General features: G+C 33.2%; 10 protein-coding genes, 7 long non-coding RNA genes and 1 pseudogene across 27 annotated transcripts; 13 read left to right on the forward strand and 5 right to left on the reverse strand.

The window, feature by feature from the left end:
• Nucleotides 1–23,537: 23,537 nt before the first annotated feature.
• Nucleotides 23,538–30,878, reverse strand: LOC136269733 (uncharacterized). Of its 2 annotated transcripts, XM_066088729.1 has the most exons (3): nucleotides 30,808–30,878; nucleotides 30,571–30,607; nucleotides 23,538–28,417 (listed from the first exon to the last, which is right to left on the reverse strand). In XM_066088729.1, exons 2-3 carry the CDS (start codon nucleotides 30,599–30,601, stop codon nucleotides 27,456–27,458), a joined length of 993 nt encoding a protein of 330 aa, XP_065944801.1. In that variant the 5' UTR covers nucleotides 30,602–30,607; nucleotides 30,808–30,878; the 3' UTR covers nucleotides 23,538–27,455. The 2 variants fall into 2 exon arrangements, with proteins under 2 accessions (XP_065944801.1, XP_065944800.1); XM_066088728.1 differs by lacking the exon at nucleotides 30,808–30,878 and having other exon boundaries at nucleotides 30,571–30,794.
• Nucleotides 30,879–45,659: 14,781 nt separating this feature from the next.
• LOC105340954 (uncharacterized) lies at nucleotides 45,660–47,609 on the forward strand (annotated as a pseudogene).
• Nucleotides 47,610–62,437: 14,828 nt separating this feature from the next.
• LOC136269782 (uncharacterized) lies at nucleotides 62,438–65,952 on the reverse strand. The gene is made up of 2 exons (XR_010715140.1): nucleotides 65,811–65,952; nucleotides 62,438–63,066 (listed from the first exon to the last, which is right to left on the reverse strand). It is a non-coding gene; the product is annotated as an uncharacterized lncRNA (long non-coding RNA).
• A 20,523-nt stretch (nucleotides 65,953–86,475) lies between these two features.
• On the forward strand, nucleotides 86,476–99,116 carry LOC105320841 (prolyl hydroxylase EGLN3). Its single transcript, XM_011418954.4, has 7 exons — nucleotides 86,476–87,204; nucleotides 87,898–88,017; nucleotides 93,716–93,855; nucleotides 94,493–94,563; nucleotides 94,846–94,907; nucleotides 96,715–96,786; nucleotides 98,545–99,116. The coding sequence occupies exons 1-7, from the start codon at nucleotides 86,518–86,520 to the stop codon at nucleotides 98,653–98,655; spliced, it is 1,263 nt and encodes a 420-aa protein (XP_011417256.3). The 5' UTR covers nucleotides 86,476–86,517; the 3' UTR covers nucleotides 98,656–99,116.
• Nucleotides 99,117–102,309: 3,193 nt separating this feature from the next.
• Nucleotides 102,310–111,606, forward strand: LOC105320840 (uncharacterized). 3 transcript variants are annotated; one of them, XM_011418951.4, is made up of 2 exons: nucleotides 102,310–102,706; nucleotides 110,124–111,606. In XM_011418951.4, exon 2 carries the CDS (start codon nucleotides 110,218–110,220, stop codon nucleotides 111,148–111,150), a length of 933 nt encoding a protein of 310 aa, XP_011417253.3. In that variant the 5' UTR covers nucleotides 102,310–102,706; nucleotides 110,124–110,217; the 3' UTR covers nucleotides 111,151–111,606. The 3 variants fall into 3 exon arrangements, with proteins under 3 accessions (XP_011417253.3, XP_011417254.3, XP_065943761.1); XM_011418952.4 differs by lacking the exon at nucleotides 102,310–102,706 and adding an exon at nucleotides 107,439–108,098; XM_066087689.1 differs by lacking the exon at nucleotides 102,310–102,706 and adding an exon at nucleotides 108,216–108,239.
• Nucleotides 111,607–118,002: 6,396 nt separating this feature from the next.
• On the reverse strand, nucleotides 118,003–129,993 carry LOC105320839 (leucine-rich repeat-containing protein 74B). 4 transcript variants are annotated; one of them, XM_066088086.1, is made up of 15 exons: nucleotides 129,527–129,993; nucleotides 128,722–128,798; nucleotides 128,046–128,217; nucleotides 122,540–122,739; nucleotides 122,063–122,170; nucleotides 121,535–121,628; nucleotides 121,033–121,082; nucleotides 120,743–120,824; nucleotides 120,570–120,655; nucleotides 120,235–120,429; nucleotides 120,001–120,093; nucleotides 119,553–119,670; nucleotides 119,098–119,234; nucleotides 118,808–118,893; nucleotides 118,003–118,712 (listed from the first exon to the last, which is right to left on the reverse strand). In XM_066088086.1, the coding sequence occupies exons 3-15, from the start codon at nucleotides 128,179–128,181 to the stop codon at nucleotides 118,307–118,309; spliced, it is 1,791 nt and encodes a 596-aa protein (XP_065944158.1). In that variant the 5' UTR covers nucleotides 128,182–128,217; nucleotides 128,722–128,798; nucleotides 129,527–129,993; the 3' UTR covers nucleotides 118,003–118,306. The 4 variants fall into 4 exon arrangements, with proteins under 4 accessions (XP_065944158.1, XP_065944157.1, XP_011417251.3 ...); XM_066088085.1 differs by having other exon boundaries at nucleotides 128,046–128,220; XM_011418949.4 differs by lacking the exon at nucleotides 128,722–128,798.
• A 276-nt stretch (nucleotides 129,994–130,269) lies between these two features.
• On the forward strand, nucleotides 130,270–136,146 carry LOC105320838 (uncharacterized). Of its 2 annotated transcripts, none has more exons than XM_066088084.1 (4): nucleotides 130,270–130,634; nucleotides 131,072–131,165; nucleotides 132,111–132,161; nucleotides 132,389–136,146. In XM_066088084.1, the coding sequence occupies exons 3-4, from the start codon at nucleotides 132,113–132,115 to the stop codon at nucleotides 134,917–134,919; spliced, it is 2,580 nt and encodes an 859-aa protein (XP_065944156.1). In that variant the 5' UTR covers nucleotides 130,270–130,634; nucleotides 131,072–131,165; nucleotides 132,111–132,112; the 3' UTR covers nucleotides 134,920–136,146. The 2 variants fall into 2 exon arrangements, with proteins under 2 accessions (XP_065944156.1, XP_034326020.2); XM_034470129.2 differs by having other exon boundaries at nucleotides 130,271–130,634; nucleotides 132,102–132,161.
• Nucleotides 136,147–136,882: 736 nt separating this feature from the next.
• LOC105320837 (41 kDa spicule matrix protein) lies at nucleotides 136,883–138,074 on the forward strand. The gene is made up of 3 exons (XM_011418946.4): nucleotides 136,883–137,041; nucleotides 137,230–137,788; nucleotides 137,896–138,074. The coding sequence occupies exons 1-3, from the start codon at nucleotides 137,039–137,041 to the stop codon at nucleotides 137,901–137,903; spliced, it is 570 nt and encodes a 189-aa protein (XP_011417248.1). The 5' UTR covers nucleotides 136,883–137,038; the 3' UTR covers nucleotides 137,904–138,074.
• A 1,403-nt stretch (nucleotides 138,075–139,477) lies between these two features.
• Nucleotides 139,478–142,906, forward strand: LOC105320836 (hypothetical protein). The gene is made up of 3 exons (XM_020064296.3): nucleotides 139,478–139,783; nucleotides 140,009–141,108; nucleotides 142,663–142,906. Exons 2-3 carry the CDS (start codon nucleotides 140,037–140,039, stop codon nucleotides 142,665–142,667), a joined length of 1,077 nt encoding a protein of 358 aa, XP_019919855.3. The 5' UTR covers nucleotides 139,478–139,783; nucleotides 140,009–140,036; the 3' UTR covers nucleotides 142,668–142,906.
• Nucleotides 142,907–148,423: 5,517 nt separating this feature from the next.
• Nucleotides 148,424–149,541, forward strand: LOC105320835 (uncharacterized). The gene is made up of 2 exons (XR_898853.4): nucleotides 148,424–148,747; nucleotides 149,019–149,541. It is a non-coding gene; the product is annotated as an uncharacterized lncRNA (long non-coding RNA).
• A 4,708-nt stretch (nucleotides 149,542–154,249) lies between these two features.
• Nucleotides 154,250–155,292, forward strand: LOC136276237 (uncharacterized). The gene is made up of 2 exons (XR_010714688.1): nucleotides 154,250–154,594; nucleotides 154,749–155,292. It is a non-coding gene; the product is annotated as an uncharacterized lncRNA (long non-coding RNA).
• Nucleotides 155,293–168,787: 13,495 nt separating this feature from the next.
• Nucleotides 168,788–195,250, forward strand: LOC136276619 (uncharacterized). The gene is made up of 4 exons (XR_010715152.1): nucleotides 168,788–168,922; nucleotides 175,043–175,148; nucleotides 187,291–187,425; nucleotides 192,722–195,250. It is a non-coding gene; the product is annotated as an uncharacterized lncRNA (long non-coding RNA).
• Nucleotides 195,251–226,076: 30,826 nt separating this feature from the next.
• LOC105318464 (E3 ubiquitin-protein ligase TRIM71) lies at nucleotides 226,077–229,324 on the reverse strand. Of its 3 annotated transcripts, none has more exons than XM_011415615.4 (2): nucleotides 229,168–229,324; nucleotides 226,077–228,112 (listed from the first exon to the last, which is right to left on the reverse strand). In XM_011415615.4, the coding sequence occupies exon 2, from the start codon at nucleotides 228,093–228,095 to the stop codon at nucleotides 226,509–226,511; it is 1,587 nt and encodes a 528-aa protein (XP_011413917.3). In that variant the 5' UTR covers nucleotides 228,096–228,112; nucleotides 229,168–229,324; the 3' UTR covers nucleotides 226,077–226,508. The 3 variants fall into 3 exon arrangements, with proteins under 3 accessions (XP_011413917.3, XP_011413918.3, XP_034326019.2); XM_011415616.4 differs by having other exon boundaries at nucleotides 229,163–229,317; XM_034470128.2 differs by lacking the exon at nucleotides 229,168–229,324 and adding an exon at nucleotides 228,520–228,731.
• Nucleotides 229,325–230,503: 1,179 nt separating this feature from the next.
• LOC136276238 (uncharacterized) lies at nucleotides 230,504–232,067 on the forward strand. The gene is made up of 2 exons (XR_010714689.1): nucleotides 230,504–231,103; nucleotides 231,554–232,067. It is a non-coding gene; the product is annotated as an uncharacterized lncRNA (long non-coding RNA).
• Nucleotides 232,068–234,498: 2,431 nt separating this feature from the next.
• On the forward strand, nucleotides 234,499–237,009 carry LOC105318463 (uncharacterized). The gene is made up of 3 exons (XR_010714690.1): nucleotides 234,499–234,891; nucleotides 235,285–236,584; nucleotides 236,895–237,009. It is a non-coding gene; the product is annotated as an uncharacterized lncRNA (long non-coding RNA).
• A 591-nt stretch (nucleotides 237,010–237,600) lies between these two features.
• LOC105318481 (uncharacterized) lies at nucleotides 237,601–251,735 on the forward strand. 2 transcript variants are annotated; one of them, XM_034470126.2, is made up of 18 exons: nucleotides 237,601–237,724; nucleotides 238,055–238,260; nucleotides 238,489–238,635; nucleotides 240,813–241,009; nucleotides 241,379–241,511; nucleotides 241,841–242,020; nucleotides 242,254–242,463; nucleotides 243,025–243,285; nucleotides 243,571–243,699; nucleotides 243,926–244,140; nucleotides 245,557–245,680; nucleotides 245,916–246,083; nucleotides 246,344–246,541; nucleotides 247,034–247,210; nucleotides 247,616–247,715; nucleotides 248,910–249,073; nucleotides 249,516–249,685; nucleotides 250,017–251,734. In XM_034470126.2, exons 2-18 carry the CDS (start codon nucleotides 238,056–238,058, stop codon nucleotides 250,278–250,280), a joined length of 3,042 nt encoding a protein of 1,013 aa, XP_034326017.2. In that variant the 5' UTR covers nucleotides 237,601–237,724; nucleotide 238,055; the 3' UTR covers nucleotides 250,281–251,734. The 2 variants fall into 2 exon arrangements, with proteins under 2 accessions (XP_034326017.2, XP_065943769.1); XM_066087697.1 differs by lacking the exons at nucleotides 237,601–237,724; nucleotides 238,055–238,260; nucleotides 238,489–238,635 and adding an exon at nucleotides 240,214–240,236 and having other exon boundaries at nucleotides 250,017–251,735.
• A 503-nt stretch (nucleotides 251,736–252,238) lies between these two features.
• LOC105318480 (amine oxidase [flavin-containing] A) lies at nucleotides 252,239–263,750 on the reverse strand. The gene is made up of 13 exons (XM_034470122.2): nucleotides 263,634–263,750; nucleotides 262,810–262,904; nucleotides 262,211–262,351; nucleotides 261,994–262,098; nucleotides 261,152–261,243; nucleotides 260,306–260,447; nucleotides 259,945–260,097; nucleotides 257,948–258,107; nucleotides 255,876–256,020; nucleotides 255,030–255,087; nucleotides 254,155–254,252; nucleotides 253,401–253,512; nucleotides 252,239–252,946 (listed from the first exon to the last, which is right to left on the reverse strand). The coding sequence occupies exons 1-13, from the start codon at nucleotides 263,683–263,685 to the stop codon at nucleotides 252,725–252,727; spliced, it is 1,575 nt and encodes a 524-aa protein (XP_034326013.2). The 5' UTR covers nucleotides 263,686–263,750; the 3' UTR covers nucleotides 252,239–252,724.
• Nucleotides 261,128–262,905, forward strand: LOC117689319 (uncharacterized). Its single transcript, XR_004601659.2, has 3 exons — nucleotides 261,128–261,268; nucleotides 261,354–261,430; nucleotides 262,772–262,905. It is a non-coding gene; the product is annotated as an uncharacterized lncRNA (long non-coding RNA).
• Nucleotides 263,751–264,287: the final 537 nt, after the last annotated feature.

Below are 264,287 nucleotides of genomic sequence, written 5' to 3' on the forward strand. Positions count from 1 at the left end.
AACAATTATAGAGTTATTGCCCCTATTGTACAAAAAACTTGCAATCGTTATTTCTCATAAACCGTTAGAGATATAGACTTGGAACTTTTAATAATGTATTCAGTACTCTTAAAGGTTCTTCAGTTTATCAAACCAAAAGGGTCTGAGTACCCCTTTTAGCAGTTATCGCCCCTGAAAGTTTCTTAAGTTTGTTAAAAACACTTATAACTTTTGAACCTTACATCGTAGGGTCATCAAACCTCTTTAAACTAAATGTTGACCTTTATCAGTCAATGTGACATAAAGGTCAAAAGTCAAGGTCTAACCCCAAAAAATCCCATATTTATGTTTTTGATTTTTTTTATAAAGTTACACAGAGAAAATGTTTTATTAATTATATTGCAACAAAACATAAAAATCAATGAGGTGGAAAGACCTCTAATTGTTTGAGAACAATTAGTCTACTAGTTCCTTTTGATTCTGTTATGTCATATATAAAACTTTGGTTGCAACAGTTTTTAGAGTTTCTATCAGAATGAATAATGTATGTGGTAATCTTTTTAAATACAAAGAGATTTTGTTTCAAATACATGTACATTGAATTTGTGAGGCTTAACTATTCCTATTGTTTATCATTATATTATTAATAGGACATAATAATATCAAATTAATCTCGTAACGCAGCAAGCAACATATATATATATATATATATATATATATATATATATATATATATATATATATATATATATATATATATATATATATATATATATATATATATATATATATGAGAATTTGTAATATATAATAATGTAAATTTGTATATGTAAGCACCAACCATAGAATGATTGGTTTTTAAGCTCTAAACAAAACTTAATTTTAAGAAGAGACACAAGATGTACTCTGGGAAAATGATAAAATAGTTCATATGTTCTGCTTTTTTTTATTTACAGAAAGCCCTCTTTTTTATTTTAAAAAACAATTGATACTCTGTCACTGACAAATACATGTAATATTTGCACGTGTTATGGTCTTTATATCAATTAAAAGCAATCAGTTGGAACATTGAGGTAATAAGTACATTATTTGAAGTGCTAAGTATCAGTTCATCAAATCTCTTGAAAATATCAAAACCATCATGACAACACGGACAGCTTTCAAAAACTGCATAACACTAACATAAATAACATCGAGCATTCAAAAATGGGGGTTCGTACATGTACATGTGTATGTTTGGTGTACCGATTGAGGTATAGAAAAGAACCTGGAGTCGAATTGCATAGTAAATGCGCGGTAGAGATTCATGTATTTATTCAATATAAACGTTTTTTCTTTACAATGTCCTCAGTTCAATCAAGTGCATTGATAGTCAAACATTAACCGTCAAACCTATCAAAAATGCATTCTAATAATGTTTAAAAGTGGAATCGTACAAAAAAATGTATTAACTTTGAAAATAGGTCTGCTTTATCAACTTGATTTTGGTTTAAAATTGCAGACAGTATATACAAGAAACCCGTCAAATGTAAAGCCATTGATCGAAAAACAAAGCGATATTTTGATTAGCACATTCCATTATCCGGTGTTTATGAGAAACCTGAAATAATCGATACAGCTATCTTTAGTTTGGATTACAATGAGTTGATCGCCATTAGGGTTAATAGCCTTTTCATATATATTAAATCCGTTTGTTATGTCCTTGTATAAGATACTTGCCAAAATTAACACTAGGAAATGTTTTCCATTTTAAGCTATTTGTTGATAACTCTGCATTATACAGCAACAGTGGGTCAAAAAGTCACATTAGAGCATAATCATAGGAAATAAATTATGGTTGGTACGTGATCAAATCTACCATAAAGGACATTCTGTTTTCTTGGGTTTGATCACGGGACCAGTCTATATTTATATACTAATAGACGCAAAAATGATATATTATTACGTAAGCAAATACATTCTTTTTATTTTCCTTGTTTCGAAAATTGATAATAAACGCCTAACAGCCATGAATTAAGAATGATGCAATCCAGTATTTAAAAAGAAGTAAAGAAAAACGACAATTTACATACGGCAATAACAATAAAACTGTACATGTTTCTGGAACACAATTCCGCATCTTAAAACTTCATCATTTTACATACAAAAAGTAATTGGAGATTAAACAAGAGGCCCATGGGGCCACATCGCTCACCTTAGCAACAATGGGCGTTCAAAAGATATTGTGCCATATGGCCCTCGGTGGAATAACAAAAAAATAAATATTGTAAAGTATTCGAATTTTACACTCATTTTTGCATACACGTAATCTTTGACATTGTACCTCCATAAAATACTGTTTTACACAGAATAAGAAAATCCTACGCAAGATAAAGAACTAAATATTTGGTAGGGGTACACTGTTATATAACTTCTAATTCCCTGTATTTTCGTTCTGCCCCCCCCCCAACCTCCCCCATTCAATAAAGCGATCAAAATATATGAGAGCATATAGGTACTTTTTCTTTCTCAACTACTTACTAGTTATTGTATTTTTTTTTAAATATAATAGTTAATGTATTTTATCAAAAAAATCCTACATGTATATATGTGAAGAAGAAAATTGCACCTCAATGCGCTCAATTTCTCAAATTTAAAATATTCAACAATTTAATTTGTCTTTATTATAATTAAATGACTGTTGTTTACCTCGCATAAACTCGTGACTTTTATAACTTTTATTACTTTACTCACACTTGATTGATGAATACACTGGAATGAAAAATGTTGTCACGTGACATGTTAAAGAGCTATAAAAATCAATGTTACCGTACTCACAGGCACATCACTCTAATTTACTATGGCCTATGCACCCATTATTTTCATTTTTATTAAAAAATAACAAATGGCTACAAACCAGGATAATTTTCCGCTGTAATATTTTCTTACGAATAGCGATAATTCTTTTATCCCCGCAACAGAAATGTGTCAGAACTATGGAAACTGTTTTAACGATGTCGTTTTTATTTACTCACATTTCACATTATTCATTGTATAAAGAGGGGGCCCCAGAGAGTAGTTATATACAGTAAATCATTCTTTAATTTTTTGTGTACAAATATTTAACATACTCTAATTCATATAGAATTTCTAATGATCAACCAAAATTTCAGCGTCAATCGTAGAATTATAAGCAAGATGAGCTCACAATTTTGCTAGGTTTGAGTCATATTTTGTTCACATGAGTTATGTACATTCAGCTTAAGATTTTTAACTTGGTATTTCTTATTCGGCATTTAAAATGGAAAAATATGAATGGCCTCAGGTCTGTGTACAAACATAGAATTGTGAGCAAATCTCTGTATCTTGCTTATAATTCGAAGCTTAACACTCAAATAGGGTAAGTAAACAGAAATTGTAAACAATTAAACACAAGAAACATGCACTATAACAAATAAAGAACACAATTTATTTTTCAAAATGAATCATATACATGTATATACCTACATATTTCCGTCAGCGATATTAAACTCTATTTAAACTGAATAAACTCGAGAAAATGCCGAGCATCTCGACAAAACATATTGCATTATCCTACCATTACGCAAAAGATGATACCGAATTACCGATAGCCTGAATGAATTGCATTTTAGTTCTTTCTTAATACATCAGATGTTCCTTAATTTGCGCAGGTAAACAGTAAACTCTTTGATTTACCGAAGTCTCTGTTTGATTTGATACGTAAACATAGGTAATCACAGATTACAAAGCTCACCGAGACGAGACATCACCCTTATGAGACTTCACCTTTATGAGACCACCTTTATCATATTAAATGAAAATCATACTTTATGATCTTGGATATTCATGGATTCTGTTTTGACACAATATCATATTTCATCTGTTAAAAAATTGTATGATAATCATATGTTCATATGTTAATCAATACAATAATATAAAATTAAATATTGCATCCTATCATATTTACAACATATATCATAAAATACAATAAAATACCATAATAAACAATGATGAGATATGATATGACATTGTATTGTGTTATACGTTATTGTATTTTATCACATAATACAATATCATAATATATAAAACAATATAGTATTATATTACAATATCATATTACATAATACATCATAACATTGAAACATATGATATTATATTGTATAATATAGTATGATATTGTATGATACTGTATCATTTTTTTATACATAATATAATATTGTATCATATGATACAATATAATTTGGTACAACATTGTATCATATCAAATGATACAATATTATGTGATAAAGTAAAATATTTTATAATACAATATCATATTATACATATTGTATAATATGATACAATAATATATTTTACAATATCATACAATACAATTTCATGTGATGTGATAATATATCATATTATAAACCAATATCAATTGATACAATATCGTATGATACGATATTATAAAATATTATAGTATCATATTATACAATTTCATTTGATATAATTCCATATTACAGAAACTTATATAATATAATACAATATCATATGATACAATATTATAGATTATACAATATTGTATCATAGGATACAATATTATACTTTGCAATATCTTATGTAATAGTATCATATGATAAAATAATAAATTTATAATACAATATAATATTATACATTGTTATACTTTCATGTTAAATACTGAAATCTGATTTGTTAAGACGCAGTTAATAATATTTTCTATTACCCTCAGCGTTAGCAACGCACTTAGCAACGGGTAACATTAAAAAATGTTACATGCGCGAAAATTATGCGCGTACGGTTCGCTGTAGAATTCACGTTATTCCTATATAAAAGCAGTAAAATTTTCTTAAAAATTAAGACGTTCAGTATAACAAAATAAATAGTGCCTGTTTGGGAGGATAACAGTTGAAATTGACACCCCTCGAAAACCATTGTCAACCTCCGCTTCGCGTCGGTTGACAATGGTTTTCTCGGGGTGTCAATTTCAACTGTTACCCTCCCAAACAGGCACTATTTATATAATATTGTATCATAATATACAATACTATACATAACGATATCATGATACAATATCATAACATAAAATATCATATTACATATGATATTATATTGTATCATATTAAACAATATTGTTTCATACTATACAATTCTATATCATAGGAATCATGTTATATCATTTATTAACAAACACATCTATCTATCGAGCAGGTTTGAGTGAGGTAGGATATTTCTTTAGCATCCTTGATAATGGAGATCAGGCTCTGCATCTGAAGCAACCTCTGCGTTTCATTTATAATATAGTTTAATCAACTGTGCAAGCTATCATCTATAAAACATGTGACCTGTTCCAAAAAAACTAAACCTCATCCAGCATCCGAAACCTATGGCTCAGATTCAGCATTCAAGCCTGTCAGGTGCATCAGTATACATAAGACACATCTCCATGCAAGTTTGGTGAAGTTCAGACCAGTAATAATTAAGATATCATCATCAGAGGGCACTAGCAATTAAAACCTTAACCTGCTCCAGCATCCGCAACCTATGGCTCAGATTCAACATCCATGCCTGTCAGGTGCATCTGTATCATAAGACACACCATCCATTCAAGTTTGGTGAAGTTAGGACCTGTAATTACTAAGATATATTTTTAAGCATCCTTGATAATGGAGATCAAGCTCTGCAACTGAAGCTTCCTCTGTGATTCATTCATATTACAGTTTAATCAATTATGCAAGTTTGAAATAGTACTATTATCTATTAAACATGTGACCTGTTCCAAAAAACTTAACCATATCCAGCATCTGAAACCTATAGCTCAGACTCAGCATTCAAGCCTGTCAGGTGCATCAGTATCATAAGACGCACCATCCATGGAAGTCTAGTGAAGTTAGGACAAGAAATAACTAAGATATAATCATCAGAGGGCACCTGTTTCAAAAACTTTTACCAGCTCCAAAAACTTTAACCTCCTCCAGCATCCAAAACCTATGGCTCAGTTTCAGCATTCAAGCCTGTCTGGTGCATCAGTATCATAAGACGCACCATCCATGGAAGTCTGGTGAAGTTCGGACAAATAGTAACTAAGATATAATCATAAGAGGGCACCTGCAACAAAAACGTTAACCAGCTCTAAAAACCTTAACCTCCTTCAGCATCTGTAACCTATAGCTCAGATTCAGCACCCAAGCCTGCCTGGTGCATCAGTATTATACGACACACCATCCATGCAAGTTTGGTGAAGTACGGACCAGCAGTAACTTAGATATTGCTATCAAAGGGCACCTGCAACAAAAACTTTAACCTGCTCCAAAAACCTTAACCTCCTCCAGCATCCGAAACATATAGCTCAGATTCAGCACTCAAGCCTGTCGGGTGCATCAGTATCATAAGACACACCATCCATGCAAGTTTGGTGAAGAATGGACCTGCAGTAACTTAGATATTGCTATCAAAAGGCACCTGCAACAAAAACTTTAACCTGGTCCAACAACTTTAGCCTCCTCCAGCATCTGAAATTTAGGACTCATATTCAGCATCCAAGTCTTTCAAGTCAATAAGTAGGTCCAGATGCATCATCCATGCAAGTTTGGTGAAGATAGGACAAGTAATAGCTTAGATACAGGACCTGCAACAAAAACTTTAACCAGGTCCGGACGCCGACGCCGACACCGACGCCGACGCCGAGGGTATAGCATAAGCTCCCCCTGACTTCGTCTCGGTGAGCTAAAAATCAGGAAACACAAGCGACAGTTCCCAGGTTAACGAAAAACATAAATGAAAACGAAACAAAAATCACAACAAACTAACACCACCGTCGTATATGAAAACTGTCAACGCATTGAAATATTGAGCCTCAATTTACTTCACAAAATCGGCACAAATGTATTTTGCTTGTTTCAAAGATTCCCTTCGTACACGAACTGTTGCACATCAAACACATTCATCATTGTCAGATCGACCCGTTTATCATATAGTGTCATGGCTGCTTTAAACAAAAAACCTCGTTTTTGAATTATGGAAATAAATACGAGTCTTGGTAAAATGGGTAAGCAAACCCGGGCCGGGGCAAAATAAAAGCCGGGGCAGATCGGCAATCGTCAATTCCACTTACGCATTATTTTGCAGCAATATTTACAGCGAATACAAATATACTGGTCAGTAAATATCTTGAAATTTTAATGAGATTGGCAGATTAATAACTGTCAATCTTTTGTTTTGCCCTGGCCCGGTCATGCCTACCCATTTTACCAAGACTCGTGGATGCTATAAATTGCTTGAAACACGCCTTTTCTTTCTTCTTCTTCTTATTATTATCATTATTATTATTATTATTAAACACTTATAGAGCGCCCTATATAAAAAAAACTCTAAGGCGCTGTACAACATAAAAAGTAAAACAATATAGATCACAGTCTATTTAAAGGTCATAAGCTTTTTTAAAAAGAAAGGTTTTCAGTTTTTTCTTAAAAATTCCTAACGAATCACATTTTCTTAAAAACGGAGGAAGGGAGTTCCAAAGGGTAGACGGTGCTTTGTCAAATCGTCTATTACTATTGAAAACTGTTCTTGTTGATGGTACAGCTAAAAGATTAGACGATTCTGAGGGTAGGCTGCGCGATGGTACGTACGGCCGAACTAGATCTCTCAAGTTGGTGATTCACCGTGGAGCGCCTTGTATGTATAAACAAGGGTCTTAAATTCACACCGGAATTCAACAGGCAGCCAATGCAGTTGGATTAAAACAGGACTTATATGGTCAAATTTTGAATTTGATAATGTTATGAGCCTTGCTGCGGTGTTGTGCACGCGTTGAAGCTTGTTCGTGAGTTGTTTGTTGGTTCCGACAAGCAAGGCATTCCCATAATCCAAGCGAGATGTCACAAGCGCATTAACAAGCGTTTTGCATGCTTCTTCGTTTATGTAATTTCTAATGCGTCCGATGTTTCTTGGATGGAAGTAACCTGAATAGATAGTTCATTGCAATGTTTTTCCATTATTAATGACGTATCAAAGTATGTTCCAAGATTCCTAACAAAGGGGGTATTATGGATGGTGTTGTTTCCAAATGAAAGAATAAGACCTTCAATATCAGGTAATCTGTTCTTAGGTGCGAATACCATTAGTTCCGTTTTTTTCCTGGTTCAATTTCAGCAAGTTTGCGTTCATCCAGTTTTGAATATCGTTGAGGCATGTAGTTAGACGATTGGAGATGTCGTTCCAATTATCACGGGGTTCGACCATGATGTAGATCTGTGTGTCGTCTGCATAGCAGTGATAGTTCATGTTGTTTCTGTGACGAATTTCACCGATTGGTTTCGCATACATACAGTATATCTTGGGGCCGAGTACCGAACCCTGGGGTACACCAATCCTGAGAAACTTTGGTTCCGATAAAGTTGAACCAATCGAGACGCGTTGTGACCTATAGCCCAGATACGACTGTAGCCATCGGAGGGCCGAGCCAGCTATTCCGTTAGAGTACTTGAGTCGACAAAAAGTATATCGTGGTCAATGACATCAAATGCCGCAGATAAATCAAGCATCAGTAGCACAGCACAACATCTTTTGTCAAGGGAAACCGCAATGTCGTGATGGACTCTTAGAAGGGCAGTCTCTGTGGAATGAGCCGCGCGATAAGCAGATTGCAGATTGTCATGTAGAGTGTTTGAACTGATGTGATCTTCGATCCTCTTTGCAACAACTTTCTCGATGATTTTAGAAATGACAATAGGTTTGAAACTGGCCTATAGTTTTACAGACACTCTTTATCGAGCGACGGCTTGTTTAAAGTCATCTGGAAAAACACCTTCGGCTAGTGATTGGTTGACGAGACACGTTATAATTGGTAGCACATTTTCGATGCAAGATTTCGGGATTTTCGTAGGCATCGGGTCCAATTCGCAGGACTTTGAGGCTGTTTTCAACACAATTTTCGAAACTTCTTCGGCAGAAGTACTTAAAAATTCAAGAAGCGGGGTTCCCGTAAACATTTTGTCTGCCCATAGCGCATTTAAATGATCGTTAATATGGTTTTATCGTAATAACTCAGATTTGAAACAGAATTAGGCCATAATTTTTGCAATTTATATTTTCCTTCCCATAAGGATTATTCATTGTTTAAGATGCACCCCTCCCCCCTTTTTTTTTTTTTTACAGTTTTGTGGTTTTCTCCGCTTTCAATGAAAATTTTTCTTTCATTTCTGCAATTTTTATTCATCTTTCCATAAAAATGCTTTGAGCCAAATTTGGTTGAATTTGGTTAAGTGTTTTTAGAGAAGAAGTTCAAAATGTGAAAAGTTTACAGACGGACAGACAGACGGACGACGGACAAAATGTGATCAGAATAGCTCACTTGAGCTTTCAGCTCAGGTGAGCTAAAAAGGAGGAGAGAAATAACTTTCTGAAGCCATTATATGAACTGTTCTTTTACTTTAAAAACACATTCGTATTATATGTATATACTTGGGACTATATGAGCATCGATTACAAAATATAATTTAGCCAATAATATTGGTCAATTGCAGATGACTGCTCTTATAAAAAGAAAAGAATGATTAAGAAAGGTAAGAATAACACGTCAATTACTTATAAGGAGTTTGAAATTTTAAAAAAAAATCCCAAAGTACCTGTCATTGTATGTTGTCGTTTAAAAGCCGTCCGAGCCCGTTGAAAAACATTGAAACATATTTGATCATAGACGCCTTTTCCCATTTTCAGAGATTCCCAATATTCTGCAGATTCAGTGGTGTATCCGTATCAGTATTCCCCGTTGTCTATAAAACAACATTTCACTCAGATTTATTTACCATGATCTCTAAAATCTTCTTATGACCTGCAAAACTGTGGCACGTCAAATTCACAAAAATGAGCTAAACATAGTTTCACAGTTGATAAACTAGGTTTATCCGTTGTAGAGTGTAGTTTACGGACAGAAAACTCTAGTTAAAGACGTAAATCTATATTTCACTTTTGTTAACCACAGTTAACGCGAACATCTATGTTTCAGAAATGTAAAGTATAATCAACACTGAATTCAACCATTTGCGATTGCAACACATAGTTAATCCGATAAATTTAGTTTCACGATTTGTGAAACTATAATTAACATCTCTTAATTATAGCTAACGAATGTAAAGTAGAGTTTACAGATGTAAATCTAAATTTATCAGCAAAATCTATTGTTAAGGTTAATTTACAGACTGAAAAACACTAAGATTTGATTTTTTGTGATTTGGCGTGCCATACAAAACTGTACCTAGGTTCTCGTTAATCATATTAGAAAAAAGGCTCCTGATAGGTGCCTTGTGATAAATAATTTTAGACATATAAAAGGTCCTTCCGATAACAGTTATTTGTTTACATAGTTATGACGTTTACAGGTGCTTTGTGATAAATATCCGATAAGATATTCTTTTTGTCAATGACCCAATAAATATCACAGTATTGAAAAAATAAACGCTCAAAAATGAACTATTTAACTTTATATATTTTATTAATGGCTATCAATCATAAAATAGTTTGTTTTTTTATGCTGCACATAAGTTTTTGCTGAGTTGTATCAACACCCATATTGAAATGAAATATATCATTTATGGAAAAAGACGCGAATAAAAGAAATAGGCAATTCATCACATTTCATGTTTTGAGGACGGTCTTCCGTTTGTCTTAATTTAAAAAAACATTGATCTGAGTAAGATGTAGAAGGTCAATCATTCATAAAAGTTCTTTTACATAATTACTAACAAATTGTTAGATTTTACAAGGGCAAAATTTAGAAAACAACAACGGATTAAGATATTTGAGATATTTCACCGTAAGTAGATTTTTTTGTTTACTTATGATTTATATTCGCCTATGCTGAATTAACAGTTCCATGTAAAACAACAAGAAAAAAGCTGTCAAAATGACAGCAAACATATTTTCTTTTCTATGAACAGTATCCATAATTGAGATATCTCACCGACAATAGAATTTGTTTCTTTATTTTACATGGAATTTTTGACATATTACATTCTGTATACTGAAATGCTAATTCCATTGAAAAAGCAAAAAACTGAAGAAAAAAACCTCACATTTTTAGAGTACTTACTGTGACGACCCAAATTTACACCGATTCAAACAAAACAAATTAAACACATCTATATTCATAGGTCTATCTTTCAAAATGAAAGTTGAAGTCTGTAATTCTTGTACATTTACCTAATGTACTTTATTATTCATCAGGCAGACTAAAACAGTCGAAGAAAAACCTTTTAATTTATTAAAAAAAACCCATTAAACACATCTTTTATCAAAATTATCATCCATAAAAGTTTTATTTCTTAATCATTTACAGTTTATTTCTTAGCTATCAGACTGGGGATTTTGTCTCGGGACCGGAAACGGACAAACAGGGGGATCAATGTAAAAGGTTTGTAATGATTGCAAAAGCTTTTTTACTTTACTGTTAATTGAGCCAACTAAAAGTCCAAGAAAAACAGACCATTCAGTCAATATTCTACGTAGAAAAATGACCCTTTTAACTGAAGAATAAGTGTCATTTTCATAGAAATGAGCACATTCTACATGAAGAAAAGTGACCCCTGTAGAATAATGACCCCCTTATACATTAAAGTCTAGGTATATTTTTTTTTATTATTTGTGAAATAGTCTATACAATATTGTAATTTTACTGCAGTTTACAGAAAAATAACAGAAATTTTAATTCATATTCTAATAAACTTAAAGTGAAAGAAGGGGTATATCTTAGAGAATAAAAATCATTCCGTTATAACAAGATACTGACGTATTGCATCAGGGTATGGTTGTCATCTTAACGATTATATTTACATGTATCTATGGTGTTCAGATAGGGCCACTTCGACCTTTGAACTTTCGCCTTTAGGGCGAAGATGCGATGGCGAAGGTGCGAAGGCGAGGGGGCGATACTACTATTGGTCTTTCGCCTTTGCATCTTCGCACTTTTGCTTACGCATCTTCGAACTTTCGCCTTTGCCTTTTTTTTGATTGCATTCAGCAAGTCTCAGTCGATTTCATAGAATTTGATGCAAGCACCGTACTCGTCAAGGTTTTCCGATTAACCCATACTATTATTGGTACGCATGCGCTAGGCCATCGCGCTCACTATGAATGTTTATAAATATAAGCAACAGTTCGAAGGTCGAAGTGGCCCCATCTGAACACCATATATATCTCAATATTAGGAGTGACAACACATTAAAATCATTTCGAGATAAAAGACACTATAAAACAAAATTATGTTTATTGGCGAAGAAGTATGGTGTTCCGATGGTTGTCATCTTAACGACTACATTTACACGTATCTATGGTGTTCCGATAGGGCCACATCGACCTTTGCACTTTCGCCTTTAGGGCGAAGATGTGAGAGTGCCGATTCATCACCAACGAATTTTGCTTATATTATTACAACAATTATTCTTTCATGATTATTGTTCGTTAATTATCACATAATATCCTTATTGTGTGTGAATTTGTTTTTCTTTATTTGCGTCATTTTCTGCCATATGTCGACCAGAGAAGTGACGTAACTGTTAACAATCAATTTGCGGCAATGTAAGAGTATTTTGTGTGTGCTTGCTATTGATATGGAAAACTATATACAGCGATTTATTTACAAGTTCGGTTTTATTACATCAAAATCAGTTGAACAGAGTGAAAATTAAGATAATTTGGAAGTATTATCTTGGATACGGGGTAACCAATTTCTATCCTTGTTTACAGCAGGGTTCATTTTTCTACGGGGGTCATTTTTCTTCATGTTTAACATGAAGAAAAAAAAACCCTGGGTCTTTTTTCTTCAGAAAAATCCAATTGTTCTTCAGCAAGGGGGTCATTATTCTACGACGAAAAATGACCCCCTCTTAATATTCTACAAGCGTCATTATTCTTTTGTCATTACACCGGCAAGTACCAAAAGACGATAAACAAATTGACACCCATTTAACCCATCTCCAAACAAATGTCTATCGTCCATAAATGTTTCGTTTCTTGATCGCTTATGGTTTTTTAGATTTCGTGGTGACAAAATTTAAAAACAAAAATTCATTGACATATGTGAAATATCCCACCAGAAGTCGAGTTTTTTTTTTTTTATTTAACATCACATAGATTACATTCTAAATACTTAAATATTCATTCCATGAAAAATTACGAATATAAACAAAATATCAATTTTGGAGTACTTTCTGTGACGACCAGAACTTATGCCAAATTGAATAAAACAGTATAAACACATTTACATACATACGTCATCCCACAAAATTTGGCTGTTCAAGACTTTAACGTTTGTTGTTACAAAGATTTTCTTTTTGCCTCGGGACCGGAAATGGACGATTGGAAAGAAAATCAAAACTATCTAAAAAGCAGATCGGGAAAATGTCATTATCTATCCATTCTAGAAATTTCAGAAAAATCTAATGAACTGCTTTTTGAGAAATCTTTTGGACAGAAATAGGAAAAAATAATTATATTTACAAGAATGGAATTCCTGGGTCCCCCGCCGGTCAAGCAGTATACTAGTATCGACCAAAGCTGATTTAGGAACTTGACCAAGGTATACGTGGTATAAACATGTGGTATAAATTTAATAAAAATCCATCAAAATGTGTAGGCATGAGAGCGCTTACAAGGTCAATTTTTGGATAAAACGGAGTCATTATTGTGGTCAAAGTCCCATAACTCCAACAAAAAGTATCGACCAATGCTGATTTTCGAACTTGACCAAGGTAATAGTAGTATAAACATTTGGTATAAATTAAATGAAAATCCGTCAAAATTTGTAGGCATGAGAGCGCTTACAAGGTCAATTTTTGGATAAAACGGAGTCATTATTGTGGTCAAAGTCCCATAACTCCAACAAAAAGAATCGACCAATGCTGATTTTCGAACTTGACCAAGGTAATAGTAGTATAAACATTTGGATTAAATTTAATGAAAATCCGTCAAAATTTGTAGGCATGAGAGCGCTTACAAAAAAGTGTGACGGACGGAAAAACGGACACACGGACGCACGGACCCACGGACGGACGCCCGGCATGTCTATGTCCCCGCTCCGCGTTGCGGCGGGGGACAATAAAGGCCTTCCGCTGAAACGGAAGACAATAACTAACAATATAAAATGAAAGGGGTATGATTTCAAGCTGTTCTCACGGAACTAAAGTAACCTTTTCATATGTAGATTCCCTATATTTATAGAATAACCAATTTATGTTAAACTATTCGCGTCGCTTTAAATAACAGCAAAAAGATGGCATCTTCAAAAAAATGCTGACAAACACATTACAAATGTCATTGAATTTCATATAAATACATATATACATTTAATTAAGGTAGGTACATGTAAAGTTGGGGTGGAGGTGGATGTGTCAAACATTTTGCTGCTTTCAATAACAATGAAGAAGCTGGAACGACCCTACGCCATCTGGTCATTAACAGACAGCATCAAAACACGTGACCATTTTGCTTATATTATTACCTTTAAGAATACCATTTCGGGTAAGAATCCAGTTTGGACATTTTTAAGATAGCGGAATATTCCAAAGAGTGGCTGAGAGTAAGGAAAAATATCATATCATAACTAAACCTGACACCTGCAAGGCCTGGAAGAATTCCACTGACCGTCGATAAGAGAAAATATCAAACAGTTGAGTATATTACATTGTAAGTATTAAAAGTACAGCATTCAATGCATAGAATATTAGAATAATATTTATTAGATATCCCTAGCTACTTTCAACTAAACACTTATACAATTTAGGTAGTATTACGATCACAAATGATGACTTCACGTATCTTTAACATATAGAGTTTTATATATTAGTACAGAAATAGTAAGTATCCAAGGCATTTTATTTTTTCCGGCAAGTCGATGACTTTAGGCTTGTCAATTCTCGCCTTGCATTCATAATTCAAATGAGTACAGTTTAGACAATATGGTAAAATTTGTACAAATTCCAAGCAGCGTATTTACCCGAGGTAGGGTCGTTTTCACATAGGAATATTAAGAAAAATACAAGTAAATTAATATATGAAAGCCCATGCCAAGTCCCTTTTTCAAGAGGAGATTATATAGAAATATCGAAAATATGTCATTTTAAAAAATCGTCTAAAAACCATATGGAGAAAAGCTGAATATAATGTGGAAGCATTCTAAGGTTACAGTTGCATACTCTGGGTGGATAAATGGTCAAAGGTTTTTCTATTTGAGAGGAAGCAAAGCTGTTTTGGTTGGGGTCAAGTTTCTTGGATGGGATAAAGTTGGCAAATTATCTGCATTCAAGTATTATTAATATAACTAAGGTAATATAGCGTTTGTCAATAAAATAAATGAAAATTTGCCTTTCAATATGTCATGATAGTGCACATATTGCACACATTTAATTTACTCTTTCTAAAATATATTGTACCTGTTCTTTTATTTTGAAATTGAGATGGGTTTTTTTCTACGTATACGAAGGTTATTTCTTTAGGATATAATTTTTCTGATATCTTTATATTTATCAAAGACGAAATACAGAAAACAAAACAAGTTTGGGGAATCGCCCAATGAAAAACAACTACACAGTATTTTATTTTAAGTTTTATTTGGCGATGATTGACCATGGCTGCTTAAAAATATGGGAGCCAGGCATCAATTTTTGCCTTATAGGGCATCCCTAACAAACAAGCAAAGCAAAAGCTTGAGCCCTGGGAACAGATGCTCAACTGCTTGCTCACCTAGTCCATAATATATATACAAATGCAAATAACTGTCAATTAATATTTTTGACATAAGCACTACTGGTAAGCCAGAATGCCGCCACGAGACTATGCACAGCATATTCTTGGCCACAAGTAGAGCTACACCAATGAACGAGGGCTATATGTTGAGATTAATCATTATATACCATTGAGCTATTACAAATTAAAAAGCGAGATCAAAGCACGAAGGCAGGGAATATTAATGCCCAAAGGCATAAAAGTATAAGACAACTACTTGTTATAGGAGTGAAAAAGTGCCCTTGATTGAAATGATAAAGTAACAACAATGCTGTTCATTAATAGTTATATGGTCTGCAAATTGACCAAGTAAGAAAAAACACACAATAAATTTTTCTCAAGTCAACATGACTGAGACCCAGTGGACTAGGTGAAATAACAACAACATAAAGTCACCGTCAAGTGTGACTAACTATGACCCAATTAGTCATAGCGCCGCCATGGCCCCTCTTCCCCTACTCTAGGCGACGCAAACACAGTGGGGTCGGACAAGAATGTTTGTAGTGCTTGTTGCAAGCGGTACGTACAGAAATAAATCATTGCCAAGGCCAGAAAGATGTACCTTGTCTGTGGCAAACAAACCAGGACTATCAATGCACAGCTCTGGATATCTTATATATTTTCCACCCAACCTTTTAAGTGCAGATGCAACAGTCCTATTTGTTTGCTTCCTAACCTCTTCTAAAGCTACTGGGTTCCTCCCACCCCTCCATACACCCCTGGACCAAACTAAAGTGGTGGATGGCATCAGTCTAGAAAGGTTTTCCAAGGTTTTGATAATGCTAAATCGCAGTTCAATTGATTTAGCCCCGTTTTGCATAGGGATATTATTGCCTCCGCAATGTATGACCAAAATCTGAGGTGGATCTTCTACCTTAAGCAATGTCTTAATCTTAGAGTAAAGTTGACCCCACCTTATGCCCCCTTTGCCCTGCCAGAAAATGGTTGCCTTGTGTCTATCTAGCTGTAAATCAGTGTCACGGCAAGACTTTCTTGCATAACAAAAAGCATGTTTAATGATGGATGACCCAACAATCAAGATTCTTGTATGATCTAAAAAAAAATTACATACATGTAAATAAAAACATGAGAGAAGGTTGTCACCTTCAATACCTTAATATTTTTGAGAGGAGCTACTGTCTTATATAATTAAGCAAGCAAGAAGATTTCCATCTACCCTCAATTGCAATAAACTGCTGACTTGTTCCTGACGCCCAAGCATTAGATGCTGCACCAATACGGAATGAATGTGTCTTGTACAACCTAGTGTCTAAACCTAATTTCTCTAGTAACATGTTGAAAACTGATACTACCTGGTATCTAGTCACCGGACTTCCTGAAATATGACAAAACAATGACCCCCTACACTTCGGCCTCAACTGTAAATATAACCTAATACAGGACACAGGACAAACAATCTTATGTGTAGACTTAAGTTGAATAGCAGCCCCCCTACCCGCCTGATCAGTCTTTGAGTGATGAAGTACAATTTTAATTGCGTTGTCCAGTGGTGAATATGACACATTTTGCACTTTGATAACATGCCCCACATCCTGCTTTGTGTTTTGTACTAACTCGCCCATTCTGAAAAACCCAAAGAATGCTGTAACAAATATAGTTGTAAAAAGTGTAGATTCATAATATGAACTTCTATTACTTCTTATGATGGCTTCATCAAAAGAGGAATATTTGACTGAACACAAACTTTTGTCAATAAAGTCATTAACACTAGATCCAATTGGGTATGATAGGTGGTGAGTGAGTCAAAATGAGCCATCTTTTTTAGGTACCATGCCCATCAGTGACAACCTTAGAATAGGAAGTGGTGAAAACACAAAGGGGCCTGAATCTTTCTTGGTGCGTCTAAATCAATGGCGTTTGCAGACCCATTTTCATGAATTTTTGGTGAAGTTTTAGTTGTAATGACTATAAAATTTCCCTTTAAAATATTCGGTTTATTTTTCATCTTTATATTTTGTGTCTGCTTTAATTATTAATAGCGAGTGAAGCGTGCTCCAAGAACCAGCTGTGCGTGCAAAAAAGAACGACCTAACCTACCTGTCAGATTTATCAAGAAAAAAAATCGGCAGCATCCCGTGCTTTTACCTGTAGTGCTATGCCAAAAATTCTGATATTTAACGATGCCGGGTCTAATTTGTTCTGCCCTAGATTTTTGGATGAAATTTTTTACATGAATTTCTACTGATATAATTATTATTCTAAGATTGAAAAATAAGACATTTACCACACCGTTTGTTTAGGGGGTCATCTCAAAGTTTGTTAATCTTTAACATAGGCCCCTATGGGATTTTGCATGAAATGTATCAATTTTGCACATTTTTTACATTTTTTTAAAACTTCTGCCCTAGGGATTTCTTTTTCTGTTCTTTATATTAAAGTTATTGCTAAAAGGCATCAAATGGTCAAATAAAAAAACCTTTTACCTGCTGGTTTGTTCCAGGGGTCTTATCAAAGTTGATTTTTGTATGCCCAATTTCCCAGATTCGTCAGATAATGGCTATTTTTTATTTGACAAAGGCGGAAAAGGTGATCTATATAGTATTATTAAAACATGAAGACATATTTAAGTAATAAAAAGATATATAACATCACATATTAAGGGTCATTAATATAAAATACATGGTTACTGTCTTGAAATATATGAATTAAGCTATACTTACGCGGGTTAAGAAAACGTGACAGAGGGCTAGGCTTGCTGAATCCTCTTCATGTTTTCGACCCGAGCCCAAATATACTTATACTTCGAGACATATATGTTTATTCCACAGTATAACATTAATTTTACGCATCAAACGAGCTATTTTCAACAAATTTCGCTGAATATCTGCAGTTGAAACTATCACACCATGGCGTCAACCAAGCAAAAAGATGACGTAACAAACCAAATGAAACGCTGCGCGAAAGCGTGCGTACTCGTTCTGTACTCGGCCTCGTTAAGTTGTAATTTACAATTCCTTGACGAACACGTTTTGACTATCGCTCAAAACGTGAAATCAGCTTTGGTGAAATCAGAAATACTTCCAGTCCTTCGTATTTAGTCGAGATACGTACACAAATGAATATTGATTTTAATGTATGACGGGACAGTAATCTCGTGCTTTATTTCCGTGATTAATCTATAGGTGGATCAAATATCTGTAATTGTAATGTCTGTTCTCGCTACTTCCGTATAAACGGCGATACCTGCCTCAGATGACTAGTTTTTCATTTATATTTGGTTTACAAAGGGAACACACACACACACACACACACACACACACACACACACACACACACACACACACACACACACACACACACACACACACACACACACACACACATATATATATAAGCAATACTTTACTGGCATATTGATCCCATTTTTATGCTAGTTTTGCATACAGAAAGTATATGTTAGGAGGAAATTACACACATACAAAGTGGGTCAGGGGGCAGAAAAGTAACATACATGTATGTATTTAGCATGAAAAAATGAACAAATTTTAAAAAGTATGATCCAGGGGGAAAATCAGATAACAACAAGGTGCAAAAGAAATATAATATTTATCGTTTACACATTTGATGTAGTTTAACAAATCACATTTAACAGAATGACCGATTTTTCTTCTAATTTTCAGGGGAAGCAAGTCTATGTATTTTGTAAAAATGTTTTTAACAATTAAACATAGAAATATTCTCTCTCTCTCGCTCTCTCTCTCTCTCTCTCTCTCTCTCTCTCTCTCTCTCTCTCTCTCTCTCTCTCTCTCTCTCTCTCTCTCTCTCTCTCTCTCTCTGATGTTTGTTGATCATTGTCAAAATTTCACATATTTAATAATGATGCTAGATTTGTGTAATTCTTGCTGCGCTCACCACAACGGTAGCACCGTAAACATCTAACTTTTGAGAATTTGAAACAAATAATAAATAATTTAACGTCACACAGGTGGCAACACACAACAAACTGTTTTACAGACTTTATATTCATTGAGGTTGAATATGGTAAGGTGTTCTAGTGATGACAGGATTTAAGAAATAACCAATTTAATGCGTAATTGGTTTATCAATTAAATAAATATCTGTTTTAAAGTTTTCATGATTGTGTGCTTAACGGCGTAACTCAGTTGGTTACTAAATAAAGATGATTTTACATAAAATAAATTTCAATCAATGCATGATAATATACACGTGGGTCTTGTAACCTTTCTTTGGTAAAACATTTTTTGTCGATTTCTAATTGATTATAACATGTACATATACGTCAAGCAGAAATGAAGACTTTGCATAAATTTAAAAATATCAAAGAGGGTTTTCTTTACCAAAAAAGTAAATATTGATAGTTTCGTTCAGGTAGGTGACTGTAAACTAGCTATTACTTGTTGTGCATTCATAGGTTGTTGTTTTTTTTTTCACGCTTAGTCAATGTAATGTTGAATGAACAGATAAAATGTTTGGCAAATTCTAAGGAGCGGTATGACTATTTTTTTAAACATTAAATAATTCTCAGAGATACGTTAAGAAAAGGGTTGGTTGTCTGAACCCATACCGTCACCATGTACAAGAACATTCAACTAAAAATTCCCCGACCATTGGTCGATTCGTAAGTAGAAGAGTATTTCATAATTAAGTAAGTACAATATTAAGTTACACGTTTTCATTCGACTTATCTTTCAGCCCTTAAGTGCAAACATAGGCAATTCGCTTCGTCAAACGTGTCTTTCCGGTCATCCGAATAACAAAAATGACTGATCTTAATTGGCATTCGTCTGTCGTCGTGCGTCGTTAAAAATTTTACTTGTTTAACTAATCAAAAATTACACGGTTAAAGAGTGTTTCCATTTTTGGTTTAAAACATATCAAGGATAAAATAAGTATTAATAATTGTAAACTTATGATTTTTAATTAGAAGCAAGGAAAGATAAATATTTATATATAACATTTGATAAAGGTTATTTAGAATTTTCAGAAACAATTTACTGACATATGATCACACCTTAATTGACAATATGACATTGTTTACAAATAAATCTTAAAATATAAACTTAAAAATGAAAACCTATTCTTCTAAGACACTTTACAATTCTTATGGAACATTACATCGTTAGATAGGCCAATATTTTATAATACAATATCTAAGTCATGTATAAATAAATGAAGTATTGTTGATTTGGCTTGGACTGTCATAACAAAACACGTGCTTGTGTGAAAAACTGCCATTTATTGTTGACAATTAAAACAACTGACGAATGGGGAGGTTTTAACAGTAGTGCGATCATCAGACAATGGATTTGCATGCATGATCTAATGAAAAAAGAAATGTGGCCTTCCAACTGCGAAACTTAACTGTATAAATATAAATATAACATATACATACTACAAAATATTTATAAAAGAAAAAATTAGATAATACAGGTATTCGAAACTGCACTTTAGACTGGTACATATGGTTGTAAAATACATGTACCACCTTCAATCGTCTATTTGCATAAAATCCGCCACATAGTATTTCTGTGTTTAATCATATGAGGTTTTTTACCATAAATTTGTTATATTACAAACCAATGTTGTTTTAAAATCGATCAATAAAAATATGTAAATCATTACTTCCATAGACGATTTTAATAGATAATATACATAGAATACACGGTCTAGCTAGTGTGGAAATATAACTCTTCAGTAAACAATATGCTATAAAAATAATCAATTATGCGTCTAGAAGTGCTGTTACATGTATTTGAATATGTGGAAGAATCACATTGAAATAATAAAAAAAAAAGCTTATAATTGTACTTGAAATCAAGCTACCGCTTAAAACAATGTTTAACTAATTTTTGTTCAAATTAAAAACTGTTTTACAATCCAATTGTTTTATTAGTTCGTTTGCGAAATCGTGCGCTGTTCACCACAAACTGTGGGTTCATCTTCAAAACTTATAAAATAAAGATGTTTGTGAAGTTGGCTATAAAACTCATAAACAATATTTGATTAGAAATCGGTTTTCAATTTTATTGACTCTATTTTGTGGGGTTTTTTTCCGGTTTTTATTATAACAAATTAAAATCATGACAATATATTACATGAAGTAAACATAAAATAGACATTCCTTTTAAAGGACTGATTGACATTTGATATTACATGTAATTGTCGCATAAACTGTTTTAAGTATAAAGCTCAAAGTTCTACATGCACTATCAAGAAAGAATCATAATTTGGCATTGCTTACCGAAATAACAAGAAATAAACTTACTTTTAACATGTGAAGCGTACTAGAGAATTACGCATGCATAAAAAATCATGATTTGAATTATAATGTTACTGTAAACATGTTCACAAATACGTCAAAATAATATCCCTTATTAGGAAACTTTATACTGAAATATTAACAAAACTGTCGCTCCAAAATAAGCAGGGTAGTGCGATGCGTAATTTGTTTGCAAATAGTAATATTTGTCAGATGCTTTATACGGACACAACTGTTATCGACTTCAACAAAGAGTAAATTCTTGAGGAATTAATGTTTATACAACAATCATAACATTTAATTCCCACACTTTTTTATAGTTGGCGAGAAGACACTCGAGTATTTCCCTCTATCTTTAGAATCGGTAGGACAACAGAGTAGTCCTTTAAGAAAATAGTTTCTAATCTTGCAGAGCAGATATACATTTATTGTGACATTTTCAATCAGAACGCTTGACACATGTCAGAAAAGAGGATATGCAATTTTAAAAACAAGTTTCAAAATTGAATTATCATTTGAAGGAAATTATTGAAATTGTTTGATGTACAACCTTTCCAAAACTGCGAAAATCCTTTCTTTTACTTTCATTTAAAGAGTTTAAAAAAATTAGGACTGGAGCTATGAATCCTAACGTTAACATTACCGCCTATGGAAAATGCTTTAGTGGACTATACTCACATGTGTAACGGTGTACATACAAGGGATATGACTGAGAAATGCCATTGTTAATTCTTTTAATGCACAAGCCAGTCAGATTGTACACCAGCCTGTCTCATCATGCGCAGTTTGACTACAACAATTGACCAGATTCATAACTTATTTAAGGAGGGGCACTCTAACACCCAGCCTTGCCTGGCTTCATTGGCCTGGCCTGGCCTCAAATTTGGCTGTTCCAAAAAGTTTGGCCAAGCCTCAAAACTACATTTGATCTTACCTTAAATTTAGCCTCTACAAATATTTTTGGGCTCTTTATTTTTATAATGACATAATTGTAAAGTTTTATTATTATTATTTTTTTGAATTAATTTTTATTGCACATTTAATCACATTGGTTGACTTTTTGTGTCTTAAAATGATAGTTCAGTTCAATAACAAGCATGACAACAGGTACTGTGATTGATTCTGTAAGATTTTGATTCACTAATTTTAATTCGTAAGTGCTTAAGAATGTGAAAGTGCCATTTAACTGCATTACCATAACATGTTTTTTCAACGTACTAAATTTAAACTGCACTCAGGATTGGACAATGCCAATGTACCTTATATATATAAAATACTTGTTTAAGAGAAAAAAACGGTGGAGGTCATTTTGTTATACGAACATTAAAGTTCACAAAATAGTTTGCCTCCTAAAATTTGGGATAATGAGTTTTACTTACATCCTGAATATAAAATCAACACATGCATGAAACTCTATACTCTAGGTCTGATCAAGAGGTATTAATTAATAACTATTGCTAAATCAGATATTGTTAGAGGATGTAAAAATGCAGCCATTCACACATAATATTATTTAAAATAAACTGTAAAATATAAGACGGCAGTGCAGTCAGTGAATCTGACCCAGTATAGCAGATTAGCAACAGAAGAGGCTGATACAGAATTTCTGCTGGGTATGAAAAATTGGGCTTGGTCTGTGTTGACAGGTAATGTAAGTAAACGTTTTGCAATTTTAAAGTGCATTGCACGGAGAGGGAAATTTGATGCTTTAAATCAATTAACAAATCTTTGAGATATCTTGAATATTGATTCTTTAATCAAGGTCAGTCTCTTAAAATTATGTTTTTCTTTATTATTCTGATAACAGTTCGTCTACCTGTTAAATGGGAGAAGAGCGTGACGGGTCTGAATTTTAGTTGTCTTGTTTTTGGTTTTAGTTTCTTTTCCCCTTTTTCAAACTTATTACCACAAAGTATGTTTATGCAAGTAACAGTCTATGCATTCTGAATGCTTCGATCGGAAAGCAACCAACCATAACTTTCTCAACCGGTATATACATATATATCCCAGTAGTAGTTGAGGAGCGATCAAAACTAATATGGCAACCACATAATTTCATGGATTATATCAACTTTTATTGCCTGACGCCATAACGCCTTCTCCGAAACAGTGCAGACAATGGGAGCAAGCAATATCAAGATTTTTCATAAAAATATTAACCGATGGAAGTTAAATGTGTCAGCATTTACATTCACAATGGATGAAAATGTTATAATATAGGATGTAATAAGCAATAGTGAGCAAGATTTTCAAGTAAAAGGGCTGTTCGCAATTTACGTGTGTAATCCTGATTTTAAAATATATTATAGCCATATTTGAACGGTGGAAATGGGGGGGGGGGGTTACCGCAACAAGTTGTTACATATTGTCTATTACGGTACGGTGTAAATAATAATTGGTGTTGGATTATCATCAATACCAAAGAATCATCAGTTTGGAATAAAACAAGTATATATTTATATAGCTGGGATATTTACATGAAAAACAAAATCGCCAAAGCGGGATGTGACCCGATTTTCGATCAATGGTAAAGCAGGCCTTCGAGCCAATTCATAGTTTTTGCGCGACGATTAGTGGACCAGCCAAATTGGGATCATGAAAATTTGAATAATCCAGAGCACACCGTGAGTACACATCGAAGCCCTCGTCTTCTACTTTTATCGGAGCACAATCTAATTAAAATCAGCCATTCTGATATGCTACCCTTTCGAGAGTGGTGGCGTACGTACCAGAACGGCTGATTTGTATGGAACCTTTTGATAGACATATTTGTGACGGAAATTTAATTGGGTTCGGGGTTGACGAAAAATGGTGGCCAATACTTCTAAAAAAAACTCATCCCCAAGTAATCTAATTCACTTCTATACCTTTTCTCTGTCGCTTATCATATGTAAGCCACGCCAGTCCAAAACCTTTACTTGCTATCTCTCAAACCATCTCACGGTGTTTGATTACTGCTGGATTTTTTTTAAAATATAAGGCCAAAAAATTAAAAATTATCCTCTATTCTTTAGATCTACATAGACGTTTTTTTTATGCCATACTCAGAATTGCCAGTACTTTGAAATTGCAATGGTTTGCCCGAAGCGAGACTATAGTGGGGAGCAGCTTGATAAAATCAACGTATTTTTAAACTAGATTTTGAATTTTAATCTTGCATCTATCTGAGATGTCAACAGAATCACTCTTCGATGATGATGATAAAATATCAGAATTATCTGATTATTTCTCATTACTCTCAAAGTTTGTACCTGGTGTGTTAAGTACTCTCTGTCTCTTAGATTCCTGTCTTTTCTTCTGTCTTTTCCTCCTCTTATGGCATTCTTTGTCCTTTTTGGAAAGAACTTGTAGCACTCTTTTTGTGACTGCTGCAATCAAAAGCGACTGTGTGGGTAAAACATCATCAGACTTAACACCCTTTTCGGAGCTATCGCTTGTTTCTTCATTCATTATCTCTGCCATTTGTGTGGCTGATCCAGATGCTGGACTAATTCTTGTTCCCTTTCGACCTTTTGTACTTGAATTCATCTAAAAGTATTTTATAAATGAGTGTTCAACAAGACTAACTTTGCTAAAAACCTGAAAATCGGTCCCGCCACAGTCTGATGATCTACACAAAACCCTGATGTGTTGACATGCCAAAGCCCGATGGTCCGCGTGCAGTCGACTACGCCCGATGGTGTGATATGCCAAAACCCGATGGTTTTAAATAGGATTGTAGCACACATATTGTTTTCTTTAATCATCATTCATCACATTCACGTTGTAATAACACATACGAAATAAATTAAATGAAGAATAACGAAGAAAAAAAATCTGTGAGTCAATGTTAACTAGTGATACCCCCGCTTTGATGTGAGTATGCAAAATAAGCAAAGTCGACTTTTAACAAGAAGTAAACATCTGATTGGTACAAAAATATATCCCACGATATGGCATGCATAAACAAATAGTGTGTTAAAATTTCAAGCATCTGCAATAAATAGTTGCTGCGAAATCTTTGAGGAAAATTTGTATGAAAATTTAGGCTACAAATATCAAATATATTCATTATTTAAGATTGAAAACATACCATGTTTGGGTAAAAAAAAGTGAACAATCCCCTACAATTATCTTATTCATTATTTGGGTTTGAAAATACCATGCAAATGATCTTTTGAATTCCATGCAACTCTGCTAACTATGTCTAAGTCATTTTATACCAAAGTGAAATACGTAAATAAATGTGTAATGTTTTAAACTCCATACATTTTATTATGTACATTCAAATATACCACCAAAGTGTGTCTAGTCAGTTACAAGACAAAACTCATCTCCAAAAAAAAAAGTCATCACAACACATCAGAACACTTATATATTGTCGAGACATGCACGTTAATGTCTCACTAATGTCTCAGCAATGCAAGCAATCAATAAAACATGTCTGTAGAACATGCTTTGGAAAGTATCATTATAAATAGGTTCTTGGCTGACAAGATTTTAAAAACCAAACACAAAAACATGTAAAAAGAATATAAAAGTCACCGGCAACAATTTTCCAAATGTGTTAATGATCTATTCATTTTCAACGAAAAAAGAGTTATATATCCATTTGTACACTAGTAAAAGTTTTTCATCTTCATTGCTGCAATATCTAACAACTTTTTTGTATTTTGTTGGAGCAATTTGTCTGGAAAACAAATTTGAAATTCTTTGTATGATTTCAGCAACTCAGAAAATGTCCACTTACACTCCGCTATTTTGTGCAAATTGTAATAGCAAAGGAATAATAACAAGTATGCATAGGGTTTAACATAAACTATGAAATCGAAAATGGTAGCTTTTTCAACAAGCTCTTTTATATCTTTCGGAAAAAGATAACTAGCTCTTTGCATTTTTACAGTCAAGTTAATGTAATGGTTCTCAAACAAGCTAGTATAATCGCAAGGTCCTCTAGTACATTTATTTCCAAGAGATCCATAATAAACGATTCCAAATATAGGACCAGTTGCTAGATTTTCTGTACCCTTAGAAAGCAACTTAATGCATTTCTTATATCTCTTTTCACAATACCAAAGTGTCGCTAAGTAGATCGAACCAAATATATTGGCGTGTTGTGCAAACATGAGTGCCACTTCTGCCGATAATAGATACGATTGAAAGCCAGTCAGCACAAATTTGTCATACATAATTACACCTACTCTTCTCATGACCAAAAGCCATATGTATTTCAGAATAGCAATTCTCAGCTGGTTTTCTTCATCTTGTAATGCAACCATGATCTTAAGGACGGAATTCATGCATTCACGATACGTAGTCCGGTGACCATTCACCACTCTAAGGGCTAAGCATAATGAATAGAATGTGCGCAGCATATGAGACCCGTTTTGTAATCCAATTATTTCTAAAGGAATATATAGGTCTACAATATAATATATCAATGCATTTTCACAACGATGCACTTCAAGCAGATTTCTTATTATAGTGCATCTTTTCTCAACCAGTCTAGTTTTTGAAAAAAAAGATTATTTTCAGGTATAAAATAACTAGGACAGCAGCCTTTAGTAGCAAATAATAAAAGTCGCGTCAAGCATATTCGTAGACAATAAAATATATTCTGTAGAATCCAAAAATCAGGATGGATGTCTTCAATGACATGGAACAGAACCGTTTTTAAATGGTACGAAGTAATCGTGTCGTGAGTGTCAGGATGAATATCAATAACTATATGTATAAAGATTTTCATCAATCCGTAACAACAAAACTGGACATGGTTCAATGAATGGACAATTTTTTGCTCAATAACAGAAAATGAGATCAACCATTGATGTCCATCTTCATCTCCCTTTTCTGGACCTTTAGGAACGCAATGCATAACCGTTATGTTGTCTTTGATTATTTCTGATTTAACATCATTCCAAAATTTTGTTTGAAAGGTTTTTAAGAATACATTAGACGAATCTGGGTGTATAGGTAACGCATGGCAACGGTCAAATCCATCTGGATAATTCGTTGAAAAACTGGGTCCTCGATTTGTGAGGTCAAAGTTTACATTAAAATTCATCTGCTGTCTTAATTGTAAAAACCCTGTTCTAGAATAGTAATCACACTTGGCGTGACATTGAATTAGTTTACAAAATCCTGGTTGACAACCATTTCTCGTTGCTATGAACGCACAACCAGGATGGAACGAATCCATGCTGATTTGTGGTGAGGGTGTTGATAACATGACATCAACGTCACTCCAATAAAACAAAAATCCTTCACCTTTACTTCCGGACATGTAATCACAAGAATTTGATCCACATAAAGCATACATGTAAAGTGTAATAACTTCCCTCCGAATGTGTACATCCTCCTCTGTACCAATAACCATCTGCAGCTGCTCCCAGAAATATTTTGGATTTATGTAAAATGGATCATATTTTCTTGAATTCAATCCTTTAACAAAAGAAAATATTTGCAAGTAAAATCACCAAAAAAAATCATTGAAAAATCATTGCGAAATTAAATTTATTATACACATTGGTTCTTTATTGATAGAAAATACTTCTGTAATTGTTAAAAACAGCTTCTATGCATCAACTTATATTTTGTTGATGCGTTTTATATATGAAAGATGTTTTGAAAAAATACAAAACTACTTTTTAAGTTATAGAGGTGAATAACATAACACAAAAAAGTGAGCTACTTATATTAACAATTTATCATTAAGTAAATGCATGATCGACATTTTTTTCAGTTTGTTCATGTAATATAAAATGGTCGGAAGTAGTTACAAATTAAAACATTAATTGTTCATAATCTGCCGTTAATTGCATTTTTAAGAAATGTAGAAAGTAACGATAGTGCCTACAACTGGCAATCATTCGTGTGTTTAGTTAAGTCACACAATCACAGATATTTCAATAATTATTCTGATTTAAAAAAAAAAAAAGAGAGAGAACCAAAGGAACCAGAGGACGATTTTATTTTATTACGCAATGTACTGAAATATTCCTTTTGTTGGTAAGTTTTTGCTTTCAAAGTACTGATCCAGTAAACTATCTAAATTTTGTCAATAAAAATGTCGTTTCACTACTCAACTGAAAAGCCTATAAAACGCCAGCTTCAATAAACAATACAATCTCTATATTTGTTTAAAATAGAGATAATTTGTTATTTTTGTTCAAAAAACAGGCACGTATCGAACATATCCAGCATTTAGTTCTCTCAGTACTCTGATTTATGAAAGGTAGCGCTTTTACGCATCTTCCGGTTCTTGGTAACATAACATAAGGTGTTTTGCGTATACGCTGACCGCTTAAAGATGACATGGACAAAGTAAATCCCTTTTCAAAATTTTTTTAACAACAAGTATGTATGTTGATATATATAAAACGAATTTGTTATTTATTTGCCTTTTTACATTTCATATATTCACTCTTTATTCCACACACTGTTTATTACAAGTTTCATATTATATTTAAACTGTTTTTAAGGTTTTTAGATAAGGGTATCGGGTTCGTTCGCCCTATCTACATGTACCAGTTCACTCGAGTCCGTTCGCCTTAGGTCTGTTCGCTCCAATTGTTGTTCGTCCTCATTATCGTTCGCCCTAAACCATGTTCGCTCCTTTTTGTTAATAAACTATATCATTTTATGTAAATAGTCTTTATTTCGTTTAATTTTAACTTTTTAAATGATAAAATATTTTTACTTTTATTAATTGCTCGTACATTTTATGATTTTATTTCTTCAAAAAGATGTAATGGTCTAATTATGGTTTTTTTAAAAATGTTCTTTTTAATAAAAAGGCGTGGTCTTTTTTTTTCACAACTTTGACTCCCCTTTGCCTAAGGTTGCTTTGTGCCAAGTTTGGTTGAAATTGGCCCAGTAGGTTTTGAGAAGATATAGAAAATGTTAATAGTTTACTAACAGACAGACGGCAAAGGCGGACGACAGTGATCATAAAAGCTCACTTTCAGCTCAGGTGAGCTAAAAATTGAGACTTTAATTGGTCGATATAGAAGGAGAGCAGCGGATGAACAGCTTCTCTATCTTTGAAGAAGTTATATACCCACGCACAACACAATCACTTGATCTCTAATTGAGATATAAACGTAGATTGAACGTAAACTGTATCAAACTAGTACTACTGCAACTATAATTTTATAATTAATTCACTGGTGCAATAATTCATTGAATCGTTATCAGGTCAGTCAATTGGTTATCATTATGTAAAGGGGGTATAGTAGTGTTGTATTGTGTAATGTTTATATATTTCTTCAAATTTTTAAAATGATCTTTGTAAAAATTATGAAGGGGTATATATTTACACAAACATGAAAATATACAACGACATATATTTTCCTTTATTAAAATAAGGCGAACGAACCTTGGGCGAATTAAATAATATAAAGGGCCAACGGACCTAGGGCGAACAGAAACTAGGACGAACGGCGTCAAGGATGATACTATTGATCATCGAAACAAAATATAAAATAGCCAATACCCTGGATCAATTGGAGATGCCTATCTTATGAAAAAAAATAGAATGATTATATAGGAAAAGACAAAACATTAAGAAATAAAAAGCGAAATGGCTAAATTACCTGGCATTGTCTGTAGTCGTTTAGAAGTCATCCGAGCCTGTTGAAACAAGGAGAAAATAATGCCATTATACACAGCCTTTTCCATTTTTATAGACTCAATAATCTGTAGAATTTTCGGTGTAACCGTATCAGCATTCCGTGTTGTCTAATAAAACGCCCACTCACTCAGATTAACTATGATCTTTAAAGACACTATGATCTTTAAAGGCTACTTATAAATTGCAAAACTGTACCTACAGAAACGGGCAACAAGTCAACTCATCTGGTGGATTCGGCATCTGAATAAATAATGAACTCAGCACCCGGTGAATTCGACACCTAGTGAATTCGCTATTATGAATCTAATTAATTCGGCACCTTGTTATTTTTTTCATAACAAAAGATAAGAACAGAAAGAAAGAAACACAAAACCATTATGTGCTTATAACAAATTTAAAAAAATCCCTTGTCCTATTGTCTATGCGTGAATGAAAACATTTACATTTAGACATTTAGGTGACACTTTATCGTACACTTTATCGGTTTCTTGTCTGCTCATTTCAAATAATTAGACATTCCAAGGTTAGAGCGACACCGAACTCGGACTCGTAGTATGTGCGCTAACAAAGAAGGGGTTGTACATATATGTGGCAACGCTCTTTGAGAAAACCAGGCCAAGTTAACACACTTAGGGTTTTTTTGTCATATGAAAAGTAAAACAAATCAATATTTACAACTTTATCACCAAATTTTCAAAATTTGGCTGATCCCAATTAGAAACAATTAGATAATTTTATTATGAATTTAATTTATTCACATTAAATTTTAAACTCTACAGTGCGTTGCTTGCAACCAAATTAGATTTTCTTCTTTTTTGTAAAAAATACCAAAAAATTCGTATAATTTTTTTAGGGCATATCTCCTTCTATGAACAACGCAATTTTGCTACAGATATGATTCTCTAACGATCCATAAAATAAAATTTTGGTGTAGCATTCTAGCTTGAAGAATAATGATCTCCGCGGCTCCAGTGATAAACAGATCACTGATTTTGATCTAATAGACCCAATCAAACAGGTAATTGGTAATGATCATTGAGTCTGCATTATCAACCACAAAAACATCTTGCCACGTTCTGCGGTGCCCAAGATGTCCTCTCCAACTTCTACCCATGTGAGCTAGAAATTGTTGGTGTAAAACATAAATCGGCAGAACATGCCTTTCAGTATATCAAAGCAGTTCGGTGCAGAGATCTAGATTCTCCTAACGCGATTGCAATAGCCGATGACGCGCTTGCCGCCCTGCGCCTGGGTAAGATGGTCAAATCCAATGACCAGTGGGTGTCCACAAAGGTTTCCGTTATGGAGGAAATATTAGAAAACAAGTGTGTTCAAGTACCAGTTTCCCTAGATAAGCTTGTAACCTCTAAGCAATCATAAACATTTGTCGAAGCAACCTACAACAACGAGTGGGGCTTCGGCCTTGACCGTGACGGCACCCGCAATCCAAAACCGGATCACTGGCCGGGAAAAAACGTACTTGGCGTACTTATGAAAAAAATTGCAAAAAAAGTGCGAAAAAGAAAACACAGCGACTCCGTTAAAATTGACCGTAAACAAAAACAAAACAAAGATCAACCAAATCAGCGTACCATAGTACAGATGCTGGAACAACTCAGAGCTATGTCGGACAGTGACGTGTCGGGGTGTAATCCGGACACAGAGAGCTCCGGTGATGAACGGTAACTGTATTCGGATCTGGCCTCCGACCTCAAAATTTTCAGAACTGTGGTATTTGTACGTTTAATATGCTCAATATAATCGTTCATACAATCATAGACTATTATCATGATAATCTACTTTCCAATAAGAAGTAGTGTAGTACCTATGTTCATTTTTTTAGTAATTTATATTTTAGAATACACTTTCTGAAAACGATGTGTCCGACAATATTAGTGCATTTTTATAGGAAATACTAATATTATGTATACAAAAACACTTATTATTTTTTCATATAGCATTCGAAGTATATTCCTACTTTTATTATATATTTATTTTGTCAACGAATATTTTGAAATATGGCAAATTTAGATATAGTATCAGTAAACGTAAGAGGTCTTAATTCGTCAAAAAAAATTGTCATGGCTAGAAGATAATAAAACTAATATTACACTTTTACAGGAAACACATTTTATTGTATGATTGTATGATAGAAAATGGAACGGAAAAGCAATATATGCTTTCTCCGACTCCCCCTTTAACAGAGGCATTTCCGTTTTGTTTAATAAAGAATGTAATATAGATATATTAAATGTGCATAAGTCAAATGATGGAAGGAAACTTCTGGTAAATGCTAAAATAGATGAAACTTTATTTACTATTGTTAACTTATATGCTCCCAATAAAGAAAGTGATAGAATAGCATTTTTTAACTCGCTAAATACATTTATTTCTTCCCATACTCCACAAGATAGTAAACTAATCATCGGCGGTGACTTCAGTTGCAATTTAAATAAAGAAAATGACAAATCCTGTAAAAGGTTAAGTAAACTAACAAATAAGCTGGACCTAGTCGATGTGTGGCTGAACAAAAAATCCAACGAAAAATGGTTATACATGGTGTGATGCAGAAAATTCCCGAAGAGTAGAATAGATTACATTTTTGTGCGCAACGATACTATTGATTATGTAAAAAATACTGTTGTTCGAAAATTACCAGGTACTAATAAAAAAACACGCGGTTAAGTGACCACAGGTTGCATGTAATGAAATGTAATTTAAATTTTAGTAATTTGGAGAGAGGTAACGGATACTGGAAAATAAATATCTCGCATCTAGAAAACGAAGACTAGAAACGCGGAATCTTAGAATTATTCAAAAACATAGATGACTCATTAGATCCAATATCGAAATGGGAATCTTTTAAAATAAAGGTTCGTGATTATTCCATTAATTACGCAAGAAAATCCAGAAACAATGTAAAATATAGAATAAAATTGATTGAGAAAAGGATAAATAATATAGAAAATCTACCTAGCAGGGATATTGATATGAATGAAAAGAGAAAAAAGGAATTAAAGAAATAAGAAGATTACATGTCAATGAAATAACTAAAGGAGCGCAGATTAGATCTAAAACGAAATGGATTAACGAAGGTGAACAAAATACAAAATTCTTTTTAGTTTTGGAAAAGAAACATCAAGCTAACAATACAACATATGAACTAAAAACTGATAACAAAACTGTAGCAAGTAATGGCGAAATTATAGAGGAAATGTGTCACTTTTATGAAAACTTATATACAAGTAAATCTATTAAAAATGATGATATAAATGCTAATTTAAATGATGTGGAATGTCCAAAACTTAGCAATAGTGAAAAAGAATTGTGTGACTCATTACCTACAACTGATGAATGCACAGATGCAGTAAATATTTTGAAAAATAACAAATCCCCGGGTTTAGACGGTATACCGCCTGAATTTTATAAATGCTTTTTGAAAACAACTGGACCACTCTTTTATGAAGTTTTACTAAGTATTTTCGATAAACAGGAACTACCCTTTTCACAGCGGTTAGCTGTTATCACTCTTTTATCTGAGAAAGGGGACAAAAATAGCCTTAATTAAGAATTACAGACCACTAAGTTTAACAAATACCGACTATGAAATTTTAGCTTTGGTCTCTGCCAAAAAATTACAAACAGTTATTGATAACCTGATAGCAAGGAACAATCAGCGTATTTAAAATGCCGCTCTATAGGCATACTAGTAAATGGAAGATTAATTTTAGACATGTATGAATACTGCATGGAAAACAATAATGAGGGTTTATTGCTATTTTTAGATTTTGAAAAAGCATTCGATTCAGTGGAGTAGAATTTCCTTTTTCGAGTTTTAAAACAATTTTATTTTGGTGAAAATTTTATTTCATGGTCAAAATTCTTAATACAAATCCAATTTTTAGAGTTAAGAACAATGGATGGATTTCTAAAACTTGCAAAATGAAAAGAGATATAAGACAAGGGTGTCTTATCTCAGGACTTCTATATCTGTTTGTTGCAGAAATATTGGCTAATAAATTAAAACACAGTTCAGAAATTCAAGGAATAAATATATCAAACATGGTAGACGATTTAAAAACTATTCAACATGCGGATGATGTCACTTTAGCCTTGAAAAATATTTCTTCTTAAATGTTGCAATAAAGAATGTAGAAGAATTTTGTAAACACGCTGGATCAAAAGTAAATATTAAAAAAATGCAATGTATACTACTTGTTAGTTTAAAAGACAAATATAATAATATTAGCGGCATTGATGTAACCAATTATGCTGTTAGATGTTTGGTTATTTACATTAGACATAATAAAAATCAATGCTATGAACTTAATTGGTTACACTCTTTTCAAAATATGGAAAAACTGTTCGAGTCCTGAAAAAAAAAATTAACTATATTTGAAAAGCAATCATTGTTAATTCACTAGCTATATCTAAAATAATTTATGTGGGTTTTATTTTACCTATGCCTGACCTTGAGTATATTAAACAACTGAAAAAGAGCATATTTAATTTCATTTGGAATAAAAGAGATAGAATAAAAAGAGATACTGTGATTGGAAGGCAAGAAGATAGGATCTTTTTAATTCTGATGGCCAATATAAAACGCTTCAAGAATTGTCATCTACTCTAAAACAAAAAGCTAACTGGGTGTGTGAATATAGAATAGTTAGAAATGAAATATATAAAAAAAATCACTAAAATTTGATATGAAATGTTGTCAATATATACAAAAAGTACCAAATTGTGATTTTCTTTTTATTAATGGTTTACATTGTATTGAAGACAAAAAATGTAATTTTTTCTACGACAATTTGTTGTTCAACAATTCAAGCCTCCCTGTCACCAGGCAATGTTTTAAAGACTGTTTTCAGTGGGAAAATAATATTGGAATGACATATACAAAAACAAATTAAAAGATATATATGACAAACGAATATGTGATTTTAACTACAAAATGCTGTAACAGCTTTCTTTTTAAATGTAAATATAGGTCTTCTGCTTCTTGTAATATGTGTAGCGAAATTGAAGATGTAAAACATTTGATTTTTGAGTGTGAACATGTTAAGATGATATGGTCAATTTTAAACTTAGTTATAGGATTTGATATACAGTGGAAACATGTTAGTTTGGGTTTTTATTTTGAGAGAAATACAAAAATACGCTATTTTAATACTATTGTGTCATTCATAGCATACAAGATAATTAAATATAAAATGTGTTGTAGATCTCAAAAGAAAACAGAGACATATAATGAATTAGTTTTATATTTGAAAAACAGTATCAGATACAATATCAATGTACTTGTAAATATGTCAAAAATACAAGTGTTTAGAATTAATATTGTGAAATTTGCAGATATGCTGTAATTGTTATAATACATGTAATATTACTCTATTACTAACTATCTTTGCCCGATATATTTGGATTTTGTTAATGGGATTATTTGTAATGTGAAATAGATAAATAAAAAAAAATATAGTGTGGGTCTTTGCTCCATATTTTTTCATAGTTTTACTATGGTTTGATAGAGGCAAACCGATTTTATACATTGAAAATATCATGTTGTATCCAAACAATTGAACATTTTAGAGAAAATAATACACATCCGTACAATTGTGGCCAAAGTCGTACATGTATGTAGCATATACACCAAGATTGGCTTAGTGGTTAGAGAATCAGTCATTAGTTAATCATTGAGAACGAAAACTATTTGTTCTTGTTGTTTGTTAGAATATTCAAAATTAATTATAGTTAGAAATGTTGCTTCTACAAGCCCCTAGATCCGCACATGCTCCCAAATATCTAGCATACTCAATTCAATGAGCAAAGCCATTTCATAAAAAATCATATCATTCTGTTTCTGATAAAGATGGTTTTAATGATTTAAAGTACATCTTTAGCTTACATCTCTTGCTATCTCTAGAAAAGATTTAGATGATTCCCCCGTCACGCCTTAAAACAGTCATAAGAATGTCATACATAGAGACGGAACACATCATTCCCCAGCCATGGATGTTTAGAATCATTAAGTTGATGTCAAATACTGCACATTCTTTCTGGCATTGATAAAACCACTAATAAATGTATATCTAATCAATAATGTAACCAAATGCATTAAATTGTCATCACAAGGATAGAGTGTAGATATAATTGTCAATAGCGCCAAATCAAAACACACACACACACACATCTCATTGACAGAAAATCATTTACGATATGCACTAGATGTTTTTTATTTTCCTATTAGCAATATCTATCAGTTTTGTTGCATTCTCTTGGAACAAAATGTCCATTAGAAAAAATGAAAAATTGTTGTATGATTCCAGCAACTCTGAAAAAATTTGCATGCATTCCGCTCTTTTGTGCAAATTGTAATTGCAAAGGAATAATAAAAAGTGAGCATACGATTTATAATATACTGTGAATTCAAAAATGGTAGATTTTGAAACAAGTTCTTCTATATCTTTTGGAAAGAGATAACTAGCTCTATGCATTTCAACAGTCGATCTAACGAAATGGTTTTCAAACAAACTGGTAAAATCATATGGTGCTCTTGTACATTTATCTGCAAGAGATTCATAATAAAGAATTCCTGTTAGAGGGTCGGTTGGGAGATTCCCTGAAGCCTTAGCAAGTAACTTGATGCATTTCTGATACTTTCCTTCACAGTACCAAAGTGTCGCCAAGTAGATCGAACCAAATATATTAGCGTGTTGTGCAAACATGAGTGCCACTTCTGCTGATAATAAATACGATTCAAAACCAGTCAGCACAAATTTGTCGTACATAATTACTCCTATTCTCTTCATTGTCAAAAGCCATATGTATTTCAGAATAGCAATTCTCAGCTGGTTTTCTTCATCTTGTAATGCAACCATGATCTTAAGAACGGAATTCATGCATTCACGATACGTAGTCTGGTGACCATTCACTACTCTAAGGGTTAAGCATAATGAATAGAATGTGCGTAGCATATGAGACTCGTTTTGTAATCCAATTATTTCTAAAGGAATATATAGGTCTACAATATAATATATCAATGCATTTTCACAACGATGCACTTCAAGCAGATTTCCTATTATAGTGCATCTTTTCTCAACCAATCTAATTTTTGAAAAAAGATTATTTTCAGGTATAAAATAACTAGGACAGCAGCCTTTAGTAGCAAATAATAAAAGTCGCGTCAAGCATATTCGTAGACAATAAAATATATTCTGTGGAATCCAAAAATCAGGATGGATGTCTTCAATGACATGGAACAGAACCATTTTTAAATGGTACGAAGAAATCGTGTCGTGAGTGTAAGGATGAATATCAATAACTATATGTATAAGGATTTTCATCAATCCGTAACAACAAAACTGGACATGGTTCAATGACTGGACAATTTTTTGCTCAAGAACTGAAAACGAGATTAACCATTGATGTCCATCATCGTCTCCCTTTTCTGGACCTTTTGGAACGCAATGCATAACCGTTATGTTGTGGTTCATAATTTCTGATTTAACATCATTCCAAAACTTTGTTTGAAAGGTTTTTAAGAATACATTAGACGAATCTGGATGTAAAGGTAACGCATAGCAACGGTCAAATCCACCTGGATAATTCGTTGAAAAACTGGGCCCTCGATTTGTGAGGTCAAAGTTTACAATAATATTCGTCTGTTGTCTTAAGTATGAATACCATATTCTAGAAAAATAATCCCACTCGGCATGACATGAAATTAGTTTACAGAATCCTGGTTGACAACCATTTCTCGTTGCTATGAACGCACAATCAGGATGAAACGATCCCATGCTGATTTGTGGTGAGGGTGCTGATAACATGACATCAACGTCACTCCAAGAAAACAAAAATCCTTCACCTTTACTTCCGGACATGTAATCACAAGAATTTGATACACATAAAGCATACATGTAAAGTGTAATAACTTCCCTCCGAATGTGTACATCCTCCTCTGTACCAATAACCAACTGCAGCTGCTCCCAGAAATATGTTGGGTTTATGTAAAGTGGATCATATTTTCTTGAATTCAATCCTTTAACAAAAAAAATATTTGCAAGTTAAATCACCAAATAAATCATTGCGAAATTAAATACCCATTGGTTTTTTATTGATAGAAAATACTTCCCTGTAATTGTTTAAAACAACTTCCATGCATCAATTTATATTTTATTGATGCGTTTTTTAAAGAAAGATGTTTTGAAAACAATACAAAACTACTTTTTAAGTTATAGAGGTGAATAACATAACATCAAAAAGTGAGCTACTAATATCAACAATTTATCATTAAGTAAATGCATGATCGAAAAATTGTTCAGGTTGTCCATGTTTTGGAACTTTGATCGACATTCTCTTTGTTGAGCCATCGAAATCGACATGTACACAGTTACACAGTAGTCCTCTTTACAATGAATAATTGAGTCCAAATTAATTGGTCTATTTTAAAGGGATAACTTAACCTTCAAAGTTGAAATATATCGATTATATCCTGTTTCAAAACCATTCCAACAACTACATTTGAATATTTAATTCATTTATGTGATCTAAATACCTAGGCCTGCATGTATCATATCTCATATATTAACTTATTACTTACAATAAGATTGCATAAGGCTTTGTTTTTTTCAGACTTTTACTGCCAAAAACCTTTTCGGATCAATTTTAATCAGTTTGAATTTGCCTATAAATCCACAGTTTATAGGCAGCAAGCTCTGTGAAATATAGTTTTATGGTCATGCTGTAGATAGGTGAAATAATAAAAAGAAAATGAACAAAACCAAATAAAAACCTTTGTTTATTCGATTAACTGAAGCTTTTTTCAAAGTCCGTGATATAGATATAGACTGTTTATTCTCATTGTCGTTTCACAGCACTGAAGAGACATGGCCCAAATCTTTAGTGCCAAATTTGACTAACTTGTAAAAGCTATATCATTATTTTTGTATTTGTAGTCTTTATTTGAAAAGATGGAAATCAAGGAAAAAAAATGTTATTTGGCTTTTTGGAATTATATTTAAAAAGAAGAAACTGGTACTTTAATTTTATAAGAAACATGCTACAAACAAAACCTCTAAAGCTTTATAATCGGTAACAATAGTTCTTAAATAGATATTATGTTGAAGTATTCTCTCTCATATACTGGTATCATCTAATTATGCGTTATAAGCTATACGTACATATGTACACATGCTGACGTATTTTTGTCACATGCATATCATATATTAGTAAATGACAGTTTTGAGGGTTTTTTTAACTTTTAAAAAGGAGTATTTTACGGGTTGAACGGTGTTTAAATATGAAAAAAAAATTAAAAACATTTATAATGGTATTCAACAAGAAAGGCTTTAATACCGACTATAACACGGATTGGGGGAGAGAGGGGTTAACGCTGTAATAGTTCTTATATAGTATTTTCGGCATCAATTGTTTATTTATGTCACTTTTGCATAACTCTAATGATATTGACTTTATATTATAGTCATAACTGGTTGCAGATCTCCGTGTTTATGTCATATGTATGTATGTATTATAACGTCTTAAGCTACAGTTAGCATGAAAGGCACTTCAATTCTTTTTGAAACTAATTTGTCCCAAGATAGTTATGCAGCACATTTAGTTGCATATGATTTTTGATAAAAAGCCTCTGAAAGAAGTGAAACGGAAATCGATGAAAAAGAAAATATAGAAGACATTTTTATTGACACATTTGTCACTTTTCATTCCGAAAAATTCAAATGAACGAAAAAAATATTTCATACGAATTTTATAATAGGAGAGTTTCAACTCTTCTGCAAAGCAGAATCCCCGTTAACTTTTAAAATTTAGCCGTGTATTGGAACCTGAGAAGCTAGAGGGTGTGCTTTACATATAAAGCGGAAATCTTGAGATTGATTTGTTCACACTATTTAACGAACATCGTTGGATTCCAGAGGTATTTATAAATATAGAAAGACTGGAGAAAATTTGCGGCATAAATATCGTGGAACACACTAATTTTATACATTTTAACACTCTTGAATGAAAAAACATATTTTTACTAATAGAAATATAAACTTTACAAATCCACGTTATGCGAAAGATAAATTTAAGAATTAGATAAAGATCATAAAGTGCTAATAAAATTAACAATTAAATTAAAACATTCTGCTAATATGCTTCTCACTTATCAGCGTCGATAGCGTTGTTGACGTGAATACCGATTGATAAAAGCTTAAATGAAGTCGGTAGGTTAGGCGTTCAATTTTCATTGTAAATTTCCTTCCTTCCTCTTCAATATTTTACATACTCCCAGAAAAGTGGGGGCCATTTCCATCTTTATTTACTTTTTAATGTGCATATTTCAAAATAAATGTTTGCTGCGAAAAAGGGGGAACATTATTATGATGCAGTTTGTATTGGGGGTTTTTTTTGTCCATAAAGAAATGATTTTATTTACTTTGAATATTTCCAACTTTGAAAAGAGACCGATCCTGCTGTGTTAAAAAGGCGAAAGTCTATAACAATCAGGATTATTGGTTTTAATGGAAAACTATTTGATACTGTAATAGCCAAAAATCGGATCATGCAACTTTAAAAGAAGATCGAAAGACAAACGTGCAATGATGGTTAAACAGCGAAAAAATTGTTTCTTCTTGACCTGTTGAATATTGAAATTCACTACGTGATTTCTAATTTTAGGTAACTTTGTGAATACTAGACTTCTGTCATGTGACATGTATGGTAGGGAGCAATCTGCGATATTTTTTGTCCTTACCTATAATTCAATGAAAAATGTATTCAAATCGAGTGACGGTTTCTTTATTACTCTGAAATGTCTTTAATATATTATATTAAGATATTTTAATATTATTAAATTTCTAGCTGATATCCCGCACAAGCGCGGAAATTAATAATTTACGGATTTTACGATACAAATTGAATACTTAATATGTTGAACCATATTTTTGTTTATTCTTTTACATGTTTACACTTTGCTTTTTCTTGACTGTTATCTTAACATATTCTTTAAAATTGAATATATGAAAAAACAAATGATAATTAGAAGAGCTGGCAAGGATGGAAAATCTAAATTGAAATTGACAATAGATACATGTACCTTGCTTTATTCTTTTTGTTGCAGCTAACTGTATTTTTTTTATATTTCAAACCAGTGAGTGAGTATTCAGTGCGTCGCATTTCTAATTTTGTTCTTTGAGTCAAAGGATCACTTATATATAACAAAAGAATTTCTTATTGAGGAGATATATTTCAAGTACGAAAGCCGAATAGGGCCACATAAAAAAATAGTTTTATCTCCTAATTACGAGAAAAGATCTCGTTATTACAAGTTAGTTATCTCGTTATTACGAGTAAGTTATCTCGTTATTACGAGAAAAGATCTCGTAATTACGAGATAATTTTCTCGTTATTACGAGAAAAGATCTCGTTATTACGAGATAATTTTCTCGTTATTACGAGTTAATTTTCTCGTTATTACGAGAAAAGATCTCGTTATTACGAAAAAAGATCTATATAAAATGGTGCGTTTCTGAAAAAGAATTCGACTGGATCACACTTTAAGTCTATCTTTTTCATTCCAGAAACGTTGATTCAATTTTGCTCAATATTTAAAAATAACAACAATCATTATTCATTAATTTCTATATATCAAAATGATTGGATTTGACATTTTATCTGGTATTAATAAAAGGAAAGAACTTTATATAATTTTTCTATTCAACTTATATATATTATAATCCCACTCCGAAGTAAATACCAGGTAGTCCTATAGTCGTAAAAACACAGTTTTATTAGTTACAGATCACTTTAATGACTATATAGTTTCAGTCATGGATATGGATGCACAGGATTTACCCGAATTTGTGTTTTATATGTTCATACACAACCTACATGTATATTGAAAATAATTGATTTTATATAAACATTTTTGAGTCTGAAAAAAAAATAACACGTATCCTTCTTAATTATTGACATATAGTTCAATGAATTTTTTAATCAATTTGCTTTGCTAATTCTTCTAAAATTTCTTTAAAACTGCTTGGTCCGATTTTATATCAAATTATGCGTTTTAAACGATGATCACATGTGCTAAGTAAGTGTATATTAATAGACATTGCAGTAGTTCATACACTTTATGTGAAAAGAATAGAATAATGAAACGCGCCATTTCAAAAATAGATCTTTTCTCGTAATTACGAGATAATAACTCGTAACAACGAGATCTTTTCTCGTAATTACGAGATCTTTTCTCGTAATTACGAGATAATTAACTCATAATAACGAGATCTTTTCTCGTAATTACGAGATAATTAACTCATAATAACGTGATAATTAACTCGTAATAACGAGATCTTTTCTCGTAATAACGAGATCTTTTCTCGTAATTACGAGATCTTTTCTCGTAATTACGAGATCTTTTCTCGTAATAACGAGATAATTAACTCATAATAACGAGATCTTTTCTCGTAATTACGAGATCTTTTCTCGTAATTACGAGATAATTAACTCGTATTAACTCGTAATAACGAGATAATTAACTCGTAATAACGAGATCTTTTCTCGTAATTACGAGATCTTTTCTCGTAATAACGAGATAATTAACTCGTAATAACGAGATCTTTTCTCGTTATTACGAGATAAAAATATTTTTTTAAGTGGCCCTATTCGTCTTTCGTATTCAAGGGAAAAAATCACTTTTAAAAATTTAAAGTTCATTCAATATTTTCTAGTGTTCATATTTCTATTTTTTCGATTTTTCATTTATAACCTAGCATATTGCGTTTGTAATTCTTAAATCAACATTCAGCGTTGGTTAAAACAACGTTTTTGCAGTAAACGGTTTATTCCTGCATGGTGTTTTTTTTTCGGAGCATCCCTCGTAAGGTCGAAATTCAAAATAATAAATAAATAACTTTCAAATTAATTTGTATTATAGTAGTTACTTTTATAATTATATATGTAACTCTCATGATTTTAACAGCTCAATTGGTTTCACCGCTGTCATTGCATGTCTGATGGTATTTTGTATCCTGGTCGATTCCACCTTTTGACATGAATTTTCTTTTTTGAATTATCGGTTTGTAGAAACAGCTTTTTAATTTTATTTTTTGATACAGGATTGTGCATTTTGAGTTTTACCCCAAATTTCTTCCTCGAATTCGTTTGTATGAACTGAACTGAAAGTCATTAACTATACCTTAGTGCAAGCACGCTTTGTTTGGGGACAAGAATCATTCACTCTGTGTTATTCGAGACATGTGCCACGTAAAAATCATGCCGAGCAAAAAATGTTGCGTTCGCTTATCCAAAATATCTATAGGAAATGGTACAATTGTGTGAAAAGTACTGCAAATTAGATGCAGTTCCAATCAAAAAAGGATATTCCAAATTGTTAAATTCTGCCCTTTCTTTAGCGGTTTAAGAAAATTAGAGCAGATTTAAGAAAGATGTTTATTAATAAATGAGGTCATAAGCCGTTTTAGTTGAATAGTTAGTAAGCTTAGTTGTTGGATGATCATTCGGATGCGAGCGATGAGCACCAAAAAAATTGCAGCTTAGTTATAATCCAGGCTAAATTGACTGTGTTCAATAAGTCAAATTCGGCAGCGATGAGTACTTTGTGTAAATTTAAGTAGGATTTATTGTTTTCTTTTTTAGCAAAATATATAACGCCAGGAGCAGATGAACAGAACATTGACAAGTGGTGCTTATTTTTTAATGCATAACTAACAATATTCTTTAATCTGACCCTGTTTTCAAGCTGTAGCGCTACATTTCGGTATCGGCACAGCTTATTAAATTAAATTTTTTTGATGACTTGCATTTCTTTCATCAATGACATTTTTCAAAATGAAATGTATTATCTCCGAAGAATTGGGTTGTAAAAAGAGGTAACTAACTAACTAGATATGCAATTTCTTTACCACCATGTTTATATTAACTTCTGAAAATATCATGTACGTTTTGAAAAAAAAATCAGAAATCTTGTGTTATCCTCCCACATTAAGGACCACATCGCATAAAATTTCCGTACCAACGAGAGAAGTTAATATAAGAACTTGCTTGTCAATCGTTGTGAAGTAAATAAGTTCAATTAAAAAATCTTGTAAAAGCATTCATTCTAATTAAAGCAAATGACTGTGATTTTCTTGTTGATACGGATCTCTTATAATCATGTTCAAAAATGAATGAGATATAAGAAAAATAAATCCCTATTTTAACGTCATTGTGGACACGGCGTATGTGAAATATAATTATCTTAATTATAACCATATACGGAAATTAAGTAAAATAACACATTCCTTATCTATCAAAGGATATTGTGTTATGTTTTCAATTGATTTAAAGGACTTTGATGCATAGAACGACCTTTGAAATCGCATTACGTGAGACTTTTCAGTATAAGAACTAGAACCTAAGTGTTTACTGTGTTTGGTTTAAAATCAAGAAGTAGAGCAGAAACCAATAAAAACCAATACCGGCCCTATACACCAAGGGAATATTTGTCAACGTTGTTGGAGATAGAGTTTTCAAATTCATTGTACCGCTATTCTATATTTAGACAACTCATTTTAATATTAGCTATTAATGAGTTATATCTTTACTCAAGGGCAGTATTTGAAGAGCAGTAAGGATAAGAAAACAACGAATTATTTTATTGCTATGCAGTTAAGTTTAGACTCAGTATGACAATGAATTTCTATTGACCAAACTCTTTAACAAATGACTTGAAGTGAAATTGAACGAAGAATAAACGTAACAATATACTTAAATAATTCAATTTTCTTTGTGTTTATCACTTTCTTCCCATCTCTCACCATTGCGCTCTTTTCTGCTCATAGCTCGATGAATGAGAGAATTGCGACCTACTTTCTGCACAGACTCAACACTTACCCATTGGCTGTGCAATAATACTACAATATTTTTAGTTTTATATATACCATACGAAAAACAGAAATACATGTATGAATGGTGCAGAAGATTAACAGTAGCAAAAGTAGTAATTTTTAAATTTTGTATTTTAAACCCTAAAATTTTAATTTTAACAATCATTCATGATGTGATTTTATACAATTTTATTTATTGGATACAACCATTTAATATATATTCTTAAATTCTTTAATTAGAGACAAATTTAATCAATATAATGAAGAAATATCAAGAACGATAACTCCAAATAACAAAGAAGGATAACTCTAAATATTTTCCTGGCAAGGTGTCAGGAAATGAAATATACATAAACGTCTGCAAGAATAATTAATCGTTTTCTCGATGGAATCGGATGAGCACGGATATTTCAAAGTAAGACTAGAAATGGAAGAAAATGGTGAAAATTTAGATTTTCTGCAAGAAATTGATGAGGATTTTTTTATTGATGAGATGGTTGATCCTTTTTCGACAATCAATGATGCTGGTGCGTCCGAAAATTCCGAAAAATTAATTGATGAAGTGAAAAGAACTCTAGAAAACGCAAATTCTGAGAACACATCGATGAAAAGGTTTAAAACTCTTTCCGAGGACGAGATCGAAAAGTTTCGGGACAGCCGGCAAACGGAATCCACAAAACGCAACACAAAATGGGGTATTAAAATAGTACAAGGTAATCATTTTTCTTTTAAAATATAAAAATATCTCCTAAAGTTAAAATTTGGTGAACTTTATAATTTAATTAAACATGTCATAGCAGTATCTGTTTGAACTTTGTTATATTACCAAAAATACAAAAAGGTGGCCAATGCGAATGTATTGGGGGGGGGGGGGGGGGTCAACTATAGAAGCTTAAAAACAACCCTAAATGTTGAAACCCCTTACTTGGCTTATTTTTTCTACATATGAAACATATTAATATTTTTAGATTAAAAATAACAATAAATGTATATATATATATTTTTAGAATGGAGTACAGAAACGTTTGGCTTTGAAATCGATTTTGTCACCATTGAAGCTGCCGATCTCAACTCCAAATTATCCAAATTTTATGCTGAAGCCCGTCCAAAAATTACAACAGAAAATACTCAGTCTGATATCACAAAAATACCATGAAAAACATCCGAGCAGTCATAAACAGACACCTTTCAGACCTGGAAAGAGACATGAACATCGTAAAAGATAAAGAATTTAAAAGTGCAAATGATACTCTGGATGGAAAATTGAAACATAATGTGAAATGTGGAATTTCTAAGCCTAAAAAGCACAAGGAAGTCATTACTCCTGAAGATCTGATGAGAATCCGCGAGTACCTTTACTCCGTCGACAACCCAGCAATCTTGAGATACCGTGTCTGGTACGATATAGCAATACATTTCGTAACCCGCGGCCTAGAGTTTCATGAACAGCTGAAACAAAATTCATTTGAATTTATTACCGACGAAAATGAACATGAATATGTCGTCTTGTCTCATGAAACAAAACAAAAAACAATTCAAGGAGGGTTAACAAACAAAGAAGCAAACAACGATAAAAGAAAGTATGCCACAAACACCAAACAATGCCCAGTCGCGTCACTGAAACCACTCCTTAGCAAAACTGACCCCAATGCAAAGATTTTATTTAATCACTGTAAAACAGAAGCATTGAATGATCTCAACAAAAATATCTGGTATTCAGATAGACCAGTAAAAAAATATAAATTCTCAAAATTGATGAGTGATACATCCAAAAAGTGTAAACAACGGTACACAGCACACTGCCTCCGAGCAACTAGCATTCAGGCGAATAGAACTTCGTCATATAATGTTTATTAATGGTCACAGAAACGAAGGTTCTATCCGCAGCTATGCGAGAAAATGCTCGGGAAACCAGAAACTCGCAATAAGCAAGACTCTCTCCAGCTTGGCATCAGCGAGCGATGGCGGTGCGGGGCCCAGCTATCCCGACGACCAGGACAGTGAGGGTGCATACCTGTTTCAACAATCGCTGTTCAAAAAACAAACCTCAAATGTATCAGCAAAATCTTTTATAAACAATGCTGTTTTTTTCAAAAGTTTTCAATCAATGTAAATGTAAAGCCAGATCAAGAGTAATACACAATAAACAACTCCTCGAGTAAATCACTCCGCGTGTTAATTTCATGACCTTGTTTGTTTCTTGATAACTCTTGGTTTTTACCAATAAATTTCGCTTAAATATACAACATTTGTGTTTGAAATTGAATTATAAGCATTGACAGTATAAATTTTTTTGCTCATCGACAAATGAATCTAAAAACCGCACCGCAAACTTTTTTATGAAGTTTGCGATGCGGTTTTTAGATTCATTTGTCGATGAACAAAAACATTTATACAGTTATTCCTATAATAAACCCAATCATGGCGTTAGGTGCAGTCATGCAGTCAATTACTGCCAATACCATACCTTTCTTTGCAATTATAGTTGTAAAAATTCCCTAATCAAATTTCCCTGATCAACATTTTTTATCTAAAGGAGCGTATAGAAGGATAGAAGTAAAGCAACTAGAACTAGACCTGTTTATGTCTTCAACAAAAAGGAAAGGCAATTCGACAGCCCTTTAACATTTTAAAATTTTAATTGAATTGTTAAAACATTTCCAAAATTGTGTATAAAAATATTGATTGCCTTGGTATAAATGAATGGCCATACATGAACCCGCAAGAACTTTGAATGCCTACAGAAAGATAACTCTAGAACCTTTTGCCTTAATGTACTGTTTATTTTGTCATTTAAATATAAATAAAAAATTAATATTTGAGAATATAATTATTTTTGTATGCAGTTTAACATTGAAACTCCCATAGACGATTTTCATCGACTTATAAAATCGGAAGTAGTGAATGTTTAAATTTCTTCATAGAACTTTAAATATGTGTTATTTTTTTCTATCTTAATAAAGTCTAGGCGTCATATAAAATTTTAAAGGCCATTTAAATTATTTTGTTTTTCCATCCCCCTTTTTCTAATGTTTGGGCCTCATATCTTAAAAAGATATAGAAAATTGCTTGTTCTTGCAATTTTATACAACTAGACAAGATATATCTAATTCTAAAATTTGAAAGTTCTAACTAAAAAAAAAATAAACAAAATATTGCGTTTCGTTTAAGTTTAAAATCGATGACATAAAACTGTCGAGTTTAATTATAAATAAAGACAAAACCAATAGACCTATCGACCGAAAGTCGAAAAACCTAAGTTGTATTTCTGGACATGAAACTTTTTACAAATTCTCTGGATAACAATCAATAGCGCCGATCGAAATTTTACATAATCGATTTTTTTATTAGATCCATAAGTTTATTAAACTACATGTCAATATATACACTTTCAAATGTTTCCATTTTCATCATTCAATTTGAAATTATCGTTTAATTTATATTACTTCATACTTGAAGTCACACTAGCACATGCTTATGAAATAAATAATTAGGACTGGCACGAGATCAATTCTACCATAAAATCTTTCTTGGATTTGATTACGTGATTTAACTGTTTTCATCTCATCTCCCCATATACTTTAAAATGATATATAATGTCTTAAGTATCTATAATCCTTTTTTTTTTAGATTTTGTGTTTCAAAAAGATGTGTTGCTCATTATTGCAAAACATTAAAATAACATTATACATTAGTATGTAAGGAAAATATATTTAATGTACATTGTTTATCCTGCAACATAATATGACATTTTACGCCTCAAATGAGGTTTATTCGACAAAGGACTATATTTGGTATGGTCAAATATTTGCTCCAAATTTTAACCAATTTTTAAATAGTATCGTTTACAAATAAAATCTTCATAAATAATAGGATGCCTATCACTTTAATCTTGGTTTTAGTCATCATTTCTCATTTGCTGTACATCTATGACGTACATGTAACCTAAATGGTCCAATTCCCGCAATTTTGCAAACAAATGAACATATTGCCATTTTTTCTTTATATTTTGCATTATGAATAGAGCGCAGGTCTCCTCTCAAGTGCGATTTTTACTTACTTTTTTGTTCATACACGTATACACATCATGCTAGAAACTGGTACTTGAGCAAGCCTGCGCTCGATGTTTTCCAGTCGAAAAATAATCGGAAAACACCCATACTTTGCTACAAAACATCAATTTATCCAAAAAAGACAATCTTCATGATGTCATATCTACATAATGACGTCACTGTTGTTATAACCTTTTACACACTAATTTTAAATATGATTTCAACAATCTTTCACCTTATTTTTAAATTTCTTTTTAAAACTTTAATTTTTTGGGCGAAAAATGCATAATACCGCATATAGTTCTTTTGCTGCATATCTGCAGTTGAATGCACAAGGATACATTGGAGCATTGACTGAATATAGCTTTGGTTTATTGGGTTACCTTTATTTGGTCAATGCAAAGGGTAGTTGCAGGATAAACGCTAAAACGGTACATAATTTCAAATGTACATGTAACACGTTTTGTAATGTTTCAGAACATTATTCTGTATCGTTAGACCGTTAAACATTCTCTCCTTCCATACATTCCATACATTGACAAAATGTTATGCGTTATAATTTTAAAAAATAGAATCATATTCTTTTGTCAACTTAAAGTGGTATGTTCCGTCAAGAACATGTACAATTGTACATACTATATACATGTACATGTATATTATGTGTAACTCAACGATATCATTTGTTTTCGATAATAAAACATGATATAGTTAACACTATTGATAAATTGAAGATAACTGCTTTCATAATACTATCAATTTTGTAATTAATGAGTTTAATGAATATAAAAAAATGAAATATTAATACATGGGACAAAATTTCACGTTTATCTTTTACAGAGATTAAATATTACAGTAAAAGGGCAATATTACCTGGTATTGTCCGTCTTCGTTTAAAAGCCTCCCGAGCAAATTGAAACAATTCGAAAAATATTTGATCAAACACACCCTTTCCCATATTTAGAGACTTTCAATAATCTGCAAAATTAGTGATGTATCCGCTTTCGCATTTCCAAGTGGTCTGACAAGACGCTTTTTTTCTCTTCGATTTACTTAATATCATCTATAATAGCTTCTAATAGATTTAAAAACTGTACCTAGGTTTTCAGCATAAATAATATTAAAGGGTTTTTGTTATTGGTTTTTCATTTACATACTCCTAACGTTTACAGGTGCTATATGAATACTATCGAATGCCATCTGCAAAGTCGGCAGACACCCCCTGGTAGAACTTTAAATGTCTTCTGAAAACTGTCATGTTTGTTAAACTCCGTATTAAGTCACTAGGTAATTACGAAAGTACATAGAATACGTTTGAATCAATGCAGGAAAATATGACAGAGAGTTCATTTATTGCTCTTGATCATAAAAAGGTATAAAGGTATAAATCTGTAGCTATTTCCAACATAAATTAATAGATTCAAGGAGTATGTAGGTAGAGGGTTTTATTTACCAGAGAAATAAGTATTATACATGTAGTTTAGGTCAAGTAGAGGTGACTTTAAACTTACTTATACTCGTCTTGCATTCATCAGTCAATTTTAAATCTTTGTTATGTAGATTGAACAGATGCTATTTAAGAAATATTTGACAAATTCTAGGGAGTGTTATGTTTTTTTAAAAACACTTTGGAATGATATTTATTCGTGGGGCTCATTGTTTCACCTGGTTCGTGGGAATGTAATTTCGTTGGTAGTGTAATTGGGATTGTTTTAATAACTATTAAACAAATGACAGTGTATAGATTCGGGTAAATTCGTGGCCAATGGTTACCAACGAAATCCACGAACTTTGGTCCCCCATAAACAATGATAATTCCCCAGTAATATAAATAAAGAGATTTATTTAGAAAAGGATTTGGTGTTTGAAGCCATATCATCACTAAAAACTGCGATATTTTTTAAGGGAAAGGAGGAGGCCTCTTTTGGGTAGATTTGTCAAATATTTTGAATGAAAAAGCAGTTTTCTTACCTGGTATATATCAAAGCAACATTTCAAAGTAGAAGATTTTATCCAAAATTATTAAGGTTAATAAACTGTTTTATATTGTTTAGTGACGGCAGTGAGTTATAACTGATGTACATGACTGTATATTTCCACGTGCTTGTTGACAAGGTTTATTAAACTTTGAAGGCAATTAGATGTGAAAACGAATATATATTTTGGCTTTCAAATGTGCATAAAAACAATAAAAAATACATATTCAAAACTCATACAAACTAAATGTTGCATTTCCAAATAGTCTCATAGATAGCATTTTTTTTTATATAATCGATCTACAAAATAAAGGAAAAGTCAACGACCAAAATATTAGGTGCTTTTGCATGTGTTTTGTTGGGGTTTTTTGTACATGTACACGGTTTATACATCTACACAAGATAATCTAATGTTAACAATACACAATGCTGCACAGTAACATCGTAATTACAAAATAAGTGTTTATAATAAAAATACACATTTAAATATACTTAAATAACTTCAATATAATTTTAGGGTGATTTTTTAATATCAAATAATTCATTCTGAAATTAAAGACTTTTAAGACTTTGAAAATATGAGAAGGCTTTTAACTTTTCTTTTAAGAATTTGATTTTAAACAACATTTTTTTTCAATATTAATGACATTACCATTCTTCTATTGGCATAGAAGAATCAGTTACTATATGCACTCTACTTAACGTTTTTTATCTTCACATCTGCAATAACTATCATCTTTTTTTTATATTGTGCAGCAAATCATCTGCTAAATGAAATTAATATTTTCTGCGTGACTCTAACAACACTGAAAATATCCGACTGAATTTCGCTGTTTTGTGTAAATTGTAAAAGCAAAGGAATATTAAAAAGTATGCATACGATATATATTGAAGCTCTAATATTTCTTTTGGAAAGAGATGACTAGGCTTATGTATATCTGCAGTCGTGTAAACGTTAAGGTTCTCAAACAAACTACATGTAGTATAATCACATGGTTCATGTGTATATTTATGTGCTAGAGATTCATTATAAACGATTCAAATTATAGGACTAGATGGTAAATTCTCGCCACTCTTAGAAAGCAACTTCATACATTGGTTATATCTCTTTTCACAATACCAAAGTGTCGCAAGTAGATTGAACCAAATATATCAGCGTGTTATCCAAACATGATTGTCATTCCTGTTGATAATAAATACGATTAAAAATCAGTCAGCACAAATTTGTTGTACATATTTAATAATACTCTTCTAGTTGGTTTTCTTCATCTTGTAATGCAACAATGATCTTGAGTACGGAATTCATGCATTCACGATACGTATTCTGGTGAGTGTTCACCACTTTAAGGGTTAAGCATAATGAATATAATGTGCGTAGCATATGAGACTCGTTTTGTAATCCCATTATTTCTCAGGAAGTATGTATGTCTACAATATAATATAACAATACATTTTCACATCGAACAACTTCAAGAAGACTTTCTTGTATTGTGCGTCTTTTCTCAATTATTCTCGGAAACTGATATCTACGTGTGCAAGTGACGCACAACGTCAAATTCAATAATGAGATGGCATACATGTATTTATTATACAGGTATTGGGTTTTTTATTTTACTTAAAAGATGCAATACCAAAACTAAGAGTTGGCATGATGTAATTGTTTCCATACTAAAACAAATTACATGGACAAGTGATATTATATGATACATTTATGTATGCGTATACAGTATAGCATTTCGTGCTTTGCTACATGACGTCGCACAGTATATCCATCAATGCAACTATTTATGCAAATTCCGTTGGTTTTCATTTGTCACATGTTCGACATGCCTCCATTAATAAGGCCCATTGGCATAATGCTCTTTGCGAAGGAGTCTTTTCCGTTCTTTTTTTTTTCAATTCAACTGTTTCTCACAGTCTAGATACCCAGTATCCGGCTAGCAAACATCACTGGTGCATCCATCAATAGCCATTTTGCATGTCATATTTAAGGAAGAATTTGGAAACAAATATTAGCAAAAACTTATTCTTTCTCTTGTATTTATTTATAGCGCAATCCTTCATTTCAGGATACGTTCGCTTAGAAATACCTGATGCTTTTAATTATGACAACTTACTATTTCATTATAAGTTAATCCAAGTGAAAACCAGAAATTGATCTTTGTAATCTTTGTAATGTGTCAAGTGTTGTCATCAAATCAATGACTTGGTACATAAACTAAGTGTATATATAAGCAAAGGAATTAATTACGATTTAACGCAAAAATTATTGGGTTTAATGGCAAAAATCATTGCATTTAAACGCAAAATTATTGTGTTTAATCGCAAACATTATTGTGTTTAATCGCAAACATTATTGCGTTTAATAACAAAATCTTTGGCGTTTATTTGCAAAAGATAATGCGTTTAAACTCAATTATACCTTTGCGTTCAACGCAATATTTTTTTTGCGTTTAAACGCAATAATATAGCAATCCACTTTGCGTTTCATCGCAATGGTATTTGCGTTATATCACAATTTTTTGCGTTTAAACTCAAACCACATTGCAATTAAACGCAAAAGATTGCATTAAGCTTTAAACGCTAAAACATTGCTTTTTTAAAACCTAATAAAAAAAATTCTACTGAACTGGCCTAAATGAACATCTAGTTTTAAAATATACATATAAATTTAAATTTTAACCTTCAAGAGCTTCATATCAATATATTCAACTTACAAAAACTAAATTTTATAAAAATGTTTGAAATTGATAATAAATTCGCGATTTTTTACAAATTATTTTAGTTTATATAAGCCCCTTTCACAATGGGCGCACGAGAACTTTACAACACTTTGCGATCGGATTTTTTTAGATTTGCAGGAGCTCTCTCTTACGTTGCACGAGCTCTCGCAAACGTTGCACGAGCTCTCGCATTCGTTGCATGCATTTTAGTGCTCGTATCAAGTCTCCTCAAAATAGTAGACATGCACACTATTCAGACGCGACCGAATCCGATCCAAATCATCGCAGCGCAAAGCACAAATATTAGTACGAATGTTTTACAACGTTTTATGTACTTGCAAGAGTGATGCACGATAATTAAAGGTCGTAAGATGAATTGCAAATGTGTATGCGCGTATTGTGTGCCCATGAGACTGTTGCTCAACATATCTCACGTTATCTTGCAATGTTTTACTATCATTGCACGACTTATCAGTAATATGCCATGCTTTGTCACCAGTTTATAATTATATACCCTGTATAAGCATTTCTGTTTCAGACCACAATTCAACAATACACATTTATTGCATGATGGTGAGGGAAATATGAAGATTCATTTCTCCAAGAAAATCATATTTCCCATGGGCATTGCCCGCCGGAAATTTGTTTCTCTGGGGTAAGAAATCTTCATATTCCCTGAACATTAATGCAATACACGTTTTATTATATCGAAAAACATATGATTATACAAAATACGTTGATGTCTAAAAATTGTTTGACTTCATAAAAGCAACACCGTCGTGATTGTTTGATTTCCTCTGTTACTGTCTCACTTTTCTTTCATAATTTCGAATCATAGATAGTTAAGTTGGTTTTGTAGAGAATCATAAAGATTAAATAATTTGATTTAATCATACTTGTCTACATCATATGCTTATATCATCTATTTTCATTCCTATAAAATCGCCCTGTCACGTGACTTTCTAGACCAATCAAATATAATAGAATAATCATGTTGAGGTATAAAAATAAATACTGCTGCATCTCTGTTTTTTCTTGGGCAGCATATTCTCCCGCATTCAACTATGTCTACTGGAAAGCGTCCGAAATGGGCGGTACATACCCCCTCTGACTCGCATGAGCATTCGTACCATGGAACGCATGATCGCACGTCCAATTGCAATGGCGCACTCTCAATCGTCCGAATACCTGGTCTCTCGCGCTGTCATATCGCATTATCTTTCAATAGTCGCTTTCTTTGTACAACAGTCGCATATAGACGCAAGATATATCGCAAGATTTAATGCGTTTACATCGCACAACGCTCGTTTATTTCGATCGTGCGAATTTCATACAAATACATTTTTTTTCAAATGCGATTATTTCGGCAACAGTTTACGATTCATATCTAATTTTATCGGTCACACGAATATTCAATCGCATCTGCCCGTGCGCCAATTGTGAAAGGGGCTATACTTCTGCTTATATTTCAGTCATTGATCTTTGACCTTTGATTATTTCAAATTTTGACTATAGAAATTTCTACGACTGGCTGAAAATTTTAACTTGATATTATAGCGAGCCGGCGAGCGAAGCGAGCTCTAAGAACCAGTGTGCGCGGGGAAAAGAACGAGCTAAACCTACAGTTCATCAAACAAAACTTTTTGTCTACGTTCCATAATGCTCTCTAATGTTTTCACCCGTGGTGCTATGCCAAAAATGGCCGACTTTTAACTCGTAATTTACAGTGACTTAAAGTTTGAAGACACGTTTTGAGTACCGCATATGCTTTGGCGAGACTCAAAAGATTTGTTACATGCTTCCATTATACTGTCATATCGATCCATTTTTAAGCTAATTGTGCATGCATGTACAGTAGGCAGGTAAGTATATGAGTAGGGAGGAAATAAACAATAGCTAGGACATTTTGAACTAAATAAAAAGGAATAAAATGAAAAAATAAATAAACAGTTAAAAAAAATAATGTAGATATTGCATATAGTCAGACCATCAAATTTAAAAGTGGGAAATTACACACCAACAAACAGGAACCGGTCTCTCTCTCTCTCTCTCTTCTCTCTCTCTCTCTCTCTCTCTCTCTCTCTCTCTCCCTCTCTCTCTCTCTCTCTCTCTCTCTCTCTCTCTCTTTCTCTGGGTATGGGGTTGCGCTGTATGTATCATAACCATTAAAATTAGTACCTTTGGCCTACTTATTGTAGAGCAATACTCTCTCAAAAATTCTTTGACGTTCGTTGATACCTAAATAAAACTATAAGTTGACAATGATGCAAGGTGTGTGTAATTCTTGCTGCGCTCGCCAGAACGGTAGCACCGTAAAACATATTATCTTTCCAAAAGGTGGAAATTAACCGTGAGGTAGGGTGGTACATAGAAACAAATTTTTGATTGTATTGTCACTCCACTATCAGAAGCTCCTGGGATCTAAGCTGTTAATCATGTGCAGAAATGATGCAGGATCTGCTGTCTGCTTCTTGAAAACTGGCCCTGAATCGACTCCATTGCTGTCGGGAAAAAGAATCTGCCTAAATATTGTATATTCATGCTATATGCTCAGCTTTGAACTGAACTAAACTAGACCTCCCAAAACTATTTGCATTAGCAAATACATGACTTTTTGGACTTGAAGATATTAAAATTGAGAATTGAAACTAGTGTTTCATTATCAGTATGAATTATTACCCGTTTACGAGACAAATTGCTGTCCCAAACTGCAAAAGCCATAGTTATGTGAACTAGATCCAAGAATGGTATGTCTGAAAAAAATGTATGGCTCTTGCTAGTATATATACATAAAATCTCTATATTAAAAAAAAATTAAAAACAAATCATATGTCAATGAGGCAGGTACCGCAGTCTATACTGAAATAGCCAGTACACTCATTACAGATATTTGATCCATCTCTAAATTTATCGCGGGAAATATAGCGCATGCACTGTGACGTCACCCACGACTTTGTTCGTCTTCGTTTACGTTTCTCGATTCAATACGGAGGTCAGATGTCTTCTAATGGTCAGGCCATCCTAAGTTTGTCCACTGGTGACCAAAAACTGCTCCGCATCCTAAATCAGCATAACCTGCACTATCTGTATATAACTATCAAAATCATTGGACCATCTATATGATGTAACTTCATTGAAATTTTCCAAAAACATTAACCAAGTGTCAATATCCCCTCTCATTTCCTCAGTAACTCTACGCCTGTGATAGGGACACAAACGCCCACAGGATGCATCCATTTAATTCTTGAAGCTCTAGTAAAGTAACTTTGCTTTTTTTGCTAAATATGTTAATTGAAATTTACTATAACAGCTGAATCTTTTCCAAGGGGATCTAATCAGTCAAACTAGATGTGTTAATTTTTAAGCCAAGGTACACTAAACAGTTTGTGGGACCAAGAGTTTTGTTTTCTATTCAGCTAATGGGGCTGCTAACTCTGCACAAATTTCCCTAAAAACAACCATAAGATAGGCACAGTCCTTTGATCCAGCTTTTCCAGCTAGTTAAATATCATCTAAATAATGCACTATGTTTTAATAACCTGACCTTTCCCTAAGTATCCACAATAAAATGTTGAACATTTCTCAAATTTAGCACAACTAACAGAGCAGCCAAATGGTAAACACTTGTCATTAAAAAGTATGTCCTGTATCTTAAAACTAACAACTGAAAATCAGACCTGTGAATCGGTAGGGCACTAAAGACACTTTTAATATCGAGGCGAGCTATTTGTGTCCGGAACCCAGATTATGTAACATAAAAGGGCTTTATGAACAAAGGAATATTTGACTGAACATACATTTTTTTTCAAAAAAGTCTTGAACACTAGATCCAGATGGGATTTATAGATGGTGAATGAGTTGAAATGTCAACTTTTTTTCTAGGTACCATGCCCACAGGGGACAACCTTGGATTAGAAAGTTGTGAAAACACAATGGGCCCGCAACCCTTCCCAAATTTATCTCCTTGTTGACGGCCTGCATAGCTTCCCGCTGCAAACAGTACAAGGATTTAAGGTTTATAGCATCTCATGCAACCCGTGGACCCTGGTAACCAAGCTTAAATCCATATGTCAAACCCTTCAAAAATTCAAAAGCAGTCACATGATCTGGATAGCGAGCGAGATATTTACTTATGTTAAGAACATTAACTGGAGAGCGAGCAATGCCGCTAAGGTCTAAATTGGTGGGTTGCACTGGGGGCCTCTAGGACTCTTAGGCAGGGCAATTCTAGCAAAGGTGGCTAAGGTTTACTGTATTCTAGGTAATAACTAAGGGTGCCTGGATGCTGAAACACTGTTTGCCCTGCAAGTTAAATCAAAAGCTAAACCGCGTCTGCATTTGATATAGGGGTGATTTAAAGAACACAAATGCACCCCTGCTTATATTGACATACACTTTTGTTGCATTGACCTTTATAATTGAATTCGTAACATCAAAGAGGGATGGCTTGTGTCACAGACCCTTTAACAGCCAGAGGGCTGTACATATACAAATGTAAATTATTGGTCAACAACAGCAAATGACATAATTGGAATATAAATTTCAAACGGAATTGTATGTCATAATATCTCCAGCCGAGAGCTTTTGCTCTACTGGCCCCTATCCTAAAAGCATGCATAAACATGTACTTGAAAAAAGCTGTACTGCAGTCGGAATGTGCGAAGACATATTTGGAATATAAATTTCAAACGGAATTGTATGTCATAATATCTCCAGCCGAGAGCTTTTGCTCTACTGGCCCCTATCCTAAAAGCATGCATAAACATGTACTTGAAAAAAGCTGTACTGCAGTCGGAATGTGCGAAGACATATAGAGAGGGATGAACCAACAATGCATCAGTCCATACCTGAATATCTGTAATAACCTTGGGTTTGTATTTGGATGACAAGGTAATGTAACCACCGAGCATAGAGAAATATTTTGTGTCGTCATTACGATCTGATTTATTAGTACGATCCCCAAGTCTAAAAGCCCCAAGTTGACATACCCGCTGTTAGCTATTTTTAGCTACGTTTATTCGAAACACTGTGCCCAAGCCTTGTACTAATATACATTAACAGTAGTTTAATTACTTTTACTAACTTTTCATAATCATTTTATTAATAGGTTAAAAGAAAGATAAAAAAACCCAATAAAGTGCTTTTATGGATGAGTCATGCGGGATATGAAGATGGCGATCATTGCAGAAAAAGACCCACCAAAGAAAACATTTTGTTGTTTTAATAAAGCCAATGCTTTTGTTTGTTGGATGTGACTGCTTTTATAAAACGATAGAATGATTGTATAAAAAAAATCACACCTTCATTGCCTTCAAGAAATTTATGAATTCAAATACAGTAAAACTCGGTTATAGCGAAGTCCTAGGGACCAATAGATTTAATATCCGAATAATAACTAGTAATAATAACTAATTGATATTTGTTAACATAGTTACAACGTTTACGGGTGCTTTGTGATAAATATCTAATGACATGTAAACGCACCTCAGACATCTACAGACAGTGTGTTATGTATGACAAAGCGTAATAGTTTGAAAATATAAATGTCTTTTGAAAGTTGTCATGATTGCAAACATTCGAAGCTCAATCACTACATCATAATGATTTATATAATAAGTTTTAATCAATGTATGAGAATAAAAAAAGTGATGTTGATCCTTGGTTCGATAAAATATTCTTTTTGTTAATGACTCATTAAATACAACTGTTTTGATTATTTAAAAACAGGCGCTTAAGATGATGTAATTATTCAATATAATATGTTTTATTTATGGCTCTCAATCATAAAAATCTGAAAATTATATATGTCAAACTATATACAACATATTCTAAAAGTTACAGCATTCATATGGCACCTCAAAATATAACAATAAAAATGCTTACATGTAATAACATAGGTCATTTAAACAAATACATATGTAAATGTATGTGCAAACATTTTGGTGGTCGTATTTTGGACGAACTATCAATAGTTACATTACAATCTGTAAGATTAGCCTTGGATAGCGAATAGAGAAGTATCTCGTAATAATTATTAAAACAGATATTCTTTTTGTTGTTGTTTACGATCAGATCCGACGTATTTACTCATAAGCGTTTAAAATACATTATGAACATGTGAACTCCGGTGGGTATATTAAAAGTTGTCTTCATCGAATTAAATAATGATTGATCTTTAAAAACAAAAACTTCATAACAATACACAAGGAGAAAATAACAATATGAAAACAAAGTAAAAGTCCTTTAAACATCAAACAAGGACCTGTAAACCGAAAAGAAAAATTCAAAATAATTTTTGTTTTCAAAATGAAAAATAAAAATAATATAATGATACTGAACTTCAGACCGTCAGCGGTTACAAAAGTCACCATGGCTCGTCTTCGTGCTTAAAAATCAACAAGCAATAGTAAAATCAATGTTGTATTTAAATGTGTATTTATTTTACTAAAAAATTGTTCAATTTCATTGTAACTTAATGTTGCTTTAGAATCCAATCTAATGTTTAAAAACAAAACGGGCATTACTTTGACGATTTTAATCAATGATTAAATAAGATATGATACCTTTACGTGATCTAGTGTGGACAAATTTCCAACTAGTCAGTAAGCAATACTATACAAAATACAATTATACATACAGTGATTTTACTGTAAAAAAAAAAGAAATATACAGAGATAATAAAAATCAATAAATATATATCAGAAGCCATCATTTCATAGGTTAATATTTAAAACTACTCCAAATCTTTGATTTTGTCTGCTGCAAAGTCATGTGTGGTTAAATACAAATCTTGAATTTATCTTCAAAAGAAATTTGTATTACAGCCCGTTTACATATTACAAAATACAAAATTTAATTTCAATAACTATTCAATACTTTAATTTTATCAATGACAATCTGCATCAGTCGTTTCGAATTTTGCTGTATTACATTTTTTAGCAAATTAAACTCTTTTGTATTGAAAATATTTTGAAAGAAACCTAGAAATTTTATGCCTGCGTCGATATGATTCGTTTCACAACAGCATACCACAAACAGAAATAGCCAATATACGTTGCTTTCCATTACAAATTCTGAATGAGCACAACTTTGGACATCATTTTGCAAATCTTTTGGAATAAGCTTGTTAGCTCTATATAATTCTACTGTTGGGAATTTAATATTTCTTGATAAAGTTATATAATCAAATGTTGGTTCCATTTTTTGGAGAAGAAGTTGTCGGTATATCGAATCATATCTATGTTCCATATTTTGAAGTAGCTCTATACAACGAACATATTTCCCACGACAATACCAGAGTGTTGCTAAATAGACGCCTGCGAAAGGAGAAGCGTCCATGAATAACATTAATGCTGTCTCTGCCGAAAGTAGGTAATATCTAAATCCAGTGAGTATAAATTTGTCATACAATATAACTCCGATTCGTCTTATCAGTGAAAGGAATAAATACTTAAGAAAAGCAATTTTCAGCTGGTCTTTCTCCGCTTGAAGAAGATTCAGGATTATTAAGATAGAATGTATGCATTCCCGATATGTGGTCTGATAGCCTTTTGCCGTACCCATTGCTAAAGGTAATGCATGAAGTGAAGAATCAGTATTTGGATACACTTTTAATTCTAATTTTAATAGGATATGTTTCAATTTTTTCCTGCGATTCAAGTCTGAAAAGGTACATTTTGCATTAAATATCTTTGGAATAGGTGAACACGAAATTAATACCGAGAAAAAGAAATCCTCAGTATCAAATTTTAAAACTTCAAAAAGCTTTTTCTCAATTTGTTTTCTTTTTTCTACAATTTTCCTTTTCATGAGGAGATTGCATTCAGGATTAAAATAATTAGGACAACATCCTTTGATGACATACAACAACATTCGTGTCAAACATATACGTATGCAGTAAAATATATTCTGTGGAACCCAAAAGTCAGAATGAACATCTTCTAGAACATGGAACAGAACGGTTTTTAGATGGTACGAAGAAAGGGTGTCTTTTGTATCGGAACAAGAGTCAATTTTTGAATGAAGAAGAATTTTCATCAATCCGTAGCAACAGAACTGAACGTGGTTCAATGAATGAACTATATACTGCTCAAGGACTGAGAAGGAAATCAACCACTGAAATCCCTCGTCGTCGCCATATTCAGGACCCTTAGGGACGCAGTGCATGACAGTTGTACTTTTATTAATTACGTCCAATTTAACATTGTTCCAAAATTTTGTAAAAAATCCTTTCAAAAATACATTTGAGAAATTTGGATGAATCGGAAATGCGTAACAGTTGTCCAAACCATTTCCATGTACAGTTGATACACAAGGACCATGAATATGTTTGTCAGGGTTAGAATTGAAGGACATACGACTTTTTTCATTTAAAAAAGAAGGTCGATGTAAATACTGGAGCAGGTACGTCCCATCGGCAAGTTTAGGTCTATCCATGCATAAAAGCTTACAATATCCTGGTTGACAGTCATTATCTATTGCTATGTATTTAAAGTGCGGTTGCACTGATCCGTTGCCCCTGGAATCGTAATCTCTAGGCAAGGTTCTCATTAACTCAAAGTCACACCATCCAAATGGAATCACGGGCATACATATATTATCCGTAATCAAGGATTTCAAGATGTCAATGTCACTCCATTTGAAATGAAATCCATCACCTCTACTACCTAAAAAGTAATCGCACATCGTCTCATGTACACGCATTACTTTCATGTATAAGTCTAAACACTCTCTTAATGTTCGTACTTGCTGCTCTGTATGCACTACATATTGCAGAATTTTCCAAAGATCCATTGCATTGACGCTGTATGTAGAATTTTCTTCTAAAAAAAATTGATTGTAAAATATCTACAAACTACAATAGAAGACAGAGCTGGATACATTTTTGAATAATTGTGATTCAATCATACATTGCTACACAAGACTCTCCTCATAGTCAGCGCATATTTTATTTTTTATCTTTACCTTAAAAACAAATAGCCCAGTGGCTGACTTTCTTGTCTTTAGAGAAGCTAACTTAAAGGGACTTAGACGCAATTTGAGCTCATAATGTTAAATTTTGGTTTTCCAATTTTCAATGTTTAGAATGGTTAATACGGGTTTAATGCTTTGTCAAAATTTAAAAGTCAAATATTTAGTTAAAAGCAAGATATAGAGTTTCAAATTCTTTGTTACAGTCAGTTCAAGCATATCTTTTACAAAATACTCCATAGCATAGCATAGCATTGAAATCTCATTGCATTGCATTGGAATCTCATACCATAGCATACAATCTCATATAATCTTATTCGTCAAATCATACCATAGCATACCATATCATAGCATACAACAATGATTTTATCTGGGTTCTAAATGCTTTTATTAAAAAGAATAAATGTTCACATTGCAGATTAGTGGTAAACTTTGTTTTTTTATCATTTAATTTTCAAATGTGTGGAACTCTTCTGTGTATGGAGGCGTTCTCATAGCATACCATAGCATAACATACCATATCATATAGCCCTTCATTTCAATTCCTCATAGCAAAACATACAAATCTCATACATTGCATTGAAATTTAAATCTCGGAGCATATCATTAAAATCGCATGATATGCATGAAATGACTGTATGTTAACAAAACTCAAGTCTGGCTTTTGTTTCCATATTTGTTTTAATGGTATAGATTTCAACCAAATGTTGCTTTTATTGTTGATAATATTAATTATGAACAAACTGAATCAGTTTACCTTGTTTGCCATGAGTCATTTTGTCAAAAAATTGGTAACTCCACAGTGTTCATTATTTGTAAACAATTATAAGACGCGAGCTTTGTTTACATAACAACAAAGTCTTACTTCTGTATCTCCCTTATAACTTGACTACAAACATTTAAATTTTGATCATCCATTTAAATTGAGCATGTATACCATTTTATACATAAAATATCGAAAATGAAATTTTGATCTAAGATCTTGTCTAGGTCCTTTTCATGTATAACTATGTTTAATGAATTATGCATATTGAACTCGATTGTTTTAATTTAAGATTTAGTGAGAGAATACGCCTAGGCCAAAATAAAATCATTGTTTGTTTGGAATTGCCCCCCCCCCCCCCCCCGCCTCCTTAAAATACACCCCGCTAATAAACTTTTATCAGCTAAAAATAAAGAACCTTTGTTATGTAGATTTTATTTTAAAAATTACTAATTTTGAATTAAGTAAACATTTATATAAAAAAAATCTCCCTCCCTCCCTCCCTCCCTCCTGGGCCTAGAAATTCCCAGGTGGCAATTCCAAATAAACATTTTTTCTAAGGATTGTCCTATTAAGTACACCTAAAATAATGCGTATTTAATTATATTTAATTGATTGAAAACACACACAGCTGAAGCTTCAAGGCAAAATGACTATGCCATTGTATCCATTATCATATTGGTTCAATTAAATAGATACCCACTGAAGCGTATGGGAAAGAATAAAAAGGTCTTTAAATGGATTAGAGTAGGTCAAAAATGTCAAATAGATCAGCATAAAACGAAGGTTTTAAACACAGGACTAATGAATTATAAAATATGTAATATACACTGTATACCGGTAAATAGGTTAAAAGGGGAAAGCTATAAACAGAGTTTGAAACAAGACATAACACACAAAAAGAGAATTTAGAACATGGTTTTCATACGGAATATAATAAGAGGAGATCAAATACTAGTAATCTAATCCTTTGATTCTTAACTAAAGACAAATGATCCATCTGTATTAAATATAAACAAACCAAACTGTCTTTTCTGAACTTAAATAATTTGAAGAAGCAAAAGCTTTTCCCAATGTTCTCTTTAAAACCATGTCAAACTATCGAATGACAGTTTAAAAAGTTGGATACTGATAAATTTCCAGAAGAAAAAAAATTCCAACGGTACCATTATTACCAGAAATAAACAAAAGACAAAGCCATATTTTAAGATTAAATAACAGAAACTTAATGTAATTCTTACTTTCCCAAACGAATCGTTTAAAAAACACAGGGAATTACAAATAGCTTAATCTTTTGTGTGAAACATATATCAAGTAGGTTGTTTGTCTTTTTCTCGTTATGTAATTTGTTCCCTTGTTTCGCACGATAGCAAAATATCATGGTACTGAGTAATAGTTCACCAACATGTCTTCATTAATTCGGGTTTTTTTTCTTGACAATGTTACTCTTTTGATTTCTTAACTTAAAGCAAAATTCCAGTAATTCTACTTGTAATTCTACAAATAAAAATTAAAATTGTTGGTATATACAATAAAGTGATGGGGCGTACAGAATGGCGTGGCTTTGATATTATATTCCACCCTAAATGTAAACTAAAAATACACAAAAGCTTTATTTTTATTTTTAATCGATGAAAAATCTTGGTATCAAATATAAATATTCTATGGTATATGAAGTGGGCATTAGGATAAATAGAGGTGTTTAGATTCAATATCGTAATTAGAACAAGACACATCAATACATCATTAAAATCTAATGTCAATAAAAAAAAGATAAGATTTTTCTAAATAAGGTAGGTATCACAGATTTGCAATGATGTCATAGTTACTTACCTTTGTTGTGACACCTTTTGAGTTCCTCCATTGCTCAACACCTAAATATCTTCGTTTACTCAATTTGCCCTTTATAAGTATATAAAATAGGACAACGTTTGCAATTGCGAAATATAGTTCTAATTAAAAACAGTCTAATGCTTGCTGATTCAGCATGCAGTGGCATTTCTCTTTGTGTGAATAAATCTCTTTAAAAATCTACATGAATGACTGCTTTTTGTCTATCAAACAAGATTGACAACATTTCAAAACGTAAGAGCATTTAAAGTTTTTCTTAATATGGTGTGTGCTTCTGTGTTCAACTAATATTTTATTAATCAATCATTTTTGGCGTACCAAAAATTGATGGTAGATTTTGCAGTTTGAAATTATCAATACCAGTAATGCAATCCTATGTAAAACTTTACATATTAGAACATTTTTTATTAGTTTAAATAAGAAAAAAAATAAGCAATCATCATGATTAAAAGAAAGTACCGGTATTTACATGTACTCTCACAGTGGCGCAATACATGTGTATTTTTCGCAGTGACTAGCAGTCATAAACTGGTATTAAAAACTGCCACTACTAAAAGGATGTTGAAAGAGTATATAAAGATCTAGGATGTCAGTAAAATGAAATTGATGAGCAGGAAATTTGAGCTTTGCGAGTCAATATCCACATTTTAAAGTCGACAAACTATAAATATTGTTTTAAAGGCACGCTTATTTGCTAGAGTGTTTTGAAAAATCATCTGTGTTTCCCATTTCCTGAATTTAAATATCTGTGGTTTGATAGAAAACTAAATATAAATGAATAAACATTTCAGTATCAGGAAAAAGCGCGTTCATCTTTGAATATGGGATCGAGCTCCTTGCTTGTATTTTACTTTTCATGAAAATTATAACTTATGAAGATCATTTTTTATTTATACTTGCGTTTGAGGAAAAATAGAAATATGATGATCACAACAAAAAATAAAACATTAACTTTATTTCAGAGACTATTGATAACCAAATGAAATCATAAATTCATAAAAATCGTCAATCTACATATACGAGGGTTGTCCCAAAATAATGTAGACAGGACACATAATTTATAATTTGTTCACTGCAATTTCATAAGACTTCTATGTTTTCTTCAATGACCCTTTGGCAAACAATACTGAAAAATTCAAATCTGTACTTTATTTATTGCTCGAGAAAATAAAGAATTAGTAACACCAAGTTTTGTCAGGCGGCGCAATGTGCGACGTCGAAAATTCCCAGTTTTACATGTACGTTGTTGCTAAACCCTCCACATCGTTTTACGATAACATTTACGTTTTATTTCCGAAAATGTCTTAGAAAAAATATCATTTTTTAACATGTACCCTGAGTGCTCATTCAACATATATTCCTAGTTCTGTGGTTTTTTAAGATATTTTCTAAGTACAAACGATCTGTCGGCTCCAAACTTGTCCTGTGTTACTTGTTGTCTAACGCCCGTCTTACCGAAATGTGTCGTTCTGCATTTTGACGTCCATTGATATCGTTCGGAGTTTCTTTTTTTCACTTATTGTCGTCATAGTTGTTAAAATATTTTCAATATTGTTGAACTACTTATTCACAAAACGCATTTCTAATCGATTTTGTTAATTTCATTTACTTCCAAAGCCGCTTAGGATTTATTTCATGGTTTTTACAAAATTGTATCAGTTACTGCTGCGCCGCCTTAAACGCTGACATCGTCATTTTATTACGAGTTAACTTTTCAACTTGTCACAAAACGCGCTATATAATATTTCAAAGTTTTGTTATAGCCATAAACATTTTCTGAGTAAATAATACAATTATTATCAAATATCAATGTACGCTTTTTTTTTATTTTTTCATTCAAAAAGTACTTTTCCTCGCAATTTTCATTTCATTATGTTGATTTAAACTTATTGTTTTTGACATTGCGCTGCATGTCGAATTTCTGATCTAACATGCTTTCATTTCACTAATTTAATCTCAAACAATATTTGATTTTAAAACATTATTTGAAAGCAATTTTGTTTAACCCTTTGTGGCACAAATTTCATCTTCCTTTGTCTTCGATTAACTGAATAACGCCACTTGTCTACGCTTTTTTGGGACAACCCTCCTACATATCCAAATCTGAATACTATAAATTACAACACTCTGAGAGCAATTTGCAACGACACGCTGTAGGTAATTAATATTTGAAATATCAAATGTACAAATACAAAATTATATGAAATAAAGTTGGATTAAATGGATATTACTTCAATAAAACATTTCCTAAAATTAAACTTATACACTGTCATCCTAAACTGGCATTTTAAAATACGTATGTATTTTTTATATACCCTTGCCAAGAAACCGGTTTTAAGGAACCACTTTAAGAAAACACAAACAGATATTTTTAGTCTCGAGGTACCAACTTAATGAACTCTGTTGAAGGAACTCATACGGCTACAAAAAGAAATTACATGTAAATTGTTCGTACTTAAAAAATCTTCAAAAACATTTAATCATAAGAGCTCAAAAATGTGCACCATAACGGTTTTCACATGAATTTCTCTCTCTCTCTCTCTCGCTCTCTCTCTCTCTCTCTCTCTCTCTCTCTCTCTCTCTCTCTCTCTCTCTCTCTCTCTCTCTCTCTCTCTTTCTCTCTGTAAATAAGATTTTAAAAAAGCTACGTGATTGTGACTAATTAAACTCTAAATCCAACCAAATGTGAGAAAGGCTTTTCCCGTAGCTTTTTATTTAAAAAAGCTTTGACTTCCATACAAACATGTATCTGAAAACAGTAACAGATTACATGTACATATTTACATATCAAATGTATTATTCAATAAACCAAATTTATATCGTTTAAATTGAAAACAATAAAGTGAACAAGAAAAAAATTATTAAAGAAATGACAAATTAATTTGCAAAGGTGGGGTAAAAAAACAGCAAATTCACAACAATTCAAATATTCAAATGAATGTTAAAAATTCAAATACTCAAATGAAAGTTAGAATAAAATATGACTATGATATAATGTGCGTGCATATGTAAAGGGATGTAGGTGGGTAGGTAAAACAAAGTTCACGGAAAAATAACGTCGAAAAGCAAAATCAGAGAAAACAAAAATGAGAGACATTAACATCTGTCAGATTCTGATAAGTCATCAATTACCACTTATGAGTGTATGCTGTATATGTTATTTGATCTGTTATGTTAAACGGTCTTGAAACATAACCCCCCGTGACCCTGCTGTACACAAATGCAAATTACCATCTGTTAGCAACATCAGTATCGCACATTATACTTGCAGATGTTACTCTGTAAAATCCTAAATGCATCGTATATGGTAAAAGTTCATACATTAAGTATATACATGTAAGTAACCTGAAAATGATTCCTGTAATATGAAAATCCATTTCTTTATTGTAGAGTAAAGCTCATAATCCAAGAAAATTGATGAAAGGGACGGCATTTAACGTGTATTCTAACAAACTTGAATTAAAACACCTATATATTTCATAGAGTGCTGATCTTTCCATTTTTCAATGACAGAAAATCAGCTACCATATGCACGCTAATTGAAGTTTTTCATCTTTACATTTGCAATATCGATCAATTTATTTGTATTTTGTTGAAGTACATCGTCTAGTAAACAAAATGGAAACATGTATGTTTCCTGCAACTCCGAAAATCTATCCTCGCATTCCGCTTTATTCTGCAAATTGTAATTGCAAAGGAATAATAAAAAGTATGCATACGATTTACAATATACTGCAAAGTTGGAAATAAGAGATTTTTCAACAAGCTCTTTCAGATTTTTTGGAACGAGATGACTAGTCTTCGGCATATCCACAGTCAAGTTAACGTAATGGTTCTCAAACCAACTAGTATAATCACAAGGTTCTCTAGTAAATTTATTTGCTTGAGATTCATAACAAAGGACTCCAATTAGAGGACCAGTTGGTAGATTCTTTGCACTCTTAGAAAGCAATTTAATGCATTGGTTATACTTTTTTTCACAATACCAAAGTGTCGCCAAATAGATCGAACCAAATATATTGGCGTGTTGTGCAAACATGAGTGCCACTTCTGCTGATAATAAATACGATTGAAAACCAGTCAGCACAAATTTGTCGTACATAATTACTCCTACTCTCCTCATGGTCAAAAGCCATATGTATTTTAGAATAGCAATCTTCAGCTGGTTTTCTTCACCTTGTAATTTAACCATAATCTTAATGACGGAATTCATGCATTCACGATACGTAGTCTGGTGACCATTCACCACTCTCAGGGCTAAGCATAATGAATAGAAAGTGCGCAGCATATGAGACTCGTTTTTTACTCCCATTAATTCTGAAGGAGTTATGCTTACAATATCATATATCAATGTATTTTCAGATCGAACCACTTCAAGAAGATTTTCTTGTATTGTGCGTCTCTTCTCAACCAATCTTGGTTTTGAGAAAAGATTATTTTCTGGTATAAAATAACTTGGACAAAAGCTTTTCGTGACAAATAATAAAAGTCGCGTCAAGCATATTCGTAGACAGAAAAATATATTTTGTGGAATCCAAAAATCAGGATGAATGTCTTCAAGGACGTGAAACAGAACTGTTTTCAAGTGATATGAAGAAACTGTATCGTGAGTTTCAGCAGATACATCAATAATTACATGAATAAGAATTTTCATCAATTCGTAACAACAGAACTGGACATGGTTTAATGAATGAACAATTTTTTGCTCAAGAATTGAAAACGAGATCAACCATTGATGTCCATCCTCGTCTCCTTTTTCTGGACCTTTAGGAACGCAATGCATAACCGTTATGTTGCGTTCGATTATTTCTGATTTAACATCACTCCAAATTTTTGTTTTAAAGGTTTTCAAAAATTCATTAGACGAATCACAATGTATGGGTAACGCAACACAACGGTCAAATCCATCTGGGTAATTTGTTGAATAACAGGGTCCACGATTCGTCTGGTCAAAGTTCGCATTAAACCCCACATTTTCTTTCAAGTGTAAAAACTCTATTCTGGAATAATAATCACGCTTGGCGTCACGTCGAATTAGTTTACAAAATCCTGGTTGACAACCTTCTCTCGTTGCTTTGTAGTCACATTCAGAATGAGACGATTCCATGCTAATTACTTCTGGTGGAAGTCTAGATATCATGATGTCAAGGTCGCTCCAAAGAAACAAAAATCCATCACCTTTACTTCCGGTCATGTATTCACAACATGTCGACAAACGGTAAGCATAAACATAAAGTACGATAACTTCCCTGCGAATATAGATATCCTCCTTTGTACCAATCACCGATTGTAGTTGATCCCAAAAGTTCTTAGGTTTGCATCTTTTTGAATCCCGTCCTTTTTTTAAAAAGAAAACATATGAGATGATGTCCGAATTTTAACTGATAAGTTATTATTGTGAAATAAGTCAAAAACCTACTTTCATTTGCGATAAACAAGTCCGAGATAGCGAATATGAGAGTTGTGCCCCTTTCACAATTGGTGCACGAACCGAAGCGACCAAATATTCTTGTGACCGTCAATTGTTACATTTCAATTGGCTATTTCTACTTTTTGAGGTTATAATACCTTATTTGTAAAGGAATGTATTTTATAGAATATCCCAGTAATTCATATTCTTGATAGTTAACCTATAATAATTTATTTTAAATATATGTGAAATGTTAGTTATTGTTACCATATTCAATACTTTTAGTTAGAAAAAACCATAATCGGAATATCAGCAGCTAAGTGAAACCTTGTTCCATGGACAGGTGATCGTTGCAAAGTTATATTTTTATGTTTATATACGTATCTTGAAATAATGTAATCTACAAAGGCGCTACATTGAAAGTTTATTTTTAATTTGATATTGATAATGATATAGAGTATATATTTATTTTTTTTTTGTAAATTGTGTTCAATGGAAGTAACTTTTAATGACCCTGAAAGTATAAAGCATTATAGTCAGAGTTATCTTTCTTTACAAATAGTTTGATGAATGAACTCAGCAGTAATGTATTTCATGAATATATATTTGAATATGATTGTATTTTTTATGCTAAACCTGATTATAAACATTGATCATTTTTATACTGACATCTATATTATATTACAGGGTTTAATCCTTTAATCCCTATATCATCTAAATGAATGAAGAACCGTTAAAGTGGACTTATTTATCTTTGGGACAACCCACGACCACACTATACCCTATACATTTGTACTAGTATATCATTGATCATCGGTAACAAAACATAATGTAGCGTATACTAACGCTTAATTGGAGAAAACTGCTCTTATAAAAAAAAATGAATGATTATATAGCAAAGATTCACACCTTAATTGCCTGTAAGGAGTTTATGAAACAAAAAATTACCTGGCCTTGTCTGTGGTCGTTTAATAGCTGTCCGAGCCCATTGATACGATTCGAAAATTATTTGATCACCCAAACTGTTTCCCATTTTCAGAGTCTCTAGAGAATCAGTAGAAACAGAAGTGTAACATTCGTTTTAGCGTTCCTTGTTGGCTATTGAAACGCACCTACTCTCACACTTATTCACTAGGTATAAGAGCTTCTTTTAAATTGCACATTTGTACCTAGATTCTCGGTGTAAATCATATAAAAAGTCCTTTGACAACGGATATTTGTTTACATAGTTCCAACGTCTACAGAAGCTTTGTAATAAAATTAAAGGTCCTCAGAAACCCCATTTACTTTATCTTTTATGAGAAGCGCAATGGTTTGAGCTTTAGATATTTAAGTTATCAAATTTCTTTACTGTAATTAGTAAGTGTTCTCCTTGAATAATTAAGTCTAAAATATTGTAAAGTGATTTTGATTATTACATTGGTAAATTTGTTATATGTATCAGTGATTGACCTCTCAAAATCAAACAATTAAAATTCCGTCCACGCGATACGTCTTTCTGCCTTTCTCCAGCATTAAAACATATTGTATCAGAAATTTATGAAAATATAATTTCGAGCAATGTTTTTGACTTCCCATGGATTCTTCTGAATAGAATGTAATTAATAACACTAGTTTGCACTGCTAATCTTGTCTTGCAATTGTCACAGGTTACTTTTCGGAAAAGTAAGGTTTTGATTCACTTTAAAAATTATAAGCATTCTACAGGTAAAATTTTCACTCAACAAGCAATCCCTTCAACTTTTAAAAATATGGTCCAGTGGGGGCATTAGAATAATACTTGAAAATGAGAGGGATGCGTGATGCCCTAAACATATGCATATATAAGACTTATGAATGCATGGATGATTGATCTAACATTGTAACGATAGAGATACTATAATTGAACTCACTCACTCTCTCTCTCTCTCTCTCTCTCTCTCTCTCTCTCTCTCTCTCTCTCTCTCTCTCTTCTCTCATGTTGCCATTTTTAAAAGGTTTCAATACCAAGTGTATTACATATAATACCGGACATTATAAGTACCCATTGCTGAGGCTTCATTTATAGATTGAATAAAACAATGACTTACAAAATAATTCATTATATGAAGAAAAAAACCTGGCAAAAGAAAAAAAATACATTAACTATACATTATACATTTCAGGAAAAAAGCAATTAATGTAAAGAAAGTTAAACTTTTAACTCTACAGACTTAACTGCGAAAATACACTTTAGTATTGACAATGCAATTAAATCAAACAAGAGACTTAACATTAACACTACATGTATTTTTTAAATTCAATTTATTTCCTAAAGCCATTAACATACAATGGTACATGAGGCACAATAACATATTTGCCTTAGATATAGGATATCTCATGATTTGCGATGGTATATGATTTTTATTTAACGAGTTATGTGTTTAGAAAACACACAACGAGTTGGATAAAAATCATATACTATCGCAAATCATGAGAAATTCTTTTTACCACATGTTTTACGAAGTATTTTGTTAATTTGAACTTTTTCTGTAAAAATTGTAGTTGTGCGCTTAGACGACACAAGACGACAACAACGAGACATAATGGGGAATGTTTACATTTTTTCTCCATTCGGAAGTCACTCGGAATACATTGTGCAATTTTTCAACGTTATCATACAGGCTTACTGCAATACAAATCCCCGTAGACATCACATTTTTAGCCTTGAATCTGATGAACTAGAGGGGGCGTTTTAAAGAAGTACTCTTAGGAATTGTACATACTTTCGAATGAACATGCAACGTTTGAACTCTGGGGTATTTATAAATATCGAGTAATTAAGCGACATGTGAATCGAGGATATCTTGGGACAGAGTATAGTTATAAACTGGCAAACAAATTAATTAAGATCTATACATTACATGTATATTCTTTATTGGTGTAACTTTAAAGCGTTTTAAAAAACGATTGGGATGATTTCTTTGGCCGTCGACAACAGTGTCCTCATACATGTACATGTATAAAAATGACGGACATGTAACGAACCAACTTAATTTCCTGGCTTGGGGTCCGAGAAAACGGGTATCAAATTAATGGAATGTGAATGAATGTGCAGTTATGACTATAGATATAGTGAAACGGAAATGCAACGCAGGCGGATGCTTAGTAGAAAAATAAAACAATGGCGGACAAATTCGTCCTAAGGTAAAGAATGTTTCACACTGAGTAACCATGAAGAAAGTTTATACAAAGTAATTCTACAATCTATGTTTCATTCCAGGAAGATTCGGCATACTTTGATTAGAATGATAACCGTACGGTAATACTTGTAATGAAAACAGTGTCTTAAATATTCGCACAATTTTGGATCTTTTTCATTATCTATATAGAGACATCGTTGTTCCCCTGTGAAAGAATTTCAAAACACAAAACATAAATTTATAGGATATAATAGAATTTGGTTTGTCACTTCATTACTATTGATAGATATTTCGTTCATCTGCGTCATATATAATATCTCTCTCTCTCTCTCTCTCTCTCTCTCTCTCTCTCTCTCTCTCAAAAAGTAAGTCACGAGCGGTAATGTCTTTACTCCGCCCAGCTACGATCTTGTTGGACGAAAGGTCAGTCAAAACATTACGTAAAAACTTTTCTGGAGTATTAAACGCTTCTACGTAGTTCGCTGTATTTTCGTCACCGAAACAACAAATCAGAGGCGATTTATTGAAATAGAGGGAATATTCTATAGATACTATTACCAGCCGGTCAATAGTAAAAAAGAATTCATCGGTCAGTATTTCTCAGACGAGCTAATATAACAATCATTGACTCTTCGTTTATATAAAGTCAGTGAGAATATATTAAAGAAATAAGCTATTATTTTTGGATGTGTATATAATAAATAATACAAGGTACCTAGTATGTACATGTATCTTGAATTTATTCAAAACTGTCACATCAGGTGGAATGTTTGCCAAAAACTCATCGGTAAATTATTTTGCGATCCTCTTTGTCTTTTGATCTGTTTTTCAACATTTTAGCTTACAAACGATTAAACCAAACCGATGCAACACAGCTGCCATTAATAAAAATCAACCATCAATCTGCATCTACTGCCTCAGATATATGTATATCGGGATATAAATACGGGTTGGTACGTGATCAAATCTTCCAAAAAGCCATCAAAAAATGATACCCTATTTCTTTAATATAACAAAATTAATAATATTATATTATACAACGTAGTAATACATGTGTTAATAAACATAAGTAAGAAAGAAAAATACACGGTGCAGGGAAATCTCATTTATATATATGTAACAACTCCCGCCCCTTTCAGATATTTATCGCATATCTGTGGCAGTTCTTAATTTAAAAGCTCATAAGACAACTTAAATAAGATATCTAAAACATATAGATACATAAAAACTATTTATAGATATTTATATTTTCACTGTTCATCACAAGGAATCAGGTACTTTATACAAGCTAGATGAAGTTTTTCATTTTCAAATTAGCGATATCTATCAACATTTTTGTATTTTGTTCGAGTAATTTGTCCGTTAAATAAAATGGACATTTTTTGTATGATTCGAGCAACTCCGAAAATGTCCGTTTACATTCCGCTCTTTTGTGCCAATTGTAAAAGCAAAGGAATAATAAAAAGTATGCATACGATTTATAATAAACTATGAAATCAAATATTATAGAGTTTCGAACAGGTTCTGCTAGATCATTTGGGAATAGATGACTAGTTTTATGCATTTCTACAGTCATTCTAACGTAATGGTTTTCAAACAAACTAGTATAATCACAAAATCGTTTCGTACATTTCTTTTCTAAAGATTTTAAATTACAACAAACAATTCCAATCAGAGGATCCTTTGGTAAATTCTCTGCAGTCTTAGTACGTAATTTGATGCATGGTTTATACTTTCCTTCACAGTACCAAAGTGTCGCCAAGTAGATCGAATCAAATATATTGGTGTGTTTTGCAAACATGAGTGCTACTTCTGCTGATAATAAACACGATTCAAAACCAGTCAGCACAAATTTGTCGTACATAATTACTCCTACTCTCCTCATGGTCAAAAGCCATATGTATTTTAGAATAGCAATTCTCAGCTGGTTTACTTCACCTTGTAATGCAACCATGATCTTAATGACGGAATTCATGCATTCACGATACGTAGTCTGGTGACCATTCACCACTCTAAGGGCTAAGCATAATGAATAGAATGTGCGCAGCATATGAGGCTTGTTGTGTAATTCCATTGTTTCTAAAGGAATGTGTTTGTCTACAATAAAATATATTAATCCATTTTCACAACCAAGCACTTCAAGCAGATGTTCTTGTATAGTGCGTCTTTTTTCAATCATTCTCGTTTTTATGAAAAGGTTACTTTCAGGTATAAAATAGCTTGGACATGAGCCTCTCATAACAAATAATAAAAGTCATGTCAAACAGATACGCAGGCAGAAAAATATATTTTGTGGAATCCAAAAATCAGGATGAATGTCTTCAAGAACGTGAAACAGCACTGTTTTCAGGTGGTAGGAATAAACTGTGTCTTGAGTTTCAGCACATACATCAATAATTACATGAATAAGAATGTTCATCAATCCGTAACAACAGAACTGGACATGGTTTAATGAATGGACTATTTTTTGCTCAAGAATTGAAAATGAAATTAACCATTGATGTCCATCCTCGTCTCCTTTTTCTGGTCCTTTAGGAACGCAATGCATAACCGTTATGTTGTGTTGAATTATTGCTGATTTAACATCATTCCAAAACTTTGTTTTCATTTTTTTCAAAAATACATTTGACGAATCTGGATGTACTACCCACGCATGACAAAGGTCGAATTCATCTGGATAATTCGTTGAATAACAGGGTCCCCGATTCGTTTAATCAAAGTTTACATTAAAACCAATATGTTGTCTCCTTAGTACAAACTCTATTCTTGAAAACATTTCTCGTTGCTATGTACGCACAATCATTATGAAACGATTCAATGCTGATTTCTGGAGAAGGTGAAGATATCATGATGTCAATGTCACCCAAATAAAACAAAAAGCCTTCACCTTTACTTCCGGACATGTAATCACCAGATTTTGTTGAATCACACAAAGCATACATGTAAAGGGCGATAACTTCCATGCGAATTTGGACATCCTCCTCTGTTCCAATAACCAAATGTAGCTGATTCCAAAACCTTTTAGGGTTTACGTAGAACGAATTTTCTGTAGTCAATCCTTCAAGGAAAGAAAATAATATATTTGTATTGCAAAATAAAACAAAAAACTGATTCAAAGGGATTCATTGGGGCATAATATAAACAAAGGGTCACAATTTTATAGAAAAACTAGTATACCATTTGTTCTTTAAGCTATACACGCCATAATTTACGTCAATTTTGAATGACAGTGAAAACGCATGCGTTTGTCTACTTATAAAAGTTATCCTTAATCTGTAAATTACAATGGTGAATTCCATCTCGTTATAAAGATATAGATTTTTAATTGTTTATTTTCCTGCCAGGAAAATATACCTTTTCATGAATATTGATGAAGGAAAGAGCGAAATCGACCTCATTGCGCATGTCCGCGGAGAACTAGGTGGTCGTTCTTGTTTGCCTAATTAAATATCCAACTTGATTTTTAATATGCTTAGCAGTTGTTAATTTGAAATACATACATATATAATGAGTAAAATACGTTTGTCAGCCACGATACCCTTACTTCTGCATTAACACTTATAGGATCTATAAATAGCACATAGGGGGAAAACACAGGTCTACGTCATTTTTTTAAAGGAAGTATTCATATCTACTCACAGGCTAGTATTTTTTTTCTTTTGTTTGTACTCGTATATCGGACAAATTTATGCTTTACTGAAAATATCCTTTCCTTTGTGAAACTATCACAATTATGAAGATGTTGACCCTTCACCAGTTTTGGTATGATAGGCTAAATTTAGCTGTCGATATCACGTGATAGATTGATATTCACGAGGAGGCATTACTTTCCTGGCAGGAAAATAAATATTTTTTAATGTTTAATATTTGATATATTTGTTACGTGATCGAATTGAGCATTATAATTAACAGCATAAAGGTAACTTTTATTAGTAATCAAACACATACATTTTCCCCTTTATTCAAAATTGACGCAAATTATAGCGTGTATAGCTTTATACAATCAGACATCTTTCCACCTTATTTAATTTTCATGCTTAAAGCGTTTTTGTTTTCCCTGCATTACTATATGAAAAAATAATGTCAAAACATTTTATTGTTAACGATCAATGCAAAAAAAAAATTACATAACCCGCTAACGCGGGTTTTGTATTTTTTCTGCAATGTCGCTACCTTCGTATCCCGAATGAATCACCATAGAAAGCATTTTATTGTTTAAGTAAATACATAAAATTACGAATGATATTGCTATATTACCTGGTATTGTCAATCCTTTTTTAAAAATCGTACGAGCCCATTGAAATAAACCAAAATTCATTTCATTAAACACACCCTTTCCCATACCAGCAATCGTTTTTTAGAACGCAGTTTGCAATTGAATAGTGAACTGCGTTAATTTATAGCTCTATAGAAACAGCCAGACTGAAATCTACACGCCCCGTTTATTGATTGGTCGAAATCTACAGCTGCTGAAGCTGATAAGAAACTGACAGGACAGATATAGATCCGCTTTGTTTATCGATTGGTCCAAACCTACAGCGACCTAGAAAAAATCACGGACTGCACGAAATAATCATGACGATGTCAGACTCAAAGTATCACAGGAGAAGTCTGGCTGTTTCTTTTAGCTAATGCACTTACGTACATTGACAGTAATTTAGTGAATTTTACTTACTTTTCATAATCAATTTATCAATTAGCTAAAAGAAAGATGTTAATATAAACAATAAAATGTTTTCTTTGATGATTCATTCGGGTTATGAAGGTATTTTATTGTTTAAGTAAATACATAAAATTACGAATGAGATTGCTATATTACCTGGTATTGTCAATCCTTTTTTAAAAATCGTACGAGCCCATTGAAATAAACCAAAATTCATTTCATTAAACACACCCTTTCCCATACCGGCAATCTTTTTTTAGAACGCAGTTCGCAATTGAATAGTGAACTGCGTTCTAGAACGCAGTTCGCAATTCAAAATTTAGAATTCATATTTGGGGCCCGAAATTTTCAGGGACATCTATTAGTGGTATTTCACTACCACTGTGAAAATATGGTGATGCAGCTATCTCTAGTTTTCAAGAATCGGGCTTATATGCAATTGAATAGTGAACTGCGTTCTATCTAGAACGCAGTTCGCAATTCAAAATTTAGAATTCATATTTGGGGCTCGAAATTTTCAGGGTCATCTACTGGTGGTATACCACTGCCACAATGAAAATTTAATTAGGTGGTTTTCTCTACTTTTTGAAATGTTGGCCTTTTTGCAATCGAATAGTGAACTGCGTTCTAGAACGCAGTTCGCAATTCAAAATTTAGAATTCATATTTGGGGCCTGAAATTTTCAGGGTCATCTACTGGTGGTATACCATTACCACTGTGAAAATATGGTAATGGTCATATATTAGGTTTATAGACTTGGGCCTCACTCGTTAAACACTATTCGCAATTGTAAAGTGAACTGCGTTCTAGAATGCAGTTCGCAATTCAAAATTTAGAATTCATATTTGGGGCCTGAAATTTTCAGGGTCATCTACTGGTGGTATACCATTACCACTGTGTAAATATGGTAATGGTCATATATTAGGTTTATAGACTTGGGCCTCACTCGTTAAACACTATTCGCAATTGAAAAGTGAACTGCGTTCTAGAACGGCAAATAAGCCTGATTCTCAAAAACTTTAGATAAATGCATCAACATATTTTCACAGTGGTAGTGAAATACAACTAGTAGATGCCCTTGAAAATTTCGGGCCTCAAATATGAATTCTAAATTTTGAATTGCTAGAACGCAGTTCACTATTCATAGGCAAATAAGCCTGATTCTCAAAAACTTTAGATAACTGCATCAACATATTTTTCACAGTGGTAGTGAAATACCACTAGTAGATGCCCCTGAATATTTCGAGCCCCAAATATGAATTCTAAATTTTGAATTGCGAACTGCGTTCTAGATAGAACGCAGTTCACTATTAAATTGCATATAAGCCCGATTCTTAAAAACTAGAGATAGCTGCATCAACATATTTTCACAGTGGTAGTGAAATACCACTAGTAGATGCCCCTGAAAATTTCGGGCCCCAAATATGAATTCTAAATTTTGAATTGCAAACTGCGTTCTAGAACGCAGTTCACTATTCAATTGCGAACTGCGTTTTAAAAACCGATAGCCGACCATATCTAGAAGAAGCGGTAGAGGGGGCGTTTCAAAACAGATAATCTGGACATTTTTCATATTAGTGGATGAACGTAGTTTGAGCACAAAGGTATTTACTATTATTGAAATATCAAGCAAAAAGTGGTGGAAGCAAAACTCGGGACAGGGTTTAGATGATATCCCGTGCGAGCGCGGGAATTAACACTTTACACATTAAAAGATGATACAATGCTTAATATGTTTAACCATATTTTTGTTAGATTTTTTATACTCTCAGTATACTGTGTCCGATATTGTTCGTACTCATTTTGCTTTCTTAACATATTCTTTGAAACTGAAATAAGACTAACTGTATCGCTAGAATTTTAGAAGATTCGACAGTGGTGCAAAATCTATACTGAACTTGTACGTGACCTAAAGTCTTTTCATTGCAGCCGACTGGTAAATAATAACAAACTTTTTTCCTTAACGATAGTGCGTCGCATATCTAAATTTTGTTTAACTATAATTTGTATCACGATCCCAAAGAAGATTTTTAGATGAAAAACAAATTGGGGATGGGATCACCTTCCTCCCCTTCCATTTAACTTTCCCTATTTTTGCATACATCATTTATTCTAATATAGACGTAAAACACAAACTATTCATTGTTTATAAATGAATGTATGAGGTTCTCCAAACCTGGAATGGTATAAAATTGTATGAAATTAAAAAACCACTGGTGTATGAATATTTTTGACATACGCATTATGTTAAACCAAAGTTATTTGCCCGATGGTTAAAGGAATGCGAGTACCAATGCACCGGATGTTGACATCAGACCAGTGTTAATACAAGATTGAGCCGAGCAGAAAAAGGTAGGGCTTAGGTGATTGGCTGATTAAGTTGTTGAAATAATGATCATTTTAAAGTAAAATTATCAGTGTTTAAATAAAATGATGAAATGAGGAAGTACTGCAGAGAGTAAAGAAATTAGAGGGGTTAAAGTAGGAGGTGGGTGTCATTTTAGAGACTTGGGTTAATTTGCTGCGGATCACTGTAAGTTGTAAACAAGTTCAATTTTGACCTGTAAACGCCATGGGACCATATATATTTCTTGTGATTTTCTGTCAGTGCTTGGAATGAACTTTCAGATTTTACCAAGGATATGTCTGTAAGTAATATAGCTAAGTAGCTAGGGTTGTTTAGGTTAACATTGAGTTCTATGGGAAATTAATTGGTACTCTTTTTCCTATAGAGAGCCTATTTTCCCCTTGTCATGTGACTTTTTAAGGAGAAATAGTTCCATAGGAAGTTTAGTTCTGTTGATATTTGATCATGGAAGATTTCTTTGAACAGTTGAGGCTTAGAATTTTGGAAAAAAGTGAAATTCATGGGGGACCGGGTGTTTTGTATGGAAAGGCGCCACCACTGCCCATGGGTATGGAGTGTTAAGAGTGAGATGGCCAGAGGAGAGACCAAAGTTTGAGAGGGTTCATAGGGCTATTCTTATGGCAAAGATGCGCTTGACCCGATCACAGTTTCCAGGTGGAAACCTGGAGGTCAGCCATCTGTGCCATAAGAAGCTTTGCGTCAACGCCGCCCACCTCGTCATACAATAGATGTTTAGATTGTTAAAAAATTTTGGAGTTTTCAAATTCCAACGCAAATTTAAAAATATTAGTAATGCCATCTTTCCAAAACTTTGCATACAAATAGACATACATCTAATGTCTCATGTAAAAAAAAAAGTAGGGATCACATCTCAAAAAATTGAGATATGCTATGAAATAAGCTAATTTTAGGCAAAAATTGGGGTAAATTTTTTCTTGACTTCGATGAAATATAATTAGCTAAACAGGCCAAAATATATTGATAGAATATCAAAATATTGTGTATATATATATATATATATATATATATGTTACCATTATATAGCTTCTGAAGATTTTAAAATGAAAGCGCTTAAGCTATATTGAACGTTTTTCGTGTTTTCTTATTTAATTTTTATCTATAACTCGCCGACCTCTGTGGATTTTATTGTGTTTATATATATATATATATATATATATATATATATATATATATATATATATATATATATATATATATATATATATATATATATATATATATATATGTTTTTCATAACAACATGAAAATATCATAAAACTCAAACTATCTGGAAGTTTGGTCTGCACCGAAAATTAGGAAGCTAAAGTAACAGTACTCTAAAACTATTGAGTTATTCCGCCACAAAATATAGTCCCTTACTAAACTATGTAAATATCTTTAAACAATTTTATTCAATATGGTTTATTTGCCATTGTAAAATATAGATGTACAAATAGAATTTATATATGATGTAGAATTTTTAGCCTAGAGGTGACATAAAACAGTTACCCAAAAACAGAGGAACCTCTGTAAAGGAAAAGTAGAATCGTTTCTCAACAGCTTCTGTAAAACCAAACCAGAAATAAATGGGAAATATCAAATAAAAGGTTTAGTAATTGTTCTTTCCCATGCAACATGTTGCAGGGTAAAATATTTTCTCCCATGTTCATCAATTTTTTATTTTTTATTGGGGGGGGGGGTGGGGGGGGGGTCACTAATACCGACTAATAATAAGGTAAACATTGTCAAGTTTATCTTTTAAAAAGATTCGTGTGCTAGCGCTGAGGCCATCCTAGAACACGATTTTTAAACCATTTAATTTTCTTAATCATTTGATTTTTGATAGGAGGGCACAGTGGTGAACTGGATTGTGTTTTGGTAGTGGTAGGAGTCTCAATTTAGCAAATTGCAAATCTAGAGTGGGCTTAACATCGACAATGGCATAGCTCATTCCTTGTGCTTTAATCATTCTGTATCTACCGAAACAATTTTGAGATGAAAATTTTTAGGATCAATAGAATCATTCGTACTGTTTTGTAGCAACTCTATCTTCTCGGGCCTTTCCGGCAACTCGGAAAACATATCCGAGGTTTTTTTTTTTCGAGCTTGAAGGTAGTGAAGATAGAGCTAGCTATTTATTATGAATTTAGAAATAACTTGATATTATAAGACCTAAGCTACTGTTACTCTTTGACATTTACAATAAAACACAAAACTTCAGATCATGTGTAGATGAGAACGAAATTCACGTGGTAAACACAGTAGTACAGTATTCCCAGAATCCCCTACCATGAAGTCGAACATGCGCATTCCAGTAAAAAAAAATAACGCAATACAGTAAAAAAAAAAATAACGTAGTTGCTAGCGCTCGAGAGCGCTAGCAATAAATATGGGGTATCAGTGGTAAATTCTGATGCGACAAGAACACTATATATTGGTCTGTGTCCATGGTTTCAGCTGTTCAGGGGAAGGAAGACAAGACGTCAATAGGAGTCCAGAGGCATCATTCTATTATAGAAACTATTTTCTGTCTTCGTCGAACTGCGATTCCACAGTGATTCTACAATATCCGAAAAAAATTGAAAAGTTTTAAAGCTATACACGCTATAATTTGCGTCAATTTTGAATAAAGGGGGAAATGTATGTGTTTGATTACTAATAAAAGTTACCTTTATTCTGTTAATTATAATGCTCAATTCGATCACGTAACAAATATATCAAATAATAAACAATAAAAACTATTTATTTTCCTGCCAGGAAAGTAATGCCTCCTCGTGAATATCAATCTATCACGTGATATCGACAGCTAAATTTAGCCTATCATACCAAAACTGGTGAAGGGTCAACATCTTCATAATTGTGATAGTTTCACAAAGGAAAGGATATTTTCAGTAAAGCATGAATTTGTCCGATACACGAGTACAAACAAAAGAAAAAAATACAAGCCTGTGAGTAAATATCAATACTTCCTTTAAAAAGATGACGTAGACCTGTGTTTTTCCCCTATGTGCTATTTATAGATCCTATAAGTGTTAATGCAGAAGTAAGGGTATCGTTAATGACAAACGTATTTTACTCATTATACATGTATGTATTTCAAATTAACAAATGTTAAGCATATTAAAAATCAAGTTGGATATTTAATTAGGCAAAAACAATAACGACCACCAAGTTCTCCGCGGACATGCGCAATGAGGTCGGTTTCGCTCTTCCTTCATCAATATTCATGAAAAGGTATATTTTCCTGGCAGGAAAATAAACAATTAACAATCTATATCTTTGTAACGAGATGGAATTCACCATTGTAATTTACAGATTAAGGATAACTTTTATAAGTAGACAAACACATGCGTTTTCACTGTCATTCAAAATTGACGTAAATTATAGCGTGTATAGCTTTAAACAAGATCTCTATTCTCTATTTACAATTATTTATCATACACGAATAATCATCAAGGTTTTGGGTCGAATGATGGATATACTAGTGCAAATTTTTGTCTTCTTAGTTTAAATAGCTCTTACATGTATCAGTAAAAAAATCCAAAATTTAAGGCGCGTTGCATGACTATTTTGTGGCTCATTTTAGCATGAGAACGTAGGAAAGTCCAAAAGGCTTAGCCTATAAGAGATTAGATATTCCAAAAACGAGATTTGAAATACGAATATTGAACTTCGGGTTTCAAGACTCAAATTTCAATATCTAAACTGATTAATTTGATTGTAAAATAAAAGGTATCCTAGCGACATCATTCTTTATCTCACTGTCTTACCTCATTCTCTCTCTCTCTCTCTCTCTCTCTCTCTCTCTCTCATCCCATTACCTCGCTCGATTCTCTCACCCCAATTTGCAACTACACTCTCCCACCTAACTAGCCCCCTCTTATCTCACTTTCTTATCCCTCCATCTTGCCCTACATTTTTCATCCCACACTCTCACTGTACTTTCTCACTATACGATTCAATTAACTCTCCATCGCCACTTTCTCATCTCTTTCGCCAACTCTCTCGACCCAATCTCGCGCCGAACACTCCCGCTCATTCATCCATACTCTCTGCATCACAACCCTCTTTCCCTACCCTCTCGTATTTTCCTCTTTCTCAACCCCTGTCTCGCCACAATCTCTTGTTTCTTACTCAACTCTATTTCTCCAACACACTCTCTTATTCCTCTTTCTTTCTCTCTCTCTCTTTCTCTCATTCCTCTCTCTCTCTGGGATGAAAATGAAAGCAGGCACGTAGCACTGTTTTTGAAAGTTGGGGGGGGGGGGCAGACTCATCCAAAAAATCTTGACAAGCATAAAAAAAGGGAATTTTGATTTTCCATAATCTTCAAAACCCTAATCCGGGGGGGGGGGGGGGGGGGGGGGTTGGCGTCGTATATCTATAACTTCAATTTTACTCCTAATTTCCTTATGTTCATACCAGTTGCAATTTACTTTTATACCAATGTTTTACATACTCCCCAAAAAGGGTGTGTGTGTGGGGGGGGGGGGGTGTGATGGCCAACTCCATGATAATTCAATTTTTCCTATGTAAATTAAAGAAAATTAGTTGATGCGAGCTTCGAGAAAAAGTGGGAGGGGGCCCTGCTACACTGTTTTGGCAAAGTTAGACACAACCATAACCAAAATCCTTTTTCTTTTTTTTAAGTCTACCCCCCACCTTTTTTCACTTACAATTTGCTTCCGACGCAACCGTGGATTGCAGTTAATTAATTGTCAGTGGTCTCATGTGTATACAGCAAATATGACTCATTAAATTTGTTTCCTTGGATATTCAGAAATTTAATACTAATTAAAATTAACGCAAATAATGGTATCAACTTTACATAAAAATGACGATGCTATTTGATGAATAAATAAATACACATGCACCACAAAATTGAGAGAAAAAATTATACAAAGTAACTTTGTTCTATACACAAACAAAATAAAAATAAATGTTCTATACCTTAAAAATTACGAAATGTTCTTCCTCAGAATGAAAGCTAAAAAATGCACCCTAGTATAATTGTAGGAAAGATAACTCCAAGTACGTTGTCTTTGCTCTTTAAAATAGAAGGTAAAAACAGTCTTTCGTTGTCAACAATGGATAAGGACGCCAAGACAAACCAAGATCTACGATGTGTAGTTTGTGACTCTAAAGAAAACCTGAAGCGGTGTACCCGATGCAAGGGAGTTGTGTATTGCTGTCGCCAGCATCAGATACAAGACTGGCCTTCCCACAAGGTTGCGTGCACACCTACCCAACGTACAGAACCGAAAAAGAAAGTAGGCGAGGTCACGACGGACACGTGCGAGTCAAATAAAAACAACGCTTCCAAATCAGAAATTAGCCCAAATGATGTTACTGGTAATAACAGTGATGTTACAGAATTTGATGCCCGTCCATTTAGAGATGTCATCTTTAAGAAACCGAGATCTTATGATGTTGATTCTCTTGCGGAATTTGTGATTCGTTACTTAAACAAGAACAATTTCTGTGTTGTGGATGGTGTTTTCTCCAATAAAAATTTGCAGAAAGTGTTGAATGAAATAAAAAGCCTGAACTCAAACGGCTATTTGAAGGTGGGACGTTTATCAGGGGGCAGAACGAGTGGACAGGACGCACTCAAAATGACCAAGACAGAAGTGAGGAATGACACCATATACTGGGCTGAGGGCACGGAGTCTCGGCACCCAAACGTCAACAAGGTTGTCCAGAAAATGGATTCAGTTTTATCAGCACTCAACAGTCACCTTCAGGGGGAATATTATATCAACGGTAGAACAAAGGTAATGTGATCAAAAATATGTTATATCGGCAAAATACATGTTGTATTTAAAATTATTTTGAGATTTTATAACTTGGTCTCTCCCCTTTCCTGTCCTGATTCTAGAACCAATGACTCATTAGGCAGGTACACATGCGCGGATCCAAAAAAAAATCATTGGAAGGGGGGATAGGGGCGGATATTTCAGTATTGGGGGTGTGGCGCACCGAGGCATATTTTTGTAAATTTTTATTAAATAAATTAAAAAAATTTGAATTTTCCGGGGAGGGGGTTCAACCCCTTTCCCACAAAACCCTACTAGATCCGTGCATGGGTATACATGTATGTATCTAGTATTAACATTTTATCCAAAATTATCAAATGAATATCAAAGCACACGCACAGACTGCTGATAGATACCTTGCACGGTGTTGAACAAAGGAGAAATGCATGCAATGATTATATGTCGTGCACAGCATTTATAGCTTTAGTATTACTTGTACAATTCAGATTCAGAGAAGATGCTAGACGATTTTTCCAGGTTTTACTTGTACAACCACGTGCACTGCTTCAGAGATGCACGTCTGACTTTACAACTCGAAAAGAAGAGCGCAAAGAAAAAAATTCATAGTTTAGAAAAAAAATCAATTTTTTAAAATCAAAATTGTGCATAAATATTCAAGACTCTTCCGTTTTTGTGAATTTCTACTCACAGGCCATGGTTGCGTGTTACCCTGGTAACGGTTCTTACTACCGACGTCACGTGGACAATCCCAGCGGCGATGGACGTGTTATCACGTGTATTCTGTATTTAAACAAGGATTGGAATGCAAAGGTTTGTATCACTTTAGAGAATAAGATATAGTAAACCATTGTTATTTTGTACTCAGTCTGATTAGCTTTCATTGTATATTAAATTTACAAATACTATTTTATGTGTAAGTTTGGTTAGTCTGACATACCGGTAATGACATACATTTTGTAGCTCTATTAAATCATTCACAAAAACAAAAGTGCATGCAACTTGATATGGAACTCTAGACTTTTTACGTATAAAGGTAAAAAGTTCATGCATTTTGGATTCATTTATTCTTTCTTTTGCTAGCGAAGAGGCATGCAGTTATCTTTCTTTAGTCAATACTAGAATCCGTTCAGTTTGTCTGAAGAGTAATTGGAATGATTCAGAACAACAGTCAATATATTACTCAGAAACTTTCAGGAAATGGATTTGGGCTACTAGACTTGCTTTTTGTCAATATTTCAAATTATTTATATTAATCATAATTTAGCCTTGTCCCTAGTAAAGAAAATGTTTATAAATATTTTCAGTTGCTGGGTTAGATAAGTGCATAGTTATATACAATTTAGTTTTGTGTGATTTGATCCGTTTAGAATTTTTAATAACTTTTATTAGATGAATGCCAAATGGGTTTTCTGCGTAGATTTAAATCTTTGATTTTTAGATTTTTTTTTTATTAAGGAAATTAGCGCACCCAATTTAAAAAAAAAATCATAAGTACAACATTAAGAGAACCGTATAGTTCAGATTAGTGCAGGTATGTAGCTCCCGGTCTGAAAAATTCAGATTCATATTCATATTCAGATAGACGACCTGGGAGCTACAGTGCCTCTCATGGGTAAAAAGTGCAATTTACGGCCAACAAAAATTCGCTAGTTTTGAAATGATTGATTTGATTTGAACATATTTTTATTGTACAAAATACAATTGGGATTGGGCACAAGTTCTATAACTTAGACCGCCCTCTCCCAATACAAAGATATGATACAAAATATGTGTACACAACATAAATAAAGGTCAGTGGATATAATGGACGTATACATAAATGCAATTGACATGTATATAGTAAACAACGGTGTATTAGTAGTTATAAGATCAGTTAAATCTTTCAGTATTTTTGATAAAATTATAAACTAATGTAAATAAATGCTTGTTTTCATTGTCACTTATTGAACTGTCACCCCAAAGTAAAACATGAGTATTGACAATGTTAAGATTTACAATTTGAAAAACGTCATTAAATAGAACATTTCTAGCATCTTTATATTTATTACATGTGAAAAAATAATGGTAAGTATCTTCGAGCTTACCACACGAACAGATTGAAATGATTAATCTTATTTCCGAACACATTCTGTATGAATATTTGATTCAAAAAAAAATTCTCAGACATTTTACTACAGAAATCGTCAATTAACTTGCCTTTAATATTTTTTAAACACTATTACCAGCCCCATAAAGTAAAGTGATGCAGTTTGTTTATATGCAAAAATGGCCACTTTCAAATTGAGGTGAGGTTAACATAGTGCATTTTCCGAGGTCGGTTAGCGTGCTTTGGAGAAAGTCGGGGCAAGTATTCAGACGAATCCAGTAGTAAATTGCCCGAAGAATTTAGTGGTACTATTTCTTCCACAGGATTTGTGTGTAAATAAGGTTAATCAATTAAAAACTAGCGCAATATTCTGTGCGCCGTATATTGCATTTTTTTAACTATGGGAGGCACTGTTGCTTCCAGGTCGTCCATCCGAATTTTTTACGTATCGGGAGCTACACACCTGCAGCTATATATTAAATAACAGATGCAATGTATATATAAAAAACAGATTGGACATGATATTTAGGTAAGTAATCTTACGTCGTAAACTGTCTTGAAGTGGGTTTTTTCGTTATCTACATAATTATCAATTCATCTATTGAAAGAGATTTGTATTACTTGTATCCTTCGGTTCTTTAAGGCTTTGAAATCATTTTTTATTCTTCAAGTATGATTTGTAAAGATATGTCGTTTCTTTCTTTTCATTTAGAATCCATTCTCTTTATTCTCCACTGAATGCCTAGTCAGATATTCAACATTTTTTATGTGTGTCAGTTTCAATATGCATTTCCGAACCATTTTATTACCTTCTTTCACAATACAGAATATATTAAAAGTCCTTATACTTTTTATGAACTGGGGAAAGAGAAACCCCCATAAATCAAATGCCAATGATAGAATGGTGCATATGTATACACTGTGCAGTCCTTCAAATGCATGGCTCCTTGGTGGTTAACCATGTCAACCTTTTCTTTTGTTCTCCGTCTTTCTTGTCGCAAAGAAAAACCTCATTCCATCGCAATAGCTTTACCTCCAAAAGAAATATTGAAGGCCAATTTGTTTTTCGTTCTTGAAGGACTCATATATATTAAAATGCGAGCTTGTTTGATAGAATTTGGGCATTAAATAATCAGTGCCAGATTATGCATCTGTTTCAAGATTTTGATGGGTTGTTGTCCCATTTGTAGAATTTAAACTCTCCAAATACTCTTATAAGCAGATCAACTTGCCGATAACATTTCTGCACTCGGCCATTTACTGTTAAATAAATATACATTTGCAAAAGACCCTTGCTTAAATGTCTATATCTTGGTAGTTGCATGTTTAAATTTGGAAATGACATCGTCTGTTTAACATATTTTTTAAATATCCACTGAGTAATTTTTACTCAATTTTTAACAAAATCGACTATTTGTCAATAAAATAAAAAGGATGAGTCTGTTTTATTTTAAATTTTTTTGGTGTTTTTTTTTTTTTTGGTTGGGGTGGGGTTGGTTGATTTTTTTTTATTTTTTGTGATGGTGTGTTTAGATATGAAGGTACCCATTCACTGTAGAGTAACCAATCTGACTGTGTTAACAACAAAAAAGAAAGGTTTTATTGTTTTCAACATTGTACTCATTTAAAACTAAAATTCAAACGAAAATCCTCCAATAATGCTCCGGAAAAAAAATTCAGATGGAAAAGAAAATTAAATATACAGTCTTAATTTAAGGTACTTCTGAATTGTAATGTTACACTTTGACTTTTTAGGCATTGGTGGAAAACTCAAAACAGTTGGGCATTCATTGATAAATGGAATATGTTAAATAAGTGTTCAAAATACAAATTTTGACTTTAAATACGATGCCAATTTCTTAGTTTTTTGTGACAGTTTTAAATAAACCAAACAATGTTTGTATTTTAGTTTTTCTGTCATCTACTTAAAAAAAGTTATAGATTATCGATGAAGTCCGAAATTTCATAATAATAAATGCAGCCATAATTATCCTATCGAATTTCCCATGTTTGTGTAGGAGTAGAGATATTTTAATTTTTTTTAATCAAAGCTCGGACTGCCATACTGTTACAAAAGTTGCTTGCAAACAGTAAAAGCGATTATATGCTGAGCCTTTTTCTTTAAACAATGCGAGTTCTTAAAGTAGAACAAGTGTTTTGAATGTGGACATGCGAAGCGAGTGCAGGGGTTACTAGTATATTAAATCTGATTAATATCCAGATTATGTCTCATTAATTGTGGGTGTGTTTTACACATGTACTTGGACCATTGCTCAATGGCATATGTTATTTCGTACATTTAGATTTAGCTTGTCCCGACCAAAAGTATACAAGTAAACATAAATTTACATTCATTTCAAGCCCTCCACTCCCTATAGCTACATTACCATGCATGCCGATTTTGTACACTCATTTGTGTACAAATTTGTAGATTTGTAGATGAAAAACAATTTAGATGGATTATTTATATAGGTTTTTTTATCATATAAAAAACTAACACACTCGATTTCAGCCTATCCTTTTCCCCTCCCCCACACTGTTTTCTATCAATTTTCTACAAAAGATATTTTTATATGTTTTCATTGTCTTAAATTGGCCGTGAATTATAGAAGCTATATATTAATAACATATTCAAATTTGCTTCTAATCACAAAGTAACGGTCCTTTGTCATAGAGCACGGGATCTATACAGCCGTCTCCCTTCTGAAGTCTGAACTTATCAAATATAATGACACATGAAGTCCACAGCATTCTGAATTATGAAACACATACTAGTATTTGAAAAATGGACAATGCGCTGCGATTGGTCACAAAAGAAAGTATGTTTATAACAAATTTCATTTTACTTGCAATGACATAAATAAAATGGTATGTCATAATTTATACTAATAATGTCATATCTGACCAGGTTGTCCTAACCTTATATCAGACCTTCTGGCCATAGTCTTAAAAATATATAGGCCTATTTATTAATAGGTCACCTACACATGATACAAGTGCCAGATCATGAAGGTTTCAAAATCCTTACTTAAGTTAAAATACATTTTCCTGATTTTCTGATTACCTTGCCAATGAGTCATGGAATATATATTCGTACGGTATGAATAATTTGCTAATAAGGCATACACGACTTACTTTCAATGAAATAACCGGTATCTACTTTAGTATTTTCTTTGTGAAGAATAAAAGCGTGTTATTTTATTATCCCTTTATTTGCTGGTTTTTTGAAATTACTGAATGTTGATGTTCAGTTGTAATTATTACATATGTAATTATGTAAGTACCGTAAATTTTATCTATTAGTTTATTTGTGAGCTTTGTTCTCATGTTGAATTTTCCAGTTGGCCGTACTCAACAAAATTAACCAATTTCAATTTAGATTTTTATCCCTGCTATCCAGTCGGTTGTTTGTTTTTTATATCATTAATGTAAATAAGTTAAGAAAATTAATTCGGACACATATATTGAATGAAAAAATAAAATAAAATGTGGTTCAACCTACAAAAACCATCAGTGTATACTATAAGCAGACAGAAAGGTTGTGAAGTTCACATAGATGTATGTCACATATCTTTATTTAGATCTAATATAAGATTAACACTAAAACGTTCATTTCTGCCACACTTTACAAAGATTAGTGTGCCATTACGGTAGGGTTAATCTAGATTTAACCTACTACACGTATTAAAGCCTTACATGGACAGGTTTCACTATATGTTTGACCAATTAACAAAATGTACTTCTAAATAATTATGTGAATTTAGTATTCTATCTTTTGGAGTTTCATGTAGGTATGAGCATAGCCAAAAACAAAAGGCAAAAAAAAAAAAAGAACAAACAAACAAATCCGGCAATGTAGCGGTCTTAACGGAATGTGGATACATGTACTTTGAATTTACTTACATTTGACAGAAATATCAAGCTTCATGTAATATATATGTAAGACTAACTCGCGCAGAGTCCAAATTTAAACGGTCGCTTAAATTTATAGTGACATTTATTGAAGATGTTACCATGTACTAGTAAACTTCTGTTGGAATTTATGCAATTAAAGTATTTCATTCGTTTTATGGTTTGGGTTATATCAAATTTCTATACTTGTCTCCTTTAGAAAGATTAAATTTTAGAAAGAAATGCTGGATATGGTGATATTTACATGTACACTAGTTTCCCTTCTTTTTCACCCTGGTGTATTTATGGCAATGTACGTTAAGTTCATGAATATACAGTGCAGTATGCGGTGCCGATCGGGAAGCATGCATTTGTATTATTTCTATATCGGTATAAATTACATGTAAAGTGTTTTATAAAAACCCTACAATAGGTAAAAGTACAAAGATTATTTGTGCAGCTACCTAATTCCTACAAGAAATAAAATATATCAATACTGTGGCATCCATGCAGAATGATTTTATTTTGTAGGAAGACGGTGGAATACTGCGCATCTTCTCAGCGCAGGATGAAAGTTGCTATGTTGACGTCAGTCCTGAGTATAACCGGATGTTGTTCTTCTGGTCCGACAGACGGAATCCCCATGAGGTTCAGCCAGCGTTCAGAACGAGGTTGTCAGGGTCTTTTCATTGATATTAATTATGGGCCATATTTAACTATATATATATTTAAAAAACCCGGTTTGATTTATAGATTTATTGATCAATATAGAAACCATTTTATGACGTTATATCTTACCCCCTCGTAGACTTATTTTATATAAACCCGAGAAGAGGCTTGTTTAGGATCAAATTTATCTTGCATATTTAATAACTTTGTTTTGTAGTTATTTTCTGTTAAATTTATTAAAGTTATTTGAAGATGCTCCTTTATTTTCGGTACACATTACAAGTAACAAATGTGCGTGTGCTTCCAATTATACTAGAAACAGAAATCCCGGCGCATGGTTTAAATGCCACTAAATGTTCCATCTTAGATCTCGATTTTCAAAATTAATCTCGTTTCAGCATGCAAACTTGAAATAAATTTTTCCTTCAAAGTAGATTTATATGACTCCTTAAACGTTTTTCAAAATCTATCTTCAAAATATCTCTTTACAGTGTAATTAAGCACTTGAAAAAATGTGTTATTATTTTATTATTGAACTCATCCCAGACAGGTGCGAACACGGGGAAATTTCTAAGCGTCAAGATTTATGGTCTTGAATTTGTAATAATTTATTGAAAACTGTGAAAACAACCGTTTTAGGTATGCGATTACAGTTTGGTTTTTCGACAAAACTGAAAGAGAAAGAGCAAAAGAAGAGTCCGCGTTAGAAGGTAATTCTGTCCGCATAAATTTATCTCCGATGATTGCAGTAATTTTGCTGTCCGGGACAACCATTGTTCTTTAAGTGTCTATTGCAGATAGAGATAAGAAATGCTTAGCAGTGACATATTTGAAAATACTGCGGTTCTATTTTTTTTTTTTACACTTTAATTTTTCTCTATGTGTGTTGTTAAATCTATTTATATAAACGTCACATATATTTTTTTTTAAAGGAAATATGGAGATTTTTATACAATGATATATATGAAAATATCTATTTACATTTTCAACAGGTATCTCAACAATGAAAAATGAACTGGTGGTTTTAGATTTAGAAAGAATAGAGAATGAAAAGGTAAAAATGAAACCAATAAAAAGGTTTTCATAATATCAGGTTTTATCATATGAAGTTTTACTTATGCTTATATTATCACTTAATATATTTGCTATCCGTATTTTCATCGGAGAAAAATAAATACAGGTTTGTTTTCTCAATTTCCCGATGTAAATAGAGAAATGTAAATGTAAATCACAAGTACGCAATTTTATCTCCCTGTCTTATTAATTACATGCTTTGTACACTGTAGTTTACCTAATATAGTTTATAAGTGGTAGGTAATTATTGGACGAGATAGGATAAACTATTTATTACACTCTGTTTTGAATGGCTTTTGTATAACATGCCCGAATCTGGAATTTGTATTGGGGACCGGGAGGGGGTTCTAGATCTGGGCATGGATAATCAAAAAAGGTAATTCCAGTCATGGAAAGAATTGTAATTCTAATACTTGAGTACCTGAAAATACAAAAGACCTTTATTTTACATATTAGTGAGAGCGTAAGCATATCAAATGGTTTTTGTATATTGAAATACGTAAATATATGCATGCAACACTTATAAAGTATAATTTGAAATATTGAGTTGATTGACATCGAGGTCCCAGAGGCATTATCCGTCAATGTCATTCCAATGTCATCACAGGTCAACGCATCGCTGCCTTCTTATTATCAAACTTGTTCAGGGTTAATCACTTATATTAACCCCTTGGAAGCTAATTAAATGGTTGGGAGAATTCGATCAACTCTCGCACGTTTAAAGAAGGTCTATACGAGAGGGGGGGGGGGGGTTGTTATCTTCATTACGTGAAGAATAAACAAGTACAGAAGTACAAATAGATAACGATTTATAATCTATCCAAGGTTCCTTCTAAAACATTATCTACATGTATATCAATGCGCCCACCTTGGCCTTGAAATCAGTTCAAATCGATGTAGGGCTAAAAAAAATGTTTCAGATTTTTTTTTTTTTTGGAAATTGCCAAAGATCAAGTTGTGCTTTGAGTAAGGTAGATTTCGTGATGATTTCAAGGAAAACATCAGAAGTTGATTCTTGTTGCGTACTTTTGCGCACAGACAAACCTCTTTAGAACCACCCTGCTCAGTTATCCGATTTTGTCAACTTAAATAAATCAGAACAGAATTTTCTTGAACTTATTTAAATAAAGTCAAAGATATGCATGCCCAATAATTCAATAAGGATATAGCTAACAACGGCGTGTCTTATAATGACATGTATCACCGTCTCCATTAGTGAGATTCCCATTATCAAATTAATTTAATTGTTTAAAAGTTTGATCACTTAAGTTTTATTTTTTTAAATTTCTATTTAGCATAGATTTATCAATATAAGAAGTATGGATACTTGCAAGTACCCATTTTTCGAGGTTGTAATTGAATTAACCATGTGAAAATAGCTATTATAGTTGAATATCTTCACTTAAATCTTGATTGAATAACATGGTTTGTTTTTAATTTCCACACATACACAGGTTAATACAAGATTGCATCGCTGAAGGTCTTTGATTCATTATTTTTTATTGCCTACAAAATCTACTTTATTTGATGTACATTTTATTGTGCATAAATATTTATATTCAATAAGATATAATCTTTATGGTTTAGCTTGCATCAGGCTCTGATTTATGTTATAATAAATTGTGTAATACGCGATTTCCGGTCTTGAAATGTCACGACGCCTTCAGAAAAAGGTCAAAATCATGGATCCCCATTCAACACTTACAACTTGAGTAATTTATCGAACATCTTTGATGTTACAAGTCCTCTAGGAAATGAAGGGTTAGCAAGAACGTTTTTTATTGCAGACCCAATTGGAGAGGAAGATAGAACAAGAAGCGAAGAAGGCCACCGAGTCCTTAACCCAGGGAGAATTGCAGGTAATTGAATTCCTAGTTCGGATGTACCTTTCCCATCATAAAACTTTGGCTTGTCATTAACACCTGGTTTTCCCTGTATTTGATATTCTTCGGTCCTTTCTTGGACCATTAAAAGAATGTAAGCTTAGCATGTGCTTTTTGGGGCGACATTAATATGCGTGGGCAACTTTGGTAAAATAGTTTTTGGAGTATTTATACAGAAAATTGCCTTAAAAATAACAACTTATAAAGAAATTTTATTTAATACTTCATAATGAAAAGTAAAATTGTGATGCATATTACATAAGTTAAAAGTAAATTTTACCTTGCCCTAAGCCCTACATATATATACGATACTCCTTATCCACATATCAATGAGTGCATCTTCTGTATAGCTAATCAAGCTGGGAAATAAAGAAATACATTCAAGTTACTATACATGTAAATACGTGCAATAATGGATAAAGATAAGTTTATCTTTTGCATTTTTGAAAAGGGTGATGGTTATTTTATGGTGAATAACCCCGAGAAATAAATGCTCTTGTTCCAAATTATTTTTTTTACCTACTTCAAATTGATTTTAATAACGTACCGTTTACCTCGGGTTATTGTAAGTTTTTGATAAACAAATGATGGGGAATCTTCTGCTCAACTGGTCCGCACACCATAAACTGTTTCTTTCATCAATATGTTATGGATGGGTTATGAATGTGTTGGGTTTTCTCAATGATTTTAAGAGTGCAGTTATTCAGTACATATATTGTTAACGAGACTGTTCTTCGACGTCTATTGATTTGACACATTCTTTGTACCCTATCGTCTGCATCTGAAGTGTTGATTTTATTATCCGTAACTTGCATTTACTAGATCTTCATACTTAATCATCGATAGCATCACAGACAAACCGGCGATCGTGTATCGCTGTGATATATGAAATGATAAAGTTCACACAAGAAAGTCGCTTTCAAATATTTATATCAAGTACATTTTATATTAAATTTTCAAACCTTTGTCGTCTGATCATAGTTTTTTCGTGCTTACAAGCGCTTTCTTTGACAATCCTTGCCCAATTTTTGTCGAAAATATTGTATGGCATGATAATTAGAAATACACAATACTAAATGATATCTTTTTGGGTTCATCGTCCTTGCAAGTCATAGTTTCAAACCCCGTGTGTCTCTGGCCTTTTTTTTTTTTTTTTTGAGGGAAAGAATCTCTATAATAATCGGGAAAGGTACATGTGAGCGAGATAAGGCATCTTTCTTTTGTGAAGTTGGTACCATAATATGATGGTTCTCTGCTTCGAAAGTTTACTAAAATAAAATTTCTTCATTCAAATGTCTAAGTAATAAAAAGATTATTTGACATAAATGTACATAGATTTCATTTCAAGATCATCATACCTTAATACATTTAATATTAAATATTGATATACTTTTGTGTTTTTAAAACGTTTTTTAAGCAATGACTCAAGAATTGGGGCACTATGCCATTTCAAAGTGAACAAAAAAAGATTAATTTAAAAATGGTATCGTACTGAAATAATTATTTTAAAAATTTGCTGTGTAAAGAAAAGGAATTGATGCAGTGACTAGGTGATAAATTCATTCATGTACGTCTATTTTCTTATGCTGTGCCTATTGAGAACTATTATAGTTCATACACATGTCGAACACATTCTGATATATGACCCTTAAGAATTCTAATTAGTGGCTGATTATGAAATACCTGTGCAGTGAATCAACGTGACTGGTTCGTCTCTCCATCAATATTATATAGGCTCTGGCTGACTTGGTGAAAGGTCACGAGGAACCCAAAACGGTGCTGACTCAAATAGGAATATCGCCCTCCATTCAAGACCACTTACTGAAGGTGCTAGAGGGGCTGTGAATCTATACTGCAGGCCGTGTACTGCTGTGCTTGCCATGAACTGCAGTATATGTAATGTACTCAGCAACTACTAATTAGATTTTATACAAACTCTGAGATTTATTTTTTTTCATTTTTTTTTTTTGATTTATTATTTTTTCATATGCATTCAAACATTTTTATAATATAATTCAAAGCCATTTTTGATTCATCCACTCACACATTCATGCTCACATTCAATCAGATTTGGCAGTGGTTGCTAGTTTAATAATGGCAAACAGTTAATATTACATGTAATAATAAACAAAGAAGAAACAAAAAATGAAAAATTACTGAATTGTAACAAATATATGTTTCCATACATGCCAGTTGTTGGTAAACTTTTGCATTTGAAATTTCTGACATGAAATATATTTTTCAACTTTGTATTTGTTATATAGATAAAATAACAGTCCTGATAGACTAGGCTGTATAGACTCTGAGATTTTGCATCATTTGTTTCTGAGTGTACTTGATTATTTATGCATTGTTTGATCGACTTATTTCCATTACTGATAAACAGAATCTCATATTTTATTAATAATGGTTGTTGAATTGTGGCTAATATTCAAATTGTAGTATGAGTTAGTTTATAGGTAAAGTATACCATTAAGGGAGTCAGCAAGATCTTAGTTCCCCGAGAGCAAATCTATTTCCCGAGGTAAAGTCGAGGAAAAAAGGTTTGCTTGAGGGAAACTGAAATCTTGCTGACTCCCTCAATACTGTACTTTAACTGTTTTGTTATATCAATATAAACAATCAATCATAAAAAACTTCAAATTAAAATAATTGTTCGTATATCTAACGAGTTGTACATGCAACTCAGAGTAAATAAAATTAATTTCGACGCGCGTGGTATTATGAGGTAGCATTAAAGATGAATAAGTAGAACGTTGCAACTAGAATTAAATCATGTGGTTATGAATATTCATGACTTTATTCGGAATTTTCGAAACCTTTCCTATCGAAAAGGTGTGTATCAGTTCATCGAACTTGGCACACCTTTTTGCAGGGAATCAGTCTGTTCTTCGGGCAATAAGTCTTTTTACGACGAGTTTAGGGAATCAGCGAAATATATCGAATTACCTTTATATAGTTAAAAATAAGAACAGGTAAATTAATAAATCTTAAAATTGATCTTTCTCGCTGACTTGATTAATTTTTCTCTTTCCATTTTTTTTGTATTCTCTCTCTCTATCATTTTCATCCGATTTTCTTGGAACTTTATTTAAAGCCTTTGTAAATGCACGCCAGACGTAGGCCTAGGGTTTGATTGTAAAACAATGAATATAATAAAAAACGTATTACTGATCAATGAAACCATTACGGACGTATGAAGATTTCCTATATATTGATCACAAAATGTGACTTTAATATTTTTGTTCACAAAACAAAGAGAAAAACAAAATTCTTGTGAAACAAAGATTGGGTGAAACTCTGTTTACAGTAAGGCCAAAAATAGTTCATGAAAGATCGAAGCTTGCAATATCTGGGTTAATAGAATAAAAAATGAAAGAATAGTGCCGACGGTTGTAGCAAATCCGGCGCTTGTTTTATCACCATAAATGTTTGAAACCAATTTTTATAACGGTAGGTTTATTGGTGTTAATTAGCGAATGTTTTTTGAGGATTTGTTTTATTCAAATAGGTTTGAGCTACTTTCAAAGACAACTAGAAGGAAAACCGGAAATTGTGCCATTAATTGTTAAAAATTTGCATTTCTGTCCGACTCTTATGTATATTCATTACAAGTTTTCGATCAAGAAATGGAGTTGGTGTAATGGGGACAAAAATTACTTCCTTTTTCATTGAAGAGTTATATTAGAGCCGCCCTGTTTTCAAGTAGTTTGCAGCTCGACATTTATGTTTTTACAGATACACTTGGACTATAAGCTGCATAAACAATATGCATGATATACTTAAAAGTACCTTGATAAAGAGATTTATTTATCCTTGAGCTAATACTCATATTCAAGTAGTTTGCTTTGATTATCTATGAAAATACAGATTTGATCGGATTGTGTACTATGTATATACATGTGTTGTTTCAGAGTACGAAGTCATGTTTTGCATTGGTATTAGTGCTGATTAAAGTCTTTTCAGTGGGTTTTTTTTTTCTTATGGTTGTTTTATCACAATTTCCAAGTATTAAAAAAATTAAAGACCTTATTTATTTTGTCTCAGGCATCAATATCTGCTTTAAAGATATAAACTTTGCCAAATAAAACGACATTTGGGGAACGTTGGTTGTTTCTTTAAAAAAAAAAGCCCTGTCACATCAAGTTGCTTCCTGAAAGAGATCATGCAGCGTCCATTAAAATATACAAAACGACGATGTCTGCGTAGCATAATAAAACGCAAATGTAGCTTCATTTCGACGCGGTTGCGCACTTTCAGTATTCTAAAAAGTACGAACTAGATTTGCGTTCTGATATACACGTAGTAGAAACGTTGTAAGGTCAATGTCGCAGTGCGGTGAAGTTTCAAACAGAATCGTAAGAGTTTTGTTGGTGCGTTCAAATGACGCCTATGATAGCAGTGTGAACGCAGTGATAGTCGACTGTGCTTGTGTAGACCCCTTGATGTCTTTTGGAATGTCACTGTGTCACTACTGCGCTTTAATGGCACGGCTACGTCGTTTGAACGTAAATTATTTTTATTTTCTTAGTTACCACAGCGGCTGAAAAAACCTTTCTGCCCTTATCAAGCTTCAATTGTTTCTTTTGCATCCGTTTTGTAACAAGCTTCTGCGATACAACCAAGGTTTTCAGTTCTCTTTATGATTGTCATGATGATGGAAGTAGCAGCCGATAAATAAGAAGGATCGTCGTGTGTTTGCAGTCAGCGCCGCATTGTACGCTTTGAGAACGCGAATTGAAAACCCCTAGCACGTCAAAAGCACTTAGAAAAAGTAGCCAATTGCCATCTAAAGCTACGTTGGAACGTAGCAGCACACCGCCCTAGTTCGGTAGAACACCCCCCCCCCCCCTCCGCCCCAAGTCTTCGTCAGAACGCCGTGACACCTTGTGAACTTTCAACTTAAGTGGAATTGCATATTATTAAATTTTCTGATTTTTATAGCTATCCTACCTTTTAAGGCGATTTTAGAATTATACAACGTCTTGATGACAATGTGAACACAACTTATAATATGATATCATGGGCTTAGCATGTAGGCTACCCCTATATGATATCGTATCCAATGCATCATCTGTACGAATGGTTCTTAATTTTTTTCTAAAAAGATTATACGAAACATTTAATTTTTTTACATTTTTAAATTTTGTAATTTTTTTTTAATATATATGTACATTTGATTTTATATATGGTCTTTACAAGTGTAAGGTTCTTATGACTATCTACACAAGTACATGTATATTGGAAGTAACTTTGATCGGTCTAGATATCCTCTTTCAAATCTACCAAAACACTATCAGCTCGCAAACAAAATAAACGTAAATCGTCATAGTTCGTATAACGCGAAACCAATCAACTGTACAATCGCATTGTGCGGTAAACAGGTTGTTTACAGAGTCGTCATTCGGTCACCATGATTTTGATGATTGAATTATGTTTTGTTGACATAAAAGGTTTGTTTTTAAGAGGTGAAAGCTAGATCGTCATTGAAAAACGTTAAAACATCTACTTTCCATTCGGCCGAAGAGAATCACACAGCGCTCCCGAAGTAATTGCGTTGCAATTAAACCTCGCATTGCAATTGTTCTCAATGTTGATACTTCATAGTGTAACTGGTAGAGCATTCTGTAATCATTGCCGGGTATCCAGCGCTCAGCGAGCGGACGGTTTAAACAAACTCGCTCTGCACCCAGACGGTGAAGTATTCAATTGATAGAAATACAAACAAAACATTTATATTGTACTCTGAAAAGGTTAAAGGCGCGATCGATTACAATTGGTCCGATTTGTTGTGACTGAAGGCGCATGTGCCGGTTGGGTTCGATTTCACGCTTCCATTCAGAAAATATTAAAGGTCTCTGGCTATCGGTACACAGCACAAGGAAATACCCCTCAGGTAAGACCAAGTTTTAAATTTTCATTTTTAAATTGATTTTTGCTTTTTATATTAAATGTTCACTTTTCAATATGCCGTATGTATATATGTATATGAAAATATTCGATTTCAATGGACGCAAGTCAAACTTTCACCCTAATTTATTTTTCATATATAAGATACATGTGTCAGATCGGACCCGTTATGAAACCATTTCTAGTATTTGCGAAATACATACGGTGGTATTATATACTGTAGCATTGTTCTAGATTTTTAAAGAAAATATACTGCAACATGATCATCATTGGAGTGCATTTATATAATGTTTTTGATATAATATACATACCTATGATTTTTTTAATGAAATGATGTAAGCGCATCATTTTGCCATTTTACATTTTACTTTAAAAAAAATATTAGGGTTTTAACAAACAGGGTTTCGTTTGTCAGCATTGTTAGATATTTTATTTTATCTTCACATATATGAAGGGCGCCATATGTATTAACCTTACAATATTAACACATGGCGGACATTTCAAGGAATGAAAACTTGATATGGATTTCGGCAAAATACAACTTTTATTAAAAACTGATGAAATTTATGACACGATCTGTTGATTGGTAGATTTTTAAAGTATTTTACATACACCAGGCAATTCTTTTCTATCTGTAGCTATCAATAGCTTTCTTGTTTGATTTATCTGGTCATATTGCAGTTCAGTCACGGGTTACATGTAAAAATGAAATCAATGTCGGTCAAATGTATTGTTCACTCTGCATTCGAAAGATTAATATTTTTTTATCATCTGCGTCGTAACAAAGCTATGTTTTCATATAGATGGCTTTACACATATTCAACAATCCATAGATCGAAGAAGTGGAAATATTGAAATTCAATGATCCACAAAATCAAATACACTTAATTTAAAATTTAAATTAATCCTATAGAGAGTAAGGATTATCACCACTGCATGCAAAGGATTATGCGCTCTATTTAAATGCTGGGATCGTTTGGAAGAATCCCGAATTTTGTTTGCTTTCCAAACAAATGTCAAATCAATGATTTTAAAAATATCACAGCCTTTCAAAAGATTTACATGCAGCTAAAAAGGGATAGAGTTAATTCGGCTCAGGGTAACTATGGTAGCGCATCTCACAACCGGAAGAGTCTTCGCCAAAAAATTATTAAAGCATGAAAAGCAAGACCTAACATCTGGTCATTCAAAACTCACTCGTGGAAGTTAATTGACGATAACGGGTAAAAAGGCCATCTCATAATCATCTCATTCCTCAGAGTCTCAGTTTCAATAACCCGAAATTGCTAATATGAGTTCTTTATTAGTGTGTACTCGAGACTCAACACCATGTCCTGGAGTATTATGAAGTCTGGGAATTGAATTAAGAAACATCATATATAAACGAGAATGCATCGGACAAAAAGCCATGCCAACTTTATTAAAAACCTGTTCAATGCAGAACGGCTGAAATGAGAGAATCTTTTCAAATGCCCGTGTTACATAATAACGCCATGTTAATATCACGTATTCTGGAATTGTTCCTATTTCTGTTCAACACAATCCCGAGATGTCGGTCCACATAAGAAATCTATAGTTGATTATCAAATATAAAATAAAGCGGGAGGGAGAAAAAACCCCGATCAATCAAAGAATAAGGAACAGTAAAATAATATAGCGATAAGCAGCGGCTGGGGCTGTCTTATTGAGTCCTAACCACACGGCGGGTAGTCAGTCCCCATTTGTGCGAAGTCAAAACAAAACAGTGAGTCAGAAGGCAGTATTGACATGAAAAGTTTTGAAATGGCAATTCAAGTTGACATCAGAACGGATTGTTTCACTGCAAGACTGCGCAGTGCGTGTTCGATTCAGACTTGTATGAAACTCTATACTAGTTGATGAAAAAAACATTTTTTTTTGGGGGGGGGGATATGAATATATAATCGGTAGGAATTATTTTTTAATACGTATCAATGAAAAATAGATACGGATAGCTTTTCCCAGCAAATTTGAAATGTATTTCAATTATGGATTATGCATATATATAGTCATGTATTCATACTTGGTTTTTTTTATCGTGTTCATGGTACATAGATTAATCGCCCTTACCTATGTACTTTATTTCATCAATTTAAAGATACATCATAAGACAGCAAGACTTCACATGATATCTGATAGAATGAAGTACTAGTATATATCGGGAAGGACATTTTTTTGTTTGTTATCAAACTTCCAAAGATTGCGTTCTTACATGTAAGTTTCAAATGTGCAAGAATTTAAACCGTAAATACATGTAGTTACATGTAACTTTGTATACCCTCCCCCGACCGACAGACGAAAAAGTATATGTACCAAACTCAAGATATTAACCTATCATGTTTTATTTTGAAATCCATTTGTTTGTCACCTTTTTTTCTACATTTTTTCAACATTTATGAAAAAAAGATTTCCAATCCTTTCAAGTTAAAGTTAAAAACAATGACAGAGGAGAACATACACAAAAATTAAGAGGACCAATACTTTGTTTTACAATAGATATTTATCGGTTAACCTCAAAGTTTGCAGCTTTTTAGACAAAAATACATGACATGTATTGAACTATCAAACGAGCTACGCAAGTGTATTTGTTCATCTTCATAATAAATACACGTTCAACTTTGAACCCAGTTTCCTCTTTTTGACAAGGGCTGGATTTTACCTCAAAACTGAACAGTCTTAAGCTTTATCACTTTTTTTTTTCATCATTTCTCTGTTCACAAGTGCATATGCATGCGCGGATCCAGAAAATTTTTCCAGGGGGGGTCCGAAGGATAATTGTGTTTGCCAGGGGGGGTCCGAGGCATATTTTCGCGATAATTTTACTATGTAAATTTAATAAATTTTCATTTTCCAGGGGGGGGGGGGGGGGGTCGGGACCCCCCCGACCCCCTCTAGATCCGCGCATGCATATGTTATATTTAATGGTTTCCCGTTACGGACGTATTGATTATACGGAAACCTGAAAGTAATAGAATAAACAATCATGGAGTTTCAATAATAGAAATAGAATTTGTTAAACAAACGATATACATTACATTTTTACATGTTTTGTATGCTGTACATTCCTGCTATTAAGGGGGTGAATGTATTAAAGAGAAAGCAGGCCATTACCGCTATTAAAACACACTTTAAACACACCTATTGTTCTGGAAGAAAATAATCAGATGTGAATGGGTATCAAATGAGTCCATCCTAGCCTTCTACCCTGGCATTGAATTGATTGGAGGGGGTGAACTTAAGGTCGCATATAAATCTTCACCATCCTGCTGCATGTGTTTATAATTATAGTGATCATCATCCATGCCTAATTTATTGGTCATTTCCCTTCCATGAACAGGTAAACATATGAAATATTTACCCGGAGTCAGTGTAGATGACTTCAACAAAAGCCCTGTGAGCTTCCATCTCATCCCCCCGCGAAGCTGTAAATGACCCTCCCGTATTCCCATGTGTACCCCCCTGATTCAAGATCCTAATCGTGCTTTGCACTGGCGCGAACCTTTTGAAATTAATGAAGGTGATTATAAATTGATTATTTTAACTGCTAGGTTCCCATGACCGATTTTTTTCCGCGATTTTTGCTCGTCATAAAAGAGCGTTTTTTAAAAATAAATTGCAGTACATAATAAGTAACTTTTGGGGTTGAAATTTGATCCTTTACCTAAACCATGTTTTGGAGTCGCTTTACTTAACATTATTCTCTTGTTTGCCTTTTTAAAAAAAAAATAAACGGTATTTCTCTTTTTGATTTGAAGGTGAAAATCTTGTGACACTCAGTATATAGTAATTGAAAATTGATATGGTTGCCTTAACCCCCAAAAAGAAAAAATACCACGACCGATATTTATGTATTAAGGTTTAAAATATTAGAAACACAGATAAGTTATCTGATTAGCTTTCAATTATAAACTTAATTCAAGTATACTGGTTTACTTAAATGATAAATCCGGCATTTTTCATAGCATATATACATGTACTTCTGTATTTAGTTCGAAATATGAAGGAATTGATATCGACATTTTATGAAAATGAGATGTTTATTCAGCTTTGGATTTATTTTTTCTTTATTACGTCTAAAACACATAATGTGTTCTTGGCAAAGCCCTCCATGAAGTACTTTCGTTGTGGTTGGTATTTACTTAGATAGACAATATGTATAGGCATTCGGGAAACTGCAGACTCATGGCACAATGCATTGTCGCACTTTCATATGAACCTTAAATCAGATGTAGTTTGGTTAAAAAAAAAAGATATATTTCATGCAGGAATCTGAAGGGGGTCAAGGGGATTTGGACCCCCTGGAAAATTCAAAACTTTTTTCAGTTCACAAAGTGAAGTTACCAAAAAATAAGGTCTTAGACCCCACCCCCGGGCTAATAAAAGTTCCCCTTAACCCCAACCCACCCCATTCGCGGAAAAAAATTCTGGATTCGCGTGCATATGTGACATGTAAATGAAAAGTATTGATTTATTTACATTTTAGTTGTGAGAACTTCAACGGTACCTCAATCTCTAAACTCTTCTCTAATTCTTGACACCTACCATCGACTGATAGTGCAATTTAACCTTAAGTAAGTATTTTGATATACTGACACAAAACAAACTTTGTAGACATGCCTAGGGTGGACATGTATAACAGACAAGTACATGGAAGTGACCTATATTCTATTCAGCCCGTGTGTTTAGCTTATGTATTTTAGAGCATCTGAATTTCATAGTTAGGTGAAAATGTAATGGAAGACGGCTTAACAAATTGTAGCCCTTTTCAATACTTTGCAGGAAGCAAAATATGGTATTTGCAAGGAAACCTCTGCCATACAACATGAAGCCCGAAATAAAAGTATATGATGTTCGCACACGAAGATCTTTGTTAATAATGACTTGTCATTTTATGACAGTTCTGTATAAATTTGTTATCAAGGGTTTTCGAATGCGTGCAAAAGGTGCAATTTTAGACTTAGTCAATAAAATCTGGATGGAATATCGATCTCATTCTAGTAAGAAATATTGACGTCATTCAAACTTTAAGCATATTCAAATAGTTCGCCCACTTTTGTTGTTGCAATGAAAAAGAGAGAAGAAAAAAAACCGAAAAGAAAAAACATCACTTGACGATTTTATTGAGACGATATATAGGTTTCGACCCACATCAAACTAACAATCGGCGATTAAGCGTCGAAGGTGCAAGTTAAACAGCCGTGCAAGATTTATTACTTATCACATGGGGCGGATAATAGGGCTGTGCTATTGTTATAAAAAAAAGTTACTCTTGATTCTCGAGACCCCCTCTAGGAGAAAAGCTTTACTGCCGTAATCCGTCGGCTGTCTGAATTTAAATCATCGTCCCAAGTGTACACAAGGTATATTTAAATTTCGAGCTTTATTTCTAATTTAATATTTTTTGAAGGGGTAATTGTAAAAACAAAAATTATAGGGTTTTTTTTTCAAGGGTCTCTTTGTTCGTGATTTGGATTTATACTTGTCATCTCGTCGTCCAAAAGGTTCGTGAAAGAAAAATATCTTTTATATCTTAATGCACAGACATATTTCGAGTTCTAAGTAATGATTGACTAAAATTATTTATTAATACTATTTTTGGAGTACACGTACGTTTGTTTTGGGTTATTTAGTTCTGTCATAAACATATACTTGGTATTCATTTCAGTGTAAATATAAATAAATACGCGTATATGGTTAATTAATTCTTTTAAAATGCTTCAGATAGAACAGATTTGTTGTTGAGCATGAAATGTAAAAGTTGTACACAACGGCAAGTTTTCATTTTTTCATCTCAAAATTTGAAAACGGAAGATTTAGATGGGCTTCTTTGGAATTTGTTGAAATCTATGATCATCAAAATTTTGTTCGGTGGGTTTTTTTTTGAGTGGGGGGGGGTTAAAATTGACTTGAAATTTCAAATATTTTAAGCAAATGATTGAATCTTAAGAATTTTTTGTGTGTTCTTTATTAGGGATAACCTAAATCAGCAAAGAGTATTACCAGTATTATTTATCTTTTACATTATATTTGTGAATCTTGCGAGAAAAACCAAACTCCACGTTATGTATTATACATGGCTCTAATATTATTTTTTTTTCTTCCATTCATATCTAGATTTTCGACACTCAAGAAAATAACACTTTGTGCTTTGCTGCTGAAAAAATTAATTACAGATTTGTCCGGAAAATTTACCAATAAATAGTTGCACCGACATGCAGGCTCAATGCAATTTGTCTGGAAAAGACTATTAACCGAGAAATACTATATCTGTGTGCTATTTGTGTCCAGCTATTTAAGCCAACTCCATCGCACAATCATTTATTATTAATGTTTGGATTCACATTGGCTTGAATTTGCATAGAAATCCATTTTAAACCCAATTAGTCGCAGCTACTTAATAAAATGAATTTTCTGTAGGTAAACATTTATCGGACATTGGAAGAAGTGTTTCTCTGTGCTAGAATTTTATATTCCCAGTTCTCTCTTCTAGATAGTTATCTTAGAATTAATCATTTTAATATATCTCCCCAGTGATTGAAAATCAAATTTTTGGTTCATTTCAATTACTATGAATATGTATTTCTGACGATAAATCTACCATTATATCTGTACATGTAAAATGTAAGGTAGTTTTTTTTTTAATTTCTTCACGCATGCTTAAGTGTTCTAGAATCAATAAACACTTTTATCCTATACAAACAAAATCGGACAATTTTCAATTTCACTAATAGGCATTATTTCACCGTAGTCCAGTCCAAATGATCGAAATGAATTTAATTCCCGGTAAATCAGTAATACCTTCAATGTGGTTCACTGCAAGGTCGCGAAGAAAATTGGTCTGGAAATTTGTTATAGGCAAATCTCACAGCAGACTTATAAATTATCTTCCCGAATACGACTGCATCTTGTTGAAATAAGCCTGCATTAGCCACGCGAGTAACTTGATTTGCGCTGCCCACAAGAGAAATGGTCTAATCGGAATCCCTCGGAAGCGATCGTTTGTTCTAGCGCGTAAATAATTCTCGTCTGCTAGGTAGACCGTCCGTTTTATTTCTTCTTTCATGAAAATTTAATGAAGATTCCTTAAGGCCTTCGTGTTTTGGACAATTAGTTTGTACTTTAGAAATCTAGTCTTAGGTAGATATATCATTTCCCCGGCGTTACGTAATCACATACGGATTAAACATACTTTGTTACTTATGTAAGGCGGCGGCTTATTTACATTTTATTTCCACAATAGATGATAAAAAGACCCGTTTGATTAGTCTACTCCCCTTGTAAGGCACGGTTAAAGCCCAAGAGATGAACATTTCCTCTTGCATTTAAAGTATTCGATGGGCAAATACAAATCTCTCTTTAATGACTGTTTTCCAATCTTTTTGCAGAACCATTTTGATACCTGACGGGCCATGTAAAACTACGCGTGTGTATTTGGTGTGAACGGCATCAACCTTTAACTGAAAGACAGTGAAAGCCAAAATGCCAAGTAATACAAAACAGACGGAAAAACAAGAACAAATTGGAAAGGGGGATTCCAATGGCCTTTTTCCTCCAATTGCATCTCCAAGGAAACATGTGCTGAGATCGAACAGCAGCAGTAATGATTCTGACACGCCGCTAGAGGCAGTGGACATGCCTCCTCCGATGTCGTCACGTGACACGAGTCCGTCCAAGTCGCCGTGTAAGTTACCAAGTCTATCGTCACAACCTAATTCAAATCCACAAACAAAGGAGAGAAAACATCGGCGAAAAAAGTTGTGTCGGTCGCCTAGTTGCCCGACGCGGCCCACGACGAATGACTTTGAATCCCCTCTTCCGATGGAGAAAACGCTGATTAACTTTAAGGACCCAAATTCTTACGTGCAAGAATACGACGTGAAGTTGCCCAACATATTTAAAAATTCGACTCCCAATGGAACCGACATGTCGCCTGAAACTTCAAGTATTGGATGGGCGGTGAAGGACAGGTCAAGGACGAAGGCCAATTTACGGCGAACGGAATCGTCTCGTGAAAACTACGTTGGAAGTCCTACAATGGAATCAAAATACAACAAAAATCAACAGAGGGCGCACACACATGCGGCTCTTCTACTGCCTTTGCGAACACAGGATTCGAGGAAATCCAATCAAGGCAAAAAGAAGAAATCATTTGCCCGTCAAAGTACATATTCCGAAGGGCAGACTCTGTCCCTGACACTTGACAATGAACATGGTGCTAGTAATGGGTGGGGAACGGACTATGACTCGGATTATTACGACAGTAGCGGGCAACACAGTGGCTCTTCGTTCGATCGAATTATCGAGGAATCCGACTCTCATATGAGTATTCCGAGTGCTGGGGGCTCGCATATAAGTGTTCCAAGTGCTAGCAAGCAATGGCTGAAAAACAAAGAAGGTCAAGTGAAAGCATGACCTCTTATAACATTCGGATCAAAACAGTATCAAAAAGTCATTTTAATCAATATTTAAAAAAAAAAACGCATTTGTTACAAATCGGGACGTGTGCAAATCCAATTTGGACGTCTGTGATATATAGGACATTTTTCATACACAATTCCTGCAATATAAAATATTGCTCAATTGATTAATTTCCTCTTTTTTGCTGTCTTTCTTACTGGCACGTTGGAGCAGTATTATTATTATTATTTTTTTGTTTGTTTATATTTATTAATTATTGAATTCACACCTGTCACGTCACGAATTTATCGGTCGCTAAATATGGAAGTGCTTGATTTTCAAACCCTAAGGTGTTTGCTTAGGTGTAATGACGCGATGTTCGACCGATAAATTTTCCCTCTTATCTTTATACAACTTTCAATATTCTTTTTATCTTTTTTCATATATTATATAAAGTTTGATCAAATGTCAGTGTTCTTTTTAATTTGTTCCGCTCAACTTTATCTATCGGTTTCTTAAGTTATATATTTCATAGCTCAGTTGGCAGGCTTGGCCAACATAAAGTCATCTTCATTTTGTGTGTACAGCTGTATATTGTAAACTTGTATACGAAGTCGGGCATAAACGTAGGAACGTATGAATTATATTTAGCTGGTTTAACCTTAGGAAAGTTTTCCAACGTCTTATTAAAAGAGCCTTGGTATTTTCCCTTAGATGAAGAACAAATAATTTTTTAGTATCGTATATATTGAAGAGTGATGTTTTTTTGTCCAATATTAATCTTTGGATTTTGATTGGCCATGTCCAACCTCCGCTTTTAGCGCCACCTAAATGCTGATGTATTTGGCATACCATTAGGGATCCAGTCAATTGATACAGCGTACATTATGCTTTCAAATTTAAAAAATCTGTAGTTGTTACTTTATTCAAAAAGTAATCTTAATACATTAAAATGCATGTGACACGTACAATGGACCATTCTATGGCTTTTAGTCTCTGCAAGTTCATGATAGCCTACAACTACTACCTCACTGAAAACACCCATATAATTTTCATAAAGATAACACCCGACTTGAGAGTGGTATGGGGTATTATTTATTATGGTAGTTGTTGGAAGTACAAAAGATAATGGCTTAATGCGCAGCAAGTTCTCAGCAAGTCGGAGACAAATATAAAGTCACGCGGCTCGTATATTAAGAAACATTGTTTCGTAACCAGCATATTACTGTATCATAGTGACATTCTGGAACATAAGCAATTAAAACAAATACTTATTTTCAATTCCTTATTTTCCGCACATGCTTTCAAATATCTAATAATCATATTTGCCCATTCTCTTTTAGCCCGTTCGCTCCAGTTTCCAGATATAGGATCTACTGCCCGTTAAATAAATCAATCCAAGGTCATTAAAAATGATAATCGCTTGAAGTTTTAAATAATTCATAGACCGTTTATTGGAGCCATTAGGTTTGTATCGGATTACAGAACGGCCATTGCCAAAAAAGCCAGTACGTCTCAATTTATGTAAAATCGAAAACAAAGTCTTTGAATCCTCTGACTCGATTCTTTTATGAAGTTATTATTAGATTTTAATGTCATTTGCTCTAAATTGAAGATCAAAGTATATTGTGAAATGCACATTGATCAAATGAAAGGAACCGTCTTTTTATTTTTAAATTGTAATTTAATTATCTGATAACTGTATTTGGTGCTGAGCATACACGTATATGTATGGTACCAGTTACCTAACTTGGCAGGAGAGCGATCTAAGTCTATAGTATTGTAACATCCACCCATCAATAATTTGAGGTTTTGATGATATATGTTTACTCGTGAAAAATTCTTCACTGATCAAAAGAAATCGGTGAGAAAGGAGCAAAAAAAAAAATTTGACCAGCCAAAGTGAAACTGACACCGCCTTGAACAAAATGTTATTAATTCACAAATTGTTGAGAAAAGACGAAGCCTAATTATGTGTGGCAGTATTTATTGTAACTGATACTGCTAATAATACTCATAATTTGCATGTGGGGTTTATTTACTATGTGGGTTGAAGTACAGGCTAAACTAGGGTCTCACCAGAACTATTACTCAGTCAGTTTATAAGAAATCACCGATTGACTCTTTATCATGGACATTCAAGAGAGGAGGCTCAGTTTTCATTTTTTGTTAATTTGATTCTTGCCGTCCCATTTTATTTTGAATATTTTTCTTAAAGAGTCATGTATTGTGAATAAGCTTGAAATAAAGCCAGGTTTATTGACGTCCTCTTTTTTCGGAAATAAAATTTGCAACGTGCGGTTTTGTTTTTTTCGGTTTTTTTTTAATCTGACAATTGCTTACGTAGATTGGGAATTAGAATCTCGGATTTCTCTTTTGAAAAGAAAGAAGTCTGTCCGTGGTATCAGCAGGGTGATTCACAAGACGTACGGTGTACACTGGTAATCGGTTTACCAATCGGGATTGGTTTTCATCTTGTTTTCGAGCTATCAGACAAACAAATAAAAAAATTAACAATGTGGAATTTTTTTTATTGGACATCGTTGGCAAATAATTGTTCTCCTTTCGAGAGAAAAGTACTGTTTAAAATGTTGTTTTCCTGTTTTCAACTGGATTTCGAAATAACTGTTACGCTCGAATGAATAGAATGATTAAAATGTTATGAATTGTTTGGTTCGCTTTAACAAACAAAACCAAAATATAAAAAAAAACAACAACAATAAACAATCGATGACCGATCCCCTTGCTTGAAAATGATGTCGACGCGTAATTCGTTATGTTGAGTTGTTGTTTCCGAAATTGTATCGTTTTAAAATCAGTTTAATCTTATCAATTATCATGTGTACGTGTTAAACAACCCCAACCATCAAAAATCGTACAAAGAGATAACAATGATAGTGTTCTTAGTCGCTGAATTACTGATGTAAAATAGTCTGAATTAAAACTAGGACAATTCATTACCCAGAATAGGTTAACAAATAACTCTATTTCCTCAACCACTTGCCATTCTTTATAATTTAAGTTTAATAACGTTTTGCACAAACACTTTCTATCGTCTTTTTTTAAGGGGGCTGAAATAGAAAGTACAAAGTAATGCAAATTGCATTACTTGTATAAGATTGTATTAAAACAATTCTAAACTACACATAAAGGTATTTTAGTGTGTTGATTTCTCCCCTTTTTAATTAAAATAATTGTCTCAAGACAGCTTGTACATACAATGTTGCTTCATTGTCAAATACAAACCCGCACAAATCTTTTATATACACGTAGATATAAAGAAAAAACCACTTGGTTGTAAATGTAATTTGTCGAGACGAAACCTTTGGAATCTGACCATTGAGCACCCTCGTTGAGACCTCGCTGGATTGTCTAACATATGGAGGATGTCAGCCTAGACCATGGTGGGATTTGGACAGGTAGATAGGGTGTTTACGTAACGAGGGTCAACATCAGGAGAAACCCCTAGTGCCGCCCACTTGCTCTGTTTGTCTAGAGTTAAAAGTCTATCGTAAACAAACAATTCTAGCGTTTTAAGCTAATTTCTCAATTGTTTTTCAAGAGATTTTGAGAGGATTTAAAGTGTGACATTTTCAAATACGTCAAAAATGACGATAGACTGTCTACATTTAGTTGTGTTACCGTGTGGTTGGAGGGGGGGGGGGGTCAGTTAAAAGTACATGACATTGTAAAAAGCATTATCTTTACTTTTTCTTTTTATCTAACCAACAGATGATCTTTTTTTTAAATGTAGAATCAAAGAATGAGTTGTTTAATAGCAGAGTTCTATAACTATGACATTCCAAGTAAATACTATTATTATTAGTATAACATAAGTTCCCGTGGTCGTATATAATGATCATTCTTTGTTGTTAGGGTAGATCTTTTTATTCATTTTTTTTGGGCTGCCACTTATTGTGTTCCTATTAACTGGTTTGTTAGTGGGGGGAGGGGGTTTGGGTTGTTGGTTTGAACGTACTGCATATTTTGTTAGACCATATACACGTACTATAGACACCAGTTCAAAAAAAATTATTGCTGCCTGTTGTTTTGTAAGAAAGCTCATTCAAAACGATCAATCACACATGGAACTTTTATATTTTTGTTTTTAAATGAAATGAAAGAAAACTGATGCTTTCTATATAAACTCTTGACAGTTAACGTGATGTTGTATTGTTATATACAATGATTCTGATTGCCTGCATTGCATGTGTAAAAAACATCAAACTTTTTTGGTATGTGGAACAAAATTTGAGAGAGATTTATCAATATTTAAGTGTAAACTACACAGGGGGTAAAACTCTTACTCTGCAAATATGATCAATTCATCAAATCCAAATCAGACACGGAATTGTTTAATAGTGTGCACCCATTAAAATTACAGTATATTGTCTGGAAGAGAGACCAATAAACAATTTTTTCCTCGTAGTTTATGTTATCACATTGTTAAAAGTCGCAAGGAAGTGATAATAACGAATAATTAAATATTAAATGCTACATATATTCTGACGTGGGTTTTCTGTTTGAATGTGCACTAGTTAGATTGTCATTAACCGATTTCAAAGTGCGTTATGCAAAACACGCCGTTTTTAAAAAAAGCATTTTTAAAAGCAAATGGATTCCAATTAGCATCTAAAGATTAAATACCAATGTTTACATTTTAATATCTGTAAAATGCTTTTCCCCAAAGTTCGTAATCTTAATTTATGTCAAAACATTTGCAGGCATGTACTCCTATTGCTAAAATTTGCATTTCAGGTATAAGGGTGGTTTGTCCTCAAGTATAAGGGTCGACGACCCACGCACGGCAAAAAACGTCCCCCTCTTCATTACTCAAATGAGTCATCGTGTTGTAAACAAAGCCTCCTTGCAGACGACATCTCCTCCTCATACCAATCAAAGAAGAGTGGATTAAATTTTCTAAAACCTGACCCCTGTTGTCGTTCGTCCCCTAACGGGAAAGTCGTCCTCTCTAACTAAACCAAGAACCCCCTCTTCTTTGCACGAACGCAGTAACTTGGTATCTGCTCAGTTTTTGCTATCGAGTTAATCTTGGCAGCAAGGTGTCGAACAATTGCGAACGTTTCAATTTAAGGAAACAAATGAAATTGTTCGTCCCGTGGGTTTATTGTTTTCCTTTATCCGTCAAATCCCCCCGATAATCTGGAAAATTTACTTAGAGAGCGCTGTGTTGCAATCCTGCATGGCTTCGTAGATACTTTGATCTCATTAATCAAGGTCTGACCACAGATAAGAGAGAGCATCTGATATACTCCATCGAACTGTTTCTAGTCTGTCAAAATATTTCAAAGTAGGACTCTCAAGACTGTCAAACACTGCATTTGGCCCTCTCCAGATTTTTGTAGTTTGGAGCATTCATTGCGGCGGCACATAGCTAAAAATGGTTAGCATTTATGTTCCAAACAATTTGTAAAGGCAAAGTGCACACAGGTGCATTTAAGTTGCACTAAACAGGTGCATTAAAGTTGAGCTAAACAGATTTAAGATTTGAAAAAATGGCATGTAGATTTGCAAACTTTCAATACTCTAAGTAAACAAACAATATTGGGTTTTTTTTCTTTTTTCCTCTCTTTTTATTCTTTCAGGAGGAATAAATCAAATAAATAATGAATGTGCGAATATTTTATGGAAACAAATCTCTAGACATTAAAGTGATGAACCTTGCAAGAGTAATACAATAAGATCTATTATAAAGGAAGAATATTCGGTATTTAATTTCATTTAAGGCTAAATGACCGTCTGAATAGAAAGCTTATCATAACTCCTACATAAATAGTTGACTTTTCGCTCGTTAACATGATCTATTTTAAATAATGTCCAACAAAGCGTGCATTTCATTATTTATTGTAAAAAAAGAAATGAACCATTTCTTTAAGTAAAGCCTGAATGATTGCCTTCTTAGTTTAAGATTGACGCTTGTGAGAAAAATTTTCAATCTGTTTAGTTTATTTACATTAGAAACAAGTATCCTGGAAGCATAGTTTCGTTGGCTTTAACTTTCAATATTAATAAACATCACAAGACCATCTTCTATTTTACCAAATAAACTTTGAGAAAAAGTGTTATCTTCTCTCTTTTTCATATGGGCAGAATTTTTTTTTCAAAATAGTTTTAAATGTTCAAATGTATTAATCAGCTCCGTGACGCCATATAGTCTTCTGTATTGTTTTATTCGAAATTCTTCAATATTTCTCCGTTAGAAACTGAATAATTTTAAAGTTTAATTTTAAGATACCGGGTATAAGCACATAACATACTACATGTAAATGTAATAAACGGATAAATATCGCTAGATGGGCATCGCCCTTCTTTTAAACCAATTTAAATCGCACCAAATTGTAAGTTAAACATATCACCATGAGGTTTCACTTTCTAATTCCAGTTTTATACAAATAGCGTTATTATATAATACGTGTATTAGTTAAACCAAGATTGATAATGACATGCAGAAAAAATAAAATCCAGTGAACTTTTATCATTTTTGATCGTTGAAATTGGTGGTAAAAAAAAATAAGGTTTGGACCGTTCAGCTTTATTTCCTTTTCAATCCGAAGACGGCAAAAAATGAAAACTGTACTTCTTTAGGAAGTTCGAATTCGATATCGCAATTACCGGTCAGAGACGTCATTAGGATACTAGCTAGTATATGTCTGAATGTGGGATATTATCAAATGGATTTTTAAATTATTACAAGATAAAGTACAAATGTGTATTGTAAGGATGTCAGCTATTTATATTAAATCAAATGTGATGTCGCAGTCACTAAGGTGGGTGTTTTTGGTGAAACGGTTAGATAAAAAATGTATTGTGTTCCCGTTCTTGATATTTCAAAATCAAAAGACGACATAAAGGAAATATTTAATAATGGCAAGCTATTAGGAACATAATATTGATCAATTCCAACGAAGGTATTGTACTGGAAAACGGGGTTTTGTGATAATCATGTCACTGAAAAGAATTCCACCCTGCTTTTGTCGTCCAAAAAAATTAGACCATTATTGCTAAAGCCGGCAGATTTTGGTTAATCTAAACTTCATTAAAACGTATGATTAATTACCTTTCGGACTATCGGTGCATATATACTTGATGACATAAATAAATAAATCAATGTCATATCATAGATTCACAATAATCGTAATTAACAAGATCTTTACAAAGATAAACTGCCGCCAGTTTTCTGTCTAGGCTTAGCACCTAAGTTCTTTCCTCCTGAAACGCCGGAAGTTACTGGAAGAGAGAATGTCCGCGCAGAATGTATATTTCCGGTGTCAGTTGATGTAGATTCTTGAAGCGACGGAAGTATGATAGACTCCCGCTCTGCAATCGAGCCATGGCGACTGGACATCGAGGATGTACAACTGAAAACTTGAGAAAGCGTCTTATTGCCCAAGGAAGATAGAAGCCGTAATTCCTGAAGCTCGGCAGGGACCATGCGTTGGGTTCCCTCCATTAGAATGGACTTTCGCTTCTCTCGTTTCTGTTTCTCTATCAATTCGTTTCGTTTGTCTTCTTTTCTTTCTGCTCGTAAATGGTTTCTGACCCCATTTGCAAGAATGCTGTTGAGAAGAACGGAATCTGATTTTACGAAATACATTTGCCAACAAATCAAGACTTGTATGACTGGTAAAATTATAATTCTAAATTTACTCGCCTGTAGCTAATGGTTCCCTGTCCTTTCCGCTCTAGTCGCTGGGCAACGATTTTCATGTCATGTTCACTAATGGGAGCTCCAATTTTCTGTAAAGGATTGAAATTAAACAATATACACGTGTACGTATTTCTCTTCAGTCTTTAATTACAAGAGAGTTAACTCGTACGACCAATTCGAATACTTGAATTTATTGCCGAGTTAAGTTCCTTAGTTTCCATTGATTTTTATGGTTTAAAAAGTCCCGTTTATTTGATCTTCGTAATTACAAATCAATTAAAATTAATTAGCACCTTTAGCCCGCGGATAAAATTAGCCTTGGACACAGAGGCTCCGTTTTCAGTGTCAAACATCCGGAATAAATCCATAATTCGTATCCCCATCATACTGATGTAACGAATCAACAGTGAAAACGGGTCCTCTCGCTTCTCTGCAATATAAAACACGATATGATCTATAATTTTATTTATTTTGCAATTGGTTTGTGATATCAATCAATCTCAGAAAGCTTTTGAATAGGGTTGATTGTCAAGATCAAACTTGTAAAAATTGGTTTAACAAAACTCTTTAAAAATACAATTTGTAACTATAAAATAGTTTCTAGAACAATATTCGAAGTTATTAAAATTTGAGCACTTGTCATCATAATGATTCTTTTTTTCTTTCTTTTTTTTTTTGTCGATCCCATTAGGTTTTTTAACGAACAATAAAAATATATTGTAATATTGATATTTATATTGTAAATAACCTCTTTTTATGCCCATCATAAACTGTGAGTCAGTTATACGCCCGTGTGCAAAGGTAAACGAACGCTTCTTAGCAATGCTTTCTGCCAGTTTCTCTATCTTTGTGTTAATGGGTATTCCCTAAAATCAAAGTATAAACTGATTGAACTGGAGAATCTTCAAAACTGTATATTCACGAAAGATAAAGTGAATATGAACTACATGTATAAACACTGACACAGATACGTATTTGAAACTGAAAAGTTGTTTTTTTTTTCTTTTGATTTTTACTATCTAGCTATAGGTAAGCTTGGAGCGAAAAAGCACACAAGTAACATTCCTCGTTATTTATCGTACATCTTTAATCGAGATGATGAGAGAGTTCATAGTATACTTTATCATTTAATTACACCAGGAAGAAGACTAAGGTCAAAGATCAGTTGGTTTGATAATGATAAAAATGGGGTGTACCTCGAGGTTGACATGAATTACAGAACTGTTATCTTTGTCAACAACCTCCAATATTTTACGACAACCGTCCATAGTGATGGGATTTGTTCCAATCTGTAAAATGCAGAAATTACGACCCGTTTAATAATTACGCATAGTTATTACTGTTTTAAGAGTTATCTTTAATGAATGTTAAATGTAGCAAAAAAGCAAAGGAAAAAGAAGCACATTTGAGGGGAGAAATTAACATGTAACCTTTAAAATCTGTAGGGTTCTGTTGGCCTTTAACCCCCGGATCACGTGTTTAACTCCCTCCCATGTGATTCTGTTGTTTGTAAGGTCAAGAACTTTGAGAGAAGTGTTGTCTTTTAAAACGTCCTCCAGCGCAATACTGCCCTCGTAACCAAACCCGTTCCAAGACACGTTCAAATTGGTGATGGACGTGTTTTCCTGTCACAAAAAGGAGTCAAATTATTACAATATATCTATATTTAAGTTAGATACTTTTCGGTTTCTTTACATTGACGGTCAAAATTGAAGAACACTGCGTAATGCATAGAATATGGGGGGTAATTCTTTGAATAACTCACTTGCAGTCCTTTACATAGAGTTACCGCCCCTATCATTCGGATGTGGTTCCAGCTCAAATCAAGGACATGTAACGTGTCATTTATGGCTGGAATAAAAACACGAAAGATGTTTATAAAGCGATGAAAGTCTTACTATTGACATAAACATCACTTTTACATAAAGTTCTACCCACTTAGTGCCTTTCCAATATGTATAGCACCGGATTCTTCTATTTCATTATTACTCAGGTTTAACCACACGATGCTGACGTTTCCCTACAAAAGTAAAGTAATTTCTCTTTTTGTGTGATCTAAGACTTGTTCAAGAATTTCAAACCTATACAGGTATGTAATTTCTATTGAAATTGTATTTTCAGTCACTTTGCCCCACCTACTCGTACATGTAGAAACACGACACCCCACAGAAAGTGTGCGGAGTGTAGCGGCGTAGGGGTGACTGTCAAGGTACCATCAGTATGCTTACCCTCATGCCCGTTGCTATATGCTTGGCTTCTTCGTTTCCAAGACCCATCCCTTTGAATGAAAAATCATTTGTCATATATACGATAATTATACTACATGTTTATATAGTGTAGCATTGTTGATGTCTTACCTTTTAGCGGTCTTATCAATCATAAATTAAAAATGTCATCATTTTATGTTCAAAATTAAATTAAAATAATCTTGTGTTTCCAAAAAAAAACCCACAACGGTATGTGTATACACCTAAATAAAAAGTAAATTAAAGCTGGCTTATAAGATCTCGGACACAAAAAAATCTCGGTTGCAAAATAGTAATGTCTCTTCCCTTCCCAATCCCAACACACATTGATATTTATATTTGTATTTGTGTGACTATAAAGATTCTTGGTATCAAAAATGCATTAATCCAAAGCTTCCATATCAAATAAATATGTTTTTTTTAATGTATAAATATTCCAATTTTTGCACCTAAGCTATAACTTTACATAAAATTAAAACATTACCGGACAGGTTAAGATGTGTTAGCCACGTGGTGTCCTCTATGACGCTTCCTAAAGAAGCTGCGCAGATAGGCGTAATCTTGTTTTCTGCCATGTTCTGTTTAAAAACATATTTAGGATTTACATTATGGTTACGCATGTACTAGTATATCACAAATACTTTTCATAAACCGTATCCCTTATGAAATCGCGAGAAGACGCTTAAATTTTTAAATTTTCTATTTAATAAATAACATAATGTGTATTGTTTAATTTTGCAGGTTAAACTTTTAATTTTTATATATATATATAAAGTTGTATTTTGTTTGCTAGCAATTTAACAGACACAACTTTACATTTTGTTGACAGCGTTTATTGGAAATTCCCGTTCTATAAATTGTGTTAAATCAGAACAGTTGAGAAAAGTAGACCCGGCAAAAAAATTATTGATGCAGTTATCGAAGAAATTTGTTGACCAATTAAAAGCGCCATTATCTCATCAAACAAACAGATATTAAAATGATATTGAAATCATAAAATCGGCTTGCTCACAAGACTGGAGATAGCATTGTTATGACGTAACACTTCGATGACATGTAACTGGGCTTCCTCGGACATTCCATTATCTGTCAAATCGAGGCTCTCAACTCTACTGTTGTGCTGCAATTCATAAACGCATGCTAGGGTAACCAATGAATTACACATGTACTTAATTGTTTAAACCCGTAAAACGAGAATGTTTCCCCTTTCTTTGAGAAAAAATATTTAACACTGATTTCGAAACTAATCATTTACTAGTATTCGTAAACTTGCAGGGCTTCTGGTGCTTGGTAATTAGTTCCTATACCTTTGAACTCATTTAATAGGTATCTTTAAAGTTTGCTCCAATTTTGTTCTCAAAGAAGTTAAAAAGCCGTCCTCAATAATGGATTATAGAAATCAATGTATTTATAGAGCGTTAAAAAAGTCTTCTTATTTAGATCTAACACTCTGGGAGATAACGAAACACACACAAAGGAGAAGACGTACCAACAGAGCGTACATGATGGCGATGACGTCACGGGTGTTGAGCCCGATGTGTTGGAGACAGACTTCCGTCCCTTTGAGCTGCTCTATGACGAGTCGGATAGGGACCGTGTCCAGCTCTTGACACACATCTATGTAGGTGATGTGGCCGATGTCCACATTCTCCCGACTTTTCAGCTCCTGTCTTTCACTTGCAAGCTGGTCTGTATTATACGGAAATTTAAATCTATGCATACAGACAGCGTGCATTCAATTTTTGAGAGATTTCTTTTACTTGTACTTCCCAATTCTACTCGTTTACGCTACGTAGGCAAAACTGATTTGTTAACATGCAGAAATACATAGACAATGCATATAATATGTTGTGTAAATTTGCTTAGAGGCTATTAGCGCAGGCGCCTGACATTAAAAATAGTTCTTTTGATAATATTAAGACTATCTCCTATACTATAATAATTATAGTACAGGAGTAGGTCTAATTATTAAAAGAATTAAAACATTTTAACGTCAGATGCCTGTGTGTTTTAGATAAAATGTGTTTTTCTGAATAAAAAGAAACATTAATACTAGAAGTACAGGCACGTAGCATCGATTTTGAAAGTGGGGGGGCCAGACTCATCCAAAAAATCTTGACAAGCATCCTCCAAAAAAGTGGGGGGGCCAACTCCATGATAATTCAATTTTTTATATGTCAATTTTAAAAAATTAGTTGCTCCGAGAAAAAGTGGGGGGGCCAGCCCCCCCCCCCCCCTGCCCCCCCCCCCTGATGCTACGTGCCTGAAGTACAATCATGATCTGGGAAAGGACAGGGGCGTACAAGGCGTCACAGATCATTAAAAATGAACTTGTTCGAATGTTGATAAAATATGTATTCTTGGCTTGTATACATTGTTTATACTATAAACTCTACGATTCATGTCAATAACGTGTTGTCTTTCTATAAACGCAAGAGGTATAGGTTTCCATATTAAGCCATACGACGTTTTGTGCCTAATATTGACCATTTAATGTGATAAATTGCAATAGTTTGGTATGAATGGGTCTAGACCCCATCCTAAATCTTATGTACTTTTATAAAAAAGATATTAAGTTTTCATTCTTTTTCACTCTTTATTTATCTAAGTGGAGTCTAGACCCATAATGGGTCAAAATTCGTGGTTTTCATAAACTTCAAAAATTTATTTATAATTGTCATAAAAGTTATTCACGACGATTGGTGAGTGTCAACGTAGCTCAGTGTGATAGGCGGAGGACTATAGACAGTATCTCCTGGCTGAGTTCGAATCATACTAGACTTTTCTTTTTTGATTCTGCGCATTTGCTACCTTTTAAGTAAAACATCACTTTTCAAACTATAAATGTAATAGATCTTGAGTAATTTTGGAAAACATTAAAACCTCTTCAGACAATGACAAAAAATACATTTTCGCCAATTCCAAAAAACATTGAATAAGTAAATAAACTAGAGCAAAGCTCGTTGCAAAGCAACGAGTGGGTCTTCCGTTAATGTCGGAAGTAAAGCTAAAAGTTCCTGTAAGAAGCAGAGCTCTTAAACCAATAACAAGAGTAACTAAAATAAAAAGATGAAAAAATCGAATATACCTGGTACGACTTAACAAAATCCGAATGATTTTAAGTACGACTTAACAAAAACCTTTCCGATTTCGAGAACGAGTTAACAAAAAAAATCCGAATGTGTTCAAGTACGACTTAGCAATTATTTTTGGTACGAGTTAATTTTACTTTGAACATTACGCTATTTTTTTAAACCAAGGACGCGGAATTAAAATTTCCGGAAAAATCAATTTTTAAACCCCGATATCTCTGTAATGCATCGTCTGATTTGAAAACGGCTTTCAGTGTTAGATTCAGCTTAATAAGCTCTACAAAACACATTTTCATTTTTGATTCGATCAGAAAATTCATTTTTCCGAAAAGTTTGTTTCACTTCCGGTTTCGACCGGAAGTGACAAAATACATTTTTTTGGTCAAATGCCATAAGTAAATCCGCAGATTTACAATCACAGAAAATTTCAAGTCTTTATAAACAACCGTTTACGAGAAAAGTCATGGACAAATTCACTTTTTGAAAAATTTTAAAATGACGTAACTAGAAAACGGAAGTGATTTAATGACGGAAACTTTAAAAGCGTCAAGGGACAAAAATTTAACATAATCCCTGAAAATTTCTTGCAAATCGGTCGAATACTTTTTGAGATATAAAGCAAAAAAGAAGTCAGAAGGAAAAACAAGAAGAAGAACTAGAGCAAAGCTCGTTGCAAAGCAACGAGTGGGTCTTCCGTTAATGTCGGAAGTAAAGCTAGAAGTTCCTGTAAGAAGCAGAGCTCTTAAACCAATAACAAGAGTAACTAAAATTAAAAGATAAAAATCGAATTGTCCTGGTACGACTTAACAAAATCCGAATGATTTTAAGTACGACTTAACAAAAACCTTTCCGATTTCAAGAACGACTTAACAAAAAAAATCCGAATGTGTTTAAGTACGACTTAGCAATTATTTTTGGTACGAGTTAATTTTACTTTGAACATTACGCTATTTTTTAAACCAAGGACGCGGAATCAAAATTTCCGGAAAAATCAATTTATATACCCCGATATCTCTGTAATGCATCGTCCGATTTGAAAACGGCTTTCAGTGTTAGATTCAGCTTAATAAGCTCTACAAAACACATTTTCATTTTCGATTCGATCAGAAAATTCATTTTTTCGAATAATTTGTTTCACTTCCGGTTTCGACCGGAAGTGACAAAATACATTTTTTTGGTCAAATGCCATAAGTCAATCCGCAGATTTACAATCACAGAAAATTTCAAGTCTTTATAAACAACCGATTACGAGAAAAGTCATGGACAAATTCACTTTTTGAAATTTTTTAAAATGACGTAACTAGAAAACGGAAGTGATTTAATGACTGAAACTTTAAAAGCTACAAGGGACAAGAATTTAACATAATCCCTGAAAATTTCTTGCAAATCGGTTGAATAGTTTTTGAGATATAAAGCAAAAAAAAGTCAGAAGGAAAAACAAGAAGATTAATAATAATAAAAACTAGAGCAAAGCTCGTTGCAAAGCAACGAGTGGGTCTTCCGTTATTATCGGAAGTAAAGCTGGAAGTTCCTGTCAGAAGCAGAGCTCTTAAACCAATAACAAGAGTAACTAAAATAAAAAGATGAAAAAAATCGAATTATTCCTGGTACGACTTAACAAAATACGAATGATTTAAAGTACGATTTAACAAAAACCTTTCCGATTTTAAGAACGACTTAACAAAAAAAATCCGAATGTGTTTAAGTACGACTTAGCAATTATTTTTGGTACGAGTTAATTATGCTTTGAACATTACGCTATTTTTTAAACCAAGGACGCGGAATCAAAATTTCCGGAAAAATCAATTTTTAAACCCCGATATCTCTGTAATGCATCGTCCGATTTTCAAACGGATTTCAGTTTCGTATTCAGCATGACCAACTCTACAAACCTTGTAAACATTTGAAATTTAAACGAAAAATTCGAAAATTCGAAAATTTTAAAACGCTTCCGGTTAAGACCGGAAGTGACGGAAACCGAATTCCAACCTTATGTCCAAATAAAAACGATCAATGCTTCAACACAGAAAATTTCAAGTCTATATCTTGAAGCGTTTTTGAAAAACGCCCTGGACAAAATCACTTTTTTAAAATTTAAAAATTGACGTAACGTAAAAACAGAAGTGACGTTGTTATTCAAAATTTAACATCTTTAAGGGACAGTGATGCTCCATAATCCCTGAAAGTTTTATGTAAATCCGTTGAAAACTTTTTGAGATATTAAGCTTTAAAAAAGTCAGAAAAATAAAGAAAAAGAATAATAATAATAATAATAAAAAGAAACAATAGAATAACAAGAGGGTCTTCCGTTGGAAACGGAAGACCCTAAAAAAACAATAGAATAACAAGAGGGTCTTCCGTTGAAAACGGAAGACCCTAATAATAACTAGATTCGATCTCTTTGCGAGCAACGAGTGGGTCTTCCGTGCAATTTTTGAAAAGATAAGATGAAACTTATCAATTCAAAGATAAAATCGTAGATCTAAGCGAAAAAAAGAGAAAAAAAATTTGCGGCACTCGAGGCTTGAACCCGGGTCGCCTGGGCCATGTCCACGACTATAACGACTGAGCTACTCGGACTCCGCTTCAGAACTTTGACGCTTAATTTCTCGAGAATGCCTTGATCGATTTTAAAACTAATTACATATTCTTAATCAGTAAAAGGGTCACTATAAGGTTTAAAAATTTCAAAGAAAAATATTAAAAAATAAAAAAGTCGAAAAATTCAATTTTTGAAATTTCATTCCGGTGACGACCGGAAGTGACGGCGGACAATCTCTATACCGAGGTACATTAGAAAAACGGTAGATCTATCATCTCTGAAAATTTCAGCCTTTTATCTTTACTCGTTTTTGAGAAACCCGACAGACAAAATTGACTTTTTAAAATCGTAAACGGACAATAACTTCTGACCGGAAGTGTTTTTTCAAAAATGAAAAAAAATGTATCAGCTTTAGATAAAAACACGTTTATATTGAAAATTTGAGCGAAATCGATCCAGCCATCTCCGAGAAATCGTCTGCACAAAATCGGTAAGAAAAAAAAAGAATAATAAGAAGAAAAGTGAAAAAGAAACAATAGAATAATAGAAGGGTCTTCCGCTAAAGACGGAAGACCCTAATAAAAAAAAACAATAGAATAACAAGAGGGTTTCCGTTGAAAACGGAAAACGGAAGACCCTAACAATAGCGCTAGCTCAGTCAAAGATTTTTTTTATCACGTTGTAATGTTATGAAAATGATAATCATGATTTATAATGGGGAACGTTGACATCTTGTGTACATTCGGCAGTCACTCGGAATACCTCGCACAATTTTTCAACGTTATCATCCGGGTACTTTCATCTCTTTACCAATGGAATAAAATCGACTTGAAAATAATATACTTTTTATTATTGGCCGTGTATTGAAACATGACCGGCCACAGGGGGCTTTTCAAAGGGGAAATCTTGGGATTTTATTCAAACTATTGAATAAACATCGTCTGAATCAAGAGGTATTTACAAATATCGAATAATATCGAAAATATGCGGCAAAAATATCTTAGGACAGACTATAGGTGCGGGGGATTCGACACGCATTGTACGCTCTTCTCTTTTCTGTAAAGATAGAGAAGGAGGTCCATTCCGGAGGCATTCGATTATCCTGGGACTAATTTACTGATACAAATGAATTGATAATAAAAAAAATATACGTAACCGGATGAGAATTTGAGAAGCTATGGTGATAGTTTTGCATGCATTATTTATTGGGAACCCTAATGTACCACCCCAACACTTTACATCTGGGTGTTGTATAAAGGTCCCTTGCGAGTAACTGACTAATTCTACTCGTTATTGAACAATAAACTATAATTTATGTGAATTGCATACTTCCTAAATGCAACAATGTATTTTTTTTTCACCTGAATCTTCAAGGTCTGTGTCGAAGTCTTCACTGCAAGGAGATGGTACGTCATATATGTACGTCACTTCCGTGTGTGGTTCTTCAAGAGAAGCGCAGCTACTTTCTGATGCATCGTCTGTCTCTATGCTGTTCATTTTGCTAACAGCAATGCTATCGTTGAATTTCTACACCTACTTTAAAAAGGATAATTTTGTGTTATTGTGCGATATAAAAAATATCAGACAAACTATCGTAAGCTACAGTTGTATAAAATTACATGTAAGATATTTGAAAAATCCTTTTTATGAAGACAATTTTGTTTCGGGTTTTTTCTTAATAAAAGTTTAAATTAGACTTGCCTTTTACATGATGTATTAACCAAAGCACTGAACTATTAAACCAATCTAATTCCCGATACGTTGTCGATATTATATATGACGGAACTGTAAAGTACGTGCTAAGTTTTCTTTATCGAAATTCTAACAAAATTTTCAAAAGTAAAGAAAAAATTTTATTTATGTTTTTACAGCTCACTAAAACTCTTTTTATCTAAAATTGCTTTAAAATTCTGCCATTCGAAAATTTAATCAAGTGGTATACACCCAATTCACACCACATCATAAAGTAATTACTTTGCTCTAAAATTTGAATATGTCAACATGTCTAACTTAGAAGTGCAAGACACTGTTATTTACCTTAATATTTTATGGACTTTATGTAGGTTTTGAGATCAGCTGTCAAACGCCAAATAAAATCAGAAGGGTTGTGTGACCTAAGATAACAATGTATGTATAGTACAATATGAAATCAGGCAAATAATAAACTGATGCTTAAAGGGATGTAATTGATATCATTAGAACAAGTCTTTGAATATTCATGGAGAAAATGTGCGATCTTCCAGTTAACGGGTTACGCTGATTGACAAACCGCTAACTAAGTACTGGTTTCACTTAAAAAATTAATGTCTTTTAAAAACAAAAAAAAACAATTAAAAACTCTTATCTTCCATACCGACAATGCAAAATCGAAGTCGTGAATAATAATTTGAAATCGTGTATTTATTTTATTTTTATTTTATTATTAATATTTTTTTTGGTAAATACCGTGGCTCGTTAATTTTCACGGGCATCACTTTTCATGGATTTTTGTGGTAAATGCAATTTCATGGGCCGTGTGTCTATCAATATTACTTTAAGTAATTTACCTACTTAATACTACATTTATTTACAAGGAAATCCTCGAAAATTTGTGCTCAACGACCAATGAAGCCAGTGCAGTATTTTTAAGAATGAAACTAATATTGTTTAAAAACTAAAGAAATTCAGTCCATTTTAAATGACTCATCATGAAAATCTACATTTGATTAAAATTCTTTAAAATTGCTTAAAATTAATAAAATTAATTGACCTGGTGAACATACTTGATAGCCAAATTTTTTGTAGAAAGGTGAAATATAAGTTTCTTTTACAATGCTACAATGAATATCATTTATAAACTAACCTGAATTGGGTCCATTATTTTAATATCCTTCTCGATTTTCACAAATGTTCATCCTCTACAGAAAGATTCAGTCCATGAGGAGAAAAAGAGTGGATGTATTTTTTATTAGCTGGGTAGGAGCAGTCTGCTCTATCCCCGAGGGATGGCCAGGGTTTCTGATGCTTGATGCTCGATAATCAATTTGTGTATACGGCTTGCTTCGATTGTCTTTCGTCACGTTATCATTCAAAAGGAGATACCGGGGAAAGTATATACATTATTAACGGGTCTGACTTGACATGTTGTTAAAAAGATACATTGATAACCATCGCTCGAGTTGGGACGTTTCTTTATTTAAGAACAGTTGTTTGATTCATTCCCTGAAACTGGTTTTTCTTACGTAATAAAAAGTACTTGAAATCAACTTTAAATTTATTTTGTTTTCGGCAATATATTAATTGAAATTTAATATCAATTATCTACATGGACGGGTAACATGTCTATAAATAAACATGTTAGTATGTACATGTATGTAAATAAACATTAATGTTTGAGATATAATGCCTTTTAAAAAAAATTAATGTGTATCCATTACTCTTTTGTGATTGTCCCAAAACATTTAATTATTATTAAAATTCTTTAAGCAAAGAGCAAATAACTTTTTTGGTAAGGGAATAAATGAGAGAGAGAGAGAGAGAGAGAGAGAGAGAGAGAGAGAGAGAGAGAGAGAGAGAGAGAGAGAGAGATATTTATATACGAACCTCATTAGTATATAATAGCTATTTATAGAATGCATGTTCAGAAATATCAGCATATTATATGTACATGAACTAGTATCACATCTGGAATGTACCAATATCACATCCATACAGGTAAATTTTGCGCGTCACCAGATAAATTTCACCTGCAGTTATCTGCAGGTGAAATGTAAATTTACCTGTATGGATGGATGATTGTTTCTATGAATAGATTAATCACATGAGTTTATACATGTATATATATGTATTCCAATTGTCCCTTTACATGTGTATTGCCGAATCGCGTTCAGGCTCGCAATTTAAATGAGTTGTCTCAGAATTTCAATATCTGTCAGAGTATGTGTGGAAGATTATAAAATCAGTTATATAAGGTATGTTCTTTTAAATATCAATCTTGTACAGGGTTTTGTCTTAATACATGTATCTTATCGTACTGCATATTAAACTTAAGTCGGGAACTTTTTAAACAAACCAGATTCTATTTTATATTGATACAGTCATTATGTAATGGTGAAAAAATGGTTAGATAGAAAGATCTTTATTTCATTTTTAGAATTAGAAATAAAAGTGATTTGTACGTATAACAATGTGGTTTAAAAAATGTTAAAAAAAGAAAAATGAAAAAAAAAAAGATGTAAAAGAATAGTAAAAATGCCGGTACAGTGTAAATATTTGGGGATGGGGTGGAGGTGATCAAAAGGTGTTGAAATATAGAATGAAGGTTGTTGAAAGTTCTATATGGCCTAGTACAATAAGTTTACATTCATTGTTCTGTTTATTAAATAATTGTAAGTATTATCTGATACAGGTGAGCATGTGACCGGGCCATCATCAGGTGACAACATGGGATAGACGCCATTAAATAGGGAAACCCGGAGGTTTCGACTGCAACAAAAGTGAAAGTAATTCATTGTTTTCTACTGTTCAATAGGAATTACATTTAAATAAAATACATGTATTCACAAATTATCATGAACAATTGTTTAAATGTAACCCTTTCTTCAATTTGTCTTTTTATACGACCAGACGAACATTTTGGTTTATAATATACAATGTAAGAGACATGTTGCCTTATCCATTAATGAGTAAGATTATTTATGATGTCAGTTGTGTCAATAGTAGTAATTATTCTGCGATGTTTAGGAGGTATGAGTTTTTAATTCTGAAAATAGATATTATTATGGCTTTTTATACCAGTTTATTACATCATCCAGACGCGTTTTAGTTTCAAGTTAACCATCAAGATCACAAGGAGCAAATTCTATTTGGATGAAATCAAAGGAGAAAATTCCTCAATCCCCGTTATAGTCACACATTATCGCATAGTTTAATGATCTGAAATATTTTTCACGCATTATGAAACAAATGATTTTAGTAGCTATCGTAGGATCTATTTCCTTGTTTAAAAACCTAATAACTCTTTGAAAAAGTATATATAAAATTCTAAATATCTGCAAAAATTCAATAATTTTGTTTTACGTGTTTTATTATATTTTAACCTCAACCCTTTAAAATAAGCTCTTTTGATGCAAAATAAAACCCCTTCTGTTGCATATGATACAATAAACAATTAATTACAATTATTAATATATATTATTAATACAATTAAACAATTTTCGCATTTGAATGGGACTTTGAAAGGGCTTCCGTTTATTTAGTTTTTACCAATTGTTAAACGTTATTTATAACAATCAAGAATTGGTGATACATATAGAGGAACTGCCGGACGATGGTGGATGATAAATGACGTGTGTCCTCTACTTTCAAACAACGCACAGACTTTAATAATACTACATGTAGACACTATTGAGTAATAGTCGATTTTTTCTCTCTATAAGTTTCAACAGAAATGACAACCCGCAAAGATACTTGGGATCCACTTACAAAGAGCCTGATAGGTAAATTTGTTTATGATTTTATTTCATGTACAGCACTTTAAATTTAAATTGAAAATATATTCTTTAGATAATTTTCAGAATTATACATATGAGTTTTTACTAAAAAAAAACATATATGCATTCTATCTATATAAGATTTTTGAAATACAGGAAAAATTCTACGATGCAACATATATCACCTCAATTTTTGCAATCTCTAACAAAAAATATTAATTTGTTATTACTAGATCAAACGGAATGGCAATTGAGTCAGAAACTTGGCAACCCATGCTACACAGAACTTCCGGTGTTGGATGACGTCATCAAACGCGTTCTAGAGACAGGAATTGTCGTAATAACTGGAAAAGCAGGGGATGGTAAAACAACACTCGGTCTCTCTGTACTTCGTCATTTTCACAACGTCTGTTATTCAACACCGATCAACCTTCTCAACTCAAATCCACACGAGCTGCATAAAATCCTTATGACCGATAAAAATTGTGTGTTATTAATGGATGATATATTTGGGAAGACCAATTTTGAAATAAAACGTTTTGAAAGATGGCAGCCAATGTTAGAGGAGTTACACTCGTACAAGGGCTTTGGAAACCCGGATATGCGAAGTGTGTTCATTGTTATCACTCTACGGAGCAACATCTATTTTGAAAGCTTACGCTATCTGCGGTCCGTAAAATTCAGTGAACACAATATATTTGCAACTCCCTATCTCGTAGATTTAGCTGATGGATACAGAATGGACAGGCTTTCCAAATTAGAAATGATAGATAATTACTCGAGCTGTTATCAAAAAACCCTATCAAATCAACTCAGAAGGGAAATATCGAAAACAGAAACTCCGCTAGGATTTCCTCATCTTTGCAAGTTGTTCTTTAAAGATATTTCCTTCTTCCAAAAAGGCTTACACTTTTTTGAATATCCATTTGAGCTCCTTGTCGAACACGTGAAAGAGATGTTTGACCTTCATTACGATAAGTTTGTAACACTCTGCGCTGTCTTGTTATTTTCAAAAGACTCTTGTCTCCCCTTCCAATGTGTTATTAACAAAATTGAGGATCTAGGTGAATTGTTAGCAAAGTTTGGACAGAACGCACCAAATTTCGAAAAATTAAAAATAAACTTGAAACTCTTACAAGGTGCTTTTCTATCTTTTGATCCATCTTCCTCTACCTACGAGTTTTCGCACATATCGATTCGGGAGACAGTTTTCATTGTTGCGGGAGAAAAATTCATTGATGTAGTACTGAATAGATGTAAGAATTCTGATCTAGATTTAGTGTGCTGCGACTTCTCTTTGACAGATAAAGATTCCAGCACCAGAGTCAACAAACTTGTTTTGAGAAAAGAACAATATCCAAATCTGTTTGAAAAAATGTATGATGAGATACTTCAGAATCCTTATGAAAGCGCCAATTTAAAAATAATGCATGATAAACGATTTGTAAACAGTCTTGTGCTTTATTACAAACAGAAATCGTGTATGCAATATCTGATAAAGAAAAGATACAGATCTTCGGACGCTTTAAGACTTGTATCTCGATATCAAGTAGATATCGGAGACCACTGTCCTTCGTTGGTTCTATTTTGCTACAGAAATCCCATGCTGTTATCTCAAATCATAGATTGGTACGATTCGACCAACTCCTGGTTTCGACGAGAGAGAAAATTCACCTTAGCGTTGGCCATGGGGTCTGACTGTCCGCAAGTTGTCGAGATCATCATTCATTACGGCACCGTTCACGATCTGCCGGAACACCCTTTTACTCAGTCCGTACAAATTCGGACGCATCCGAAATATAACCGAAATCCATCTCAAATTGATGATTTGTCGTTCGAGCTGGTTGACTATTTATCAAGAAAAGCACAACTATCGATCACTAAAACCAACAGACATACAGACACTGTCGACGAAGAACTTTTAGAATACTCGAAAAAACTTCGAATATTCGAACGATGGCCCCGGGAGAAGGTAGAAATCGCGATGGAAGAAGCATGTAAACAAGATAATCTCGGCGTTTTTAAGTTTCTTCTCCAAAATTACAATGTTGATATTAAAGAGTCACATTTTCGTATTTTGATAGAAGCAGACGACGAATGTTCAAGAATTTTGGAATACGCTTTGACAGTGAAGCTATTCACCAATGCACAAAATATTCTCGCTTTAGATACAGCTTGTCGTCATGGCAATTATTCGCTAGCCAAATTACTGGTAGCAGACGGAACTCCGATTGAAGATGACGTTCTGCAATTGGTTGCAGGACTGACCAATGCCAACCAAGATTTGATTGATCTTATCTTCAGTTCCCGAGAATGGAGCAGTAGTCTTACCGAATTTGCTTTACAAACTGCGTTCATGAAAGGAAATGTTGAAGTGGCGAGCTTTCTCGTAGAAAAAGGTACGCGACTCACAGAAAACTGCTTAGTCTTTGCTGCGTATTCTCCCAAAGCAATTCCGTTATTTTCTATCCTTGCCCTAGTAAATGACAGCAGTTGGTCCAATGAAGCCGTGAACAAAGCGATTGAAATCGCGTGTATGAAACACGACTTCTTACTTCTGGAGTGTATCTTGAGCATAAAACGAACAGATCAAGCTTTGGCGATAGCTTCAGACTTTCCCGAAAACTATAAATCAGAACAGATTCTTCAAAATCTTTTGGAGCAATATCATTGGACAGTGGAAGAGAGGCGCTTAGCAGTTTCTGCAGCATGTGATAAAATGAACATTGCTATGTTTAAACTCCTTAAAAATCATGACTCGTGAGATTGTTTTATCCTTGTAAAAAGTGATGAAAATATACACGTTTAACCGAGACAAATTTCAAACATAACTGTTTGCGTTTATCTTGAGATTTTGTTTGTATATATTGTTATTGTTATTTATTTGATTTTGCTTTTATATTTTGTTTGCTGTTGTTGTTACTGTTCAATCCGTTATTTATAAATGAAGGTTCTCTCCAAACATAAATAAATCTTCATTCATGTTTCTTGTAATGTTTCTTGGTGTTTTTCTTTATATAAGCAGGATGCTTTAAAAGCACTATTTTTTTTTAAATTATCATTTGTTTTCATTGAGATAAATGGTCTGTGTGGATTTTTGTTATTAGTCCCCTACCGGTTTTCACCGGAGGGGACTATAGCTTTCCTCTGCGTCCGTCAGTCCGTCTGTCCGTCCGTCCGTCTGTCTGTCTGTCCGTCCGTCCGTCTGTCTGTCCCACTTCTGTTTTCCACACTTTTTTTCTTTATGCGTTTGAGGAATAATATGAAATTTGCTGAACAGCTTCAAAATGTCAAACCACAGATCAAGTTTACACTTTTGTAGCGTCTGGTTGACATATTTTCGAGAAAATTAATTTTTTATTTTCCAATTTTTTAATGTTCGGGTTTGATATTCTGCATAACAGTGCATTGTTTTCACAATTTCCACAAACCGGTAGGGGACGTGTATTGCTTATGCAATACTCCCAGAATGCTTGTTTTATTGGCGTTTGCCTATAATTGCTTTTCATTGCCATTTGCCTATTTATATGTGGCTCAAGGTGTGTTAAGATCTGGTGTGATTTTAGAAAATTCAGTAAGCATGTAAATGAACAAATGTTACATGTAAGTCGCCAAATCTATTAGTCAGTAGACTTCATTTACATAATCATGAACACTCTTTCGTCGACATGCGTAAACTTGTACGTTTTTATATTACCTCAATGTGCACTAACGTTAGAAACACATTCTGCTTTGATAAAGCCATTAAGTGATTAATCTTTCGTAATTGAATAACATATGACTTACACCGTCCGAGACACCTAGGGCGCTAGTGGACACTGATGCCTTGTGGGTAATTTGCATAATCATGACAAACTGTCGATCAAAGGACACATACGTGTTAATTTTTTTTCTCAGTTTTATAATCAAAATATTTTGAAATGTGATGTATGAACATTTTTGATATCCGTTATATATACACATACTAGACTATGTTTGAAAACAAATTCCTTGCCAAACGAAATTTCTAATTAAAACGCCATAACAATTTAAAATATATTATTGTTATACATCAAGATAAACAAAGCTCGACCCTTGTTATTGTTCACATATGTGTTTATTGGTATAAGTTTCAATCAAATGTTGCTTTCTTCTATTGATAATATATTTTATAAACACATTGAGCAAGTTTGCCTTTTTTATTATTTTGAGTTATTTTGTCAAAGAAATGGTAACTGCACACTTAATATTATTTGTAAACAAATGTAAAACTCGAGCCTTGTTTACATAACAAAGATTTTTACCTCTGTAGCTCTCTTATAACTTAAATTATAACATTCAAATTTTAGTCAATCATTAAAAATTTTCAAGTAAACCATTTTATAAAATAAAATATAAAATGATAAATTTCTAAAAAATAAGAAATAAAATTTTGATCTAAAATCGTGTTTAAGTCCCCAAAACTACTAGTACATATATACGTGTAAAATCGTCGATGAAATTAGAATTTATGTAATATTTGGGGGTGGTAAATTTTCATGAATGGTCCTTATAGTTTTATTTCTTTTCTAAAATTGCGAAAGTGAAACACATTTACTAATACTAGCGCCATTGACTTTTTCTGAAACCCTAGTTCCTCTTCTGAATAAGTTAACCTAGATAAGATTGCCTCACACCCAATGCAACATTCTCTCTTCCTTATTGCTTGGGGGCACCCGGTAATGTCCACCATCAGACCCTGTGATTGGTGAATGAATAAGGGGTGAGAAATCACGATGTGTGTGTCAATTAACATAATATTTGATTGATGGGGATTCGGCCAGACAACCTCCTCTGTACCGCTGCATAAATAACCTGGACCGGTCATTGAGAGTCATTTTTAACCTGGGTACTATACACTGAACATGGTAAGAAGGACACACTTTTTAATTCTTTAATACATGTAAAAAAAATATTATTTTCTGGTGTATTTTTTTTTATTTTGAATGACAATCAACTTTATTTGATTTATTTTCCTTGTAAAAACTGTTGAACTTAAATTAAATTTTAGAAACAAATCTTAGACTGGTTGCTTTATTTATCTATTTATCTGCAGATGCGGTTTTCATTTGCTGTGTGCGTTTCCTTGGCGCTTTGCGGAACTATTTTCGCACAAATTAACCCCCAGCTAACCGGACAATTCCGACCCGGGCAAGTAGCCGGAGTTCCCGGACAAATCGGTATCCCTGGACAGATGGGGACAATTCCTGGCCAGCAGTTTAATCAAATGGGGATGCTTCCAGGCCAGATGGGAGTTAACCAGTTTGGATCAACGTTCCCTGGTCAATTTAACCAGTTCGGAATGGGCATCAACAATCAGCTTGGCCGCGGCCCATCTCTTGTACCAAGCGGGCAGTTTGGTGGGTTCACTGGAAGCACCATGGGCTTCAATCAATTTGGATCGACGGGATTTAATACTCCGTTTACAAATCAGTTTGGTACTGGATTAAATCAGTTTGGAACAGGAATGAACCAGTTTGGAACAACCGGTTTTAACACCGGATTAAATGGTTTGAATAATTTCAACAGACTTGGTCAGCCAAATATGATGGGACAATTTCCCGGACAAATGAACCAGTTCAACAGTCTAAACCCCGGACTCCGACAACCAATTGGTAAGATCGCTGTTTATTAAAGACACTGCAACGAGTTTTTCACAATTTTAAATTCAATTTCTTGCTTTGATTAGATAATTAATATGTTTCTCATTTTTTATTTGCAGGAAAATAAATATAGGACTTAGCAAGAAAAAAAGCAGGAAAACGAAAGTCGTCTGCTCCGAGATTTGCGGATGAATACGACATTGTGATGTGCGTCACGTGATTTGTGTAACATGGCACAAATATGTTAATCCACTTTGCGCAGTGGAATATATTCCCCCAAAGACTTCAAACTTAACCGTCTTTGACTTTATGTACATTAAATGTACACTCTGTATCATAGTATTGTCTACTTTATTACTTGTCATCCTTTTTTTCTAATAAACAAACAAACAAAATACAACCAAGATAGTTCTATTTCGTTTTTTCGTATGTTTGTATAATAGTATTGGTTGTCTATATAACCACTCAAAAATCACTAGATTTTCCTGACATATTGCATTAATTTCTGCGCACCTGCACAGAGCAATTGAAGACATAAGTCGCCCAGGCGATTTGTAACATTAACGGCTTGATGACTAAAATAAATCATTGTGAGAGAAAGCTCGTGAAATACGAACACTCTCCCTTTTTGCAAGTATCTGGACTGTCATAAATTTTAGTGTTTTTCAATCTTACATTTTCCAAATGCAAACCCGTCAATCATTTTATTTTATAAACAGCCTAAGCCAATTTCGGATCTCATATCATTCATGTTATCTTTTCAATCAGAGTCAGAAAAGAAATAAATAGGAAAGGCTTAGCCTTAGCAACAATAATAAGTCTTAGCAATAAGTCTTCCCACTTTGAAATAATGTCTCAGTTTGTCCTGTTACATGTAGTCACAAATAATTTTATTCGATTATGATTAAAAGATGTGTATTGTTTAAGGTTTGAATTCCATTTCGTTGTCAACCTCTTGATAGAAAAAGGCAAATACGGTGTTTACGTGTAAAAATACCGGACATTGCAGTGTTTAGCGCTTGTGATATCAGTATTCGTCATAATTGTTTTTGAGCATAGAATCAGGTACCTCAAGAAATTACGACAATGGTATGATGGGGTTTCGTATGTTTGCTCAGGGACGCATCCAGAATTTTTTTTCCGGAAGTGGAGGGGGTTCCAAGGGATGTTTAAGTTTGCAAGGAGGATTCCGAGGTATATTTTCCGTAATTTTACTGGGTAAATTCGAGATATTAAAATTCCCCTCCACCTACCCCCTCTAGATCCGTGCATAGTGCTTGGACTTTGAATCATCTTCCTCATTCACGTGAAAGCGTTTGTCTCGATCAAAGCGTGTTTGAGATTGAAAAGTGCTCATACCCATTTTTCTCCGTTTTATTTTTGTCCATCATAGTTAGGACATCAATCAATAAGGTTTTCCTCTTCTTCTTCTTCTTTCCTCCAACTAACACTTTAAATAAGTAATTTAAATATTTTGAAGATTCCTATATTTTTTTTTCTCTATGTACACATAAGTCAATTTTGAAAAAAAAATGTTCTGAATTATGTAGAAAGACTTCATTCAGTGGTACCAACCGTGCCATGAGATGAAACCCTGTCAACCAATAAAATGCGATACGATTTCTAGTTCACCAGCATAAAACTCCCCCACTATAAAAGACTCCTCCAGTATAGGTTGGTTATGATAGATCAGTTATATGTACATAGAAATGAATGAACGCGATGGTCGGCATCCAACAAACTCATAAAAAACGTCCACTGGTATCGACGCTCTGTCTTAATGTCCGTTAATGCCCCTGATTTTCTTCGCTCTGGACATAAGGTGAGGTTCCTTTAGAACTACGAGCACCTGCCTTTTGACGCCTTTTACGATCATAATTAATATATCATCATCTGTCGGCCGTTTTACACTTTTTTATTTTATTTACACGCACACAGCGTGCTGATCTCTGTAAAACTTTACATCACATCGAATTATATCACGGAGTGGATTGGAGTGTTATGCAGGTAGGTGAAACAATTCTGGCAAATTTTTTTTTTGATAAAAACTTGATTTTATTCATCTATGAAACTATAAATTAAGCGTTTGAACCGTTATTCTAAGGCATTTTATTCTACCTTTTTCATATTTTTCTAAAATATTTTGAACACGTAAATTTGTGTTTTGACGAAATTATTACATACAATCTTAGTTGTGTTATATTATAAGTAAGGATTTTTTAATATTTATAGCTATCTGGAAAGAAAATTTTAAATCAAAATGGAGGATAGATTAATAATCATAGTTCTGCTCCTGTCAAGCAACATTTTTGCACAAGTAATCAACCAACCGCAACAAGTCTTTCAAACGAATCCGCAAATGCAGACATTTCAAGCGCAGGGAGTTCCGTTCCAAGGAGTCCAGGCTTCGCCAAACCAAATTTCATATACGCCATTTCAAACTGTTCCATTTCCTTCGACTTTCAATAACGTACAGCAACAATCGCAGGTTGCGACGCAGCCTCAGTTATCGCTTGGAGGCCAGTTGCAACCACTGGATCAGTTGACGGGAAACAATCTTCTTCAACCAAATAACCCCCAACAAATCCAGATTCAGGGAACAACCTTCCAAGCAGCCCCAGGCACGTCTCTTCAACCCTTCGTATCTGCTCAACCAACGCCACCCGCAACTATTGATTCAAACGTACAAAAAACAATTCAAAACACCGTCGAAGAAGCTCAAAAAATTACACAAAATGCCGCCAATCAAAACTCTGGAACCGATTCAAATGGTGTTGTTTCAAAGGACACTTCTTTAAATGGAAGTATCATAAGATACAATGGGAAAGTGTTCATCGCAGAACTTAACGGCCAAATGGTAGAAGCGCCAGCCCTGGCTCATTTAGTCGGTCGGCAGATAGTAAACGGGCAAATTATTACTCAAGATGATTCAAGTATGGCGGGTGTCCGACAAAACAACGTTGCCGCCACAAATGGATTAATGCCACCCGCAATGCCACCAATGAATGGTCCAAATCCCATGAATAATATGATATTTCCCAACCAACAATTCCTTCCTCCAGGTCAGGCGCCAATGCAACAGCAACTTCCGTTTCCGGGACAGATGAGACCAAACCCAATGCAAAATATGTTATTTCCGAATAGACAATTCATGCTTCAAAATAGACAAATGCCTGTGCAACAAAATATGATTGGACAGTTTTCTATGCAGCGTCCGCCGATGCCTTTTCAACAAAACCCTATGCTTCGGAGGCCGCCATTTATGAGGCCACCCATGCCGTTTCCTAGGCAACCTGGAGGATTCCGCCCGGGACCGCCGATGAGACGATTTGGTTAGTACAGCATAACTCAGCATTAAAAAGTCTATGCTTTTCAATAAAATTAAAATCTCACACAATGTAACAATTCTAGGCTTTATGGAAAATGAAATAAACCAGATTAAAAACTCCTAAAGATGTAAATGAGACTTCAGATGTCTGATTGGCAAACAAATGCAGTCAATGGCAAAAATTTAAAAATTCGAACTCTCACTTTAAAATCAATATTGAAAAGCAATGAATCACGCAAAAGTTTCAATTTTCAAAGCACTCTCACTCCATAATCATTATTGAAAAGCAATGAATCACGCAAAAGTTTCAATTGTAAAAGCACGCAACTATGTTTCCCACATTAAATCCACTCATATGTCATAAAATAAAATAGTTAAAACTGGTCAATCACCAATTTTTATTTCAATTTATTTTTCACGATCCGAATAAAAACAATGACGACATAAATTATATAGGACACCATTGCTATAGAAACATCTGTTTGTGTAATTATCAAACAATTATCCGTGGACATGAAGAAATAGAGCAAATAATACCAGTAATGGACAATAACAACGGATTTTGTGAGGTGATCAACTTCGCCATAAGTGACAATTATTGTGATGTATTAGTGTTACTCACTGCTGAAGGTGTCCCCAGTCTACTTGTTTGTAGGGTGTCCTTTGCGCTCTGTTACTCTTTGGTATTTCATCAACAAAGTACTAAATATCAACCATCCAACCATTCCACTTCTTAATGTCAGATAACCATTCTATATAAAATCGTTGCTATGCATGGTTATAATTACGTAAATAGCTTGACAAATTCGATACATGTGAACCAACAAACTCTGTGCAACATGTATACTACATGTATTGGTATATGCCTGTATAAATTATTATGTAAAACGCCATTAAGCTGCAGATCTCACAGTATTAAAGAACGAAATCAACTGAAATGTAGTTATAACATGTAGAAACCAAGAAAACTAGATGGGAAAAGCTGTAAAGTATTGGATCGCAGAGAATATAAGAAATAGGGAGGCTCAGTGTGGTCAATCGGTGTCTCCAAAACGTACTTAGTGCTCCGTGCATTTCTTACCAATAGATAATAAAAGGCAGAAAAAAGCAAATGTGGTTGATTTCGGAGATGAAACACCTCCATGCTGAAGGGTGAACCTTCATATACATGTACTTGTTAATACTTACTGCGTTTTATTTGCCCTATTCTAAAGACCACATTGACATGAAATATATCATCTCTCCGCTTTCCGTAGGTAGGTAGATTTGTTTTTTGCAGTATTTTTTAGCCGAACACCTAGAAGTGTATAACATCATTCGTCTATGTCCATTATTTGGTGAATTTTTTTTTATATTAGTGGTCTTTTAATTCAATATGGAGACCGGTAATTGAGGAGTAAATACTGTTTTATGAACAACCCTTTTTGATTTTAAAAAAAAACACCATCAATTGAGCAAGTTGATGTTTAATACCATAAGATAGTAATCATTGGCAACATCAAACTTCTACATAAATTTGAAGAAATGCGAAAAATATATGAACGTGTTGTTTTTGTAGGCTGAAGTTCAAGTCTGACTTTAAGGCGCGAGATCTTCGGGAAACGTCAGAGTGCGGTTCCAGTTGCAAAGAGTCCCTTATCTTCTCACATATTACAACGGCCAGCATGTATATCATAAAAGGATGGAAGAACCTTTCAGCATGTAAAATAGAAACAACATTTTACGTACAGAAGACGATTCTCTTATACTTACATGTATATTGTAGTGGATTAAATTGGGTCAAAATAAATGATAAATTAAGATGTGGTTTTTAGCCATGCTATTGAAAATGTTTTGTTGTGATTTGTTAAGGTTCATTTGTGTTGTTTTTGCTTTGTTTTTGCCTTTTTGTGTTTTGTTTTGATTTTTTTTTCGGGGGGGGGGTGTTAATTTTTTTTCTAATACTTTACAAAAGTTATGCCCCTTTAGTCGCCATCTTCGGGGGGGGGGGGGGGGGCGTAGATTTCTCACAGTAGCCTTTATAGTTAAAAGGTTTATAACCTTTTCACTTCACATTAAAAATGGGACAACACACATATCGAAGAAGTAAATTTAATTCCGAAAGATTTCATCACAGGATGCCCAAATACTGGGTTGCATAAAGAAGGAAAAAGTTTGTTTATCCCTTTTGACTTTTGGGTTGACCCCCCAAAGGGAAACAACTTTTGCAAAGTGTGGGTTGTACTAATGTCTTGTTCTGGGGGGGGGGGGTGGATGGATCTGGGTTGGAGGGTGAAATGGTTGATTAACAAGTACTTGTCAACCTGATCAAGTTGTATTACAGTAAATGTTGAAAAATTACAAAATTACAGTCATATTCTATTATTTTTTTCATTATAACACCCAGCTAGTAAATTCAAAACTTACACATCGAAGGTTTTTAAAGAATTCAAAAAATTACAATCCAAGTAAAGTTGCATTCATATGCGCATCATAAATAACATCTTATCTAGAGTTCCTGAAGCTGTTAGGTGCGGCCTAAATTTTACATACAACAAAACTGAAGGAAAGGCATGGAAATTGGTGCATGCTTATTTTTCTGTCCGCTAGAAATTATGCTCGCTCAGATTAGATCTACTTTCATTTTAAAAACATGATTCGTTATGCTTTGAAGTGTTTATTAAATGTTTTTCTTTATCTTTATACAAAGCTCTTCTTCTTTAGGAGATTTATATGGTCTACAAATGGCAACGACCATCCAACCCTCTTAAAATTAAAAGAGAATTATATACTAGTACATGTATATATCTCCTTTATAGAAAACAATAAGGGGATGTTTTTAACCTTTTGACAGCTTTCCTCTGCCTTGTTGTTTGTTTAAACGTCTTGTTTTCCCATGAATATCAAAAGAAAACGAACTACAATGAATTTCTTCCGGGATTTTAGAAGAGAAGAGTCTGAGATTTATGATCCATTCGTGACCTTTCCACATTTTCACACTGTTCCTCTCATTGGCGTTGGAACCGACTTAGCCCCCCAACTTTTTTGAAAATGTAGACATAATCATATGAACCGGGGGACTGCAAAGAAAATACACAATCATAATGAATGAATTAATCAATATCATTTTTATATATTTTAACAATAAGTGTTTCATGTTTTAGTACCCCCAAAATAGCCTAATGAGTATCATGCTAAAACTATTTCACATTGCACCGTTGTAACACCCCCCCCCCCCCGCTCCTCTTTTACGGATTAGGATTTTGAGGATTGAGGGAAATGTGGTTTTTGGGTTTTTTTTGCTTGTTTGCTATCGACGCCTGTACTCCTCATATTATTTTTATATATACCACTGTCCTGTGACATGTAGAATAGATGTACGTTTCAAGCAAGTGATCTTTTACTCTTCAGTGAATGAATTTAGCACATGGACCCAGACGTACATATAGAATTATTGAATATTGAACAGCTACATGTAGTAGGATAAAGAAAAGATTCGAGAAAAAATGAAATTATTTATATCGCTTGTAGTGTCAATTCCAGATGAATGGATGAATTATCTTATAAGCATAGCTTTGATTTACTTAACTTGACTTAGTCGACGACAAAATGTGACCCCTTTGATAATAAGGAAAATGCATGCCGATACACGAATATGTGTACATTCTCCTATATATAAACAATAATCGATGCGCTAATTTTATTTCTATCCGCGTTAATATAAAATCATTACATACCAGCATTGAAAATATGGCTTGAACCAAATTGATTTTAAAGTCTATAAAAATATTAGTCAACATGTTCTGTTGCCTTGTTCATATTTCTGAGCGTATTAAAATTAAGAGTAAAATAATGTTATAAATGCTTGTTTTTGTGTCCAAAATACATATGCGGTAGGTGATGTTGGCCATTAGTTTTCTGTTTGGTTCATGATGAATGCAGGGTTTTTATTTTGTGGTAGAGGGCAATAAACATTTTATTGCACGATTTTACATCACTCAGACTTCACATCGGCGATGAATGAAATGATGGATGATTTTTTATATGAGACCACGTGATCAAACGAGAAATTTATTGGTTAAAACATTCCGTAACTCTGATTGGTCGACATCAGCGCATTCATCAAATAAGCGATTAAATCGTGTATTGATAAATACTCAATTAAAATGCAACAAACTCAGAAAAATATAATTTAAGTATTTTTCCTCGCCTCATTCAACAAAATAAAAACACCACTAAGAGATACAATTGAGAGTGTTAATCTATGATAAAGTGTTAAGATTTTTTCAGTTATGCAAACGAACATGTTATTCCACACTTCCGGCATGTTTAACACGGGTCGGTGACACATGCATGCGATTGAACTGACTGACCACTAGAATGTTGACCCTCTGGTCAATACTTCAGTCTTGACTAGCAATAGAAACATTGTACATGTAACATGCCGTTTTTATACGGTTGGTTACCTTCATTTGAAGGGTTTTAGTTTATGGTTATGTGCATGTTTGTTTACAAATGCCTAATTTCCGAGGGCAACATATTCTCAGTCAAATTGATTTGAGAGAGAGAGAGAGAGAGAGAGAGAGAGAGAGAGAGAGAGAGAGAGAGAGAGAGATTAAGTAAAAAAAAAGTAACACTGTTAATGCACTCAAAAAAAATATTATACAGGTAACTCTCGATGGCTCGAACTTCGATCTCTCGAAGCACTCGATCGCTCGAAGTGAGACTCTGGTCCCGATTTTTTTCCTTATTTAACTAAGCAATATTACTCTTGAAACCTCGAACTCTCAATCACTCGAAACCCTTGATCTCTCGAAGTCAATTTGCAGTCCCGTTATACAAAACATATAGCAATTTACCTTTGGTACCTCGAAGTCGCCAAGTTGACAGAACCGTTACATAACATTCACACCTTGGACGACCACAATGACCCCAAGCGTTTAACACGGGCTTCTCGATATGGGGTGTTTATTCAAGTGACATTTGAAGCAAGGGGTGTAATTAGATAATTACCGATTATACTTGTACTGGTTTAAAATCATCGATGGTCTTTTAATTTGTGATTACGCGGTTAATAAATTTAGTTGTGCTAAACGTCAAATGCGATTATGATGTTCAACAAAGAATAAATAAAATATAAAATAATTTATTTACTTCTAAAACACTCAAATTGGCTCAGTCAGGAAAAGTAAAGTTGTCAAAAGTTGTCAAAATACACACATGTCATAAGCCTTTCGAAAGTCGATCTATCGAAGGCGCGGTAAAATCCTCCATGTTGTTATTAAGTGCGGACTGCATTGGGATAAAAACAAACATTTTTTTCGAGATATGAAAATAAAATTGTTGTGTTTTATTTTGATAGCATCAAAATCATCGATTTATTTGTTAAATAGCATGAAAGACATTTTATTTGGATTTTGGAGGGTAAAATATAACATCCGGTAAAACTAATTTCAAAACCAACAACACCAACCCGGAAAAATACGAACTCTTGAAAACTCGAACTCTCGATCTCTCGAAGTTTTTTGTCGGTCCCCAGCACTTCGAGCCATCGAGAGTTACCTGTATATTAATAGATATTAAATTATATTCAAAAATGATAAGAAAGAAAATGCTCCCACTTCACTTGATAAAGTTGCATTAAATGTAAGTACATGCATCAAATACAACAAGTAATCAAACACCAGATGAAATGAGCTAACTCCAAGAAAACTATCAAATCGAAATTTCCTGGGAGATTAGACACCTACAAAAGTACTAGAATGATGTCTATATACATGTATATATACAAAGTTTTGTTTTGAAATTCTGTTCAGTCACCTAAAGTTGAGCTACTTCAGGAAACGTTCTAAAAGTGCAAAATTTCCGGAAAATAAAACGATGGGAATTTCTAGTTTCGATAATTATGCTCATAAACATTATGTACCTTTTTAGTCCAAATTTTCATAAAATTCTTTTAAATTGCGCTGACTAACTGTTAAGTAGTACATGTATATGTCAGAGTTTATAAGTTTATCACGGGCATAACTCCTAGAATAACAAAGGAATTACAATGCCTTGTAAAAAAAAAATCAACTAAGTTATACCTGTCCTGTTCTTTTTTTATACAAAGTCTTCGATATCATGTTTAGTAGTTTTTGAGGAGTTGCGCTGAAAAACTGAGAAAGTTTTCATAATTTAGTCTAATCCTGTTCTTGTGGAAAATCCGTTCATAAGAAATAGGAGTCTAAAAATGAATCAGAAAAGAATTGAAAAGGCATCAGATTGCATGACTAAGTGCACGAGTTTCAATTTTTTATAATTAAAGCTTTTAGCCATGAAGTTATCCAAATAATCTGAAATACTGGGTAATTTTCTGTAGGCATGTCATATTATTGTGAAGAAGAAAATAACAATGATATTAAATTAAGATGATTTTATATACATTTATATTCCTAAATGTTTGTAAAGAGCCCAGCTTTTAAATTTTCATGACGGTTTAGTAGTTTTGAAATGGTCACGATCACGCATCCAGCCCTCTTTGACGTCATGTTGTAAATTTTGAATTTACCGGGTTGCAGAAATACAAAATTTACAACATGACAACTGTAGCAGTAAACACAAAATTTACAACACGACAATACTAAGGTTTTTGCAGGCCTATGTCCGATAACTCCATTTGTTGTGTTACAAAACGTGGTTACACAAAGTTCACCAAATTTTATTCTCTATAAACTACTGGTAGTTACCCACCGGCCTATATAAATAGGGTTACTAGTAATTAGTCCAAAACTAGCACAAAACTCTGCTCCGTAAATTGTAACTTTTTCACATGTATGAAACTGTAACTCCCAGGTCGTCCATCCGAATTTTTTTTATAGCGGGAGCTACAACTAGACTTGCTTAATTTAAATATATGTCCCGGATAATTAACAAAAATCTTATACATGTACTTATCCTTTCAATGCAGTCGTGCCTATGTTTGACCAAGTTTGCACACCTTCATGTTACATCCTAAGGTGCATGACGTCCGCACAGCATGGACATGACAGCTTAACATCAGGTGAGATAACTTATACGTAATCTGGCAAATTAGAACTGTTTCGGCTACCATCGTCAAGGAATGACGCACCAACCGGAAAGAAAAAATATCCGAAGGCCCATGTCCTTCTTATTGTAAAAGATTTGACTCAGTGTTCGGATTTTTTTTTTTACTTCATTGACCAATCAGCTGACCAAATTACGTAGTCGGTTTAATGACGTAACAAGCAATTATAATTAATGAAAGAAAAACGTGAAGGGGGAATCCCAAAATAAAACCTATGCATCCTATATAAATCCCGATATCCTAATACTTTAGCATCAGTTCACACCGACAAGACACTATGAAGACATCTCTCGCAATCGTTCTTGTTCTGTCACTTTTGGGACTTAGCAACGTTTCTGCTCAGAGCAGCAACTCGAATATCGTCGGATCCTTGCTCGTCGGCGGTCTGGCTGGGTGGGGGATCAACAATGTCATCCAGAGAAACAGACGACAGGATGCCATCAATGATGCTTTCCTGGCCCGGTCTGTAGGACTTCCGGACCCAAGATTCGGTGTCGGTCTGTCTGGCGGTTTCGGTAGACCATCTTTTGGGCATCAAAGACGATTTGGCTACGGTAGATAGGATCGTAGGAACTTTGTAAGTTGACTTCTCCATTTGCTGAAATAGTAATTTCTTAATTTCTTAGATTACTGTCAATACAGTTAGGACCCCCCCCCCCCAAAAAAAAATAATTAAAATTTATTCAATTTATGTAAAGTTATCGAAAAACAAGATTCGGACCCCCTCCCCCGGCATATCTAAACTTAACACAGAAACTTCCTTTTCTGGGACTCTTTAGAAATCAATATATTCGTGTTACTTGTTATATTTTTTGTACTAATAATTTATTTTTAAAACTGTTTTGCAGGATAGCAGTGATCGAAAGGATTTATCTTCCAATTATTATTCCAAATGCCATGGGAAGTAAAAAAAAACGAGAATAAAAGTGTGGAGTAATGAATTATAATGTGCCAAGAGTTGACATACTAAAGAAACTCAAAGCTGTGATATCATGCGTCGTTCTCAAAGAAGAATAGATATACGTGTAGTGTGACGTAATATCAATAGTTTCAGTGCTTATAACATGAAGTATTGTAGTTCGTAGACCATATAGATTACTGCTTGTGATAAACAGTATATAGTTTACATAGTTATATAGTTTGTATATATTATGCATATACATGTATATATATAATGAATCGTAACATATACCATATCATGTATCACTATAACATGTACTTATTTGTCATTAGTTTACATGTACAATGTACATATCAAACATATGTCCCTTATCTTTGTTCATATATAAATTTGAATTACTCATCAGTTGTGAAACATATATACTACGCTGTGCTATAAAGAAAGTATTAAAAAAAACCCAGAAAACTCACGCCATGATTTAAGTGTTTCTCTTCATTGTTCATGTACTAATATCTAGTTTGATATGATATTCTTGAAAACTAAACTAATAGTATGCAGTCGATCGCATTACAAAGATGTGAAAAACACATATGTAACAGACTCTACCAAAAACAGAAACAGCCGATTAAGAAATTCGGGTAAGCCATAAATACACAATTGGTTTTTATAATATTGTATTTTAATATCAAAATGCAGAAAATATCTCATATCTCAAGTAACGAAAAATTAAAAAAAAAATAGAGCACACCGTGTACGAAAGACGAGCATAAAAAAATATTTTATCTCGTAATTACGAGAAAAGATCTCGCTATTAAGAGTTAATTATCTCGTTATTACGAGAAAAGATCTCGTTAATTATATACTACAGAAATGATCGGATATAACATTTTATCTTATGTGAATGAGTGGAAAGAACTTGATATAGTTTTATTTTTCAATGCTTATTACAGTCCTATTCTCAAGTAAATACTAGGTAGTCCAAGTAATAAAAACACAACTCTATTACTAGCAGTTACAGAAAACTACAAAGTTTCACTCACGAACATACGGGATTTACGTCGAATTATGTTTTATATACATGTATTTATACAAAGCCCTTTACTTACTTTCCTTTACACCTGCTTCACCAATGGACTCACTGCCCCAGTAGTAGATATTTACCGCTGAACCATAAAAAAAAAATCCAACAGGAAGCAAGAGCAGGGCATTCAGTTTCCTTTACACACAACAACTTAGAAGTTACATGTAATTCTTGTTATTAATGCTACCTTTGAGTTTGAAAAACAGTCATGTATGAGAATATATTAAAGTTTCGCCTTATGTCGAAGAAGTATTACCAATAATATTTGCCTTATAATTTTTTAAATGCAAAACGATCTTATTGTTTACCTTATGGGTGTTCATAAAATCTGTACGTTACGTTACAATTATGGAGTACATCATGCTTGGAATCAATGTATGTGTGTTCACGTGTTTTTGCAATTTTGTCAAAAATCTTAGTTTATTCCATCCCAATTTAATACATGTACCGCCATCGGTATAATAGTTTTATGATTGTCACACTTGGATATGTAAATTCTCTTGAAGGACAGTAATAAAAAAGAAATATTCAAGAAATTAAAATAAATTAATTTGTGTCTTTGACCAGTTTTTTTAACGCATTCGTAAGCATACGAGGAATTTCTATATATTTCATTCAAATATATTCACAAAGGTTGGCACCAAAAAACATTTGAGTGAAAATTGTTATATATACAAACGATATCGTCCAGTTTCATAATGGACCATTCATCTAAATTGGCATACTGTTGTTCATATTAAGCATGTGATTTAAAGTGACATAGTAACTCAAAATGTTTTACTTTTTTTAAATTATAACAACGGATATCAGCTGTGTCATGGGTTTGTGGATCGCCATGTTCCTTTGCGTACCATATGTGAACACGTTCAATAAAAGCAAATTTTTTTACCCACTAAATTCTTAGAGCTGCTTGGTCCGATTTTTTTGTTATTATAGTATCAAATAATTTTCCAAACAAACCATTAATCTTAGAAAGTTATGGACTTTCTCCTATTTACACCAACAGAATGGGTCTTCTTTCAAAGGTAGAAATATTCAAAGTAAATAAAAATAATTCATCTTTGGGCAAACGAATGCATCATGGGATGTTTAGAAAAGGGAACTGTTTAGTTTCGTCCGCCGAATGATTAGGGCTATTCAACCCGCATTCTATGCATCGATTGTAAACAAAGCAAACTTCAGAAATATAGGCGAACAAAACGTACACATGTTTATTTGTAATTTGTCTGAACATTACGACCTTTACTTATAGAGATGTTAAAGTCGTAATACAGCCATATTCCTCTTGACGTCAGGGGTGAATTTTAACATGAGGCGAAAAAACGCGATACCCTATTTATGTCGTTTGTTTTGTTAACAAATTTTGTACATGATTTTTTTTCCATTAAAATTTGGCTTAATTGACTAAAAAAACTACTGCAATGTCTAGTATGATACAAATACTTAGCATAACTATAGTTTAAAAACGTGCACAAAATTTGATATAAAATCGGACCAAGCAGCTTTATATGGCACGCAAAATTCACAAAAATGAGCTAAACATAGTTTCACAGTTGATAAACTAGGTTTATCGACTGTTAACTATAGTTTACGGATCGTAAACTATAGTTACCGACGTTAATCTATATTTCACATCTGTAAACTATAGTTAACGCGATAATCTATGTTTCACATCTGTAAACTATAGTTAACACTGAAAACAATCATTTGCGGTTGTTAAACATAGTTTATCTGATAAATAGGGTTTTATGATCAGTAAATTACGGTTTACAAATCTAAAGCACGCCAAATTCACATAAATTAGCAAATCATAGTTTCACAGTCGATAAACTAGGTTTATCGGCTGTTAACTATTATAGTTTACGGATCCTAAACTATAGTTACCGACCTTAATCTATATTTCACGTCTGTAAACTATAGTTTACGAATGCAAATCTATGTTTTTCTGTCTGGAAATATACGTTAACAATAGATTTTGCTGATAAATATAGATTCACATCTGTAAACTATAGTTTACATTCGTAAACTATAGTTTAGAGTTGATAAATATAGTTTCACGATTGTGAAACTTTATTTATCAGATAAACTATGTACAATCCGATTCGTGAACTAAAGTTTAGAGTTGTTAATCATAGTTTCTTAATTGTGAAACTATATTTATCAGATCAACTATGTTTAACAACCGCAAATGATTGTTTTCAGTGTTAACTATAGTTTACAGATCTGAAACATAGATTATCGCGTTAACTATAGTTTACAGACGTGAAATATAGATTAACGTCGGTAACTATATTTTTCGATCCGTAAACTATAGTTAATCGATAAACCAAGTTTATCGACTGTGAAAGTATGTTTAGCTCATTTTTGTGAATTTTTCTGATAAATTTAGTTTCACGATTTGTGAAACTATAATTAACAACTCTTAACGATTGTAAATTATAATGAACAAAAGTGAATCTATATTTATCAGCAACATCTATTGTTAACGTTTTTTACAGATAGATAAACTATGATTATCATTCGTAAACTATAGTTTACATTAGTGAAATATAGTTTCACAGATGTAAACTATAGTTAACGAATCGTTAACTATAGTTTAGGATCCGTAAACTATAGTTAACAGCTGATAAACCTAGTTTATCGACTGTGAAACTATGTTTAGCTCATTTTTGTGAATTTGGCGTGCCATAGCTTTAAGCATACAACAAACTTGGCACTTAAAATTTATCAGATAGGTTTAGATTGTTGTGCTTGTTGTGCTTTTTTTTTAGTTTCATAAAATGAGCCGTTCGTAAGAAAAGACCGCAAGACAATGGAAATCCTAAATAATTTGAACAGGTCAACCATATTGTAAGTGTAAAACCTATCTGGGTTTATCTGTTTTTACAAAATATTAAAAATGCCGTTTTATCAAAACTCACAGTGAATTTTCATTTTTCACAGTATCTAATAAATTTGTTCTAAGCAATATGTAGATCGTTTGCAAACGTTGCTTAAATAACATCAAGATAATGATTTTCATGCACAAATAAAGTATTTTTTTATTCCAAATCAATTGTACATGTAGAAATACATTTCTTTCAAATAGAGAGTCTCTTTATTTTTATGTCGTTAATATATTATAACAGTGAAAACAGAAATGGAGATAAATGATCTCCTTGTCGTTTACCAATAGTTAACAGTTAACAAGAAGTTTGATACCATTTACACATATTTTTTAATTTTATATCTTTGACATATTTTGTATGCACGTTTAACATACATGTACACACTCTTTATTCCACTCCTGAATAGTTTATTATCGAGCCCAATCCTTCACATTGTATTTATACTTATATAAATGATTAAAATCTACAAATGCCCAAAATAAATTCCCTTCATTGACCAGAAGCTATTACAGAATGATGAATTTAAGGTAAACAAAGGTTTAAAATATACAATTTTCAAATGATTTTTTGCTTGTGTCGCATAACGACCTGCATGGTTGCTGTCAAGTTCAAGTGTCTGTGATGAAAATTAATGAACACAATACGATTTTTGGAATACTAGTAATTATTATTTTCTCCGGGCATTTAACAACTAATCGGTAAGATAACAAATTAAATAATTTCCACAAATTAATGCATCACTACAAAAGACATTAATTTCTGCTTACAACACTAATACCCTTGTGTTTTATCCAATCTCTGTAAGTAAACTCGACATCAAAAATCATTCAACTATTAGGCTCACATGCATAGTGAATGTTCCAGTTTGCATAAACTCCCATCTTACATAACAAGGTGCATGACGTCCATATGCCATAATTAACGTGACAGTTTTACACCATGTTTAATAACTTACACGTAACCTGACAAAATATAACTGTTTTGACCACTCTAATCAACGAATGACGCACCAACCGGAAAGGAAATATATCCAAAGGCTCATGGTTCTATCAGTGTCAAATTTTGACTCAGTGGCCGGTGTTAGGGTTTTTTTAATTGACCAATCAAGCTGAGTAAATTACGTAGTCCTTTTAATGACGTAACAAGCAATCATAATTAAATAAAGAAAAACGTGCAGGGGGAAATCCCATATCAATGCAAAATACCCTATATAAAGCCAGTGATCCTCATTTTAAAGCACCAGTTCTATTCTTTAAGACAAGATGAAGACATCTCTTGCAATGGTCCTTGTTCTGTCCCTTTTGGGACTTAGCAACGTTTCTGCTCAGAACAGCAACTCGAAAATCCTCGGATCCTTGCTCGTCGGCGGGCTGGCTGGATGGGGGATCAACAACGTCATCCAGAGAAACAGACGACAGGACGCCATCAATGATGCTATCCTGGCTCGGTCTGTAGGAATTCCGGACCCAAGATTCGGAGTCGGTCTGTCTGGCGGTTTCGGTAGACCATCTTTTGGGCACCAAAGACAATTCGGCTACGGGAGATCACATGATTGTAAGTTGATTTCTCTATATCCTAAAACAACAAAATCAGTTCTAAACCAACTATTTAGTTAACAAAATTACAGCATTATTTTAATAAAACAAATCAGATTAAAAAAAATGGGTTTTTTTCTGGATTTCATTTAATATATTTTTCTGATTTTCAGAGTAGACGACAAGCCGAAAGGACTTCACTTCCCATGCATTACCAAACGCATCAAATCAAGAAAAAAATTCAGATTTTAGAAAAGGGTGACTTTTTTCTTATTAGAAGTGTGAGGAAATATACTTTTATGTGCCAATAGTTGCCATATTTTGGAAGTTCTGTGATAGTAGACTAGTTTCAAAAAACTGATATGCAATTTAGTTAACTTATTATATGAATAGTGTAAGTCTTAGTTATAGTGCTCAAAATACTAATATAAATAGTTGCGTAGAATTATAAAGTAAGTCGGTCGTTTAAAAAGTGTGATCGGTAAAAAGAATGAACTTATTTAGAGGGAAAGTATTATTGTAGTTTCAACCGTCACTTTATTCGTGTATTGTACATACATTGTCTATATCTATCATTATATTATAGCATGTATCATGACCTATAACATATTTATTTGTGTTCATATAGTTTTTAAAATGTTTGTGTATATTGTGTGGATTTCTGTTATTATAACATATAATGTATCATGAAGTTGTGTGAATATCCTACATACCCAATGCTTGTTCGTTATAGATTCATCTGAATGTTTCACTACGTGCATATGTTTCTTTGATTATTTGTTACAATAAATAAATTTTCCCCATTTTAAAAAAAAAATCAATTTTTACCTGACTTGACATTTTTGTCCGGAACATGCAAAATTTTGCTTTCAATGAAAATCAATCTAGGAGAGAGAAATTGGAGCGGGGTGGGTGGTCGTTAACAATCTTTACTATATTGAATCCCTTTCTCTTAGATTTTTAGGTAGGGGAAAACTTAACACGACGCTCAAAGTATTGACAGACCCATCGCCTGATAGGGCTACACTCAATAATGCATACATTGGGAGAATTAAGTTTGCCGACCCCTCCACCGCACCCCCCCCCCTCACCCCCACCCCCACAAAAAAGAGTGAAAATTGTTTTATCGATCAGATGAAAAAGTCCACTTTCATAGTAGACCATGCATCTACATTAGCGACTGCTCTTTATTTTCAGCACGTGATTTAAAGTGACATATTGATTCAAAGAGGATATTAAATCGTATATAAGAAAAAATTACGGGTTCGTACTTGTTAAGCACCATATATGCACACGTTCAATAATATCAATATTTCCATAACCCCAAATTATCAAGCATACAGTAAAACTGGCCCTTATAAATTATAATTTTTCAATTAAGCTTAGATTGTTAAGCAATCTGGTTTTTATGGAAAAAAATATTATATAAAACATCCATCCATTCAAGATTGATTAATGAAATGTATTGAACGATTAGACGATTTCCCCTTAGCTATCTATTAGGTATTTGAAACTTGACAAGAAGATTCCCAGTCAGTTATTGTACTTGTCCATGGGCACGTGGAAATCTTTTTTTTCTTCATTTAGAAACTGACTAAAACGGCCGAAATATTTATACTTTGGAGCGTTTGTTTTCCTACAGTGAGCTTCAGGTCACGTAGTCAAATTTTTACACAACGAAGAATGGTCACATAATTTATTAAATTATGAACCAAATTACATCATGTTAGGATATAATCAAAATGATAATCATGAAATCAAAAAGGCTGATAATAATTAGTTATCTACAGAAAATATTTTTTTACAAGAACCTTAAGCTTCGCACAATCTTCCCCAAAAATCTCAAAATTGCATATCGTGGGAAATTTCTCAAAAAGTATACTGTTTACATACTATTTTTTTTAACATTTGTAAAGGAGTTATATATTTTATAAACAAGAAACACAGTTTATAAAAACTGACAAGCTAGTTTTGCATCACAGTCTTTTGAACATGTATACCCCCATATTGTTGAAATAAAGTTTTACCAGCTGTTTTTCCAAACTTTAGAAAAAAATAAATTGTACCAATATATGCACAGTCTAACAGTAGAATACAATTAAATAATCAACCAATTGTATTATATATATATTCCTAACTGGCAAATCATATAGAAATGAGTGCAGTAGCATCCTCCCGTCTTTTTTTACCATTAAAGCTATACACGCTATAATTTGCGTCAATTTTGAATGACAGTGAAAACGCATGTGTTTGTCTACTTATAAAAGTTATCCTTAATCTGTAAATTACAAGGGTGAATTCCATCTCGTTACAAAGATATAGATTTTTAATTGTTTATTTTCCTGCCAGGAAAATATACCTTTTCATGAATATTGATGAAGGAAGAGCAAACCGACCTCATTGCGCATGTCCGCGGAGAACTAGGTGGTCGTTATTGTTTGCCTAATTAAATATCCAACTTGATTTTTAATATGCTTAACAGTTGTTAATTTGAAATACTTACATTTATAATGAGTAAAATACGCTTGCCATTCACGATACCCTTACTTATAGGATCTATAAATAGCACATAGGGGAAAACCACAGGTGTACGTCATTTTTTTAAAGGAAGTATTCATATCTACTCACAGGCTTGTATTTTTTTCTTTTATTTGTACTCGTATATCGGACAAATTTATGCTTTACTGAAAATATCCTTTCCTTTGTGAAATTATCACAATTATGAAGATGTTGACCCTTCACCAGTTTTGGTATGATAGGCTAAATTTAGCTGTCGATATCACGTGATAGATTGATATTCATGAGGAGGCATTACTTTCCTGGCAGGAAAATAAATATTTTTTATTGTTTAATATTTGATATATTTGTTACGTGATCGAATTGAGCATTATAATTAACAGAATAAAGGTAACTTTTATTAGTAATCAAACACATACATTTTCCCCTTTATTCAAAATTGACGCAAATTATAGCGTGTATAGCTTTAAGTATCCCCCTCTCAGTATATATATATATTTCTGGCTTTCCTTTCCTTTTAAAAAATGAACTATATGTGTATTGAGGTCACCGAACCATTCTTGTATAGTCCATTAAATCAAATACATGTACATGTCATCTTAATTGCTTGTCCGATCAATATCATCGATGTATGCCAAAACCATAACCGATGTCAGTGAGCATGAGATCATATAATTTTTTCTATGAATGATATTACATAAAAAATAATTTTTGAACGAAATTATAATGGAAGATTATTCAAAAGAATCTGTATAAAAATTTATCTACTTTTTTTTACGCTATTTACAGTCTACATCTGTACATATATGAAAACCAAACTTGTAACTTTATTTAGAAAAATAAAAAGAATCGCAGTAGAACTGTGAAAACAGTTTTCAGAAAATGAAAAAAAAACAATCAATGACAAACAGATGGTTAGAACAAAATAAAAAAGTTGCATCAAAAAGGAAAATTCGATGATAAAATTTCAACTTTAAAGATTTACCGAATACAGATTGTATGTACATTCTTACATTTTACAGTCAGCTGATGGTTATGTCATGGTTTAATATTCACTGTCATTTTCTTTCACTGTACATTTTTATATGAATGTCTAATACCCTCACCATCATATTTGTACAGATTGATATATAAATTTTGTATTTTTATTCTCCTAGATATTTCATTTTTTTGGCGATTCCGGTCAGACACTCTCCCACCATCATCTCACCGTCACCAAGGATACACACGGCGCGTGGATCTTTTATTCCTCCTTCAGGAATGATGTACCTCAGGAATCGTCCGTCTCTGTCCAGCATGTGAATCTTGTTCCGTAGAAAATCAGTGACGATTACGTGACCGACAAAATCAGTGGCGAGTGAGGAAGGTTTAAATTTACTGTCCTTATCCGAGTACGAGAACCGGAATATACCCAATCTATCGACAGCAATGACTGTTTTTTTCTCCCAGTCAGTAACAATGATGTCCCCGTTGACATTTTCAGTGATGTAAATCGTCTTTTTGTACAGAGGTTGACACCGCATGTCGTACTGGATTTCCTGGAGCACGGTACCGGTACTGCTGTATCGGACGACTTTGGACTGATCGTCTTTATTGAGACAGACCAGTAGATCACCGGATGCGGTGCTTGTGACGCCGTATGGCTTCCAGTCCCCGGTAGTGAACATCGTCACCACAGTGTCTGTGTCAGATATCATTTTCACGTTGTTTTTTTGTTGTTGTGTGATAGTTGTGTACACTACTTGTTTGTTGTACAAACATAAGTACCCGCCTTTGGCAGTAATCCTGACGGTGTGGTGGAGGTTTCCCTGGAGATCAAACAATTTCAGTTCTTTCCTCTCTCCTCCCATCCACACTTTGTTATCGTCGGTAACCGCCATGTCATACAGACGATTTTTTTTCTTTTCATCAGAAGGGAATCCAGTGTCTATAACAGAAGTAACTGTTGGTCAACTACTATTTTTCTATTCGATGATTCCTTTTCCTTTAATTTGATTTCCAAATATTCATCTATTTTACGTTCAAAGGATTTCGGAAACGAATACTGCGAGACCTCACTAAAATTCGTTTGTTTCTCAATCACTGGTACAAAAGTTTGTATTTCTGTAACGTTCTTTGATTTTTGTAATTTTGTTGTTTTCGCGTTCATTTCATTCACTTTCCCGATCTTTTCTTCAAACTCTTTCTTTTGTTTCTGTAGTACAGCCTCGTGTTCCTTCTGCATGTAATCCAGTTTCTAGTGAAGTTTCTTCACGATCTCCTCGATCTGTTTGTGCCACTCTTCTCCCCGTGCTGTAACTTCGTCTTTCCTTTGTTTGTAAAACAAAGGTATCGAGGACAACATCTTCATCGTATGGTCAAGAATTCTTTCTAATTCATTTTTGGATGATTGAAGTCGATCATTTTCCTTCGCAATAATTTTTAAAAGTTCTTCAATTTTATCAGACAGCTCAGATATTTCGTGTGATTTGTGTTCAATAGAAAGGCAGAGCATGCATATCGGAGCATCACAAGTTTTACAGTATGCGGAACAATCGTTTTGGGGATGGGAATCACAGTGGCATGTGTCGTCATCATCCTTGCTGCTGTAATCTACAATGTTATGGCCAATTTTAGATTTCACACGTAGATGTATGAGGACACAGGGGTCACAGAGATTGACCCCGCATCGTCTGCAGAAAAACGAGACTGGTTGCCCACACAGATCACATTCCACCAAATTCTGCGCTTCATTTCTAGATGCCATCATGAAAGCCTTTCTGCACTCTATAGGAAAGAAATTTTATTTTAGAATCTGGCAAGTTGTATAAAACAAATTAATTATTTCACGGTCGGAGAAGGATGATTATCAGCTATCGAATCGTAATAATTAATATAACACTAGACTCTTGTTGCAAAAGCAACAAAAAGGTCTTCCGTTTTGATATAGAAGTATCAATTTAACTGTAAGACATTGCTTCTCTAACATAAATAAAAAATGGATACGAAAATTATTGTGAATGATAAAAATATCAAAATTAGGTGTACTTCCTGTGACGACCGGAAGTTACGCCGGATAAAACAAAATAGTGTTAACACATGTACATACATAGGTCTATCATCCCACAAAGTTTGGTTGTTCAAGTCGTTACTGTTTTTGAGATCTCGTCGAAATCAGGTTTTTGGTCTCTGGACAGGAAACGGGCAAACGGAAGTGTTAAATTTAAATTGTAATCAATATTTCTTGTATACTTGCCTTTTATACATTATTTTTCATTTATCTAACTAAAATATATCAAAGGAAAACAGTTAAACTGATAGACAGCTCTTTTTTTAACTCTTCCGGTATGGACCGGAAGTGACGGAAGACAAAATGAAACAGGTTAAACACATCTTCAATCAAATGTCTATCATCTATGAAAGTTTCGTGTCTTGATCGCTTATAGTTTCTGATATCTCGCGGGTACAAAATGTGTTTTAAAAAAGCTACCTGAGATAATTGAGATATCTCACCGGAAGTAGAAATTTTTTGTTGATATTACATCGCAGAGATTTCCTATGAATAGATTTATTCTTATATATTTATTCTATTGACAAAAAAATTGATGCGTAAAAAAAATATTTTTTAAGTGCTTCCGGTGACGACCGGAAGTTATGACGAACAAAACAAAAGTGTTTAAACACATCTACAGCTATAGGTCTATCATCCCACAAAGTTTGAATGTTTAAGTCTTTACCGTTTCTTAGATCTCGAGGTGACAAGCTTTTTGTCGCGGGACAGGAAACGGACGACCGGAAGTGAATTTAGAACATTTTTAATTAAAATCCTCTAGATGTTTTTATTTTCTGTCATTCCTGAAAATTTTATAAAAATCCATCAAGACATCTCTGAGAAATTCACGAGAGAAAAAGGGGAAAAAATAATAATAATAATAACTAGACACGATCTCGTTGCGAGCAACGAGGAGGTCTTCCGTCTGATTTTAGAATTTGTTCTATCTTGATTTTGCTATTTAACAGTTAAACATGATTTAGAATAAAAAAAAACAGGGTCTACATTCTAGGGGCCAGATACTATTTTGTTACAGGTGTAAGAGCTTTGTTCAACAAGTGTTTAGAATTCGTCACTGTTCTTGAGATATCTTAGAAGAAAAAGTTTTAGGGGCCGGTCCCTTATCTCCTTATTGGAGCCGCTGAACCAAATTTTGAAGATTGCATGTTGTTAAGTACATCATTTTTAGCATCTTTTCTTCTAAACTGCATTTCAAAATATTTTTTCTTTTTGAGATATAGGTGGTCATAGTTTTGGACTCTTGACCTCTAAAAAACCTTCATTACATAACACATGACATTACATTGCTTGGATACATAATTGTAAGATAAACATATTTGCTTCTATAGCCTTTCACAAAATATCCCTCAGTAAAGAGCTACAAATGAAAGACTTAAGAGCCCTTTGGTCCCCTAATTTGAGGGTCCAGCCCCTTTTTCTTGATATCAAATAAAAGGTCATTTAAATTTCAACACATTTTGTTTAACAATTGTTAAGAGATTTGTTACCGTTCTTGAGATATATAGGAAAGAACGTTTCAGGGGCCGATCCCTTAACTCCTTATAGGGGCCATTTAACGAAATTTTGAAAATTGAATATTATTTAGTACATCATTTTGACTATCTTTACTTCTATACTTTATTTCAAAATATATTTCCTTTTTGAGATATGGGTGATCAAAATTCTGGACTTTTGGCCCCTTAAAACCCCTAATCACGTAACACACGATAAAATCATTAGATTGCTTGGATAAATAACTGTAAGATAAACATATTTGCTTCTATAACTGTTCACAAAATATCCCTCAGTAAAGGGTTACAGATAAAAGACTTTGGAGCCCTTTGGTCCCCTAATTTGAGGGGCCAGCCCCTTTTTCTTGATATCAAATAAAAGGTCATTTAAATCTCAACACATTTTGTTCAACAAGTGTTTAGAAATTTGTTACCGTTCTTGAGATATATAGGAAAGAACGTTTCAGGGGCCGATCCCTTAACTCCTTATAGGGGCCATTTAACGAAATTTTGAAAATTGCATATTATTTAGTACATCATTTTGAGCATCTTTACTTCTATACTTTATTTCAAAATATTTTTCCCTTCTGAGATATGGGTGATCAAAATTCAGGATTTTTGACCCTTAAAAACCCCTAATTACGTAACACATGATAAAATCATTACATTTATTGGATACATAACTGTAAGATAAACATATTTGCTTCTATAACTGTTCACAAAATATCACTCAGTAAAGGGCTACAGATGAAAGACTTTAGAGCCCTTTGGTCCCTTAATTTGAGGGGCCAGCCCCTTTTTCTTGATATCAAATAAAAGGTCTTGTAAAAATTAATCTTTTTTGCATTACAAGTGTTAACAAAATATTTTTCAGAAAAGAGACAAACTAAGAAAACCATTAAAAATTACGACTTTTTTTAGTCTCAATTTTTGGGACCAGGCGAGCTTAAACGCCTTTTGAGCATGACAAATATGAATGCCAAATAGCACATCTACAATCTCTTGTCTACAATCCCTGAAAGTTTGAACTCAATATCTTTTACCGTTTAGGAGGAGATCCCTGGACAAGCCGACCCTCTGAAAATCGTTAAAACGTCATTTTCTCAAGAACGGAAATGACGTCATCAAAATAAAAAAATGTATATTAAGTTCGGATTAATATCTATTAGATCTGAAAGTTTCACGAAAATCGGCTGAGCCATTTACGAGAAATCGCCTGCACAAATTTTGTAAGAAAAAAAATAATAATAATAGGGAAAAAGAAACCGAACGAAAACAATAAGGTCTTCCGTTGGAAAACGGAAGACCTTAATAATAACTAGACTCTTGTTGCAAAAGCAACAAAAAGGTCTTCCGTTTTGATATACATGAATCAATTTAACCGTAGACATTGCTTCTCTCACATAGAGGAAATAGTTAATATTATAAGTATTGTAAATGATGTATCCAGACGTTACTTCCATCTAAAACAACGAGATTGAAAAAGAAATCAATTTTTGAAGTACTCTCTGTGACGACCGGCAGTAATGCCGAACTAAACAAAACAGGTTACAAAGTTTGATTGTTAAAAATTTGATTTATTTGAATCCTACCGGTGAAAACCGGAAGTGGCAGTTGACAAAATAAAACCCACTAAACATATCATCAATCAAATGTCTATCATTCATGAAAGCTTTGTGTCTCATTCACTTACAGTGACAAAAATCTTGCGAGCATCAAATTTGTAAAAGGGAGAGCTTCATAGAGATATTTGAGATATCTCACCGGAAGGAACAGTTATTTGAAAATTTAACATTATAAAGATGACACATCTAAGATTGTATACTGATATATTCATTCCATGTAAAAGAAATAAATAAAGAAAAAACATAATTTTTGTAGTGCTTCCGGTGACAACCGGAAGTTACGCCGAACAAAATAAAATAGTTTAAAAAATGTACATATATAGGTCTATCATCCGACAAAGTTTGATGTTCAAGTCGACATCGTTTATGAGATCTCGTCGAAATAAGGTTTTTTTGTCTAGGGACAGGAAACGGACAAACGGAAGTGTTCAATGTAAATTGTACAAAATATTTCTTGTATACTTGTCTTTTGTACATTATTGTTCATCGAGCTCACTACAAATATCAAAGAAAAACAGTTAAACTGATAAAAAGTTCGATTTGTTTGAACTCCTCTTGTGTGGACCGGAAGTAACGGAAGACAAAATGAAACCGGTTAAACATATCTTCAATAAAATGTCTATCATCCATGAACGTTTTGCGCTTTGATCACTTATGGTTTCTGAGAACTCGTTTGTACAAAATGTGTTTCAAAAAAGCTACCTGAGATATTTGAGATATCTCACCGGAAGTAGAATTTTTTTGTTGATATAACATTGCATTGATAACGTATGTATAGATTTATACTTCTATATCTATTCTATGGCAAAAGAATTTAATGCGTAAAAAGTTATTTTTGAAGAGCTTCCGGTGACGACCGGAAGTTACGCCGAACATAACAGAATAGTGTAAACACATGCACATACATAGGTCTATCATCCCACAAAGTTTTATTGTTCAACTTGTCACCGTTTTTGAGATCTCATCGAAATAAGGTTTTTTGTCTCGGGACAGGAAACGGACAAACGGAAGTGCTTAATGTAAATTTTATTAGTTATTTTTTGTATACTTGCCCTTTGCATTTTATTGTTCATCGAGCACACTACAGATATCAAAGACAAAACGTTAAACTGATAAACAGCTCGATTTGTTTGAACTCTTCCTGTGTGGACCGGAAGTGACGGAAGACAAAATGAAACCGGTTAAACACATCCTCAATCAAATGTCTATCATCCATAATAGTCTTGTGCTTTGATCTCTTATAGTCACTGATATCTCGTTTGTACAAAATGTGTTTCAAAAAAGCTACCTGAGATATTTGAGATATCTCACCGGAAGTGGAATTTTGTTGTTGATATAACATCGCAAAGATTACTTTTGTGTAGATTAATGCTTAAATATTTATTCTATTGAAAAGGAATTTAATGCGTAAAAGTTGTTAATTTAGAAGTACTTCCGGTGATGACCGGAAGTTACGACGAACAAAACAAAATAGTTTAAACACATCTACAACTATAGGTCTATCATCCCACAAAGTTTGGATGTTAAAGTCTCTACCGTTTTTGAGATCTCGAATGTACAAGCTTTTTCAACGTGGGACAGGAAACGGACGACCGGAAATGATTTTTGAGAAAATGAAAAAAACGCCTAGAGATATTAACACTTTCTATTAGTCCTGAAAATTTCAAGAAAATCAATCCAGCCATCTCCGAGAAATCTTGTGGACAAAAAAAGGGGAAAAAAAAAATAATAATAACTAGACTCTTGTTGCTATAGCAACAAAAAGGTCTTCCGTTCCTCATGTATTAATCTGCACAAAAAATCCAGTTATCTTGTAAACAGAAAATGGATACATGTACATTTTGTCTTTCCTCAAAGTTTGGATGTTCAAGTTTTCGTTAGTTATAATATCTCGTTGAAAAAAGGTTTTTATATAGGGACCGGAAACGAACAAACGGAAGTGATTTAAGAAACGGAAAGTAGATATTTTAGTTCATTTACCTACGTACGTTGCTGTTCATCACATTGAGTAAAATGTTTTTGAAAAAGTTAAAAGTTTTAAAGAAAGTTCTATTGCTTTTGAACGCTTCAAGTATTAACCAGAAGTGACGTAGGACCCAATGAAACCCGTTGAACACATGTTCAATCAATGTCCATTATCTATATAAGTCTTGATCTATCACAGTTTCTGAGATCTTGTGGGTACTTTGTTTTTAAAAAAGAAGGCTACTTGAGATATTTGAGATGTCTCAACGGAAGTAGATCTTTTTTTTACCATGTGTAGATGACTTTTTGTATTTCTATAGCTAAAATGTTACTTCAATGCTAAATAACCAAAATAATTTTAAAAAATCAAAATTGGATGTACTTCCTGTGACGACCGGAAGTTACGCCGGATAAAACAAAATAGTGTTAACATATGTACATACATAGGTCTATCATCCCACAAAGTTTGGTTGTTCAAGTCGTTACTATTTTTGAGATCTCGTCGAAATAAGGTTTTTGGTCTCTGGACAGGAAACGGGCAAACGGAAGTGTTCAATGTAAATTGTATTCAATATTTCTTGTATACTTGCCTTTTGTACATTATTTTTCATTTATCTAACTAAAAAATATCAAAGGAAAACAGTTAAACTGATAAACAGCTCGATTTTTTAAAACTCTTCAAGTGTGGACCGGAAGTGACGGCTGACAAAATGAAACCGGTTAAACACCTTTTCAATCAATTGTCTATCATCCATGAAAGTTTCGTGCTTTGATCACTTACAGTTTTTGAGATCTCACGGGTACAAAATGTGTTTTAAAACAGCAACCTGAGATAATTGAGATATCTCACCGGAAGTAAAAAAATGTTGTTGATATAACATCGCATGAATAACCTATGTATAAATTTATTCTTATATATTTATTCTCTGGAAAAAGAGTATATGCAAAAAAATAATTATTTTTGAAGTGCTTCCGGTGACGACCGGAAGTTACGACGAACAATACAAAATAATTTAAACACATCTACAGCTATAGGTCTACCATCTTACAAAGTTTGGATGTTCAAGTCTCTACCGTTTTTGAGATCTCGAGGTGACAAGCTTTTCGTCGCGGGACAGGAAACGGACGAACGGAAGTGAATTTTGAAAAACTTTTATCACAAACCTCTAGATGTTTTTATTTCCAATCATCCCTAAAAATTATATGAAAATCCATTTAGACATCTCTAAGAAATTCACAAGACAAAAAGGGGAAAATAATAATAATAACTAGACTCTTGTTGCAAAAGCAACAAAAAGGTCTTCCGTTTTGATAAACGTGGTTCAATTTAACTGTAAGACATTGCTTCTCTCACATAGAAAAAATAGTTGAGATGATAATTATTGTGATTGAAATATCTTGTAAAACAAGGAGAATGAAAAAGAAATTATTTTTTAAGCACTTTCTGTAATGATCGGAAGTAACGCCGAACCAAACAAAACATGTTAAACATTTGTACAATCATAAGTCAGTCTTCCCTCAAAGTTTGGTTGTTCACGTTTCTGCCAAATCTGAGATCTTGTTGAAACAATATTTTTGTCTCGGGACCGGAAACGGACGAACGGAAGTGATTAATAAAAACAAAAGCTGGTATTTCTCGTACATTTGCCTAAAGTACATGCGCATGACTGTTTACCAGGCTAGATGAAACACCAAAGAAAGTAATTTAAACTTGTTAAAAATATGATTTGTTTGAACCCTTTTGGTTAGAACCGGATGTGATGGTTGACAAAATTAAACCCGTTAAACACATGCTCAATAAAATGTCATTCATTTAAACTTCGTGTTTCAATCACTTACAGTTACTAAAATCCCGCTGGCATCAAATTTGTAAAAATCTATCTACAGACATTTGAGATATCTCACCAGAAGTAAAATTTATTCAAGATTTTATACTGATATATTCATTCCATGTAGAATAAATGAAACAAGAAAACATTTTGACGCGAGCGTCAAATGGGCCGCAAAAAATATGATTGTTGTATGAATCATCACTGGTTGTTTACATAAAAAACACACGACAAAAAAAAGAAAATAACGAGTTGGTTGTACTAATTTTGATGGTTAATTTTAATATTAAGTTTTGAAGTTCTACATTTAACTATTATCATTAAGAATCGAGTTCGTTACTGTAAGCAGGCATGCGCATTGTATGACCATTGCCATATTATAAAGTAATGGCGAAGACATTGATTAATTTTGTACATTATTCAAATACAAAGTTCAGCTCATCATTATTCTCGTGGAGATTATGTATTTCAAAACTTTTTTTATTGCAATGTATTGAATCAAAACTTAATGCATTAGTTTATATGATTTCAAGGGACCACATATTAAAATAGAAATGGATTATTTTAAAGGTACATATGATGCCCATCCGATAGAAACTGCACAATTTTAAAGGTAAAAAATAAGCCGGAAATTTTTTTCATAAGTGGAATTGTAAATCTTATCTACACTTCAGTGTAAATAATGGATAGGGATGGCATTTCATGATTTTTTTTCGACCACATTTCACATGGAAATACAATAAGTACACACAAAAAGTTACTTTATTTGACGCATAACATACAAATTCAAATATATCATTTATATAAAATTTCATGTCATTCAGGTCTTTACTCGTTCAGGTCTTTAGTATGTTCAGTATACCGATCTCCATACAATGGAAAACTCCGAAATTTTCCGAATAGATTATAGGCCTAGTGTCAATAAAAACGCATCTAAAACCACAGTCTATGACTTACATTACATTTACGAGTGAGACAAAAAATATGTTCTATTTTTTAAAGGCATAAAATATATTTCTACTTGCAAATTTACTTTTATTTCATAAAAATAAGCATGATAATAATTCTATAAAAACTAAAACTATCCCTTAGAATCACAGTTACAATATTTAAATGTAACGGACCCCTAGACATTCTTTCTTTTGTTGGACTCCTTTTCGTGTTACATGTGTATGAAATTCTTGGATCCGCCACTGACTGCAGTTATTCAGAATTAAAAAAAAAACACGATAAGAATATATGACGGAATTGAAATTACAATATAGTATATACGAGAATCTGATATGTATCTTTCATTATATCACTTTATAAAAACTTGAAAAAATCTTCACCTGAGGTCCTCCCTGAATTTTATTCTCGGAAGGGGGGGGGGGGGACTCGGGGGTGAAAGGGGGATGGACAGTGTCTTGAAAAATACTGTTACCGGAGTAAAACCTCTTTGTAAATTCTGATAGTATAAAAATGATAAAGTCATATATAAGGTCTGAAAGAGAGGATCAGAAGAAACGCCGGATAAAAAAGAAACTCGTTTCTCACTTTTACCTCAAGGAAAAAAACAAACAGATAATTGTGTTTTATATTATCATTGAAAGTTATCTATTTAGTTATTTTTAAAAAAAATCGTGCGAAAAGAGGTCAAAATATGAACCCAATGATGTGATAGGGCGGTATTTCAGCGATCTGAATTATATATGGAACGAAATATCGAGGCACCGTTTGAGACGTTTTTCCGTCGTTGCTAGTGTGCGCACGTCTCAGTCGTCTGCTGCGATAGAACTTTTACTGACCATAGTAAGTTAGAAAAAAACGAAAAGATTTCTAGACCCGTTGATTATTATCATCTTTTGCAAGAGATTTACACATTACGAGGTAAGTATAGGCCTTATGCACTTGATACTTCTTTTGCATTAAAATTTACTTGAAAAAATAGATGATTTTGTACAGCAATTGTAGACTGGGATCACAGACGCATCTTCCCTATTCAGTTGTTATTTTAACGGTGTTAAAGGAACTTGGACATTTTCTCCAAATTGAAGGTTATGATTAATAATGGTATTTCCAATGTTTGCTGAATTTGTTGTTTGGGGTGATGAGTACTGCAGTACATTAGGCCTAGTGTTATAAACTCATAATATTGGGAGGGGGGGGGGGGTTAAACTGGTGTTACATGTATCTCATACATAAAAAGGGAATGCATGTATCATTGTTTATAGAAAACCATACGTTAAGTTTGGATGTCGTAAAGTAATAAATTGATAGATATCATTAAATGACACATATTTTTTTTTATAGTTTTTCCTTATCGTAGGTTGACAGATATTTGATTGATGAAACAAATTTGTTTACAGTACATAATTGTCATCAATGAGAAATGAACTATAATTTCAAGAACTGCCATGGTAGATACATATAGCATCTAGGCTAATATTCATGTACAATTTGTCTAAACCCTTACTCTGTCCCGAGTTTTTGCTTCCACCACTTTTTGTTGATATTTCGATAATAATAAATACCTTTATGCTCATACTACGTACATCCACTTATATGAAAAGTGTCCAGATTATCTGTTTTGAAACGTCCCCTTAACCACTTCAGGTTTAAATACACAACCCAAAATAGTCTAGAGTCTATATACAGAGATTTTGCATTGCATCAGCCTTTAATAAACTTCGATGATAATGTTAAAAAATTACGTGAGGTGTCCCTAGTTGATCCGAATGGTAAAAAGATAAACATTTTCCATTATAAATTTCCGTAAGAATTTTGCTTTCGTTCCTGTAAACTATGAGTTAAAAGAGATAATTTGTCAATGAAGATATCTTGGATATTTTCCATTTCATCGATTTCAACTGTACTTCTTTCACCTTTCACAGGTATGTGTATTTTTATTAAAAATCATCAAAATGTGATGGAAGCAATAACTTGGGACTGACAATAAATCTGTATTCGTGTCAAAAGTGGGGGCAGGGGTACAATGTACTAACAAAAATTGGCTACTAGCTTATATAGTCTGTCCCAAGATATTAATGCAGTACATTTGGACGATTTTAAATATAAATTTTAACAGGGTTGTCTCTAAGACCCGGGAGGCGGGGAATTCCCCTGCCTATAACTTAAATTCACGGCTATCATTGCATTTCAAATACAATGTAGCTATAAGCAAGACCCCAGACCCCTTGCTACTTTTTCATAATTCCTCCTTCTACTTCAATTTTTAGAGACAACTCTGATTAAAATACAGATACATGTGAAAGAAGTGCAATTGAAATAGATGAAAGGAAAAATATCCAAGCTACTTTCATTTACACATTATGACAATTTTCTCTCAAAAAAATTCCCAGGAACGGAAACAGATATCTAACAGAAATTTATAATGGGAAATGTTTACATTTTTTTTACAGTAATACCTGACGAAAAATTGAGAGAGGTTACCTCTCTCAATTTTTCGACGTTATCATTCATTTTCACAATCATACATATAAAGCCTAAAAAAATAATGGTTTGTTTCCAGTTTAATGCTGAAAAAGAGTATGGTTGGTAGATCATAAATTTTTTTTATTTTTTCAAATAATTGTTTTAACCTTTATCGAGTATGTATACGTACCTATTTGATGCTGAAGGGAATAAAATGAGAAATACTTTGATTTCTTTAACGTTTATTTTCATTATGATACATCATGCACTGCTTCATCAGTACATGTATACAACAATTCCCCTGGCAGTCACTCTAACCAATTTTATTACGGGAAGCCATAACATTGTCTACTCTCAGTTTTAAAATCAAACGAGTTATTTCGCTTAAAAAAGAGCATCATTGTGTGGTTATTAAATGGATATATTTATTACCCATCTGCCGTAAAAGTTCATGACCAATCAGGGCTGAGGGTTTTGTGAAAGTGCCCAACAATGCATGAGAGTATAATGACAGGGGCCCGTTTCACTAAAAGGCGTAAGATACGAGGAATCTTAAGTTAGGCCTTAGGGTGTACGCCAAAATTTAGTCCGGCGTAAACTGCGTTTCACTAAGGGGCGTACGCCTGGCCGTAAACACTAGTATCGGACTAAGTTAAGGCCAGACTTACGTCCTTGACAACGAGCTTATGCACATGCGAAGAGAGATGTTAAGCAGTAGAAAGAAAGAAAGATAGAGAAATAGATATAAAGATATATATTCTTTAGATAGATAAAAAGATGAAAACTTGTCAAGTGTGCTTGCGTGAGAGAGAGAGAGAGAGAGAGAGAGAGAGAGAGAGAGACGTAAAGTATTCAGGCATATTAATCCTGTTAAGTGACAAAATCACACAGCAAAACTTGCTGAAATGTTTTATTTGAAAGATATACATGTATTTGATGAAGCATATAGGATATGTTCATTAAAAATTATTAACTCAACAGACCTATTTTGATATCGATATCTACGGTGATTTAACCATGCTTCGAACACCCTTGGAATTTTTATTTTTATCATGCGTCAATTATGGCCCCGAGTATAAATATTTTTTTTATTTAATTCTCTGGTTTACTCCTGCTATATCATTGGAAAAAAAAATCAGTGAATTTGTTTAAAAATAGAAAATATAGCGAATTAGTGTAGTATTGAGCTATTTAACCAAGGATTGGACAATATTAAACAAGCATCGAACAACCATACCAAAGATACTAAAAATAACGAAGTTTTAATATGTCACGAGGTTTCATATAACTTTGAAGTTAATAAAGAGTAGGTGTATGTAATTTACGAAATAAAATCTATTTAATCTGGAGCCAGTGTTTGCATCGGTTGTATGATTAACACATTATCTAATATTTAAATAAAATAGGGACTTTTGACAACACTAAAACATAGTTGGAGTTTTCATCATATTTTGGTATTTACATTTTACTGGAAATAATTTTGTGATTTAACTACCTAAACTAACACCTTTTACACACCAAAAAATAAATAAAAAAAGAGTTAAAAAAGTGAATAATTCACATAATGAGTTTTAATTTTCAAAATATCCCGCTCACAATTATTTTTCGTGGAAGTTGGGGGGATGAAATGCTTGCAATGCTAGACATTTCTTATACAAATATACCTTTGTACTACATGTGCATCATGTATGTATATTTTCTGCATTATTCATTGCCGAATTTACTAAAAAAAATGGGAAACGTAAATCAAATTATTGAATAAAATAATCGAATGAAAACTATACATCGATTGTCTCAATATATCATTTTAAAATGTAAACGGCAAGTGCAAAAAAAAAGAATGTACATAAAACATGGTACGAACGTTTCTATTCGAGAATTGGTACCACCTATCAAAACTCTTTATTTTCTTAATTTCATATGAAATTAATAAAATTTACATCACAAATTGTACAATTTAACATTACGGTCAGCACCGATATCCTCAGCAACAGAATTAGCATTCAATTCCTGTTTACGCCATAAGTTACGACTACCCTTGGGTAGGCGTAGATTTTTGTCTTAACTTAAGGCGGGCGCAGAGTTACGCCTTTTAGTGAAACGGACCTTAGTCAAAATATTTGACTTAAGTCCGGACTTTCGACAGGCGTAAGGTTACGCCGGGCGTACGCCTTTTAGTGAAACGGGCTCCTGAGGTGTATACTGAAGTCAGATAGGCAAGACCTTTCTATAAATATCTTCTCATGGATGTCACTTGACTTTATTAATTAGCTGGCCATACAAAAACGAAAAACTATCTTATATATCAGATTTTTCCTTGGGTGAGAGCATTATTAAATTAATAATTATCTGATAGTGTGAAGACATCCATCCATTTTAAAATAAAATGTTTGAGTTAAAGAGACTTCTACAAGCTTTTTTGTGACCTAAATTTTGAGTAAACTTTATTTCAAACCAGACTAAATGATCTTCAGTCAAAGATCCTTACAAAAAAGTTTTGAGTTGGCTGTTTTAGCTAGGGTGTCGAGAAAGCGGAAACAGCAATATTTTAAAGCGTCGAGCTAATGCTCGACAGCCTTCTAGCGATCGTCTGGATTGGCAATCGTCCAAATTCATGCACTGCACCGCCTTTCAAATGCGCATAAGAAACAAGTTCCTTAAAGTATTAAACGTATTACAGGATTTTTATTCCATTTTATTAAACTAAATTGTGTACAAAAAACCATTGCCTACCTGGTTATTGACAACTCATTGCATAAGTATAAATTTGCTTAATCAAGAAATGGCGGATGAATACAATCAGGTGTAAAAATCCACTAAATATTATTTTAGTTTATCGCTTACATTTTAATTGGAGAGCGTGCCCGATAGAAATAAAATTTGCGATGTAAATTTATTTGTTATCGGGCACGGTCTCCAAAATAAATGTAAGCGATAAAGGTATCTAGTGATTTTGTTGCTAAAAATAAACACGATAATGTAGTTGGTCTGGTCGAGCATTTTAGATAGCACGTGTTGTGGATTTGTTTGTAAACAACTGTACCATAGGGAATCTTGTTTCAAACGGGAATTGAAATAAATAAAAGAATGTTTTATTATTATAATTGGGGACATACTGTTAATGTATTCAAATCATGAACCTGTGAAAATTGTTTAAAGTAAATAATTTATTTGATCTTTGAAATTTCTTCGAATTTTGTAACCATAATGAGTTATTGAATTGTAAAAGCACCAATACCTATTTTATAAGAAAATACACTTATTTTTGTTTTTAAAGCAGCACAAAACATAATTCATATACTTCTCTATTCTATGTCTAAAATTATTTGATATATGACTATTAAATTAACAGAAATTCAAATTATTGATATCATTCTACCGGTATATAAAAGAATTAAATGGCAGTTCGACGCCTTTGTGGCCGTTCCGGCCTTTGATTTTTCTTAGGCCTAATTTCATAATCAAAGTTTTATCAAATTCACAACAATAGTCTCTCGATTGTCATCAAGTGAATCACTGTTCTTGTTCTAGAAATAACAACAGCTCTCTTCTTTTCAATTGTTAATGCTAATATGAGTACACAATCCCACTTATAATCTTTTAATTCCGTTTTATTTGGACTTAACGTTTCAAGCAGACATTTGTATCCTTATAACAAACATAACTAGAATCAAACAGTAATCCACATGTTTAGGCAGCTTTTTTTTTCCTCAATTTTTTTTTTCCAAATAATAAAAAATGCATTGGGGCGGGCCATTTTCAGAGGGGGGACGGAGATGAACATCTAAAAATTTATTTTATGTGGCCTAAACTTCCCGCCTCTATAATTTTAGAACCAAAATGACTGGAACAAAAAATTCCGGATTTTTTAAACTACTTTTTATCTCTCAACTCTTGATCTCTCAAAGTTTAATCATGATCCCCTGAATTTTGAGTTATCAAGATTCACCTGTAGTTTCTCTATTCAGCAGAATGTTGTACTTGCATTTATGATTATTGATTAATATGAAAATTAAGCCTGATCAAGAGGAAGTAAAAAAGGTCAAAAAGGCAGAATTTTAAATTTGAGAGGAGGGATTGACACATTTTGGCTAGTTTTATTTGTAAATTTTTAATGTTCACAATATGCTTTAACAAGGTATTTCTTGTGGTCAGCAACATTGTTATTATAATCGACATTCTCTCTCGCTCTCTCTCTCTCTTTCTCTCTCTCTCTCTCTATGAGAGTTTTATATATATATATATATATATATATATATATATATATATATATATATATATATATATATATATATATATATATGTATGTATGTATATATATATATGTATGTATGTATATATATATATATATATATATATATATATATATATATATATATATATATATATATATATATATATATATAATCCAAAATGAGTAAAGTTAATCCACACAAGTAATAAATAATAAAAATTAACAGAAAGCCGATTCAAAACTCATTTTGAATCGGCTTTCTGTTAATTTTTATTATATATATATATATATGAATATACATGTATATATATTCAGAACTTTGTTTTGCTTTGTAATTTTAGAGCAGAGCACTTTTTCTGCCTTGTAACCCAGGAGGAGTACTTGTCAAGAACAAAGAGAACACGTATAGAAAATCAAGGTTGCTGTGAAGCTGTGAACAGTAATAAGGTAAACACTGACAATTCAATTTTTAAGAGATTTTTAGCAAAACATTGTTTAGATGGTACTAAAAGGGGCATGGTTACAATTTTTGGCAATTCTCTACAAAGGAGAAGGGGGTATACTGTTTTACCCTTGTGTGTCTGTTTGTCCATCTTTCTGTCTGTCTATAACAAAAAATAAGTCTGCAACTATTCATCACAGGTGCTAGAAATTTTAACAGACTATTTGTTTTTGCATGCCATATAGTGGAATCCATTTTTGTACTAATTGGACGTCAATATCCTGTTAAATGACAACTTTATTTATTTTTAGCTTAAAAAAATTTTCAATCAAATTTTAGTCAAATTTTTTGGAATAAATCAAAGATATGTTTCAAATTTGGCACATTTTCTCTTTGGGCATGGTATTTGTGTACCCATTTGAAGTCACCTTCCTGTTAAATGTTGATTTTGCTTATTTTGTATATTCACATCAGAGCAGGGGTAATTACTAGAGAGCATTGGCTCACAAATATCTTGTTAGTGTTTACAATAGTTATACTTTAGTATGGCATTTCTAATGGTCATTCAAAATTTTACTGTGAGCCATTTAGTTATAATCATGGTACTGAGGTCACAATCTTTTGTTATATATATGAACAAAGCCCATATCGTATTACTTATTGAAAATATACCATTTTCGGAATTTCCGCCCTGTGTGATATAAACAGAAATTTTGCCTACCCATGTGATATAAACCCTAGGGGTGTGATACAAGATTTATATCACACCCTTCTCTGGCAATCTTCGGATGTTATATTACACCCCTTTCCATTCATCATCGGCTATTATGACGTAGAGTTCGGTATGCATCATTCAACTCTGATCTCTGAGTATGACGTCAAATAGAACGTTGACGTCAACTTGGTATACAAACAGCTGGCGCTAAAATTCCAGGGAAGTTTATTAGAGATGGAAAATACGGTTCTTGGGCTGATACACAATGACCTCGGGCTAATATAGGATGCAATATGAAAATTACCATTAGATAATCTATATATCTCTGCTCTGAAGAAGATGCACTGTTTTTCTTTTTTGTGTGGCTGTCTGTAGTAAATTTCTGTAATATTTTCTCTGCACAATTACCGTAATAACTGCAGATGCTTGAAACTTCACCTCACACTTTGTTTAGTAATGCCATATGATAGGATTTATTTTCGTAGCAATATGATTCGAAGTTCCTGTTAAATGACGACTGTTAATTTTAGAGTTACATTTTTAAACAAATTATCATCACAGAACAAACTGAACAAATCTCGGGGAAGTCTCGTTAACTTTCATTCCAGCACCTCTGGATTTATTACATACCTAGCAACGATAAAGAAAACATTCTGAACACATCTGCAGCGGTGTTGAAGCTGACTTAAATTCATAAATACGTATTATTTTCCTTTGATCTCTGACTATCAATATCTATTGTTCTGCGCATATCTACACACCCCCTATATAAGTTCGATAGCACTATTCATGCTTCACCGCATTCAGGTATTTCAATCACCTGAACAGGTTACATTGGACAAATGACTTGTAGAAACACGCTTTGGACAAAAATAATATTAACCACTCCACTGGTAAGAAATATACTATGAACGACTAAACAAGACAGACTGAAATCCAGGCACACATATTTAAAAAATCCCTGATAATTGTTGAATGTATTCCTGTGTTATGTTATAACATCACACATGCACAACCACACACTCTGGCGGATTGAGCAATGTCAATGACCGCATGGATTTTACAAACGTAGTGTTTTGTATAAACTGATAAAAATGATTTTTTGTTATAACTTTCTTAGATTAACTATCATTTATCTACTGTGTTGGATGTACTACTGCTGGCCAATCTTAAAAAATATGCAAACTTCTCTTTATGTACGAAACATGTGTTTGAAATTGAAAAAATGCATTGCAATATAATATGTTTTGTCCACGTACCGCAATACCCCAATGCACTGGAATACTGTTATTATTGCACAGCCCTTCCTATACATTGTGAACCATGAGCAAATTGTGTTAAGAACTCCATGTCCATATTAATAAATCATGTATGTATTCAAAAGGGGTGGGTGGGGGTGATAGTCTTGTATTTGAAATTCTTATTTGGGACAGTGATAACAATTATAATGCAATTGAACTAAAGAACAACATTTAGAAAAGATGATAAGATTCACTATACACACTAAATACCTGGTTTGAAATAAAATAAAAAGTTTGTAATTTTTTCCAGTCAGCTGGAACAGACAGAATTAAGACAATGTATATGTACATGTATATTTATGATATAATCAATCTAAGTTAAGATTTTCATCCCTGCCAGCACCTCTAAATATCCAGTCTTGCAATTGCTTTTTAGCTCACCTGAGCTTAAAGCACAAGAAGTAAGCTATTATGATCATATTTTGTCTGTCATCCTTTTGTCTGTTGTCCGTTTGTCCGACCGTCCATCCGTCCATCTGTCCGTAAACTTTTGACATTTTCAACATCTCCAGAACTGCTGGACCAATTTCAACCAAACTTGGCACAATGCACCCTTAAGCAAAGTTCAAGTTACTATTTAACACTTGAAGTCTAATGATTAGTAGGCATCACAATATTTTCCTCAATAGTTTATAGAATATGTAAACCTTGATCTAAGATATATAATATGAGACATATACATTTTACTGGTTAGAAATAGTCATTTAAGCATCTAAATTATCAATGCCGTGCAAAATTTTATTTCAGTAACTGCTTTAAATTCTTATTATGTCATTTTCCCCCCTTTTTGTGGCCTAGAAATGAAACTACCAACAAATGTAATTCAAAATTCAAAGTTATGAAAATTAAGGACCACACCCTTTTACAAGGGGAGTTAATTAGGAATCATTGAAATTTTTTACTAAATCTTAAAAAATCTTCTTCTAAAGAACCATCTAGCCAGGAAAGCTGAAACTTTTGTGGAAGCATCCTCAGGTAGTGTAGATTCAAAGTTGTGAAAATCATGACTCCCGGGGGTAGGATGGGGCCATAATGGGGCAGCTTATCAGTATCAAGCTGACCGCACATTGACCCGGTTTGTAAATTTTCATTTTTACATTTGCAAGTAAAAAAAATGTTTCCTTATATGAACTTATAGAAAAGTGAAAACGGTAATTGTGTATGAACTTTTTGATGACGTCAAAATGATTATAGCAAGCACTTATTGCTTGTCACTTGGATTATTGTAAACATAAAATATGTAATTTTAACAGTTTTAAATGATTTGTCTTTTTTAAATGTAAAAATAAGTAATATACAGCAAGTTCACCAGAATATAAGGTTGGTTGGTACTTGTTCAAATCTGCTTAGATTATATATAAACGAATTAATCCTTGGTATAGGTAATGATACAGGAAAAGGATTTAAGCAGGCGATTACACAATACTCCATTTTTCTCAAATTTAATCGAAAGTGCTTCGCCTGATCGGCTCTTCAGTGGATTTTAATTTGTAAAATTGGGGAAGAATTTACAAAATGCTTGTCTGCTAAATAGTACAGATACTTTTGTATTTGACTTATTAAAGTATTGCAATACTTTAATGGATCAGTCATGAAAGTAAGTGCTCTCAGATGAGCAATGTAGCCCATAGAGCTAAGAAAAAATTGGTAATGTCTTAATTCATAATAGGACATTTTTTAAATGATTTTTGTAGCTGTGTTACATGTTCAAGTGTTTTTTTTTAATATTAAAGATGCCAAAGAGAAAGTCTTTGACTGGAAGAAAGGAACAAGAGAAACAAAAGTTGGTGAAAAGGCAACAGAGACAGGATGATATCCCTCAAGATGAGATTAGATTAGAGTCTCCTGCTGACTTGGGTTCTCCTGGGCAAGGTTCTAATGGGTTACCTCCTGTTAAGGAAAAACCTATGGCCAGGGTGCAGGCCTCTCCTTGTGAGAGAATGCACTCAGCCCCGAGGTTGTCACCTCCTCGGGGAAGTCGTCTGATTGTCCCAAAGGACAAGGTAGCATCCCCTGACTCCCCAGCGTGGGTTTGTACTCCACCGAGAGTACCTGAATCAGACATCTGGATGATGTCAGATTCAGCAGGTCAGGCGCAGCTGATACCTCCCAAGGGGGAAGAGGTCAGCAAGGCATTAAAAAAAGATGAAAGGCACGTAGAGGAATATAACAAAGACAATATAAAGAAAAACAAAGGCAATATAAAAGAAAACAAAGGCAATATAAAGAAAAACAAAGGCAATATAAAGAAAAACAAAGGCAATGTAAAGGAAAACAAAGGTGATATAAAGGAAAACAAAGGGGATATTAAGGAAAACAAAGGCGATATAGAGAAAACTAACAAAAATATTGAAGAATCAAAGAAATATTCAGAGAAATCAAAGAAATATACAGAAAAGTTAGAAAGATATGATGGAAATGGTATAGAGATACGTGTGGAGGACTATAATGCATGTATTGGTAGAAGTGAAACAAAAAGCACAAAAGGAGAGAAATTTCATGTTGAAAAAATTGATAATACATGTATGAATGAAAATAAACTGAATAGTGATAGAAAAGCTAGTACTACACAAGTTACTGGTAAAGAAAGTGATGATAAATGTTCAAAAAATGTCAGTTTGTCTGTGCAAGGTTCATTTCATCAGGGGGATCCAATGTTTGGTGAAAATGCTGGAACTCAGTGTGTAGCAAATTCTTTAACAGCATTGGCATATCATAAATTAAAGAATTGTGAGCAATGGCAATCTGAAGATATGAACAAGATATTGGCAACAGGAGATGAGATGTATTCCTATCTACAGTTTAGTTCAACAGTTGCAAACAGATACCTTTTAGTAAATGAATTGCCTCACTTTTTTGAATGCTTTGGTAGAATGTTTGAGTTTAAAGCAAATGAGTCTTTACCAAGTCTGATTAACTTGGCAAATGTAGAACTGAATTATGATGACTTCAATGCCTATCAGATATTAGATGCACTTCTAATAGCCCTTGATGACAATGATGGTTGTTTTGTGTGTTTTGGCGGAAATACATTTTTGATTGGGAAATGCCACTATGAATTGTTTACATTTGATTCCCACTCAAGGTCATCTGCAGGATTTCAATGTGTAAATGGTAGAAGTACACGAGTATTGTATGAATCGGTACAAGATGTATGTAATCATGTCTTGTCTCTTGCTATGTCAATGGGTTATTCTCAAGCAGTTGAATGTGAAATAACTGGAGTGCAATGCTCAATTACACAGCTTTCATTGGGTATAGAAGAAGGTATTGAAAAACAATTGGAAATAGGGGATGAAAAATATCAACTGAAGAAACCTGCAATATTTCAATGCAGTATAAGTAGTACTGGTGTAAAAGATAATGATGATGAAGTAGAATTTGTTGGGAGTGAGCAGCATCAGATTAGATTTTTACCTCTTTCTAACGAACAAAAGACAACACATTGTGAAATCTTAAGAATACCATATTCAATGCAGAAATGTGAAAATCAACATCAGTATGGACAGGAAATAACAGTGCCAATGACCACTGTTCCAGTTGAGCCAGATGGAAATTGTTTCTTCAGAGCAATCTCGTTCTGTTTAACAGGAAAGCAAGACTATCATCACACGATACGTTTAGCAGTATGTCATCATCTGTTGGAAAATGGGTTGCTTTTCACATCATTCTTAAGGCCAGGTCAAACTTCTATTGAGAACCACATTTCTACATCAGGCATGACCATGGATGGGAAATGGGCAACGGAAATAGAGATTCTTGCACTGTCCCATTTACTGAAAACTGAAATTCATACATACTCGGAGAATAAATGGGTTACTTTTTCTGGGTTAATGGTAGATTCACAGGAAAGCATGACATCATTGGGAGGCATTTATTTGGATCATAAGAATCAGAACCATTATAATGTTGTTACGTCTATTAGTTTGGGAGAAAATGTGTCCGCAACAACATCACAGAAACTATCATGTTTGAAGGAAAACAGTAGGAAATTTGCAGATAAAAACCGAAAGAGACAACAACGAGAATCTGTTTCATTCCATAATGAAAGAAACAAAGTTCAAAAGTCAGATGTTAGTGCTAAAGAAAATAAATTGTACAAGCAAAACATGAAGTACAAGACGGACTTAGATTTCAAAAGAAAATGCATTGTAGATGCAAAGAAAAGATACAGAAATGATGAACACTATCGTGACAATTTAATACAAATCGGTGTTCAACGATATAAAACCGACCAGCTGCACAAAGAAAAGATGAAAGAAAAAAGCAAAAATAAGTATGAAACAAACAAGCTACACAGAGAAGAAGTCAAGGAAAGAAGCAGACAGAAATATAAAACAGATCAGTCGTTCAAAGAGGAAGTCAAACAAAGAAGTGTACAGAAGTATAAAACAGATGAACAACATAAAGAAAATGTAAAAACAGCTGGTAAAGTTAAATATCATTCCAATCCAGAAACAAAGATACAGAAAAAAGTTTCTGTGAAAAAACAAAGAAATGCGCTGCACAAAATGCTTGAAAATACTGATGAGGTGGTAAAATCATTTAAAAATTGCATTAGACATGGACCGGAATACACATGTTGCTGCTGCCATCGTCTTTTGTTTGAAAACCAGATACAAGGATGTTCACTTGAAATGTATGAAAAAAGTATTAAAGCAGCTCAGGTTGCAAATTTGTGCATTGATAAGAAATATGTTCATAGCTGTACATCTGGGTGTTTTGAGAATTGTCCCAAATCACGTACCTGGATTTGTTTTACATGCCATAGAAAAATTCTCAATGGAAATGTTCCTGCTGAAGCAGCCTTTAACAAAATGTGTTTGGAAGATATTCCACAAGAACTCAATAGCTTAAATACTCTTGAGCAGCATCTTATTGCTTTACATATACCTTTCATGAAAGTGACAATGCTTCCAAAAGGTGGCCAACAAAATGTACATGGACCTGTTGTATGTGTGCCATCAAACATAAAGAAAACAAGCAGTTTGCCTTTGGATGGAAATGAAAATCTTCTGTTACGAGTTAAGCTCAAGCGAAAGTTGTCCTACAAGGGATATTATGAATATCAGTTTGTAAACCCAAATCACATTAGAATAGCCCTCAATTACCTGAAAGAAAACAATCAGTGGTATCATGATGTTAAAATCAACAGAACATGGGAGAAAGATAATGACCAGAGTATGTTGTTCAGTCAGCCAGAAGTTTTTGACAATGAAGAAATAGTTGAAGAACAAAACAATGAAATTGAAGAAATTGCTACTGATACTTGTTTACAACCTGTTGATATTGGACAAGAAGTCCTAGATCACTACTTTGATGATGTTTATAATATAGCTCCTGGTGAAGGACACAATCCAGTAAGAATGTTGCAAGAGGAGGGCAATGAAGCAAAGACATTTCCCCACTTATTTCCAACTGGAAAATATTCATGGAATGAAAGTCGAGATGTAAGGATAACACTTTCTCGATATTTTAACAACAGATTAATGAATGCAGATAATAGGTTTGCAAAGGATACAAATTACATTTTCTTTTGTCAATATCTATCTGAATTGAATCAGGTCATTGAAAAAACACAAATTTCAATTCGCAAGTCTGTATCAAAACTTGATGGAGGGATACCAGTCACTACAGAAATGTTACAAAATCCTGTTGTACTTGCAAAACTGCTCAGGAGTGATGAAGCCCTGCGATTTATGCAACCAATTAGGGGAACACCTGCTTATTGGTCAACTGCACAAAAAGATCTTTTTGCAATGCTTCGACAACTTGGAATTCCAACATGGTTCTGTTCTTTTTCTGCTGCAGAATTCAGGTGGAATGAAATATTGAGTTCAATTATGTTACAAATGAATGACAACAGAAATCCCTCTGATTTAGATTGGACTGAAAAAAGTGAAATTTTGAGGAGCAATCCTGTTACAGTTGGAAGGATGTTTGAACATAGGTTCCATATTTTCCAGAAAAATGTAATTATGTCCCCAGCAAAACCCATTGGACATATTGTAGATTATTTTGTAAGAGTTGAATTTCAGCAGAGAGGTTCTCCTCATATGCATTGCTTGTACTGGGTTGAGAATGCCCCAAAATTAGATGAAGACAGTGAGGAGAGTATTTGTCAATTTATTGATAGGCATATCACATGTGCTTTACCATCAGAAGACACTGACCAAGAACTTCGACAAACTGTACTGGATGTACAACAACATAGCAAAAGTCACTCAAAATCGTGTAGAAAAAAAGGAACAGAGTGTAGGTTCAATTTTCCTAGACCACCATCTGAGCGTTCATTCATTTCAAGACAACTGGAACAAAATTTGGATGATTCAGGTAATGAATTAAGTTGTCCACAGGCAAAGGAGATTTTGTTAAAGGTATGGAATGAAGTAACTAATGAAGCTAATATGTGTAGAACAACAGAGGAAATATTCAGCAACATGCAGCTATCACAGGATTTATATGAAAAAGCACATAGAGTATTGGACTCTAAAACCACCTGTATTTTGAGAAGAAATCCAACAGAAATGTGGACAAATCAATATAATCCATGCCTCCTCAAAAGCTGGGATGCTAACATGGACATACAATATGTATTGGACCCTTTCAGTTGCATTGTCTATATTATCTCATATATTTCAAAATCAGAAAGGGAAATGGGAATGTTACTTAAGCAAACTAAAATAGAAGCAGCAGAGGGGAATTTGAGTGCACATGACACCATCAAGAGAGTAGGGTCAGCTTATCTCAATCATAGAGAAGTTAGTGCACAGGAAGCAGTTTACAGGGTGTGCAATCTTAAAATGAAGGAGAGTTCAAGAAAAGTCAATTTCATTCCTGTGGGAGAAAATCCAACTCGACTGAGTAAGCCTCTTCGACAAATAACAAACAACAAGAAAGTCAAAATTGGTGAAAATGATGTGATTACGGATGATGATGATGATGAAGAAAAAAGTTTATGGATGACAAATATTGTGGAAAGGTATGAAAACCGACCTCAGTTGAATCTTTTCCATAAAATGTGTCTTGCTGAATTCTGTTCAGAATACAGAGTACTTAGTAAATCTGAGATTCCAAAGGGCCAAAAGGATGGTGTATATGAATTGAGAAATGGAAAGGGTTACATTCAAAAGAGGAGCAGAGGGAAACCAGCTGTTGTACGTTATCCAAGGTTTAGTCATGACAATGCACCTGAAAAATTTTATCAGTGTCGCCTACAACTTTTCCTTCCATACCGCAATCTGAATCAATTGAAACCACCTGGATTTGATTTGTACCAGACTTTTTATGAAAATGGATATGTCAAAGTGAATTCAAACAGAGATTTAGAAAGAGTGAAAAGCATTGTGGATAGCAATCATAATTACTTCTCAAAGAATGAGGATGATATTGAAAATGCTCAGGATGCTTTAGAAATGCTTGGTGAACCAGAAGATGCATGGGCAAATTTATGTCCAGAATCAGAATTAAATCGAAGAGAATGTTTGAATGAAAAATCAAAGTCAAAGGAAACAGAGAATACAGAATCAGAAGTAACACATGAAGTTGAAATTAGTGGTTCTGAAGACATTGTTTATCATTTGAGAGAAACCCAAAACACTAGAAAAGAGATGCTTCCCTTACTGCGCAGTTTGAATGAGAAACAGAAGCAGATTTTTTATGCTGTTCATGAATGGTGTATTAAAAAAGTGTCTGGAGAGAATATAGAACCTATGCACATTTTTATAACTGGAGGAGCAGGGACAGGAAAAAGCCATCTGATAAAGACAATACACTATGAAGCATCTCGTCTCTTTGAAAAAACTTTGCCTTCCCCAAATGCAATATCTGTGATTTTGACAGCTTTTACAGGAACAGCAGCATTCAATATTGGAGGAAATACCATTCATCATGTTTTCTCTTTATCAAAAGCTTTACCAATACCATATCAACCCTTGAAGGAACAAAGTTTATGTGGAATAAGAACAAGATTAGAGTATTTGCAGATTTTAGTGATTGATGAGGTTTCCATGGTGTACAAAAGGCTACTGTTTTATATTCATGAACGACTTGTCCAAATCAAAAAATGTAAAAAACCTTTTGGTGGTGTATCTGTGATAGCAGTTGGAGATTTCTACCAACTTCCACCTGTCAAACAACGAAAAGATGAGAGGTTGTATAAAGAAAATGGTTCATATCCAATTGATTACTGGCTTGATTTTTTTAAAATTGTCGAGTTGGATGAAATTATGCGACAACGAGAAGATAAAGCGTTTGCAACTGTTTTGAATTCACTGCGCATTAGGACATCTGAAGAATTTCTATCAGATGATGCTTTGTCAACACTTCAAGAATGCATTAGAGAAGGACCAGATGATGTTTTACATGTGTATTCTACAAACCAAGAAGCAAATGAATACAATCTCAAAATGTTGCATAGGAATTGTGAACAATTAATAGAAGTGCAAGCTGATGATTATCAGAAAGACAAGACAACAGGAAAATTAGCTTTACGTGACAAACCTTTGACTAGTTCCCGAGCTGATGGCCTCTCTGCTTCATTACTTTTAGCTGTGAATGCACGAGTAATGTTAACACGTAATGTAAGTGTTGAGGATGGACTAGTGAATGGTGCAATGGGATATATTGCAAATTTTGTGTTTAAAAGCAAACAGCCTGTAAATGCAGTAGAAGTAGTTGAAGTCATCTTTGATAGTGCAAATATTGGTAAAATCCAAGGGAAGATGACTCCCAATGGGAATGTGGTCCCAATTAAAAGAGTGGAAGAAGAGATAAATGAAAAAAATGTGAAGAGTGTTGTCAGACATCAATTTCCACTGAAACTCTCGTGGGCATGTACAGCACATAAAGTTCAGGGCATGACTACCAAAAGTGTTGTTGTCAATTTAGATCGCACTTTTTCTCCTGGGCAAGCATACGTAGCAATCAGTCGCGTAACTTCAAAAGATGGTCTATTCATTGAGACTAATGATGAAAGTGTCTTACAGAAAAAAATATATGCGGATTTAGATGTGAAATTAGCTCTTAATAGTATGGAGAGATACATTTTAGATGAAGACTGGAAATGCAATGTAACAAAATATGGAAATTACAAAACAATTCTTTTGTTCAATGTTCAGAGTTTGAGAGGACACTTTCAGGAGATAAATTGTGACAACAGATTAATGAAAGCAGATTTTGTTTGTTTAACTGAAACATGGTTGAAAGAAGAGGAGGACATTCAAGATATTGAAATTTCAGGCTTTGATTTTCACCATGTTGTACGTAACCAGTGTTATGATGATAGTGAAGATCTGATGACAAGACTGAGGAAAGCAAAAGGAGGTGGGGTTGGAGTGTACAATAAAAAAACAAAAGAGACAATCTTGATCAATGCTTTGGAATACAAGAACATAGAGGGAATAACTATAGAAATACATCAGGAGGACATTGCGATCATTACACTCTACCGGCCAAGTTTACTGCCTGTTAACAATTTTCTTAATACATTACAAAAGGTGGTGAATTTTTATAAGAGACGTTATTGCAACTTGGTTATTATAGGTGACATGAATGAAGATGCCAAAATGCAAGGACCCATACAGAGTTTCTTAGAAACAATGGGATTTATGCAATTAGTGCATTTTTACACAACAGAGGGTGGAACAATATTAGATCATGTATATGTAACTGACCCTCTAAAAATATGTGTACACAAAGTGTCATTTTATTTCAGTTATCATGAAGCTATTGAAATTCATGTTAGAACTAAATAAAAAGGTTCAAATTGATTTTGAGTTCAAATTTTTTTAAACAAGGATAGTTTTTAGTTTTGCCTGATAAAAAATGAATTTACAGGATGTTGATCTATTATTACCGTAGATACTTTCTTTATATGGAAGCCTTAGTTTTCAAAAGATTACCTCTTCTTCGATAATAAAAAATTTGTTGCCTTTTCAATTTGAAAGAATTTTTCATACTTAATTCCTATGTCATAACAATGTTCAGAGGACAAATATAATATCTTTATTAGTGATTTTCTAAATAGAAGAGTGCAGTGCTAAATTCATGAGATAATGAGAATCAAATTGATACTGTGTTTACATATCAGTTATACATATGTACTTATATTTTTCATTGTTGTTTTGACAGATGTTCATTGAGACATGGATTAGATTCTCAATGCCTACTGAAATCCTAGCAGTACATGAAATATGCATATTAAAGAATATGGGAAATGTACTTCAGTTGAAGAGCTGAAAAATGGAAAATGTCTACAATTTGAAGGTAATAATGCCACAAAAATTCTTAATAATGAATTGATTTACAATTTAAATTGCTGGAACTTTAAGAAACTGTATTTGCAATATAATTTAAACAGAAAAGTAAATAATATAGGTTCTATTCCTTGTATGTATTACATATCTGTACAGCGTATACATGTACCGGTATATACATCTTCTTTAATGCATTCAATATATGTCAATATTTGAAGTTAAGAAATCTCAGTTTCATACTTTAAACAAAGAAATCTTTCTTAAGTTGTCAATGAAAGAAACATCAGAATATGGGCAAATGAAGTGAGCCAAATGCTTATTATAATTTACGAATTTTAATTAATGAAGATGATACATCTCCATGATGACAAAGTTTTCTTTTTATATCAATTTGCAAAAAATCTAAGATAAAAGAATTAAATAATTTGCTGTTGACAAAAAATGGACAAAAAAGTTAATTTACTCAAAATAAAATATTTTCACATGAGTAGGTCTTTGCTCTATATTACCCAAAGTTAGTGTAAAAATGTACATTTTATGGTTAATCAAAAAAAGATTGACATAATTTATGTCTTTCCAAGAAATACTTAAAGATACAGTACAGCGCCTCTTTCTTAAAAAAATGACTTGAAAAAAATTTCTGAATGGGTTTGGTATTTTGTTTTTGACATTAAACTTGAATGAAAGAAAACTCCTTATTTTTCAACCATGTGTAATTAATGCCAATTATAGGTTATTTGCAAAGTTTTGAGAAAATTGACCATCTGGAATTTTTGGGGAAACCATCTCAAAATGCAGGTATATTTACCTATAAAAATGTATAATAAATTGTCATTTAATGCTCTTCTAATCAAATTTTAAAAATACTTCTGTAGCAATTTTTCTCAAATAGAAATATGTCATAAGTTCACATCAGTTTTTAACTCGCATATAAAAAAAATACTAAATTCTACAATCTGGTGCTTAGTGGCAGCTATCTCAAAATGTAAAATTGCACCAAATTTTGCTATAAATTTGGGGTATTACAAATGTAGATTGAGGTAGTGCATTCATTAAAAAATTAAGCGAAATAACCCCAAAAAGCATTATTATGTGTATAAAATTTTAACTGGGTACAATTTTTAGGTTTTGAAATGTTATCTCCTACAAAGCCTCATTTTATATTAACGTCATGAAAGCTTAATGGCAACACTCTTCTACCATAGAAAGGAAAAATTGTTTGTAAGGAAAGAATTCCTTTAGTTAAAAATTCTTAATATTTTTATCTATCTTCGTTTATTGTGTTCAATTTTAGAAATGATGTCGGAAAAAATTAATAAAAGGTATAGACACATTGTATTTTACTAGAATGTGCATAAACATGTGAAATGAAAACTGCAAGAAGTCAGCTTCCTTAATTATTTGAAAAAGAGGTTAATTTCTAGTAAAGAATTATCAAAGTACTGAAGTACTGACAGGAGTTGATTTTACTGATTATCATTAATTTTAAAATCAACTTATCTTGCATGGCAATTAGTTTCTAGTCTGTATTTGAATTACGCACTTTTTTATTATATATATGAATTTTAGACTTTTCTGACAAGAATTTCGAGAAACCCCATATGAATCATGTTGTGTAATATTTCAAGAAAGATTTCAAACTATGTATAAGTAATCGAAGCAATTCTAAAGATTTTATGGATCGAAGCACTATTGATATCGAACTCTAGTCTCGTTCAACCAGACGCTCGGCTGTCTCCATTAATCTTCGACAAGCAAGAGAGTCTTTCTGCTTGTCGGAGATTTACAGAGACAGCGGAGCGTTTGGTTAAATGTGGCTATATTAAACTCTGGCGTAGGAATACATGAGACTATAAAAATATCTTAGCTGTTCATATTATATAAAATCTGACTATTTTCAAGTGTTTATTGATAAGTTTCCTTAAAAAACAATGCTTTGAACAGCATACATTACTTTGATTTCAAGAACTAAGTCTTGTCAGCAGTGATGATTTGTGCTTAGGTCCAAACACTGGTTCACTCTCGGTTTGCCAGAGTAACTGCATACGAGAGTTGATTAAAATCAACTCCCAAAAAGTAAGGCTCATTTGTTTTCTTCCGTAATTAATATGCAGGTAGTGCCACTTTTTGGATCAATTCAAGAAATACTTTAATGAATTGTTTAAAGAATAATTTTTCACACAAATCTTCTATACAAATCATATTTTACACAATATCATGTAACAGCATTGAATTGAGGATTCTTACTAGATTTTATGATCTCTGTGTACAGTTTGACACATGATTGTCATGTTTAAAATTCTGCTCATGACATCTAGATGCAACTTTGCAGAAAAGTCAGATTGATAAAAATATCAGAATAATAAACTTCAATGAATAAATGTTTTAATTACAATGTAAATAGATTTGTCATGATAATCAATAAACTAACAAATAAACTATCAAATTTTAATATATGACAGATAGTACTTTAATGCTGGAAATCATTACAAATAAAATATTCTGTCATTTTTATTTTCAGAACCAATCATGATTTTAAACAAATGTTGAACAAATCATTTAATTAACCTTCATCCCAATCACTTTTTGTCGGAGTGAAATGTATGTTACTGTATATCAATAACTGAATGAACTTTTTCAACATCATGCATTAGTATTAAAGTTATGGCAGTCTTTAAATGGTTGATGTTAAAACTTTACCTTGACTCTGCATAAAAAAATCTGTCGTGCATGTGACAGAACTATGTATATGTATGTATATGTATTCACACTTTTACAAGTCAAAGCCTATCATGTTGCTTAGACCTTAATGCATAAAACCAATCTTTGTTTGAAATTATCTGCAATTATTTTAAGTAGATATTTACAGGTAATTTATCTATTTATCTTTTCATATCTATTTATTATATTCATTATTGACGGTTTGTTATTGTCATATTTTTACTATTAAAACATAGATATATTAGCTAGTTGGCGATGCATACGGGGGTTGATATTCAATGTTTGAGGGGGGTTGGTCTTTAGGTTACAGAAATGTGTAGTGCATAAAAATGCAGTTCTCTCTCTCTCTCTCTCTCTCTCTCTCTCTCTCTCTGAGAGCTTTAAATATTTGGTGCTTGTGACATGAAAATGCAAATTGTGGGGATAGTATTTGATACATGTAGAATTAAATCCAAAACGTTTCATTTTATATACATGTACTATGTTAATTGAAATGGAACTGCATAAAAGATTAAAACTCAACAATGAGACACTTAATATAAGTAAAATATATTTTTGTAACAATGATATCTAATTACATTCATCCAAGTTTAAAAGAAGGAATCTGTAGAAAACTAAATACCCAGTATTTGACATGCAGATATTGATTATACATATATCAACGTGTATATTTTTTGTTGTTTTATATTTTGACCGTAGAATTTCCATAGGATATGTCTCTTCATAACTTTTGTTAAATTTGTTACTACGGTAACCATATACAAGAGTAAAAAAACCCTCCTTATTAGCAATTTACTTTTCCCTATGACCATATCTTTAAGGGGTAAAATTATGGTGCATTTATTCTGAAATTAGGTTGAATTAAAAGTTTTGTTAATATTACACTTACAGAGGTACTTTTTTTATTTTACCTTTTTCAAGGTATTTGAAAACTATTCTATTTGGGAACTTAAAAAAAAAAATTCTGCAAATCAAAGTTTAAAACATCATTGAGCTTTTTTATAAGAATATGAATAAAATAAATTTGGTAAAATATTGAATGTTTATGTTTTACATTTGTGTTAATCCTTGAGATGAAAGTTTTCTCAATATATGGGATATGAAGAAGATCGAGTGCCAATGAACTAGATGTTGTTTATGTAAATTTTGACTTCACTGTTTCTTCAAGAATCATGGATGCTGCAAAATCCATTATAATGTATTGAATTTTTCCAGATTTGAAATCATGGCTCTGTATTGTGAATAGAGTGAAAATATAAGCTTAGAATTGTAAATAACCACAATGACTGTTTCATATTGGGTATATCCATCTAATTATACCCCCCGCAAACGAAGTTTGGGGGGGTATATAGGAATCACCTTGTCCGTCTGTCCGTCCGTCTGTCCGTCTGTCTGTGCAATCGTGTCCGGTCCATATCTTTCTTATGGAGAAACATTGGAAGTTCATACTTCACACAAAGATTGCTTATGACCTAAGGGTGTGTCATGACCTTGACCCAAGGTCATTCGGGCAAGGTCAAGGTAACTGGCAGAAAAAATACAAAATTCGTGTCCGGTCCATATCTTTCTTATGGAGAAACACTGGAAGTTCTTACTTCACACAAAGATTGCTTATGACCTAAGGTTGTGTCATGACCTTGACCCAAGGTCATTTGGGCAAGGTCAAGGTCACTGGCAGGAAAAATACAAAATTCGTGTCCGATTCATATCTTTCTTATGGAGAATTATTGGAACTTCTTACTTCACACAAAGATTGCCTATGACCTAAGGGTGTGTCATGACCTTGACCCAAGGTCATTTGGGCAAGGTCAAGGTAACTGGCAAAAAAAGTGCAAAATTTGTGTCCGGTCCATATCTTTCTTATGGAGAATTATTGGAAGTTGTTAATTCACACAAAGATTGCTTATGACCTAAGGGTGTGTCATGACCTTGATCCAAGGTCATTTGGGCAAGGTCAAGGTCGTTGGGAAAAATAGTGCAAAATTCGTGTCCGGTCATTATCTTTCTTATGGAGAAGCATTGAATGTTCTTACTTCACACAAATATTGCTTAGGACAAAAGGGTGTGCCATGACTTTGACCCAAGGCCATTTGGGCAAGGTCAAGGTCACTGGCAGAAAAAGTGCAAAATTCGTGTCCGGTCATTATCTTTCTTATGGAGAAGCATTGAATGTTCTTACTTCACACAAATATTGCTTATGACCAGCAGTTTTAAAAAAAATAGACCAGTTGTTATTTATAGAAAATGGACGGTGAAATAGATTCATCCAATATTTTTTATAATTGGAAAAATACACGCATTATGATTTTCATCTTAGCGGGGGGTATCAATTGTGAGCTTGCTCACAGTACCTCTAGTTGTTTTTAGAACTGTAGGACAAAGTAGTGCCATTCAGCAAAATAGCTTTTGTAGTTGCAGAGTGTATATACATTTAATGTGACATTTTTGATCGGAATGCTTGACACATAACAAAGTTTAAAAGCAAGTGTCAAAATTGAATTATGATTTGAAGGAAAGAATTCAAATTGTTTTATGTACACCCTTTCCAAAACTGTGAAATTTTCTACTTATACTTTTATTTTCAGAGTTTTTCAATACAGACACATTTTGCCAGAAAACGGATCTGACTTCACACCATGAAATTTTTACCAGAGAGAGACAATTTGATGAGCTTTTATTCAAGGGGTCCCTTGTTGGTGAACGAAAATTACAGCGAGAGCTATGAACCCTAATGTTAACATTTAATACCGGCTACGGAAAATGCATTACTGGACTGCATAACTATTTAAAACTTTTATGTGAATGACATTCAATATTTCCATTGAAACATCTCTTTCTATTTCATACATGTAAAGTAATGTCCTTTCCTTTACATTGCAACTCCTCTCAGAGACCTTTAATGTACTTCCATCAAATTACTCAATAAGGACATAATATATAGATATGCATATTCAAGTATAGATAAAGTGTTCCTGTGCGAATGGTTTTTTTTTTCAATATAGATTTTTGGTTTAGATTTAATAAACTGTTTATGACTCCAGCCAAATTTATTTTGTACATTACAAAGAGTTGGTGGTTTTGTTAAGATAGATGCAGAATGCAGTAGGAGAAGGGCTCTTTGCTCCCTCCGATTTTGACCAACTTGAAGAAAAGCCAAATTTGAATCATTTTTTTTTTCAGATATTTCCCCATTGCATGTATTTTTCTTCCTACCCTAGTTGTGTGTGGACTTGGCCTCAATAATGCTTAAACGTCATTGCATCTACAGTTGGCCTTTTAGTCCCTCTTATTCAGACAAAATAATGTGATGTGATTATATAAGATGTGATGTGAAGATAATATGTAGCTAGATATGTGTCCATATGTTCTCATTCATGAAAAATGAAAGATTGTATCATTATCATTATGATATTTAGAAGATAAAGACAATATTTACTTGAGTAAGAAGGGTGCCTTTTATTATGTGTATTTGAAATTAATAATCTATAACTTTGTCATTATACAGGTACATGTAGTTGTATTCTTCAATGACAATTTATGTGCAAAAATTCATGCAATGATTTTGGATACTATAGATTAATTCATAAGAATGCAAAGTATGCTTTTTATACCCCCGCTCTGAAGGAGAGGGGGTATACTGTTTTACCTTGTGTGTCTGTCTGTCTGTCCGTAACAACAATTTCTGTCGCATTTATCTCAGCAACTATTTATCGCAGATGCTTGAAATTTTTACAAAGTGTTTGTTAAGGCATGCAATATCGTGGAATATATTTTTGTACCAATCGGACGTCAATTTTCTGTTAAATGACGACTTTGTTTATTTTTAGCAAACATTTTCAAACAAATTTTTGTCAAAGATTTCTCAGCAACTGTTGATCGCAGATGCTTGAAATTTTTACACAGTATTTGTATAGGCCTGCCATATCATGGGATATATTTTTGTACCAAAAAGACGTCAACTTTCTGTTAAATGACGACTTTGTTTATTTTTAGCAAAAATTTTCAAACAAATTTTTTTCAAAGAATACTGAGCAACTGTTTATCGCAGATGCTTGAAATTTTTACACAGTGTTTGTTAAGGCATGCCATATCATGGGATATATTTTTGTACCAATCGGACATCAACTTCCTGTTAAATGAGTACTTTGTTTATTTTAGCCAAAATTTTCAAACAAATTTTCGTCTCAGATTTCTCAGCAGCTATTTATCGCAGATGCTTGAAATTTTATATTTCTGTACCAATCGGATGCCAGCTTCTGTTAAATGTCGACTTTGCTTATTTTGCATATTCACATCAGAGCGGGGGTATCACTAGTGAGCATTGGCTCACAGATATCTTGTTAAGTTTTATGTTATTTTTAAACATTATCCATAGTCTGTCCTAAGTAATTTTGGAGGATTTTTAATCAAAATACACATACTCGTGAAAGAAATATAGTTGGAATTGGTGAAAGGGAAAATAACCAAAGTATTTTCACTGCCAATTAAATTATCATTTTTCACTCGGAAACACTCACAGGAAGGAAAACAGACTCAGTGACTGATTACTTTGTTAGTTGATGTGTATTGTTGTTGAATTAATTATTATGTTCATGGGACATAAATGTTCAGGAATATTTTGGGTCACTCATATACACCAATTTACAATCCCATGATTGATTATTTTGTCAACGTGATGGACATTGAACCTTTTTAAATCAGAATACCCAAGGAAATACATGTTTGTCAGTTGCTTGTCCACACGTGTGGACATTGTTCATATCATTGTAAAGACAGTGTCAATGACCAGCGTATAGAAATACAAAAAAGTAACACATAACCCATCTCTTTGGAAAAATTATATAACACCTGAGGAAAGTTGTACAATTTTAAAATATGCAGGTTTATTTTCTTTGAAAAACTTCACGACGTATTGTATTGTTAGATTAACCGTGACAGCATGATATTGTTATTTTTCATTTGTTTCATTTATTGTTTAAAAATTTTTATTCAAAAATTTTCACAACTTAATAATGTATTTTTGGATTTTTTTCATACACAAATGCCCAATTGTTTATAACAAATAATGCCATATAGTCAACAAATTGTGAATTGCTGAATAAAATTAATTATTCTTTTATTAATGAATTGTTTTTGTTTTCTTTTTGCCCTGGAAGCAAAGTTGAGATATATCAGTCAGGTGAGTGTGAGGAACCGGTAGTGTTAAATGAAATTAAAAGTAACTCTTGTTCGTAAAGGAATTCCAAAGACATTATTTCTAAGTTAAACAAAATAAAAGACTAGGTGTCAATTTTTAAGTACTTTCTGTGACGACCGGAAGTTACGCCGGATCATTCAGAAAATAGTAAACATATCTTCATACATTGTTTTGTCACTCCTCAAAGTTTGTATGTTCATGTTTTTGTTAGTTATAGTATCTCGTTGAGGAAAGGATTTTGTCTCAGGACCGGAAACGGACTAATGAAATTAAAAGTAGATATGTTTAGTACATTTACCTACGGTACATTACTGTTCATTACACTAAGTAAAATGTTTTAAAAAATCTAAGTTAAAAAAAAGTCTGCTTGAATGCATCAATTGATAACCGGAAGTGACATAAGACCAAATGAAACCCGTTAAACATATGTCCAATCAAATGTCCATCATCAATATAAGTTTGGTGTCTTGATCTCTCAAAGTTTCTGAGATCTTGCGGGTACTTTGTTTTCATAAAAGAAGGCTACCTGAGATATTTGAGATGTCCCACCGGAAGTAGGACTTTTTTTGTTTTTTTACCATGTGTAGAAGACCGTTTGTATTTCTACAGCTTAAATGTTACTTCCATCTTAAGTAACCAAAATATTTTTTTTTAAATTGAAATTGGGTGTACTTCCTGTGACGACCGGAAGTTACGCCGGATCAAACAAAATAGTGTTAACACATGAATATACATAGATCTATCATCCCACAAAGCGTTTTGATATACAGGTTTCAAATTAACTGTAAGACATTTCTTCTCGAAAAAATAGTGGATATGATAATTATTGTGAATGATATTTCCAGACGTTTCTTCCATGTAAAACAACGAGAATGAAAAATCAATTTTTGAAGTATATTCTGTGACGACTGGAAGTAACGCCGAACTAAACAAATCATGTTAACCATTTGTACAATCATAAGTCAATCTTTCCTCAAAGTTTGGTTGTGTATGTCTCTGCCAAATCTAAAATATCTTCGAAACAATGTTTTCTGTCTCAAGACCGGAAACGGATGAACTGAAGTGATCAATAAAAGCAAAACCTGGTATTTCTCGTACATTTGTTTAGCGTACATCACTGTTTATTAGACTAGATGAAACACCCAAGAAAGTTAGTTAAACTTGTTGAAACATGATTTGTTTGAACCCTTCCGGTGAGAACCGGAAGTGACAGTTGACAAAATAAAACCCGTTAAAGACATCTTCAATCAAATGTCTATCATTCATGAAAGTTTCGTGTCCTAATCACTTAAAGTGACAAAAATCTCACGGGCATCAAATTTGTAAAAAGGAAAGCTACATAGAGATATTTGAGATATCTCACGGGAAATACAATTTATTTGCTAATTCAATATTGTATAGATGTAATATCTAAGATTGTAAACTGATATATTCATTCCATGTGAAATATATAAATTAAGGAAAAAAATAAATTTGAAATGCTTCCGGTGACGACCGGAAGTTACGCCGAACAAAATAAAATTGTGTTAACACATGTACATACATAGGTCAACCAACCCACAATGTTTGATTGTTCAAGTCGTCACCGTTTTTGAGATCTCGTCAAAATAAGGTTTTTAGTCTCGGGACAGGAAACGGACAAACGGAAGTGCTCAATGTAAATTGTATTTAATAATTTTTTTATACTTGCCCTTTCTACTTAATTGATCATCGACTTAACTACAAATATCAAAGGAAAACAGTTAAACTGATAAAGAGCTTTATTTGTTTGAACTCTTCCTGTGTGGACCGGAAGTGACGGAAGACAAAACGAAATCGGTTAAACACATCTTCAATCAAATGTCCATCATCCATGAAAGTTTTGTGCTTTGATCACTTATACTTTTTGAGATCTCGTTTGTACAAAATGTGTTTTAAAAAAGCTACCTGAGATATTTGAGATATCTCAGCGGAAGTAGAATTTTTTTGATGATATAACATTGCATAGATAACCTATGCATAGATTTATACTTTTATATTTATTTTATGGAAAAGGAATTTTAAGCGTAAAAGTAGTTATTTTTGAAGTGCTTCCGGTGACGACCGGAAGTTACGCCGAACAAAATAAAATAGTGTAAACACATGTACTTACATAGGTCAACCAACCCACAATGTTTGATTGTTCAAGTCGTCACCGTTTTTGAGATCTCGTCAAAATAAGGTTTTTAGTCTCGGGACAGGAAACGGACAAACGGAAGTGCTCAATGTAAATTGTATTTAATATTTTTTTTATACTAGCCCTTTCTACTTAATTGTTCATCGACTTAACTACAAATATCAAAGGAAAACAGTTAAACTGATAAAGAGCTCTATTTGTTTGAACTCTTCCTGTGTGGACCGGAAGTGACGGAAGACAAAACAAAATCGGTTAAACACATCTTCAATCAAATGTCTATCATCCATGAAAGTTTTGTGCTTTGATCACTTATACTTTTTGAGATCTCGTTTGTACAAAATGTGTTTTAAAAAAGCTACCTGAGATATTTGAGATATCTCACCGGAAGTAGAATTTTTTTGATGATATAACATCGCATAGATAACCTATGCATAGATTTATATTTTTATATTTATTTTATGGAAAAAGAATTTTAAGCGAAAAAGAAGTTATTTATGAAGTGTTTCCGGTGACGACCGGAAGTTACGACGAACAAAACAAAATAGTTTAAACACATCTACAGCTATAGGTCTATCATCCCACAAATGTTTGATGTTCAAGTGTTTACCGTTTTTGAGATCTCGAATGTACAAGCTTTTTCGACGCGGGACAGGAAACGGACGACCGGAAATGATTTTTGACAAAATGAAAAAAACGCCTCGAGATATTGTCATTCTCTTTCATTCCAGAAAATTTCACAAAAATCTATCCAGCCATCTCTGAGAAATCTTGTGGACAAAAAAAAGGAAAAAAAAAAATAATAATAAGAAACATTACAATCACTATAAGGTCTTCCGTTGGAAACGGAAGACCTTAATAAAAAACCTTACAATCACTATAAGGTCTTCCGTTGGAAACGGAAGACCTTAACTAGACTCTTGTTGCAAAAGCAACAAAAAGGTCTTCCGTTTTGATATAGAAGTATCAATTTAACTGTAAGACATTGCTTCTCTAACATAAATAAAAAATGGATACGAAAATTATTGTGAATGATAAAAATATCAAAATTAGGTGTACTTCCTGTGACGACCGGAAGTTACGCCGGATAAAACAAAATAGTGTTAACACATGTACATACATAGGTCTATCATTTCACAAAGTTTGTTTGTTCAAGTCGTTACTGTTTTTGAGATCTCGTCGAAATCAGGTTTTTGGTCTCTGGACAGGAAACGGGCAAACGGAAGTGTTCAATTTAAATTGTATTCAATGTTTCTTGTATACTTGCCTTTTGTACATTATTTTTCATTTATCTAACTAAAATATATCAAATGAAAACAGTTAAACTGATAGACAGCTCTTTTTTTTTAACTCTTCCGGTATGGACCGGAAGTGACGGAAGACAAAATGAAACCGGTTAAACACATCTTCAATCAAATGTCTATCATCTATGAAAGTTTCGTGTCTTGATCGCTTATAGTTTCTGATATCTCGCGGGTACAAAATGTGTTTTAAAAAAGCTACCTGAGATAATTGAGATATCTCACCGGAAGTAGAAATTTTTTGTTGATATTACATCGCAGAGATTTCCTATGAATAGATTTATTCTTATATATTTATTCTATTGACAAAAAAATTGATGCGTAAAAAAAAATATTTTTTAAGTGCTTCCGGTGACGACCGGAAGTTATGACGAACAAAACAAAAGTGTTTAAACACATCTACAGCTATAGGTCTATCATCCCACAAAGTTTGAATGTTTAAGTCTTTACCGTTTCTTAGATCTCGAGGTGACAAGCTTTTTGTCGCGGGACAGGAAACGGACGACCGGAAGTGAATTTAGAACATTTTTAATTAAAATCCTCTAGATGTTTTTATTTTCTGTCATTCCTGAAAATTTTATAAAAATCCATCAAGACATCTCTGAGAAATTCACGAGAGAAAAAGGGGAAAAAAATAATAATAATAACTAGACTCTTGTTGCTATAGCAACAAAAAGGTCTTCCGTTCCTCACGTATAAATCTGTACAAAAGATCCATTTCTCTTGTAAACAGAAAACGGATATAATTTATACTGTAAAGGAATTCCCAAGAAATAAACAAAACAAAAAGACAAAACGTCATTTTTGAGTACTTTCTGTGACGACCGGAAGTTACGCCGGATCATACAAAACATAGTAAACATATCTTCATACATTGCCTTGTCTTTCCTCAAAGTTTGGATGTTCAAGTTTTTGTTAGTTATAATATCTCGTTGAGAAAAGGTTTTTGTCTCGGGACCGGAAACGAACGAACGGAAGTGATTAAGAAATTGAAAATACGTATTTTAGTACATTTACCTATGATACGTTATTGTTCATCACATTGAGTAAAATGTTAAAAAAATTCTTATGTTAAAACAAAACAAAAAACCTTTTATTGCTTGAACACTTCGAGTGAAAACCGGAAGTGACGTACGACCAAATGGAACCCGTTCAACACATGTTCATTCAAATGTCCATTATCGATACAAGTTTTGTGTCTTGATCTCTCACTGTTTCTGAGATCTTGGGGGTAGTTTGTTTTAAAAGAAGGCTACCTGAGATATTTGAGTTGTCTCACCGGAAGTAGAACTTTTTTTGGTTTTTTAAACATGTGTGGATGACCTCCTGTATTTTTGAAACTTAAATGTTACTTCCATGCTAAATAACCAACATATTTTTTAAAAATCAGAATTTGGTGTACTTCCTGTGACGACCGGAAGTTACGCCGGATAAAACAAAATAGTGTTAACACGTGTCCATACACAGGTCTATAATCCTACAAAGTTTGGTTGTTGAAGTCGTTACCGTTTTTGAGATCTCTTCGATATAAGGTTTTTTGTCTCGGGACAGGAAACGGACAAACGGAAGTGCTTAATGAAATTTAAATTTTTTATCTTGTTACTTTCCTATTTTACATTATTATTCATCAAAGTAGCTAAAACTATCAAAATAAAAACAGTTTAACGGATAAACAGTTTGATTTGTTTGAACTCTTCCGCTGTGGACCGGAAGTGACGGACGACAAAATAAAACTGTTTAAACACATCTTCAATCAAATGTCTATGACTAATGTAAGTTTTGTGTCTTGATAACGTACAGTACCTGAGATCTTGCGGGTACAAAATATGTTTTAAAAAAGCTTCCTGAGACAATCGAGATATCTCACCGGAAGTAGAACTTTTTCATTTATTTAACATTGCATAGATGACATATGTTAGGATCTATACTAATATTTTTATTCTATGGAAAATAAATTAAATACGTAAAAACAAAAAATTTTGAAGAGCTTCCGGTGACGACTGGAAGTTACGACGAACAAAACAAAAGGGTTTAAACACATCTACAACTATAGGTCTATCATCCCTCAAAGTTCGGATGTTCAAATCTTTATCGTTTCTGAGATCTCGATGTGACAAGCTTTTTGTCGCGGGACAGGAAACGGACGACAGGAAGTCGATTTTGAAAAAATGAAAAAAACGCCTCGAGATACGATCATTCTCTATCACTCCTGAAAATTTGAAGTAAATCTATCCAGCCATCTCTGAGATATCTTGTGGACAAAAAATGGGAAAAAAATAATAATAACTAGACTCTTGTTGCTATAGCAACAAAAAGGTCTTCCGTTCCTCATGTATTAATCTGCACAAAAAATCCAGTTATCTTGTAAACAGAAAATGGATATAATATATATATAAGTTTTGTGTCTTGATCTATCACAGTTTCTGAGATCTGACTATCTGAGATATATGAGATGTCTCACCGGAAGTAGAACTTTTTTTTACCAGGTGTAGATGACTTTTTGTATTTCTATAGCTAAACTGTTACTTCAATGCTAAATAACCAAAATATTTTTAAAAATATCAAAATTGGAGTACTTCCTGTGACGACCGGAAGTTACGCCGGATTAAACAAAATAGTGTTAACACATGTAGATACATAGGTCTATCATCCCACAAAGTTTGGTTGTTCAAGTCGTTCCCGTTTTTGAGATCTCGTCGAAATAAGATTGTTGGTCTCTGGACAGGAAACGGGCAAACGGAAGTGTTCAATGTAAATTGTATTAAATATTTCTTGTATACTTGCCTTTTGTACATTATTTTTCATTTATCTAACTAAAATATGAAAGGAAAATAGTTAAACTAATAAACAGCTCGATTTGTTTGACCTCTTCCGGTGTGGACGGAAGACAAAATGAAACCGGTTAAACACATCTTCAATCAAATGTCTATCATCCATGAAAGTTTCGTGTCTTGATCACTTATAGTTTCTGAGATCTCGCGGGTACAAAATATGTTTTAAAAAACCTACCTGAGATGATTGAGATGTCTCACCGGAAGTAGAATTTTTTTGTTGATTTAACATCGCATAGATGACGTATGTAAGGATCTATACTAATATCTTTATTTTACGGAAAATTAATTAAATACGTAAAAACAAAAAAAATTCAAGAGCTTCCGGTGACGACCGGAAGTTACGCCGAACAAAACAAAAATGTTTAAACACATCTACAACTATAGGTCTATCATCCCACAAAGTTTGGATGTTCAAGTCTTTACCGTTTCTGAGATCTCGTTGGTACAAGCTTTTTCAACGCGGGACAGGAAACGGACGACCGGAAACGATTTTTGACAAAATGAAAAAAACGCCTCGAGATATTGTCATTTTCTTTCATTCCAGAAATGTTCACATAAATCTATCCAGTCATCTCTGAGAAATCTTGTGGACAAAAACTGGGAAAAAAATAATAATAATAAACTAGACTCTTGTTGCTATAGCAACAAAAAGGTCTTCCGTTCCTCACATATAAATCTGTACAAAAGATCCATTTCTCTTGTAAACAGAAAACGGATATAATTTATACTGTAAAGGAATTCCCAAGAAATTAACAAAACAAAAATACAAAACGTCATTTTTTGAGTACTTTCTGTGACGACCGGAAGTTACGCCGGATCATACAAAACATAGTAAACATATCTTCATACATTGCCTTGTCTTTTCTCAAAGTTTGGATGTTCAAGTTTTTGTTAGTTATAATATCTCGTTGAGAAAAGGTTTTTGTCCTGGGACCGGAAACGAACGAACGGAAGTGATTAAGAAATTGAAAATACGTATTTTAGTACATTTACCTATGATACGTTATTGTTCATCACATTGAGTAAAATGTTAAAAAGATTCTAATGTTAAAACAAAAGAAAAAATCTTTTATTGCTTGAACACTTCGATTGAAAACCGGATGTGACGTACGACCAAATGGAACCCGTTCAACACATGTTCATTCAAATGTCCATTATCCATACAAGTTTTGTGTCTTGATCTCTCACTGTTTCTGAGACCTTGGGGGTAGTTTGTTTTTTTAAAAGAAGGCTACCTGAGATATTTGAGATGTCTCACCGGAAGTACAACTTTTTTTGGTTTTTTTTACCATGTGTGGATGACCTCCTGTATTTTTGTAACTAAAATGTTACTTCCATGCTAAATAACCAACATATTTTTTAAAAATCAGAATTTGGTGTACTTCCTGTGACGACCGGAAGTTACGCCGGTTAAAACAAAATAATGTTAACACGTGTCCATACACAGGTCTATAATCCTACAAAGTTTGGTTTTTGAAGTCGTTACCGTTTTTGAGATCTCTTTGATATAAGGTTTTTTGTCTCGGGACAGGAAACGGACAAACGGAAGTGCTTCATGAAATTTAAATTTTTTATATCTTGTTTAATTTCCTATTTTTCATTATTATTCATCAAAGTAGCTAAAACTATCGAAATAAAAACGGTTTAACGGATAAACAGTTTGATTTGTTTAAACTCTTCCGCTGTGGACCGGAAGTGGCGGACGACAAAATGAAACTGTTTAAACATATCTTCAATCAAAGGTCTATGATTAGTGAAAGTTTTGTGTCTTGATCACGTACAGTACCTGAGAACTTGCGGGTACAAAATATGTTTTAAAAAAGCTTCCTGAGATAATCGAGATATCTCACCGGAAGTAGAACTTTTTTGTTTATTTAACATTGTATAAATGACATATGTAAGGATCTATACTAATATTTTTATTCTATGGAAAATAAATTAAATAAGTAAAAACAAAATTTTTGAAGAGCTTCCGGTGACGACCGGAAGTTACGCCGAACAAAACAAAAGTGTTTAAACACATCTACAACTAAAGGTCTATCATCCCTCAAAGTTTGGATGTTCAAATCTTTATCGTTTCTGAGATCTCGATGTGACAAGCTTTTTGTCGCGGGACAGGAAACAGATGACAGGAAGTCTATTTTGAAAAAATGAAAAAAACGCCTCGAGATACGATCATTTTCTATCACTCCTGAAAACTTGAAGTAAATCGATCCAGCCATCTCTGAGATATCTTGTGGACAAAAAATGGGAAAAAAATAATAATAAAAAACATTACAATCTCTATAAGGTCTTCCGTTGGAAACGGAAGACCTTAATAATAACTAGACTCTTGTTGCTATAGCAACAAAAAGGTCTTCCGTTCCTCATGTATTAATCTGCACACAAAATCCAGTTATCTTGTAAACAGAAAATGGATATATGTACATTTTGTCTCTCCTCAAAGTTTGGATGTTCAAGTTTTCGTTAGTTATAATATCTCGTTGAAAAAATCTAGGGTCCGGAAACGAACAAACGGAAGTGATTTAAAAAACGGAAAGTAGATATGTTAGTTCATTTACCTACGTACGTTACTGTTCATCACATTGAGTAAAATGTTTTTAAAAAAGTTAAAAGTTTTAAAAAAAGTTCTATTGCTTTTGAACATTTCAAGTATTAACCGGAAGTGACGTAGGACCCAATGAAACCCGTTAAACACATGTTCAATCAATGTCTAATATCTATATAAGTCTTGATCTATCACAGTTTCTTGTGGGTACTTTGTTTTTAAAAAAGAAGGCTACCTGAGATATTTGAGATGTCTCACCAGAAGTAGATCCTTTTTTTACCATGTGTAGATGACTTTTTGTATTTCTATAGCTAAAATGTTACTTCAATGCTAAATAACCAAAATATTTTTAAAAATATCAAAATTGGGTGTACTTCCTGTAACGACCGGAAGTTACGCCGGATAGAACAAAATAGTGTTAACACATGTACATACATAGGTCTATCATCCCACAAAGTTTGGTTGTTCAAGTCGTTACTGTTTTTGAGATCTTGTCGAAATAAGGTTTTTGGTCTCTGGACAGGAAACGGGCAAACGGAAGTGTTCAATGTAAATTGTATTCAATATTTCTTGTAAACTTGCCTTTTGTACATTATTTTTCATTTATCTAACTAAAATATATAAAAGGAAAACAGTTAAACTGATAAACAGCTCGATTTTTTAAACTCTTCCGGTATGGACCGGAAGTGACGGAAGACAAAATGAAACCGGTTAAACACATCTTCAATCAAATGTCTATCATCCATGAAAGTTTCGTGTCTTGATCGCTTATACTTTCTGAGATCTCGCTGGTACAAAATGTGTTTTAAAAAAAGCTACCTGAGATAATTGAGATATCTCACCGGAAGTAAAAAAATTTTGTTGATATTACATCGCAGAGATTTCCTATGTATAGATTTATTCTTATATATTTATTCTATTGACAAAAAATTTGATGCGTACAAATAATTATTTTTGAAGTGCTTCCGGTGACGACCGGAAGTTATGACGAACAAAACAAAAGTGTTTAAACACATCTACAGCTATAGGTCTATCATCCCACAAAGTTTGAATGTTTAAGTCTTTACCGTTTTTTAGATCTCGAGGTGACAAGCTTTTTGTCGCGGGACAGGAAACGGACGACCGGAAATGAATTCAGAACATTTTTAATTAAAATCCTCTAGATGTTTTTATTTTCTGTCATTCCTGAAAATTTTATAAAAATCCATCAAGACATCTCTGAGAAATTCACGAGAGAAAAAGGGGAAAAAAATAATAATAATAAGAAAGAAAGAAAAAACCTAACAATCACTATAAGGTCTTCCGTTGGAAACGGAAGACCTTAATAAAAAGAAACATTACAATCACTTATAAGGTCTTCCGTTGGAAACGGAAGACCTTAAAAAGAAACATTACAATCACTATAAGGTCTTCCGTTGGAAACGGAAGACCTTAATGATTGCTGTACAAATGATATACACTTTGTGTGTTCATGATTAACAGATAACCCATATTCTATTCACACAATGTCCAAGACTGACATTTTACAAAATATTTAGCTAGTCTACCATGCCTTAAATACCTTGAGTAAGATAGCACGGTGTCAGTAGGACAAAGGTTACAGCTTTTTCATGCACAACCAGGTGCATACGTGTCATGTCTTGTTATAAACGAAAACCGAAATGCTCTTAATTTTCTTTTATGATTGCTAACAACAACAAAAATACAGTTGCTATGAAAATCGTAGTAAAATATTCATCTTATCAACTTTTATATTGAATACTCTTGCCAATGGTAAAAATGCCTGTATACCAAGTATAGACCATTTGCATGACAATTTTTCTCTTATCAAAACGATATCTGTATCATATACTGTAATAATCTAGACAAACAAATACCTTACACAAATAATACACATTGATTTAGTCCAAAGTAAACGAAAATCCCTTTTTTTTTTTTTTTACAAAAATACGGAAAGAAAATCAACTTTCGGTTTATCAACAGTCCTGGCACACTATTAATCGCACCATCCGGGCTTTGTTGGTCAAACCACTTCCTGTTAAAGTTAAAGGTTCATGTTCTTAGTGACAGCGGAAGATTTTGCTCTAACATTGGCATATGGTGTAAAACATATCACATACAGGCACGCAGCATCGGGGGGGGGGGGGGGGGCAGATACAACTTTTTTCAAAAATTTACATATAAACAATTGAATGTTTATGGAGTTGCCCCCCCCCCCCTCCCCACTTTTTTGGGAGTATGTAAGAAATGAATATGAAAATAAGGAAATGAGGAGTGAAATTGAAGTTCTATACTACCCCCCCCCCCCCCCCCGGATTAGGATTTTGAAGATTTTGGGAAACTTTAAATTCTCCTTTTTTATTTTGGCTTGTCAAGATTTTTAGATGAGTCTGGCCCCCTCACTTTCAAAAACAATGCTACGTGCCTGACATAATCATATAAAAAGCATTGAGAAATTCACCTCACTCACGTGCACACATAAGAATTTGAGAGGAATTGACCGATAACATTTCATAGATTTATTCATACCGGTATAATAGCACGATCATTGAAATGACTCTTTTTACCTTCATGTTATAATAAATGAAGTTAAATCATTAAAAAAATATATAAAAAATCCAAAAAAATCTGGACAAGCGAAAAAAAAATCAAATAAAAAAATCAAAAAGGAAAAGGTTACTTTCCAAAATCCTGAAAATCCTAAACCGTGGGGGTGGGGGGAAGTACATGTAGTATACTTTTAACTACAATTTCACTGATCATTTCCTTATTTTCACATTTGTACATGGTCCCATAAAAGTGGGAGGGGAGGGGGGGGGGGGCAATTCCATCTTAATTCAATTTTTTGTATGTAAATTTCAGAAAAAATCTTTGCTACGTGCCTGGTCAATATATATGGAGAAAAATTTGAAAATGTGTTTGTCATGCGACTGTAATATTTTGTTTTGATACCATGAAGCTGATTTGATCAAAGTTATTGCTATTGTTGTTCAAGGGATGTGACTCCTCTTTATTTCTATGAATGAATACTGAATACAACATTGAAATAGTTCCAATGTTTAACTTAAAAGACAATACATATACATGTATCAGAAGACATGTAACTCTCAAAAATGATTTTTTTTTTCATCAATTGTGTCAAACAAATTACCAACATTTTTGGTAACTCGACATTTTGGTCCGGTGTAACGACGAATTTTGACCCGGGTTGAAAATTGACCCGGGGGTCATTTTTCAACGTTGAATATTGAGACCAAAGGTGTTGAATAAAGACCCTAATCCGTTGAAAATTGACCCGCATCGTGGTATTTTGATCATGAAACCGGTTCAAAATTCAACAGCAAAGATGCACAAATTTTCGAATCAATATACATAACTTGAATTTATTCAATTAATTTAAAACTGATTATTTAATTAAATTATCAGTTCTTAGATTTACATGTTATTATATTTCAAGATGGGGGAGGGGGCAAAAAATGATTTTTTTTTAAATTTACGTATTATTTCGTTTAATATGTAATAATTATTTCATTCAAAATAATCTTTCAGCGTATAATGCTGTTTTTTCTGATATTTATATTTAAAACCAGGCTTGGGGTAATGCTAAATGTAATCGTAATGCATTGCAATGCATTACATATTTTCAAAGTAATGCTAGTAACGTGTAATGACACAATTTTAGCATTACAAGTAATGGTAATGTAATGCATTACTTCCAAAAACCTAGTGTAATGCTGGCATTACATGGAATTACTTTGCATTACTATGCTTTCCTATGCATGTTCATTTGTAAAATCGTGATGAATTGAATAACTGAAATTTTATTGGATTAAAAATTGCTTTAAAGAAGAAAAATAATTCTTAAGATAAAAATATTTTAGTTGTATGATTAAGCATGTTAAAAAAATACATTCTTAAATTGTCAATATAACTGGCTATATCCATACAATTTCACAACATTTTAAGAGTGTTGTTATTAAGAATTTCAAACCATTTGAAAAATGTACTCCAATTAGTTGTTCATTCAGTGAATTCACTACTGTGAAGAATGTGTCAACAACACGCAATGCCCCCAGGATAATCTAAGTATCAAAACAATCTATTGTTTTAAGAGATATGCTAAACACCCCAATCACCACCCTTCTATTGGCTGTGTTCCATTAGAATAGAGAACAGACATACACTCTTAAAAGCAAAAATGAATGCACTAAAAAGAATGCACTGTCCAACCATGATCTCTTGAAGCTTAAAAATTACTTCCAGTATTATAACCCATTTAAAAATAATTTTACACTCTCTCTCTCTCTCACTTTCTCTCTCTCTCTCTGTTGCATACATGTATTAAATACAATAGTTTGGACTGATAAAAATTACAATGTATTTTTCTGTTATTACCTGGACACCTATATCTTAGATTTTCAAACTCAACAGGATGCAGTTCAAAGATGAAACCTTTGAAACTTCACTGATCATAAAGTGCAACAATATTGTTCAAGTCATTAAATTTGAACCTGATAGTGAACATGAGCCTTTAAAAATGTTTAAGCGTGTTTTATATATGAAACATTTGCAAAAGCTTTTTAATCAGCTTTTAAATTACTTTTCTAAAACTTATTGTCGACTTTTCACAAAGTAATGAAAATGGTAATGCATTACTTTACTTGTGCAATGGTAATGTAATGCATTACTTCAAGAAAATTAAGTAATGGTAATGGTAATTTAATACTCTAATTCATGAAGTAATGGTAATGTAATGCATTACTTTACGATGTAATTCGCCCCAAGCCTGTAAATTAAAACAATGCCCCCCCCCCCGAATATTTTTATACATGGTTACACGGTTAATTATTTAATTAAGTAAAACTCCTTTTTTAAATTCGCTGCATAAATGTACAAATGTAGATAATTTTTAAAAAAAAATTACGTCATGTTGTTTAATTTTGATTTTACATTCACCCAGTAAATTGAAACTTTGATATTGTTCATTGTAAATTTTCTGGGTGGGTGCAAATACCGGTACAAAATTTACAGTATTTACAGTATGTCGATTTGTGATTTTTGTGTTTGCACCCACTCAGTTTGTGAAAACTGTAATTATCTGAATTTTGTATTCACACCCATCCAGTCAATAACAGTTTACAAAATAATGATACGCCAACATGTACTCTTTCATGAACAATGCTGTAGTAAATACATATCTTGATAGCCGTTTTTATTTTAGTTTTTGTGTGTGCCGTCATGATACATGTAACTTCGGATGTAACTAAATACATGTATAATCAAAATGATAATTTTCTCTAGGCATACAGAATTCTGCTTCATGGCAAACCAACTTTTTGTACAGAATGACGAACAAATTATTTTGCTTTAATAGTTTCTAAATTGCTTTGATTACAAAACTTTCACATAAAACTAACACTAAATGTTTTCTTTAATATAAATTGGTAAATTGCATTAAAAAAAAATAAAAATACATGTATGTAGTGAAGATCATACAACAGTGTTAGAATAGATGGTTGCCCTTCTTATAACAGGCACTTACATTATTAATTTAATTTAAACGTTCTTTATTGAAATTCAAATGAACTGGATAACAACAAAGCCTACATGTATGTAAACCCTTTCAAACATACAAAGTCAAGAAGTGGTGTTATCAAATAATATATGGTCATAAGTATATATTATTACTAGTTTATAGAATATTATTGACATTGTGTATACAAGACAAGGAATACTTGGATATTAAATGTTTATCTGAACATTTACCATATATATGATTGTAAGACATATTGTTGGTAGACATGTTCATTCACACCTGTATTCACAAACATGTCACCTTCATTTATACTTGCAGAGATACAAATCATGATCCAGCCCATTTAAAAAGAACAGTAAATAAAAGGGAACTGTATACACATGTTATAAGTCGATACATGTATATATGTATACTAATTAGATATGTTTAAGCAGTGTAACTTAAAAGAATAAAAAACGCTTGGGGGTTCTAAATTAACTATAAACATGGGGAACAGTTTTACATTTTTAGTTATATAAAAAATCAGAACTACCATAATGTATATAATAAAAAATAAATAATAGTTAATATGAAAAGGTACACTTTTTTAAAATTTTTAAAAAGCTCGTCTCTTTGTTGAGTGTATTTTGGGCATCCAAGAAAAAAAATTCATATTTTCTTTAGATTTAGACCTACAGTATAAACATCGACTCTCATCAAATAACAAATTCTTAAATAAATAAGTTTTTAATTAAGATTACTAGCTTTATTCCGTAGTTTACCTAAAATAATATTTTCTTTCCTATTCTCCAAACTGAAATGTTTGTAAGCTATTGTTATGTTTTGTTTTTAAGTTAGATTTACAGATGGCTAAAGTTTATGAGATTAACATGATTTATTTACATGTAGACCGAAGACGTAACAAAGCCATTGTAATAAGTAATCCGATATAGTATTAGACAGGAAAAAAAGGTCATTCGACCTAAGATTATATGCATGTTCAGTTGGAAAACTTGACTGAATTAAATGTAAAATGTGTTTTGGTGCTAAACCATTTAAAATCTTGTATAATAGAATTAGTTTATGTTTATCCCTTCGAAACTGTAAGGTTTCCAAACCAAGTTCACTACATAAAATGGTGTTTAAGCAATTCAGAGTTTTCCATGATACAGTTGCCCAACACAACATCACCACATCCCAATCTAGGTCTAGCCGAACTTTATTAAGTGTTTCTTTATTAGTTGTATACTTTAGAAATCTTAATATATTCTTTGAATGCCTTTTCATATACATGTATAACATTACAATGTTTAGATCAATCATCCTCCGCTTGTACATGTTGATGCAAGCCTACTTTGTTTTAAATTCTTTTGTTTTCATTTTTACTGTAGAGGGTATATGTCATTAAATAGGACAAAATATATATTAACCTCTGTTTTATGTGTTTCTAATTTACAAGTATATAATGAAACTGAAAACTCAAAATAATAGATGAATTGTATTGTTTAAAAATAAACTATGACTATGCATATGCAGAAAGTTGGCTCTGGTGCTTCAAAAATAGTTTATCTGGAAAGTTTATAAAAAAAACTATTGTTAAGTCGTATAAAATAAAGACTGCTTCAACTTGTTGGATAAAAATATGACAACCAATCATTTATTATTTCGTCAGTGAAGTATTATGACTTCTTCAAATTAAGCACAGGTACCTGATGTTACTAGTATATATATTTCTGTCTTAATACAAATAAATATATTACCTTTTACCTAATAAAACAGTATAGAGGTTATATTTATTTTAAATATTGGAAAAATATACAACGCCAGGTGCCTGTCGAATAAATCTGTGTTGAATTTACTGAATTGTAACGATAATGGTCAATATTTATTAGATAATGATTTGTCAGAGACTATGTCAAGTTTAAACATTAAGTTCTATCACACGAAGGAATTATGGTCAATTCTATGTCAAAAACTATTATATTTCGACTAGCCCGTTCCATTCCGAAGAAAACGGTTATCGTCCTAATTTTATTTACATAGTATTGTAATGATATAAAATGGATATCATATTTTCAGTCTCAGAATTATATAATAAATCGGACATAAATCGGACATATCAACCAACAATAAATCAGCCACGTCCGCATATGTATCGGACAGTATGAAAATTTTAAAACTGAAACTTTCAAATATGTGCATGATTGTACATTTAAACCGTGTGGAGTAAATTCCAGTTTAGATCAAAACTCTGAAGTTGGGGTCAATTCTCAACAGGGTCAATTTTCAACGTGTCGAGGTAATCAAAGTTCAGAAGAAAAAAAATTTCATACCGTTGAAAAATGACCCCGGGTATAAATTTCACGATTTTGGTCTCAATTTTCAACGTTGAAAAATGACCCCCCGGGTCAATATTCAACGTTGAAAAATGATCCCCGGGTCAATTTTCAACCCGGGTCAATATTCTTCGTTACAGCGGAACACACAAAATTTAATTTTGTTATCGAGGAAAAATGTTTTGAAAATGGGGGGGGGGGGTGCCTTCAAAAACCAATGGCATATTAACAGGTCGAGACCACTATATTTTGTGACGTCGGCATAAATTTGCATACTAAATTAGCCATCTGTTTACTTTTATCGACAAACCAATCAGGTGAATGAGTTGCAAGGCATTGTGGGCTACTACAAGTTTCAGTGTATACAAAGCGTATTGAAAATATATACCATTTTGAATTGTTCTTTGGAAACTCATTTTGAATGATTTTTCAGAATTTATGAAATTAATATGGACAATTATGTCTGAACTTCAATTTCTATGCTCACATTTAAAAAATATTGCATATGAGGACTTATATATCCCATTGTCAATGTTCAAAAGAGAGGTACGTCCTATAGAATTAAAAGCAGCGAGTACCGTTTTTTCACGTGATATCCCATATTTAAGACAACATTATTAATGCGCGTTGATATTTTCTTCAGGGACATTAATCAGAATGCTTAACGGACAAAATACTATATGCTGCACAGCTTGCGCATTTGCGTTTGTATATTTGTGCATTTCTACTACCGTGGCTATTCACGTATGTTAAAAATGTACAGTTACATGTATTTATTTCTAGTGCACAATGATAAAGTCACCAATACACAACTGTGCAGTTTTTTCTTATCAAAACCTGTTTGTACTTGTATGCGTATGTTTGTCAGTCGTTTGATACTGATCACTTTTGAAGCAACAATTGATCAACTAAAACAACAGTATTTTTCAATGTGAGCATGGAACAAAGTTAATGGTACGTAATCTTTCCTTTTTTACCTTCTAAAGTAAAAATCAAGATGTACAAACATTCCGGCAAGCAATTAAATATTGTGAATAAAACAGACAAAAACCACGTGCTTCTGTTGAATCGTTAACACGTTGTAGACCATCATGCATTGCAACTCATTCACTGGATTGGAGAATATGTTTGACGAAAATACTGTCACGTGTTAAATAATGCTATCCATATAAGGTAGTGTACCCGACCTGATTAACTACATGTATATTAGATCATTATGCTTAAATTTTTTAAGATGCATGGGGTTATCACACAGCTCAAAGTATTGTTAAGTACATGTACCTTCATTGATAGGGTTGGTCTGCATTACGAATAACGGAATAACGCATACATATACACTGGGAGAAGTTTGATCTTGAACTACTCTTTCTAGTAACCTTTAACCTTTGCTTCGAATTCAACTAAAACCTATGAGAATTAAACAATTAACTCAAGGAATAAAGAACTTAAAGCCTCTGCTTAGACAACAACATCAGTTATTTTCATTAATATAAATAAATAGAACAAATTCTACAATAATTCTGATGCATTGAATAGCTATATTATCGCCCTCTCAAAGAATAGAAATACGAAAAACCACAAACAGTGGGGATTAATGACAAAACCATAATTAGTGGCTCTCTGTCAGACATGATCGACCGTTAGTAAAATCGCCCCGCAATTTTCTCATAACAATATCCATAAAATCTGTCCATTGTCTAAATTTTGATAAATGTCATTTTTGTGCATAAAAATTAGTTTTATATATCATACAAATTGATCTAGCTGTGAGTGAAAATTTTTAAAAAGAACTAATCAATAGGTGGATAGATTCGATACATATATGTTCAAATAATTACAATGATTTCTGGGGTTTTTTTCAAACAGGAACAAAATCTTTGAGTAGTCAGTGGTTAACTCAAAATGGAAGACAACCATTGTTGTTGCACAACCATTTGATACGTTGTAGAGAATTTATATTGATAAATAAAAAATACTATGATTTATTAATGATATGAAGATGAAATCATGATTTGCCAGGCAATTAATATTGCGTCTCCAAGAAAACATAAATGGGAAATCCCAGGTGAATCAAATTAGTGCCAAACCATCATTTAACGGATCATCAACTATTGACAACGATGACATATTGGTCATTCTGACTATTCAATGGCCGTATTTATATGCAATACGGACCGTTCGATTTTTAAGCAGATTAATAAACAATTATTCCACATATTTCCGGCTTGGTCGCGGGGTTTTCATATATAAATATTTGGCACGCCGGTGCGATTCATTCCCTTTCCATTTACCAGCAAAGATGAGACAGATTCTAGTCCTCGTTTTGGTGCTGTCCATCCTGGGAATTAACCACGGGACCTGCCAGAGAAACAACTGATTGGCTGGTTTGGCGCTGGGAGGGGTAGCCGGGTGGGCCGCTAGGAATTTACATAAACAGAAATAGGCGACAGGATGCACTCAATGACTATCTGCTCTACCGGTCTTTTGCCCCACGGCCCTACTACTGGGGAAATCCTTAGTTCATGGGTCGAGGATTCTGTAAGTCTCTCTCTCTCTCTCTCTCTCTCTCTCTCTCTCTCTCTCTCTCTCTCTCTCTCTCTCTCTCTCTCTCTCTCTCTCTCTCTCTCTCTCTCTCTCTCTCTGTGTCTCTGTCATATGTATTCTAATTCTGAATTGAAAGAATATGGATCAAAATCGAAATAATGAAAAATCTTCACATGTTTTTCTAAGCAAAGAAATCATATTTGTACAGTAAAATTTTTATATTATGTTTCCATAAAAATATTTACATCCACAGAGTATGATTCCCTCTGTTTCTTATGGAAATTTTCATAGCTATGTAGAATCTAACAGGACAGAAATCTACATGCCCCGTTTATCTATTGGTCGAACCCCTGGGAAATAATAGCCCCATAGATCCCCTACACTACCCTGGTATCCGTTTGATGCACACTTCAAAGATAAAAGAGATAATGGCCCGCCTTTCACCCCTATATCATTGTGAAATGCTAAGATATGACAATGTTCGGGTGAGCTAACTGAACCCTTGCAGGGGTCATAGGTGCCCTTTAACGCTTATTATGAATACCTCTTGAGGTCCTCTACTTAATCCTAGTGTTTCCAAGTTCTTGTGGTCAATGTCAAGTGAGATATAAACCTGAAATGAGCCAGAACCCCATGGGAGCCACTTGGTGGTACCCCTACGGCCCAAATTTGAGACCGGGAAATAATAGCCCCATAAGTCCCCAACACGACCCTGGTATCCGTTTGATGCACACTTCAAAGATAAAAGAGTTAATGGCCCGCCTTTCACCCCTATATCATTATGAAATGCTAAGATATGACAAAGTTCGGGTGAGCTAAACCGTCCCTTTTCATCGTCATTGTTGTATTTTTCGAAGGTTCACGTCAAAACATGGCTGAGAGAAAATAATCCCAATTTCACCTGATGATTTTCGCGTTTTTTGACTGCGACATATGATAATTTTTTAGTAGAACAAAATCACAATGCTAGGTGTTCTATTGTCTCATATTCGTAATAATACAATGTCTTTTTAATTTTCGATTGATGTTGTTTCCGGGGAAGTGAAAAAGCCCGAGAATAAATTTTTAAACACGCACATGTTCAACTTCGATGTAAACAAATTATCTTGCAACACTGGGTTGGCTTGGGGTTTTATTGTATTTGTATCGTTTTATGCCTTTTAATTTACTTTAATTTGTCATGGCTTTTATATCATAATACGTTTGCATATCACTTTATACGATGCAAATAGTTTTTCTATTTGTATCAATAAGACTACACTTAGGATAACATTATTTTCAAAACTAAAAACCCGTATAGACGTATTTCATTTCTATCCAACAAAGACGCATTTATTACTCTTATCCAGGCGATCTTTACTGCTTTGGAAGTCGTCAAATTACTGAGCATCAATCATTTTGATATTAATTAAGATATGTCGATAATCAAGTAAAATATAATTTTCTCTTCGAGTACTCTCAGTACTTTGATGAATTTCCTTATTGGCTGCTAGCTTCTACGGGCTTAGTGGCTGCTGTTAGTGGCTACTAGCTTCAGCCTGGTATCAATAGTTACCTCTGTATCTCGCTTGAAACTTGATTTTAACATTCATTATTTTGGTCAATTGTTTACAATGCAATTGTTAACCATTTTAAACATAAAAAATTAAAAAAAATTGATCTCAAATCGTGTCTATGTCCCTTTAAGGTACACAAAGGTTTAACACATACAATTTACAAATGATTTTTTGCTTGTGTCGCATAATGACCTGCATAGTTTCTGTCAAGTTCAAATGTCTGTGATGAAAATTTATGAACACAATACGATTTTTTAAATATTAGTAATTATTATTTTCTCCGGGCATTTAACAACTAATCAGTAAGATAACAAATTAGATAATTTCCACACATTAATGCATCACTACAAATAAAGACATTAGTTTCTGCTTACAACGCTTATTGATACCCTTCTGTTTTATCAAATCTCTGTAAGTAAACTCTGCATCAAAAATCATTCAATTTTCATGCTCACATGCATTGTGAATGTTCCAGTTTGCATAAACTCCCATGTTACATAACAAGGTGCATGACGTCCATATGCCATAATTAACGTGACAGTTTTACACCATGTTTAATAACTTACACGTAACCTGACAAAATATAACTGTTTTGACCACTCTAATCAACGAATGACGCACCAACCGGAAACGAAAAATATCCAAAGGCTCATGGCTCTATCAGTGTCAAATTTTGACTCAGTGGCCGGTGTTAGGTTTTTTTATTGACCAATCACGCTGAGTAAATTACGCAGTCCTTTTAATGACGTAACAAGCAATCATAATTAATGAAAGAAAAACGTGAAGGGTAAATCCCATATCAAAGCGAAACACCCTATATAAAGCCAGTGATCCTTATTTTAAGCACCAGTTCTATTCTTTAAGACAAGATGAAGACATCTCTTGCAATAGTCCTTGTTCTGTCCCTTTTGGGACTTAGCAACGTTTCTGCTCAGAACAGTAACTCGAATATCCTCGGATCCTTGCTCGTCGGCGGGCTGGCTGGATGGGGGATCAACAATGTCATCCAGAGAAACAGACGACAGGACGCCATCAATGATGCTATCCTGGCTCGGTCTGTAGGAATTCCGGACCCAAGATTCGGTGTCGGTCTGTCAGGCGGTTTCGGTAGACCATCTTTTGGGCACCAAAGACAATTCGGCTACGGGAGATCACATGATTGTAAGTTGATTTCTCTATTTCCTAAAACAACAAAATCAGTTCTAAACAAACTATTTAGTTCACAAATTTTACAGTAACATTTTAATAAAATAATTAAGATTAAAAAATGGAGTTTTTTCTGGATTTCATTTTAATATATTTTTCTGTTTTTCAGGGTAGACGACAAGCCGAAAGGACTTCACTTCCTATGCATTACCAAACGCATCAAATCATGGAAAAATTTTAGATTTTAGAAAAGGGTGACTCTTTTCTTATTAGAAGTGTGAGGGAATATACTCTTATGTGCCAACAGCTGCCATACTTTAGAATTTCTGTGATAGACTGATCTGCAATTTAGTTTATTTAATATATGAATAGTGTTAGTCTTAGTTATAGTGCTCAAAATACTAGTATGTATATTGTACATTAATAGTTGCGTAGAATTATAAAGTAAGTCGGTCGTTTAAGTAGTGTGATCGGTAAAAAGAATGAACTTATTTAGAGGGAAAGTATTATTGTAGTTTCAACCGTCACTTTATTTGTGTATTGTACATACCATGTCTATATCTATCAATATATTATATCATGTATCATGACCTATACCATATTATAATATATCGTAGTTATAAAAATGTGTGTATATATTGTGTTCATATCTATCATTATATCATAGCATGTATCATGACCATATATAACATATTTATTTGTGTTAATATAGTTTTACAAAATGTGTATATATTGTGTCGATTTCTATTATTATAACACATCATGTATCATGAAGTTGTGTGAATATCCTACATACCAAATGCTTGTTTGTTATCAGATTCATCTGAATTTTTCAATACGTGCATATGTTTCTTTGAATACCTGTAAAAATAAATAAAATGTCCGTTTTAAAGAAAAGATCTTTCTTTTGTGTGTGTGTGTGTGTGTGTGTGTGTGTGTGTGTGTGTGTGTGTGTGTGTGTATATATATATATATATATATATATATATATATATATATATATATATATATATATACTCAACCTAATAGGGTGTAAGATTTCACATGCAAACATTAAATACACGCTCAAAGTTAATTATATTTAGAAGAATACTGCAGATTGAAATATACTTGTATTTGAAGTCCTGCAAACGTGCTTGAATGCGATGCAAGTACATGAAAGTTTAGTTTTCTTCTGGCTTTTTTCTATGAAATTAATTGTATACAACATTTGAATATTTTCAATGTTTAAAGACCATGCATATCTCATTACACATTTAACTCTCAAAAATGATCATTTCAATTAATTTTGTCAAATAAATGACTAAAAATCAAATAAATGAATAGCAATCAAATAAATGACTAAAAATCAAAATCAATTTTTACCTGACTTGACAGTTTTGTCCGGAACAATCAAAATTTTGCTTTCAATGAAAATCAATCTGGGAGAGAGAAATTGGAGCGGGGTGGCGTGGTCGTTAACCATCTTTACTATATTGATTTCCTTTTACTTAAATTTTTAGGGGAGGGGAAAACTTAACACGACGCTCAAAGTATTGAAAGACCCATCGACTTATAGGGTTGTTTTCCATAACGCATACATTGGGAGAATTCGGATTTTAAACTACAATGACTAAGTTTGCCGCCCCCTCCAGACCATGCAGACACCCCCACACCACCCCTCAAATACACAAAAGAGTGGAAATTGTTTTATCGACCAGATGATATAGTCCACTATCATAGTAGACCATGCATCTAAATTAGCGACTGCTCTTTATTTTCAGCAGGTGATTTAAAGTGACATATTGACTCAAAGAGGATATCAAATCATAACAACGGATATAAGAAAAAAATCACGGGTTCGTACGGGTTAAGCACCATATATGCACACGTTCAATAATAACAGCCTTTCCATAACCACTAATTCTCAAGCATACAGTAAAAGTGGCCCTTATAAAATATAATTTTTCAATTAAGCTTAGATTGTTAAGCAATCTGGTTTTCATAGAAAAAATTACAAAACATCCATCCATTCAAAATTGATTAATGAAATGTATTGAACGATTAGATGATTTTCCCTATCTTTTAGGTAGTTGGATTGAGGATGTGAATTTTGAAACTTGACAAGAAGATTCCCAGTCAGTTATTGTAGTTGTCCATGGGCAAGTGGAAATCTTTTTTTTTTCATTTGAACAGTTAACATAATTTAGAAACTTACTAAAACGGCCGACATATTAATACCGTGGAACGTTTGTTTTCCTACAGTGAGCTTCAGCTCACATGGTCAAATTTTAACACAATGAAGCATGATCGCAGGGTTTATTAAATTATGAACCAAAATACATCATGTTAGGATATAATTAAAAAGATAATCATGAAATCTAAAAGGGCTATAATAATTGATTATCTACGGAAAATATTTTTTTTAAAGAATCTTCGCACAATTTTCCCCCCAAAAATCTCAAAATTGCATATTTTGGGAAATTTCTAAAAAAAAAAAAAAAAAAAAAAAAAAAAAAAAAAATTCTACTGTTTACATACTATTTTTTTAAACATTTGTAAAGGAGATATTTAACTATTTTATTAAAAAGAAACCCGGTTTATAAGAATTGACCGGCTAGTTTTGCATAACAGTCTCTTGAACATGTATACCCCCATATTGTTGAAATAAAGTTTTATAAGCTGTTTTTACAATTTTAGAAAAATTAAAATGTACTAAATAGACACAGTCTAACATTAGCAAAATTAAATACTCAACCAAACTGTATTAAATTCATATTAAAAGTTTGTTCCTAACTGGCAATCCATATAGAAATGAGTGCAGTAACCTCCCCCTGAAAATCTCTCTCTCTCTCTCTCTCTCTCTCTCTCTCTCTCTTTTCTCTCTCTCTTTTCTCTCTCTCTCTCTCTCTCTCTCTCTCTCATGCTTTTAATGTCGGCAAAGCGTCAGAGAGCGACCAAATTTTGTAAGCGGCTATAAAGAAAAATATGTCTGTCTAGTAGAAAAAAATTCAACCGTTGCTGCCTTGAATTTTTCAACAAGCGTTATATATTCAATCCCCATTTCTTCAACGCGCAGCAAAGTAGTTCATGGAAATTCGTGCGCATTGTATGTGTCCAATATCCAGTCTTGTTTTTAAAACACGTTATTAATAAGAAAACTAAAAAAGATAGACAATTCTCTCGAAATTAAAAAAGGAAACAAAATGCCAACACTTTTGACAAAACGTGGCTCGTTGTGTAACTATTTGGTATAGCGGAAGCTTTTACTTTGACGCTGTTTGGTTTTTTGTTTACTTTTGAAGTTGTGCTATTTATAGTAACTTTGGCGATTTGCCTGCCAACAGCCAGGACTGCGTTCAAGATCGTAGCTGCTACGTAGGGCTACGTAGTTGAACTATAAGCTAGCCTAGCCACTACGTAGATATTCGTAGCCTAAATATTTTATGCTAAGCATCAAATTCAAGATGGCCACCTTAGTTACCACTTTGTAACAAACATGAAATCTATTTATTTAGTGATATTTTATTCATCCTTTAAGTTATAATGAATTTAAATATGATTATTTCGGCTTGAAATTAACAAATAATGTCGATGTAATAAGTCTTCAGTTGAATATTTCCAGCTACTAAACTGACATCTAGCGGCTAACCTAGCGGTCCGTTCAATAGACCTAGATATCTATGACCTAGCGGCTAGGCTAGCTGCTACGATCTTGAACGCAGCCCAGGACTCTGCTTTCAGCAGAGCCCGGCTAAAAAACTATATGTGTATGTTTGTGAACTATATGTGTATTGAAGTCACCGAACCATTCTTGTATAGTACATTAAATCAAATACATGTGTAACGTTTTTCTCGCTCTCGCTTTATGAAATAACCTGAATAGTACAGGCGGTACCTTTGAGACACGTTACAATGTTGGGTTCGAAGGAACCTTAGAACCATTTTAACAAGACCTTGGACTTTCAGTGGGACATAGCTATCTAATTCTTGCGTCAAAACAAGTTAAAATTGACGCGAAATATGCACCGATTGCGTAGTCTTAGCTCAAAATCAGGCAAATCTTGTTGATTTCAGAGAGCTATGGCTGAGTGGTTGACAATGAAATAGACAGGCCTACGTCACATTGTTGTTTGACACAGCTACACAAAATCCAAGCTCTTTTTAAAATGGTTCTAAATTTAATGAATAAAAGAATCACATAATAGGTAAAGTTTTTTAATGATTTTTATAAACATGAACTCAATCAATGTCAATGAAGAGGGTCGGTGCTCGGTTCCGCACCGATCCCGATTGCGTAGTGCTAAACTATAACTTCCGTGCTAGGTACTCCATCTAGTCTTGTGCTATAGGTGCTAAATTCTGTAATTTTATCGATAAAATTCTTGTACTATAATAACTTTTACTGCAAACCGACTATTCTAATTATTCAACGTTCATATGATATTAAACAATACAAATACGAGATTCGGGTAGTGCCATGCATAACTATGCCCATATAAAGTCTCGGTGCGCAATGGGTAAACTTGGAAGGTGCAATTTGACTAAATTTCACTAATTTAGTAAATTTTATATAAAGCAATTTCTGCGCCTTGGCTATAAACAACGCAAGTATAAAACTTTAAACTTCTTAAGAACACATACAAAACCGGGAGAAATAAATTTTCCCGGAGTCAGAGTCCAGGGATGCACCGACTAAATTCTACATATTTCCAATAACTTGTAAACTAATAAAATTTTCAATATTCTTTAATTTTACATTCTTACTATAAATTTTCTACATTTCTCCTAAATTAATAAGCGCAAATACATATAGTTTACATACTCATACCTTCCCTCGGTACTCGGTGCTCACACGCTAATGTGGCTTTCTTCTAATTAGAATTCTGGCCTCTGACAACGCGCACTCCGTGCGTTTCTTTTTATACTATGACACACATCATATTTTACGTCATAACTTTGTACGAAAATTAATATTCATAATTGTCTTTAAAAAATCTAAAGTTATTCTGTATGAATATCAGCTAAAATCAACTAACTAAACTTTATTAAATCATCCTTAATCAATTCATAAATCAATACCGCCGTATTGATTTATTATTTAAAATATAAACTTCGTATACTGGATTGAAGAAGTACTGCAGAAAGGAAAGAAATAAGAGGGGTTGAAATAGGGGTGGGTGTCTATTTTGAGACTTGGATTTATTTGCTGCGGATCGCTGTAAGTTGTGAACAAACTCAATTTTGACCTATAAACGCCATGGGACCCTATGTATTTCTATTGATTTTTTGTGAGTGCTTGGAATGAACCGAGTTCAAATGTGACCAAGGATATGTCTAAAAGTATAATAGCAAACTAGCCAGATGGGTATAGGTTAACATTGAGCCCTATGGGAAATGAATTGGTACTCTTTTCCCTATAGAGACCCTATTTTTTAAATGTTTTGTAGCTTAAAAATTGAAAAGGGTTAATTATTTCATAATGAAAAGAGCAGATATAACATTTTAAAACACTAGAAGTAAAATTAATACAGTAAATGTAAATTTGAGGGTGGGAGTGGCTGTCATTTTTAAAATGGGGGGGGGGGGTAATGAATGGGTGTAAAGGGTAAATTAATGGTGACCAGGCAAGAATAAAAGCAAAAAATGAAGGTTTTTATGGTAAATTGGATAAAATAATTGTTGATCACCTGTGTTGCACTCCACTATTGCAGTTCTTTGCTATTATTGAAATATCAAGTAAAAAGTGGTGGAAGCAAAAACTCGAGATATAGAAGACGCATGTATCTTCTAACTATAATATTAAATAACTGAAGAACTGACGGGAGTTGATTTTATCGATTATTATTTATCTTAGAATCAACGATAATGTTATTTTGCATGTCAAGTGGTTTCTTACAGCGAACTACATTGAAACGTTTAACAGGTCGTTTACACTACCTTATATGGATAGCATTATTTAACACGTGACAATATTTTCGTCAAACAGATTCTCCAATCCATTGAATGAGTTGCAATGCATGACGGTCAACAACGTGTTTACGATTCAACAGACGCACGTGGTTTTTGTCTGTTTTATTCACAGTATTTAATTGCTTGTCGGAATGTTTGAACATCTTGATTTTTACATTAGAAGGTAAACAAGAAAAGATTACGTACCATTAACTTTGTTCCATGCTCACATTGAAAAATACTGTTGTTTTAGTTGATCAATTGTTGCTTAAAAATGATCAGTATCAAACGACTGACAAACATACGCATACAAGTACCAACAGGTTTTGATAAGAAAAAACTGCACAGTTGTGTATTGGTGACTTTATCATTGTGCACTAGAAATAAATACAGGTAATTGTACATTTTTAACATACGTGAATAGCCACGGTAGTAGAAATGCACAAATATACAAACGCAGAAGCGCAAGCTGTGCAGCATACAGTATTTTGTCCGTTAAGCATTCTGATGAATATTCCTGAAGAAAATATCAACGCGCATTCTAATAATATGTTGTCTTAAATATGGGATATCACGTGAAAAAACGGTAATCGCTGCTTCTAATTCTATAGGACGTACCTCTTTTTAAAACATTGACAATGGGGTATTTAAATAGGTTGATATAAGTCATCATATGCAATATTTTTTAAATGTGAGCATAGAAATTGAAGTTCAGACATAATTGTCCATATTAATTTCATAAATTCTGAAAAATCATTCAAAATGAGTTTCCAAAGAACAATTCAAAATGGTACTAGTATATATTTTCAAAACGCTTTGTATACACTGAAATTGTAGTAGCCCACAATGCCTTGCAACTCATTCACCTGATTGGTTTGTCGATAAAAGTAAACAGTTGGCTAATTTAGTTGCAATTTTATGCCGACGTCACAAAATATAGTTGTCTTGACCTGTTTAATAAGGGTTTACTCCAGAAAAGTTTCTACGTAATGTTTTGACTGACCTTTGTCCAATCAGACCGTAGCTGGGCGGAGTTGAGACATTGCAATTGCCGCTCGTGACTTGAATCATTTTATGAGAGAGAGAGATGTGAGAGTGAGAGAGAGAGAGAGAGAGAGAGAGAGAGAGAGAGAGAGAATTGAGTAAGTTACAGGCACGTAGCATCAGGGGGGGGCAGGGGGGGCATGGCCCCCCCACTTTTTCTCGCAGCAACAAATTTTTAAAATTTACATATAAAAAAATGAATCATAATGGAGTTGGCCCCCCCACTTTTTTGGAAGTTAGGAAAAAATTGATATGAAAATAAGGAAATGAGTAGTGAAATTGAAGTTAACCCCCCCCCCCCCCCCCCCCCCCGCACGGATTAGGAATTTCATGATTTGGAGGAAAAAAAATTTTGGTAGGGAAGAATTTTTTTTTGGAAGTATAGTTGATTCCCCCCCCCCCCACCCCCCCACGGATTAGGATTTTGAAGATTTTTGGAAACTTTAAATTTCCTTTTTTTTTTTTTTTTTTTTGTCAAGATTTTTTGGATGGGTCTGGCCCCCCCACTTTCAAAAACGATGCTACGTGCCTGAGTTATAAGTGGTGCCGATGAAGGAATAATCATTTGTTATAAACTTGCAAACAAATTAATTAGGGTCTGTTTATAAAAATTACATGTATATCCTATACTGGTATAACTTTAAAGCGTTTTAAAGAACGATTGTGAAAATTTCTTGGCCGCGCGCCTTCGACAACTTGTACATGGATAAGAATAAGGTAGCTAACCAACTAAATTTCCTAGCATGGAGTCCGAGAATACGGACATTAAATATTTTGAAATGCGAACGAATGATCACTTATGAACATGATGAATTTATAATAAATGTAGTGTAAAGGAAAAGCAACGCAGGCGGATGCTTAGTGGAAAAGTAAAACAATGGCGGACAAATTCGTCCTAAGGTAAAGAATGTTTCACACTGAGTAACCATGAAGAAAGTTTTTATACAAAGTAAATTTACAACCTATGTTTAATTCCAGGAAGATTCGGCAAACTTTGATTTGAATATTAACGGTAACACATGTGATAAAAAAAGGTTTCTTAAATATTCGTACAGTCTTCTATGTTCGACATTACCTCATCCTATTACTGATCTATATATAGACATCGTTGTTCCCTGGTTAAAGAATTTCAAAACACTTCAAAGTTTCATAAATTTATAAGATATACAAGACCGTGATTTGTCACTTTATATGATAACTATTGTTGATAGATAGTTCGCTCATCGGCGTCTTCTAATTTACTCCATTAATCAGTTAACTCTCTCTCTCTCTCTCTCTCAAATTAAGTCACGAGAGGTAATGTCTCAACTCCGCCTTCTACGATCTGATTGGACAAAGGTCAGTCAAAACATTACGTAACAACTTTTCTGGAGTAAATGCCTATTAAACGCTTCAATGTAGTTTGCTGTATATGTATTTGATTTACGCACATTTTTTATAATATGAATACTCGGACTCTTCCGAAAAGAATTTCGAGAAAACATGAATCATGTCGTGTAATATTTAACGATACTATTAATTCCATCAACGTACGTATCAGTAATCGAAATATTTCTGGAAAAATTGTATGGATCCAAGCAATATTGAACTCTAGCTTCGTTCAACCAGACGCTCGGCTGTCTCCGTTAATCTTCGACAAGCAAGAGAAATTCTCTGCTTGTCGAAGATTTACGGAAACCAACGATCGTCTGGTTGAACGATACTACAGTAAACTCTAGCGTAGGAATACATACATGTACCACTACAAAAATTGTCTAAATTGTTTCCTAACATTTAGAATCTGACTATTTTTAAGGTATCAATAAATAAGTTTCCTTGAAAAACAATGCTTCAGAATTCATTACAGCGAATTTACTATCGATTATTTCCGAGAACTAAGTCTTGTCAGCGGTGATGATTTGTGCTTAGGTCCAAACACTGTTCCACTTTCGGTTTGCCAGAGTAACTGCATAGGAGAGTTGATTAAAATCAACTCCCAAAAACAGCAAATGCTCATAGTCATATTCACCTATGAGACTTATGAAATAGAGACGGCTTCGAGGACGCAACACGTCATCTTAAATGATCGTCCGCTCAATATCATCGATGTGCACCAAAACCATAACCGATGTCAGTGAACATGGGATCATATAATTTTTTCTATGACATGGTTACATATTCATTGTCATTTTCTTTTACTGTACCCTTTTTATTTTTATATGAATGTCCAATACCGTCACTATCATATAACAGATCGATAAATAAAACTTTTAAATTGTCTTCATTCTTCTAAGTTAAGTATTTGATTTTTTTAGCGATTCCGGTCAGAGCCTCTCCCACCATCATCTCACCGTCACCAAGGATACACACGGCGCATGGATATTTTATTCCCCCGTCAGGAATGATGTACCTCAGGAATCGTCCGTCTCTGTCCAGCAGGTGAATCTTGTCGCCGTTATAATCTGTGACGACGACGTGACCGACAGAATCATTGGCGACTGAACAAACGTCATAACCACTGTCCTTCCCCGAGTACGAGTACCGGAATATGCCCAATCTATCGACAGCAATGACTGCATTTTTCTTCCAGTCAGTTACAATGATGTCCCCGTTTATATTCTCAGTGATGTAAGTCGCCCGCTGGTACAGAGGTTGACCCTGCGAGTCGTACTGGATTTCCTGGAGGACGGTACCGGTACTGCTGTATCGGACGACTTTGGACGGATCGTCTTTATTAAGACAGACCAGTAGATCACCGGATGCGGTGCTTGTGACGCCGCATGGCTTCCAGTCCCCGGTAGTGAACATCGTCACCACAGTGTCTGTGTCAGATATCATTTTCACGCCTTTTAGTGTTGTGTACACTACTTGTTTGTTGTACAAACATAAGTACATCCCTGTGTTAGTAATGCTGACGGTGTGGTGGAGGAGTCCCTGGAGATCAAACAACTTCAGTTCTTTGCTTGCTCCTCCCATCCACACTTTGTTATCGTCAGTAACGGCCATGTCATACAGACGATTATTCGTCTCTTCATTAGCAGGGAACCCAGTGTCTATAACAGAAGTAACTGTCGGTACCTCTAGTATTTTTCTATTCGATGATTCCTTTTCCTTTAATTTGATTTCCAAATATTCATCTATTTTACGTTCAAAGGATTTCGGAAACGAATACTGCGAGACCTCACTAAAATTCGTTTGTTTCTCAATCACTGGTACAAAAGTCTTTAATTCTGTAACGTTCTTTGATTTTTGTAATTTTGTTGCTTTCGCGTTCATTTCATTCACTTTTCCGATCTTTTCTTCAAACTCTCTCTTTTGTTTCTGTAGTACAGCCTCGTGTTCCTTTCGCATGTCATCCAGTTCCTGGTGAAGTTTCTTCACGGTCTCCTCGATCTGTTTGTGCCACTCTTCTCCCCGTGCTGTAACTTCATCTTTCCTCTGTTTGTAAAACAAAGGTATCGAGGACAACATCTTCATCGTATGGTCCAGAATTCTTTCTAATTCATGTTTGGATGACTGAAGTTGATCATTTTCCTTCGCAATAATTTTTAACAGTTCTTCAATTTTATCGGACAGCTCGGACATTTCATGCGATTTGTGTTTGATAGAAACGCAGAGCATGCATATCGGAGCATCACAAGTTTTACAGTATGCGGAACAATCGTTTTGGGGATGGGAATCACAGTGGCATTTGTCGTCATCATCCTTGCTGGTGTAATCTACAATGTCGTGGCCGTTTTTAGATTTCACGCGTAGATGTATGGGGACACAGGGGTCACAAAGATTGACCCCGCATCGTCTGCAGAAAAACGAGACTGGTTGCTGACAAAGATCACATTCCACAAAATGCTGGGCTTCGTCTCTAGATGCCATCATGAAAACCTTTGTGCACCCTGTCAAAAATGAAAAATTATTTTAAAATCCCACACGTTGTATTTCTTTTTAAATTAATTATTTCATATTTGGAGAAGGATGATTATCAGCTTTCGAATCGTTATATTCATATTAAATCTATATTCGTTTAACTACCTTTATATTTACCTTTTTATAAATAATATTTTCCAAATAAATATTTGTTTTACATGAAATTTTAGTATATTTCCAGAGACACTGAAAAAAAATGTATTGGCTGCACACAGAAAATTTTAGACCTTAAAAATGCCTGATAAAATCATTTATATGTAAGAATTAATGTCGAGAAGGGTCGAGTGAACTGGAATTGTTGAGAGAGAGAGAGAGAGAGAGAGAGAGAGAGAGAGAGAGATTTAATGGTGTAAGGGAGATAACTCCTATTTATTACCTTAACATCGATATAGTTTCCTCACCAATGCCCTTGTAATAATTAATAGACATGGTTGCTGTACAAATGATATACCCTTCGTTTGTTCATGATTAACAAATAAACTGTATTTTATTCACACGATGTCCAAGATTAACATTTTACAAAGTATTTGGCTACTCTACCATGCCTTAGATACCTTGAAAAGTAGCAAGGTGTCAGTAAAGGTTAGGCCTACAGCTTATACATGTACATGCGCACCCAGGTGCAAACACGTCATGACTTGTTACAAAATGAAAATCTGCCGCGTTTGATGTATAAATATCGTAGGTAAATGTTCATTTTATCACAGGCCTTTGAATTTCTATCAATAAGCCGTTAAATATTTGGGAACAGATACATGTATATGTTTACCCTATCTATATATAAATATACCAGGTGTATCTATGTATAGATAGGGTATACATATATTTGTCCCCAAACAATTAACGGCATATTGACAGAAATTTAGAGGCCTGTGATTTTATCAATTTAATATCACACAATACTCTTGCCAATGGTAAAAATGTATGTATACCATGCATAGACCATTTGCATAACATTTTTTTTTATCAAAACGATATATGCATGTACATGTACTGTAAAAATCTAGACAAGCAAATACCTTACACAAATAATGCACATCAATTCCAAAGTGAACCGTTAACGGGAATCCATTTCTTACAAAAATACGGAAAAAATCAACTTTCGGTTTATCAATTGGTCGTGACACACTAATCGCACCATCCGGGCTTTGTTAGTCAAAGCACTTCCTGTTAAAGTTAAAGGTTTTCTCAAACATTATAGATATATTCACCTCTCTCACACACACACACACGCACACACACACGTACACATATTTGAATTTGAGAGGATCTGAGCGATAATCAATTACATTGCATAAATATATCCATACCGGTATAATTAGCACAACCATAATAATAAAGTAAAATAATTAAAAATCGTAAAAAGTCTTCTTCTCTAAAACTGAAACAACAAAAGGAGCTCAATGTTTTTGAAAATATCTTTATAATATAATTTGTTTTGATACCGTAAAGCTGATTTGATCAAAGTTATTGCTATTGTTAGTCAAGGGATGTGACTCCTGAACATTTTTTTTGTTTTCAATGAATCAGTTGTGTCAAACAAATTACCAACATTTTAGGTAACTCGACATTTTGGTCCGAAACACAGAAATTTTTTTGGGAGAAAATATTTTTGAAAAATCAGGGAGGGGGGGGGGGGGTTGTCTTCAAAAACCAATGGCATATTTACTACTTGTATATTAGGTCATTTTATTTTTAGGATACATGTAGTAAACACATAGCTCAAAGTATTGTTAATTCCCTTGACTGATAGGGTAGGATTACATTACGCATAACGCATATTTGAATCTTGAACTACTATTACTAGTAACTTTTAACCTTTGCTTCAAGTTCAACTAAAACCTATGAGAATTACACGATTACCTCAAGTAATAAAGAACTTATATAAGACTTTGCTAAACAACAACGTCAATTATTTTCATTAATGTAGCAATAAATCGAACAAAGTCTACAATAATTTTGATGCATTGAATAGATATAATATCGCCCCTTCAAAGAATAGAAATAAGGAAAATCCCAAATAGCGGGGGTTTATGACAAAACCATAATTAGTGGCTCTCTGTCAGACATGATAGACCGTTAGTAAAACCGCCCCGTCATTTTCTCATAACAATATCCATAAAATCTGTCCATAGTCTGAATTTTAAATGTCATTTTTGTGCATAAAAGTTAGTTTTAAATACAATACAAAATGATCTAGCTGTGGGTGAAAATTTTAAAAAGGGCTACTCAATATGTGGATCGATATATTCGATACATATATGTTCAAATAATTACTATGATTTCTGGGGGTTTTTTAAAACAGGAACAAAATCTTTGAGTAGTCAGTGGTTAACTCAAAATGGAAAATAACCATTGTTGTTGCACAAGCATTTAATACATTGTCGAGAATTTATATTGATGAATAGGTAATTATAATAATATGAAGATGAAATCATGATTTGCCAGGCTATTGCGTCTCCAAGAAAACATAAATGGGAAATCCCAGGTGAATCAAAATAGTGGCAAACCATCATTTAACGGATCATCAACTATTGACAAAGATGACATATTGGTCATTCTGACTATTCAATGGCCGTATTTATATGCATTACGGACCGTTCGATCTTCAAGCAGAATAATAAACAATTATTCCACATATTTCCGGCTTGGTCGCGGGGTTATCATATATAAATATTTGGCACACCGGTACGATTCATTCCCTTTCCATCTACCAGCAAAGATGAGACAAATTCTACTCCTCGTTTTGGTGCTGTCCATCCTGGGAATTAACCACGTGACCTGCCAGAGAAACAACTGGTTGGCTGGTTTGGCGCTCGGAGGGGTAGCCGGGTGGGCCGCGGGGAATTACATAAACAGAAATAGGCGACAGGATGCACTCAATGACTATCTCCTCTACCGGTCTTTTGCCCCACGGCCCTACTACTGGGGAAATCCCTGGTCCATGGGTCGAGGATTCTGTAAGTTATCAGTCTCTCTCTCTCTCTCTCTCTCTCTCTCTCTCTCTCTCTCATTTTTTTTTAATTCACGAATCTCTAAATTAAGTGATGTACATTTTTTTTACCCTTGAAATTGTTACAAAGTGTACGCGCAGATTGAACTAAATTGCTTTATAGACTATGATTAACAGTATTTTTAAAAAGGTGTGATGTCTATTTTTTAAAATTCTTTTGTTTTGTTTTGTTTTTTATTAATTTTTTTCTTTTTATTTACTGCACCTTATTTTACAAAATACAGAATTTATAGTTAACGTTAATGCCTATTTTTTAATAACACTGTAAAAAAAGACCATTTACACAAAGCATCTGTATTCAACAGTCTTTGTATACTAGTATCCCAATACAAAGCTTCATGTATGTAGATATACTACATTTGAGTTGTACTTCAACAGAATTTTGTTTTCTTTACAGGGTAAATCTGAAAATATAGAAGCGGGAAAACAGGAGGAGAATAACGAGAATCAAGTTCGATCAACAAACCTTTCTAACTGCATGCAGTGTGGTCCTTTCTCATGGAATCATGCCATGTTTTGTGATTACGTTAAAAAAAAGTGAAACCAAAAAGTGATCTGGAAAATATATAAATTTTGAATGACTAGTGACTAACAACATCGATATCTAGTGAATATGTAAACCAACTTTGCGTGTGAGAAATTTTCGCGGGGGCATCGTCGTCGCGAATATTTCTCGCCGCGGACCATTCGTTGTTGTGTGGTTGTTATGACAAGATTGGTCTGGAGAAGGCTTAGTCGCGAACATTGGTCGTTGCGAACCAGTTTATCGAAATAAAAGTTGGTTTACATATTATGTAAATGATCCATTCTGCATTTCTTGATTACCAGGTTTTGTTGTTACGTTTGTTGTTTGAAATGCAGTGTATGAATATATGAAACAAGTATAGAATCATGAATAAATGTGTTGTGTGTGTGATCAATAAATAGATAAAACAATAATTTCTTCTTCGTCTTTTTTACATACACAAACAAAATATTAACATCACAAATCAAGACTATAAAACATTCTGTATATATACATGTATATACATTAACTAACAGATGTTTACATGTTTGAAAATAAATGTTTATGTGCATGCATGATGTTGCTTTTTTGAAAAGATAAAAAAGACTTTAAATATGATTACATTTAAATTCGACTTAAGTGTTGTTTGTATATAAGAGTGGTGTGTTTTTTATTTTGTACTTCTGAAGTTATATTTGATTGCAACTCAATCAAAATTAGTCAAGAATATGCATTTTTATCAAATGTGAAATATAGGATGCCTCTTTGAACGAACAGTTTTATTCAGTTATCTTTTGTGTAAATTCCGGTAAATGTACTTTGTTTTAGTTTAAACAATATTTTATTGATAATTTACAATAGCAGGTACATGTATTTGGCATAAAGTACAATAAGATTGGGAAACAAGCCAAAAGGCTTATACAAATCCCTCTCTTTGATAAGAAAATACTTTGTTTTTAAAGCCTATGATCAATGATTTATGAAAAAATAAGCTCTTTTATGCAAAAAGACTGGAAATTGACAGGAATTGGTTAACTTTATGATTTTTTTTTTGTGAATTGAAAGAATTTGGATCAAAATCAAAAATATAAAATATTTTCACATGTATTTCTAAGCAAATAAATCATATTTGTAGAGTAAAATTATGATGTTTATATATAAAAATGGTCCTTACATCTATAAATTTACGTCCACAGAGTATGATTCCCTCTATTTCTTTAAGAAATTCCATGTAATTCATAGCTACATGTATGTAGAATCTAACAGGAAAGAAATCTATAAGCCCCGTTTACCGATTGGTCGAAACCCTCATCGACCTCACAGACGATACAAAATAATCCTGATGATGTCAGACTCAAATTCCCATAGAAGATGATTTGACTGTTTATTTTATCTAACGTACTGATGTACATTAACAGTAATATAAATAATTTCTTTACTTTTTAGAATCCTTTTGTTAATTTGTTAAAAGAACGATGTAAATATATATAAACAACAAAATACTTTCTTTGATGATTCATGGGTGTTATGAAGGTAGCGATCATTGCATAAAAAATTTGCATAACCTGCTATGACGGGTTATGTGCTTTTTGGGAACACAAATGATGATCCCATACATGTATAAATTAGGACTTCTTCTCTTTATTTCTATTTTTATTTCTTATTTTTTATTTTATTGTTTTTGGGAGCCTTTTAACAAGACAAAATCTGTTAAAGAATAGAAATCTAAGAAAATCATAAATCAAACATGAAGAAACAGCTAAACCGTCACGTATATAAATATTCTGATTTTTGAATTACATGTATAAAACTATATGTAGAGCAAATGAATACTTTACTTTGATAATTGGAATTGTTAATTGATGAAAATCATAAGTGCAAATATTGGTGATTAAAATATTACTTTTTTTAAATTTACATTAACAACCCCTCCCCCGGGAAAATTTAAACTTATATAATTCACACGTACATTAAACATTTAGAAAATAGCAATAATACCAAATCAACTATGAATGTAATACATACATGTATAAAACAGTTACTATTAATCTGCGATTTATAATTGAATAAAAAAAATACTAACCATTAATGGGTCGTTTTAAAGTACCTGTAAGTCAAAGTCTGGCCCTGGGGCCATAAAAGTTAGATGAGCTCACTTTTGATCTCAGTCTCACTTTTACAAAAGGAACATATAGTGGAAAAGTGAGACTGAGATCAAAAGTGAGTTATCTAAGTTTTATGGCCCCGGGGCCTGATTATAGCTTTGTTTTTGTTGTGTGTGTATGTGTTGTATTTTCAAAATTGTTGATAAGGTTGCGTCTGGCCATGGCATTACAAATTAAAATCTTTAAATCTCTCTCTCTCTCTCTCTCTCTCTCTCTCTCTCTCTCTCTCTCTATATATATATATATATATAATTTATGGACAGACGCCTACGCGTATGCTTCAATACCGTATGCATTGAATATTCTTGCACGGTGCTTTTACATTGTTTTTTATTTTCCATATCAACTTCAATGACTAGTAGTTATCATAAAAAGTACAAAGAATATACGTCATGCACATTGACAAAAGCCTTGTGAAAATTGACATCGAATAGATATGACATCATCTATAACAGCGACTATCAAGTTATGTATTGGATGCATCAGACTACGGCTAGTGTAAGGCATTACACAACTGAGTGTAATGCTCACACGTTCCCTTGACACACGAGGGTGACGTCACACTTTACGGTCATTTGATTACCTATCCTCAATGAACATTGGTTGCTTCTCGGGTCACAAAACTGTCCAGTCCTGGCCAATATAACATGGTCGATTGACAAAAATAGTTCCGCTTTGGTCATCATAAAACTGTATATATACTCACCAGATCAGGACCAACTCCAAAAAGCATAATACAAGCTCCAGCGCAAACACTGACACCAAAAATGAGGAAGGCTCTGGTTCTTGTCTTTGTTCTCTCCGTTCTCGGAGTTAACCATGTATCGTCTCAAACAAACAACAACATGAACTTGTTGGCGACTTTGGCCATTGGAGGAGTCGCCGGCTGGGCTTTGAACAGACACGTGCAGAGAAACAGACGACAGGACGCCATCAACGACTATCTTCTGCAGGGCTCTTTTGGCGGCGGTTTCCGGGATCCTTATTACGGGGGACGTTTTGGGGGAGGCTTTGGTAGTGGTTTTGGGGGAGCACCGTGGTACGGATCCAGAAGGAGGGGAATCTGTAAGTTATTTCGTTATTCTTGTGAGAACTTTTAAATTGCTAGAATATATAAAGGAGAACGGAAATTTTTTTTTGTATGCTAAGCAATAACTATTTGTTTAAAGTTATATTGTGAAATACATTTGAAATGCTTAACAAAATAAGCAAAAATAGTTTGAAATTTCGTTAACATTGATATTGAGAAACTTAAGTTATTCTACTTATGTAAATTCGTATTCAATGTCTCAGCTTTTTCTATGTGTTCGCGTGATTTGGCTCTTCTCGTGTTGTTTGGGGATACCCAAATATCAAGATTTTTCCGAAATGATTTTTGTTAACTCTCTTCGGTTGTGAATGCATTATTTTTCAATAAAGTATGAAACGATAATAATAAAGATTTCTTTTGTTTTGCAGTTTAAATCTAAAAAAGAATTTAACAACGTCCACACAAGTATTCGATCCGGCCAATAAAGACCAAGGAATTCGTGAATTCATATGAGCAGAATGGCATAGCGGTCTTTTATCACGTGACTAAGATGCCACGGCTACGTTATTGGCAATAAGAAAAGTGGTGAAGAGAAGAACAGAGAGAGTGGACCAAATCGTGACCCATTACGTCCAAACGCAAAAATAATACACATACATTTTCATCAAATACTCTTTTCCATTTTGTGAGTGATATATATTGTTATTTATGTGTACAGCTACTTTGTACGGATTTTATTAGATATTTTATATATGGGCATTTATATATTGACATTTTTATAGACTGTATTTATTTTATTTGTGATGATTATTAAAATTTTAAAAAAATAATTTGAATAATGTTTTTTTTTTACTTTGTTACTTAATTGTACATTTCTCTAAAACAATTTTGGAATACTAATACAAAGCATTAAGCATTTTACGACTTCAAATGTGAGTTTACTTAGTTAATTTTGTATGGAAGTCTTAAATTAACAAAGAATATAGCGTTTTCACGAAAATAAAGATTTTCATAAAATAAGAATTTTACGGTGAAATACTATATAACTATCTAACAAAAGATAAATTGTGAATCTACGAAATGTATGGAGCATTGCCAATAATATGGTTCTTTATTTAAAGAAAAATAAAACAAAGCTTATTGTTAGGGCGATAGTCGGTGGGGTTTTCTTATTGTAGAGTACTATGATGGATCTGTCAATGCCTCGGGATGATTTTGAACAAGTGTCTCCTGTCACCTATAACGCTCAAACAACAATAAACCTGTAATCTGCCATTCTTTATGTGTTTGCTATGCATTGGTATAAGGAGATCTCGAACATATAATTCTGACTTAGCAGAACAGAGAGAACCTCGGATATAGGTCATTGCCCAGTTGTCCGCGCCATGTTGAAACTATCTCTTGCGGTGGTACTCACTTTATTCCTCTTCGGAATAGCGAGAGTGTCTCCTCAGCAAAGTAGTTCCGACTTGTTACTGACCCTGGCGGTGGGGGGTCTGGCGGGATGGGCGCTGAGTAAACATGTCCAACGAAACCGGAGACAGGACGCCATTAACGAACATCTGCTGTCGCGGGCGGCCCGACCCGCTGTTCCCATGGTTCCGGGTGGATGGCACGACCCGTATTACAATGATTTCAGCGGCGGATCTGGCCTTGGAGACTCCCATTCTGGTGACTTCAACTCTGTTCACCATGATCGCAGACGACAGAGAGACTTTTCTGCTGGGTGTAAGTTGCATTACCATTAGATTGGTATTCCTGCATTTCTGTCATAGCTCCATTTAATGATAGTGTGTTACGGAATCATTATTATATATCAGTATAATTATCTTTAAAGAATTTAAAGGTTTTATGGTCAAAACATTACCTATCAGATCTATTTACGGTCCCAAATTTTAGATATAATCTTTATCTTTAAGGAGATTGATATACTAGCCATAAACATTCAGCCCTCTTAATTCGTTCTTTAGAAAATATATACATGTATATACTAATACGCCCAATTCAGATACATAAATATCGGCATCTTTTTTTGCAGGGTAGCCCATGACAGAATTCTATGCCCTCGAAGTGGTGTTGGCGTAAGGCATGTAGGCCTACATTGTATATATGAACATTGTTTTAAAATAAGTTGTAGAACTATAGACTTTAATAAAAATTGTAATTGATGAAATGTGTATGATTGTGTTTATCATACATGTGGATCGAAACATCGATGAAGACATGCATGCAATTTGCGGATCCATATTTTCTTTCCTGGGGCTTCAATATTGATAATTATATTGTTTGCCAGAAGGGTTCTAAGTCTTGCTGTTTTCGGTAATTTTATTATGTGAATTTTTTTTAATTATTTACTGATTTGGTCAGAAATATCCAGGACACCTTCCATTCTCTTTAGATTTGCGCGTGAGGACCATCCTTCATTTATTAATGAAAATATTCGTATTAACTAATAAGGATATTTTTATACCTCGATACCGATATCAGCACAGAAGAAGAAGAAGAAGAAGAAGAAGAAGAAGAAGAAGAAGAAGAGAGAGAGAGAGAGAGAGAGAGAGAGAGAGAGAGAGAGAGAGAGAGAGAGAGAGACTATTTTAACTTTTTCCGCTGGGAGTAATTTTATTGAAAAGCTTTCGCATTGCTTACACTTTGCTTGATAAAAAGGTATTTTTGTCCGAATGCCGAACATGTATACCAAAGACGAACTTTTAAAAAAGAGACCAAGAATAGTGCAATTTGACGACTGTAACATACGAATAATTATTGGAGCAACCTATCAAATGATTTCGCAAGTTGTCAACAACGCCGTCCGAATGTCCTAGTTCTTAATCTAATCGCAATGTGAACGGTGGTCGGTAGAAATAACAGGTATAAACTTTCTGACCAATTAAGTTAAAAGTATTGAAATTTATTTGTCAAATTATTGTATCGAGAAATGATAATGATTTTTCAATTTATCAATTTAGTGCGAGAAGTTAATTCAGTAATTTTGGTTATCATATAATCATGCACAGTGTTGATTAAAAGACACTGTTTAATTCAGAACATGTGGATATAATCATCAATGTCTCTTATTAAGTTTTACACAGTTTATTATAAAAAATTTCAGTCATTTCTTTATTTGTTAATCTTATCTCTGTGTACAAGCTACCTGTGAAACCGCTAATTAGAATAATTAGTAGATTTTTTTTCATAAAGTATGTCTAAGGACAACAAATCCATCAGGAAGTTCATTTACTGGCCGAACTTTGAACTCAGTGAAGATGGCAGTAACATTGAAGTAGGGACAGGAGCAGGGCTTGACGTCAAAGTGACCATCAGTAACAGTCTAGTCCAATGTGTGGGGCAGCCCCTCTCAGAAAAATGTCGCTGGTTCAAAATGAACATCAAGTATCTAGCTACAGGTCTACTTTTCTTTTTCTTTTTTGTATATTTTTCAGTAATCATTTAGTAATTAACCATGTGAAGAAACCTTTAATTTTTAACAAAAGAATTGGAATATACTTTTATGAATTTAAAGCTTTACTATATTCTTAGGAAATTGTATAATCATACATATTATTATTATTTTCTTATATCATAATATAAAAAACATAACATCAAACCAAAAAAAAATATTTCTCCTTCTACAGGTTCATTTATAATGTTTGGATTGAACCCCGGGTGTTTGACTGGGATCCCGGAGTGGGATAGATACAAGTCTGTGAGATATGTCAGTGACACAGGCGGGGTTCTGAGTCAGGGGGTGGGAGAGAACACCCATGTCAAGTACGGTGTAGGTAAGGAAACGCATTTCATCCATTCATCCTCTTCATGCATTTCTGCACATAAGGCGGCAAGGAAATTAACGTACTGGTACATCTTTATTTTTAGATTTAAAGTGTATATATCTGTACACTTGTCAATGCAATGTTTATTTCCTTGCATGAGGTCATTGCTGGTTTAAATACAATATTGGAAAATCTCCTAAAAAAGAGTTCCATATAAGGCACATGCATTTATAACTTTAGATATGTACTCTATTCTGTCACAAGTTTCTGCTTTCACCACCTTTTGCTTGATATTCTGATGATCTAGCTCAAATACTTTTGTGCCAAAATTACATTCATCTATTTAAAAATAATAGAAAAATTACGGATTATCTATTTCGGAATGCCCCCTCTACCGTCTCAGGTTTCACTTCAATAACCAAATATAATCAAAGTACTGAAAGCCGTGCTCTTTTGGTGTGTCTTTATGCATATTGTGTAGTAAAGACTAAATCTCTCTCTCTCTCTCTCTCTCTCTCTCTCTCTCTCTCTCATGCTTTTAATGTCGGCAAAGCATCAGAGAGCGACCAAATTTTGTAAGCGGCTATAAACAAAAATATGTCTGTCTAGTAGAAGTTAAAAAGTTTAACAGTTGCTGCCTTGAATTTTGCAACAAGCATTATATATTCAATCCCCGTTTCTTCATCGCGCAGCAAAGTAGTTCATGGAAATTCATGCGCATTGTATGTGTCCAAAATGCATAGTTATGTTTTAAAAACACGTTATTAATAAGAAAACTAAAAAAGATAGACAATTCATTTGAAATTTAAAAAAAGAAACAAAATGCCAACGCTTTTGACAAAACGTGGCTCTTTGTGTAACTATTTGGTATAGCGTAAGCTTTACCTTGACGCTGTTTGGTTTTTTGTTTATTTGTGCTATTTATAGTAACATTGGCGATTTGCCTGCCTATAGCCAGGACTCTGCTTTCAGCAGAGCCCGGCTAAAAAGTCTACAGAGAATTTGCATTGCAAAAAAAAGGTCTTTAAAGTACAGTAAAACACGGCTATAGCGAACACGAAGTGAATTTCATTCCCCAAGACTCTACTTCATGTTGTAAACTTGACGGACATAACAAATTAAGCTTAAAACGAAGTTAAATTGCCTGTCCCTGGGACTTCGTTATAATCGTGTTTTACTGTACCCGAATGATAACATTGAAAAACTGTTCAAGATATTCAGAGTGAATTCCAAATGGAGAAAAGATGTTAACTTTACCCTATTTATAAATCTCCCTGAGAAATCTGTTTGTGTTTCTATGAAATTGTTTTGAGTGAAAAATGATAATAAATTTGTCAATGAAGATATTTTTTGGATTTTTTTCCCAATTTCAATTGGACTTTTTTCACGTTACGATTATTTTGATTTGGAAAAAATTGTCCAAATATCCCTATATATTTTTGCAGCTATTTGAATAAATGAATATCACCATCACTGAACTCTTTACGTGTATTGAAATTATTCTTTATCTATATAAATTACGGTATGTATTTGCAATGTGATCAACATATTTGACTTTTTATTATAATTTTTAATACCCAAACAGAGCATGCATGGATTATTCTTTTATGGTAAAGGTTTTATTGTGCCATATTTGAAACCAAACACATTTTTAAAATGTTATTAATGTTTTTAATTCCTAAATTTGTGGAGTTTTTTTTGTTTTTGAAAAAAAAAAAACTATTAATATTCTTTAATAGATAACATGTTCCTTAAATATTTCCCTTTCTGATCAAAAGTTTTTGTTTTAAAGTCAGACACAATTTCCATTAATATCGTACAAATATTAAGAATCCTTCTAGCTATAATCAATGAAATCTTGCTACGGGAATTAGATCTCTAACTGTAGTAGGCAACTAAGAATACTTAAAAAAATTTGAGTGGGAGAAGAAAGATTACAAGATTATTGTGGATTGTAGACTTTAAAACTTTTATCCAAACATTTGAAAATAGTTTTCTTCTTAAATATATTAGTTCTTCAGAATACTTGATGTAACATACAGATGCTAATATGAGCCAGATAGTCACAAATAATACATCCATGCACAGATTCACTGTACTTGCTCATGTATAAATATATATATTTTTTCTATACATATTAAAAACCTACACAGTTATTGCATCTCAAAATTTTTTTGTTATTTTAGGTGATGAAATTGTGTGCTACGTGGAGAAGTTTTTCAAAGACAAGTGCCTGGTCAACTTTTTCACCAATGGGAAGCTAGTGTATCGACACTGGGGCCACATGGACAAGGAGAATGTGTACGCCACCGTTGGAGTCAAGTTTGGTCCTGCTCACCTCATAGTCCAATGGCCCAAGCCAGGAGACTTCAAAATTGATATAGTATGTTTAAAAGGTTTTTTTTTACATTTCAGACTTAAATCTGTGAATTAGTTAAATACCATCTTCGCAGGCTTGGGGTTTTCAGTCCAAATCGCTCCCCATAAATATTTGGGAGAGGAGTTAACTGAAAACTCTGGGCTTGTGAAGATGGTTAAATTCATTCAATAACTAGCTATCATGTAATATGAGTCAAATGCCTTGTTTAAAATCAAAAGTGGTTTTATTAGATCTTGAAGAACTAATCTAAACCAAAATCTTTTTCACAATCCTCATAGTACATGCATTACATTACGTACTACATTGCAATATACCATGTTATTAGTTATTAGAAAAGTTATCAAAGATCAATATGTGTTTTAATTTTGACAGCTATCTCTAGAGAATTGGATATGTCAGAGAGCTTCAATTACCACTAAAGATGACACAAAAACCATGGAACTGACTAATTTGGTCGGTAAAAAGTCCTGTTACTCGGCCCAGGGCCCAAGACCTTTAAGTAAAAGTAAGCATATAAACTATTGAGTACAAGAGTTTCTTTTAATTAATATCAATACCGGTATATGTAATACCCTAATAAACAATGCTAAAATCTTCAACTCAGAGCACATTTTATGTATAAAATACATGCATGCACAAAAAGATATCTCATTCATGTTTAGGTTGATTTACAGAAAAGTATATCCTCAGACAATTTCTATCCATTTACTACATTTCTCTGAATTTAAGTACCTGTCCATCTTTCAAAAGAACCTGATTTTCATGCACCAGATTATATTTGTGGGTACATTGACATGATAGGTGGTATTTTTTTTTACATTGTCATCAAAACAGATTCCAGCTACTTTGAAATCAAAATACAGAATCAGAAGTCGGTGTGCCCAGCTATTGGCCTGACCACTGCTCTCCTGTCGACAGGGATGTTCTACGCATGTGGATGGGGGGACGAGGACGGCAAACCTACATATGGTTACCATGGAGAAGACGGCTGTATTAAAAAGAATATGTTTGACGGTACACTTTGTTTATTTTTAAATTTGTTTTTCAGTTTAAATCTATATTCTTTATAAAACTGTTAATTAAATTTAAAAAAGAAAAATATATGCGTCATTTTTTTACAATATTTTACCACTTTCAGATAGGGATGTTTTGCAAAAAAGAAAATTACAAAAAAAATATTATGAACTCAGCATTAAAATTATACATATAGTACTATATTTTATAACTTTGATTCTGTTATTTTATAGGGTATGTTGCTCAGAATGATGAATGGAAATGTGGAGTTGGGGACAGAATGGGATGTGGAGTTGTCATAGACAACAAGAAGCTATCCACCAGACTCCCCGAAGAGACTCCAGTGTATATCTTTGCTACAAAGAATGGAAAGGTCATCCATGTCCAGGGGGATATTATCCCAGAAGACGGTTACTATCCCACAATATCTTTCTTTGAAAAAGGTATAAGTCTATAAACAAAGAGTATTTTTGCAAACATCTTTTACTTTTCTTGTATTTAAAATGACTTGTATTTGAAGAGTTGTTCCCCTTGACTTCTCCGTAATTGATTTGACAAATGCATTTTAATGATAATTTTCTCTGAAATTTGATACATATTATGCAAGATCAATGTCATTACAAGCAAACCCTCTAGATATATTCTTGTAAGTGATTTACATAATAAATTTTGGTGTTCATAAACAAACTCAAGCTGTTGCCCATCAATATTGGAACTCTGTGTCATTAATTGTAAAAATGTTAATGATTGATTTTCTTTTGCTGTGAACATTTACCCCTCCCCTAAAAGGCATTGATCAAATATCAATAAATTCTGAGCATTGTAAAAAAATTTTTTTGGAAAATTATTAATGTGAATAAATAATATATCTTTTCTTCTGGCATATAAGTTCTGATCTACCTTCCCTACACTAGCCCATTAAATAAAAAAGAAAAGAGTAGACTATAAAAATAATCTGAATACTAATACATGTACAATTTTTTAAATCTTGTTTTTGCGTGCAGGTAGTTCAGTGACAGTGAAGTACCCAGCAGATCCGCCATTACTGGACATTGATATGGAGAATCAAATCAACCTACAACGTGACATCATCACAGACTTCAAGATGTCCAACAGAATCAAGTTTGACTCCTTCGAGAGTGACAGAGGAGCAAAGTTTTCCCTAATGAAGCAGGAGGAGGACGATGACATAATCCGGGGAATCATGTGCCTCAGAAGAGCCTTCAAACAAAATAACTACTTCCAATTAACTACTAGTCAATTCAGTATGTTGATTTTTCCTGAGTATTACCGTTTTCAGTATAACATGCATTTCACCAAGAATTATATCAATATATGTCCTATTATAGTTATAATATTTTAAAAGCACATATCAGCAGAGAGAGAGAGAGAGAGAGAAAGAAAGAGAGAGAGAGAGAGAGGGGGGGGTGTTACAATATTTGAATCAATATGCTTTGAAAGATTCTTTAATAATTTGCATTGCTTTATTATGTACTTTATATTTTCAGAAAATATTGCTTCAATGTACCTTCATATAATTTTATTGACAGAAAGTGTTCAAATGGGTTTCATGGAGTACAGCTCAGTGTGGGATGACAAAGAGAATTGTCTGTACAGCTTTGACAACAAAAATATCACTCACAGGGAATCCCTCATCAGAACCAGAAACTTCAGCCCAGGTCTAGCATTCAAGTTCTTTTCTTTGGTTGAGAATTGTTAATTTAACTTGTCATACTCTTGAGGTATATCCAGGGTTAATTGCGATGGCAAATATTTTTCCCACACTTTTTTTTTTATACTGCACACAAGGACATTGATGATATTACAATACATATCATGATATTACATTTATGCACATCATGACATTACAATGCATGATCTTTGAATGTATAAATCAACCAACAGGTACCACAACTATCTCTGCCTTGGTTTGGAAGGCCTGTGATAAGAGTGCAGTGGTGCTTTTTTTTGAGGGAGAGGTCCTAGACAAGAAACTCCTGGGGCGCTGTATCATAGAGAGCGCTGCCTCCCAGCTGGAGATATTCCCTGCCATCACCATGACAGATGATTCGACATTTGAAGTGGATTGGGATGAAAGTGAGGCAGTGGATTTCAACATTGTAAGAAATATGCTTTGAATGTGTTTAAACATATCTAGCAAGTTTTAGGGTGTTTTAATTTTATAGCACATAATGGTGAATTTTTTAAACTGATTTAGTATGGAGGCACCTAGGTTAAGGGAATGAAACATTTGACAGACATGTATAAGGGAACTATTCGCCTCCATTTTATTTTTGCTCATTTCGCTCTTTTTAACAGCGGATTAAGACTTGGCGAATTCTAATGTCTTATATCGTCTTTCTTTTATATGTACCATAACATTGTTGGGGCGAATTTACAAGGCAAAACCGTCATTAGAAGCAAAAATATCACAAGGCGAAAATAAACCTGTATCCAGTATGCCTACTATAGTCTGTCCCAAGTTATTGCTTCCATCAATTTTTGATGATTTTTAATAAAAATACACATACCTGTGAAAGAAATACAGTTGAAATCAATGAAAGGGAATATATCCAAGATATCTTCATTGAACAATTATCCCTTTTCACTCATAAAATTTCACAGGAACAAAAAACAATTTTCTTATGAAGATTTATAATGGGAAATGTTTACATCTTTTCTCCATTCGGAAGTACTCGGGATACCTCACGCAATTTTTTAACGTTATCATTCGGGCTTATTAATGGCTGATGCAATGCAAAATCTCTGTAGACTTTCAATTTTGGGATGTGTATTGAAACCTGAAGTGGTAGAGGGGGCGTTTCAAAACAGATAATCTGGACATTTTTCATATTAGTGGATGAACGTAGTTTGAGCACAAAGGTATTTACTATTATTGAAATATCAAGCAAAAAGTGGTGAAAGCAAAAACTTGGGACAGAGTATAGTGGCAAAACATGGAAACTGAAACCAATAAATCTTTCAATAATAGTTAAATATTGCAAGATTACATGAAACACATTGAGCAACAGTCTCATGGTCGCACAACACATGCATATAAACAGCTATAATTTATTTTGCGATCTTTAAAAATCGTGCATCGGTCTTGCGAGTACACAAAGCATTGTTAAACATTCGTACTACTGTTTATGCATTTTATTGAAATGATTTGGATTAATTGCATTCTGTCACATCTGAATAGTGTGCATGTCCATTATTTTTTAGGAGACTTGATGCGAGAAAATAATGCATGCAATGAATGCGAGCTGACGTGCAACATATATGCGATAGCTTGTGCGAAACAAAAAAATTCTGATTGCAAAGTGTTGTAAAGTGCTCATGCGCCATTGTGAAAGCGGTTTTATGATTGTTGAAATTTTCGTATTATTCATCTTTTCATTCATTCAATGATCGATGCAAATAAATGACCAATTTTTATATTTTCTCACTAATGATTGGACACTTTTTGTGTCCCCTGATTGAAATGGATTGAGAGCCTAATTTGCAGAGTTTAATTATCGTGTTGTTTCAAACAGGAGGAGGTAGGGACCTGGATTTTACCAGACGAGGCCCTGGTTGTGGAGGGTAACACAATATCTGTGACGGACCAGGCCCAGTCCTTTCCTGTGTGTGCTCTGTCCTCAGGCAACCTCAGAAAAGGTTTGTTTACGTACTGTAGATTCCTGATGCGAAGTTAATACCTACATACCAATGTACTTCATTATAGTTTTATCTCATCAAACTAGAACCAAATTTTGCCATTTAATCTGAGCAATTCAGCACTTAAAGACTTGAATATTTGAACGTTATATGTTGCATGCATGCAGAAATGAGAGAAAATGCATATAACCTCATTTTTTAATTGTATAGTAACAATGCCCTGTCTATTTTTCAGGAAAGTCCTACTTTGAAGTCACCTTACTGGAGACCTCCCACAAGACTTTCCCCGGGGTGGGGGTGTGCTCAGCCTCCTGCCCCACAGACTCACTGGTGGGGTACAGGGTCACATGGCTACAGAACATTGCTCTCTATCTTCATAAAGGTCATGTTCTCTTTGGTCAAGGTGAGTGCTTCAGATGATATTCATGTTTACCTTTAACCTTTCAATGACTACCGGTAATAGGGTCATGCTGTCAAACAAAAAGTAATGTCATGCAATTCATTGACTTCAAACTAGTACAATTAAATTCAATCAAGCTGATCATAAAAAAAACTAACCTGTAATATGGCAATATTTCTTCTTTAATAAATCTTTTAAACAAAAGGGCTGCAAATATTTGATAAGCATAAAATGTTGTAATCTATGGATATCAAAATTTACAGAGAAGAGTTTCGATTTGTCGGAGGAACAGGAAGTAAAAGTCGGAGATGTCATAGGATGTCAGGTTATCTTCCCTGACAAGACAGACAAACTGCAGATGGCGCTGGTCAAGTTCTTTGTCAATGGAGTGTTTGTGTATAAAGAAGTAATCGGAGTCAACCCATCTGGATTGTTTGTTGCTTTGTGCTTTGAATCAGAGGGCAAGTGCTTTTAACTTTCCAATGCATTGTGAAATTTTTACATTTTTCGTCTAACAATCTAATGAAGAATGCAATATTTTTTGATAAGTACAAGTATATTAATCTTAACGAGATTCGTCGAGAATGAAAATTTTTTACCAAAGTCCGTCAAAAATTTTCAGTCTTAGCGAATCTCGGTGAGATTAAATATAATCCATTAATTCTTACAGAGAGATAAAATTCTACCTCCATAATTTATTTCAGTTTGATTATATATATATTTTTGAGAATAAAAAAAAAAAACAACTTGACTTTTCTATGTCATTTTGGTATCTATTAATTAGACATAAGAGTAAAAAATAAACTGAAATTTGAAGGCCTAATTATTTTACCTGTCAGTACTCATACCAAAAATATTCTCGATATGATGTCAAACAAGAAAATAATATATAGCATTCTGCTTACCTAGACTCAGAGAGTGATCTTCTGAATGTTTAACTTGCTCTATTGTAGGAGACAAGGTGTCGCTTGATTTTTCCAAAGAATCCCCTGCGGACCTGGAGACCACAAAAGAGTTATCTTTAGTGTTCAACAGTTACCAGGATGAACCCAGGAAAGTGCAGGAATACCAGACTCTCTCTCGGAAAAAGACTATGTACATCACCCAACAGTCCTTTGGGCATTCATACGGTAAGTCAGATTTATCTATGATTACGTTCAAACTTTGCCTTTAAAAACTCCATACCTGAATGTTAATCAAGGTGGGTTTTTTTATCGCTGGTATATGTTTTGCATGTAAATGAAATAAACATTAATTTTCATAGTTCATACTTAAAATAATTTTAAGCATAATGTACCTTGTTTTCATCATTAACATATTTATTAACCTGAATTTTGAAAAAAAAAAAAAATATCTTTTGTAGACTCAGTTCATTTGTTTCTTTTATTTTCTATTCTCTGGAAAAAATACAATTTTCAAGGAGATAATTGTTTTTTGACAAAATGTATTTCAATATTAAAAAAAAAAATATCTGGTTACTGAATATTAAACTGCATGAATTGTAACTGTTACTGTAGATGTTGACTTCTCTACAGGCACCAAGATGGGTACTCCTCGTATAAGAGACCGGCCCATGTATGTCTATGTGTCCCACGCAAACAAAGATGGACCCAAAGCCAATATCATTTTCACTGAGTATGTATTTCAATACACATATGTGTGTAAAGGACTATGTGCGGTATGGTCAAATATCTGCCCCCAATTTTAACCAATTTTCAAATAGTGTCCAATAAAAATCAAATCTTCATAAATCATTGTACAGTGGATGTCTATAACTAAAATCATGATTTTAGTCACACTGCTCATTCGCTATTTATCTATGACGTCAACTAAATGACCCAATTCCCACAAATTTGTAAACAATTGCAAATATTTTCAATTTTGCTTTATATTTTACATTCGGAAATATAGAGCGCAGGTCTGCTCAAGTACGATTTAAACATATGTTTTTCTCCTGATAATTATACACATTATACTAAAAAATGGTACTTGAGCAAGCCTGCGCTCGATGTTTCCCAGTCGAAAAACCATCGGAAAACACCCATATTTTGCTACAAAACATCAATTTATCAAAATAATGCAATCTTCATGACGTCATTTCTACATTATGACGTCACTGTGGTGATAACCTTTTACACCTTTAATTCCAAAATGATTTTAACTATCTTTCACCTTATTTTTAAAGCTCTTTCTAAAACTTTGATTTTGGGGGCAAAAAATGCATAAAACCGCACATAGTCCTTTAATTATTGTCAACCAAAGATCTTTAAAATGCAAAACCTGATCGATACAGCTCATGAGGTTTCTTATTGGTACATGTATATACAACACATATATTCTTTGGCATGTGAATAAGAATAATATTAATCTCTTGACCAACAACTATATTTAAAGTAAAAATATATCCCACGTTAGCCTGCCAATTTTACAGTATATACTATAATACATGTACCAACTAGGGTTCTCTGAAAGCATCAAAGTCTATATCTTTAAACTCTCAAATACCAGTAGCCTATACATGTATCTTATCAAGATCCTACCTGCTCATGAATGTTAAAACTCATTGGTTTGGAAATATGTATACCTGTAGCTATAAATATATTTGTTAATTCATCTATTTTTTACAATTTTTAGCTCTGACCTCATTCAAATAATACCTCACTGGTGTAAAGATTTCAGGAGCCTTTTCATTAAATTACTCTTCTGTCATTCAAAGAGAGTCATTTATAAGTGAGATTGAGCAATTAAGTTCTACAGATTATAGTTTAAAATATTCCTGGTTACTTTGGTAATATTTTCCAATTTTTTTCTCCTCCTATGTGAATTAAGACTCACATCTAGTGGTCTACTAGCGGAGACATCTGCCTGGAATGCCACCCCGGCAGCCAAACGGCAGAAAATCAGCGAGTGTGACATCATGCTGATATGTGTCTCCAAACATTCACTCAAAGACTCAGAGCAGGCCATGGAGCTACAGTATCTAGTGACAGAGAGTAAGCATGCAGCCATTAGTGCCATGTGTACACAATATAACTATTTATCCAATATGCATATATTACTGATGGGTATATATGCACATTGAATAAATACAGTTGAACCTCATTATACAGAACATCAATTTCAGGAACACAATAGTTATTTTGAAGTGCATTGGAAGTCTCAGCTACAGTTGAACCTCTTTAGCTGGAATCCTTGATTATTTTGACTGTCTCTTTAAAGTTTGAGAAAACGTGGTTTGACTGTATATTTCTATGAATGAATGCATTATGGAAGGTTTCAAAAAGATATGTCGACATTTTGAAATTAATACAGCTAGATCTTGATGTTAAGTTTAGGATTAAAATTCATATACAGTATCGCATATACCAGTGAAAGGTCCAATACCAGGCATACATGTACAATATTCAAAGGAAGTGTTTTCTATTATTTCTGTAGATAAAAAACTGGTTCCCGTTCTTTTGGAGGAGATGAAATGGCCACCTGCAGGAAACTTTAAGTCTCACAGTAAATATCTGCTTAAGTTTGAGGAGGCTGTGTTTCTCTTTAATGAAGACACCATGGACTTCAAAAAGCTTGTGAATTATATAAGTGAATTTGTATTGCAGGTAAGAGTGCTGCCCTATTTACAGTAAATTCCATCTAAAAAACAATGCTTAAAATCGCGTATAGCATCCTTTGCAAATCTAAAATTATCATTTTCATGTTCCTAAATTTAGCTGTAAATAAAATGAAAAAAAACAAAAATTGGACTCTTTCAATTTCTCATGATTTGATACAACTTAATGGCATTATCATGGAAATATAAGTACGCTAAGCATAAAATAACGAATCAAAATTAACTACAGCAATTGAAATGTTGCATCTGTAAAACTGTTTTGTTTGAACATTTCATACAGCTATATAGCTAGTTCAAAGATGCACATTGATACATTACAGGAGGACATTAAAGCACCAAAACTAGAGATAGCTGAACCAATCCCAGTCATAAACTTCAGCAGGGGCCCAATGTCAACGCAAGGACCCAGCCAATCACCATCAGCAATAAAACCGTCCAACCAAAAAGTATCTAACAAACCAGCTCCTTCTCAACCAACCAATCAGAAAGAGTCTCCTAAACCCACAAAATCAGCAGCACAGCCTACCTCTAAGGAATCGGATCAGAAACCAAAGTCTAGCACCAAGGTCTGCCAGATTTTATGATTAAAACTTGAATAATAATTTAATTTTTATTATCATTTTTTGTATGTGATATTACTATATATATAAATGATTGTTAGACATATTTAATGTTGATTGTAATCAAAAATTATTTATTTACTAATTAAACCAAATACATGTATAGTGTTTGAGTGGTTATTGTGCTGCTTTTCAGTGCAGGGGTACATAATGACAACTTTTTACATTTTGTACATGCATGCATATACTGTGGAATAATTTAATTTCATGGGGGCCAATTTTCATGGATTGTGCGTTTTTTGCTGATTCGTGGGGATGTAATTTCGTGGATGCATTGGTTTTCAGTTTCAGTATGTAAACTAAATCTTTAATAATTATTTTTCGTTGAGGATGTAAATTTGTGGGAGAGGGCTACCCACGAGTACCACGAAAATTGAGCCACCACGAATTCTAATGATTCTACAGTAACTTAAGTTTAGGTTAGTTTGATGTTGCAAGATACAATTATGTTATTCTCTTTTGGGAAGTGGATGAAGGCTATGCCTGTTCACTTGCTAAAGGAGAATAACAATTATGTATCCACTTTGAGAGTATTTTGAATTCAAGACTTTTTGTGATATTAAATATACATATCTAATTATTTGTGAATTTTTGTGTTTTCTTTATACATGTAGCTTAATATATGTAGCATTGTGATATTGTTGATCATATTCTGTTTTCTGTGCAAAAATACTCCTACCAATTTTCATTTATCTGCAGTATGTACTTGTTAATAATTCACAAAAAATTATAAGTTCAAGCAATCCCTCCTCATCCAATTTACTAATTGGGTTTTTTTACTTTCCAAAGTGGTATCCAATCTTTCTATTTTGCATACAGTAAATATAGAACATATTGCACAGTACAATGTATAATACATTATTTTATTAAAATGCTCATTCTAAATAAATATATTTTTTATCAAATTCCATTGCAAATACTCTGTCTTTTGTCACTGACTGCTGACTAAGCCTTCCACTTGCCTACTAACTTGCCTTGCTGTGGAGAACTTCATGCATTAATAAAAGTGTCTGTCTGCCTAATTGTAGCTAGGATATGATTTTTACCTCTCAGCATTAGAAACACACCGTATATGTTCATCCATTTCCTTGAACTTTATTTTTTTTCCTATTTGATGTATTTTAAACATTTGTCTTTTAAGATTGACAGAGCATCTGTTCTGTTACATATTGACTGTTGTTCTTTTCCTTTACATGCATTGAACATCTTTTGCTTTTTTCATCCATAAACAGTTTCAGCTTTAGTTTGTGCTATATTGTAAAGTGCATATTAATTTATTAAATATTACTGTTTATCTATGAGTTTTAATGTACCATACACATTTCATAACAATTTTATTTTTTATGTCCTATATAGCATTGGGTAAATAGTGCCAAAGTTTGTTTTTTGTTTGTTTTCTAGCTGTCTCATTGAAATAAATGGGACATAATTCTTTAAAATAAAGATGATATTCATACAAAATGTAAATATTTATCTTCATTTCTATTTCATTTCAAGTGCCAAAGCAAATGGAATGTACGTGTTAATAATTTTACCATCCTCAGCATTATATATTGACTAATTTTGGCAACATTAAAGACAGTAATTCATGTGCAGATGCCCCCCCCCTTCAAAACCCAAGCTTACTAATTTTACTGATATTAATATATCAATAGTAAAATTAATTAAAATTATAGAAAATATGCCTCAGACCCCCTCCCTCCTTTCCTTTTTCCTTTCAGTACTTGATGAGCAATTTTATTTGTTGTTGAGATACATAGTAAAACACAGTTGTAGCAAACACAAATCTCACATCCCTGGCTCTCTGCTATAAAGTTGTTTTACTGTGTGTGCAAATGAGATTGCTTGACCCTATTCAGTCACAACAACTCAATGAGTACAATGATAGTGTTTTCAGGAGGAATAAAAACAAAACTCAGAAAAAATTGGCTGCAGATATATTTTAAAGAAACAATTAACAGATTAAAAAGATAAAAAAATATACATGTAGCATGCACATTGTATGTACCGGTACATGTTTGCATATAAAAGTAAAAAATAGCCTCTCTCTCATACTCTAACTACTGTCTAAATGTTTTAAAATTGGACAAACTTTTCTGCTTATAAAACATTAATTGTATTTACTATATCTCAAAGACACTTTTCTTTTAAAAAAATCAAGTTCCAGGATTTGAAATACACTGTAGCAGTTCTTGTCTTAAAACATATACATGTATATTCATATAAAGCATACTGGTATATTTTACCACAGTGAAATTCTTAAATCCTTTAGGAAAGGTACAGTAAACAATCAAATAAATGAGACTGTCGCACAAACTATATACCAGTAAGCATGTAATATTTATCGGTCTTTACTGGAAAATAAAATTGAGCAATGAAATGTTGGTATCTTTCCAATGCATTAGTAGCTACATATAAACATCCAGATACTTTTTGGTAAGTACTCCTCTCCACCCAGCAAAGTATGGCCGGGTGTACAACAGGACACCATAACAAACCACCGCCCCACAGATCCTCAGGAAAGAGGACACCGAGGGCAGGAAGTAGGTCACCCCCAGGGGGGCAAAAGTGGGGCTGATATCTGCATCTCCATACAAGCCATCTGTTGGGTTTCCAAGTTTCTCTAGAATCTACAATTGTGTATAGTACACATATATATTTCTTACATGTTAACTAGGGTTAGGGACATTGGTAATGTGTGGTAACATATATGTACCAGTAAGTCTATTATTTAATTTGATTACTTCATCGTTTTACATGCACATGTACATCTTATGTTGAAGGTAACATTTGAAATTGTAACCCATTAAAACAAACCTTGCTTTTTGGTTGTGACAATTCATTCTCTAATGTAATATATTTCATAAAATGTTGCATCTAATATCTTTTAAGTAATAATGACTATTTGACTTGATATTAAATGTAACAACTTTTGTGAAATCATTTTGCATTAGCTGCAATAGCTTAGCTCTCTTTGCTTTTTTTATGTGACATTTTCTCAACAACAAAATCAGGGGAAGGCTACATTTTTGCAGCTAGAATTACATTACAGTAACTGAAGTAACTAGTTACACTTGTAATTACCTCCTTCACTGCCCTCTCAGCGGCCTGGATGGCTCCATCCATGTAGCCCGACCACCTCGTAGCCGTCTCTGTTCCTGCAAAATGGACCCGTCCGTGTGGTTCTCTCATTACCCTTAAAAAGACATCGATTAGTCAAGAATTATCTTGACTTTGGATGGTTTCTTTTTTTTCCAGACCACATAATTGTACACATTATGTGGGCATTAGGTTAACATTTGAAATGTCACCTCTTGTTTGTACTCTAGATTCACTGTGGCTAGCTGATGTTGTGTTTTTAAGGTTGTTTTCAGAAATTATATTTCTATTTCAATCTTCCAAAATGTCTTTTACTGTGGTTTCATCAATATTAGTTGAATACCAATTTTCATGGATTTCGTTGTTAAGTTGATCCACGAAATTAAATGTTCATTGAAGTGCAATTTCTATTAAGATTTTGTATTGATAGGGTCATTGGCCTCAAATTTACGTATCCTTGAAACTGTGATTTTCACTTTATCCACGAAAATTGATACCCTTGAATATTAATGAAACCACATTATATACTGGTGGCAAGTAAATCTCTCTCTCTCTCTCTCTCTCTCTCTCTCTCTCATTTTTAGGACACCTCTCTCCTTTTTATGCTTTCTTGTTCTCCTTTTTGTTTGCCTTCATCGTGTTCAGACGGGACAAGAGTAAGACTGACTGACTGACTGGCTCTCTCTCTCTCTCTCTCTCTCTCTCTCTCTCTCTCTCTCTCCTGATAGTGATTACACACCTTCCATACACAGACAGTACACCATTTGGCAGCACCGCAGAATAACATCCTCCTGAATACTCCTCCTTCATCCAGTTTTGTTCTTCATATCCAGTGGACTGAAAGATAATACACTCACATGGATATGCATGTTAATGTACCGGTAGCTACAGTTGTTGATACGCTATAAATAGTGCATATTCCTGACACTTGTCATTAAATATTGCATTAAAAAATGTACTGAAGACCAATGATTACACACTGTGCATGATTATCTTTAATAAATCATTTATCGATCTTTGATTTCCTCAATAACATAAAAATACTGCATACAGGATTATTTCCAACTAATGTTTGTTTATCCTTCTACTCTTGCAAACTTTTTTGCTTACTGTAAATTCCTAATTAAAAGCGAGGAATAAATATCCGCTTAAAATAGCGAGAAAACTGTCTCGCGAATTTTAAAATCTCGCTTTTAATTTTTGGACATATGTAAACTACATGAAAGTATGATAAAATATCGGCATTCGCTATCTATTATTCTCGCGATTTGGTGAAAAACCGTTGAATTGCGGAATTAAGTACTTGCATAAAGTAAGGAATCAACAGTAATCTTGAATTAACACTGACAAAATTATTGATGGATACTATATCTAATTAACATAACAACTTAAAAACTGCTCTGAATTTGCCCAGTTTTAAATTCAAGTATTTCCCAGCATACAGTACTTATTCACTATTGTAAAAGTAGTATGAAATGTAATTACCGAAAAGTTGTAATCATGCAAATATTTTACATACTTGTAAGCAGTAAGTGAGGATCAATCCAAACCTTTCCCACATACAAGACCATACTAATTACAATTAATCAACTACCAGTACAAAGTTATACAAACCTTAAGGAAATCTGCATTTTTAAAAACTGTTGCATAGTGTATACAGATTGCCCTCCATCTGCAGAAAAGAGGATATACATTGTAGAATAACAAAAATCAAAAGGCTTTTAGGGGGCTTAGACTAAAGCATCCTAGCTGTTTGGTATGATATTTGGTTGTTAACAGGTAAAAACAGCAACTCTCAATCTGCACAGGATTTTCACATACAGTGTACTGTGGAATCGTTAGATTTCGTGGGGGCTCAATTTTCGTGGAATTCGTGGGTACCTCTCATCCATGAATTAACATCCTCCACGAATTAATAAAATAAAGTAATAAAGTCATGTTTCCTTTTGTAGATATAAGAAAATACACAAAATTACATCCCCAGGAACCTGTAAAATTTTAGCAATCCACGAAAATTGACCCCCACGAAAATTAATGATTCCACAGTACTTCACTTTCTGAGGTTGATGAGCATGTTTTAGAGAAAGTCTGAGGCAAGTAAAGCTGTAACCACAGTAGAAAATTGTCCGAAACATTTCATGGGATTAAGAATTAATTTCCACGGAATGTCCTTAAAAGTATGGTTGATCTGTCTGAAACAAGTATAATTTTTCGTGTGCTGTAAATTGTAAGGTTTTTTGTATGTATGAGAGGCACTGCAACCTTATTCAAATCAGATCTTTGATCCACTAGCTCTGACAAATACATGTATGCTACTCAAGCAGCAACATTGACTTTGTCGAAGCAGATCAAAGATCTGATGGTAGTTAGATTGTGAAGCATTGGTGCTCTACGACATGTCAATCATAGCTCTCCCATAGAGCTTCAGATATTCAGCTAAAGATGCAAATAAAGACATACCTTTCTTCCTTACTGAGTGTACATAACTGTCTGGCTTGATTCGCTAACAGGAAGCCCATTAATCCTGGAGAACTTCCATCAGGTTTGGTGTCGTCATAGGTAACAACTATTGGACCATTGTCACTGACAGCAATCCCATTGAAATCTGCAAAAGACATTTGATTTATAAAAATTTATTGCCTAATAGGTTGAATATTATATTCTCAAGTTACAAATCAACAGTCAGAACATTCAATATCTATCATGTTGTATAAATGTTAATTTTTCATATAAAACAAAAATAACCATTTTCATTCTGTTTTGTTTTGGGTTTTTTTTAAATGGAACAGTTACTTCTGTTCTTTAAAATCTCAACCAAAATGTTCTATTCTTTCATTTATGACAGAATACTTAGGTACAATTTGCACATAGAATACTTGGTCATGACAATTTTCATAATCTTATACCAAATTAATCCATTGGATGTGAAAAAGTTCCATGACCATGGCAACATTGATATTTTTGTTACAAATGAAACCGGTTAAATCAGACATGCATTTAATTTTGCGATAATATATGAATCAATGTGCTATATGCATGTAACAAGCAATTTGATTTGTTAGCTAGACCAAGTTAAAAAATATAAGGATAAGTTAAAATGTGACACTCATTTGAAATGCTCATTCATCAGTTAACATTTTGTGCCTGTCATCATGGTAGTCAATATAATTCAATGAAATTACGTATACTTGTATAATGCAAAGGACTACATGTATGTGCGGTATGGTCAAATATCTGCCCCTGATTTCAACTAATTTTGAAATAGTATCATATAAAAATGAAATCTTCACAAATTATTGTAAAGAGGATTCCTATAACTTTAATCTTGATTTTAGTCATCATTGCTCACTCGCTGTTTATTTATGACGTCACTTAAATGACCTAATTCCCGCAAATTTGCAAACAAATGAAGATATTCTCATTTTTGCTCTATATTTTGCATTCGGAAGTATAGAGCGCAGGTCTGCTCAAGTGCGATTTTAACATATTTTTTTCTTCAGATAGGTATACATATTACACTAAAAAATGGTACTTGAGCAAGCCTGCGCTCGATGTTTCCCAGTCGAAAATCCATCGGAAAACACCCATATTTTGCTACAAAACATCAATTTATTTATCAAAATAATGCAACATTCATGAGGTCATTTCTACATTATGACGTCACTGTGGTGATAACCTTTTACACCTTTATTTCCAATATGATTTTAACTATCTTTCACCTTATTTTAAAGCTTTTTCTAAAACTTTGATTTTGGGGGGCAGAAATTGCATAAAACCGCACTTAGTCCTTTGTACATTACACAAAATTGTGCACTCTGCCTTTATAATATTAAATTAAAAGGTTTACCAAACACGTGATCAGTTAATTTTTTTTTTAAATATAAAGTGATCAACTTTAACAAACAAGAAAGTCATTGTACTATAATTAATATACATGAATGATAAATTAACACATGCAGTGAATAGGCCATTGTTAATGACAGGTGTTTACAAAGGGTTAGTTCATTATTAGCTGGATCTTACACTGAGGCTGTTTTTACTGCTCATACAAGATTGTTAGAATTTCCCTTCCCTATTGACAAGCATAAACACACATTATGATAACACGACAGCACAAATATCAAAATATATTTTCTTTAGATATTGGTGACTTATTTTTAACCTAACCTAATGTAATTTTGGCCTTTTTTTGAAGGGGGGGGGGGGGGGGGGGGGAGGGGATGTTTCGCTCACTGCCTAAAAGGGGATAATGTTTCTTGTAGTTTGTAGAAATAATACAAGTACTATATATATAAATACATGTATATGTAATTCTACAAAGATTAGTAAAGCCCTAGCCCAGTAGACTTTAAATAAAGGAGAAGTTAACATTGTAAAAATGATGAAAACGATAAAGATTTCTAATAAGACAATGTTTTGATTTAAATTGTTTGTTTGTTTGTTTTAATTTTTTGGTAAATTTTTAACATGCTGAATGGTAGTATGTTGATATGATATTTAATACATGTATATTGTTAGTTTCTATACCTTACCCTGATCTCTCCAGAATGCTGTCTCGTAATATGTGACAGTTTTTATTATAGACCCCATTGGCATTCGTTGAATCAGTTGCTGTTTCAGATCAGACAATTCTGGGGTGAAATGTATTTTACTCAGTATTGTTATAGGTACAGCTGATATTACATATTTAGCCTACAAAAACATGAAAATTAATTTAAAAAGAACAAAATAATAAAACTGTTTAATAATACAGGGTATGTTTTAAAGAAAAACAAAAAGGAACTAGAACTGTCCTAATGGGACTAATACCCCCGCTAGGCTAATTTCAAATGGGACAAATAATTGAATTGAATAATAATTAAGGTTTGGAACACATACAAAAAAAAATTTCTAGAAATGTAAAAAAAAAAAAAAAATAGTTAACAAAGAAAAACTAAAATCAAAATTGTCAGAATTTCACTGTAAATACATATCTATAACAGTAATACATTTACAAATGTATGTATTTGATGATATATTTTTTTAATTTAATTGATTCAAAGAAAAACCAACAAAATGACAATAACCCCTCCCTTCGCAGTGAATAGAAATACCGGTAGCCAAGCAATGCTCTTCTGTTGATAAAACTTTCAATATCTTTCTAATAAGAGTCTTGACAGATGCAATTAGTTGTTTCAAATTTTCCTCACTTTCTCCTATGGCACAATTGAACTCCAAATCAGAAAATTGATCCCATAGGACTATGATTTTCTTTGATGAGCTTGTTAAATTTAATAAACTCCCAAAACATTACCATAATTACCATACTATGTAAAAATATGTAAAAAAGAAAATTTAATATTACAAACAATTTTAAAATTGCCAAAACACTTCAATCATATCAGTAATTTTGAATTTCATTTAAATTAATGCCCAATAGGGTCACTTCATCAAATTACTTGACAAATAAATTTAAACAACCTCTAAAAATAGTTTAACTTCTTTATTAATAATTATATTATTTATTTCCTTATAATGATAGACCTTTTAAAATAGCCCCAAAACCATCACCCATTTTACAGATTATCAATTTCCCCTAAACACATGCTCCATCTGAACCATGGCTCAGATAATGGCTCCCTTGGGACAAATGAATTCAGCCACACTTGTCTTTGATGTTCTCATTAGCTCCTAAGAATTTATCATTGACAAACAAAAACTTTGCATTGTCAGTAGATAGAATACTTATAAAAAATAATTTGTTTTTTATTAATTAAGACATAAAGACAAAAAACTCCATCTGGATGTATTTATATAAATATATTTTAGAGTGTTTTCTATTAATTAATTAATAAAATCTGTAAGGATTACCTCCCTTACTTTTCAACATTAGTGTACAATATATAGAATAAGGAAAATGAAAACTGTCATAAAATCATTAAATCTTGTCTGATCTTAAAAAAAATTGCAGGTGCACATCTTCAGATGGTGTTCAACATATGTACAAATTTTCAAACTGTTCCATGCAGTAATAAAAAATTCTATAGGGGGGACAAAGTTGCGTCTACAGACAGACGGACAGACGGACAGACGGACAGACAGACAGACGGACAGACAGACAGACGGACAGACGGACAGGGTGAAACCAATATACCCCCCTAAACTTCGTTTGCGGGGGTATAAAAAAATTTTGACAAGTCATGTGAACATTATTTATTAATGATTACTGGTAACTTTTAAACTAAGTCTGCTTGCAACAAAAAAAAAGGTTTTTTTATACTTAAAACATGATCATCTAAATATATCTTAAACTTTACTTTGTAAGAGGAGCAAAAGCTTTAAATGCCCTTTACTGTGCAATTGCATGCACACTGCATGTGTGTTATAAAAAAAAGTTTCAAAAAAAAATATTTTACTTTAATTTTTATCTTGATCTAAAACCATCTGAAATTCAATCATCTTCACTTTACTACACAGTAATTTGAGAAAACATGCAGAATTTCTTCCGTAGTAAACTGAACCCTATATAAACCATAATATGATAATGTACCTGATATTTTTTACCATGAATATCTTCAATGATAATTTTTTCTTCCTGGTTTTGCTGGACTTTTACAACAGCTGAGTTTAGATGAACTCTGTTCCCGAGACCAGCTGCCATTTTAAGACACACCTGCTGGGAGCCACCAACAAATTTTTTTTCCTAAAACAGAGACAGTTAAATTGTGCAAAATTGTTCTTATTAGCTAAGAAGTGAAAAGGAAAGGGGAAAATAACAAACAAACAAAAAAGAAATGTTTCCTTTGCGTGATATAATTCAATTTGTTTTTGGTCCCCTCCTGAACATGAATGAGAAAGAGAGATTAAATACGAGATTTGTCTCCCTTATGAGGTACAGACATTTCCCTTACCTGGGCCCCCTTCCTGACCTCTGACATGACCTCTACGCCCCCTCCACTGTGAACATACCAGAGCAGAGACAGCAAGGACACCTCGTGTGGCTCTGTACACATGATGGACTGGATGAAGATCTTCACAATGCTGCTGACACATCTACAGGAAAGATGCAAAGTCAGGTTGATGACGCACTGGTCATGAAATACATGAACTGGTAAACCATTCTTCTGAGACAGATTGTCAATCAAATCAAGATGATGACAAGCTTATTATTACAGGTCTTAAGGAGTTTTAGAAATTGTAATTATATATACATGTACGCAATAAATTTCTTGTTTTGCATCTTCAGTTCAAGTGTTTGCATAATCACATGCAATTTCAAAATGAATGTATTTTTATTCTCATGACTAGAATACACAATAGGAGGACATGATTTTCAAATTGAGGGATAAGAAAAATAGGGAATACATGTATATACATATATATAAAAACCAAAACTCTAGACCTAATTGCACAAAAAGAGGATCTGAACTTCATTTTATGAAAGATGTACAATTAAGTCTTAATTTTTTTAAGAGTAACGGAGTGATTCTCAATGCAAAAAACTTATATAAAGCCATGTATTCCAAAGTACAAGTAGTCAAGTTCAGTCTGTTGAAGTAAATTCTATTGGTTCTAAGTTGACAAAAAAACACTTAATGAATGTGATAAGTAATAAACATTTCCAAATTTGGTCATAACTCCCACTTCTCTTGTAAAACACAGCCTTAATTTTCAAGTTTTCTAATGAAATATATATATAATTGGGAGTAAACTGTAAACTCCTGATGTGTCGATGAAGATTTCAAGCTTCCTCTTACTTTGACCAACAGTTCCTGTCCACAAATTCCTGGGCTGTGATGCTGTCCCACTCCTCAGCTCTTTTGGCTGTCCATGGCTCATTAATAGGGACCTTTAAGTACGCAAGATCATATAGAGTAAGCATCTGTTTAAAACAGAAGTTTTGTTTTACAACGATTGATAAACGCCAAGTTCTACAACTTCTATTTATATTTCTTGCAGCACAGATGTAAATGATAAAGGGTCATTGATGTGAGAGGAAGCTGAAGAGCCCAGAGAAAATCAACATGCCCAAGCAGGTGACTATCATTTCACTAGTGTATAATCATATCCTCTTCATTAATTAAAAAAAAAGCCCAATCTTTATATGCATCCTTATATATAGGGTCTTATCTAGTAAGTTCTAAACTTAGTAGATTTGGTGGGTTTTCTTTCAAATCATGCATTAACACATGCAGTGAATAAGTCATATGCATTACTGATCCAGCAAGAAAGCAGTTAATCATTTCTTTTAAAAGGTTTTAAAGTTACTTAGAAGATATGCATTGTACATCATAATGGAAATTCACTAAGAGGGATTTTAATCAAAACAACCGGTACATGCATTTATTTTGGATTCGATTGAGAAGATGAATTAAATTAACAAATAAACACAAATGAAAATGCATGCATCGATCTTTATAAAACATTGAGAGATTGAGAGACTGTCCATCTTTTATTTAAATTTAGATCACAGAGACACACTCATTCTTGATGATATTACCAGGCCAATTACAAATTTCACATTTAAATGAGATGAAAATGAGTGTTAACATTCTCTCAATTGACAATATGAAAAGAATTATTTTTTAATTGCATGTACCTCTTGAGCCATTCTGTCAATTGTCCTTATTATATGATTCAAATCAAGGAGTTTGAACGGATTCCAAAAAGGTGGAATCATTCCTCGGTAGTGAATTGTACCATGCTGAAATTCAAAACAATTCAAAACAATTTGAAAACATAGATCAACAGAATCTTGCATTTCATTACAGGTTTTTGAGCAAGCGCAGTATTATTAAATGACTTTCTTCACTTACTGTAGTCAAATCAAGAACATTCTTCCCGTTGTAATACACGTTGTATGTATCTATTTCAAGTTCCTTTGCGAGATTGATAATTCTGTTTTGGGATGGACCAATATATGCTCCTCCTAAATCAACAGGTCCATGTTCCTGTGTCTGTAAATTTTAGAGTTGTTGAAATTCAGCTTCTTTTTGGGAGGTTTTTGGCACATGGGGGAATTAAATTAAGTATGCAGGTAAAATTGTTTTAATTTTATAAAAAATAAAATAAAATAAAAGGAATAACAACAAACACATTCATTGTATGAATCTATACAAATCAAATAGCAATAAATATTATGTATAACTCAATAAATGGACCTCAATAAATGAAATTCATTTCTGCATGGTCAACTTATGGAACATACAACAATGGTTATTTTGTTATAATTTTAGCAAAAAATTTCAGAAAATTACAAAGTTCAATATACTTATTATTGCATTTAAAATGAAATTTAGATGAAATCATTGCATGAATCTACACAAATAAAATGCACAATTAAATGATATATAGTCAATTTATGGAACATTCAACAGTGGTTGTATTGTAACTGACTGACATATGAATCAGCTACCTGACGTGTTAGTAGTCGTCCGCCAACTCTGTCTCTGGCCTCCAGAACAACAACATTTAGTCCTCTCTGCACCAAACATCGGGCAGCAAAAAGACCTATTAATAAAGAGAACAAAAAAAATAATGATAAATTTTTCAAAGTCCGGATTTTTTAACATGTTATTTTTTTTTACACTACAAATTTGTTCTAATACGTAGTGTGATTGTCAACAATTGTACAATCCTAACAATAACAGATGCACGCACTTTTTAACCTGTTTACCTGTTACTTATGTAAAGACAAAATTAATTTGATTTGATTCAATTTAAGAACTTAAATTTTGTGAAGATATACATGTACCTGTACATACAGTGTACTAGCTGTCAACCACCAAATATGCATCAGTGCAAATACAGGTATAATTACAAAAGTAATTTAGCTAGGCTTGCAGCTTTAAATGAAAATAAGATTCTGCTGAATAAAAATTTCATATTTTTAATCAAGATATTCAATCTTCTGTTAAGTATCTGTAATGAAATTATAAATTTTAAATGATTCATTATGCATCCCACTTTATCTAACGTTATATAGTCGCCATCCAATGATGAAGGCTATGCAGCATACTTGATGTAGCTGACTTGTTTCCTTACAATTTTTGTCACGTTATGACATCATTGAATTTGGTTTTCAGCAGCCGTTCAGCAGCGTAACTATGATAAATTTTTACTATTACCCGAATTTACTCTGGATTTTGATGCGCATCTGAAATTTAAACTTTGAAATACAATCGCATACATAAAAGTGTTTCCTAATTTTCTTCTCAGGAATAAAAACATACAACATACCACTAACTCCTGCCCCAATAATACACACATCGAACATTTGTTCTTCTGTCATGTTTTTCAACTTTCACTTCCGGCACACAAATTTTGATAACTCGTTCATAAAATAAGATAAATTTCGTCGCTGGTAGTGCCTTATGTGCCAGCGGGCACGAAGAGGTTGGGTGAGGTGAGCTGATGTTGGAAGAGGCAGATATATTTGTAAGACTTGGTATATTCGAACCCAAATCTCCAAAAAGAGTAAATTAATTTGTTGTAGAACTTCGATACTACAGACAGTGCAGTATAGATACGGTCTTTGTTTTTATCATGGTCTTATTTAGTCAGTGTAATTAAAAAAAGAATCTTATAAACACAAGGGGGTATCTTATCCGCTCTAGCTGTTCGATGACAGGATAAGATGCCCCTGTGCTTAACATCTAATATAGAAGTCCATACATTCGTGGACAAAGTATTAACCTGCATTTCAATATATACCTTCAGTTGTATTGACTTTGTTGACTTCGTAGTTAGAGCACCAGACCGTTGATGCATGTGAACATGATCTATCTTCAAATTAGTCTAGACTCGAATATAATGACATAGATATATGATGATGTTTTTATCTCTGAACAGACTCTGCATGCTAAGAAAATTTTACTAGTTAACATGTATATA

This window comes from Magallana gigas, chromosome 6 (genome assembly GCF_963853765.1).
Source record: "Magallana gigas chromosome 6, xbMagGiga1.1, whole genome shotgun sequence".
NCBI lineage: Eukaryota > Metazoa > Mollusca > Bivalvia > Ostreida > Ostreidae > Magallana > Magallana gigas.

Bases quoted from the DNA above. Each gene is read 5' to 3' on its own strand.
- LOC105320840 (XM_011418951.4), top strand. From the start codon at position 110,218: ATGCCAAGTAATACAAAACAGACGGAAAAACAAGAACAAATTGGAAAG.
- LOC105320841 (XM_011418954.4), top strand. From the start codon at position 86,518: ATGGATAAGGACGCCAAGACAAACCAAGATCTACGATGTGTAGTTTGT. The intron at 88,018-93,715 runs GTTTGTATCACT...TTTATTTTGTAG, and splicing joins ACAAGGATTGGAATGCAAAG to GAAGACGGTGGAATACTGCG. The intron at 94,908-96,714 runs GTAAAAATGAAA...TTTTTATTGCAG, and splicing joins AAAGAATAGAGAATGAAAAG to ACCCAATTGGAGAGGAAGAT.
- LOC105318481 (XM_034470126.2), top strand. From the start codon at position 238,056: ATGTCTAAGGACAACAAATCCATCAGGAAGTTCATTTACTGGCCGAAC. The intron at 238,261-238,488 runs GTCTACTTTTCT...CTCCTTCTACAG, and splicing joins CATCAAGTATCTAGCTACAG to GTTCATTTATAATGTTTGGA. The intron at 247,211-247,615 runs GTAAGTCAGATT...ACTTCTCTACAG, and splicing joins GTCCTTTGGGCATTCATACG to GCACCAAGATGGGTACTCCT.
- LOC105320838 (XM_066088084.1), top strand. From the start codon at position 132,113: ATGACAACCCGCAAAGATACTTGGGATCCACTTACAAAGAGCCTGATA. The intron at 132,162-132,388 runs GTAAATTTGTTT...TGTTATTACTAG, and splicing joins ACTTACAAAGAGCCTGATAG to ATCAAACGGAATGGCAATTG.
- LOC105320839 (XM_011418949.4), bottom strand. From the start codon at position 128,181: ATGAACAGCATAGAGACAGACGATGCATCAGAAAGTAGCTGCGCTTCT. The intron at 120,430-120,569 runs GTGAGTTATTCA...TTTTTGTGACAG, and splicing joins CTCTATGTAAAGGACTGCAA to GAAAACACGTCCATCACCAA. The intron at 119,671-120,000 runs GTACACCCCATT...CTTTGATTTTAG, and splicing joins TAATTCATGTCAACCTCGAG to GGAATACCCATTAACACAAA.
- LOC105320836 (XM_020064296.3), top strand. From the start codon at position 140,037: ATGGAGGATAGATTAATAATCATAGTTCTGCTCCTGTCAAGCAACATT.
- LOC105318464 (XM_011415615.4), bottom strand. From the start codon at position 228,095: ATGATGGCATCTAGAGACGAAGCCCAGCATTTTGTGGAATGTGATCTT.
- LOC136269733 (XM_066088728.1), bottom strand. From the start codon at position 30,655: ATGGAAAAGGCTGTGTATAATGGCATTATTTTCTCCTTGTTTCAACAG. The intron at 28,418-30,570 runs GTAATTTAGCCA...CTTTTGTTAAAG, and splicing joins ACGACTACAGACAATGCCAG to GATTGAATTCAAGAAAATAT.
- LOC105318480 (XM_034470122.2), bottom strand. From the start codon at position 263,685: ATGACAGAAGAACAAATGTTCGATGTGTGTATTATTGGGGCAGGAGTT. The intron at 261,244-261,993 runs GTACATGCAATT...GCGTACTTAAAG, and splicing joins TTGACAGAATGGCTCAAGAG to GTCCCTATTAATGAGCCATG. The intron at 252,947-253,400 runs GTAATTACAAGT...ACACAATTGTAG, and splicing joins CTGAGAGGGCAGTGAAGGAG to ATTCTAGAGAAACTTGGAAA.